The sequence below is a fragment of the Lynx rufus genome, unplaced genomic scaffold (assembly GCF_022079265.1).
Source record: "Lynx rufus isolate CCGP_SWC_20201006 ecotype Redwood Valley unplaced genomic scaffold, mLynRuf1.p SCAF_8, whole genome shotgun sequence".
NCBI lineage: Eukaryota > Metazoa > Chordata > Mammalia > Carnivora > Felidae > Lynx > Lynx rufus.
The window spans coordinates 90,123,397-90,372,582 of NW_025814896.1; the positions used below are offsets into that span (position 1 = coordinate 90,123,397).

Below are 249,186 nucleotides of genomic sequence, written 5' to 3' on the forward strand. Positions count from 1 at the left end.
TCTGATGCTTTTTTCAGAAATCTCTGGATTTCAGATCCTGCAGAAACTGCTTAGGTAGGTGCTTTGGAAATGCAGCTTCCACCTATTGTTGGTAAAGCAGGAGTTATAGTGTGGGTCCCCTGCAGCAATTAGTCATATCAGCTTGTTTTAAGGTAGAATCTATATTGGAAATAATTCCCAAGTACATGAGGCAGCCTGTTATGAACTCAGAAGGAGATAACTTGTGGATCCTACAGTAGAATGATGTCCTTGCTATGAAGGCAAATGGAAGTACTTTGGGCCTTGGAGGTTGGAGAGTTTCCGAGAACTTTGATACTTAGTTTTAGAATTCCATTAGTTCCCTTCATTTTTCCTGAAATTTGTGGATGATAAGCATAGTGGAGTTTCTAAGTACATGGTAAAGGTTTACAGAATTATTTAATAACAGTATCAATGAAATGTGTGTCCCTGTTACTGGGTTTCTCCAGTCAAGAATACAAAATCAAGCAACTTTCTTTTTCTATCATTATATTCATAGCTCTCCAGCAAGGAAAAGCCTCAACTTGTCATAAGAAGAGTGGTGTTTGAATATACTCATATTCCATTTAGAGATGTTCACAGGAGCCCTGAGGCTTTGGGCTCCAGTCCATGTTCTATCTTTATAGTTTTGCTAGAATTGGGTCATAGACAGATAGGACATACATCCTTGACAATACTCCTAAAAATTACCTTGCCAATGTTGGTTTGATATCACTACCAATTTATCTCTGCTATTGTGGACAGGTACCATGAAGAACTTTTGCTGGATTCTAATTATGGCTGTCTCCTTAGGTAATAGCAAAGCATCTCAAGATTCTTTAATTTGCTATTTCTTTTATAGGGGTTCCTGAATTAATCAGGAAAGCTTTGTTTCCAAAGCATTTCAAAGTCATTGACTAGACTAAAAATATATGTACTATCAGCACAAATACTTACTCTTTATTCTTTATTAGCTTATAGGTCTGGGCCAGGGCAATTTACTGGATTTACAGAAGACTTGGGATTGCACAGCCAGCCAATTACTAGGTAAGAGGCTTTGGGCACGTTATTTTTCTGAGCCTTAGATTCTTCAAATATGAAATGGTATTAATACTAATCTCACACAACTGCGGGCATTTAATGAGTTACCGCACAATAATCAATGAATAATACCTACCACTAAGTCCTTTACGTTGGTTATCTGCTTTAATTATCACAACCATCCTATGTGAAGGCCTCTTATCATTTTATAGAGTCTCAGTCACACCAATGTAAGTGGCGATGTCAGGATTCAAACTTCCATTTTTCTGGTACCAGCTTAACCCCTCTACCGCCCCACTTTTTCGCCGCTAGGTTCAAGTGCCCATCATACAGCCTGTCGCATGGCAGGCACTCAACCTTTAAAAATTTGTAACTTGCAAGTTTGATTATCATAGGTTTATCCTAGAGTCTGATCTCCTCCCGGTGCAAGGGCAAAATTCAGTTTTGACTTGGTCCAACCGAGGACGAAATTCTCCCCTCCCTCGAGAAGACCCCGGTCCGAGTTTATTGTGAGCTTTCAGTACTGTGAGCAATGTCCCAGCGTGTGACGAGGGCTACGCCACTCCCTCGCCAGCTCCAGCCACACCTCGGGCCTCCCCGCGGGGCGTCCTTAGCAACCCGCGCTCTCACTCCCTGCCCCGCCCCGTCCGCGCGTCGCGGCGCCGGGTGCGAGGCCGCGGCGGTCTTTGCGCCTGCGCGCGGCCGCAACCGCCAGTCAGCTCTCTTCCCCTCCCCTTTCCCCTCTCCCCCTCCTCCTCTGCCTCCTAGAGCGAGACGCCAACATGGAGCCTGAGGACCTGCCGTGGCCCGGCGAGCTCGAGGAGGAGGAGGAGGAGGAACAGGCGGAGGAGTCTGCGAACCAGGAAGAGGACGGGGTGGTCGAGGTGGTGGAGGTGGTGGAGGAGGTGGAGGAAGGGGAGGGGCGGGAGCTGGACTCGGACTTTAATTACGAGAGCCAGCCACGGGAGAGCACGGACGACGAGGACGACGAGGAGGCCAAGGCCTGGCTGCAGGCGCACCCCAGCGGGAGTTTGCTTTCGTCGTCGCGCCCGAGCCACCGCTTCTTGGAGGACGAGCGGATCGGCCCGGAGAAGGTGAGCCAGGCGGGGGAGAGATGTGGGCTGCCGTCGGGCAGGGTGACGGGTAGTCCCTGGGCGCTCCGCCTGCTTTCTACCCTGCTGCCTCCTGCTCGCTGCGGGTCACGGTGCCCGACAAATAATAAGCGCGCTTTTAGAGCCTTGTAGGGGCCATCTCGCGTCCTGGGCCCACACTCTTGTTCAGGTTCTGGTTGGCTACGCCAAGTTTCCCATTCTTGCTGGCAAAGACCTCTCTTGTTTACTCCTCTCGTTGGGTCCCGGGCTTTTTGAATTACACCAGATGTTCTGAGAGCCAGTATTCCCAGTGGGTGTGGTGAAGCAACGCTTTGGGAGGGAGGTGGGGCTCCTTGTGCCCTGCGGGAGGGGAAAACGGCGGTGTTGGAGTGGAGAGTAAGGTTGCCCAGGGACTGTTTTGTTGGGGAGACAATTAGATTAGTATGCCTGAAGGGCAGGACTCTTCTTGAGGGAGTAGTGTGGATTATGGACACTACATGATTAGTCTCCAGAGGCTCCTCGCCTATTATACTTCACCGGACCCTCGTTTGTAGCAATAAAGGGGTCCCCAGTCAGTAGCAGGAGGTTTATGCGGCAGTTCCAAACAGTCTGGAAAGCTAGAAAGCACAAGGTATTACACAATGGAGAAAGAGCTGATTTTATGGTTGGCTTCTGAAGACCGGTTTGAAAATAACTACATTTAATTCATTAGCTTCTCAGGGAGAAAAAGAAAGTTTGCTCTACAATTCAGATATCAAATCATCAGACATTTATTAAGTTTCTGTTGTGTGCAGGGTATGTGTGGGGACCAAAAGAAGCCCAGGGGTTTATTGTCTAGGACTGCTCCATAGACAAGATCTATGTAAACTGTGCAGAGTGACAAAATGCAGCAAAGTACAACAGTTGAAAAGAGAAAAGACTTACATAGACTTGTGCTGTTCAGTACAGTCATTACTAGCCATATGCGGCTCTTTACATCTTATTTAGTTAATTAAACTAAAAATTCAATGCCTCTGTTATACTAAGTGCTCAATAGACACACTTGACTAGCGGCCACTATTGGAAAGTGCAGATATGGAATAGTTCCTTAATCACAGAAAGTTATTTTGGACATTGCTGCCTATAGACTGTTGATCATTAAAGAATTATTGTTTTGCCTGGTAAATATTCCAGTGGGCACTTACTCATTGAGCACTCATTAGGGCATTCACCTGTTGTGCTGGTTGGAACCTTGGTGAACCCAAACATTTTTTTTTTTTTTTATCTCTGCCTCACTAGTGTTCACATAAGAGGGAGGCAGACAGAATTCATTTGGCCACATGAATAAAAGTAAAACTGATATGTACTAACATGCTTTGAAAGCATACGGAAATGGAATCTGATCTTGTTAGTGAAGCTGGGGAAAGCTTCCCTGAGGAAGTTCTGATAGAGCTAAGATCTGAAGACAAATTAAAGTTAACTAGCAAAGAGAAAGCCTCTCAGTTGAGGGAAAGGCACATGGAAAGGTAATGTGGGAGAAAGCATGGCATTTCCAGGAAACTAAAGGCCAATATAGATAAAAGATTTATCTCTGGAGCTTTGGAAAGTCATTGAAAATGGGGTATATAGTAAAATTTGTGTTTCAGAAACATCACTTTGTAGCAGAGTGGAGAACAGCTTTGACAGCAGGATGGGGAAGGGGAAGTGGCAATATGTCAGGGATGCTAATTAGTAAGCCATTGCAGTATTGCCAGGCAAAAGATGACCATATTTTGCAACAAGGAGGTGTTGGTGGATATAGAAAAAAAACAGACTGATTGGAGAAATATTTAAGAGGTAAAATCATTGTACTTATCCATTAATTTTACATTATTATTACACTAATAATGGATTAGGTGTGGAACATGGAGGCAAGAAGGTGTTTGGTGTTAGATTATTGGATGAATGATTGTGTCAAATATTGAGATATGGCCAGGTTAGAGGTGGGAGTGATGGGAGGGAGGGGTTGATGGGATTGGCTGAGATGAGTGTTAAGATTGTTTTTGGAGATCAAAGGAGAAGTCTGGGTTGGAGATTTCAAGCTGTAAGTTTATCTGCATATAGACCATAATTAAAGCTACACTTGTGGATGAAGTCTCCTAACTTTTATTTTGTTCTATGATTTCTTGTTTGAATCAAACTATTAGTATTTAAATTTATATCTCCAGGCCTAGAGGAGGAGTGTATTAAACCACTTTAACTCTTATTATAGACAATATGAAAAATTATTATCCCGTCTAATAGTGATCTATATATAATAGACAACCCTACTTCTTAGAGCCTAGTGTTTCTCCTCCACCCCCTCCAAAGAAGTGGGGTTTTTTTTGTTTTTGTTTTAAGAGAAATCAGGTATTTTACTGCTTACCTTGGAGAATATATGAAGGTATAGAAGGTGTTCAGTATTAAATGTAGTTTTAAGGGGCGCCTGGGTGGCTCAGTTGGTTAAGCGTCTGACTTTGGCTCAGGTCATGATCTCATGGTTTGTGAGTTTGAGCCCTGCATCGGACTTTGTGCTGACAGCTCAGAGCCTGGAGCCTGCTTTGGATTCTGTTTCCCCTCTCTCTCTGCCCCTCCCCCGCTCATGTTCTGACTCTCTGTCTCTCAAAAATGAATAAACATTAAAAAATTAAAGTAAAGGTGGTTTTAAGATGATATAAAGAGTATTATGATTTTTTCCCTTAGTTTGCTGACATTAAATTTTACTGCCATAAGTTGGAAGATATTTAAAGGGGAAAGAGACTTTAGTGTTTCTTGCTAGAAATTTATGAACTATAAAGTTTTTTGAAGATAAGTTGTGTAGTATTTAATGCAGTGTATTAAAAGGATGAGACCAAATGATAGGAAACATTTAGTTCTGTCTAGTGTCAAGTTAAATGACAAAATTGTAAGAGTTTGATTCACTTATTTCTCTCTTATTAGATCATAAGGATGTACTAATGGTAATGTATAAGGTAGCAATTAAGTTTGTAGTTGTGAGACTGAGCTAAGGCATGAGACTTTGTAAGTTCGGAGTGAAATGTGCCCAGCCTTACAACCAAGTCTTTTTAAGGAGTTTAGGAAGTGAGTGGTTCAGAGCTTTTACCGTGTTGGTCTTAACGCTGGTTCTGCAGGCCGTTGAACATGGATCATTTCAAACACCTCTCCTTGTAATTCCTAAACTTAAATTTCTGAGCTGTGCTAGGGAAGATAATTCGGTTATATGGATTGGTATCACCAGAAATTCTTGGTCTCCATCTTTTAACTGGGTCATGAACAGTGTTTGGAAATCTTTGTGTTTCCACCCTCCGCTTCTTGCACATCTTCACTCTTAGCCTCTAGCCCTCGCCTGATGTTCAACATCAGGCCTGAACCCCTTTTTCACTTTCCTGACCCCTATCTCCAAATTTGTCTACAGTGTATAATTTATCTTTTTTGACCTATTGACACATGTTTTATTCTTTTAAATTTTTTATAATATTTGTTTATTTTTATTTTTTATTTTTTTTCAATGTTTATTTATTTTTGGGACAGAGAGACACAGAGCATGAACGGGGGAGGGGCAGAGAGAGAGGGAGACACAGCATCGGAAACAGGCTCCAGGCTCCGAGCCATCAGCCCAGAGCCTGACGCGGGGCTCGAACTCACGGACCGCGAGATCGTGACCTGGCTGAAGTCGGACGCTTAACCGACTGCGCCACCCAGGTGCCCCAAATATTTGTTTATTTTTGAGAGAGAGAGCGCATGTGCGTGCACGAGTGGGGGAGGTGGGGAGAGAGGGAGAGACACAGACAGACAGACAGATAGACAGAATCCGAAGTAGGCTCCAGGCTCTGAGCTGTCAGCACTGAGCCCAACACAGAACTTGAACTCACAAACCTGGAGCTTGAACCCACAAACTGGGAGATCATGACCTGGAGGCTTAACCAGACTGAGCCACTCAGGTACCCCAATACATATTTTATTCTTAATATTAATCCTTGTTTTCTTAGCATAAAAACCGTGTCATAGTGTGTTTTCTCTTAAGGAACTGCTGGATTTTATTGGGATATTTTATAAATGATAATGGTTTTACTTTTTTTTTTTAAGTTTGTTTATTTTTTTTATTATTTTTTTTTAAGTTTGTTTATTTTTGAGAGAGCGTGAGTAGGGGATGGGCAGAGAGCGAGAGAGAGAGCGAGCGAGCGAGCGAGAGAGAGTGTGTGTATCTCAAGCAGGCTCCGCACTGCCAGCGCAGAGCCCAGTGTGGGGCTCAAACTCATGAAAACGGTGAGATCATGACCTGAGCTGAAACCAGGAGTCCAATGCTTAACCGACTGAGCCAGATTAAAATTTCATTGTATGGGTATACTATATTTGTTTTTCATTCATTGGTTGATAAACATTTGGTTTTTTTCCTACCTTTTGGCTGTTAAGAAGAATGTTGCTATAAACATTTATGTACAAGTTTTTATGTGGACATGTTTTCATTTCTATTGGGTATATATTTAGGAGTGGAATTGCTGGACATGTGGTAACTCCGTATTTGTCCTTTGAGGAACTGTCCGATTGTTTCCCCAAATGGCTGCTGCACTCTTTTACATTCCTACAAGCAGTGTATGAAAATTCCAATCTCTTTACGTCTTTGTCAACATTTGTTATTATTTGACTTTGATTATAACCATCGTGGTGGATGTGATGTGGTATCTCATTGTGGTTTTGACTTGGATTTCCCTGATGGCTTATGATATTGAGCATCTTTTCTTGTGCTTATTAGCCATTTGTATATCTTCTTTGGTGACATGTCCATTCAGATTCTTTGCTTATTTTTACTTTGGTCATTTGTCTATGTACTTTTGAGATGTAAGAATTATTTATTTATTCTTCACATTTTCTTTTTTTTTTTTTTTTTTAAATTTTTTTTTTCAACGTTTATTTATTTTTGGGACAGAGAGAGACAGAGCATGAACAGGGGAGGGGCAGAGAGAGAGGGAGACACAGAATCGGAAACAGGCTCCAGGCTCTGAGCCATCAGCCCAGAGCCCGACGCGGGGCTCGAACTCACGGACTGCGAGATCGTGACCTGGCTGAAGTCGGACGCTTAACCGACTGCGCCACCCAGGCGCCCCTATTCTTCATATTTTCCACAATGTGAATTTAATATTCTTTTGTAAGGTGTCTGCTTTGCAATATTTTTTCCCAGTCTGTGGGTTTTTTCACATTCTTTATAGTGTTCTTTGAAGCACAATAGATTTTATTTTATTTTATTTTATTTTATTTTATTTTATTTTATTTTATTTTATTTTATTTTTTTATTGTTATGTTGTGTTATGTTATGTTATGTTATGTTATGTTATGTTATGTTATGTTATTTTTTTAAAGTAGGCTCCATGCCCAGCATGGAGCCCAATGCAGGGGTTGAACTTACAACCCTGAGATGAAGACCTGAGCTGACACCAAGAGTCAGATGTTTAACCACCTGAGCCACCCACATGCCCCAAAAAGTTTTTATTTTTGATGAAGTCTTATTTGTCTTTTTTTCTTTTGTTGCTCATGCTTTTGGTGTCCTATCTTAGAACCTGTTGCCGAATGTGAATTCATAAAGATTTACCTGTATGTTTCCTCTAAGAGTTTTATAATTTTTGCTCTTACATTAAGGTCTTTGATCAAGGTCTCAGCAGTGGGCTTAAAATGTTTATTAAACCATGTTATAAACAGACATAACTGTCTTCTAGGCTTTGTGTTTCCATTTATAGAGTACAGGCAGAGTATATAATTCTTAAGGGCCCCAGGATTTTCAGAATGATAAATGATCATTGGCTTCAATTTAAAGTCACCAGCTGCATTAGCCCCTAACAAGAGAGTAGCCTGTCCTTTGAAGCTTTGAAGCCAGGTGTTGACTTCTTTCTAGCTATGGAAACCCTAGACGGCATCTTCTTCCAACATAAGGCTGTTTTGTCTACATTGAAAATCTGTTTAGTATAGCTGCCTTCATTAATTTTCTTAGCTGGGTCTTCTGGATAACTTGCTGCACCTTCTGTATCAGCGCTTGCTGCTTCATGTTACACTTTTGTTATGGAGACCGCTTTTTTCCTTAAATCTCATGAACCAACCTCTGCTATCTGCTAGTCTCATAGTTTTCTGCAGTATCCTCACTTCTTTCAGCCTTCATACAATTGAGCAGGGTTGAGCCTTGCTCTGGATTAGGCTTTGGCTTAAGGGAATGCTAGATTGTATGCTAAGAGTGTGTTTAGTTTTGTAAGAAATTGCCAGAGTGTCTTCCAGAGTGATTGTACCATTTTGCGTTCCCATCATCATTGAGTAATGAATAAGAGTTCCTGTTGCTCTGTATTCTGAGCAGCATTTGGTATTGTCAGTATTTTGGGTTTTGGCCCTTCTAGTAGGTGTGTAGTGGTGATCTCACTGTTTTAATTTACATTTCCCTAATAATATATGATGTTGAGCACCTTGTCGTGTTCTTGTTTTCCAGATATACATCTTTTTTTGATGAAGCGTCTGTTCAGATCTATTACCCATTTTCTTTTTTTTTTTAATGTATTTATTTAGTTTTGAGAGAGAGAGAGAGAGAGAGAGAGAGAGATAGCACACGTGGGGGAGGGGCAGAGAGAGAGGGAGACAGGATCCAAAGCAGGATCTGCACTGACAGCAGAGATCCCAATGTGGGGCTTGAACTCATGAACACAAGATCATGACCTGAGCCGAAGTCAGATGCTTAACCAGCTGAGCCACTCAGGCGCCCCTGTTACCCATTTTCTAATTGGGTTGTTTGTTTTTGTATCTTTGAATTTTAATAAGAGTTGTGTATTTTGGTTAATAGTCCGTATCGTCTTTTACAAATATTTTCTCCTGGTCTGTCGCTTGTCTTTTCATTCTTTTGACATTGTCTTTCACAGAACAGAAGTTTTTAATTTTAATTAGCCCAGTTTATTAATTATTTCTTTCAAGGATTGTGCTTTTGGTGCTATACCTAAAAATTCATCATCATACTCAAGGTCATCTAGGTTTTCTCTTATATTATCTTTTAGGTGTTTTATAGTTTTTATAGTTTCGCATTTTGTATTTATATCTGTGATCTGTTTTGAGTTAAATTTTGTGAAATGTAAAATTAGTGTTTAGATTCATTTTTTTCATTAGATTCATTTTTTTTTTGGATGTAGATGTCTAGTAGTTCCACTACCATTTGTTGAAAAGAACATCTTTGCTCCCTTATATTACCTTTGTTCCTCTGTCCAAGATGAGTTGACTGATTTATGTGGGTCATTTTCTGGGCTTTGTTCTGTTACAGTGATCTGTTTGTATGTTCTTTTGCCAATACTACACTTTTTTGATTGCTGTAGCTTTATAGTGAGTCGTGAAGTCAGATAGTATCAGCCCTCCCACTTTGTCTTCTTTAATTTTGTATTGGCTGTTCTGGTCTTTTGCCTTTTCTTATAAACTTTAAGAAAAATCTGTCAATACCCACAACATAATTTGCCTGGAATTTTGATTGTGATTGGAATCATGTTGAATCTATACATCATATTACGAGGAGCTGACATGTTGACAGTATTGAGTCTGATAAACCATGAACATGGAATATCTGTCCATTTAATTAGCTCCTCTTTGATTTCTTTTACCAGAGGCTTATAGTTTCTTTCATATAGATTCTGTACATATTTGGTTAGATTTATACCTAAGTATTTTAATTTTGGAGTGTGCTACTGTAAATGGTATTGTTTTTTAAATTTCTAATTCCATTTGTTCTGCTCTCTTTTTAATGTTGAATGATTCACAGAATCTCTATCCATCTACTTTTTTGAAAATGGGGTATTGAAGTCTAATTATTGTTGAATTGTCTATTTCTTCCTTCATTTCTTTCAGTTTTTCTTTCATTTTTTACTGGGGGCTCTGGTGTTAGGTGCATATAGATTTTTAATTATTATGCATTCTTGGTGGATTGACTTATTTTTTTTTTTTAATTTTTAATTTTAACATTTATTTATTATTGAGAGACAGAGAGACACAGAGCGTGAGCAGGGGAGGGGTAGAGAGAGGGGAAGACACAGAATCTGAAGTAGGCTCCAGGCTCTGGGCTGTCAGCACAGAGCCCATTATGGGGCTCATACTCACAAACCGTGAGATCATGACCTGAGCTGAAGTCAGTTGCCTAACCAACTGAGCCACCCAGGCACCCCTGACTGTTTTATTATTGTGAAACATTCCTGTTTGTATTGAGTAATTTTTTTTTGTTTTCATATTGTTTTTAAAAAATATTTTTAAATTTTAATTCCAGTATAGTTAATATACAGTATTACATTGATTTCAGGTGTACAATAAAGTGATTGAACAATTCTATACATTACTCAGTGCTCATCATGATTAGTAAGTATATTCTTAATCCCCTTTACCTATTTCACCCATCCCCCCCCACCTACCTCCCGTCTGGTAACCATCAGTTTGTTCTCCATAGACAAGAGTCTTTTTTGGTTTGTCTCTTTTTTCTTTGTTTTGTTTCTTAAATTCCCCATATGAATGAAATCATATGGTATTTGTCTTTCCCTGATTGACTTCTTTCACTTAGCATTATACCCTCCAGATCCATCCATGTTATTGCAAACGGCAAGATTTCATCTTCTTTTATGGCTGAGTAATATTCTGTTGTGTGTGTGTGTGTGTGTGTGTGTGTGTGTGTGTGTGTGTGTGTGTATGTATATCTATACACCCCACATCTTCTTTATCCATTTGTCTATCAATGAACACTTGGGCTGCTTCCATAATTTGTCTATTATAAATAATGCTGCAGTAAACATAGGGGCACATTTATCTTCTCAAATTAATGTTTTCATATTTTGAGGGTAAATGCTCAGTAGTGAAATTACTGGATCATGTAGTAGTTTTATTTTTAATTTTTTTAAGAACGTTCATACTGTTTTCCATGGAGGCTGCATCAGTTTGCATTTCCACCAACAGTGCCTGAAGGCTCCTTTTTCTCCACATTTTCACCAACATTTGTTTCTTGCGTTTTTGATTTTAGTCATTCTTAGAGATGTGAGGTGATACCTCATTGTGATTTTGATGTGCATTTCCTTCATGTTGAGCATCTTTTCTTGTGTCTCTTCACCATCTGATATCTTCTTTGGAGAAATGTCTGTTCATGTCTTTTGCCCATTTTTTAATTGGATTATTTGCTTTTTTGGTGTTGTGTAAGTTTTTTATATTTTTTGGGTACTAACCCTGTATTGGATGTGTCATTTGCAAATACCTTCTCCCATTCAGTAGGTTGTCTTTAGTTTTGTTGATTATTTACTTTGCTGTGCAGAAGCATTTTATTTTGATGTAATCCTAAAGAGTTTAGTTTTGCTTTTGTTTCTCTTGACTCAGGAGACATATCTAGAAGAATGTTGTGTGGCCAGTGTCAGAGAAATTACTGCCTGTGAGCCCTTCTAGGATTTTTATGGTTTCGGATCTCACATTTAGGTCCTTAATCCATCTTTTTTTTTTTTTTTTTATTTTAAGTTTATTTTGGTATGTGGTATAAGAAAGTGGTCCAGTTTCATTCTTTTGCATGTAGCTGTTCACTTTTTCCAACACCATTTGTTGAAGGAAGGTACTATCTTCTACTATGTATTCTTGCCTCCTTTGTCAAAGATTAATGGTCATATAATCAATTTATGTTATGTTATTAATATTATATTATTTCTGGGCTGTATTTTGTTCCATTTATATATATTTGTGTTGTGTGCCAGTACTATACTGTTTAAAAATAATTTTTTTTAATGTTTATTTATTTTTGAAGGAGACAGAGACAGAGCGTGAGTGGGGCAGGGGAGACACAGAATCTGAAGCAGGCTCCAGGCTCTGAACTGTCAGCACCCAGCCCGATGCGGGGCTGTAATTCACCAACTGTGAAATCATGACCTGAGCTGAAATTGGACACCTAACCGACTGAGTCACTCAGGCACCCCTGTATTGTTTTGATTATTGTAGCTTTGTAGTATATCTTGAGATCTGGGATTGTGATACCTCCAGTTTTATTTTTGTTTTTGTTTTTTTCTTCCTTTTTTTTTTTTTTTTTTTTATTTGAGAGAGTACAAATACTATTTGAGAGAGTATTTGAGGGAGGGGCAAAAGGGGAGAGAGAGAGAGAGAGAGAATTTTTTTTTTTAATATTTATTGTCAAATTGGTTTACATACAACACCTGGTGCTCATCTCAACAAGTGCCCTCCTCAATGCCCATCACCCACTTTCCCCTCGTCCCCATCCCCCATCAACCCTCAGTTCTCTGCATTTAAGAGTCTCTTATGGTTTGCCTCCCTCCCTCTCTCTGTAACTTTTTTTTTTTTTTTTCCCTTCCCTTCCCCTATGGTCTTCTGTTAAGTTGAGAGAGAGAATCTTAAGCAGGCTTCATGTTCAGCCTGGACCCCAATGTGGGGCTCAATCTCATAACTATGAGATCATGACCTGAGCTGAAATCAAGAGTCAGACGCTTAACTGACTGAGCCACCCAAGGACTCCTTTACTTTTCAAGATTGCTTTGGCTATTTGGGGTCTTTTGTGGTTCCATACAAGGATTAAGTGTTCCTGGCATTTTGATAGGGATTGTATTGGGGCGCCTGGGTGGCGCAGTCGGTTAAGCGTCCGACTTCAGCCAGGTCACGATCTCGCGGTCCGGGAGTTCGAGCCCCGCGTCAGGCTCTGGGCTGATGGCTCAGAGCCTGGAGCCTGTTTCCGATTCTGTGTCTCCCTCTCTCTCTGCCCCTCCCCCGTTCATGCTCTGTCTCTCTCTATCCCAAAAATAAATAAATGTTGAAAAAAAAATTTTTTTGATAGGGATTGTATTGAATCTGCAGATTGCTTTGGGTAGTATGGAAATTTTAACAATATTGGTTCTTCCGTTCCATGAGCATGGAATACCTTTCCATTTGTGTTGTCCTCAATTCTTTCATCAGTGTTTTATAGTTTTCAGAGTACAAGTCTTTCACCTCCTTGGTTAAATTTGTTCTTAGGTATTTCATTATGTTTTAATACGTTTTGTCTTGATATTACTATAGCCACTCTATCTCTTTTATGATTGTTTGCATAGTAAATCTTTTTTATCTATTCTTTAACTTATAACCTGTTTGTCTTTTTGAGCCTAAAGTGTGTCTCCTATAGATAGCATACAGTTGAATCTTCTTTTTCATGCAATCTAACACAACATATGCCTTTGATTGGATTGTTTGGTTCATTCACGTGTAGTGTTAATAATATGCTTGGATTTATTTCTGCTATTTAGCTTTTTATTTTCTGTATATCTTGTGTCTGTTTTTTTCCTTTAGTCTTTATATTGCCACATAGAAACTTTATGCCCATACAGGTCCATTCCCTACCCCTTCTTTAATGCTGTTACTATTAGGCATATGTCTACATGTGTTATACTCAGCAATATGTTGTTATAGTTAAAACTTTATAAAATCTTAGGTTTTTTGAAGAATCTGGCAGAAGGTAGAATAACAAAGATACATTTGTAGCGATTGTTATATTAATCTACTTATCCCTTTTTTGTACTCTTCATTTCTTCCCTTTTTTTGAGTTACTATCTGGTATCATTTTCTTTTTTCATTAAAAAAAATTTTTTTTTAATGTTTATTTTTGAGAGAGAGAGAGAGAACAAGAGAGACCGTGCCAGGAGGGGCAGAGATAGAGGGAAACGCAGAATCCAAGCAGGCTCCAGGCTCTGAGCTGTCAGCACAGAGCCTGATGCGGGCCGAACCCATGAACTGTGAGATCATGACCTGAGCTGAAGTTGGAAGCTCAACGGACTGAGCCACCCAGGCGCCCCATGGGGTCATTTTCCTATTCCATTGCACTCTGTTCCTGTTGATCTCCTTTGTGCTGTCAGTATCAAATACATTTCTATGTTATAGGCCCAACAATACAGTTAGATATATATTGTTTGAAAGGAGAAGTATGCTGTTATACTGTCTTTTGCAATTACCTGCAATATTGCTTTGATTAGCCCTTTTTGTTGTTTTCTATAAGTTTGAATTACTCACTGGTGTCACTTGCTTTCATCCTGAAGAACATCCCTTAGTATTTTCTGTAAAACAGGTTTGTTATCAAGAAATCTTCTCTTTTGGGGCGCCTGGGTGGCTCAGTCGGTTGAGCGTCCGACTTCGGCTCAGGTCATGATCTCGCGGTTCGTGCGGTCCGTGTGGTCCGTGATTTCGAGCCCCGCGTCGGGCTCTGTGCTGACAGCTCAGAGCCTGGAGCCTGTTTCGGATTCTGTGTCTCCCTCTCTCTCTGACCCTCCCCCATTCATACTCTGTCTCTCTCTGTCTCAAAAATAAATAAACGTTAAGAAAAAAAAAATTAAAAAAAAAAAAGAAATCTTCTCTTTTGTTTATCTGGGGCTTGAATTATTTTTAATTAATTGTGACAAAATAAATATAAAATTTACCATTTTAACCAGTGTGCAGTTTGGTAATGTTAAATATATTAACATTGTTGTACAACCAATTTTCAGAACTCTTTTCATCTTGCAAAACTGAAGCTTTGTGCCCATTAAACACAACTTCCCATTCCTCTCACCCCAGCCTCTGGTAACCACCATGTTTATGTTTCTATGAATTTGACTACTTTAGTTACCTCATTTAAGCGGAATCTTAACAGTATATGTCATTTTGTGACTGGCTTACTTCACCTTAGCGTGATGTCTTCAAGGTTCACTCATACTATAGAATATGTAGAATTCCTTTGTAGGAATATCCTTCCCTTTTAATATTTAATTCCCTTAATAATATTCCATTGTATGCACTTACCATATTTTGCTAATCCATTTATTTATCAGTGGACACTTGGGACTGCTGCCAGTTCTTTGGGGTATATACCCAGAAGTGGAATTGATGGATCATATGGTAATTTTATTTTTAATGTTTTGAGGAACTATCTCATTGTTTTCCACAGTGGCTTTACCTTTTGCAGCTCCATCAACAGTGCATAAGGGCTTCAGTGTTTCTACATTCTTACCAGCGCTTATTTTCTGTTTCTTTTTTTTTTTTTTTTTGATAGTAGCCACCTTAAAGGGTATGAGGTGGTATCTTGTTGTAGTTTTGATTTCCATTTCCCTGATGTTTAGTGATGTTGAGCATTTTTTCATGTGGTTATTGGCCATTTGTATGTTTTCTTTGGTAAAGTGTCTATTCAGATCCTTTGCCTATTTTTTAATTGGGTTATTTGTCTTTTTATTATTGAGTTGTAATAGTTTTCATTATATATTCTAACTATGACTCTTTTATCAGATATATGACTTGCAAATATTTTTTTCTCCCATTCTGTGGTTTGTCTTTTTACTCTGTTGATAGTGTCTTTTGATGCGCAATTTTTTTTTATTGTCATGAAGTCCAGTTAGTCTCTTTTTCCTTTTGTTACCTATACCAGGAAATCATTGCCAAATTCAGTGTCATGAAGCTTTTGTTCCATGTTTTCTCATAAGAGTTCTCTTGTTTTAGGTCTTACGTTTAAGTCTTTGATCCATTTTAGTTAATTTTTGTATGTCATTTTGGGTAAAGTAGTTTACACTGTATAAGATTTTCACCTTTTTGGTTAATTCCTAAATATTTTATTCTTTTTATTTTATTTTTTTAAATCACCGTTGAACCTTTTTTTTTAATGTTTATTATTTTTGAGAGAGACTGTGTGAGCAGGGGAGGGGCAGAGAGAGAGAGAGGGAGACACAGAATCCGAAGCAGGCTCCGGGCTCTGAGCTGTCAACACAGGGCCCGATGTGGGGCTCGAACTCACAAACTGTGAAATCATGACCTGAGCTGAAGTCGGATGCTCAACTGACTCAACCACCCAGGCGCCCCCTAAGTTGTTTATTCTTTTTAATGCATTGTAAGTGGAATTGTTTTTGTAATTTCTTTTCAGATTGTTTACTGTGTATAGAAATGCAATGGATTTTTGTGTGTTGACTTTGTATTCTGATACTTTGATGAATTAGCTTATTCTAACTGCGTGTGTGTAATCTTTAAAGTTTTCTCTATATAAGACTATATCATCTACAAATGAGATATTTTACTTTGTCCTTTCCAGTTTGGTTGCCTTTTATTTCCTTTTCTTGCTTAATGCTCTGGTTTGAACTTCCAGAACTATTTTGAATAGAAGTGGTGAAAGTCTTTATTCCTGATCTTACAGGAAATACTTTCAGTCTTTCACTATTGAATATGATGTTTGCTGTGGGTTTTTCATATCTTGTTCTTACTATGTTGAGGTAGTTTTCTTCTTTTTCTAGTTTGTTGAGTGTTTTTATTATGAAAGGGTGGTGAATATTGTCAAATGCTTTTTCTGCAGCAATTGAAATAATCATTTTGTTTTATCCTTAATTCTGTTAATGTGAGCTATTATGTTGATTGGTTTTTATATGTTGAACCACCCTTGTGTTCTTGGGTTAAATCCCACTGGAATATGGTATACAATCCATTTAATGTGCTATGAATTCTATGCTAGTAAGTTGTTGTGGATTTTTGCTTCTGTGTTTATCAAGGATATTGATGTTAGTTTTCTTGTAGTGTCTTTGGCTGGCTGCTTCGTATCAAGGTAATACTAGCCTCATAGAATGAGTTAGGAAGTGTTCCTTCCTCTTCAATTTTTTGGGAATGTTCTAGGAAGATTGATGTTCATTCTTTTTTTTTATTAAAAAAATTTTTTTTAATGTTTTATTCATTTTTAAGACAGACAGAGCGTGAGCAGGGGAGGGGCAGAGGGAAAGGGAGACCCAGAATCCGAAGCAGGCTCCAGGCTCCGAGCTGTCAGCACAGAGCCCGATGCGGGGCTCGAACCCACGAACCGCGAGATCATGACCAGAGCCGAAGTCGGACGCTCAACCGACTGAGCCACCCAGGTGCCCTTGTTCATTCTTTTCTAATTGTTTGGTAGAATTCTGTAGTGAAGCCATCTGGTCCTTGGCTTTTCCCTGTTGGGAGGTTTTTTGTTTTTTTTTTAAATTATCCTTTTATTTGAGAGAGAGTGAGAGTGGGGGAGAGGGACAGAGAGAGAGAGAGAGAGAGAGAGAGAGAGAGAGAGAGAGAGAATCTCAAGCAGTCTCCACACTCAGCATGGAGCCCGATGCGGGGCTCGATCCCATGACCCTGGGATCATGACCTGAGCAGAAATCAAGAGTCAGTAGCTCAACCACCTGAGCCACCCAGGCGCCCCCCTGTTGGGAGGTTTTTGATTACCAATTCAGTCTTCTTGCTAGTTACAAGTTTGTTCAGATTTTTCTAATCTTTCATGATTCAGTGTTGGTAGAATGTGTGTTTCCAGGAATTCATACATTTCTTCTTTGCTGTCCAATTTGTTGGTATAGAATTGTTCATACTGTTCTCTTATAAGCCTTATTTCTGTGCCATTGCTTGTAATTTTTCCTCTTTAATTTTCTGATTTTATTATCTTGAGTCTTTTTTCTTTTTTCTTAGTCAGTCTAGTTAAGGGTTTGCCAATTTTGTTGGTCTTTAAAAAAACTCAGCTATTAGTTTCACTGATTTTTTTTTTATGTTCAGTATTTTGTTTATCTGTGCTCCATTGTTTATTATTTCTTTCCTTATGCTTGCTTTAGGTTTAGTTCATTGTTCCTTGAGGTGTAAGTTAGGCTATCAATTTGATATCATGATTTTTTTTTTTTAATATACACATACTACCCTTTTAGCATTGCTTTTGCTGTATCACATAAGTTTTGGTATTTTCTGTCTTCATATTCAGTTGTGTCAAAGTATTTTTTATTTTCCCTTGTGACTTCTTGTTTGGCCCATTAATTTTTTGAATATGTGTTTAAATTATACATATTTTGGAAATTTACAGGTTTTTTTCTGTGCTATTGATTGCTAGTTTCATTCTATTGTGATTGGGAAAAATACTGTATATTTCAGTCTCCTTGAATTTGTTAAGACTTGTTTTGTGGCCTAACATGTTCTGCCCTAAAGAATGTTCCATGTGTACTTGAGAAAAATGTATATTCTGCTGTTTTTAGGTGGAGTGTTCGGTATATGTGAGTTAGGTCCCATTGGTCTACAGTGTTACTCAGTTCCTCTGTTTCCTTATTGTTCTTCTGTATGGTTGTTTTATCTGTCCATTATTGAAAGTGAGGTATGGAAATCTCTTAATATTACTGTGTTGCTGTGTATTTCTCCCTTCAAGTCTTTACAAATTTGCCCAATTGATTTAGTATTTGAGTGCATAAATACTTGTAATTCTTATATCTTCTTGGTGATTTGATTTGACCTTTTTATGATTATATAGTGTCCTTTGTCTTGTAATAGGTTTTTTAAAAAATATTTATTTATTTTGAAAGAGAAGGAGAGAACATGAGCAGGGGAGAGGCAGAGAAAGAGGGAGAGAAAAATCCCAGGTAGGCTCCATGCTGTCTGCAGAGCCAGACACAGGGCTTGAACCTACGAACCATGAAATCATAACCCAAGCCAAAATCAAGAGTCGGATGCTTAACCAACTAAACCACCCAGGTGCCCCTTGTCTTGTAACAATTTTTGATTTAAAATCTATTTTGTCTGAACTTGGTATACCACTCCTGTGCTTTTTTGGTTACCATTTGCATGGACTATCTTTTTCCATCCTTTCATTTTTCAACCTATATGTGTCCTTAGATCTAAATTGTTATTTCATAGACAGCATAAAGACGACTACCTTTTAATATTAAAAACTTAGGGAGGGACTCTTTCAAACTTTAATTTATACCAAAATCATTTAATCTCAGATGAAGAGTTGCTGATGACACTTGCTTAGTTTTGAAGCATTCATCTTTTAAATCCTTCAAGCATTTAGGTTATATTCAGAGGTAATGGGGGGGAAGGTTAATCAAACATATGGGAATATATTAAGAATGAGTTTTCTTGATGAAGTCTAAACAAGTAGGTGATAAGAATAGGAAAATCTGGGGAAGGGATTTTTAATAAGAACTTTTCTTTTAGCATTTAATTTTGACTTTTAGGTTTTCTTTAAACTGATAAAAGTGAGGGGGGAGTTTTTTTTTTCTCACACATTGGATTAGTTCTCAAAGTGCTGGTTTCTTAATATTGTGTCATTAGTTTTCTACAAATATCCTAACGAATTGAACTCTCTTTATCAGCTGTTGTGAATCAGCTCTTTTCAAAGGTGATAGATACACCATGGTCCACAACCAGCATTATTGAGCTACAGTGAATAGCCATTTTGAACATTCATTTTGGCATTCTTCTTTCCTGGAAGGCTCAAAGAAGACTAACTGTGCCAAAACATTGGCTATATTGTTACATACTTAGGGATTTCAGATTGCCAGATTGCATTTGCAAAACAATTTTCTTTGCTTTTTATTCTTTGTCCCTTAAACATTGCCATTGAAGCAAGACGGGTATGTACCATGGTTCTTTACCTTTAGAGAAAAACCTCTTGGAATAGTTGATATCTTAGAAATCTCTGTAGTTCTTGAATAGATTTTAAATATGCTGGCCTTTTTGTGACCAAAAGCACATTCTTGTAAGTCCTCTGTAAAAATGTTTTGTTAATATAGTAACAGTGTTTTAATTCTGGAAAAAAATATAACTTGAGGTTTCCTTCAGAGGCTCTTTCACATTTGTGGTTAATATTTTGTTAGAATTCATCTTTTCTTGACTCATAACTGCCTGTTTTACTTTTATAACTTCTTCCCCTTTTATGGACATTGTATCTTTATTTTTTTGAGGATCTGAGTTATTCATTTTAAAGTTTTTGAAAATATAGTTTATAATCGCATTTTTAGCAGGAGTGTTTTTTTGTTTTGTCTTTGGGTACACCCTTCTCTATCTGGTGTTCTTGTGGTTGTCTCTACCTTGCCCCTTGTGGCTGCTTGTTTAAAAGAGAGGTCTTTTTTTTTTTTTTCAATGTTCATTTCTTGTTTTTAAAAAAAATTTTTTTTTTAACGTTTATTTATTTTTGAGACAGAGAGAGACAGAGCATGAACAGGGGAGGGGCAGAGAGAGAGGGAGACACAGAGTCTGAAACAGGCTGCAGGCTCTGAGCGGTCAGCACAGAGCCTGATGCGGGGCTCGAACTCACGGACCATGAGATCATGACCTGAGCCGAAGTCGGACGCTTAACCGACCAAGCCACCCAGGCGCCCCATAATGTTCATTTCTTTTTGAGAGAGAGAGTATGCGATAGTGGAGGAGGGACAGAAAGAGAGAGGTGGGGGATCCAAAGCCAGCTATGCGCTGACACGGGGTTCTAACTCAGGAACTGCGAGATCATGACCTGAGCCGAAGTCAGACACTTAACTGACTGAGCCACCCAGGCGCCCCAGAAGAAGTCTTATATTGAAGCTTTGGGTTTTTATTGTCCAGGGATACTGGAGAAATCTCAGGAACCAGTCCCTGAGCCAGTTGGTGACTTTGACCTAAGTCATTTTTGTTTGATTGCCTTGAATCTGTTCCATTTGCATTGCTTCAGCCTTGGTCTACAGTCACAGCTTTTATTGTCTTTCACAGGTGAGAGAGCCCTGCTCTAACCCCTGTCTCACAAAATGAGCCTTAAGTTTGTTCCCACCGTCCATACTATGAGTTGATTTTAGTCCCCATTTGTAGGGTTAATTTCTTAGGTGTCTTAATAAATAGTAAGATTTTAAAACCAATAACTTGCTTGTTTCTGCTTGCTTCTTTTACTTCTAGGACTATAGGAGGTTAAGGAACTGCTGTGGTTTATTGGAAAGTATGTTGAGTTCTAACTGGATAACCTTAAGACTTTTTGTAATTTTTTTTTTTTACTTAAAATTTTTTTTCATTTATTTATTTTTGAGAGACAGAGACAGAGAGTGGGTGGGGGCAGAAAGAGAGAGGGAGGCACAGAATCCAAAGCAGGCTCCAGGCTCTGAGCTGTCAGCATAGAGCCAGATGCGGGGTCTGAACCCACCAACCGCGAGATCATGACCTTAGCCGAAGTCAGACGCTTAACCAACTGAACTTCCCAGGTGCCCTGTTTTTTTATTTTTAAGTGAAAGTAGTAATTTGGACAGTGGTTGTGAAGTTGAAATGTTATGTATATGAAAGTACTTTATAAACTTAGAAATATAGCTAAAGTTTAGATTTTATTATTGTTTAACAATAGTGATTGTTTATCACCATCGTTCATCACTATTTAAATCTGCTTTTGATTTTCAGGTTGTTCCATTGACCTGTCATGTATGGCAACAGTCACTATATCAAGACAATAGTGGTATACAGATTTCTGATGCTAATGTAGTCTCTGTGAAAAAAACAGCTCAGTGGGATTCTGGAGATGATCAGGTATGTCTTATGTAACTGGGAAATTATTTTTCTTTTCATAAGCTGCATGAGAAATTCTGATTCAGCTTTGAAGAATGGTAAGGGGTGAATTACTTTAATATTCCATTTTTCTAATAGATCTTTGATAATCTTAGTTATATAGAATAGCATTTCACTTTTTTTTTTGTCTCAGGACTCCTTTATATTCTTCAAAAGTATTTTAAGTATCTTTTATTTATATGGACTATCTATATTGATATTTAGTTTACTAGAAATTAAAACATTTAAAAATATTTTTAAAATAACAAACCCATTATATATTAATATAAATAATGTATTTTAAAATGAAAAATAACTATTTTCCAGGACAACTAGTTGGGAGAGTGGCATTGTTTTATATTTTTGCATATCTATTTATTGTATATATTGTATGTATGTATATGTAAAATAACGAATTGGCTTTTATGACGGCTGAGAATTCTCAAGATTCACAACCTGGAGACCCAGGAATGCTGATAGTATAGTTGTAGTCTGAATCCAGAAGCCTGAGAACCAGGAGAATTAATGGTGTAAGTTCCAGTTTGAGTCTTGAAGGGCTGAGGACCAGGCCAGCTGATGGTGTAAGTTCTCTGAATCTGAGTTTAAAGGTAGAAGAATACCAATGTACTAGCTCAAAGACCCATCAGGCTGAGAGAGTGAATTCTCTCTTGTTTAGCCTTTTGTTCTGTTCGGGGCTTTAAATGGATTGGATGAGGCTTGGCCACATTGGGAAGGGCAATCTGCTTTACTTAGTCTGTGGATCAAATGTTAATCTCATCTAGACACACAGACATACAGAATAATGTTTAACCAAATATCTGGGCACCTGGTGGCTCAGCCAAGTTGACACATAAAATTAACTATCACAATTGGATTCTGTTATCTGCTTCTACATTTAGTCTGTTGGGATACGTTGAAGTATATGAAGAAAATCTGGCCTTACATAGATACATAGAAAAGGGAGGCCCACATAGATGCCTGAAAGAGCATCTATGACTTCCAGATATCCTTGGACCACACTTTGAGAACCACTGATCTAGAGCATAGTTATAAATTTAGAAGAAATAGAAAAATTGTGAGCAGATAGGGAAAAAGTTCATACATGTTTGTTGGAGGAAAAATGCACCCTTACTCAAAATGGTTAAATATTTAAGGTTGATTATCTAATAAGTTGGGTGTCAGATTTCTTCTGGTACCTTCAATTTCCCCTAAATTGCAGTGATTATTTATTTGATGCAAAATATGGAAGAAGGAGATTTGCTATCATCAATGGCAAGGGGTTAAAAGAAACCTTAACAGAAAATGCATAGCACTCGGGGCCATTAAATGGAAGGGGGATTGCAGTGGATTAAATTGTGTGCCCCCAAATGTGTTGAAGTCCTAATCCCCAGTACCTTAGAATGTGTACTTATTTGGAAATAGGGTGATTGCAGATATAACTTAGATGAGATCATACTGGAGTAGCGTGGACCCTTAATCCAATATGACTGTTACAAGAGACAAGAACAGTATGCGAAGAGAGAGACACCCAGGTAGAAGTTGGCCCTGTGAAGACAGAGGCAGAAGTTGGAGATAGACTTGCACAAGCCAAGGAATGCCTGGGGTTACCAGAGGGTAGAAGAGGTAAGGAAAGATGCTCCTCTAGAGGCTTTGGATGGAGCATGACCCTGCCAACCCTTGGTTTCAGACTGCCAGCCTCTAGAACTGTGAGAGAATAATGTTGTTTTGAGCCGTCCAGTTTGTGTAACTTTGTTATGGCAGCCCTAGGAAGTGAATATAGGGATATACCCCCAAATAGTTTAATATTCTCTGAGGACATGTTTATGGTAGAGCATGGTTTAAAAATAGATATCCTACTTTTTGTTCCTGTCTTATGAAATCTATGCCATGAAAAAAATACATACACAACGGATAGGTCCTGTAGCTCTTCATTTCTGCCTTTATGCCTGGATTCCTTAGCATAGCTGGAGCATTATGCCACTTTCTAATTTCCTCCCCTCTTTTCTCCTTTTTATTCTGCTCATTCATCTTTATTGCTCTTGTCTAAGTTAGTTTTCATTATTCATTAAAAACTATAGCTCTTGCTACACTGTTCTCAGTTTCTTTCACTTCAGCTTACATTACTCATGTAGTGCCTAAAACTCTTGGATCTTTGATCTAACCTGCAGAGATCTTTTCCTACATTCCTCCTCCTAAACCTCTCTTACCCCCATTAGGTTATTCATCTCATGTCACAGTCTAGACCATGTCACCTCCAGCAACTTGAATACAAATGTCTCATCCTCTCTTCTCCTCCAACTGCTGTTTGATTTAATATTCTGCTCCCTGTTAAATGAAATTTTTAAGAGTTTTCTCTCCATTTCCTGCTATGTTAACCTCATTGATGTATAATTTAATATAGTAAACTTCACTCTTAGGTATACAGTTTGATGAGGTTTCACAAATATATACAGTCATATAACCACTATCTCATTTGAGATATACAAGACAGCCATCACCTCAAAAAAGTTCCCTTGTGCCACATTGTAATCAGTTATCTCCCCCATCCTTAGTCCTTGGCAACCACTGATCTGATTTCTGTCCCTATAGTTTTGCCTTTTCAGAATTACAGTGTATAGACTTTTGAATCTGGCTTCTTTCACTTAGCACATGCTTTTAAGATTTATCCATATTGTTGTATGAATCAGTAGTTCTTTTTAATTTTATATTGCTGAGGAGTATTCCATACAGGTATAGTTTTTTGGGTAGACAAATGGTTTCATTTCTCTTGGGTAGATACTTAGGATTGGGATTGCTGGCTGGTAAAGTAATTGTATGTTTAATGTTATAAAGAAAGTGCTAAACTATTTTCCAAAGTGGTTGTGCCATTTTGCTTTCCCCCATAGTGTGTGAGAGTTCTAGTTGATTTGTGTCCTTGCCAGCTCTTGGTATTATCAGTATGTGTGTACGTATATATGTATGTATGTATATATTTTAATTTAAATTCAAGTTAGTTAACATATGGTGTAGTATTGGTTTCAGGAGTAGAAATTAGTGATTCATCACTTATGTACGACACCCAGTGCTCATCCCAACAAGTACCCTCCTTGATATCCATCATCACCCATGTAGCACATCACCACCCCCCAGACCCTGCCACCTTCCCTCCAGCAACCCTCAGTTTGTTGTCTGTATTTAGTAGTCTCTTATGGCTTGCCTTCCTCTCTGTTTTTTTTTTTTAATGTTTATCTTTTAAAAAAAATTTTTTTTAACGTTTATTTATTTTTGAGACAGAGAGAGACAGAGCATGAACGGGGGAGGGTCAGAGAGAGAGGGAGACACAGAATCTGAAACAGGCTCCAGGCTCTGAGCAGTCAGCACAGAGCCTGATGCGGGGCTCGAACTCACAAACTGTGAGATCATGACCTGAGCCGAAGTCTGATGCTTAACCATCTGAGCCACCCAGGCGCCCCAGCCTTCCTCTCTGTTTTTATCTTATTTTATTTTTCCTTCCCTTCCCCCATGTTCATCTGTTTTGTTAAATTCTACATATGACTGAAGTTATATGATACTAGTCTTTCTCTGACGTATTTCACTCAACATAATACACTGTAGTTCCATCCACATTGTTGCAAATGGCAAGATTTCATTCTTTTTCATCACCAAGTAGTATTCCATTGTGTGTGTGTGTGTGTCTGTGTGTGTATATGTATGTGTATACCAGACACTCCATATCTTCTTTATCCATGCATCAGATGATGGACGTTTGGGCTTTTCCCATAATTTGGCTATTGTTGATAGCACTGCCATAAACATTGGGGTGCATATGCCCCTTTGAATTAGTGTTTTTATATCCTTTGGATAAATACCTAGTAGTGCAGTTTCTGGGTTATAGAGCAGTTCTATTTTTAATTTTTTGAGGAACTTCCATACTGTTTTCCAGAGTGGCTGCACCAGTTTTTTTGTTTCAAATTTTTTTGCCATTCTAGATGCATTATGGTATCTCATTGTGGTTTTAATATGCATTTTCCTAATGACTAATGATATTGTGCATCTTTCTGTGTGTTATTTGCCACCCACGTTTCTTCTTTAATATAGGGTCTTTTAAGATCACTTCCCTTTTTTTAATGGCTGATTTGTTCCACTTGTTGAATTTGGGAATTCTTTATAAATTCTAGACGCAAGACCTTTATCAAACATGTTTTGCAAGTATTTTCTCCCACTTTATGGTTTTTTCTCCAAATTCTATATATCTTTTAAGCGCAGAAGCTTCAATTTTGATGAAGTTGGTGTATTGATTTTGTTTTTTTTTATGGTTTATACTTCTTGTGTTCTGAGAAATACTGGCCTAATCCTATGTCACAAAGATTTTTTCCTGTCTATTTTTCCAGCACAAGATTTCTCAGCCTTGGCCCTTTTGACATTTTGGGCCAGATGGTTCCTTATTGTGCGGGGCTGTCCTGAATGTTGTAAGGTGTTTAGCAGCATCCTTGACCTTTCCCCATTAGACATCAATAATATTTCTCCATGTTATAAACTTGAAAAATGTCTCCAAAAATTGCCAAGTGTCCCGTGGTAGAGGGGAGAGGGTGGTATCAAAATTTTACTGAGTTGAGAACCACGGTTTCTGAAGTTTTATAGTTCTAGCCTTTATATTTACATCTATGATCCATTTTGAGTTGGTTTTTGTATGTGATGTGAAGGATCCAGCTTCATTTTTTTACATATGAAGATCTAATTGTCATTCCACCACTGTTTGCTGTAAATATGGTCTTTTTCTCTAGTGCTTACTTGGCATCTTAATCAAAAACGGATTTGGGGCGCCTGGGTGGCTTAGTCGGTTGGGTGTCCGACTTTGGCTCAGGTCATGATCTCACAGTCCCTGAGTTCTAGCCCTGTGTCGGGCTCTGTGCTGACAGCTCAGAACCTGGAGCCTGCTTCAGATTCTGTGTCTCCCTCTCTCTCTGCCCCTCCCCTGCTCAAGCTCTGTCTCTGTCTCTCTTAAAAATAAAAATAAACCAAAAAAAAAAAATTAAAAACAGATTGACTGTGTATGTTGGTCTATTTCTGGACTCTCTATTCCATTGATTTATGTGTCTGTTATGCCAATCCCACATTCTTAATTATTGTGCTGTCTTGAAATCAGGTGGTGTGAGTTCTCCCCCTTTGTTCCTCTTTTGAAAAGTGGTTTTGTTTATGCTAGGTTTTTTAAATTTCTATATAAATTTTAGAATCAGGTTGGTCATTAAAAAAACCTCAAATTTTGATTAAGATTGCTTTGAGTCTGTACATCAATTTGTAGAGAATTGACATCTTAATAATATTTGAGTTCTCTAATCTACAAACACAGCAGTTCTTTTAGTTTTAGTTAGGTGTTTAATTTTTTTCATTAGTGTTTTGTTGTTTTCGGTATACCCAGCTTAACACATGTTTGTGTTACACTTCCTTTTTTTTAAAACATTGTTTTTATTGAAGGGTAATTTTACTGATGTTTTTAAAAATTTCAATTTCCTTTTCATTGCAAGTATATAGAAATATAAATGACTTTTTATATTGACCTTTTATCCTGTGACCTTGTTAATCACATTTACTGGTTTTAGTAGTAGCTCTTTTGTGGATTTTTAAAAGTAATATCAACTATATTTTTTTCCTTTTAAGTATATATGCCTTATGTCACTGGTTAATTACTTATTATTTTACTTAATCTCCTTTGTGTTCTCACCTCAACTCAGTGAAAGCAAGTTTTGCCAACATTTGTATAATTGAATGCAGTGAGCACTTTTCTGTCCTCATCTTAGGTACAATAAATAGCATTTGACACTGTTAACCATTGCATAACTTAATTAAAATTATTTCCTTTCTTAGCTTCTACCGGTTTTCTTTCTACTTTTCTGCTATTCTATTTCCTTTGTTGCTTTATCTTCAGGCAGAGAGACAGAGCACAAGCGGGGGAGGGTAAGAAAGAAGGGGAAACATGGAATTCAAAGTAGGCTCCAGGCCCTGAGCTGTCAGCACAGAGCCCAATATGGAACTTGAACTGTGAGATCATGACCTGAGCTGTAATCAAGAGTTGGATGCTCAACTGAGTCACCCAGGTGCCCTGAAAAAATATTTCTTTAATTTTTTTTTTTTTTGAGCTAGAGAGAGAAGTTGGGGGGGGGGCGCAGAGAGAGAGGGAGACATAGGATCTGAAGCAGGCTCCAAGCTCTAAGTGTCAGCACAGAGCCCAGTGTAGGCTTGAACCCACGAATCGCGAGATCATGATCTGAGCCGAAGCTGGATGCTTAACTGAGTTACCCAGGCGCCCTAGAAAAAATTTTTTTTGACACAGTGTTTTTAAAATTTCAAAATAGAACACTTTAAAGTGCATACGGAGTGCATATTTGGCCACAGGTCCCATCACTCCCTAATTCCAGGTGGATTTACTCATTTCTGTTACCTCCCTAGCCCTGTATACATTTGAGTTTTTGACTTTTGCTTGAAGTGTTGGGATGTTTTGATTCTCATCTAGATCTGGGGGTTTAAATATACCTGTATACTTAAAAATCCCAAATTTGTATCTCTAATCTTCATTTCTCCCTCAAAATTTGTTTATATTCACTGCTTATTTGTTATCCCTACTCATATCTGTCAAAAACATTAGGGATTTGAGGGTCTTTTTTGATCAAAAAGGTGTAACACAAGCAATCATTTTGTGATAGAAACATAACAACAGAGTATACAGAAGCTTGTGATGACCACTGGATGTTGTAGGTAAGTGTTGAATCACTAAATTGTACACCTCAAACTAATATTACACTGTATGTTAACTAACTGGAATTTGAAAACCAAAAAAAAAAAAAAAAAAAAAAAAGAACCCAAAATATGCAGAAAGAAAAGGAATGTAAAAGAGGGATGTTTTAAAATTTTATTTTATGATGGGAAATTATAAGTACGTTTGGGGAGAGGTATGATTTAGTATAGAGGGAAAATGGATGAAGAAAAGCAGGAGAATCATTACAGGAAGGCAATTGTCGAAAAGAATGAAGGGGTCCCTGGGAGGCTTAGTCGGTTCTGTGTCCAACTCTTGATTTTGGGTCATTATCAGGATCTCACAGTTTGTGAGCCTGAGCCCTGCATTGGGTTCTGCGCTGACAGCATAGAGCCTGCTTGGGATTCTCTCTCTCCCCCTCTCTCTCTGCCCCTCTGGCACTTGCACTTTCTCTCTCTCAAAATAAATAAACTTTAAAAAAGAAAAAAAGAATGGAATAAGATGGGAAGGTTGGTGACAGACTTCTTTTAAGCCACAAAATGAAAATGGGGTTGTAGGTCTGGTGATAGGAAGATAAGGAAGTTCCATCTCATGCCTTTCACTTAATTGAAGTCGATGAGGTCATCATTTGAAAATGAGGAAGAAGGAGAGTTCAGTTCTGAGGAGAGACTCAGCTGATGTTACCTTTAGAATCTGTCTTTAGCAAGTCAGTTCACCAGGAAAATACAGTAGGATTTCCAGGCAATGCTGAGTGCCCTTGAGGTTTAATGTAATCAATTTAAAGGACAAACCATCTGGGTTTGTGCTTTACTCAGCAGTGTGCTGCTGCTTGGATTCAAATAAGGAGAAGGTTCGACTAGAATCGAGCTTTTGCCAGGCAAATAGGATGGTGGGAGAAAAGGGCAGGAAAGTTAAAGATGTTTGCAAGGCAGCGGTTATGAGGATGATATGAAGATGACTGTGAACTCTCAGAGTGGTAAAGAGGAAAATACAGCTAAGAAAGGAATTATAAAAAGTGTAAATGTGGTAGGATAGTTGTTTTAATGAGGTTAAAGAATTACTGAAGTGGAGCTAGAGTAGAGTAAGAGATCTGAGGAGGCCAGAGTGTGGGCGGGAGAACAAACAGATACCTCTCTTATAGGAGTGAGGAATAAACTATGGGACCAGGCTCAAACCAGGCTCAAGGAGGCTGAGAGATAAGTTAGGGACTAGAGATTTTGCTGTAGTGAGAGTCACACAATGACTAGAATTCCCCTGCTTTAAAACCCTTCTTTGGCCCACTATGTTCTATAGAATGGAGTATTTTCAAAAGAAAAAATTTAAAGTTAAACGCCTTTTATTTTTAAGTATTAAAAACATGTTTCCAGCAGTGATTTGGTGCTCTAGGTTGGTCGAATTTTTTCAGCATGGAAGGGATTGAGATAGTTTGGAATGCTAAAGGTCTGTTACATAATCCCGTAAACCACAGATGAGTAGTGTTAATATTTTAGAATCTTATGCCTTAATTTTTTTTTGCTGCACATATTTATATAATTGATAATAGGTAGTGGATAGTTGTGTATCTTTTTTTTTAACATACTAAAAGAGCTTTTGATTAATGAATTTTAGATAATGGAATTAACTTCAAAGATGAAAGTGTTGTTTGAGAAAATCATTCTAAATTATAATACATCTTCTTTTTGTAGATTCTAGGCCATTTGGGAGTGAAAACATTTATATTCTCTTTAAAAAACATTTGAATTGGTCGAGAAAGAAGAGTCCAGTAACAGACTATTTACAAAATCATGAAAATCAATAGATTATGTATCCAAGTATGTAGATTGCCATGATATAATGTCATTTTCTCATTTTCAAACAAACAAACAAACAAACAAATAAATAAATAAATAAATAAATATCAAATGAGTTTGTTATTTGACCAAAGATTTTAGATAAAGGGTGAACAACTATAGGAAGAGGAAACATAATAAAAAGGAAAACAAATAAATTTAGAAAATATAATAAAATTGCTAAATTCAAGATAAAAACAATGGCTACATTTCTGAAAAATCCAGTCAAGAGAAAAAGCCCTAATGAAATAAGCTTAATACAAATGTATTAAAGCTTATAGAGTTGGACTAGTACTACTAAAGAGGTAACTGAGAAAGTTAAAATGATACCAGCTATCAAAAAGGTTTCTGGACCTAATAGGTTTACTGGTGAAATATTTTCTATTTTTAAAGAAAGTTTAATTTCCTTGTATAAAATAAATATAGAACGAAATTATAGAACAAGGTTAGAAAACAAAAGCAAGGCATTCTAAAATCCTGATTAAGACTATATATGAGTGAAAATGTTAAAGACCAGACTAGCAAATATGATTAAAAGTCTGATCTACCACTGCCAAGTAACCAATGTTGCAATAGAAAAAAATTCATTGCAATATGTTATCAGACTTAATTGGAAAAAGAAGATAACTATAATATACTTTGATCAAAGTTGAGCTCATTCCTAATCAGATTAATTACATATGAAAATAAAAGTGTACTTTCATAGCCTGATAGGAAGAATATCTTTATTAACCAATACCAAATTTAAAAGGAAAATGCCGATAAAATTGTTTGCTATTAGTCTGTAATTCAGCATTGCTACTTAGTATAGTATGGTCTGTGGATCGGTGCCAATCCATGAATTGGTTGTTATTGGTCTGTCAAGAGATAAGTACAAGAATATAAAAGAAGTAGGGAAAACTGTTCCCTCCCATATATATTTTGAGAAGCGTTGCTCTCAATCATGCCTCTATTGTAAGAGTAAACATTTGAAAGAGACATATGTATCATTATTTATGGATGATGTGATAATGTTATATAATGAGAAGAGCCAAGAGTCCTCCAGAAACCAGCATAGCTAATTAAGAATTCAGTAAAGTGGTCACATATAGAGCATCTTGTAGCTTTTTTTTAGTTTTGTGATCAGATGGTAAGATTTCATCATGTAGAACCATATGTATTTATTGTTTTAGTGATGAGAACTGTTAAAGAATAGCAGAAATGCCAGTGATATAACGTGTTAAAAGATGGGTAGTAATGGGAAAAAGGTCTAATGTAGTTAATATTGTGAAAAACATACAGAAAGAACAGTTTTAATTTTTCCAAACATTGTGATGAGAATGTCATCATATAGGAAGCTATATGCTACATGAGTGGATATTTAAAGCTAAATATTGTATCTGTTTTTTAATATTTATCTTTGAGAGAGAGAGAGAGAGAGCATGCACGCGAGCATGAGCCGGGGAGGGGCAGATTGAGGGAGACAGAGGATCCGAAGCAGCTCTGCACTGACAGCAGCAAGCCCGATGTAGGGCTTGAACTCACAAACTGCAAGATCATGACCTGAGCCGAGGTTGGATGCTCAACTGACTGAGCTACCCAGGGGCCCTTCTTTTATTTTTTTTAATGCATGTTTATTTTTGAGAGAGAGAGAGAGACAGTGCAAGCAGGGGAGGGGCAGAGAGAGAGGGAGACACAGAATCCGAAGCAGGTTCTAGGCTCCGAGCTGTCATCCCAGAGCCTGACGTGGGTCTCGAACTCACGAACTGCGAGATCATGACCTGAGCTGAAGTCGGACACTTAACCAACTGAGCCACCCAGGTGCCCCAAATCTAAATATTAACGTATATGGTAACTCAGTTAATTACTTAGCATATTTTCCTTTAAAATTATTGTTTTAGAGAACAGAATCTTGGCATTGTCTTCCTCAAGAGATGGATTCTTCCCACACTTTGGATACAACCCACACCAGTTTTAATATGAGAGAGGAAAGGACCAAAGTGACAGGCTTCCCCTCTCTGGAGGAAGGTATATTGACCCAACCGGAAAATCAAGTAAAGGAACCCAAGAGAGATCTCTTATGTTCACCGCTGCTAGGTAATGCCTCTTTATTTTTAACTAGTAGTAATACCTCAAATTTGTAAAAATACTTTTGGCGGGGCGCGGCTACAGGTCCTGTATCTAAATCCTTTCTTGAGTTGAGGAGCTTTATAGAGCCATCTTCAAGGGTATTAGCTTATTTCTGGTTTTCTACACTGGCCAGCTGGACTAGTTATGTTAAATGCGCACTCTCCCCTCATTTTGTTATGTTCTATTCCTCACAGAAGGCAGAAAGGTGATCATTTCCTCTCTAGTGGGTATACCTCCTCAGCCCAGAATTTGTGGATTTTTCCTTGGGGTAAACTGTATATTATCCTTTGACAACTTCTGTCAACAATGGAGACTCCATGATCCTTAAAAAAGCAAATGTTTATGTTTACCTCATTAGATACCTAGGAGTACTTAAGGCATATGTTATTCTCAGTTTTCAGACCCCCAAATTAAGATTAAAAGGTTAAATGACTCGTTTGAGGTAGATCTTATTGGTTTCTTCCATTTAATGTGGAACTGACTTATTAGCTCTTTACAGAGGTAAATTTTTTTTAAGTCTATTTATTTATTTTGAGAGAGTATGTGGGGAAGGAGCAGATAAAGAGGGAGAGAGAAAATCCCATGCAGGCTCTGTGCTGTCAGTGTGAAACCTGACGTGAAGCTTGATCCCACAACCCTGGGATCATGACGTGAGCCAAAACCAAGAGTTGGATGCTTAACTGATTGAGCCACCTAGGTGCCCTTTACAAAAGGTAAACTTTAAATGCTTTTCAAATCATAAAGGTAGGAGGTAGAATTGTATTATTACTACTTTGGGTCAGAAGAATGTTTAACGAGTATGGTAATTTAAATTTTTTCATGCCTAAATGATATTCAGACAAACATTATTTTCTTCTTTCTGCTTTATTCAGGTTTTTTTTCAAAATTTGAGAAAAATGCATCAATCACATATTTTAAAATTAGCCTTTGACAGGGGAATGAGATTTAACCACGATGTTGTCTTGTCAGAGTTTTGTAGAGGAGCACAAATAGGAGTTAATTCAGCAAGTTCTTTTCAAACATAAGCCAAGGCTATCCAAATCAAAATATTGGCGCCAGTGTATTTTATGATGTGGATCATCAAAGTCAGTTTTAGTTTCACATTTTAAGAAAGATGTTGACAGCATTAGAATTCCTTTGTGAGAAGAGATGAGTATGACTGTAAATGAAAGAAGACTTTGCTATGATCAGGTGTTTGAAGCACTGTCAAGCTAAAGAGGAAGGAACTTACCGTTCATTCATTCATTCGTTGAACAAATATCTAAGTGCCTATGGTGTGTTTGATGCTAGGGGTATATAGATGAAAGCTACTTCTACTTATGGGAAGACAGTTTAGTAAACAGAAAAATAAGAGTACCATGGGATGAGTATTAGAATGGTCTAGAGCAGGGGTCTGATTTTGTACCTTCCGTGAGCTAAGAATAGTTTTTGTATTTTTATTTTATTTGTTTTTTTAATTTTATTTTTTATTTTTAAAAATTTATGTCCAAATTAGTTCGCATATAGTGAAACAATGATTTCAGGAGTAGATTCCTTAATGCCCCTTACCCATTTAATAGTTTTTGTGTTTTTAAAAGTTTGTAAAAACAAACAAAAAGAAGTATGTGTGATGGAGACCACATGTGACCAAGAAAGTCTAAAATATTTATTAGTTGGCCTTTTATTAAAAACGTTTGCTAATTCCTAGTCAAGAGGTTAAAATGAGAATACATAACTTATAGGGAAGCTGTTTTCAATTTGATATAAGAAAGAACTTTTTAATAGTGCCATTTAATAATGGAAAGACTATATAACAATAAAGTGAGCTTTATGTCACTGTAAAATGTCAAGCAGAATTCTCCAATAGAATTTCAGCATTGGGTAGGAGACTTTATGATGTGGCTTCTAAAATGTTTTGTAGGTAGAGTTTTGTAACTCCAGCTTGTGATTTATTGTAGAAAGTAGAACATCTTTAATTGTAGCAGATCTGTGGATCTGATAACTAGAGGAAATTTCATCATTGCTGTTTTGTTACAACGGTCATGAATACAGTCATTGAGGGGTGTATTGGTCTCACCAGTGGCAAATGTCATGATGACTGGTGCCAGAACAGTTAGATGTCTTAAAGAAGTGATCCGGGATGCCTGGGTGGCTCAGTCAGTTAAGCAACTGACTTCGGCTCAGGTCATGATCTCACGGTTTGTGGGTTTGAGCCTCACTTCGGGCTCTGTGCTGACAGCTCAGAGCCTGGAGCCTGCTTTGGATTCTGTGTCTCCCTCTCTCTCTGCCCCTCCCCCACTTGTGCTCTGTCTCTCTCTGTCTCTCTCTCAAAAATAGATAAAATGTAAAAGAAAAAAAAAAAAAAGAGTGATCCAAGCCATCAGTAGTTGTCTAAATGTGAGGAAATGTGGGGTCTTTGTTAAAAACCTTCAGGATTCTTAGAGGGGTGAAGGACTTCTGTTACAAAGGTTTAAGAACGAGCCTCTAAACCAGGGTCAAAGAGGAATTATACCAAGTAGTTCTTGGTAGTAAAGGTTATTGTTATCATTCTGCTTCTCAGTTAAAAAAACTATTTATTTTGAGAGAGAGGCCGGGAAAGAATCTATGCTGTTAGCGCAGAGCCTGATGAACCCATGAACTGTGAGATCATGACCTGAGCTGAAATCAAGAGTCGGGTGCTTAACTGGCAAAGCCACCCAGGTGCCTCTGCTTCTTATTTTTAATAAATTCATTCGGTAAATAAATAATTCTATTTTGAGTGTCTACTAAGTATAGCAAATACTTTGCTAGGCACTGCGGATATAGCTGTGAATAAAGTGGATGTGGAGTTGACAACGTAGGTGGGAAGCAGGCAGGCCAAAGATGAAAACAAGAGTATGATAGTTATGATAGGGAAGGTGTACAATGTGGTATTATAGGCATTCTGAAGTCAAGAAAGTATACTGTAGCAACAGTATTATATTCATGGTGAAAGAACAGTTGAATTTTAGCAAAATATCATGTATCCAGTTAAATTAATATTAGATACAGAGCATTAGATAAATGTTGGTTTTATAGTTTTATTTCTACTAAAAGTTTATTCTTGTTTTATAGTTATATAAATGCTATAAAAAATAAGGAGTTTATACCTATTTTGTACATATTTAAGCACATTTAATAACAATTGTTTAAATTGACCTTCAGAAATCCACAAGAATTATTTTTCCTTTTTTTTTTTTAAAAAAATTGTTTTTGGGGCGCCTGGGTGGCGCAGTCGGTTAAGCGTCCGACTTCAGCCAGGTCACGATCTCGCGGTCCGCGAGTTCGAGCCCCGCATCGGGCTCTGGGCTGATGGCTCAGAGCCTGGAGCCTGTTTCCGATTCTGTGTCTCCCTCTCTCTCTGCCCCTCCCCCGTTCATGCTCTGTCTCTCTCTGTCCCAAAAATAAAAATAAACGTTGAAAAAAAAATTAAATAAAAAAAAAATTGTTTTTAAGTTGGAGAGAGAGAGGGAGAGAGAGATAGCAAGCAGGGGAGGTGCAGAGAGAGAGAGGGAGAGAGAGAAAGAATCCAAAGCAGGCTCCGCTCTGTCAGCACAGAGCCTGAGGCGGGCTTGAACTCATGAACTGGGAGATCATGACCTGAGCGGAAACCAAGAGCCGGACGCTTAACTGACTGAGCCACCCAGGTACCCCAAGAATTATTTTTCTTTTGAATCAGCAGTTCTCAAACTTTTTGGTCATAAGACTCCTTTACATACTTTAAAATTATTGAGGGCTTCAAAGAGCTTTTGTTTATGTAGGTTATTGGTATTTTCCCATATTAGAAATTAAAACTGAGAAATTTCTGAAATATTTATTAACTCATTATAAAATAACAGCTCCATTGCCGCATATGTGTTAAATTACATATTTTTTGGGGCGCCTGGGTGGCGCAGTCGGTTAAGCGTCCGACTTCAGCCAGGTCACGATCTCGCGGTCCGTGAGTTCGAGCCCCGCGTCGGGCTCTGGGCTGATGGCTCAGAGCCTGGAGCATGTTTCCGATTCTGTGTCTCCCTCTCTCTCTGCCCCTCCCCCATTCATGCTCTGTCTCTCTCTGTCCCAAAAATAAATAAACATTGAAAAAAAAAATTAAAAAAAAAAATTACATATTTTTTTAGAAAAATAACTTTTCTGGGGTGCCTGCGTGGCTCAGTCGGTTAAGCGTCCGACTTCGGCTCAGGTCATGATCTCACAGTTTGTGAGTTCGAGCCCTGCGTCGGGCTCTGTGCTGACAGCTCAGAGCCTGGAGCCTGCTTCCGATTCTGTGTCTCCCTCTCTCTCTGACCCTCCCCCGTTCATGCTCTGTCTCTCTCTGTCTCAAAAACAAATAAACATTAAAAAAAAAAAAATTAAAAAAAAAAAGAAAAATAACTTTTCTAAAACAAAAATATTTAGAAGAGTAACATTGTTTTACTTAAAACCCCTGTAATATTTGACCTCATGGAAGACAGGTAGATTCTGATACCTGCTTCTGCATTCAATATATTGCTATATCATAGATAATGTAGCTTCTGGGAAATTCTACAGTACCCTTGTGAGAGAATGAGAGTGAATAAGGCGAATGACATCTAAATATTATATTGAATATAATTTTGACTCTAGGCACCTCCTAAGAATATTTTTGGGATGCCCAGGAACCTGTGGACTACACTTTGTTGTAAGATGGAAAGAAACACTTGTAATGGATAAGGGTACTTGCTAAGAAATTAGAGTGTTTAGGGCTAGTTTGGGCTAGAGCATCCAGTGAGGGAGGAGGGAGCCACAAGTTCTTTGCTAAGTGGGAAGACCAAAGAGTAGGTTGTAGGAAAAACAAATAGAGGTCATGTTTTGGAGACCTGTATTACAGGTATTTCATCAGTTTGTAAGATGTGAGTCTGAAATAGCTAGCAGCTTGGTTCTTGAAAGATCTCTGAAGCGTGTGCAACTCCTTGGGCAAGTGGGTCAGGACCCCATCATGAGACAGGTGGAAGGGAAAAACTCAGTCACGATATTTTCTCTAGCAATGAATGAGATGTGGCGGTTAGGGGAGAGTGAAGTATACCAAATGGGTGATGTCAGTCAAAAGATGACATGGCACAGAATATCAGTATTCTGACCAGGCCTCAGAGATGTGGCGTATCGGTATGTGAAAAAGGGGTCCTGCATCTATGTGGAAGGGAAAGTTGACTATGGTGAATACACAGATAAAAACAATGTGAGGCGACAAGCGACAACAATCATAGCTGATAATATATTTCTGAGCGACCAGACCAAAGAAAAGGCATAGAGTGGACGATTCTTCTTTGGCCATTGTTTGGTACAGTCTCATTTCCAAATCAAGTGTAGTCTTACAGTTCCTAAGGACAAGAATTAAAATATTCTTTATAGATATAAAAAAAAGAAATTAGAGTGTTTAGGTTCAGTTCTCACTCTGACACTTAAGTTATTTGTGGACAAATTAATATTTCTTAAATTTTGTAATCATGTTTCCTCATCTGCGAGATGGGTATAATAATACCTATCCTTCAAGGTTTTCTTTTAAATGTACTTTAAGTGCTGGGACCTTTTCAGGCTATGAATAAATGGTAGTTGCTGCTGCTGCTATGTTACCATTCTGATGCTTATAGAAACTTCCAGATGGTGGCATATTTAGGTTCTTTATTACATGGGTAAGCTAAGAAATTAACTTTCAGCATTCACAACATTTTTATACTTCAAACTTTGCAGTCATACAAGACAACTTTGCTTCTCCTGATTTGCCTTTGCTGACATGTTTGACACAAGATCAAGAGCTTGGGTCTGATTCCTTATTTCAACAAAGTGAACTAGATTTTGCACCTCTGAGGTAGGATGGTTTATTTTTTTATTTGCATGTAACCTTTTTACTCTTTCTTTTCTTATTTTAAGTTGTTGCTAATATAAATGACTTCAGGCTAAGGTGAGACTTTGGAGTGGGGTTAGATATTCTGAGCACACACTCTGAAGCTAACAAGGCCCTAGGTTAAGACATGATGCATGTTAATTTGGTGTAGTAACATATGTGTAAAAATGAGCCAGGCAACTGCAGCTTATTTAAAAATAATTTTTAATGTATTCTAGTATTTCAGGCATAGTTTATTTTTAAATTTTTATTATTGAAGTATAGTTGACATATAATGTTATATTAGCTTCAGGTGCACAACATAGTGATTTGACAGTTCTATTCATTATGCAGTGCTCACCATGATAAGTGTTGTACATCTGAAACTAATGTAATACTGTGTCAACTATAGTCAAACAAAAAAGTTAAAAAAAAACTATAGATGTTTACAGAGTAAAAACCTTTGCCCTTCAGCTATGTAGTATCTTAAAATTACTTCTATGAAAAGCATTCTGTTTATAATAGTCATCCAGTAATTAGGTTACTGTTGTGTTTTAGGAGTAGATCACATCTTAAGGGATTTTTAATAACACAGTATATGAGTAGTAAAAGGATCAGTGAAAGTTAAATGAATATTAAATTAAGGTAGGTGATAATAAACATTTAAAAAGTTATTTTTAATCTTTATTTTTGAGAGAGAGAGACAGAGTGCGAGCGGGAGAGGGGCAGAGAGAGAGGGAGACACAGAAACTGAAGCAGCCTCCAGGCTCTGAGCTGTCAGCACAGAGCCCGCTGCAGGGCTCGAACTCACGAACCGTGAGATCAGGACCTGAGCTGCAGTTGGTCGCTCAACCGACTGAGCCACCTAGGTGCCCCAATAAATTAAACGTTTTAAATAGTAAAGTTTGAATTTTTTATTTAATCTTTTTTTGGCAGCATGAAAATATTCCTAGTTTTTGGTAATAACTGTTTTAGGAGAAAGCTGAGAAAATATCAGGGTCATAAGGATGGGAGTTCTTCTGTTTATAAGAAGTTTGCCTTGTTCAGTCATTAGCCACTTTAAGGGAATTTAAAATTAGAACTTTGTTTTTCAACACACTTTTCAAATAATCTTGATTTCAGTGTCATACCAGTTTTGTATTTTTCATGTTAGTATTTAAAAAAATGTTTTTAATGTGTTATTTATTTATTTTTAACTGTATATTTTCAGGGGAATTCCTGGTAAGTCTGAAGATACTGAATGGTTTTCTCGACCGTCGGAAGTTAGTGAAGCTGTATTCCAGGCAGCCTCAGAAGTAGCTTCAGACTTAGTTAACAGTTGCATTAGTGTATCTCAGCACTCACTTCTAGGTAGTGCAGCTGTTGGGTCTCAGCGCTCCTTTTTACGTCCTGAACAAGGGACTAAAGAAGAGACTGTTTCGTCTGATACAGATGATGAACTGCAAACCTCCGAAGACTTCGATAGTTGTGATGCTCTGTGTTCATGTGTGGCATGGAAGACACAAGAAGTTCAGGAGCCAGAAGCCAGTTTAGCTGATGAAGGTCAAGTTTCAGTTTCAGCTTCATCTGATACAAGCGATGAATACATGACTTCTAAAGAAAGTGACAGTTTTGATGATTCTTATTCATATGTGCAGTATCGGAAACAGAAAGCTTTACAGCAGTCAGGAAGATATTTAACCAGTAAGGATCATGATTCTTACTCAGATTCATCTGACACAATTGATAAAAATAAAATTCCTGAGGGAAGTGACAATTTTAGTGCCCCCTTTTCATGTATGCCATGGAACAAACAGGAAACTTCACACCATCCAGAAACATATGTGATCAGTAAGGACCGTGTTTCTTTTCCACATGAAGTTGCTCCTCGTTTTAATAACAAAATGTCACATTCTGTCTTGTGTTGTCTGTTGGAAAGAAGAGGAGAGGGCATTCCCTTGACAGCTAGTAGTCATTTTTTTGACAGTGTTTATTTAAAGGCTCCAGCTGAGAATGAGGTGAAAGACATGATAGATTCTTTGGAGGGGTGTGAAAGAAATGAAGAAGGTCAGGGGAAAGAATTATCTCAAGTTTTTGAACTAAAGGAGAGTAGAAGAACCTTAGTATTTTCAGAGGTGCATCCCAGATCTTCAGAAATACAGTCTATTGAGAGTGTTGTAGTTCCTGATAATTCTATACAAGTTTCAGAAATACATATACACTGTAGGGGACCAGGTACCTCTAAGATGGAGGTGTCTGGTGGTCCTCTTCAGACTCTTAAATCCAACTTGGATGAGACATCAGAACAACTTTATTTTCAAGGGGAGAGAGACCAAAAGGCAACTTCTGCTTTTAGTGGAAAAAGTGTTGATGCTTCTGAAAATGTAGCCTTTGAGGCAGTTATTGCCTCTATTGAGCCTTCCAAGAAAGAGAGTACAGTAAATGAAATCCAAACTGACATCAATAAGTCTTTAATAAATAATAGCCAAGAAAGTGAATCAAAAAATCCATATATTTCCCTATTAAATTATAATGATGAAAGCTCTTTCTTTGATAAGCTTAGTTATCCATGTTATGAGTCCACTCCTAGGGTGTTTGAATTAGCAGCTTCAAAACCATTGTTGCTTAAAAAAGATAATGGTGATAGTTCCTTCTATTGGCATCCTAATTTAAAGTCACTCCCCAGTGCTCCTCAGGAAATGTTTATTAAGCCACTTTCTCTTATTCCAGAGTGGAAGTCATCTGCTTCTTTGTGTGAAAAATCTCACAGCCAGGCTGTTGGTCTTGGCAAAGCACAGTCAGCTTTATTTCAGTGTGATATAGGCAATGAACCATTTCTTCCCATTGGGAAGATAGAGTCTGTTCCTGTTCTTGACCTTACAGAGAAGGTAGGATCTTCAAACATTTTTTATCCGTTGAAAGTATGGACTTCAGATTCGTTGGTTTTACAAGATTTAAAGCAGCAAACCTTGGAAGAAGTTGCAGATTCCTCAAACTATATTTTGGGTAAGAATATAAACTCTAGTAACATCATTGAAAGTCCATCTACAGGATGGACTGTAGGAAGCAGCTTTTCAGCAAACTTGGTGACATGTGATGCAAAGTCACAAGGTACTTTACCAGTGACCAGTAACGCATCATTAGTTGCAGTTGGCCAAGAGACGTTGCTGAAAGCTGATGTAGGCCAAGATAAAATTCCTCGGCCTATGGGGGCCAAGTCCAGTTTCACTATACATACAATTATGCAAAATGACTCCTGTTTTCTAGAGGGGCTGCAGGTGAAGGCTGAATCTGACATCCGTACTCTGGATGATGATACTGAATCCTGTAGCCTAGCTGAAAATGCTGTTGTACGCAGTACAAGAGTTGCTGATCTACAAAGAGAGGTAAGACGCAATAAAATGATGGTTGGGGGAAATGTAGTCTTTTCTAGTATCATTTCAGGAAATGGTATTGTTACTTGTTTTTATTTTACTTCCTCTGTTGCCCAGGTATGTGACCAAGGTGACCTGACTGGAGAGTACATTGAGCTAGCAGGTTTAAAGAATGTGCTTGATGATCTAGAGGTTTGTGACAGCTTTCTGCACTGGCAATCTGCCTTACAACTGTCATCTAAGCAAGAGAGTGATTTTCAGGAGCTTGTAAGTTTTTCTGTTTGACTTTTCTTGTGGGGTAGGGAAGGAATATTTTAGTTGAAAAATGGGGATAAAAGTAAAGGGCCCATTTATATCTTCTGATACCAACACGTGGCTTACAATCTGGTCTTCATCTGACATACAAGAATATGCTCCGTTAATTTGTTACAGGTTGGCATAAAAGAACTACTTGTGTTTTGTAGACCATATTAGTGAGTTCTGTGGTGTCTTAGGAAAGGCCATCCTTTGGAGCTCCCAGGCCTTTCATCTTGAGACATGGTGGTTCATACCAGCGAGAACCTTTGGGACAGTGTTAAGATTAGACTCACTCATAGAGATAGTCGATTGTACATTTTTTTCATTCTTGCCTTCAATGTACAAGCCTTGGAATAGACCCTGGAAGATTTAAACATTTCTGTTTAGAACCTCCTGAAAGATTTGACTTAGGAGGTGTTTTGAAAATTTTAAGAACCAGTGTTTCCTCAGGAAGGATACTGAGGTGCTTAATGTCCACACTAGCTAGTGTCCCCAAAGGGAACTAATGAGTTCCTTTCCAAATGAGTGACATACCTGTGCATACACACATTCCTTCCCTCTCTCTATATGTATCATTATTATCGTTACGTGTGTTTATTAGAAAATAACTTTGAGGTGTTAAGAAAGTTCTGTGTCAAGCTTTCTTTTATACAGGGCTTCATTTCCTGGATCCTTGGATCCCTTGACTTTAATGTTCCATTGGTCCCATTGCCCATCCTCTTTTGTCTGATACTGTCAGCTTCCTTATAATCTATCCTTATATCTTGTTAGTCATTAAATATAGTTATACAAGAGATGTTGTATACTTAATGTTACTCTCCTTTTCCTATTTTTCCACGTATAAAATTAGTATGTCATTAGAAAGTTGCTAGTTTGGGGTGCAATCATTTTTAGACATTTAGGTTCAGGCATTTGATTAGAGAAAATGAAGAAAGTTATTGAGATAAACTTTTCCTTTTATTTATAATTATTGAATTTATTTAAAATTGAAATATAGAGAACCATGAGGCTAATTTTATTTTCTTTAACGTTCTAAAGTAGGCATTGTTTAATTTTCAGTCTAACAGTAGTGGGATTGAAAATGATAGCTAACACTGTGTGCTCAAATACTATGCTAAGAGATTTACCTATACCTCAATTTACTTAGTCCTTTGGTCAGTCCTGTCAGGTAGGATTGTTAATATCATCCCTACAATTGATACTTAGAGGAGCTTGCTCATGATTATTTAGCAAGTAGAGGAGCTAGTATTTGAAACTAATTGTATCTATGTATTTAACTACTATACCATAAACTGCCTTCCTGTTTATTCTTTAGTGAAACCAAAGCCAAGATTTTTCATTGTTTTGGCAAGAGTAAAGGTTTTGCTAGGGGATTGGTCTAAGTCAATTTCAGTAAGAGTAAGAAATAAGTATGATCAATTTTAAACTTACAGTTTCTAATTTTTTTGATAGACTACCTATGTAACTTAAATCAACTTTTATCTATCTATCTATCTATCTATTTATTTATATAGAGAGAGCACACATGAGTGGGGGAGGGGCAGAGAGAGAGAGAGGGTGAGAGAGAATCCCAAGCAGGCTCTGTGCTGTCAGCATAGAGCCTGATGTGGGGCTGAATCCCATGAACCATGAGATCATGACCTGAGCCGAAATCAAGAGTTGGATGCTTAACTGACCCAGCCACCCAGGTGCCCCAACTTTTTATCCACATAATATATATTTACTCAGTGCTCATTGTGATAAGTGTACTGTTAATCCCCTTCACCTATTTTACCCATCCCCCTAACCCCCTCCCCTCTGGTATACATCAGTTTGTTCCCTTTAGTTAAGAGTTTGTTTCTTGGTTTGTCTCTTTTTTTCTTTGTTCATTTGTTTTGTTTCGTAAATTCCATGTGAGTGAAATCATATGATATTGGTCTTTCTCTGACTTATTTCACTTAGCATTATACCTTTTAGAGCTATCCATATGTTGTTGCAAATGGCCAGATTTCATTTTTTTTTATGACTGAGCAATATTAATGAAATTTTAGTGTAGTCAAGAGTGGAATAGAAATTTTTTCTTCCTATATTTGGAATAGAAAAACTGCTGTTCAGTACATATATGTGCCTGGGGACACACACATGCACACACACAGTCTCTATCATATATGTGATATGTATGTTAATAAGGTGTACTTCAAAAAGTCTCCTTTAAGAGTGGGGTAATTGAAAACTAAGAACTTTGTGCTATGTTTAGAGCAGAGTTTCTCTTACTATGTCTTTTTTTTTTTTAACTATATTCTTTGTTGTGGGGGGCTTTTCTGTATATTTTAGTATGCTGAGCAATATCCCTGGCTTCTGCTCACTAGATGCCAGTAGCACCCCCCCCCCCCCCCCCCCGCCCCATGCCCAAAGTTATGACAGTGAAAAATGTCTCCAGGCCTTGCCAGATGTTCCTTGGTTGGGGAGAGGCGGGTGGGGGCAAAATCTCCCACAACTGAGAACCACTGGTCTAGAGAAATGTAGACCAGGGCAGAAGAAGTAGAATATTTTTACACCCTGCCAACTTCCTAAGACTGTGTTCATCATTATACAATGAAAAAACGTTGATAAAAGAAGATAGAACAAAATTTATGCTTATGTATATCTTTAGACTCTCCTGAGAGGGCGTCAAAAAGAGGGAATAATATTTTTAGGAAAATAAATCTAAAAGTGGTAGATTATTTTTATATGAGAGTGAATTTGATGGAAAATTGTGTATGTTTATATACTGACATCACCAATGATGGTTTCTAATTTCTAGTAAGGACTTGCTGGGATCTGATGAAACTTTGAGAACTTTTTCAGCATTTAACCTTTACTTCATTGTCAGTTTTGTTCACTGCTGCTTCTTCTACTTTATTTTTGCTTCATTATTACTTTTGTTTAAAGAAATTTGAGGACATATGTTTTTTGGTATTTGATTGTAGACATAGTTCTTTGATGTTTTAATTTTTTCTAAACATTTGTGGATTTCTGGAAAATATTCCTGTTTTCCTTCCTTTTCTCTTTCACAATATATGTTTCCTTTAAAAAAAAAATCTTTGAGCTTGTCAAGAGGAATATACCAAAGTTCAAATTCTTCAGTGATCATATTATGATATGGAACAAACTTCGAGGCTTCCTATCTGTAATAATATTCTATGCAGACAGACTTCCAGACCCTCAGAATAATTTGTAGAGCCTTCATAGAATTGACCAAACAGGATATGACTTGTATATGAATTTGGGAGGGTGGAGAATATGAACTTAAGGAACTGGCATAACTGTTTAGTATTCATTTTCATGAAAATTAGGTTTGTTTTTTTATCAGATGAAGTCTAAAATTAATGTTATTGTCTTAAAATTTTATCTCTTTTTATAGGTAGATCATTCCAATACGGACATTAATCAGTCTTTTTCATCTGTATTGCCTCCATTTGTTCCTCATGAGCTAACCAGAGAGTTGGAGTATCACTATTCAGATCTCAGAATGTTGAGGGTATCTCCCGACACTGTGCAAAAGACTCTCAAACATTTAGCAGGTATGTAGAAGAGGAGATATTGGGTGTTCTTAAGGCTAGCTTGTTAAAAATATCATGCTATGGCTGATTTTTTAATTTTGAGCTCCTGCAATAATGTTAACTTTGAAATAGGTGTATTTAAATCCCCAGATCTTTTATTAGATGAACCATTTGATTTTTCATTGCATTCTTTATGACAGTGTTTAGAACTGAATTACATGGAGGAGTCTGATATTAGAGTCAGTTTATTTCTGTATTCCTTTTTGTGACTTGAAGGGAAAAAAGAAACTAATTGAGCACAAGAGAAGAGTGGATCCAAATAAGTTTGTAGAGAGGAAACTGAGAAATCACTTTTGAGGTAGAAAGCAAGATTATTTGCTGAGGGAAGCAGGAAGTGGTAAAGAAGGGTTGGAGGTTTGAGGTGAGTGGCTTGGTGCAGGTTCAGAATTTACATTAAAGTGAATAGGGGTTGGAGCTGACCAAAGGGCAAGCAAAAGAATTGGCAGATAGTTCTGAGAAGTCAGCTGAGGTGGGAGATGATTTTGTAAAGTTGTCAGCCTTAATAGAATCTCTGATCTTTGTCTGCTAAAGGACTGCAGAAGGTGAGTTATAGGATTGATCCCTGGTTGAGGGATTTATTGATTGGGTAGATGTGATAGATGGAAAGCAGTGGAAGGGAATCAGTAAGAGTTGATCACCTTGGTTTCAGCCTGCTTGGAGAGAGAGAGAAGAAAAACCACAAGAGTTATTGGAGAAAATAGAAGGTACAGTGATTCATTTATGAAGTTGATAGATGAGGTGGATATATTTATGGAAAGAGCTAGAATAATAAGTAATTTTGGTCAGATTGAGGTGGTACATTTATTTATTTATTTATTTATTTATTTATTTATTTATTTATTTATTTATTACATCCAAGTTAGCATATAGTCCAACAATGATTTCAGGAGTAGATTCCTTAATGCCCTTTACCCATTTAGGCCACCCCCCCTCCCACAACCCATCCAGTAATCCTCTGTTTGTTCTCCATGTTTAAGAGTCTCTTATGTTTTGTCCCCCCCCACCTGTTATTATGTTATTTTTGCTTCCCTTCCCTTATGTTCATCTGTTTTGTCTCTTAAAGTCCTCATATGAGTGAAGTCATATGGTATTTGTCTTTCTCTAATTTCGCTCAGCATAATACCCTCTAGTTCCATCCATGTAGTTGCAGATGGCAAGATTTCATTCTTTTTGATTGCCGAGTAATACTCCAGTGTGTGTGTGTGTGTGTGTGTGTGTGTGTGTGTGTGTGTGTGTATACACACCACATTTTCTTTATCCATTCATCCATCGATGGACATTTGGGCTCTTTCCATACTTTGGCTATTGTTGATAGTGCTGCTATAAACATGGGGGTCCATGTGTCCCTTCAAAACAGCACACCTATATTTTGTGGATAAATGCCTAGTAGTGCAATTGCTGGGTCGTAGGGTAGTTCTATTTTTAGCGTTTTGAGGAACCTCCATACTATTTTCCAGAGTGGCTGCACCGGCTTGCATTCCCACCAGCAGTGCAAAAGAGATCCTCTTTCTCCACATCCTCACCAACATCTGTTGTTGCCTGAGTTGTTAATGTTAGCCATTCTGACAAGTGTGAGGTGGTATCTCATTGTGGTTTTGATTTGTATTTCCCTGATGATGAGTGATGTTGAGCATTTTTTCATGTGTCAGTTGAAGACGTCTGGATGTCTTCTTTGGAGAAGTGTCTATTCATGTCTTTTGCTCATTTCTTCAGTGGATTATTTGTTTTTTGGGTGTTGAGTTTGATAAGTTCTTTATAGATTTTGGATACTAACCCTTTATCGGATATGTCATTTGCAAATATCTTCTCCCGTTCTGTCGGTTGCCTTTTAGTTTTGCTGATTGTTTCCTTCGCTGTGCAGAAGCTTTTTATTTTGATGAGGTCCCAGTAGTTCATTTTTGCTTTTGTTCCCCTTGCCTCCGGAGACGTATTGAGTAAGAAGTTGGATGCAGCCAAGATCAAAGAGGTTTTTGCCTGCTTTCTCCTCGAGGGTTTTGATGGCTTCCTGTCTGACATTGAGGTCTTTCATCCATTTTGAGTTTATTTTTGTGTATGGTGTAAGAAAGTGGTGCAGGTTCATTCTTCTGCATGTCGCTGTCCAGTTTTCCCAGCACCACTTGCTGAAGAGACTGTCTTTATTCCATTGGATATTCTTTCCTGCTTTGTCAAAGATTAGTTGGCCATACGTTTGTGAGTCCATTTCTGGGTTCTCTATTCTGTTCCATTGATCTGAGTGTCTGTTTTTGTGCCATGAGGTGGTACATTTAAATGAGGATCAGTTTGAAGGGTGACTGGATCTGTTGCATGGCCCTGGGATTGGATAGTTGAAACTGAATAAAAATCACTAGGATAGAAGGTGATTTTGAGGCTAGCTTATTGAATTAGTTAGTTATGTTTAATTATTTTCTGGTTAATATGGGATTTGGTTATTAGGGAAAATCTGTGGACCTTGAAGTCTTCAAAAAATGAATGGGAGGGACTGGGAGTTGCAAGAAGAAAGTGATAGATGAAGGATGGTAGAGAAGTTGTGTGTAGCCTAAGCCTCAAAAAGAAGGTTTTCTTTTCTTTCTTTTTTTTTTTTATTTGAGAAATATGGAAAATAATAGTAAAGAAATCATTGTGACAAGTAGTTAAATGCCACTTCCATCTCTCTTTGTTTCCAGAGTCATGGTGTATGGAAGAGGGCTGAAATGGCAGTAGTATTAACAAGGGGAAAATAAAGTTTCTTTTTTTTTTTTTTTCAAGACAGAAAGTTGGAGAGTGTTCTATGAAAAATTTGAGAAAGATTGTTTCAAAGAGCACAGAAGAAAAATTGGGAGGGGAGGAATAAATAGTGAGAGGAACCAAGATAAGAAAATAGAGCAGTAATAGAATGTGGGAACAGGAGACTGGCAATGTTGGCCTTTGTTTGGACCAGGGATTTTAGTGATGAGCATAGTTGAAATGACTGGCCTCAAATATCCTCTAATTTTATCAGCAATAATTGTGATGTCAGAACTATCTGAGTCCCAGATCATTTCTGTCCTGGTCTCAAACATGAGGACCACTATAGGATTTGAGAAGGGAATCATTTCTAAAAATGTCTTTTTGGGTTCTCTTTTACAGATTATAGCATGGTTTGGTAAAGCATTCTCAGGGTACCACCTCATTTTTGCCTTTATATCCTTTGAAATTGGCCTTAAGTTCTGTTAAGGACATTCTGTTCTGGGGTTGTTGTGTTTTTTTCTCCCCACTTTACATTTCAGTTTGGGAAGTTTCTATTGACCTACTGTTAAAAATCACTGATTCGTTCCTTGGCATGTCCAGCCTACTGATGAGCCCATCAAAAGCATCCTTCATTTCTGTTATGCTGTTTTTGATTTCTGTCATTTCTTTTTTTAAACAATTTTTAATAATTTTTTATGTTTACTTTTGAGAGAGAGAGGGAGACAGAGAATCTGAAGCAAGGTCTATCCTGTGAGAGCAAAGCTTGATGCGGGGCTTGAACCCACAAACTGTGAGATCGTCACCTGAGCTGAAGTCAGATGCTCAACCTGCCGAGGCACTCAGACATCCCTGTCATGTCTTTTTGATTCTTTATTAGGGTTTCCCTCTCTCTGCTTATATCACTCATCTCTTCTTGAATTTTGTCCACTTTTTCTATTAGAGCTTTCAGCATATTAGTTATAGTTATTTAAAATTCCTGGTCTTGGGGCGCCTGGGTGGCGCAGTCGGTTAAGCGTCCGACTTCAGCCAGGTCACGATCTCGCGGTCCGTGAGTTCGAGCCCCGCGTCAGGCTCTGGGCTGACAGCTCGGAGCCTGGAGCCTGCTTCCGATTCTGTGTCTCCCTCTCTCTGTGCGTCCCCCGTTCATGCTCTGTCTCTCTCTGTCCCAAAAATAAATAAACGTTGAAAAAAAAAATTTAAAAAATAAAAATAAAAAAAAAAAAATAAAATTCCTGGTCTCATAATTCCCAAATCTCTGCCATATCTGAGTCAGATTCTGTTGCTTGCTTAGTCTCTTCAGACTGTTTTTTGTCTTATAACATGCCTTATAATTTTTTGTTAAACACTGTGCTTGAGGTATTAGGGAAAAGAACTAAGGTAAATAGGCCTTAGATGTGAGGCTTTAGTTTACTGACTAAAAGTTAGGCAGTATTACTGTTTGCGGTTAACTGTTGTCAGACAGTAAAATTTCCTCTGGTGTCTTTGTTTTTTGTCTCCTGTGTTGTCTTTTGGTTTCCTTTGACACTCCTTAAATAGAGTCTGAGCCTTGCTTCCATTCTATCTTTGTAATGTCTTGTTATTATAGAGGAGCCTTACTTATTTAGTGGTAAGGCGTGGAGGGGAGAGGTTTCATTATAATAATCCTATGATTAGATGTCAGTCTTTTAGTGAGCCCATATCCTTAGGCTATTACTTTTACAAGTGCTATTCTTAGCGTTTTTCCTCTCCTTAGGTGAAACAGGAAGGCTTGGGGGTTGGGTGGGGCTAGAGTTGGGTGTTTCCCTTCTTCTAGGTTGGTTTAATTCAGGTAAAACCTAGGCAGTCAGGCTCTGATAATATAGTTTCCCTTGAGATCCCTCTATTATGGAAAACAGAGGGCTCCAGGCTTTTTCTAAAATGGTTACTTTACCATTCCCTGTGCCAAGAGTATGAGGGTATTTTTGTCCCATCTTCATCTTGGGAACCTTGTGAGGCCCCTGGAAGTAAAGCTCATGAAAATATAGAGTCCTCCCTGGGCTTTGGAGTTTTGTTTTTTCGGTTTTGTTTGTTTGTTTGTTTTTTGTGTTTAATTGTTTGCTCTTCTTTTTGAGAGAGAGAGTGGGGGGAAAGGGGCATAGAGAGGGGGAGACTGAGGCTGAAGTGGGCTCTGCACTGACTGCAGAGAGCCTGATGTGGTGCTTAAACTCATGAACCATGAGATCATGATCTGAGCTGAAGTTGGACCTTAACCTAACCACCCAGACACCCTCCCCAAGGAGTTTTTCTCTCTAAAGTGAGTTCATGCTTAGCCTCTAGCAGTTGGTTAATTGCAGTTTAATTTTTCCTGCCCCTTTTTGGTTCCAGTGCCTTCTGCTCCCTTAATATTAATCCCTCTCTGATTCTTTTTATTTGTCTCTCTGGTTTTCAGAACAGTTGTTTATCCTGTGAACTCAGTTCTCTGATGGATTTAAGAGTTTTGATTTTCAGTTTGTTCAGCTCTTTTCTGGTGCAGATGTGAGTGACTTCTAAGCTCTTTATGTGTTGGACAAGAAAATTCTCTTTTTTAAAAACTATTAAAATATATAATAAGAGCAACTAAGCTGGAGCTTTGGAAGGAGAAATGATATGTTTAGAATGGAAATTGAAACCATCTGTCATTAGCTTTTTTTAAAAACAGCTTTTTTGAGATGTAATTCATATGCAATACATTTCACCCATTTAAGGTATCCAGCTCACTATGTTGTGCAAACATCACTACAGTCTAAATTTTATTTTTATTTATTTTTTAAAGTTTTTATTTAAATTCCAGTTTGTTAACATACAGTGTATTGTTAGTTTCAGGTGCACAATATAGTGACTCAACACTGCATATATCATCCTGTGCTCATCACAAGTGCCCTGCTTGATCCCTTTCATCTCTGGCAACCATCCTCACTACGTTCTAATTTTAAAATATTTTTATACTCTAGGTACCCTGTACCTGTTTGTACTTATTCCCCATTCCACACCTCCCTCAGCCTTAGGCAATCTAGGCAACCACTAATTTACTGTGTCCATAAATTTGTCTATTCTGGACATTTGCATATAAATTAAATCATACAGCATGTGATCTTTTGTGAGAAACTTCTTTTGAGTATGTTTTCAAGATGTATCCATTTAATAGTATGTATCGATACTCCTTTTTTATTAAGTAATTAATTACACAATTATATTGATAGTGTCACATTTTGTTCACCCATTTATCAGTCGATGGGCATTTGGGTCTTTTTCCATTTTTGGCTGTTGTGAACAATACAGCTGTGAACATTCATGTACATGTTTTTGTGTATATGTATATTTTCCTTTCTCTTTGATATATATCTAGGAGTGGAATTACAGGTTTTATAGTAACAGTGTTTTAACATTTCAAAGAACTGCTGAACTGTTTTCCAAAATGTGCAACATATTACTTTGCCATTAGCATTATGAGGGTTCCAATTTCTCCACATCTTCAACAACACTTGTTATTTTCTGTCTTTTTGATTATAGCCATTCTGGTGGATATGAAGTGGTATCTTATTGTGATTTTGATTTACCTTTGCCTAGTTGTTAATGATATTGAGCATTTTTTTCTTGTGTTTATTACCCATTTGTATATCTTTGGAGAAGTGTCTATTCAGATACTTACTTTTTAACTGGGTTATTTATTTTTTTTTAATATGAAGTTGTAAGAGTTCTTTATGTATTCTGGGTACAAGTCCTTTATCAGATATGTTATTTGCAAAAATTTCCTCCGACTCTGTGGGATGTCTGTTCACTTACTTGATGGTATTAATCACAGCATATAGTTTTGAATTTTGATGAAGTCCACTTTATTGTTTTTTTTTTCCTTTTAAAAAATACTTTTAGTAGTGGTAAAATACACACAATATAAAATTTGCCATCTTAACCACTTTTAAGAATATAGTGCAATGGTGTTAAATATTCACATTGTATAAATATTACTGTCATCCATCCACAAAACTTGTAAAACTGAAACTGTTAGTATTAAACAGCAGTTCCCCATTTCCCCCACTGTTAGTCAACTATCATTCTACTTTTTGTTTCTCAATTTGACTACTCTAGATACCTCATATAAGTGGACTCATACAGTATTTGTCTTTTTGTGACTGGCTTATTTTACTTAGAATAATGTTTTGAAAGTTCATCCATATTGTAGTAGAGTCAGATTGTGTTGAATGTGTAGATCTGGTTTGGGAGTATTGCCATCATAATAATATTAAATTTTTTGGTCTGTGAACATAGGTGGTCTTTCCTTTATTTGGGACTATGCCATCTTATATTAAATACTTTGACCTATAAATATGGGACATCTTTCTGGGATTTAGGTTTTCTTCATTTCTTTCAACAATATTTGTAGTTTCCAGGGTACAAGTCTTGTACTTCTTTGTTAAATTAACTCTGTATTTTAATCTTTTTGTTGTTATTGGAAAATTGTTTTCTTAATTTCACTTTGGGAATATTCCTTGCTAGTGTTGAATTTTCTATGTTAATTTTATAGCTGCAATCTTGCTGAACTATTTGTTTATTATCTTTAATTTTTGTGTGTGTGGATTTCTTTATATACAAGACCATGTCATCTGCAGATGTAGTCTTCTTTCTTTCCGTGTGTGCCTTTTATATATTTCATTTCCCAATTGCTCTGAACCTTCAGTACAATGTTGCATTGAAGTGGCAAGAACAGACATCCTTGTCTGTCCTGGTCTTTGTGAAGAGGTATGGAGTCTTTTATCATTAAGTATGATGTTAGCTGTGGGATTTCTGTAGATGCTCTTTATCAGGTTGAGGAAGTTCCCTTTTATTTGAAGTTTTTAGAGCATATTTACCATGTTAAAGGTGTTAGATTTTGTCAAATGTTTTTTCTGCTTCTTTTATGATGATCATATGGTTTTTGCCCTATATTCTAATAATAAGGTGCATCGGTAATTAATTTTCATATGTTGAACCAACCTTGCATTCTTGGTTATATGTGCCATTTGGTTATGGCATACAATTCTTTTTACATATTTTTGGATTTGTTTTGTTAGTAATTTTTTTGAGGACTTTTGTGTTTATATTCATAGAGGTATTGGCGTATAGATTTTTTTGTGATTTTTGTTGTTAATTGGGTTTTGATACAAGGGTAATACTACTGTCACAAGTTGAGATGAGAAGCATTGTCTCCTCTAGTTTTTGGAAGAGTTTGTAAAGGGTTGGTATTAGTTTTTATTAGATGAAACTCAACTGTAAAGCTGCCTGGCCTAGTCACTCCTTTTTATTTTGTTAAATTGGTAGTAATATCCCTTCTTTCATTCCTGAGTTTGATAATTTGAGTTTTCTTTTTCTTTCTCTTTTTTTGGTGAGTCTAGCTAAATTTTGTCAATTATGTTCATCTTTTCAAGGAAATAAACTTTTGTTCCTCTACTTTTTCTGATCTGTTTTTCTCTATTTTTAAATCTCTGCTTCAGGGGTGCCTGGGTGGCTCAGTTGGTTAAGTGACCGACTTCAGCTCAGGTCATGATCACACAGCTCGTGGGTTTGAGCCTGCGTTGGTCCCTGTGCTGACAGCTCAGAGTCTGGAGCCTGCTTCGGATGCCATGCCTCCCTCTCTCTGCCTTCCCCCCCCCCCCCCAAAAATAAATAAAAAAAAAAATTAAATCTCTGTTTCATTTATTTCCTTTTTGCCTTTATTTTTTCCTTCCTTTCACACTTCAGTTTTAGTTTGGGCTCTTTACTGTTTCTTAAGATAAAAGAATAGGTTATTGATTTGAGATCTTTCTTTTTTTTAATTTTATTTTTTATTTTTTAAAATTTACATCCAAATTAGTTAGCATATAGTGCAACAATGATTTCAGGAGTAGATTCCTTGATGCCCCTTACCCATTTATCCCATCCCCCCTCCCACAACCCCTCCAGTAACCCTCAGTTTGTTCTCCATATTTATGAGTCTCTTCTCTTTTGTCCTCCTCCCCGTTTTTATATTATTTTTGTTTCCCTTCCCTTATGTTCATCTGTTTTGTCTCTTAAAGTCCTCAGTGAGTAAAGTCATATGATATTTGTCTTTCTCTAATTTCGCTCAGCATAATACCCTCTAGTTCCATCCATGTAGCTGCAAATGGCAAGATTTCATTCTTTTTGATTGCCGAGTAATACTCCATTGTATATATATATATATATATATATATATGTGTGTGTGTGTGTGTGTGTGTGTGTGTGTGTGTGTGTGTGTATACACACCACATTTTCTTTATCCATTCATCCATCGATGGACATTTGGGCTCTTTCCATACTTTGGCTATTGTTGATATTGCTGCTATAAACATGAGGGTGCATGTGTCCCTTTGAAACAGCACACCTGTATTTCGTGGAAAAATGCCTAGTAGTGCAATTGCTGGGTCATAGGGTAGTTCTATTTTTAGTGTTTTGAGGAACCTCCATACTATTTTCCAGAGTGGCTGCACCGGCTTGCATTCCCACCAGCAGTGCAAAAGAGATCCTCTTTCTCCACATCCTCACCAACATCTGTTGTTGCCTGAGTTGTTAATGTTAGCCATTCTGACAAGTGTGAGGTGGTATCTCATTGTGGTTTTGATTTGTATTTCCCTGGTGATGAGTGATGTTAAGCATTTTTTCATGTGTCAGTTGAAGACGTCTGGATGTCTTCTTTGGAGAAGTGTCTATTCATGTCTTTTGCTCATTTCTTCAGTGGATTATTTGTTTTTTGGGTGTTGAGTTTGATAAGTTCTTTATAGATTTTGGATACTAACCCTTTATCGGATATGTCATTTGCAAATATCTTCTCCCGTTCTGTCGGTTGCCTTTTAGTTTTGCTGATTGTTTCCTTCGCTGTGCAGAAGCTTTTTATTTTGATGAGGTCCCAGTAGTTCATTTTTGCTTTTGTTCCCCTTGCCTCCGGAGACGTATTGAGTAAGAAGTTGGATGCAGCCAAGATCAAAGAGGTTTTTGCCTGCTTTCTCCTCGAGGGTTTTGATGGCTTCCTGTCTGACATTGAGGTCTTTCATCCATTTTGAGTTTATTTTTGTGTATGATGTAAGAAAGTGGTGCAGGTTCATTTTTCTGCATCTCACTGTCCAGTTTTCCCAGCACCACTTGCTGAAGAGACTGTCTTTATTCCATTGGATATTCTTTCCTGCTTTGTCAAAGATTAGTTGGCCATACGTTTGTGAGTCCATTTCTGGGTTCTCTATTCTGTTCCATTGATCTGAGTGTCTGTTCTTGTGCCAGTACCATACTGTCTTGATGATTACAGCTTTGTAGGATGGCTTGAAGTCCAGGATTGTGATGCTACCTGCTTTGGTTTTCTTTCTCAAGGTTGCTTTGGCTATTTGGGGTCTTTTCTGGTTCCATACAAATTTTAGGATTATTTCTTCTAGCGCTGTGAAGAATGCTGGTGTTACTTTAATAGGGATTGCATTGAATATGTAGATTGCTTTGGGTGGTATCGACATTTTAACAATATTCTTCCTATCCAGGAGCATGGATTGAGATCTTTCTTTTTTTTTTTTTTTTTTTTTTTCAACGTTTATTTATTTTTGGGACAGAGAGAGACAGAGCATGAACGGGGGAGGGGCAGAGAGAGAGGGAGACACAGAATCGGAAACAGGCTCCAGGCTCTGAGCCATCAGCCCAGAGCCCGACGCGGGGCTCGAACTCGTGGACCGCGAGATCGTGACCTGGCTGAAGTCGGACGCTTACCCGACTGCGCCACCCAGGCGCCCCGAGATCTTTCTTTTTGACATAGGTGTTCACACTGATAAATTTCTTTTTTTTAAATTTTTTTTTTTCAACGTTTATTTATTTTTGGGACAGAGAGAGACAGAGCATGAACGGGGGAGGGGCAGAGAGAGAGGGAGACACAGAGTCGGAAACAGGCTCCAGGCTCTGAGCCATCAGCCCAGAGCCCGACGCGGGGCTCGAACTCACGGACCGCGAGATCATGACCTGGCTGAAGTCGGACGCTTAACCGACTGCGCCACCCAGGCGCCCCTTTTTCTTTTTTTTTTTTTTTTTTAAATTTTTTTTTTCAACACTGATAAATTTCTAAGCACAACTTTAGCAATCTACTGATAGTTTTGGTTTGTTGTATTTTTGTTTTAATTCATCTAAAATATGTTTAATTTCTGTTGCAATTTGTTTTCATTGACCCCTTGGTTATTTGGGAATATCTCATTTCATTTCCATATATTTGTAAATTTCCTTTTGTTATTAATGTCTCATTTGATTCTATTTATGTTGGAGAACACATGTTTTACATGATTTCAGTTCATTTAAATTTTATTGAGGCTTGTTTTTATGTTTTGGTGTATAGGTTATTCTGTAGAATGTATGGTTACTCTTGAGAAGGATGTGCATTCTTCTATTGTTAGGTGGTATGTTCTATACATGTCTCTTAGTTCCAGGAGTTTATAGTGTTTAAGTCTTCTGTATCCTTGTTGATCTTCTGCCTAGTTGTTTTCTCCATTTTCAAAAGTAGGATATTGAAGTCTCTATTATTGTCTGTTTTATCATTTTTTTCTGTCATATTTGCTTTATATATTTGAGACTATGATATTAAGTGCACTTATGTTTATAATTGTTATACATTCCTTATGAATTGACCTTTTGTTGTTATAAATGGTCTTTCTTTAATTTTTGTAACATTTTTTGTTTTAAGGTCTATTTTGTCTTAGGTCAGTATAGGCATTTCAGTTCTTACACTTGCTGCTTGTACGGTAGATGTTTTTCATCTCTTCAGTACATTTGGATTTTTGGGTCTAAAGTCTATCTCTTGTAAACAGCTTGTAGTTGGATCGTGTGTGTGTGTGTGTGTGTGTGTGTGTGTGTGTGTGTGTGTATGTGTTTAAATCTAGATCTGACAATCTTTGCCTTTTGATGTGATTGTTTAATCAATTTACATTCAGTGTCATGGATTAAGATTAGATGTGCATTTGTTGGGTTTACTTTTTGTTTTCCATGTTTCATGTCTTTTTGTTCTTTTCCACCTTTACTGCTTTTTATTACATTTAGTGAATATTTTCTAGTGTGACATGTAAATTTCTTTAATGATTTTCTAGCTAACTTTTAAATTTATATTCTAGTGGTTGCTCTAGGGCTTATAAAATTTATCTTAGAATATATACCTGATTTCTACTAACTTAATTGTAGTGTGATACAGAGACATTACTCTCGTATAGCTCAGTTCCCTCTTTTCCCTCTGCTATAATTGCTATACATATTACACCTATATGTGTTACAAACACAAGAATACATTGTTATATTGTTATACCTGTTTACATAATTTTATGTATTTTTAACAAGCTTAGAGAAGGGGAGCAAGTATTTATAGAGCTTATTAATTAATTTTCTAATTTACCATTTTTTATTCTCTTTATTTGTTCCTGTGGATTTGTTATCATCCAAACAAAGGAAAGTGTCCTTTCCTTACTCCACTCCAGCTTTGCTCCCACCTGCCTCCTTTTGATGTTGTCAGATATGTTACATTTCAATATATTACAGCCCCAATGCTAGAGTTATATGCATAGTGCTTTGTGTAAAATTGCTTTTAAAATCAGCTAAGAAAAGAAGGGAAAAGAAATACGCAAATATGTTTTCTTTTTGAAATGACCTATATAATTATCTTTACTAGCATTGTTTTTGTTTTGTAAATTTAATTTACTGTCTGGTGTCAATTGGTTTCAGCCTGAAGAATTCCTTTAGTATTTCTTGTATGATGGTTTCTATCGACAGATTCTCTCAGTTTTTGTGTAACTGAAATTTTTTAATAAATTTAAATCCAAGTTAGTTAACATATAGTGTAGCATTTGTTTTAGGAGTAGAATTTAGTGGTTCATCATTTAAATACAACAACCCAATGCTCATCCCAGCAAGTACCCTCCTTAATGCCCATCACCCATTTAGCCCATCTCCCCACCCAACACCCCACCAGCAACCCTTTGTTTTCTGTATTTAAGAGTCTCTTCTGGTTTGTCTCCCTCTCTGTTTTTACCTTACTTTATTTTTCCTTCCCTTCCCCTATGTTCATCTGTTTTGTTTCTTAAATTCCACATATGAGTGGAATATATTTGTCTTTCTCTGACTGACTTATTTAGCTTCGCATAATACACTCCAGTTCCGTCCATGTTGTTGCAGATGGTTGGATTTCATTCTTTTTGATCGCTGCGTAATATTCCATTGTGTATATATACCACATCTTTTTTATCCATTCATCAGCTGATGGACATTTGGGCTCTTACTGTACTTTGGCTATTGCCAATAGTGCTGCTATAAACATTGGGGTGCATGTGCCCCAATGTTTGAATCAGCATTTCAATGAATTCAGTGTTTGAATTCAGCCCCTTTGAATCAGCATTTTTGTATCCTTTGGATAAATCTAGTAGTGTAATTTCTGGGTTGTATGGTAGTTCTATTTTAATTTTTTGAGAAACCTCCATACTGTTTTCCAGAGTGGTTGCACCAGTTTGCATTACCACCAGCAGTGCAAAAGGGTTCCTCTTTCTCCGCATCCTCGTGAACATCTGTTGTTGCCTGAGTTGTTACTTTTAGCCATTTTGAGGTGTGAGGTGGTTTCTCATTGTGTTTTGATTTGTATTTGCCTGATGATGGGTGATGTTGAGCATTTTTTCATGTGTCTATTAGCCATCTGGATGTTTTCTTTGGAAAAGTGTGTGTTCATGCCTTTTGCCCAGTTCTTTACTGGATTATTTGCTTTTTTGGGTGTTGAGTTTAAGTTCTTTATAAATTTTGTGCAATGTTTTACTTCATCCTTTTGAAAGGTAGTTTCCTGGGTTTAGAATCCTTGGTTGACAGTCTTTTTGTTTTTAGTACTCTGAATATGCCTTCAGTGTTCCGGCCTTTGTTGTTTCTGATGAGAAGTCAACTCTTAATTTTATTAGCATTCCCCTGTATGTGATTTGTTTTCTCTTGCTACTTTCAAGATATTCAGTCTTTCAACATTTTGATTATGTATTGGTGTGGATCTCTTTGTTTATTGTACATTGAGTTGATTGAGCTTCTCAGATGTGTAGATCTTTTCGCTTCTTTCATCAGTGTCTTGTAGTTTGTAATGCATAGATCTTTCACCTCCCTGGTTAAATTTATTTCTAAGTAAATTTTTTTAAATGTAATTATAAATGGAATTGCGTTCTTAATTTCTCTAATAGTTCTTTGTTAATGTATAAAAACATAACCAATTTTGTATGTTAATTTTGTAACCTGCAACTTTACTGAATATATTAGTTTTAACAGTTTATTGATGAAGTCTTTAGGAGTTTCCATATGTAATAGCATGCCATCTACAAATAGAGACAGTTTTACTTCTTCCTTTCCTATTTGGATGCCTGTTTTTCTCTTCCGTTTTATTGCCTAATTGCTCTGGCTAGGGTTTCCAATACTATGTTGAATAAAAGTGGTGAGAGTGGGAACCCTTATCTTGTCTTGATCTTAGAGGAAAAGCTTTCAGCTTTTCACTGTTGAGTATGCTGTTAGCTGTGGGCTTATTGTATGTGGCCTTTATAATGTTGAGGTATATTCTGTCTACACCTTCCTTATTGAGAATTTTTATCATGAATGGGTGTTGAATTTTGTCAGTTGCTTTTTATATCTATTGAGCTGGTTACATGATTTTTATCCTTCATTTTGTTAATATTGGTGTAGCATGTTGATTGATTTACAGATGTTGAGCCATCCTTGCATTCCTGGAATAAATTCTACTTGATCGTGCCTATGATTCTTTTAATGTATTATTGAATATCGTCAGCTAATATTTTGTTGAGGATTTTTGCATCTATGTTCATTAGGGATATTGGCTTGTAATTTTACTTTTTTGTAATTTCCTTATCTGGTTTTGGCATCAGAGTAATGCTGGCTTTCTAGAAGATGTTTGGAAAGGTTCCCTTTTATGTTTTGGAAGAGTTAGAGAAAGATTGGTATTGATTGTTTGAATGTTCAGTAGAATTCACCAGTGAAGCCATCTGGTTCTGGCCTTTTTTTTGGTGTGACACTTTTGCAGTCAAATGCTCTACACCTGAGCTATACCCCCAGTTTGGACACTTTTGATTACTGATTCAATCTCTTACTAGTAATTAGTCTGTTCAGATTTCCTCCTTTGTCATGATTCAGTCTTGGTAGGTTATATGTTTCTTCTTGGTTGTCAGATTTGTTGGTGTAAAAGTGTAGAAAGTCATTTATGATTTTTTGCATTTCTGTGGTATAAGTTGTAATATTTCATTTTTCATTTTTTATTTTATTTATTTGTGTCCTCTCTGGTTTGTGGAGTGATGGTGGTGTCAGTTTGTTTGTCAATTTGTTAATCTTTTAAAATAACCAGATCTTAGTTTCATTGATTTTTGGGCTTTGTTCTTTTTCTGGTTCCTTAAGATGTAAAGTTAAGTTGTTTATTTGATGAGGTTTTCTTGTTTCTTGCTGTAGGCATTTATCACTATAACTATTTACTATTAACTTAAATTTTTTTTTAAGTGTTTTATTTATTCTTTTTTTTTTTTTTTTCTTTTTCAAAGTTTATTTATTTTGGGGACAGAGAGAGACAGAGCATGAACGGGGGAGGGGCAGAGAGAGAGGGAGACACAGAATTGGAAACAGGCTCCAGGCTCTGAGCCATCAGCCCAGAGCCTGACGCGGGGCTCGAACTCACAGACCGCGAGATCGTGACCTGGCTGAAGTCGGACGCTTAACCGACTGCGCCACCCAGGCGCCCCGTGTTTTATTTATTCTTGAGAGATAGAGAGCATGAGCGGGGGAGAAGCAGAGCAAGAGAGGGACTGAGAATCTGAAGCAGGCTCTAAGCTGTCAGCACAGAGCCCCAGGTGGGGCTCAAACTCACAAGCCATGAGATCATGACCTGAGCTGAAGTTGGATGCTCAACCAACTGAGCCACCCAGGCGCCCCTTAACTTCCCTCTTAGAATGCTGCAACTGCATCCCATAAGTTTTGGTGTATTGTATTTCCATTTTCATTTGTTTCAATGTTTTTGGTTTCCGTTTTGATTTCTTCTGTGAGCCATTGGTTGTTCACTTCATTAATCTGTTTGCTTTGTTAATTTCTGAGTCTTTTTTCACAAAACTTTCCCGTAATTCATATTCCTTTTCAAGTTACTATACATATTACATCTTCCCTTCTCTTTTAGTTTTCTTGAAGAGTTAATACTTGATACTGTACTTCCGTACCTTATAATTTACTTCTCAACCCATTTAATTTTCTATTTAGCTTCTTTTTTGAAGCTTACCATTGGGTTTAGAGCAGCAGTCAGCTTAGTGAAAAGAATTCAGAATTTGGAGTTAGAATTAAAAGGTTAAAGTGCCTGTTTTTGTTACTTACTCACTGTAGAACTCTGAAGAAGTTATTTATCTACCACTCAAAATGTCTGAGGACTGAAAATATTGGACATCAATGGGGAGCTTGTTACAAATGTAAAACTTCAGATCCCACCCTATACCTATTGATCAGATTCTGCAAGTTTACAAGATCTCCATATTGAGAAGCAGTCTTATATCTTCATCTTTGAAACTTAATTTCTTTATATGTAAAGTGCAGATGGTCCCCCACTTAGGATGCTTTGACGTAGGATTTTTCATCTTTATGATATGCATTCAGTAGAAAACATACTCCAAATAATGAATTTTGGTCTTTTCTTAGGCTAGCCATATGTGATATGATATTCTTTTGTAATGTTGGGCAGTAGCAGTGAGCCACAGCTCCCAGTCAGCTATGTGATATAAGGGTAAAAAACTGATAATGCTTACAACCATTTTGGACCCATAAAACCATTCAGTTTTTCACTTTTAGTACAGTATTCAGTAAATTACACACCTATTATAAAATAGGTTTTGTGCTAGGTAATTTTGCCCAATTTTATGCCAGTGTAAATGTTCTGAGCATGTTTAACTTAGGCTAGGCTAAGCTGTGATGTTTGGTAGATTAGATTATTGTATGTATTTTTGACTTGTTTTCAATTTCTGATGGGCTTATTGGGATGTAATCCCATTGTAAGGTGAAGAAGATCTGTGTAGATAATACTTGTTGTATATATCAACCATCTTGCCATCATCCAACATACCCTATGTTTTACCATTTATTGTTTGTTTCCTACTGTTAGAATGTAAGTTTTGTGAAGCAGAATTAGAGTGTAAGCTTTGTCTATTTGTTTATTGCCCTATTTCCTATATCTAGAACAGTGATAGGCACAAAGTAAACATTAATTTTTTTGAATGAACAAATAAATAAATACATTTGTTGTCAAATCTTGTTATTTGTATTGCAGTCATTTACTTTCTACTGCAGTTTAGAATTAGAATTACTGTACAAATGTAGAAATTATTGTTGTTGCAGAGAGTTCTGTTAGATAGTGCCACTTACACTTTTACATTCCCTTTCCAACCATCTTGCATCTGTATTTCTGCAGTACAGTTCTGATCCAATCTATCAACAGTTCCCCATGTTATCTAGAATTAAGTTCAAAATCCTTAGTGTAATTTTTAGATACTTTATAGTTTCATATAGTTAAAAAATATTTATCTTTTTCAGGGTACATTTATTGGAAGAATCATTTAAACCCACTGCATGTATAGCATCCATCTGGGCCCTCCTAGGACTTGAGGGAAAGGGGAACCCATGAAAATAGGTTGATGATCCTTTGCTATGCCATGGAATAAAGTATTTTGTCTCTGACTGAGGAGTATCATGTCTTTTGCTGGCATATATGACTAAATAACAGGCTAACTTACTAGCTTATAACTTAGGGTGAGATTAAGGCCTAGACTGGATAGCATTTTCCTATCACATTAAAAATTCTTGAAAAATCCAAATTTTAAGATCCACATAATATCGTATAAAATGGATATGCTGCTATTTTTCTTAATGTTTGTTTATTTTTGAGAGAGAGAGAGAGAGAGACAGAGTGTGAGTGGGGGAGGGGTGTAGAGAGGGGATGGGTGGGAGACACAGAATCTGAAGCAGTCTCCAGGCTCTGAGTTGTCAGCACAGAGCCCGACATGGGGCTTGAACTCCCGAATGATGAGATCATTACCTGAGCCAAAGTCGGACACTTAACCAACTGAACCACCCAGGCAGCCCGATACGCTGCTGTTTTTAAATGGTACTCTATTGTTGAATATTTAAATCATTTCCACATTAGTCTGCTGTTGTAAATGGCTTTGTAATTAGTACCTTTATAAATATATGTCTCTTTGATGAGTGTTTCTTTAGGATTTGGATTCCTTACTAGAAGTGCAAAGGTCATAGGAAGGAAAGCTTACTTTATTTCTTTTATGCATAAAAGAAGTGTTTCTTAATTAAAAAAAATAATAGTATTAACAAATCTTTTTTAGGAGATACTTCTAAAGGAGGCACAGCTGAAATTACTCAGTCCACCTTGAAACCAGGCATCAGAGATTCAGATATTGGATCTCATTTTTCCTTGTTCCCTGAGGACTTTCCTCAGTTGGCTTTAAGGTTTCCTCAAGAGACTACTATTGGTCCACATACTGATATACTCAGCCAACAAGCATTGGATAGTCATACAACTGAAAAGACTCTAAAAGTTTCAACTGTTCATGAACTAGCTGACCAGAAGACTGGAATATCAACAGTGCCCTCTAGTTCCTACTCACAAAGAGGGAAGCCTGGTATTTTCTGCTTACAGTACTTGCCAGATCGTCATCTAACTGAAGAGGCTCCAAAAGTTTTGGCTGTTCCGGGACCTGCTGACCAGAAGACTGGCATACCGACAGTCTTTCCAAGTTCCTACCCACTTGGAGAGAAGCACAGTATTTTCTACTCGCAGGCCTTGCCAGACAGTTATGTAACTGAAGAGGCTCTGAAAGTTTCAGCTGTTCCTGTATCTGCTGACCAGAGGACTGAGAAAATAACAGTACCTTCTACTTCCTATTTACAAAGAGAAAAGCATGTTAATTTTTCCCAGCAACAGTCGTCAGATAGTCATCTAACTGAACAGGCCTTGAAAGTTTCAGTTGTGTCTGGACCAGCTGGTAAAAACACTGGGATACCTATATTACCTTCAATTTCCTCCTCACTTGGAGAGAAGCCCAGTGTCTTTTACCAGCAGGCCTTGCCAGATAGTCATTTAATTGAACAGGCTCAGAAAGTTTCAGCTGTTCCTGGACCAGTTGATCAGAAGACTAGGATACCTGCAGCATCCTCTACTTACTACTCATATGGAGAAAGGCCCCAAATTTTCTATCAACAGACATTGCCAGAAAGTCATCTACCTGAACAGGCTCTGAAATTTTCAGCTGCTCCTGGATCTAATGAGCAGAAGACTGGGATACCAACGGTAACCTCTACTCCTTATTCACATAGAGAGAAGCTCAATCTTTTCTGCCAACAGGAGTTGCCAGATAGTTCTCTAACTGAACAGGCTCAGAAAGTGTTACCTGTTACTGGATCTGCTGAGCAGAAGACTGGGATACCAACCCTAACCTCTGCTTCCTATTCACATAGAGAGAAGCCCAATCTTTTCTGCCAACAGGAGTTGCCAGATAGTTCTCTAACTGAACAGGCTCAGAAAGTGTCACCTGTTCCTGGACCTGCTGAGCAGAAGACTGGGATACCAACCCTAACCTCTACTTCCTATTCACTTGGAGAGAAGCCCAGTCTTTTCTATCAACAAGAGTTGCCAGATAATCCTCTAACTGAACAGGCCCAGAAAGTTCTAGCTATTCCTGGACCAGATGACCAGAACACTGGGATATCAATAGGGTCCTCTAGGCCCTACTCACTTGGAGAGCAACCCAATATTTTCTCCCAGCAGGTATTACCAGATAGTCATCTAACTGAAGAGACTCTGAAAGCTTCATCTGCTCCTAGACCAGGTGACGCAAAGACCGGGGTACCAACAGTACCCTCTAGTTCTTACTCACCTAGGGAGAAGTCTGGTATTTTCTACCAACAGGTCTTACCAGGCTGTCATCTATCTGAAGAGGCTCTGAAAGTTTCAGTTGCTACTGTACCAGCTGAAATAAAGAGTGGGTTACCATCAGAAGCCTCTAGTTTCTACACAGAGAGAGAGAAGACCAGTATTTTCTACCAACAGGAGTTGCCAGAGAGTCATCTAACTGAACAGGCTCAGAAAGTGTCACCTGTTCCTGGACCTGCTGAGCAGAAGACTGGGATACCAACCCTAACCTCTACTTCCTATTCACTTGGAGAGAAGCCCAGTCTTTTCTATCAACAAGAGTTGCCAGATAATCCTCTAACTGAACAGGCCCAGAAAGTTCTAGCTATTCCTGGACCAGATGACCAGAACACTGGGATATCAATAGGGTCCTCTAGGCACTACTCACTTGGAGAGCAACCCAATATTTTCTCCCAGCAGGTATTACCAGATAGTCATCTAACTGAAGAGACTCTGAAAGCTTCATCTGCTCCTAGACCAGGTGACGCAAAGACCGGGGTACCAACAGTACCCTCTAGTTCTTACTCACCTAGGGAGAAGTCTGGTATTTTCTACCAGCAGGTCTTACCAGGCTGTCATCTATCTGAAGAGGCTCTGAAAGTTTCAGTTGCTACTGTACCAGCTGAAATAAAGAGTGGGTTACCATCAGAAGCCTCTAGTTTCTACACAGAGAGAGAGAAGACCAGTATTTTCTACCAACAGGAGTTGCCAGAGAGTCATCTAACTGAACAGGCTCAGAAAGTGTTACCTGTTCCTGGACCTGCTGACCAGAAGACTGAGATATCAACAGTAACCTCTGCTTCTTACTCACATATAGAAAAGCCCTTTATTTTCTACCCACAGGACTTGCCAGACAGTCATCTATCTCAAGAATCTCTAAAAGTTACAGCTGTTTCTGAACCAGTTGACAAGAAGACTGGAATACCAGTAGTCCCCTCCACTTCCTACTCACAGAGAGAGAAGCCCATTATTTTTTATCCACAGGCCATACCAGATATTCATCTCACTGAAGAGGCTCTGAAAGTTTCAGCCATATCTGGATCAGCTGACTGGAAGACTGGAATACCAACAGTATCCTCTACTTCCTCCTCACATACAGAAGAGCCTGTTAGTTTTTCCCTACAGGCCTTGGCAGGCAGCCTTCTACTTGAAGAAGCTCTGAAAGTTTCAGTTCTTCCTGGACCAGCTGACCAGAAGGCTGGGTTATCATCAGAACCTCCTAGTTCCTACTCACATGGAGAGAAGCCCATTATCTTCTACCCACAGGGATTGACAGATAGCCAGGTACCTCAGGAGACTTTGGAAGTTTCAGCTGTTCCTGGACCAGCTGCCCAGAAGACTGGCTTGCCATCAGAACCTTCTAGCTGCTACTCACATAAAGAGAAGCCCATTATCTTATGCCTACAGGGCTTGACAGACAGCCACGTGCCTCAGGAGGCTCTGAAAGTTTCAACTGTTCCTGGACAAGCTGACCAGAAGACTGGGTTGCCATCAGAACTTTCTACCTCCTACTCACATAGAGAGAAGCCCATTATTTTCTCCTCACAGGGTTTGACAGATAGCCAGATACCTCAGGAGGCTCTGAAAGTTTCAGCTGTTCCTGGACCAGCTGACCAGAAGACTGGGTTGCCATCAGAATCTTCTAGTCCCTACTCACATAGAGAGAAGCCCATTATCTTCTACTCACAAGGCCTGACAGGTAGCCAGGTACCTCTGGAGGCTCTGAAAGCTTCAGCTGTTCCTGGACCAGCTGACCAGAAGACTGGGTTGCCATCAGAACCTTCTAGCTCCTACTCACATAGAGAGAAGCCCATTATCTTCTACCCACAGGACTTGACAGACAGCCAGGTGCCTCAGGAGGCTCTGAAAGTTTCAGCTGTTCCTGGATCAGCTGACCAGAAGACTGGGTTGCCATCAGAACCTTCTAGTTCCTACTCACTTGGAGGGAAGCCTATTATTTTCTACCAGCAGGCCTTATCAGATAGACATCTCACTGAAGAGGCTGTTAATATTTCAGCTTCTCCTGGACCAGCAGACCAAGAGACTGGGGTATCAACAGTACCTTCTATCTCTTACTCTCATATAGAGAAGCCAAGTGTTTTGTACCAACAGCCTTTGTCAGACAGTCAGCTCGCTGTAGAAGCTCTGAAAGTGTCAGCTGTTTCTGGGCCAGGTGACCAGAAGACCAGAAAACCAACAGTTACCTCCACTTCGTACTCACATAGAGAGAAAGAGAAGCCCATCATTTCTTATCAGCAAGAATTGCCAGATCTTACTCAAGAGGCTTTAAAAGTTTTAAAGGTTCCTGGACTAGGTGGCCAGAAGACTGGAATACCAGCAGTAACTTCTACTTTCTACTCACATAGAGAGAAGCCTATCATTTCTTACCATCAGGAGTTGTCAGATCCTAATGAAGGTGCTTTAAGAGTTTTAGGCACTCCTGGACCAGCTGACCAGAAGACTGGGATACAAATTGGGCCCTCCACTTCCTATTCACATAGAGAGAGCCCCATCTTTTCTTACCAGGAGTCGTCAGATATTACTGAAGAAACTTGGAAAGTTTCGCCTGTTTCTGGACCAGCTAACCAGAAGACTGAGATACATATAATCCCCTCTAGTTCCTACTCATACAGAGAGAAGGACAGTATTCTTTACCAGCAGGAGCTTCCAGATGTTACTGAAAAAGTTTTAAAAGTTTTTGCTCTTCCTGGATCTGCTGACCAGAAGACTGAAATACCAACAGGACCTTCTAGCTCTTACTCACATAAAGAGAAACTCAAGATTTCACCTGTGATTTTACCAGATGTCCAGAAGACTGAGTTTCTAACAGCTCCCCCTAGTTCCTACTCAAAAAGAGAAAAACCCAAAATTTCAACCGTGAGTGGACCAGATGACCAGAAGACTCCGTTACCGACAGTTTTTCATAATTCCTGTTCTCAGAATTTTGAAATTGAGGATATTCTGAAGATTTCACCTGTCCCTGAGCCAATTGTTGTGAATTCTGGGATACCAATACCTCTTTCTAGTTCCTCTTCCCACAGAGAGAAATCTAATATTTTCTACCCACAGGAATTGCCAGACAAACATTTAGCTGAAGATGCACTGAACGTTTCATCAATTCCTGTACCAGCTGACCAGAAAAGTCTGTTACCAACAGCTCCTCCTCGTTCCTTTTCACACAGAGAGAAACCAGATTTATTCTACCAACAAGATTTTCCAGATAGACATCTACCTGAAGATTCTGTGATGTTCTCACGTGGTCTTGGGCAAGCTGATCAGATTACTGGTTTATCAACAGTTACTCCTGGTACTTATTCACATAGTGAGAAGCAGAAACTTGTTTCAGACCATGTTCAAATGCTAATAGATAATTTGGATTCTCCTAACTCCAGTATTATCTCAAGCAGTATGCCTTTAAGTTCTCAGGCTGATGGTAGAGTTATAATAAGTAAGCCAGAATCTTCAGGTTTTGAAGATGTTGGCTCTGTGGAAATTCAAGATACAAGCAGTAGTTCCAAAACTCTTAAAGAGATTCGGACCCTTTTAATGGAGGCAGAAAATATAGCACTGAAACGATGCAATTTTCCTGCTCCTCTTGTCCCTTTCCGAGATGTTAGTGATATTTCAATTATACAATCTAAGAAGATGGTTTGCTTCAAAGAGCCCCTCACAGCTGCTGAATCTAATAGTGATTTGCCTCGGAGACAGCCATTTACAGAGGAAAGCCCAAGCAACAAGTGCATACAGAAAGATATTAGCACACAGACAAATCTGAAATGCCAGAGAGGCATTGAGAACTGGGAGTTTATTAGTTCAACCACACTTAGAAGTCCTCTACAAGAAGCAGAAAACAAAGCCGGAGTGACGTTAGATGAAACCCTTCGACAGTATAGAGCAGCCCAATCCGTAATGAGATCTGAACCTGAAGGGTATAGTGGAACCATTGGCAATAAAATTGTTATCCCTATGATGACTATCATTAAAAGTGATTCAAGTAGTGATGCCAGTTCCGGCTCATGGGACAGTAATTCCTTGGAGTCAGTTTCTGATGTTCTTCTAAATTTCTTTCCATGTGCTTCACCCAAGACAAGTTTGACAGATAGCAGAGAAGAAGAAAGTGTGTCAGAGAGTGATGATTGTGGTGGTAGCAATGTAGATTCACTGGCTGCACATGTCAAAAACCTTCTCAAGTGTGAATCCTCATTGAATCATGCTAAACAAATACTCAGAAATGCAGAGGAAGAGGAATGTCGAGTACGAGCACGAGGTAGGAACTGATTGTTTGTCATCAAGTCAGGTCAGACTTATAAACATTATAGTTTAAGAATTTGTTTAAAGTGTTTGGAATCTGAATTTATTTTCTTATAGAACTGTTAAATGATTACATTTTCCACCACTATTCAGAATAAGTCCATTTAACCAATAATGTAACTCGGTCACAGTATTAATAGTACTAGTCTGATTTTAGGGTCTTAGGTAGGTTCTGAAGCCTGAAGGAGAGTAAGGAGATAGCTTGGGTTTCCAGATTCCTAAAGTACTTATGTTTCCTTAATCCTCCTATTATAGGATTCTCTTTTGAAGGCAGAAAAAACAAAGAAAAGTTTGCTCTAAGTCACACTATATCATAAAACTAAATATACTTCTCCATTTTTCTAATACAGTTCTTAGAGCATATTTTAGATATTAGAGAAAACCGAAGTACTTCACACTAAAACTTAGGTTAGAGGTTTAAAAGAGGATGTTCTAATCCCATTAATCTCTAATAATAGAATGCTATTAAAAAAGAAATCTTTAAGACAAAATGGGGAATTAAAAAAATTTTTTTAAATATTCATTAAACATTTTTTTAATGTTCTTATTTATTTTTGAGACAGAGACACAGAGCATGAGAGGAGGAAGGGCAGAGAGAGAGGGAGACACAGAATCCTTAGCCGGCTCTAGGCTCTGAGCTGTCAGCACAGAGCCTGACGCGGGCTCAAACCTATGAACTGTGAGATCATTACCTGAGCCAAAGTTGGATGCTTAACCGACTGAGCCACCCAGGTGCCCCTGGGGAATATATTTTAGCAAGCATCTTATAAACACTTCAGGCCTCCTTGGGAATTTTGCCTTGAGATTAACTACTTGTGCCATTCCTTTTATCACTTATGCATATTTTGACTCTCCAGAAAACTCCCAAGTTTTATTTATTATTGTTAAATATCAGCTCTCATGGTAGTAGCAGTAACTGTAACAGGAACGTATAGGGGAGGCAAAGGGATTGTCCTTATTGGAAGGAAGATTAAGAAAAATAATTGAAAATCATAGAAAGGTGGCATCTTTGGAGAAATACCTATAGAATGTGGTTTTTAAAAGTCACACTTTCAGGCTCTGGGCTGATGGCTCAGAGCCTGGAGCCTGTTTCCGATTCTGTGTCTCCCTCTCTCTCTGCCCCTCCCCCGTTCATGCTCTGTCTCTCTCTGTCCCAAAAATAAATAAACGTTGAAAAAAAAAAAAAAAAAGGGGCGCCTGGGTGGCGCAGTCGGTTAAGTGTCCGACTTCAGCCAGGTCACAATCTCGCGGTCCGTGAGTTCGAGCCCCGCTTCAGGCTCTGGGCTGATGGCTCAGAGCCTGGAGCCTGTTTCCAATTCTGTGTCTCCCTCTCTCTCTGCCCCTCCCCCGTTCATGCTCTGTCTCTCTCTGTCCCAAAAATAAATAAACGTTGAAAAAAAATAAATAAAAGTCACACTTTTCAGTGAGATGATTGTTCTTGAAAACTTCTAATAGTTTGTCATATAATGGAGAACACCTACTTTTTGCCAAGTATTGTGGCAGGCATTTAGTTGGATATATTGATGGTTTTCTGTGTTCTTATAATCACTGACAAATTATGATTTTTGCATTGCATTGTCTCCAGTGTGTTTATGTTTTCTTTTCAGCCTGGAATCTGAAATTTAATCTGGCTCATGAGTGTGGCTACTCCATTTCAGAATTAAATGAAGCTGACAGGAAAAAAGTAGAAGAGATCAAAGCAGAGTTGTTCAGTCATGGGAGAACAGCTGACTTGTCCAAGGTATAAAAGAAATCTAGCAATGAAGAAAGAAAATGTTATAAAAGGGTGGTGGAGTTTGTATCTCTTACTTGGGCATTGATGACACCAGCTGAGTCATTAATAGTCTTTGGCTAAAGTGTTAGGAGTCTTATTTCTTCAAAGTTCCTATTTAAGGATTAGACTCAGTAGATTTTGATTAATTGCAAATTCATCTATTGAAAAAACTTACATCCTTAGGAAAATAAGAATAGATTTGCTTTATCATTCGTATTTTCTCTTGAGGGTAATAGCTTGAAGTACAGATAAAGTCCGGCCATTTTCAGATGTGTATTATCTACTTAAGAACATAAAGCTATACTAGCTTATATAAAAATGATTTTCATTTTAATAGTATGTATTTTCATCCAATTATGAATTATTTCATACACAGTAAAGAATATATATGAAATGTATATAAAGAATAAAAGAAAAATATGAATAATTCTTGTCTATGGGCTAACTAGCTTGATAAACGGAATGTTACCAAATACCATAGAGGTCCTGTGTGTCCCCTCCCCAGTAACGTCTGTTACTTCCTATCCTGACATGTATTGATTTTTCTCTTGCTGTTCAGTATGGTTTTGAATTCTTTAAATTTTTTTTTTCAACGTTTTTATTTATTTTTGGGACAGAGACAGAGCATGAACGGGGGAGGGGCAGAGAGAGAGGGAGACACAGAATCGGAAACAGGCTCCAGGCTCCGAGCCATTCGCCCAGAGCCTGACGCGGGGCTCGAACTCATGGACCGCGAGATCGTGACCTGGCTGAAGTCGGACACTTAACCGACTGCGCCACCCAGGCGCCCCTGGTTTTGAATTCTTTAATAGATGGAGTCAACATGGTGCATATTTTGAGAATTGCATTTTTCATATAGACTTGGGTTTTTGAGATTCTTCTTTGTAGATGTAGGTAGTTTTAGTTTATTCATTTTTAGTGCTGTAAGTATTCTAGTGTATGAATATATCATAGTGTGTCCATTCTCTTGTGGATAGGGCATTTGGTCTGCTTTTATTTGGCTTATTTCTTTTTTGGAAAAGTATTTTAAAAGGATAAATTACATTGGATTTTAGACTTATGTATATGTTTGAGCTCATCACCACCATCCATCTCCAGAAACTCTTTTCATCCTGCAGGACTGAAACTTTGTACTTATAAAGGTTTCTCTCTATTGTAAGAATATGTTCAGTTTTGTAAGAAACCACCAAGTTGTATATAACTTTGAAAAAAAATTTTTTTTAATGTTTATTTATTTTTGAGAGAGAGAGACGCAGTGCGAGAAGGGAAGGGGCAGAGAGGGAGGGAGACACAGAATCCCAAGCAGGCTCCAGGCTCTGAGCTGTCAGCACAGAGCCCGATGCAGGCCTTGAACTCGCGAACCGCAAGATTATGACCTGAGCCACGCAGGAGCCCCTAAACTGTATATAACTTTGTATGTCAACTATACTTCAGTTAACACACACACACACACACACACACACACACACACACTTAAATGGGAAAGAGAAAAAAAGAAACCACCAAACTGTCCCACAAAGTGGCTGTACCATTTTGTATTCCTGCCAACAATCAACAGTGAATCAGAGTTCCTGTTGCTCCACATCCTTGTTAGCATTTGGTATTGTTAGTGTTCTGGATTTTGCCCATTCTCATGGGTGTATCCTACAACTTGCTATAATCACTGTATCTTATAACTTGCTATAATTGCTTATTAGTTCCAGGTGGTTTTTTTGTTGATTCTTTCAGATTTTCTACACAGATGATGAGGTCATTTACAAACAGTTTTATTTCTTCCTTCCCAATCTGTATACCTTTTATTTCCTTTACTTGTTTTATTGCATTAGCTAGAAATTCCATTTTGATGTTGAAAAAGAGTGGAGAGACAGAATATTTTTAACTTGTTTTTGGTCTTTGTGGGAAAGCTTCTAGTTTCTTACCATGAAATACGAGGTTAGCTGTAGGTTTTCTGCCAATATGCTTTATCAAGTTGAGGAAATTTCCTTCTGTTCTAGTTTACTAATAGTTTTTATCATGAATGGGTGTTGGATTTTGTCAAATTCTTTTTGTACATCTATTGATATAGTAGTCATTTTTCTTTTTTAGCCTGTTGATGTAATCATATTAATTGATTTTTGAATGATAAACCAGTCTTGCATACCTGGGATAAATTCCACTTGGTCATGGTGTATAATTCTTTTCATACTTTGTTGTATTCTATCTGTTAATATTTTATTGAGGATATTTGCATTGATATTCATGAGAGATGAGTCTGTGTTTTGTTTTGTTTTTTTTCCCCTGTAGTGTCTTTGTCTGGTTGTGGTATTAGGGTAATGTTGGCCTCATAGAATGAATTGGGAAGTGTTTCTTCTGCTCCTGTCCTCTGAAAGAAATTATAAGGAATTGGTATAATTTTTTCCTTAAATGTTTGGTAGAGTTCACCACTGAACCCAGCTGGGCCTAGCCCTTTTCTCTTTTGGAAGATTATTATTGATTCAATGTCTTTAATAAATAGATGCCCACTCAGAATGTCTTTTTGTGTGAGTTTTGGCACTTTGTGTCTCTCAAGAAATTGGTCCATTCCATCTAGGTTGTCAAATCTATGGGTATGTGGTTGTTCATAGTATTCCTTTATTATCCTGTTAATGTCAGTGGGATTTGCAGTGATATCACCTCTTTCCTTTATGATTTTAGTAATTTGTGTCTTCTGTTTTTCTTTCTGGCTAGAAGCTTGTTGATTTTATTGGTCTTTCAAAGAAACAGCTTTTTGTTTTGTTCATTTTTCTGATTTTTCTGTTTGCAGTTTCATTGATTTCTGCTTTCTTATTCTTTTTCTGTTTAATTTGGACTTAATTTGCTATTCTTTATCTAGTTTCCTAATTTAGAAATGTGGGTTATTGATTTTAGATCTGTCTTCTTTTTTAGTATATACATTTAATGCTAAAAATTTCCTTCTATTCTGTGTTTTCCCTGCATCCCACAGGTTTTCCTAAGTTGTGTTTTCATTTTGAGTTAGTATGTTTTTAAGTTTTAGGTTAATATGTTTTAAAATTTTTCTTGATTCATGCTTTATTTAGAAGTAGGCTGTTTAATTTCCATGTATTTAGGGATTTTCCTGTTACCTTTCTTGCTTTGATTTCTAATTTAATTCCATTGTGGTCTAAGAGCAGACTTTATATGATTTTTATTCTTTTAAATTTGTTAAGGTATGTTTTATGGCCCAGAATGTGGCCTGTCTTTGTGAATGTTCCATGTGAGCTTGAGAAATTGTGTACTCTGTTGTTTTTGGCTGAAGTAATCTACAAATATCTATTATACCCAGTTGATTTATGGTGTTGAGCTTAACTGTGTCCTCACTGATTTGCTGATAGATGTGTTCTTTTTTTTTTTTTTTTTTTTTTAAGTTTATTTTGAGAGAGAAAGAGAACATGCACACACATGTAAGCAGAGAGGGGCAGAGAGAGAGTAGAGAATCCCAAGCAGGCTCTGTGTTGTCAGGGCAGAGCCCAGTATGGGGTTCAGTCTCATGAATCATGAGATCATCATCTGAACTGAGATCAAGAATCAGATGCTCAACCAACTGAGCCACCCAGGCATCCCAACATCTGTTCATTTCTCATAGAGGATGTTGAAGTCTCCAACTATAATAATGGATTATATATTTCTGTTTCTCCTTGCAGTTATGTCAGTTTTTGCCTTGTGTAGTCTAACACTCTGTTGTTTGGCACATATACATGAAAGATTGTTATGTCTTAGAGAATTTTCCCCTTTGTCATTATGTAATGCCCTTCTTTATCTGCGATAACTTTCTTTGCTTTGACGTCTGTTCTGTTTGAAATGAATACAGTATTCCTACTTTCTTTTGCTTTATTTTAGAATGGTATGTTTTTCTCCATCCATTTACTTTTAATCTAATTTGTCTTTATATTTAAAGTGGCTTTCCTATAGACAACATGTAACTGGATCTTGGTTTTTGATTCACTCTGACAATCTATGTCTTTTCATTAGTATATTTTCACTTGAAATAATTGATTTTCAAAGTGATTATTGGTATAGTTGGATTAATATCTACCATATTCACTACTGTTTTTTTATTTGTTGCCCTTGTTCTTCATTCCAATTTTTGTCTCCCAGTCTTTCTGCCTTTTGTGGTTTTAATTGAGTGTTTTTATATCATTATATTTTCTCTCATTTCTTAGCATATTAGTTACACTTTATTTTTTTTGTGGTTGCCTTAGAATTTGTAAAATATTTACAACTAATCCAAATTTATTTTCACATAACACTATACCACTTCAGGTAGTGTGAGTACCTTCTAATAACAAAATACAGTTGATCCTTGAGTAGTGCAGCGTTAGGGGAACCAACTCCCCACACAGTTGAAATTCTGCATATAACTTTGACTCCCCCAAAACTACTAATAGCCTACTGTTTACCAGAAACCTTATAGATAACATGGTTAACATATTTTGTATGGTATGTGTTTTATGTACTGTGTTTTTACAAGAAATGTAATCTAGAGAAAAGATCATTGTTACTATCATAAGGAAAATACATTTACAGTATTGTACTGTATTTATCAAATAAAATCAGTGTGTAAGTGGACCCATGCAATTCAAGGTTAAACGTATTCCTGATTTCTCCCTCTCGTCTCTTGTATCATGCTGTCATTCATTCATACATATATATACACACACATACACAGGCAACATTTTGAACAAACTATTATCTGTGAGATCAGTTAAGAATAAGAGAAAAGTGCATATGTGTGTTCTTAACTGTGTCTTACTCCTTCTTTGATGTTCTTCCCTTTATGTAGATCCAAGTTTCTGATTTGTATTTTTCTTTTTTCTAAAGTACTTCTGTTAACATCTGTTGCATGGCAGGTCTAATTTTTGTGTGTCTGGGACAGCCTTTATTCCTCCTTCAGTTTCTTTTTCTTTTTGTTTTTCCTCAATTTTTAAATAGTCATTTATTTCCTAAATAACCCTTTGCTTTCTTTCTTTCTTTCTTTCTTTCTTTTTTTTTTTTTTGTCTTTCCTATGTTAATATATTTTTTTTTAATATGAAATTTATTGTCAAATTGGTTTCCATGCAACACCCAGTGCTCGTCCCAACAGGTGCCTCCTTCAGTTTCAGGGATGACTTCATAGGGTATAGAATTCCAACTCTGTACTTTTTTTTCTTTAACACTTTAAATGTTTTATTCTTTTCTTGTTTGCATAATTTCCGAGGAGAAGTCAGATATAATTCTTTGTTCCTCTGTGGATAAGGTGGTTTTACCCTCTATCTTCTTTCAGTTTTTTTTATCTTTGATTTTCTGTACTTTGAAAATGTTTTACCTAGGTAATTTGGGGCGGCATTTTTCCTGCTTTGTGTTCTGTGAACTTCCTAGATCTGTACTTTGTTGCCTGACATTAATTGGGAGGAAATTTTTAGTCATTGTTATTTCAAATACTTCTTCTGTCCCTTTCCTTTTTTTCCTTCTGTTATTTCCATTGCTCATATGTTATACCTGTGATAGTTGTCCCAGAGTCCTTTGATGTCCTATTGTGTTGTTTGTTTTTTAGTAAATTTTTTTAATGTTTTATTTTTGAGAGAGAGAGAGAGAGAGAATATGAATGAGTGGGGGAGGGTCAGAGAGAGAAGGAGACATAGAATCTGACGCAGGTTCCAGGGTCCAAGCTGTCAGCACAAAGCCTGATTTGGGGCTCAAACTCAAGAGCCACATGATCATGACCTGAGCCAAAGTCGAATGCTTAACTGACTGAGCCACCCAGGCACCTATATTGTTTACTTTTTTGAGTCTTTGTTTTCTTTGCTTTTTAATTTTGGCAGTTTTTGTTGAGATATCCTTGTGCTCAGGATTCTTTCTTTAGCCATGTCTGGTCTAGTAATAAGCCCATCAAAGGCATTCTTCATTTCTGTTAAAGTGTTCAATCTCTAACATTTCTTTTTCATTCTTTCTTAGGATTTTCTCCTTGCTTCTTACATTGTCCTTGTGTTCTTGTGTATCCATCAGAGCTCTTAGCATATTATCATCATTGTTTTAAATTTCTGGTCTGATAATGCCAGCGTCCCGACATGTCTGGTTTTGATGCTTGCTTTTTCTTTTCAACTAGTTTTTTTGCTTTGTAGTGTGCTGTGTTGTGGGGCCTGTAGCTGGTGTATTACATTAAGAATATGCAGATTATGACCTATGAATAAAGAGACATTAGCCATGCTCACAGGGCTGGCAGATAGCTTCCTCGGCATCCAAATTTCCACTTTGGGGAAGTGAAAAATCCCAGGGTCATTTTGATTGAAGATGCAGTTTTGGTACACTCACACAAAGGAAGTAAGGTCACAATATTTATTACTTACTGATCCCAGAAGCAGGGGTAGTGGTGGGTGGGTGTGGGTCAGGGCCAGGGCCACTCAGTGATCTCTGAGGAAAAGGCAGTCCTCTGTCTCGGGTCATGAGCAAGCAGGAGATAGAGAACAGGGTGGCAAGCACCTATTTCCTATGAGGTGGTTGGGGCAGAGGTCACTAACTTTTCATGGGCTCAACTCTTAAGTAATTGTTTCATATAGATGCTTGAGGGAAACAAAGTGGGGACTTCTGGCGGGGAATCTCAAGTTCAGGTCCTTATCTAACTGTCCAGACTCTGGATGTGAGCCGGGTTGTCATACTGTAAAATGCCTAGGCAGCAACTCAAAATAGCTTTTTTTCTCATCACAATTGACCCTGTGATGCCTAAGCATTAGTCTTTAGGGAAAACCATGGGCACTGTCCAGATGGTGGAGATGTTAAAAGCCACTGGCAGAGTTTTGGTCATCTTGCTCATGAAACATTTGAGCAAAGTAAAAATGCCGGTTAACAGTATCAGTAGACAAATGGTAATTTGAAATCCTGTCTGTAACCGTTCTCCCATTTGTCGGGGTCTGGTCAAGAAAATAAATCAAAGCCCATGGATAAGTTTAGGGTAAGTATTTGATTAAAAACTTGGGTAGGATTATGGAATACTTGTACCTGTTGGGCACCTTTTGTAAATTTGTCTAAATTTATCTGGAATTATTAATACATGTGCAGCAGGTGGTGCACTGTACAGTGTATACACCTTCCTTGACCAATAAGAAATTTAAAGCTAAATGCACATCCCAAACTCTGCACTAAAGAAGCATGTTGTTGTTGCATGAAGTGTAGGCTTTGGTGTAGCAGCCCAATGCATTCAGCCAGGGTGGCTGACAGATTGGTGTTTGCCTTAATGATTTGTTGTTGTGTGCCTAGTGGTGGTGTTTCCGCGAGGGATAGTAGCAGACCTATTTTCAGCATAATGAGGATGAATACTGAATGTTTTTGACATGAGAGGACAACGAGAGATGGTTTGGGGGTCCTATTTATTAGTTTGTAAGAATTGTCCCAAGGTGACTGAGGTACATTGGTATGAACACATAGGACTCCCTGGGGACCAGCAAAGAGGCAAATAAATGTGTTGGAGGTTGAGGGAAGAAATGCACGTATGGAGAACCATGTATGTGTGACAGCACCAGGGCACTGGACTTACAGTGGACACTCACTCTTTTATTGTGGAAGTTGGATCTCCCCCTGCATGACTGGGCTGCAAGGCCCAAGACTGTGGGGATTGTGCTCTTTGTGGCAAGGTATGTGTTGTATTCATTCTTGTGTTGGTGCCTGTGCAGATATGGGGAATTACAAAGGGCACCTGTGGAGGCTCCTGCCAGGTGCTACATACTGTACTGCGAAGTGTCGTGCATGGGAGCAGTTGAGTGTGATAGAGAGTGGCCAGGCAAACTGCATACGTGTGTGGGATGTCTTTTGTTGGGCACATGAGGGCAGGGGTCAGTAAATTAGTCGGCTAGGCTACTGGGGAAAAAGTCTTTGTTGAGTTCAGTAACATGCCAAGCAATTACACTGGCTCAAAAAACGAGCCCTGGTTTCTGCCCATGGAATAAAAACAGTAAGACTGTTGGAGAGCTCGAAGGGAGGGTTGTGGAAACCTGAGTGGTGATAGTGGGAAAGGGTCTCCTTGAGGTGGTGTAGGGAAGTGACCGTATGGCTCTGGTCCTGTGAGAGTGTGTGTGGGGGGGTGCTCTGGTGGTAGCATTTGCAGTCAGAGAGGGGTTCTTCCAACAGAAATTAAATTTCCTAACCCCCAGTAGGAAGCATAATGGGAACCAATCTAATGGGTGTGGTAAGGGCAAGAAACTAAGTGAAGTATTTAAAGGAGCCTCTCTGTAAGTTTATGAGACTTGATAGATACCTTGACCTTTCAAGGTTCAACTGAGGGCAGCCTGGCAGTTATAGTACTGCCTCACACCCAAGCAGCAAGCATTGTAGTAAGCAGGGGAGCCTTGAGGTAAACACATAAAATTTAAGTCTACAAAATACCACTCAAGGAGGACTTATCTTCCCAGTTGTCATCTCTGCTGTTGTGGAAGATTGTGGAGGTAGCATTTGGGATGAAGTTGTGTCCCGTGTCATCACGTACTAAGGTGTTGTTGTCTCTAGTGTTGTTTCAGTGGAGAGAGCCATCCCAGAGGAGGTTGATTGTTCCAGGTATCCACCCAGGAGGGGAATCGGGGCACACGGGAGTCTAACAGGGTCACATAGATTTGAGATGCCCTGATTAAGGTTTGCTTGCATCATCATGAGCAGTTACTGGTATCACAATTCTTAGTAGGCTTTGGGGGGTTCTTGGGGAAGTGTACCTCACAAATGATTAGGCAGTGCTCTCCTCTGAGGCATAAGAGCTCTCCATCCATAAATAATAAAGGTGGGAGGCACATGTGTAGCCTTGGTTTAAAGAAAATTTAGTTGTGTGCTTCTGACAGTTTAATGTTTAGCCCTGTATTACTAGAGATGAATCCGAACTGCATAAGCTTATCAGCCAGTTAGGGTTGAAATTAGGACAGTGTTAGGACTGGTGACCTTTAAGCATTTGTGCCTTTGGTGCTGTTTAAGATAGCAGGCTTCAACCTCCTAGCTCTTTCCCACGCTTGGTGGTGTTTCAGGTGCAGCCACTCTTGGGCCAATTCCAACACCTGTTGTCTTCCATCCTGGGGTGCAGTTGTGGATGAGTGCCATTCACTTCCAGCAGCTTTCTAGTGTTGCCTGTCTGGAATCAAGGAGAAGCCTCATGACCCACGTGGTACAAAAGGCATAGAGTAAGGCCAATAGTAGCAAGCATCTGCATTTTGCATTTTATAGTTTTGTCCTTCTGACTGCTTCCTGAGAATATTATGGGGCCCTTGTGGATCAGCAGCTCATCGCTAGCCTCCTCCAGAGGAGGGTAGGGCCAGGTGTTAGGATCGTATCACCTGGATGTCGTCTAATATTGCTACTGTCAACCAACTGGAGTGCCTCTTCCCCCACTTTGAGTGCCACGCCATTCCTTCAGTGGGCCCAGGTGCAATTACTTCTATTTCCTGTGGGGAGGTATGGTTAGGAGAAATGAACCATCTACTGAAGCCACTGTTTTTGGAATTTCAGTTGGAATTTGAATATCAAGTGGGTAAGTATGGTCTAGTGGCAACATACAACACACAGTCTGTGTTCTTCTGGGCCAGAACTGTCTGTGACCAGGGGAGGTAGCCATCTGTTCTCAGGTCACCAGTGAATACTGGATGGTGAGATGATTGGCATTTTAAATCTGTAGTGTTGGAGAAAATGAAAACAATATTGTTCTGTAAGATAAAGGTATCAGGTTACCCTGTGATGATAACCATAGGCATCATGGCCTGGTAAGCCTAGCTGGTATAAGGAGAGTGGTGTTCATATGTTCTAGAGTTTAAAATGTTTTAAAGTGCCTATAATAGCAAGGAAGTCCATTTAGGAGTCCATCTGCTGCCTTATAACTTAAGGAGCAAGGATTTTAAAAGACCTTTGTGGTGTTGAATAATGACAGAGGTCTGTAGCTGCTATGGGAGATAAAAGTTTCATTAGATTCCCTGTTGGAAAGCCCAGTGCTATGTTGTATGGGCAGTAAAATGAGATCCTTGATCTGAGTCAGTGTTGTCTGGAGGGCTGAATGGGGGCAGGATAACTTAGAAAAGAAAGAGATTACATGCTCCATAGAGCTGTTCCTGGTGCCTGTAGCAAGCAGCAGGCTGGGAAAAGTATCTACACATGTAATAGCGAAGCGTGTAGTGCCTGCTGACAGAGAGCGTGGCCTGTGATACCTGTGAAATCACCCTGCTAACAGCTTAAAGAGGCTATCTCCTTGCAGAACTTAAGCATGGCAGGGCAGTTTTCAGTGTTTGGTTTGGGAGCATAATTCACAATTAAAAATAGTGTGTTTTGCATGGTGTTTTGCAGGGGCGGAGGGCCCAGGCCACGGTGGCAGCAGTTCCCTCATGACCCAAAGAGATACGGTACCATTCAGACAGAGAATAAGGAGTATGGAAGTGGTGACTAAGAAAGACTGGAATGGTTGACAGTGGGGAAACTTGTTTTGTGGTAGTGGGTGGAACTGACAGAATTGTTGGTAAAAAGTCAGTGGTTGAGAGCCTCAAACCAGTGGTTGACCTGGGTTTGATCAACGGCATGTGCTTTGGAGTTAGATGACTCTGGTGTGGTAGTATTTGTATGTGCTGAAACATGGGTAACCTTCATTGTGACTGATGCCAGGGCATTGACCCTCCAAATCTGGGGCATCCCAAATGAGACAGCCTTGAATGTGAAAATCACCTGTTGCCATTGGTCCAACCAAACTGCTAGCCTACTAGCAACTGCCCATTATTCAGTGAAAATATGGACAAGAGACTTGTCTGGGTAACTGTATGGCCATTTGTACCACCACAAGCCCCGTAAGCTAGCCAACCTTCACTTGCCATATTTGATAAGCACGGTACCACTGGCAGGGTGATACACTGCTACTCTTCCAACAGGCTCCATGACATACGGTGGTGGCGCTGTCACCCATGAAGAACACAGACTCCCATTCTCATTCCATCAGCTCTTCCCAGAGGCTGCCTCACATCACCAGAAGCTTAGTCAGTGGGAGCACTGTTACCAGTTCCTCAAGGTCCATGGGCAGTAGGCTGAGGATCCAGGAAGCCACATCCTCCTGTAATGTGGAAAGATTTGCCACGTCAGATTTTGCCCATTGTAGAAGCTACCGTTTCTATTTTAGCAAAGAGGCATCTGTGACCATGTGGGCCATTATGGGCATCCCTTATGCATGATGTAATAGAAATGTGGGGTACACAGGAGAACAGGGTCTTCCTGTCGAGTTGCCTCTGTAACAAAGCCCAATAAGCAGTCAGAATTGATGTTCTAAGGGGTGTAGCAGGCAGCTATGGAGGGCGGCCATCTGGTTTGGAAGCCAAAAGCAACCAGGAAAAGTCGTGTTTAGTCCATAGACTCCAGGATGCATAGTACATGCTGACTGTTGCCTCAACCTGGAAGGAAGAGCCAGGGGGAACCAGGAGTAGGACTTGACTAATTGACCTTTGTGTCAATTGTGAAGTTTGTTGTAGGGTTTCTCCCTGATAAAATGTAGAGGATTTGTGTGTGGCTGCATAAATGGTGCTAAGTGTGGTGGATAAGTGTGATATGTGAGCTTCCAAAATGTGAAGAAAGCTAAGTCATGTTGGGCTTGCCATAGCAGGGTAGGAGGCTGAATCGTTAACACTTGATGTTTAACCACAAGTGGAATTCTTGGCCTTTAAGAGGCCAATTAATGCCAAGAAATTTAACAGTTGTGGCTAGCCCTTGAATTTTATGTGGTGCGGCAGCCCGACCTCCATGTTGGAGGTGGGTTACCAGCTGTTTTAGGACCTTGTGCACCACGTCCTCCAAGGAATCCCAGATTAGAATGTCATCAATATAGTGCCAGACAGTTCAAGGGGACACTGTAAGGGCATCCAGGCCTTGCTGGCAAAGATTGTATGTAATGGTTGGGCTGTTAAGATAGCTCATAGGCAGCGGTGTAAAGGTATATTGGGTGCCTGTGGCTGGGATTTCTCACTGATCGATACTAAATAAAACATATTTAGATGCCTCTGTTTTGGGGTAGGGCTAACTCTCTAAGCTTAACACTCTAACTACTGACACAGTAGACCAGCAGCTGGCCTTCCCTATGGGCACGAACGTAGAGGAGTTCTCCTTGGCTCCCAGGTCCTGATAGCCTGTACTTTCATTCCTGTTTGGGGGAAAAGAGGCAGAATCCTACCTTCCTGGTTAGCTCACCTTGGCTCAGTGCTGGGACTTTGCATGTGATTATAACAAATCACCCCCAGACCTGACACCCAGTGGAGTCTTCTTTAGAGATTAATGGGAAACTTATCGCCTCAGACTAGTGCCTGCTAGTTGGTCTCTGCAGGAGAGTCTGACCTTTTATAGCACTGACCATTTGGGGGAGGATTCACAGCAGTACCCAGCAGTGGCATAAAGCAGTGCCACAGACCACCAGCAAGCAGTTAGTTGTTCCTTGCCAGAGAGACTGAGTAGTTTGGGAGAGGAAGTTAGTGACCAAGTCTCAGCTAAAAGGCTCTATATGGGAGTATAGATTGTACCCACAATTCCATCCTGGTTGCCAGTTGTAGCTGGTGTATTAAATTAAGAATATGCAGATTATGACCTGCCAGAGGAGGAGGGACAAGCCACCAATATAGGGCGGCAGGCATCCTGAACTCCCACTTTGGGGAAATGAAAATCCCAGGGTCATTTTGATTGCATATGGCAGTTTTACACTCACACAAAAGAAGGAAGATTACAAGATTTATTACTTAGAGATCCCAGAAGTGGGGGTGAGGATGGGGAAGGCACTCAGTGGGCTGGGGGGAAGGGCATTCCTCCATCCTGAATCATGAGTGAGCAGGAGATAGACAGGAGGGTAGTAGACACCTATTATGTATAAGGTAGTTGGAGCAGAGATCACTAACTTTTCATGAGCTCAACTATAAGTGGTTATTATAAAAGATGTCTGAGGGAAACACAGTGGTGACTTTTGGTGGAGAATCCTAAAGCTCAAGTCCTTGTTTGACTGTCCAGACTCTGGGCATGAGCCAGGTTGTCCTACTGTAAGATGCCTAGGCAGCAAGTCAAAATAGCTGTTTTCTCATCATATATGTCTTGTACTTTTTTCTTCATAGGTAGACATAATGTATCAGGTAAAAGGAACTGTTGTAAGTAGACCTTTAGTAATGCGTGGTAAGGCATGTGGAAAGGGTAAGCATTCTGTAGTTCTATGATGAGATTCAGTCTTTTAGTGAGCCTCTACTTCTGAACTGTGATTTAAACATTTCTCAGCTTTTTTTTTTTTTTTTTTAATTCCTCTTATGTAGTACAGAATGGCCAGAGTGGTGTGGAGGGTGTATTCCTCTTCTCCCATGTGGAATACTTGAGCTTACTAGACCTGGGGATTTTCTTTTCACCCATGTCAGTTAGGCTCTGATGATACCAGCAGATTAAGCTCTGGTTCATTCTTCTGAGTGCAGGCCTTGTGAAGAACAGAATGGTCTGGCATATTTCAGAATGGTTCCTTTTCTCTTCTCGAAAAAAGGCAGGGATTTTTCTCCAATATTTGTTGTGAGAACCTGGTCAGTCTCCTGGCGGTAACACTCACAAAAGTGTTAAGGTATCTCTGTGCCTGGTTTCCCCTGGAGTTTTTAACTCTCAGACTTGTCCACACTGAGCCTCCAGCAATTCATCCATCAGCTGTTCAGGTTTTCCTACCCCACCACTGGTTCCCACAGTGGTTTCTGCTCAGTGGTCTCTACTTCTGTAAGCCTGGACTCCCTGTATTTGCCTGTTTTCCTGGGGGCAGTGGTTTTTCTTATGTCAGTACTTTCCTTATGGATCCAAGAAGAGTTGTTTGTTTTTCAGTCTGTTGTTGGGACACAGTGGTGACTTTTAAGATTCTTACACTTGGAACCAAAAACCAGAAGACCCTGAGATAACCTTCTATCAACCTTTTGGTATATTTATAACAAAAAGTTGGGGAAAACCATACCAGATTCATGTGTTTAAATGGGTGAGTCTTTGAAACTATCAAATAATGGGCAGTTCCCATTCTCTAATGCATAAAAGAAAATAAAAATTTTGCAGTTTACTTGAGAATACTGATACTTGGGAATGTTGACACAAAAATTTCAGACTCCTCAAAAAAGAAAATTATGAAAGAGTCTAGGACAGCAGTTGTAATGTCTCTTCTTTTGTTTCCAATCTTATTTACTTGAGTTTTCTCTTTTTTTCTGTAGTGTAGCTAAAGGTTTGTTAATTTTTTTTTATCTTTTCAAATAGCCAACTGTTAGTTTCATTGATTTTTTTTTTCTTTTGTTTTTGTGCTATTTGATTTATTTCTGCTCTAATTTTTATTAGTTTCATCCTTCTGCTAACTTTGGGATTTGTTTTTTTTTTTCCTAGTTTCTTGCACAAATTTAGGTTCTTTATTTGATAAAGAATAAATTCTTTATTTTTTTAAATATAGTCTTTTATAACTATAAACTTTCCTTTTAGTAATCCCATTCGTTTTAGTGTGTTGTGTTTTTGTTACTTGTCTCAAGATATTTTCTAATTTCTCTTTTGATTTCTTCTTTGACCCATTGAGTGTGCAGGAGTACATTGTTTAATTTCTACATATTTGTAAACTTTCTGGTTTTCCTTCTCTCATTGAGTTCTGGTTTCATTCCATTGTGGTCAGAAAAGATACTTGGTATGATATTAGTCTTCTTGAATTAGTTAAACCTTGTTAATTTGACCACATGTGTCATCTATCCTGAGGAATGTTCCATGTGCACTTGAGAAGTCGGTATATTTTGCTGCTATTGGGTTTAGTTATCTATACATGTCTATTAGGATCATTTAGTCTATGATATTGTTCAAGTCCTTTGTTTCTTTATTGAGTTTTCTGTCTGGATGTTCTGTCCATTATTAAAAGTGGGGTACTGAAGCTTGCTACTATTTTTACTACTATGTAATTCTTAACCTCAATTCTTAAAATCTTTGTTTTATATATTTAGGTGCCCTGTTGCTGGGTATATGTACATAATTTTTATTTTTTCTGCATGAATTGACCCTTTTGTCATTATATAATGACCTTCTTTGTCTCTTATGACCATTTTTGACTTAAACTCTGTTTTGTCTGATGTTAGCATAGTTTCAATTATGTAAGATGAACAAGTTCTACAGATCTAGTTTACAACATAGTGCCTATAGTTAACAATACTCTGTTGCACACTTAAAAAAGGGATGTACTTTTGTCAAGAGGGTACATCTCATATACCACAATAAAAAATGTATATATAAAAAAGAATTTTGTGTGAAAAATATAGATGTAAAAATGTTTAAAATAAGTATTAATATCTGGTTCAGTATCGTGTTTTTTAAAATAGCATATCATGAGCAAGTAGGACTTAATCTAGCAAAGCAGTATTAGGTAATTTATAAACATATGTTTACATTAGTAGGAAAATCACAATTATTTCATAGGCTCCAAATAGGTATTTGGGAATAAAAGTAAAAAGTGAAAATCTGTTCCCAATTAAAAATATTTCTGTAAATTAGAGTAGAAGAACAATGCCTCAATATGATGAAGAATATGTATTTGAAATTAGCAGTTGGCATAATCAAAGGTCAAATACTTTTTTATGCACATGAAACATTTGTGAGTGATGTTACCAAAAATGGTGAACTAGGGAACTTTAGGGCTCCATTCCTGCACAGAAAAGTGTAATAGGCTAGGAACATTTGTCAGAGTCAACTTTTGCAGAACTCTTGACTCTAGTCAAAATTTTAGATGTAAACCAGGAACAATTACTGAAGTAAAGAGCTGTTGCACTTCAGTACGAGAGTGCTGTGATATCTTAAATTGCCCACCTGCCATCCCTCAATTTAGGGTAGCTTTTAGTGTGGGTTAGTATTTACAAAGGACACAATACAAACCTTTCTCTTTCTTTCTTTTTTTTTAATTTTTATTTTTGAGAGAGAGAGAGAGCAAGTGAGTGGGGGAGAGGGGGAGAGGGAGGGGGCAGAGGGAGAGAGGGAGAGAATCCCAAGCAGGCTCCATGCTCAGCATGGAGCCCGACACAGGGCTTGGTCCCACGACCCTGGGATCATGACCTGAACCACAATCAAGAGTCGGATGCTCAAATGACTGAACCACCCAGGTGCCCCATACAAACCTTTTTCTTTTTTTTTTAATTTTTTTTTTATGTTTTTATTTATTTTTGAGACAGAGAGCATGAGCAGGGGAGGGGCAGAGAGAGAGGGAGGCACAGAATCGAAGCAGGCTCCAGGCTCCGAGCTGTCAGCACAGAGCCCGACGTGGGGCTTGAACCACGAACCGTGAGATCATGACCTGAGCCGAAGTCAGACGCTTAACCGACTGAGCCACCCAGGCGCCCCCAAACCTTTTTCTTAGAAAATTATTGTGAAGTGTTTTAACCTGCCTGTCTCCCTGAAGGACCTCATTAAGAGCTTTCACAGGGCAGAGGCAGCTTCTCTGTCGATGTTTGTCAAAAACATCTGATGTCTGAGTATTGGCTGTAGCATCCTGGGCCTAGGGATATCTGGGTAAATAATAAGGCACACTGAAAAGCTTGGGAAGGAAGTACTTGACAAAGGGGAATACTTGTCGGGGGGGGGGGGAAGGACTTTTAAAGGCTTCCACTTATTTTGGGGAATTGGAAAGGCCATGTGTATGCCCAGGGCTGGACTCATTCTCAGAAAGGGCCTAAGAAGACCCTAAACTTTAATTTTTAGCTAACCTTTCGGGCTTTGTGTTGTGCAAGAGAGAATTGGAGTGTGAAGCAGCATTGTAAATAACATGGCTAAGTATTGAAAACGTGCCCTAACATGGAGAAAATCAGAAAAGACTAGTAGAGGTTTTTCTCTCTTTCAGTTTTTTATTTTGAAGTCCAATTTATACTTTTCCTTTATTGCTTGTGCTTTTGGTGTCTTATTAAGAAATCATGGCATAACTCAGAACTACAAAGATTTGTTGTTTTCTTCAAAGATACTTAGTTTTAGTTCTTATATTTAGATCTCTGATATCTTTTGAGGCAATATAAAATTTATCTTTGAAACTTCTGGTAATATATATAATACAAAATTTGCCATCTTAACTATTTTTAAGTGTGCAATTGTGTTAGTAATAGTCACACTGTGGTACAACTAATCTCCAGAACTCTTCTTGTAAAACTGAAATTATATCCATTAAACCATAGCTCCTCATTCCCTTTTCTCCTCACCCGCTGGCAACCACCATTCTAATTTCTGTCTCCATGAATTTGACTCCTTTAGGTATCTCATAGAAGTGTGATCATACAGTATTTGTTTGTGACTGGCTTATATCACTTAGCATTATATTCTCAAGCAAGGTTCATCCATGTTGTAGCATGTGTGAGTTTCTTTTTGAAGGCTGAATAATATTCCATTATATGGCTATACCACATTTTGTTTATCCATTTATCATCCATCAATGGACACTTGAGTTGCTTCCACCTTTTGGTTTTTATGAATAGTGCTGCTGTGAATATGAGTGTACAAATATCTCCTTGAGACCCTGCATTTTAATTTTTTTGGGTATAGACCCAGAAGTAGAATTGCTGGGTCATATGGTCATTCTATTTTTAAGTTTTTGTGGAACTGTCATATTGTTTATCCACAGCAGCTACACCATTTTACATTCCCACCACCAGTGCATAAAGATCCTTGTTTTTCCACATCTTCTCCAACCTTGTTAGTTTTGTTTTGTTTTGTTTTGTTTCCTACAGGTGTAAAGTGATATCTCATTGCTTTTGATTTGCATTTCTCTGATGATTAATTATGTTCAGCGTATTTTCATGTACTTGTTGGCCAGTTGTATATCTTCTTTGGAACATTGTCTGTTCAAGATGTTTGCCCATTTTTGAAATGGCTTTTTTTCTTTTTGAGTTGGAAGAGTTCTTTATATATTCTAGATGTTAACCCCTTATCAGATACATGATTTGAAAATATTTTATTCCATTTTGTAGGTTGCTATCTTATTATGTTGATTGTATACTTTGATGCACAAAAGTTTTAAATTTAATATACATTTTATGTTTTATATAATTTATATAGTTTATATAATTATATATTTATATTTTCATATATACAATTTATATACTTTTACTTGTGCTGCCTGTAGCTGTAGAGACTATTTTTTGGAGACCATTTTTATGTATGGAAGTGAAAAGACTATTATTTTCCCATGAATTTTCTTGGCCCCTTTGTTGAAGATCAGATCACCATAAATATTAGTGTCTTTTTATGGACTACCAGTTCTTTTCCCTTGATCTCTATCCTGTGCCAGTACTACCCTGTTTTGCTTACTCTACCTGTATAGTAAGTTTGAAATCAGAAAATGAGTCCTCCTACTTTGCTCATCATTTTCAAGATTGGTTTGGCTACTAATGGAGTGTTCCGTAAAATTGTAATGTATGGATTGTTGGGAGGAAGGAATGAATATCTTTTGGTAAGTATAAATCTAATCATGCTCAGTTTTAAGAGGCTGGACCAAATTTGTGTTTCTCAGAAGCTTAGAAAAATTTATTTCCTAATGATATGTCAGGTGGTGTCAGAGTTATAAGAAGCCATGGAATAGAAATAGCATTTTTAAAGTGTTAGTTTTGTCCAGTGGTGTTTAATTAATTTATGGGCACTTAAAAAAATTGAACATTCTATTTTGAAATAATTGTTGATTCACATGTAATAGTAAGAAATAATACAAAAATAATGCTTTTACCCTTTACCCAGTTTCCACCAGTGGTAACATCTTGCATATCTGTAATAATACATCACAACTAGATACTTAGTCAAGATACTTAACATTTACATCACCACAAGGGTCCCTTACATTGCCCTGTAATAGCTACATCCACTTCTCTCTTGCCCTCACCCCTTCCTTAACCCCTAGCAATCATTAATCTGGTTGCCATTTCTATAATTTTGTCACTTCAACAGTGTCATATAAATGAAATCACACAGTATGCAACCATTTAGTATTGGCTTTTTTCACTCAGCATAATTCTCTGGAGAATATCCAGGTTGTTGTGTTTATCAATAATCTGTTCCTTTTTATTAATGTGTAGTATTCCATGATATGGATGTACCACAGTTTGTTTAAATATTTACCTATTGAATGGTATCTTGGTTGTTTTCCACTTGTTGGCTCTTACAAATAAAGCTACGTAAACGTTCATGTGCAGGTTTTTAGTGAAAATAAATCTTTGTGGAATAAATGCCCAGAAGAGCTATTGCTGGGTCATATGGTAGTTATATAATATATATTCAGTTTTTTGAGAAACTGCCAGACCATGTCCCAGGGTGTTTGTACTCCCAACAGTATGTGTGAATAGTATGTGATACCTTATTTGAGTATAGTTGACACAATGCTATATTAGTTAAAGGTGTACAACATAGTGATTTAACAAGTTTAAATGTTATGCTATGCTCATCACAAGTATAGCTACCATCTGTCCCCATATGTTATTACAGTGTCATTGACTATATTCCATATGCTGTACCTTTTATTCTTGTGACTTAATTCATTCCATAACTGGAAGCTAGTATCTCCTACCCCTCTTCATTCTGGCAACTATGAGTTTGTTCTCTGTGTTTATATGTCTGCTTTTTGTTTATTCATTAATTTGTTTATTTTTAGATTCCACATGTGAGTGAAACCATATGGTATTTATCTTTTTCAGCCTGACTTATTTCAGTTAGCATAATACCCTGTTGGTCTGTCCATGTTGTAAAGAATGGCATGATCTTGTCCATTTTTGTGGCTGCCTAGTACTCGACTGTGGGTGTGTGTACACACACTACTTCTTCCTTATCCACTCGTCTGTCAATGGATTTTTAGGTTGCTTGCATATCTGGGCTGTTGTAAATACTGCAGTAAACATAGGGGTGCCTACATCTTTCCAAATTAGTGTTTCTATATTCTTTGGGTAAAGATTCAGTAGTGGAGTTATGGATCATATGGTAATTCTATTCTTAATTTTTTTTTTTCAACGTTTATTTATTTTTGGGACAGAGAGAGACAGAGCATGAACGGGGGAGGGGCAGAGAGAGAGGGAGACACAGAATCGGAAACAGGCTCCAGGCTCTGAGCCATCAGCCCAGAGCCTGACGCGGGGCTCGAACTCCCGGACCGTGAGATCGTGACCTGGCTGAAGTCGGACGCCCAACCGACTGCGCCACCCAGGCGCCCCTATTCTTAATTTTTTAAGGAACCTCTATACTCTTTTCTACAGTGGCTGCACCAATTTGCGTTCCCACCAGTAGTTCCCTTTTCTCCACATCCTTGCCAACATTTGTTGTTTCTTGTGTTTTTGATTTTAGCCATTCTGACAGGTATCTAGTGATAGCTCCGTATGGTTTAAATTCGCATTTTCCTGATGATTAATGATGGTGAGTATCTTTTCATGTGTTTGCTGGCCATTTGTATGTCTTCTGTGGAAAAAAATGGCTATTTAAGTCCTCTGCCTATTTTTTAATTGTATTATTTGTTTTTTGTGTTGAATTGTATGTGTTCTTTATATTTTTTGGATATTAACCCCTTATCAGCTATGTCATTTGCAACTATCTTCTCCTATTCAGTCGGTGGTTTTATTTGTTTTGTTGATGGTTTCCTTAGCTGTGTAAAATCTATATTTTGGTGTCATCTCAATAGTTTAATTTTGCTTTTATTTCCCTTGCCAGAGGAGACATATCTAGAAAAATGTTTCTATGGCCAGTGTCAAAGAAATTACTGCCTATGTTTTCTTATAGGAATTTTATGGTTGTAGGTCTAACAATTAGGTCTTTAATCCATTTTGAGTTTATCTTTGTGAATGGTATGAGAGTGTTTCAGTTTGATTTTTTTGCCTGTGGCTGTCCAGTTTTTCCAACATCAGTTGTTGAAGAAATTGTCTTTTCTCCATTGGATAGTCTGGCCTTCTTTGTTATAGATTAATTGACCTTGAAAGCACAGATTTATTTCTGGACTCTATTCTGTTCTATTTATCTGTGTGTGTCTTTTTTGTGCCAGTACCACACTGTTTTGATTAGCATAGCTTTGCACTATATCTTGAGATCTGGGATTGTGATACCTCCAGCTTTGTTCTTTTTCAAGATTGATTTGGCTATTTGGGGTCTTTTGTGGTTACATACAAATTTTAGGATTGTTCTAGTTCTATGAAAAATGTTATTGGTATTTTGATAGGGATTGCATTAAATCTGTAAATTGCTTTGGGTAATATGGACATTTTAACAGTATTGGTACGTCTGATCTATGAATATGGAATACCTTTCCATTTGTGTCATCTTCACTTTCTTTCAGTGTTTTTATAGCTTTTAGAATTTGGGTCTTGGGTAAGCAGAGAAGTAGGGGGACTGGGATGTTCCTTCTCCCTCAAACACAACTGTATTGAGGTCAGAACACTTGGAACACCCAGGAAATCAATCTTGGGAGTGACAAAAATCTCCACAGGTGGAGGGAGACAGCTTGGTGGGACAGACGTGCATGTAGAATTGGGGGTGACAAAACAGCATAGGCATGGAGAGGAATGAACACCTTCTATGGAGAGACAAAAGGAAGAGAAAGACAGAGAGGCTGAGGATTGTGGTGTTGTGTTCGTACAAGAGAAAAACCTCTCTGGACCATGGACTGGGGAAAGAGAAATATGGAGAGTCCCAGTTTCTACTTTGCAAACAGCCTTAGGAATTGAAGATTGGAGCTTTCAAAAGTGCACGAATTTCTCTGGACTGAAGCCGCTGCCTAGTGGGGAGGGAGGCAGCCCTAGGGCGTGGTAGTGATCTCAGGGGCACACTGGGAGAGAACAGTCCCCTTCCTTGAGTACTGTGTGAAGAGGGTTTATTGCCCCCACAACGGGCACCAGCCAAAAGCCCTTTATCAGCAAGGTGGAGTGCCATTACAGCAGAACAGAATGCATGTGGTTCAGGGCCCCTTAAAACATTGGGTTTTGAATCCCAGCTGGGTGCCTAGGAGGCACGGGAGAACAGTGGAGGTGGGACCCACTTATACCAAACTGTGCCTCTCTGTGCCTGCTAACTGCTTATCTACCTGACACTGAATAAACCAGATGGCCTCTCCTCCTGACCAGCACAGCCACTGGTCCCAGGCACCAACAGACAACTCTCCTGTGGTTTTGTATGTTAGTCATTCTCTTTTTTTTCCCCTCTTCTTCTTTTTATTTCTACCATCTTCTTTTTTTTCCTTTGGAAACAGGCTCATAGTTTCTGATTTGATTTTATATATTTTCTTTCTTTCTTTCTTTCTTTCTTTCTTTCTTTCTTTCTTTCTTTCTTTCTTTCTTTCTTTCTCTCTGTTTAATCAAGCATTTTTTACTCTATTCTTTTTACACCTTTTCTGTATCTCCTCCTTTATTTTCCTCTCTCTCTCTGGATTAAGCCTTATAGTTTCTTTGATTCTCTGCTTGTCTTTTTTTTTTTTTTTTTTTACCCTTTCATTTTTTTCTTTGTGTGGGATCAGGTTCTTTGCCCTTTTCTTTTTTTCAAGGTTACTTCAACAAACAAATCAAAACACACCTGATTGAAGGTCCAAATGATCCACTACTATGAGCAAGGAGGGGCTTTGTAGAGGACTGACCAGTGGGATAGAGCAGCCAGAAATGCAGCAATAGAGGGCATTCAACATGCTCCAAAAACACGTGCTGAAATGTCAGGGCCTTTTTAATATAGTAGTACTCACAGGTGCAGGACATGTAACAAAGTATTAAAGCACGTAAAAGACAGAAGCCTAGCCAAAATGATGAAATGGAAAAATTCTCCTCAAAAGAAATTTTGGGAAGAAATGACAGAATTGCTCCCAAAAGATGTAAACACTATATCTGAATGAGAATTTAGAATAACAGTCATAAGACTAATAGCTGGGCTTGACAAAAGCATAGAAGAGAATCTATTGCTACAGAGATCAAAGACCTAAGACATAGTCATGAGGAATTAAATGTTATAAATGAGATGCACAATAAACTAGATACAGCGACAGCAAGGATGGAAGAAGCAGAGGAGAGAATTGGTGAAATAGAAGATAAAATTATAGAAAACAATGAAGCTGAAAAAAAGAGGGAAAGGAAATTACTAGATCACAAGGAGAATTAGAGACTTAAGTGATTCAATGAAATGAAATAATATTTGTATCATAGGAGTTCCAGAAAAAGAAGAGAGAAAGGGGCAGAAGCTTTTATTTGAACAAATAATAGCTGAGAACTTAACTTCCCTGATCTGGCAAAGGAAATAGGCATCCAAGTCTAAGAGGCACAGACAGTTCCCTTCAAAATCAACAGGAACAGGTCAACACCATGACATATCATAGTGAAACTGGCAAAATACAAAGATAAAGAGAGAATTCTGAAAGCAGCTTCAGGACAAATATGGTCCTTAACCTACAAGGGTAGTCACGTAAGGGTAGTAGCAGACCTGTCCACTGAAACTTGGCAGGCCAGAAGAGAGTGGTAGGAAATATTCAATGTGATGAATAGGAAAAATATGCAGTGAAGACTCTTTTATCCAGCAAGGCTGTCATTCAGAAAAGAAGGAGAGATAAAGGCTTTCCCAGACAGACAAAACCTAAAAGAGTTCATGACCACTAAACCAGCCCTGCAGGAGATCCTGAGAGGGACTCTTTGAGTGGAAAGCAGCAAAGACTGCAAAGGACCAGACTCATCACCACAAGTACAAAACCTACAGATAACACAATGACACTAAATTCATATCTTTCGATAATTACTCTGAATGTAAATGGACTAAATACCCCAACCAAAAGATGTATGGCATCAGAATGGATAAAAAAAAAAAAAAAAAAAAAAAAAACAAGATCCATCTCTATGCTGCCTACAAGAGACTCATTTTAGACTTGAGGACACCTGGGAATTGAAAGTGAGGGGGTGGAGAACCATCTATCATGCTAATAGATGTCAAAACCAGAGTAGCCATACTTATATCAGACAAACTAGATTTTGAGCCAAAGACTGTAACAAGAGATGATGAAGGGCATTACATCATAATTAAGGGGTCTATCAAGAAGAGCTAACAATTATAAATGCTTATGTCCCCAGTGTGGGAGCATCCAAATATATAAATCAGTTAATCACAAACATAAATATATAGATAGTACTGTGACTGCAGGGACTTTAATATTCCACTTACAGCAATGGACAGATCATCTAGGCAAAAAATCAATAAGGAAACAGTGGCTCTGAATGACACATTGGGCCTGATGGATTTATCAGATATATTCAGAACTTTTCATCCAAAAGCAGCAGAATACACATTCTTCTCTATTGCACATGGAACATTCTCCAAAACAGATCACATGCTGAGTCACAAAACAGCCCTCAACAAATATAAAAGGATTGAGATCATACCATGCATATTTTCAGATCACAATGCTATGAAACTTGAAATCAACCACAAGAAAAAATTTGGAAAGCCCCAAAATACATGGAGATTAAAGAACATCTTACTGAAGAATGAACTGGGTAACCAGGAAATTAAAGAAGAAATTTAAAAATATATGGAAATAAATGAAAATGAAAACACGACAGTCCAAATCCTTTTGGGGTGTAGCAAAGGCAGTCCTAATAGGAAAATACATTGCAGTTCAGGCCTATCTCAAGAAGCAAGAAAGGTCCCAAATACACAACCTAACTTCACACCTAAAGGAACTAGAAAGGCAGCAACAAAGCCCGAAGCCGGCAGAAGAAATAATAAGGAATAGAGCAGAAATAAATAATACAGAATCCAAAACAGTAGTAGAACAGATCAATGAGTCTAAGAGCTGGTTTTTTGAAAGAATAGACAAAATTGATAAACCCCTAGCCAGACTTCTCAAAAAGAAAATAGAGAGGACCCAAATAGATAAAATCATAAACGAAAGAGGAGAGATCACAGCAACACCAGAGAAATACAAACAATTATTAGAGACACTATGAAAAATTTTATGCCAACAAACTGGGCAATTTGGAGGAAATGGACAAATTCCTAGACAGTCACACATTACCAAAGTGGGAAGAAATAGAAAATTTGACTAGACCCATACTCAGTGAAGAAATTGAATTGGTTATCAAAAATCTCCCAACAAATAAGAGTCTTGGACCAGATGGCTTCCCAGGGGAATTCCAACAGACATTTAAAGCAGAGTTAATACCTATTCTTCTCAAGCTGTTCCAAAAATTAGAAATGGAAGGGAAGCTTCTGGACTCATTCTATGAAGCCAGCATTACCTTGATTCCCAAACCAAAGACCCCACTAAAAAGGTGAATTACAGGCCAATATCCCTGGTGAACGTGGATGTAAAAATTCTCAAAAGATACTAGCAAATCAAATTCAACGGTATATTAAAATTATTCACCATCAAGTGGGATTCATTCCTGGGCTGCAAGGCTGGGTTCAGTATTCACAAATCAATCAATGTGATACATTACATTAATAGAAGAAAGGATAAGAACCATATGATATTGTCAATAGATGCAGAAAAGGCATTTGACAAAATACAGCATCCTTTCTTAATAAAAACCCTCAAGAAAGTTGCATAGAAGGAACATATATGAAAGGCCCACAGCTAATATCCTCAATGGGAAAAAACTGATAGTTTTCCCCGTGAGATCAACAACACAACAGGGATGTCCACTTTCGCCGCTGTTGTTCAACGCAGTGTTGGAAGTCCTCGCCAATTAGGCAACAAACAAAAGGCATCCAAATTGGCGAAGAAGAAGTGAAACTTTCAGTCTTTGCCGGTTACATGATATTCTACATGAAAACCTGAAAGACTCCACCAAAAAACTGCTAAAGCTGATACATAAATTCAGCAAAGTCACAGGTTATAAAATCAATGTACAGAAATTGGTTGCATTTCTGTACGCCAATAATGAAGCAACAGAAAGAGATATCAAAGAATCGATCCCATTTGCAATTGCACCAAGAGCCATAAGATACCTAGGAATAAACCTAACTAAAGAGGTAAGAGATCTGTACACTGAAAAGTATACAAAGATTATGAAAGAAATTGAAGAAGCCACAAAGAAATGGAAAAACATTCCATGCTTATGGATTAGAAGAACAAATATTGTTGAATTGTCTATACTATCCAAAGCAATCTACGTGTTCAGTGCAATCCCAATCAAAATAGTACCAGCATTCTTCACAGAGCTAGAACAAACAATTCTAAAATTTGTATGGAACCAGAAAAGACCCTGCATAGCCAAAGTAATGTTGAAAAAGCAAAGCAAAGCTGGAGGCATCACAGCCCCAGACTTTAGCCTATATTACAAAGTTGTAATCAAGACAGTATGCTTTGGGCACAAAAACAGACACATAGACCAATGCAATAGAATAGAAAACCCAGAAATGGACCTATAAGTGTATGGCCAACTAATCTTCAACAAAGCAGGAAAGAGTATCCGGTGGAAAAAAAGACAGTCTCTTTAGCAAATGATGTTGGGAGAACTGGACAGTAACATGCAGAAGAATGAAACTGGACCATTTTATTACAGCATATATAAAAATTAACTCAAAATGGACAAAAGACTTAAATGTGAGACAGGAAACCATCAAAATCCTACAGAAGAAAACAGGCAGCAACCTCTTTGACCTAGGTTGCAGCAACTTCTTACTTGACATGTCTCCGAAGGCAAGGGAAAGAAAAGCAAAAATGAACTATTGGGACTCTGTCAAGATAAAAAGCTTCTGCACGGGGAAGGAAACAGCAACACTAAAAGGCAACCTGTGGAATGGGAGAGGATACTTGCAAATGACATATTGGATAAAGGTTTAGTATCAGAAATCTATAAAGAACTTACAAACACGACACCTGAAAAACTATCCAGTAATGAAAAGGGCAGAACACATGAATAGACACGTTTCCAAAGATATCCAGATAGCAAACAGACGCATGAAAAGATGCTCAACATCACTCATCATCAGGAAAATAGAAATCAAAACCACCCTGAGATACCACCTCACACCAGTCAGAGTGGCTAAAATTAACAACTCAGGAAACCACAGATGTTGGCAAGGATGTAGGGAAAGGGAAGCACTTTTGCACTGTTAGTGGGAATGGAAACTGGTGCTGCCACTCTGGAAGACACTTTGGAGGTTCTTCAAAAAATTACGACTAGAATTATCCTATGACCCAGCAGAGTATGCAGGAGTGCTGATTCAAAAGGGCATGCACACCAATGTTTACAGCAGCGCTATCAGCAATATTCAAATTATGGAAAGAGCCCAAATGTCCATCAACTAATGAATAGATTAAGATGATCTGGCGTACACACACACACACACACACACACACACACACACACACACACACAATGGAATACTACTCAGTGATGAAAAAGAATGAAATCTTACCATTTGCAACAACATGGATGGAAGTGGAGGGTATCATGTTAAAATAAGTCAGAAAGATACACGATTTCACTCCTGTAGAATTTGAGAAACTTAACAGATGATCATAGAGGAAGGGAAGGAAAAATAAGATACAAGCAGAGAGGGAGGCAAACCATAAAAGACTCTTAAATACAGAGAACAAACTGAGGGTTGATGGGGGTGGAGAAAATGGGTGATGGCCATTGAGGAGGGTATTTGTTGGGATGAGCACTGGGTGTTCTATGTAAGTGATAAATCACGGGAATCTACTCTTGAAGCCCTGACAATAAAAAAATAAAAAGAATTCAGATCTTAATTACACCTCCTTGGTTAAGGTTAATCCTAGGAATTTTATTAATTTTTGTACAATTATAAATAGGATTGTTTTCTTAATATCTCTTTCTGCTACTTCATTATTAGCATGTAGAAATGGAACAGATTTCTGTATGTTAATTCTGTGTCCTGTGACTTTACTGAATTCATTTTTCAGTTCTAGTAGTTGTTTTGTGGAGTCTTTAGGATATTAATGTCATCTGCAAATAGTGGAGGTTTTACTTTTTCCTTATCAGTTAGAAGCCTTTTATTTCCTTTTCTTGTATGATTTACTGTGGCTAGAACTTATGTACTAGGTTGCACTGGTGAGAGTGGATATCCTTATCTTGTTCCTGAACTTAGGGGAGAAGCTCTGTTTTTCACCATTGAGTATGATGGTATAGCTGTGGCTTTTTTTTTTTTTTTGAGGTATGTTCTCTCTAAACCTGCCTTTTTAAGAGTTTTTATCATGAATGGATGTTGTACTTTATCAATTTTTTGTGTGTGAATTTACTGAGATGCTCATACTGGTTTTACTCTTTCTCTTGTTAGTATGATGGTACTAAACAATGAACGGGTCAACCAAGAAGTCAAAGAAGAAATAAAAAAAATACAATGGAGACAAATGAAAGTGAAAACACAGTGGACGAAAACCTTTGGGATATAGCAAAAACAGTTCTCAGAGGGAAGATTATAGCAATATAGGCATACTTCCAGAAGCAAGAAAAATCTCAAATAACCTAACCTTACATCTAAAGATCTAGAAAAAGAACAAAGTCCAGAGCCAGAGGAAGGAAGGAAGTAACAATTAGAGTAGGAGTAAATGTGGGGTGCCTGGGTGGCTCAGTTGGTTAAGCATCCGACTTTGGCTCAGGTCATGATCTCACGGTTCATGAGTTCGAGCCTCGCATCAGGTTGTGTGCTGACAGCTCAGCTCAGCACAGAGCCTGGAGCACAGAGCCTGGAGCCTGCTTCTTATTCTGCATCTGCTCTTCTTTCTGCCTCTCCCCCACCGGTGCTCTGTCTCTCCCGCTCTCTCTCAAAGATAAATGAACATTAAAAAAAATAAAAAAATAAAAAAAAGGGGGGTAAAAAAACAGAAGTGATCAGTGAAACCAGGAGCTGTCAAAAAATTAACAAAATTGATAAATTTTTAGTGAGACTTATCAAGAAAAGAAGAGAGAGAGGACTCAAATAAAATTAGAAATGAAGGAGGGAAAATAACAACCAACACCGCAGAAATACAAAGGATTACAAGAATATTATTAAAAACTATATGCCAACAAATTGGACAACGTGGAAGAAATGGATAGATTCCTTAGAAACATATCCCCTTTCAAAACTGAATCAGGAAAAAGAAGAAAATTTGAACAGACCAATTAGTAGTAATGAAATTGAATCAGTAATAAACTCTCAACAAACAAAAGCCCAGGACCACATGGCTTCACAGGTAGAATTCTACCAAACATTTAAACATTTAAAGAAGAGTTAATAACCTATTCTCAAATTGTTCCAAAAAAATAGAAGTGGAAGGCAACTTCCAGATTCATTCTACGATGCCAGCATTACTTTGGTACCAAACCATTTAAAGACATTATGAAAAAAGAATACTGTAGGCCAGTATCTCTGATTAACATAGATGCAAAAATCTTCAACAAAATATTAGCAACCTGAATCTAACAATACATTAAAAAGTCACCATGATCAAGTGGGATTTATACCTGGGATATGAGGCTGGCTCCATATTTGCAAATCAATCAATGTGATTCATCACATTAACATGCAAAAGGATAAAAACCATATGATCATCTCAGTAGATGTAAAAGAATCATAATTTTAATTTTCATTTTCTTAATGTTAATGGTGTTGGACCTGTTATTGTGCCCCTGTTTTCCCATCTCTTTTCTATTCATTGAAAAGTTTGGTTTTTGCCTATTTTTCTAATTGAGTTGTCTGTTTTGTTTTTGTTTTTTTGGTAAGCTGTTGAGAGTTGAGATGTCTTTATACATTTTAGATACAAGTCTTTCATTGGTTATGAGATCTGCAAAATTTTCTTCCAGCCTAAAGATGGGAGAGAGAGGGGCATGTCATTGCTGGAATGGGAAAGTACAGTCTCCCTGTGTGGTCTCCACAGGGACTGATACCACAGGAAGTGGTAACTCATTACCAGATGTTAGGGTAAAAATAATTCCTGGGCTCCTGCTTGGTCATCTCTGTACCTTGGCTTGGATGTTGGGGTGATTTGTAATTGCTTAGCAAGAGTAGATGTTTAGGCTCCTCACTTGGCTTTTGCTGGTGTCACAGAGGCAGTCTTTTTTCTGTGGTGATTGGCTGGAATAGAGCAGTTATGGCCTAAAAGTTTTCTGTCTTGCTAGACTTCACCTTTACTGTTTTGTTTTTTTTCCCCCTAATGTTTATTCACTTTTTGAGAGACAGAGACAGAGTGTGAGCAGAGCAGGGGTAGAGAGAGAGGGAGACACAGAATCCGAAGCAGTCTCCAGGTTCTGAGCTGTCAGCACAGAGTCCGACGCGGGACCTGAACTCAAACCAGGAGATCATGACCTGAGCCGAAGTCAGATGCTTAACCGACTGAGCCACCCAGGCGCCCCCCTTTACTGTTTTTTTTTTAGCTAATGAGAGTGGGTTTTTATTAGAGCCTTTTTCTATGCCCTTTGTTCCTATGTTGCTGGCTTCTTCAGCTCCCACATCTGGAATATATGATGTGAAAAGTAAATCCAGGGATTGCATTACCATGTCATTCCTTAGGTCCCAAGATCCCTGTCTTCTCTACATCTTTCAGATTATTCTTTTTTTTTTTTTAATGTTTGTTTATTTTTGAGAGAGAGAGTGTGTGGAACAGAGCACAAGCAGGAGACAGGCAGAGAGAGAGGGAGACACAGAATCCGAAGTAGGCTTCAAGCTCTGAGCTGTCAGCACAGAGCCTGATGCTGGGCTCAAACCCATGAACTGCGAGATCATGGGCCAAAGTCAGACGCTTAATCAACTAAGCCACCCAGGCACCCCTGTATCTTTCATGTTATTCTTAAGTTTGTTTTATATATAATGTCTAGGACTTTTAGTTATGCTTATCAAATGGAATAGGGAAAAGTACAACTACTCCATTACATCAGAAGTGGCAGCAGAGGTGCCTGGGCGCTCAGTCAGTTGTGTCCTACTCTTCCATTTCAGCTCATGTCATGATCTCACGGTTCATGAGATTGAGTCCCACGTCGGGCTGTCGGCTGACAGCATGGAGCTTGCTTGTGATTTTTCTCTCTGCCCCTCCCTGGTCTCTTTCCCTTTCTCTCAGAATAAATAAACATAAAAAAAAAGTGGCAGCATAATTTAAGGTATTTTTATTTGAAATCAAATGTGGCTGTTATCATCAAATAGGATTCTAAGTAATGATTTTATAGGTAAAGCACAGAAATCTCAAATTTTATATTTATGGTAGCTTTAGATTCTGATCGTGTAGCCTAGGAAGAAGTACTAGTTCTTTTCCATTTCTTAGGAATATTCCTTTCCTTATTCTTTTTGGTAAGAAGCATCTGTAGTGAAGAGACCCAAAAATACAATGGTCAAATAAGATAGAATTGTATTTTTCCTTTATATGATAGTCTAGGGCAGGAAAGGGAGCTCTGCTCTTTGAAGTTATTCAAAGACCCAGACTGGCTTGGGCAGTGGAGCCATTTTTACACATGGCTTCTGATTGTTTTAGATACTATCATTTTTAGGTGGCAAGAGTAAATGGTGATGGTAGTGATGGTGGTAGTAAGGGAACATGGAGGTCAAGAATTTGCTTTTCTTTTTTATTTTCTTTTTTAATTTTATTTTTAAGAGAGAGAGAGAGAGAGAGAGAGAGAGAGCAAGCAGGGGAGGGGCAGAAAGAGAGGGAGACACAGAATCCAAAGCAGTCTCCAAAGCTGTCAGCACAGAGCCCAATGCTGGGTTCAAATTCACGGACCACAAGCTCATGCCCTGAGCCGAGGTCAGATGCTTAACTGACTGAGCTACCCAGGAGCCCCAAGAATTTGGTTTTCTAAAGACAGGAAGCAGAAGTTATACTTACTACTTTTGCTCATCTCCTATTGGCCTAAACCTAGTCATATGGTCTCACGTAGCTACAAAGGAAAGTGGAAAGGTCTCCAGTTTTGTGGCCATGTGACCAGCACATGGTTAGGGTAAGGGGCTTCTGTTACTAAAAGAAAAATGGTGAGAATACTGGGGGACAATTGAGGGTTTTATATTTGTTACTTTAGTGAAACATTTTTTAGAAGAAATTAACTGTGTCGTCCTAATTATCATGAGCTATTTTATTCTATAGTTAACTGTCTTTTTTTGTTGTATTCTTGTTTAATTGTAAAGATCAACAGGACCTTTGTGGTCCGTCTTAGCCTGGATATATAACTTATTTTTATATAACACAAACTATTTGGACTATTTCAAGTAAGAATTTGTTTATATCTTCCAGGGTTTGCCGAGTCCACAGGGAATAAGATGCAACCCAGAAGCTGTATGTGGTCACATCATTATTGAGAGCCATGGAAAAGGATGTTTCAGGACTCTAACTGCCAAACAACCACAATTGGATAGCCACCCTTATGTTTTCAGACCTGCTGACCCCTCAGACGTTATCAGAGGACAACGGAGTCCATCATCATGGAAAACCAGACACATCAACCTTTCCAAATCATTAGACCAGAGTAACCCCCATTTCAAAGTTTGGAATTCCTTGCAGTTACGAAGTCCTTCCCCCTTTCAGAATTTTACAGCTGATGACTTCAGAATTAGCCAGGGTCTTCGAATGCCTTTCCATGAAAAGATAGACCCTTGGCTATCAGAATTAGTAGAACCTGTGCCACCCGAAGAAATGGATTGTCATTCTTCATCACATATGCTTCCCCCAGAACCCATGAAAAAGTTTACTACTTCCATCACTTTTGCATCTCACCGACACTCTAAATGCTTTTCAGATTCCTCTGTTCTTAAGGTTGGTGTTACTGAAGGTAGCCAGTGTACTGGAGCATCTGTGGGGGTATTTAATTCTCATTTCACTGAAGAGCAAAATCCTCCCAGAGATCTAGAACAGAAAACCTCTTCCCCTTCATCATTTAAAATTGTTAGTCATTCACCAGATACCGCTGTGACTATTTTAGCAGAAAGTAGTAGGCAAAGTCAAAAATTATCTATTGAACATTCTCAGCAAGAAGAAAAACTCTTAGAAAGATCAGATTTTAAAGGCAGTGATTCTGAGCCCAGTACCAGTGCAAAGTATAGCAGTGTCAAGGAAGTTCATTTTTCTGATAACCATACCCTCATTAGCGTGAGCAGACCAAGTTCCACACTAGGAGTAAAAGAGAAGACTGTAGCTATAAGTCCAGATCTTTCTTCACACGTTTTACTTGAACGACAAGAGCTCTTTGAACAAAGCAAAGCCCCACACACAGATCACCATGTGAGAAAATACCATTCTCCCCCTCCTCAACATCAGGATTACGTAGCTCCGAACCTTCCTTGTCGCATTTTTCTTGAAAAACGAGAACTCTTTGAAAAAAGCAAAGCCCCACATTTAGATCATCAGATGAGAGAAAACCAATCTCCCTTTCCTCAAGGTCAGGATTATATAGCTTCAGACCTTCCTTCTTCCATTTTTCTTGAACAACGTCAGCTCTTTGAACAAAGCAAATCCCCAGATGTAGATCACATGGGAAAATACCATTCCCCCTTTCCTCAAGGTCAGGATTATGTAGTAGAAAAGAATAATCAACATAAGTTTAAGTCATACATTTCCAATATGATAAATGTTGAAGCCAAGTTCGATTCTGTGGTCTCCCAACCAGTCCCAAATCAGTGTACATTAGTAACATCTGCATCTACTCCACCCTCAAATAGAAAAGCACTTTCTTGTGTTCGTATAACTCTTTATCCCAAGACTCCTTCCAAGGTGGATAGTGGAACCTTAGATAAAAGATTGCATTCATTGGATCCTGCTTCTAAAACAAGGATGAATAGTGAGTTTAACTCTGACCTACAGACTATATCTTCAAGATCATTGGAACCAACCTCCAAATTATTGGCCAGTAAACCTGTAGCACAGAATCAAGAATCTTTAGGTTTTCTAGGACTTAAATCTTCACCGGACTTCCAAGTTGTACAGTCTCCTCTTCCAGATAGTAACACTATTTCTCAGGACTTGAAAACCATACCTTTTCAGAATAGCCAGATAGTAACCTCAAGGCAAACACAAGTGAACACTTCAGATTTGGAAGGATATTCCAGTCCAGAAGGGACTCCAGTATCTGCAGATCGGTGAGTCTCATTGTGATGACAAGCAAGCTGATGGAATTTGTGATAAAGGGTTTTAAATACTTAAGCAAATGCAAGTTCTTGGGGGAAAGGCAGTATGATTTCTCTTAGGGGAGGTTGTATCTGACTAATCTAGGTATTCCAAGGCAAAAATGCCTAAGTAAGAGAAAACACTTGGAAGTAATGTATTTTTAATTTCAGAGGGCTTTTGACGGGACTTGACATCAAGTATTTCAAAACATTGAATTACTCTCAGAAAAGTCTTTGATCATCCATGGTACAATTTACTAATTATTGTATTGGAAGTGTGCTGAAGACCAGACTTTGGGATATGTGCATGAGCTTACTCACTTGCTTGTGTGTGCTCTCTCTCTCCCTTCTTTTAGTTTCCATTTCATGGTTCTCCTCAAATATTTAGTATTTACAATGAGAAAGTAACTTTCCAGTAGGGAATCCTGGCAGACATCATCTTAGCCAGTTATCAAGGCTAACATCACTGGTGATGCGTATCAATATAATGTGCTCTCTATTGTGATGTTCCACCTTATAGTCTATTATAGGAAAGGAAACTTAGTTCAGGGCTAAATGCCTTAGATTTATATTATTTAGGCTAATTTAAGACTATCATTCATTCACTTTTACATTTTGAATAGAATTACCCTTTGTGTTTCATGTTCTACCACATAGTTGAGAAGGCAGCACATCATAGTGAAGAACCCTGGGCTTGGAAAGAAGGAAGGGAAATAATATTTATTCAGCATCCACATGTGGTAGTAATGGCCATGAGGGACTTATATGTTATCTCATTTAATGATTGTAATAACCCTATGAGGTGAGTGGTGGTATCCTTATTTACCCTCTGGGAAACTGAGACACTGATATTGCTGCTTTGTACTTTTATTTATGTGAGATAATGCTGTTTATAAGCAAGAGAGTGGTCATTCTAGTGTGGTCTTTTTAATTAAAGCAAGTGCTTGTTCACTGCATGGTAGTGTCTCTCTGATCTTGAGTCCTGCTTTCAGCTCTTCTTTCAAGGTATTCTCTTGGACAAGTCATTTAATATCTTTGGCACTCCTATGGGATTGATGGTGGAAGGAAAGAATTGGAAAGCTAAAAGGTCCCTTGTAGCTCTAAAAGTTGGTGATTTAGAATTGGATTGGGCCTAAAAAACAGGGTCAGTCTCTGCTTTCAGTATTATAATCCTGAATTAGAGTTGAATTCCTGGAATGAGAAGAAAATAGTAGATGATTATAAATATGCACTAAATAATAATGCCATTTGTTCAAAATGTACTAAATGCCATCTGGTATAGTAGATGTAGGTATCATTTTAACCTTAATATAATCATCAGAGGTAGATATTATTACCTCAATTTATATATTTTAAAAACCTAATACTTGGGGGGGGGTGGTCCTGGGTGGTTCAGTCGGTTAAGCGTCCGACATTGGCTCAGGTCATGATCTTGCGGTTTGTGAGTTCAAGCGCCGCGTTGGGCTCTGTGCTGACAGCTCAGAGCCTGGAGCCTGCTTCCGATTCTGTGTCTCCCTCTCTGTCTGCCCCTCCCCTGTTCACACTGTGTCTCTTAATAATAAGTAAACATTAAAAAAATAAAAAAATAAAAAAACCTAATACTTAGAGAAATTAGACGTTTTGCCCAGGATCACATGTCTATTATTAAGTGTTAGAAATGGCATTCTAATCTAGGTTTGTCTGACTCCAAAGTTCATAATAATTCAAGCTACATATATACACATACATACTTAATCTGTATACGTGTGTGTATATAAAATGTGTAAGCATATATGTATTAAGTATTTTTAAAGCTTTTTATTTTGAGATTTTAAATTTAAAGAGTTACAAAAGTGGTAGAGTTCTTGTATTAATTATTTTCTGATGTGTAACCTATTATCCTGAAATGTAGCAGCTTAAAATAATAAATATTATCCCAATGTTAGTATGGTTTTCTGTGGGTCAGAAATTTAGGTGAGGTTTAGCTGGGTGCTTTCAGCTCAGGGTCTCTTATGGGGTTGCAAACAAGGTATTGTCTGCAGCTCTGGTCCCATTTCAAGACTTGACTGAGAGGATGTGCTTCCAGGCTTGTTCACATGACTATTGGCCAGAGACATCACTCCCTTCCTTCCATAAGGCAGCTCAAATATGACAGCTAAACTTCCCTCTGAGTGAGCATGTGAGAGAACAAGAGAGGATGCCCAGGGCAAAAGTCATAGTCTTTGTAACCTAACCTTGTAAGGGAATCTCACCATTTGTGCTATATTCTGTTCAATAGAAGTGAATCAATTATTTCCAGCTCACCCTCAACGGGTAGAGATACACAAGGGTATGAATTACCAAGAGGCAGAGATCATTGGGAAATATCTTGGAGGTTACCAGTATGTCCTTTACCAAATGTTCCCCTGTGTTAACATCTTACTGTAACATCATAACAATAAAACATATACCAAAACTAAGAAATTATCCTTCATATAAAATTATAACTAAAATGTAGACTGATTTGGATTTCATCTCATTTTTATGCACATGAACATTTTTTGCTTCAGATCCAACCCAAGATGCCACCTTACATTTTAGTGGTCCTGTCTCCTTTATTTTCAATAATCTGTGTCAGTCCTTGTTTTTTTATGATCTTGACACTTTAAAGAGAATTGGTTATTTTGGAGAAAGTTTTTTTGTTTTTTTTATTTAACTTTATGTTTTGTTTTTTAAAATTTACATCCAAATTAGTATATAGTGAAGCAATGATTTCAGTAGATTCCTTAATGCCCCTTACCCATTTAGCCCATCCCCCCTCCCACAACCCCTCCAGCAACCCTGTTTGTTCTCCATATTTATGAGTCTCTTCTGTTTTGCCCCCTCCCTGTTTTTATATTATTTTTGTTTCCCTTCCCTTATGTTCATCTTTTTTGTCTCTTAAAGTCCTCATATGAGTGAAGTTATATGATTTTTGTCTTTCTCTGACTAATTTCACTTAGTGGAGAAAGTTTTGATTTAGTTTTCTCTGATGTCTCAAGACTAGGTTGAGGTTATGCATTTTCAGTGCATTTCATTGGGGAGCACATTAAGTTGATATGCATTACTGGTGATGTTAACCTTGATCACTTGGCTAAAGTGATGTCTACCAAGGTTCTTCACTGTACAGTTACTGTTTTTCCTTTTTAAATACTAGATATTTGGGTAGAAACTGGTAGACTATGCAAATATCTTGTTTCTGCTTAAAACTTTGATCACTAATTTTAGGCTTCATCACTGGATCTTGCTTGTAGCAATTATCACTCTGGTATTCTGATGGAGTTTTTATACTTCTTTCATTCCTTCTACATGTATTAATTGGAATTTTTCTGCAAGCAAGAGCTGTCGTTCCTCCCTCATTTATTTATTCCTTTAGTTATTCATGTATATCAGTATGGATTCAATATAGGAGCTATACTCCTATTAGACAAAATAGGCTTTAAGCCAAAACCAGTAACAGGAGACAGGGAAGGCCATTATATACCAATAAAGGGGTCAGGTGATGTAACAAGATGATAAACAGTTGTAAATATGTACACAACCAACATTGGAGCATCTAAGTGTATTAAGCAAATACTAAACATACCTGAAGGGAGAAATAGATAACAATATATTAGTAAGGCACTTCAGTACCCTTCTTTCAACAATGGAGAATAGTACTTAGAAACAAAGGTATAGCACCAGGTTAGCTCATTGTTACTAGGATGTCAGTGCTTCTAACAGTTAATAAAGCTCAGGATTATATGTATGTATATTAACTCATGCATATACCTACTTCTCTGCTTGTTCTCATCTCTGTTAATGTGTATGTGTTTGTGTATATTTGTATATGTAAATATTTTTTTTTAATTTTTTTTAACGTTTATTTATTTTTGAGACAGAGAGAGACAGAGCATGAACAGGGGAGGGGCAGAGAGAGAGGGAGACACAGAATCTGAAACAGGCTGCAGGCTCTGAGCGGTCAGCACAGAGCCCGACATGGGGCTCAAACTCACGGACCATGAGATCATGACCTGAGCCGAAGTCGGACGCTTAACCGACCGAGCCACCCAGGCGCCCCTGTAAATATTTTTTAAACCACAAGTCAGTGTTGATACCTTCAACTAATCTTGAACCACAGGGTTGATTATAAACTTTTACCCTTGTTTTTAACTTCTTTCTTCAGTAGTAATAAACCTGGCTCTCATTATCTACAATATATTTACCCTAGTATATAAATTAGATAGTTTCAGAATTCCCAGGTGAAAAACAAATTCTCCTGCTTGAGTACAGTGTTTATATATACCTTTCTTTTGAATTTAGCGTTATGGTATCCAGTCAAAACACTGCTGACATTTCTTAGGTCGTGTTCTTTTTTTTTTTTTTTTTTCTTTTCTATACACTATGTGTCAGTACATGATTCATTTATAATACAGTTAGTTTCATTTGTCACATCCTGCATTCCGTCTTTGCCCTTGGTTGATTTTGGTTAATTTTTAATAATTTACATAGTGCAAAACTTTTTGTGGTGTATAATTCTATCATTTGTGATAAATCTACCATCACAGTTTCATACAAAGCATTTCTATCCAAAAATTTCTGCATGTCATCTCCTTAGAGACAATTCCTCCTCTGACCCCTGGTAATTCCTGCTTTGTCCTTTTCTTAGTCTTTCTAGAGTGTCCTATAAATGAAATAATAAGATATGTAACAGCCTCTGGGTTTAGTTTCTTTTACTTTGAGAAGCACATTTAAGATTCATCCATCTTTTTTTATGAAGCAGATGTTTTACTTTTTATTGCTTTATTAAAAACAGTAATATTTTATTATTCCTTTATATGACAATTCTTTTGTACAGATTACCACAGTTTGTTAATCCATGCATTCATTCTTTGAAGGATATTTGTGTTGTTTCAGTTTTGGGGTGTGATTACAATTAGAGCTGCTATAAACATTTGTGTGTCAGTGTTTGTTTCTGTAGGGTAAATATTCAGGAGTGGGATTGCTGAGTCATGTGGTGTATGTGTGTGGTTAACCTGGCAAGAACTGTTTATCTTTGCATTTTCACTAGCAATAATACATGTTCCAGTTACTCTGTGTCTTTGTCAGCATTTTCTATTGTCCATATACTTTAGCCATTTTTATAGCTGTATAGTGATATTTCAATATAGTTTTCATTTGTATTTCCCTAATGGCTTTTCTTCATGTGATTTTTTTTTACCATCCTTATTGGTGAAAATGATTTTATAATAGGGTTTTATTTTCTTACAGTTGAATTTTGCGAGTTCTGAGTATGTTTTGGATATACAACCTTTGCTGGATATGTTGCTGGCAAATACCTTCTTATAGTATGTGACTTATCTTTTCATCTACTTAATGTATTGAGTCTGTCACAGAACAAAGGTTTTTAATTTCAATGAAGTCCAGTTTACTGATTTTTTTTTTTATGGCTTATGCAATTGGGGTGACAGTCCTTTTCTTTCAGTACTTTAAAAATATTTTGCTTCTTTCTAAATTCCATGGTTTCTGATGAGAACTCTACAGTTTTGGAATCATTATTCTCCTGTACATTTGAAGCAATGTGTTATTTTTCCCTGGTTGCTTTCCTTTTTTTGTTTTGCTTTGAATCAGTTGGTCATGATGTTTGTAAGCATGGATTTCTTTGGACTATCCTGTTTGGAGTTTGCTGTGGTAATGGTTTTTATCTTTCATCATATTTAGGCAGTTTTAGCCCTTATTTATTCAAGTATTTTTTCTGTACCACATTCTTTCTCTTCTCTTTCTACATCTCTGATGACACAAGTGTTTTTGGTATTATCTTACAAGTCCCTGAAGCTCTGTTGATTTTTTTTTTCCAATCTTTTTTTTCCCCCTCTCTTGTTCAGATTGAATAATTTCTATTGTTCTGTCTTGGAGTTCACTAAGTCTTTCCTCTGACATTTCCATTCTGCCATTGAGCTCATCCAGTGAGTATTTTATTTCACTTGTATCATTTTTTAGTTTTAAAATATCTGCCATTTCGGGGTGCCTGGGTGGCTCAGTCAGTTAAGCATCCAGTTCTTGATTTTGGCTCAGGTCATGATCTCACAGTTTGTGAGGTCGAGCCCCACGTTGGGCAGAGCCTGCTTGGGATTCTCTATCTCCTTCTCTCTGCCCATTCTCAACTCATTCTCTCTTAAAAATAAACATTAAAAATTTTTTCTGCTATTTCTTCTCTTTATTTGCTGAGACCTTGTCTTATCATTACTTTTGAGGGTATCCACTCTTACATGTTCCGGGATTTTATAATAGCTTCCTTAAAGTTTTTGTCAGATAATTCTAACACTTCTTTCATCCCAGCATTGGTGTCTGTTGATTTTCTTTTCCCACATGAGTTTAGATTTTTCTGGATCTTCATATGCTGAGTAATTTTGGATTGTATTTCATAATATTGTGAGATAACTAGTCTCATTTAAATCCTATAGAAATTTTCGATATTTTTGTTTTAGCAGGCAATCAACCCATTTGCATTCAGGTTACAAATTAAAACCAGCCTTCTGTGGGTTATAGTTCCGTGTGAGTTCAATTTTCAGAGCTTTTGCCTTGCTATCCACATTTGACCTGCATGTGTGTGTACCCAGTGGCCAGTCCAAGACTTAGGTAGTAGGCTATCCCATACTTCTGTTCTCAAAGTTTAGGTATGCTCTTTAGGTTCAGATCCACACACGCATGGCTCAGGGATAGGCCCAGGAGATTATAAACGTATGTTAAGGAGTTGATTTTCTTTCTACAGTTACCCCTTGAGCTCTCCTTTCTTGAGTCCCAGGACAGAAAGCAGGAACTTAATTTACCCCCTCTCTTCTGTATACTTCCTGTGACTACTTTGTGTCCGTTTCAGGTGGCTCAGTACAGAGGGGAAAGATCAACAGAGGTTTGTCCCACACTCTTGAAACCAAACTTCCTATATTGGAAGAGAAAAGTTTTCCTCTCTCAGAATTTTAAGCTCTTCCTGGCCCCTGTTACTGCTGTACTACTGCCACCATGAGATTACTTGAGTGCTTGAGCTTACTAGAAGACACAGAAAAAAGATTTTCACACTATTTCAATTCCCACTCCTCAGTCCTGACTAGAGGGCTTCTGGAGGTTTTTGTCTGTGCTAGGGCCCACCTCCAGGTTTCAAGCTATTTTGAGTTCAGACCCCAGTGGATGACAAAGGAAAGAATGGTAAACTTATCACCATTAAAATTTTTTTTAATGTTTATTTATTTTTGAGAAAGCAAGCAAGAGTGAATGAGGGAGGGGCAGAGAAAGAAAGAGGGAAATAGAGGATCCGAAGCCGGCTCTGTGCTGACAGCAGACAGGCCGATGTGGAGCTCAAACTCAAGAACTGTCAGGTCATGACCTGAGCTGAAGTCAGAAACTTAACTGACTGAACCACCCAGGTGCCCCAAACTTACACCATTTTGATAGTGCTTCGAATGTTGATCATCTTCACCAATTTGCCTACTTCTGTTATTTTTCAGTCTTCTGATAGGTGCTCTGTGTAGACTCTCTAGGTTTTATGTATACAGTTGAGAGAGACTGGGTCTGTTATGGTTACCCAGCACCGGAACCAAATGTACCATTTCTTCATTCCCATCGAAGTATATGCAAGTTCGGATTACTCCACATCTTTACCAACACTTGATATTTCCAGTTGTTTTTATTACGAGTCATTCTAAATGTGGATGTGAAAGAGTATGTTATTGTGGCTTTAATTTGTGTTTCACTGATGACTTATGATGCTAACCATCTTTTCTATGTTTCCTTGATATTTGGATGCCTTTATGAAGTGTCCATGTTCCCATTCGTTTATTTGATTGTCTCATTATTATGAAAGTTTTTTTCATATATTTCAGATACAAATTATCTGTGTATTGCACGTACTTTTTTCACAGACTGTGGTTTGATTTTTGTTTTTTTGTTTTTTTTTCCAATATATGAAGCTTATTGTCAAATTGGTTCCCATACTGATTTTTGTTTTCTTATTGGTACTTTTGAAGAAGAGAAAGTGTTAATTTTTACAAAAATTGTTAGTTTTTCATTTAAGGTTAGTACTTTTCATGTCTTCTCTAAGAAAATATTGCCTAACCCATTGTGTTGAAAATTTTGTCCTATGTTTTCATCTAGAAATATAGTTTTAACTTTATGTTTTAAGTCTGTAATATATGCAATTTGAGGATCATTTTCTTAGATATTACAGCACCATTTCTGAAATCTTGATTATTTCCTTAGTGAATTTAGTTGGCATCTTTGTCAGAAATCAGTTGGCCTCCTATGTGTGGGTTTATTTTTGAGTTCTTACTCTATTCCTTTATTTGTTTTTATACCAGTACCATGATGTCTTGATTTATAGTAAGTCTTAAAATCAAGTTGTCCTGCAACTTTTTAAAACAAATTTTCAACATTATTGTTATCTTAAGTCCTTTGCATTTCAATATAAATTTTAGAATAAGCTTCCTGATTTCTCTAAAAATGCTTCTTGGGATTTTGTTTGGTATTGCATTAAATCTGTAGATCATTTTGTGAATGATTGATACCTTAATAATAACGAGTCTTCCCATGCATGAACATTTTTTTCTGCTTATTAGTGTCTCTCAGTAACATGTAATTTTCAGTGTGTAGGCCTTGCACATCTTTTGTTAAATTTATTCCTAAATATTTTATTTTTTTTGATGCTATTATATATGGTATTTGAAAATTTTTATTTTCTAATTATTTTTTGCTTGTATAATAGAAATACTGTTGTTAAGCCGGCTTACAAATGTCAACAAATTAATTTTAATTTTAATTTTAATTTTAATTTTAATTTCTTACTTATGGGCCAGAGCTTCCTATGGGATAATTTAGGGCAATAGGTACTATGACCATAGAGTATTTAGATAAACTAATAGTTCCATTGTTTAAATTGAGGCATATCTGTTGTCCTCTGTTTTATGTTCAGTAACTCCCCTAAGATTTAGGGACTGTCTTGTTTAAATTTAATGAGTAACCCCAGGTATGATGTTTATTCTTCATAGAAAATCACATTGTCAGGGAGCAGACAGAGCAGTTTTACTCCTTTCTTTCCAGTCTTCATGGCTTTGTTTCTTTTTCTTACCTAATACACTGGCTAGGACATTCAGTATAATATCAAGTAGAAGTAGTAAGAGCAGACATCTTGTGGATTTAGTTTTTCATCAAGTGTGATATTACCTGTAAATTTTTAATAGATGATCTTTATCAGATTAAGGATATCCTCTTTTGTTGTTAGTTTGCTATGAGTTTTTATTATGAGTGGGAATTGAATTTTGTCAAATGCTTTTAATGCTTTATTGAGGTGATCATATGTGTATTCTCCTGTTTTCATCGATGTGAATTACATTGATTAGATTTTGAATGTTAAATTTTATCTTACATTATTGGGATAAATATAAACTTTTTTATATTTATTACTGAATTCAATTTGCTAACATTGGTCTTTAATTTTTTTTTTTTTTTTTTTTTTTTAGTTTATTTGAGAGAGAGAGAGAGAGAGAGAGAGGACATGAGTGGGGGAGGGAAAGAGAGGGAGAGAGAGAATCCCAAGCAGGCTCCACACTGACAGCATGGAGCCAGATGCAGGGTTTGACCTCACGAACCATGACGTCATGGCTGGAGCAGAAATCAAGAGTCAAGAGGCTTAATCAACTGAGCCACCCAGCCACCCCTAGGGGTCTATAATCTTTTTGATTACAGAGCTATGGTGGCTTCCAAAAAAGAAAAATTGGGAAATATTCACTCTTTCATCATTTTCTGAAAGAGTACGTGTCAGATTGGTGTTGTTTGAATTAAATCTACCATATTACATTTTGTTTTCTATTTGTGTCATCTGGTTTTTGTCCCTTCTTTCCTGCCATCCTTTGTATTAATCATGCATCTTTTATTACTCTGTCTTATTTTCCTTTTTGGCTTTTTTATATACATATTTATTTTTTTGATAAATGGGATGGATCCCACCCCAAATTTGGTTTAGATATGTAGGGTTATCACATTTTTCACACCAAGAGGATTTGAGAGGAAGTTTATTATTCACATAGGGACTCCTGGGGAGAGCTGGGTGGGCACAAACAGGTCCAGGCCATCTTGGGCAGAGTGAGTGGATGGGCTTATAGTGGCTAGGAAGTAGAACTGGGAAAGGGTTCTGTGTATGGGAGGTTTACATTTTCTGTTGGTACCAAAGAAGGAGGTACTCACATTCAGGCTTTCTTACCAGCCTGTTCGGATGTAGGGCCATAGGTGATGCTTAAAAAGAAGTCAGTAGTGAAACATCAAAAATGGAATCAGACTTCATTACAGTACATGTTATAGAGATTACCATATTCACCCTTAATTTATATATTATCCTTAATCGCTACCTAACATTTTATTTTTACATCTATGTAAAATATCTATGGAGATATTTACCCATAATTTTCTTTTCTTGTAATATCTTTTGGTATGAGCATTGGGCTGACCTCATAAATATATTGGGATACTTTGAAAGAGTTTGTCTAAGATTGGTATTCTTTCTTTCTTAGGTATTGGGCAGAATTCACCAGTGAATCCATCATGGCCTGGAGTTGTTATTTAGATTCAATTTATTTAATAGATATGACTGTAAATTTGCTTTATTTTTAAAATTTTTTAAGTAATTTTTTCTATTTTAACTTGTCAAAATTTGTTGACATGAGTTATTTTCATAGTATCTTACCCTTTCAATTTCTCAATCTGTAGTGATACTAACTTTTTTATGTCTGATATTGGTAATTTTCGTTTCCTCTTTTTTTTACTTAATTTCTCTTTCTGGGGGTTTAACGATTTGGGTTTTGTTGATCCTCTAGTGTGTTTTCTTTTTAAGGTTTTTGCTACTATGTTTATTTTTTTCCTTCTGTTTTGGATTTTAACCTAATGGTCTTTTTCTACCTTCTGAGAATATACAGGTTTTTTTCAAATTCATTAATGTTTAGCCTTTTCCTTATACAGATTTTTATGTAGTTTCTCATCATCATCTTTGTTCTAAGTATTTTCTCATTTTTTTCTTTCTAAAGTTTTATTTACATTCTAGTTAGTTAACATACAGTGCAATATTAGTTTCAGTAATAGAATTCAGGATGTGAGGGCGATCTGGCTGCAACATCTGTCACCGCATTGATTGCTGGGGTTGATTCGGCTGATCTGGCTGGCTAGGCGGGTGGCCCCTTCCTCCCTCACCGCTCCATATGTGTCCCTCCCAAAGCTGCCACTTGGTGGAAGAGGACGACCTTCCCCGATAGAGGCGGACCGTTCTTCGGTCAAGGGTATACGAGTAGCTGCGCTCCCCTGCTAGAACCTCCAAACAAGCTCTCAGGAATAGAATTCAGTGATTCATCACTTATGTACAAAACCCATTGCTTATAACAAGTGCCCTCCTTAATACCATCACCCATCTAACCCATCCCCCACTCGCCTCCCTCTAAATATTTTCTCATTTCTGTTATAGTTTTTTGTTGTTGTTCTATGGGTTATGTAGAGATGTGGTTTTTTTTTAATAAATGTTCATTTATTTTGAGAGACATATACATATATATATAGAGAGAGAGAGAGCAAGAGCGAGCACGTGTGTGCTAGCAAGCAGGGGAGGGGGAGAGAGAGAATCCCAAGCAGGCCCCATGCTGTCAGCACAGAGCCTGACGTAAGCCTTGATCCCGTGAACCATAAGATCACAACCTGAGCTGAAGGCAAGAGTTGGACGCTTAACCGACTGAGCCACCCAGGCACCCTGAGATGTGTTTCTTAATTTCCAGTTATATGGGAACTTTCTAATTATTGCTTGTTTCTAGTTAGTTCCATTGTGGTCACTGAGATAGTATTCTGAATGATTTCAGTATATTTAAACATTATAATTGCTTCATGTTATGGTATATTTTTATTTTTATCAATGTGCAGTTGAAAGGAGTATGTATTCTGTAGTTCCTATATGTGCTATTTTGTATATGTTACGTCAGTTTGGCCCAGTTGATCAACTGTCATGTTGAAATCTTTATTTTTACTGAATTGTTATCTGCTTTAGCATCTGAGAATATTATGTTAATATCTCCTTTTTTTTTTTATCCTTAACCATTTGGGAGTAAGTTTTTGACATGCTGCCCATCACTATATCATTTCCTATATGAAAGAACATTTTCCTACATAACCCCAATAAAGCCATAAAAATCAGGAAATTAACATCAGTGCTGTATTTTATTATTATTATTTTTTTTAATGTTTATTTATTTTTGAGACAGAGAGAGACAGAGCGTGAGCAGGGGAAGGGCAGAGAGAGAGGGAGACAGAATCCAAAGTAGGCTCCGGGATCTGAGCTGTCAGTACTGAGCCCTGTGCGGGGCTTGAACTCATGAACTGCGAGATCATGACCTGAGCTGAAGTCAGACACTTAACTGGCTGAGCCACCCAGGCACCCCAACATCAGTGCTGTATTACAGATACTATTCAGGTTTTCTGGTTGTTCCCATAAGGATTTTTATAACAAGAGGAGGCAGTTCAAAATCACATGTTTCATTTAGTTGTCATGGCTCTAATTCTTTTCTAGAACATTGCTTTAGTCTTTCCTTCACTTTCTTGACCTTTGGGAGATTACAGATCATTTATTTTGTAGAATGTTTTTCGATTTGGATTTCTTTGATATTTCCTCATGATTAGGTTTGGGTTATGTATTTTTGGCAAGAATATGACAGTTGTGACATTCAGTTCTCATGATATTTTATCAGATGTTGCATAATTTTCATTTGTCGCACTGACAACTATGCATTAATTACTTAATAAGGTTTTGGCTGCTAGTTTCCTTCACTGGAAAGTTACTCTTTTCCCCTTTGTAATTAAGTCTCTTGTGGAAAGTACTATGAAATTATGTAACTATCTCATTCCTTTGTAAACTTTGAGTTTGTTTATTATATCCATGTAGAAGCATGCTTTCTTATTTCATTCAGTGAGTCTTTTTTACTTTTTACTTTAAAAATATATAGACTCACAAGGGATTACAAAAATAGTTTAGAGAGTCCCAGGTACCCATCACTCAATGTAATATCTTACATAACTTTAGTACATTATCAAACCAGGAAATTGACATTAATACAGTACAAATAGCTAGACTATAGACCTTCATCTGATTTCATCAGTTTTTGCATGCACTTGTTTTTAAATGTATATATGTATAATTCTGTGAAAATTAATCATATGGATTCATATAACCACTACCCTAATCAAGATACAGAGTTCTGTCATCACAAAGGAATTCCCTTTACAGTAACACTATTGTGCCCTGCCCCTTGCCTTCTTTAACCCCTGCAAATCAGTGATCTGTTTTTCTACTGTGTGCTTTTGTCATTTGGAGAAGGTTCTATAAATGGAGTCATATAGCATATAACCTTTTGAGATTAGCTCTCTTTACTCAGCCCACTGACCTAGAGATCCATCTGGGTTATTGTATGTATCAGTATTTCTTTTTATTGCTAAGTAGTATTCAAATGTATGAATATATCACAGCTTATTCTGTAGAAGGACATTTGATTGTTGCTAGGTTTTTACTACTGCTGACATAGTTGCTGTGAAAATCCATGTACTTATTTTTACATGAACGTAAGTTTTATTTCTCTAGGACAGTGACTGTCAACCAGGGGTGATTTTGTCCCACGGAGACATTTGGCAATATCTGAAGACATTTTTGATTGTCACAACTAGGAAAGAATTTTCTGTTGGCATCAGGACTGCTGATGATAAGATCCTAGAATACACTGGACAGTCCCCACAAGGAATTACTTGGTTCAAAATGTCTGTTAGCTCCAAGGTTGAGAATCTCTGCTGTAGGATAAATGCCCAGGAGTGTGATTGTTGGGTTGTATAATGAGTATATGTATATTTTGTAAGAAACAGCCTAATTATTTTTCACAGTGATTGTACCATTTTACATCTCTACTAGCAAAGTATGAGGGATCCAGTTTCTCTGTATCCTTATCAGCTTTTGGTACTCCCAATATTTTTTATTTTAGCCATCCTAATAAGTATATAGGGGTATTCCCTGTCATTCTGATTTGCATGTCCCTAAAAGGCTAATAATGATGAGGAACATTTTTTCATGTGCTTGTTTTCCATCTGTATATTTTCTTTGATGAAGTGTGTTCAAGTTGTTTTGCCATTTTCTAATTGCACTGTTGTGTTTTTTTTGTTTTTGTTTTTGTTTTTGTTTATTTATTTTTGGGACAGAGAGAGACAGAGCATGAACAGGGGAGGGGCAGAGAGAGAGGGAGACACAGAATCGGAAACAGGCTCCAGGCTCTGAGCCATCAGCCCAGAGCCTGACGCGGGGCTCGAACTCCCAGACCGCGAGATCGTGACCTGGCTGAAGTCGGACGCTCAACCGACTGCGCCACCCAGGCGCCCCAGCACTGTTGTGTTTTTTAACTGATTAATTTAGATTTTATATCTGTTCTGGATACATGTTTTTTGTTGGATATGAGATTTGCAAATATTTTGCATCGTAAAAAATCATATTTTCTTACTACGTTTAACGTTACTATTGTAATTTGTTTTCATTCTGAAAATGTCACTGATCTGATGGCCTGTGGCAGCCCCTTCAGGCAGGCTTCTGTATCCATTTTACATGTCTCTGTTATCTTTTGGACATGTCTTTGTTTCTGGCACAAGAAGATATTTCAGGCTCATCTTGTACTTTGCCATCCTCTGGAATTGGCCATTTCTCCAAGGATCCTGGTTTCTTCTAGTGGAAGGTGATATTTAGAAGACAAGAGTTGAGCACTAGGTGTACATATGGCTATTGGACTGCTCCCAGCCCTCGCAGTGGATATGTGCATGCACACATACACACACAGACACACACACACACACACACACTCATTTGCATTTATTTTTTCTTTATTAAAAACCATAAACTCACACCAGTATATGGAGTTCTAAATGAATTTCATTTTACTTTTTTTCTCTTTCTGTATTTGTAACTCCCTTATCCAATAGTGAGAAACCTCACTTCCTGTGTGTTTTATGTCTTTATTTGGTCAGTCTCCCATTCTATAATTAATGTCCCATCTCTCCTTGCCGTCCTCTTCCCAACCAGGATTCTGACTCACTACTTGGATTCTGACCCTCCATTCAGGCTACCTTTTTGTGTGGTTCTGCTTCTCCCCCTGCTTGTGCTTTGACACTCCATGCTAGACTACCCCTCAACATGGATAACCTCCCCACAATTTGGTCTCGGACTCTCTCCACCCCCCCCATCACAATGCTCACCCCATTCATATAGATAACCTTTCTCACCCACTTTAGCCTCTGACTCCCCATGCTGGACTACCTCTTCACATGGGTGTCTTCCTCATCCTACTTAGGCTTTTGATTTCTTACCGTGGGCCTCTCTGCTTGGGTGTTTTATTCTGTTCAGGATCTGGCTCAAGATGTAGACACCCTCCTTACCCCGGCTCTAATAACCCAGGCCAGACTACCTTTCCTTACTCTGCTTGATCTCTGACTACCAAACTGGGCCACCTTCCATCCCTGGATGACACCCTTCTTCTGTAGGGGATCCGACTTCCCAATCCAGACTGCCTCTCCATGAAGATATTTTCTATACTCTGCTCCGGATCTTCCACTCTATGTCAGGCTGCCCCACCCTAGAGACACCTTCCGCATTCTGCTTGGGATCATCCCACATGCCACGCTGGATCTGTGTCTCCATGGAAACTGTCCTCATCCTGATCAGGCTCTGATACTGTATACCAGGCCACACCTCCACAGAGATTCTCTTCTTGCCCTGATTGGCTTACGATACCCTGTGTTAGGCTACTCTTTAATCCCGGCACTCTCCTTAGAACTAGTAATGTTCTGATACCTTACTCTGGGGCACTGTTGCCTTACCCCATGTAGGTGCCTACCTTATTTTGTCCATCTAATAGCTTTAAAATGTAATTGTTCTGGAAAGTGTAATTGTTCAGGAAGGAAAAGATAAAAGGAAGGGGAGAATTAAAAAAATTATGTTTAAATTCTAGTTAGTTAACATACAGTGCAGTATTGGTTTCAGTGATTCATCACTTACTTATAATACCCAGTGCTCATCACAGCAAGTACCCTCCTTAGTGCCCATCACCCATCCATCCCATCCCCCACACACCTCCCTCCATCAACCCTCAGTTCTCGTTCATTAAGAGTCTCTTGTGGTTTGTTCCCCCGGTCTCTTTTTTCCCCCTCTTCTTATATAGTCATCTGTTTTATCTTCTTAAATTCCACATATGAGTGAAATTATATTGGTGGTTGCCTTTCTCTGCCTGACTTAATTCACATAGCATAATAAACTCTAGCTCCATCCACAATGTTGTGTATGGCAAGATTTCATTCTTTTTGATGGTTGAGTAGTATTCCATTGTATATATATATACCACATCTTCTTTATCCATCATCATTCAATGGACAATGGGGCTTTTTCCATTGTTTGACTATTGTTGATAATGCTGCTGTGAACATTGAGATACATGTACCCCTTTGAATCTGAATCTGTATCTTTGTGTCCTGTGGGTAAATACCTAGTAGTGCTTACAGGATTGGAGGGTAGGTCTACTTTTAACTTTTTAAGGCACCTCCATACTGTTGTCCAGAGTGTCTGCATCAGTTTGCATTCCCACCAGCAGTGCAAGAGGGTTCCCCTTTCTCTGCATCCTTGCCAACACCTGTTGTTTCTTGTGTTTTTAATTTTAGCCATTCTGACAGGTGTGAGGTAGTATCTCCATGGTTTTGATTTGTATTTCCCTTATGATGAGTGATGTTGAGCATCTTATGTGTCTGTTAGCCATCTGGATGTCTTCTTTGAAAAAGTGTCTATTCATGTCTTCTGCCCATTTATTCACTGGATTATTCTTTATAGATTTTGGATACCAACCCTTTATCAGATAGGTCATTTGCAAATATCTTCTGCCATTGTATCAGTTACCTTTTAGTTTTGTTGATTATTTCCTTTGCTGTGCAGAAGCTTTTTATCTTGATGAAGTCCCAGTAGTTCATGTTTGCTTTTGTTTGTCTTGCCTTTGGTGACTTGTCTAGTAATAACTTACTATGGCCAAGATCAGAAGTTGCTGCCTGCGTTATCCTCTAGGATTTTGATGGTTTCCTGGCTCACGTTTAGGTCTTTCATCCATTTTGAATTTATTTTTGTGTATGGTGTAAGAAAGTGGTCCAGTTTCATTCTTCTGCATGTTGCTATCCACTTTCCCCAACCATTTGTTGAAGAGACTTGTCTTTTTTTCCCCTTGGATATTCTTTCCTGCTTCTGTGCAGGAAGCAGAAAGCAGGAAGCATTTCTCGGTTTTTTGTTCTATTCCCTTGATCTGTGTCTCGTTTTGTGCATCCTACTGTCTTAATGACTACAGCTTGGTAATACAGCTTGAAGTCTGGAAATATGATGTCTCCAGTTTTGCTTTGCTTTTTCAGGATTGTTTTAGCTATTTGAGGTCTTTTCTGGTTCCATATAAATTTTAGGATTGTTTGTTCTAGCTCTGTGAAAAATACTGTCGGTATTTTGATAGGGAGTGCATTAAATGTGTAGATTGCTTTGGGTAGTAAGACTTTAAAAATATCTGTTCTTCCAGTCTATGAGCATGAAATGTTTTTCCATTTTTTTGTGTCCTCTTGAATTTCTTTCTTAAGTAGTTTTCAGAATACAGATCTTTTACCTCTTTGGTTTATTCATAGGTATCCTACAGTTTTTAGTATAATTATAAATGGGATTGATTCCTTGATTTCTTTTCCTGCTGCTTTATTATTGTTGTAGAGAAATGCAACCAATTTCTATATGTTGATTTTATAGCTTTGCTGAATTCATGTATTCATTCTAGCTTACATTTCTTTTCTACATTTTTTAAAATTACCACAGGACATTTTTGTTGCTTGCTTATTCCATTTCATGCATATGAAATATAGAACATAGAGGTATATGTGAAAAGCTGCATATGTGTGTGTGTGTGTGTGTATGTACTTGTATAAATTATACACAGACACACACAGAGACTTTAAGTGCCTTCCTTCTTTCCTGTACGCCTGTACTATGTTGGGTTTTATTCGAGCGTAAAAAAAAATTCTTTTAGTATTTCCTGAGGTCTGCTGGGAATCTGTTCTGGGTGTTTTTGTTTTGTTTTGTTTTTGTCTACATTTGATTCTGAAAATTAGATTCTAATTTTCTGTTAAGATTCCCTATATTTTTATCTATTTAATCTTCCATATTTTGATCTCTTAATGTACTCACAGGCATTTTAAAGTCCTTTCTGCACTAATTCCAGTATTTGAATCCTTTGTAAATCAGCTTTTCTTGTTTTTTCTCTCAATTTTTAGTCACTTTTTCCTGCTTGACAGATTCTGTAACTTTTTATTATGTACTGGATGTTGTGAATTAAAACATTATAAGGACTGAAGGTGGTGTTACTTTCCACCAAAAGGATTTGCCCTTTCCTCTGTTAATCATACAAAATGAGAAGAAAGAGAGGAATTGCCAGAAAAGATGGCAGTGTAGGAGGACGCTGGGCTCACCTCGTCCTGCTGATCACTTAGATTCCACCCACACCTGCCTCAATAACCCAGAAAACCATCAGAAGATTAGCAGTACGGACTTCCCGGAGCCAAGTGTAGACAAGAGGCCCACTGAAGAGGGTAGGAAGGGCGGAGAGGCGGTGCAGTACACGGACTGGTGAGAGGGAGCTGGGGCAGTGGAGGGGCAGCTGGCCCGGCAAGGCGAAATCCCCGAGTCTGGCTTGCAAAAGCGGCGGGGGGGGGGGGGGGGGGGACTGCATGAGTTCTGACAGCCAGTGGGATTTAACATCTGGAACGTTATAAGTCAACAGCTCTGCTCGGAGAGCGGAAGGGTTAGAGGACAACGGGAGGGAGAGTTGTTGAGCCCTGGAAGACAGAGCTCAGCTCGGTGGGGAACAAAGGCGCTGGCCAGCGCCATGTCCCTCTCCCATCCCCCAGCTAAAACCCCAAAGGGAACCAGTTCATCAAACTTGCTTGCACCGCGCAAACACCCAATGCTGTTCTTCTGTGGATCCATCCCTCCGATGGGGTGGCCTCTCTCCCCGTGCTGCAGGGCCCCTCCTGCAGGGGATCACCAACTGCAAAGTGAGCTAGAGCCTGCCCCTCCCACCCCTGTGCACTTTGCAGATCCACCCCGGCTAATATGCCAGATCCCATCAAACCAGCACCACAAGCCTGGCAGTGTGCAAGTAGCCCAGACAGGGGCCACACCACTGCACAGTGAGTCCTGCCCCTGGGAGAGGGGATGATAAGGTACACACCAGTCTGACTGTGGCCCCTCCCACCAACACAAGTTACTCCAGACCGTACAGGGAAAGTGCCCTGCAGTTCCGGGCCACCCCAGGGACTATCCAAAATGAGGAAATGGAAGAATTCTCCTCAAAAGAAACTTCAGGAAGTAGAGACAGCTGACGAATTGATCAAAAACGATTTAAGCATATAACAGAACATGAATTTAGAATAATAGTCATAAAATTAATCACCGGGTTTGAAAAAAGTATAGAGGACAGCAGAGAATCTGTTGCTACAGAAATCAAGGGACTAAGAAATAGTCATGAGGAGCTAAAAAAATGATATAAATGAGGTGCAAAATAAAATGGAGGTGACCACAGCTCGGATTGAAGAGGCAGAGGAGAGAATAGGTGAATTAGAAGATAAAATTATGGAAAAAGAGGAAGCTGAGAAAAAGAGAGATAAAAAAAATCCTGGAGTATGAGGGGAGAATTAGAGAACTAAGTGATGCAATCAAACGCAACAATATCTGTATAATAGGAATTCCAGAAGAGGAAGAGAGAGAGAAAGGGGCTGAAGGTATACTTGAACAAATCATAGCTGAAAACTTCCCTAATCTGGGTAAGGAAAAAGGCATTGAAATCCAAGAGGCACAGAGAACTCCCTTCAGACGTAACTTGAATCGATCAACTGCACGACATATCATAGTGAAATTGGCAAAATACAAGGATAAAGAGAAAATTCTGAAAGCAGCTAGGGATAAACATGCTCTAATGTATAAAGGGAGACCGATAAGACTAGTGACAGACCTATCTAATGAAACTTGGCAGGCCAGAAAGGAATGGCAGGGAATGTTCAATGTGATGAACAGAAAAAATAAGCAGCCAAGAATCCTTTATCCAGCAAGTCTGTTACTCAGAATAGAAGGAGAGAGAAAGGTCTTCCCAAACAAACAAAAACTGAAGGAATTCATCACCACTAAACCAGCCCTACAAGAGATCCTAAGGGGGATTCTGTGAGTGAAATGGATCAGATGGACTTGACAGATATATTTAGAACTCTGCATTGCAAAGCAACAGAATATACTTTCTTCTCGAGTGCACATAGAACCTTCTCCAAGATAGATCGCATACTGGGTCACAAAACAGCCCTTCATAAGTATACAAGAATTGAGATCATACCATGCACACTTTCAGACCACAATGCTATGAAGCTTGAAATCAACCACAGGAAAAAGTCTGGAAAACCTCCAAAAGCATGGAGGTTAAAGAACACCCTACTAAAAAATGAATGGATCAACCAGGCAGTTAGAGATGAAATTAAAACATATATGGAAACAAATGAAAATGAAAATACAACAATCCAAAGGCTTTGGGATGCAGAGAAGGCAGTCCTGAGAGGAAAATACATTGCAATCCAGGCCTATCTCAAGAAACAAGAAAAATCCCAAATACAGAATCTAACAGCACACCTAAAGGAAATAGAAGCAGAACAGCAAAGACAACCTAAACTCAGAAGAAGAAGAGAAATAATAAAGATCAGAGCAGAAATAAACAATACAGAATCTAAAAAAACTGTAGAGCAGATCAACGAAACCAAGAGTTGGTTTTTTTTGAAAAAATAAACAAAATTGATAAACCTCTAGCCATGTTTCTCAAAAAGAAAAGGGAGATGACCCAAACAGATAAAATCATGAATGAAAATGGAATTATTACAACCAATCCCCCAGAAATACAAGCAATTATCAGGGAATACTATGAAAAATTATATGCCAACAAACTGGACAACCTGGAAGAAATGGAGAAATTCCTAAGCACCCACACACTTCCAAAACTCAAACAGCAAGAAACAGAAAGCTTGAACAGACCCATAACCAGTGAAAAAATTGAATCAGTTATCAAAACTCTCCCAACAAACAAGAGTCCAGGACCAGATGGCTTCCCTGGGGAATTCCACCAGACATTTAAAGCAGAGATAATACCTATCCTCAAGCTGTTCCAAAAAATAGAAAGGGAAGGAAAACTTCCAGACTCATTCTATGAAGCCAGTGTTACTTTGATTCCTAAACCAGACAGAGACCCAGCAAACAAAGAGAACTACAGGCCAATATCCCTGATGAATAAGAATGCAAAAATTCTCAAGATACTAACAAATCGAATTCAACAGCATATAAAAAGAATTATTCACCATGATCAAGTGGGATTCATTCCTGGGATGCAGGGCTAGTTCAACATTCACAAATCAATCATGTGATACATCACATGAATAAAAGAAAAGAGAAGAACCGTATGATCTTGTCAATTGATGCAGAAAAAGCATTTGATAAAATTCAGCATCCTTTCTTAATAAAAACCCTGAAGAAAGTCGGGATAGAAGGAACATAATTAAATATGATAAAAGCCATTTATGAAAAGCCCACAGCTAATATCATCCTCAATGGGGAAAAACTGAGAGCTTTCCCCCTGAGATCAGGAACATGACAGGGATGTCCACTCTCACCGCTGTTGTTTAACATAGTGTTGGAAGTGCTAGCATCAGCAATCCAGACAACAAAAGGAAATCAAAGGCATCAAAATTGGCAAAGATGAAGTTAAGCTTTCACTTTTTGCAGATGACATGATATACTATACATGGCAAACCTGATAGACTCCACCAGAAGTCTGCTAGAACTGATACATGAATTCAGCAAAGTTGCAGGATACAAAATTAATGTACAGAAATCAGTTCATTCTTACTAATAATGAAGCAGTGGAAAGACAAATAAAAAAACTGATCCTATTCACAATTGCACCAAGAAGCATAAAATACCTAGGAATAAACCTAACCAAAGATGTAAAAGATCTGTATGCTGAAAACTATAGAAAGCTTATGAAGGAAATTGAAGAAGATATAAAGAAATGGAAAAACATTCCGTGCTCATGGATTAGAAGAATAAATATTGTCAAAATGTCAATACTGCCCAAAGCTATCTACACATTCAATCGAATCCCAATCAAAATTGCACCAGCATTCTTCTCGAAACTAGAACAAGCAATCCTGAAATTCATATGGAACCACAAAAGGCCCCGAATAGCCAAAGTAATTTTGAAGAAGACCAAAGCAGGAGGCATCACAATCCCTGACTTTAGCTTCTGCTACAAAGCTGTAATCATCAAGACAGCATGGTATTAGCACAAACACAGACACATAGACCAATGGAATAGAATAGAAACCCCAGAATTAGACCCACAAAAGTATGGCCAACTAATCTTTGACAAAGCAGGAAAGAATATCCAATGGAAAAAAAGACAGTCTCTTTAACAAATGGTGCTGGGAGAACTGGACAGCAACATGCAGAAGGATGAAACTAGACCACTTTCTTACACCATACACAAAAATAAATTCAAAATGGATGAAGGCCCTGAATGTGAGACAGGAAACCATCAAAACCGTAGAGGACAAAGCAGGAGAAAACCTCTCTGACCTCAGCCACAGCAATTTCTTACTTGACACATCACCAAAGGCAAGGGAATTAAAAGCAAAAGTGAACTGTTGGGACCTCATGAAGATAAAAAGCTTCTGCACTGCAAAGGAAATAATCAACAAAACTAAAAGGCAACCAACAGAATGGGAAAAGATATTTGCAAATGACATATCGGACAAAGGACTAGTATCCAAAATCTATAAAGAGCTCACCAAACTCCACACCCGAAAAACAAATAACCCAGTGAAGAAATGGGCAGAAAACATGAATAGACACTTCTCTAAAGAAGACATCCGGATGGCCAACAGGCACATGAAAAGATGCTCAACGTCGCTCCTCATCAGGGAAATACAAATCAAAACCACACTCAGATACCACCTCACGCCAGTCAGAGTGGCCAAAATGAACAAATCAGGAGACTATAGATGCTGGCGAAGATGTGGAGAAATGGGAACCCTCTTGCACTGTTGGTGGGAATGCAAACTGGTGCACCCGCTCTGGAATACAGTGTGGCGGTTCCTCAAAAAATTAAAAATCTATCCTATGGCCCAGCAATAGCACTGCTAGGAATTTACCCAAGGGATACAGGAGTGCTGATTCATAGGGGCACTTGTACCCCAATGTTTATAGCAGCACTCTCAACAATAGCCAAATTATGGAGAGAGCCTCAATGTCCATCAATGATGAATGGATAAAGAAATTGTAGTTTATATACACAATGGAATACTACTTGGCAATGAGAAAGAATGAAATATGGCCTTTTGTAGGAACGTGGGTGGAACTGGAGAGTGTTATGCTATGTGAAATAAGTCATACAGAGAAAGACAGATATCGTATGTTTTCACTCTTATGTGGATCCTGAGAAACTTAACAGAAGACCATGGGGGAAGGGAAGGAAAAAAAAAAGGTTAGGGAGGGAGGGAGCCAAACCATAAGAGACTCTTAAAAACTAAGAACAGGGGCGCCTGGGTGGCGCAGTCGGTTAAGCGTCCGACTTCAGCCAGGTCACGATCTCGCGGTCCGTGAGTTCGAGCCCCGCGTCGGGCTCTGTGCTGACGGCTCAGAGCCTGGAGCCTGTTTCCGATTCTGTGTCTCCCTCTCTCTCTGCCCCTCCCCCGTTCATGCTCTGTCTCTCTCTGTCCCAAAAATAAATAAACGTTGAAAAAAAAATTAAAAAAAAAAAAAACAACAAAAAAAAAACTAAGAACAAACTGAGGGTTGATGGGGGGCGGAAGGGAGGGGAGGGTGGGTGATGGGTATTGAGGAGGGCACCTTTGGGGCTGAGCCCTGGGTGTTGTATGGAAACCAATTTGACAATAAATTTCATATTTAAAAAAAAATTAAAAAAAAACAAATCCTAAAAAATGACTGATCACTTCAGTCATGTCAGGTATTTTACTGAGTAAGCAGTGGGATGAAGCTGTAGTTGACTAATTATGCTTTTGATTTTTCCTGATTTGTGGCCTTCCTGGATTTTTGCTTTAATCCTGACAGATCTTTGATTCTGCAGTAAGTAAATACCGTGATCTAGTGTCTCAGATGTTTGAGTTCTACTCTTTAGACTCTCAGCCCTTGCAGGTTTGAATGTGGCAAATGTAAGGGCAGCCCAGCTATGTCGTAGTTACACTTTCTTTTTTATATATTTTTTTAATGTTTATTTATTTTTGAGAGACAGACAGAACATGACTGGGGAGAGGGGCAAAGAGAGAGGGAGACACAGAATCCGAAGCAGGCTCCAGGCTCTGAGCTATCAGCATCAGCTATCAGCCTGACAGAGGGCTTGAACTCATGAACTGCAAGATCATGGCCTGAGTCGAAGTCGGACGCCCAACTGACTGAGCCACCCAGGCATCTCTGTAGTTACACTTTCTTAATGGAAATTTGTCTCATAAGAACCCAAACATTGCAAGTGATTTTACTTTTTTTGGCTCAGCCCCTTTCTTGGGGATGGCATTTCTGGTTTTTTTCTCTCCAGTCTGGAATGTGTCCTCAGATTTGAAAGTTCTCTCACTCAGGCAGTAGTTATTTAGCTTCCTTCCTTATTCAGGTTCAAAATTTGGCAAATGTCTTGAGGAGGAGACCTGATGTTTGTTAAAGGCCCCTCTGTTTAATGAGACTTGGTTTGTTATTAATGCCTTGACTATGAAGCAGAATTCACTCTGCTTCTCTGACTCAATTTCACATTCTCCCATACCATCCTGATACTAAGAAAATGTCCTGGGGGGAAATTGGCTTGGCATTTTGCTAGATTTCACTCCATGGTAGCCCATGAGTTCCTCAAAAGCTCTGGTGATTTCTCTTTCCCAGGGGAGTATGTCTGCCTACACTCAGTCCCTGCCCATAATCTCCAAAATCCCTTCTCTAGCATATTAGATGATATTATTTCCTGATTGCTTCCATAGCTCTCTGATATCTTTTACCTATGATTTTTATAATTTATTCAATTTTATTTCCTTGTTGTAACAGGAATGATGGCCTGTGGCTATGTACTGTATTCTACCTGGAAATGGAAGTCCTATTTAGGTTACCTTTAATTTCTCTAATGAGTAGCTTCCTACTTAGAGTTCTTACATTTTTAATTATACTATTAGGTATTTGATATTTGTGATCATATTACAGATGGCATATTTTTTAGCCTTTAATTTTATAATTTTTCTGATACCAAAAGTGGATTTTTAAAAATTTCTATCTCCTATCTGGCAACTTTTCTAAAAATTTATATTTTAATTAGTTATGTTTAGATTGTTTTAGGTTTTCTGTGTACCTAATTATATAAAATATGTATTATTATTTCTTCTTTCTGCTTTCTCCTGACTTACTGCTAATGCCATTTAAGACCTTTACTAAAGTTGAACAGAAATGGTGAGAATTGACATCCTTATTTTGTTCCTAGTCTAACAGTGAGCATTTTCTACATTTCAGTATGAATAGAATGGTTGCTCTAAAGTTTTTTGTGATTTCCCTTTGCTACGAGTTTTTATCATACATAATTCTTGAGCTTTATCAAATATTTATTTAGCTATATTTGTGTGGTCATAAACATTTTCTCTATTTTTTTGATGTGGTGAATCATATTGATTGATTTTTGAGTGTTAACTCACCTTACATTCCTGGAGTAAACCATCTTGGTATGAATTCGCATACATACAGCGTTTGGTTTTCTAATATTTTACTTAGTATTCTTGCTTGCATATTCATAAGGAAGATTGACCTATTTTCTTTTCTCATAATTTTCCTCTTCAGTTTCCTATTCAATTGAATAGTAGACAGAGGGTAGAAATTCAAGAGTTCTTCTGTTTTGTAATACATTATTACTATATCTAATACAATATTAATACAGTATTACTCTGTTTTTAAAAAATATTTTTGAGTAAGCTTATTTTTTTTAAGTTTATTTAAAGAGAGAAAGCATGAGTCGGGGAGGGGCAGAGGGAGAGGAAGAGAAAATCCCAAGCAGGCTCTGCGCTATCAGTCAAAGCCTGAGGCATGTGAGATCATGGCCTGTGCCGAAATCAAGAGCTGGATGCCTAATAGACTGAGCCACCAGGTGCCCCTTGAGTACTTTTAGGTCTACAGAAAAGACAGACATAATAGAGTTCCCTGTACCCATCTGCCAGCTTTTCCTATTAACATTCTACATTACGGTTGTGAACATTTGTCAAAATTAAGAAGGCAACATTTGTACATTACCATTAACTACACTCCCAACTTTATTTATATTTCATATTTTTTCCATTAATGGCTTTTTTTTTTGTTCCAGGACCCAGTTCAGTATTTACAATTCCCTTTAGGTAGTTGTCATGTCTCTTTAGTTCTCTCTTTTCAATGACAGTGCCTCATTCCTTCCTTTTTTTCATGATTTTGACAGTTTTGACAAATATTGGTTAGATATTTTGTAGAATGTCCCTGAGTCTGGGTTTGGCTGATGTTTTTCACATGATTAGACTTGAATTAGGAGTTTTGGCAAAGAATACCGTAAGAAGGAAATACCCATTGCATCACATCATAGCATAAAGAATGTGACATCTACATGATAACATTGGTGATATGAACCTTCATCACCATGGTGTTCGCTAGGTTTCTACACTATAAAGTTATTATTTATCCCTTTTTATTACTCTGTTCTTTGGAGTCCAGTTGCTTAATCCAGCCCATACTCAAAGGAGAAGGGAGAGATTAATCTTCACCTCCTTGGATGGGGAAGTATCTACATATATTATTTGGAATTCTGTAAATAAGATTTATCTTCTTTCATTTTGCATTTATTCAGTAATTTCTTTATTCTGTTTTAATATTAATTCTCTAAAATCATAATACATAATTACAATTTTGAAAATCTCTGGTTCCCCCACTAACATATAAACTTCTTCATGCAAGTCATTATTTCTTGTTTGTTTTTGTACACTATGCATTTAATTTATAGTGGACTTCTAGTAATTTTTTGAAATGAATATATTTTTACTTCAACTGAAAAGTACTATTACTCAGCTAAATTGTATGATAGTATTCTAAATTGAAGTTTAAAGTAGATTTTGAAATGAATAAAAGTAAACTCATGCACAATTGGATTATAAGTATCTCAGATGGCAAAGGGTACTGTAGAAATAACCATTTGAAGTTGACTGAAGTTATCTCCACAAAATATTCCTTGAAGCTACCTTTGGAAAGAGATTACAGTATTTGATAAGCCACGGATATGACCTGCTGTGTCCTTTCTCTTTTTTGTTCAGACCGTCAGAGGAGATTAAGACCCCATTTTCTGCCTTTTCTGGAAAATTATCATCTGATGCAGTCACTCAGATAACAACAGAAAGTCCAGGAAAAACCACGTTTTCATCTGAAATTTTTATTAATGCTGAAGATCATGGATTTGAAAGTCCAGAGCCCAGTACCCAGAACGTGGACAAAGTTCCTGTCAAGTTTGTGTCATCATCTTCAGTTCAACAGATTACTCATCCTCATGGCACAGATGGTAAGAGAATGTGATTACATTTTAGGTCATAATACCAACTTTTATATGCAGTGATCTCAGAAATGTGTGAGGAGGTCTTTCTAGTGAGAAAACGAAATTTTTGTTTTATACATTAGGATCCAAGCGATTCTATCCATCTTTTATTTACACAGCTATGAAGAGAGTGTGATTATGTTTTTGCCTTAATTTCTAGTGGAGTTACAACTTATGTGGAAGTTGGTGTGACTGGGTGGCTCAGTTGGTTAAGTGTCTGACTCTTGGTTTCGGTTCAGGTCATGATCTCATGGTTCGTGAGTTCGAGCCCCGCATTGGGCTCTGTGCTGGCGATGAAGAGCCTTCTTAGGATTCTCTTTCTCCCTCTCCCTCTGCCACTATCCCCACCTCAAAATAAATAAATAAACTTAAAAAAAAAACTTATGTGGAACTCATGCTGCTTGCAATTGACATATTTTTATCTCATGATACTTATAATAATGCAAGTAGTTCATAAAAATTTAAAAACTGTGGAGGTCTAGTTTTAGGCTGGCAGGTGAATTATTGGCATTTTGTATTATATTAAATGTTACATATAATACAATGTTAAATAGTAGCAAAAATATATAATAGTACAAATACAATACCAATCTGTTTCATGGGGCGCCTGGGTGGCGCAGTCGGTTAAGCGTCCGACTTCAGCCAGGTCACGATCTCGCGGTCCGTGAGTTCGAGCCCCGCGTCGGGCTCTGGGCTGATGGCTCAGAGCCTGGAGCCTGTTTCCGATTCTGTGTCTCCCTCTTTCTCTGCCCCTCCCCCGTTCATGCTCTGTCTCTCTCTGTCCCAAAAATAAATAAACGTTGAAAAAAAAAATTTTTTTTAACAATACCAATCTGTTTCTTATAAAATAATGACCAAGGACCTAGGTTGACTTGCTGTCTTCAAAACATGGATCCCACAGTTACCTTGGATTCACCACCACAATCAGCTAGAAGGGACAGAAAAAGCATAGAGAAGCACTTGTGGAGGCACCTGGGTGGCTCAGTTGGTTAAGCATCCAACCCAATGGATTGGCTCAGGTCACGCTCTCACGGTGTTCGGGTTCAAGCCCTATGTCAGGCTCTGCTCTGACAGTGTGGAGCCTGCTTGGAGTCTCTCACTCCCTCTTTCTCTGCCCCTCCTCTGCTCTCTTTCTCTCTCAAAATAAATAAATAAACTTTAAAAAGAGAGAGAAGCACACGTACTAGGCCTAGAAGTGGCTCAGATCATTTTCTCGTAGCTAGGAATAGTTTAGCTGTGTTTTTCAGGATGAAGAGTGGATTTTGATGAACAGCTAGCAGTCTCTACCATAAGGTCTACATTTAGAGTGTTCATATTGCCGTTGTCACAGTGATATTTCAATAGTGCTTATACTGTATAACATTCAAATTAGAGTGTTATTTCCTTTTTCAGACCAATAACAGGAAAATTAACAATTAAGTTTCCGTTCTTCCCTCAAATGAGGTGGGAACTTTAAGTTACTAATTTTAAAGTATTTAGTAGTTAGCACAGGTCTACTCAAAATGTTACTTTAAGTTTTTCTCCTTATGCAAAAAGGTTATCTATCTGTAGATAAGAGATGGGATACACCTAAATATATAAAGAGAATTTCTTGGTTCAGCATTTAACTTTCAGTGAATTTAATTTCAACAAGTACATTTATATGTTAAGATGGTTATACTTCTTAAACATTTTCATTGTGAAAAAAATGCCCCCCAAATCTACAGTTTAATAAATATCACAAAGAACACCTTTCTGTCTATATCAGTTACCTAGTACTACAGTGATACTATTAAACAACCTTGAAAATCTCAGTGCTTTATAACAATAAACATTTGCTTTTTTCACTCATGGGCTTTGTGGGTCAATTGGAGTTTGGCTTTAGGCTACAGAAATGGTTTGGGTCTGTTCCATATGCCTTGTTCTGAAACCAAGGCTAATGAGACAATACGTACTTTGGGTTATGTTGTTCTCATGGTGGTGGGAGAAGCACAAGAGGGGAAATCCACCTGTGAGAGTGTGGTTTAAACTTCTGCTCACATCAAATGCATACATTTATATAGAGACCATAATTTATGGTTTTACCTTTGTATACAGGACCTGGAAGGATTCCTTTAAAGGATTAATATTATTGGATTACTAATAAAATATTATGTTTAATACTGTGGATTTATTTTTTTTTTTAATTTTTTTTTTTCAACGTTTATTTATTTTTGGGACAGAGAGAGACAGAGCATGAACGGGGGGGAGGGGCAGAGAGAGAGGGGGAGACACAGAATCGGAAACAGGCTCCAGGCTCTGAGCCATCAGCCCAGAGCCTGACGCGGGGCTCGAACTCACGGACCGCGAGATCGTGACCTGGCTGAAGTCGGACGCTTAACCGACTGCGCCACCCAGGCGCCCCTAATACTGTGGATTTAAAAGCAAAATTTGGTGGGGGTTTTTTTTGTATGAAAACATTTTAAATTTCAAAGAATTGTATGTTCAACACATGACTGTGTGGTCACTATTCTGAATTTTAAAATTCAGAATAATATACTATATGTTTATATTTGGTTTGTTTTCAAATTTTTTGAAGAAATTTATTTTATAGTTGAACTTTCTTCTTTACTCTTCTCCAGTCTTTTTATTCTTTCCCAATAGCAACCATTATTTTCTTTATTTACATTTATTCATTAGATATTTGATATTATATTTTTCTTTCATGACACTGTATGTAGTATTTTTCCTATGTGGTTTTGCTGGTGTATAGAAACACAGTTGTGTTTTTTAATACCAATGTTGTGCACAGTGACTGTGCTAATAAATTCACTATTATTCCTACCAGTTTAAATTTTATGACAATAATCACATGAAAAGATTCTAAACATAATTACTGGGGAAATGCAAATGTTTACCATAATGATATGCCATTACACACCCACCAAATAGCTAAAATTAACTAACAACAACAAAACTATACCAATTTTTATGTATTTTCTTAAAATTGGGAATTTATACTTCTATAATTGAAACTTTATTTTGAAAAGAAGAAATTTATTTTGGAGATCTTTCACATAGAAGTGAATTAGACTTATTTTCTATGGCTCTGGGGGACAGAATAAGACCATAAGATCAGTAGTAAGGGGTTAACAATTTGGGGTTCAATGTAAGATAAAGTGGGTTTTAGTTAGAGCCATCTGTACATGGACTAGATTGCTAAAAAACTGATCTCAATGAAACCTACCCCTACCACTCTATTTTTTTTTAATTTTTTTTAATGTTTATTTATTTTTGAGACCGAGAGAGACAGAGCATGAATGGGGGAGGGTCAGAGAGAGAGGGAGACACAGAATTCGAAACAGTCTCCGGGCTCTAAGCTGTAAGCACAGAGCCGACGCGGGGCTCGAACTCACGGACTGCGAGATCATGACCTGAGCCGAAGTCGGACGCTTAACCAACTGAGCCACCCAGGCGCCCCCCTACCACTCTATTTAAACTGCATCTTGCCCCGGTTTCCCTAGTAGTCCTACTAATAATCCTCAGCATTTTCTAATTTCTTTTTCATGTAACTTATAATTTCTTAAAATAATAAATAATTTACTTATTTAATGTGTTATTACTGTATATCTCCTTCCTCTAGAATGCTAGCTCTTCTTGAAGGCAGAGATTTTTTGTTTTAGTTCATATATGCCAAGAATCCTTTGTTTTTTAAAGTATATTTATTTGTTTGTTTATTTTTAAAGAGAACGAGCACAAGTGGCAGGGGTGGGGGGAATCTTGAGCAGGCTGCATGCTCTGTGTGGAGCCCAACACGAGACTCAATCCTATGACCTTGGGATCATGATCTGAGCCAAAATCAAGAATCAGACACTCAACCAACTGAGCCACCCAGGCAGACCTAAAGTTTATTTTTTTAGGTCATCTCTACACCCAGTTAGGAGCTCAAACTCACAACCCTGAGATCAAGAGTTGCATGCTCTTCCAACTGAGCCAGCCCGGTGCACCGATATATGCCACAAATCTTGTACACTGCATGGCACATTAAAGGCACTCAATATTTGTTCAGTGAATTTTAACAAATCTTCTTATTAATTGTTCTCATCTTTATCTCCTTAGCCCAGCCTTCACTGTTGCCATATAAGCCTCCTGGTAGTACCAGGATGTACTATGTTCCACAATTAAAACAGATTCCTTCTTATCTGGATTCCAGATCAGATACCACCATTGAGAGCTCTCACTCAGGTAATCTGCATAAATTAATCAAATTTTTATTTTTTGAAATTTTATTTGTGGTTTAGCTGGTTAATTCTAGAATGACATGTGAAAATTCAGTGATATTTAAGCCTTTAATGAAATATGGAGCTTTTCATGAAACAGTCTATGGTTCAGAAAAGTAAGTTATTTGGCAAGATGTATTTAATGAAGAAAATTGTATGGATAATTGTTTGTTTGGTTTAGCGGACTCCTTTTCAGACAAAGGTTTCCAAGTTTTCTCTGTTCACAGTGCCCTTAGTGTTTTGGTGATTTTTTTTTCTCATTATTATATGGAATGCATGTAAAAACAAGAAGTATTTTTAGAAACAGCTATAAGTTTATTAGGACATAAATATTTGCTGTTTTGACTTAGCAACTTAATAAAAATATTAGCTATTTCCTTTTGGTTTTGGGTTTTGAAAGAAAATATTTTACTTTGTTCATAAATAACCACAGTTATTTACTAATGAGATATGTGCAGCTATTAGAACACTTGTACAACTTTTCAAACCTTGATGTGAAATTGAACACAACCACAGTTATTTGCTGTTTTTACTATAGAAACCCAAAAATCTAGCTTTGCAAAGATACAACATCATTGAAAGGAATATGGCATTATCTAATATTGAAATTTAATGTTTATTTGTTTTGTGATAGGGCATGAGCCGGGGGGGGGGGGGAGGGGGCAGAGAGAGAGGGAAAGAAAGAAAGAATCCCAAGCAGGTTCCGCACTACCAGCGTAGAGCCTGACATGGGGCTCAAACCCACAAACCGTGAGATTATGACCAGAGCCAAAATCAAGCGTCAGATGCTTAACCAGCTGAGCCTCCCAGGCGCCCCTAATATTGAAAATCGAAAGTACTTTGAGCTAGTAGTTTGTGTAGTGTACACTAGATACCAGGTATGAGTGTTGTTTCTGTAGAGTTTTAAAATAGCCCACAGCACCCCTGTGAGATTGCCACCGGCAAATTGCAGATTTAGAAGATGAGTAGCACCCCATGCAGGAACTCAGTAAATATTTCTTGTGGGGATTTTAAGATAAGGATCCTGAAGTGGTGTGGTGTGGGGTTTGGATTGATGGGATAACATTTTGAGATGACTTGGTTCAGTTCAGATATAAATTTTTTTTTCACACTTTGCCAATAGACATCTTTATATGTATAAGAATTGTCCATGACGCATTTTCCCTAGTCTTAGGCATATTTTTTGGTTAACTTTAAGAGGACCAAACAAGTATCTAATGGTAACGAAAAGCACCTGGTATAACTGCTTCTAATTCCCCACTATGATGCTACTAAAAAAAAAACACCAACAAAAATGCTCTTATTACCAAATGTTAAGATTAATTATTAAGCCTATAACCAGAAACTGGAAGAAATTTTCACTATATGCAAGGCTATGACACTTGGGGCACCTAGGTGGCTCAGTCAATTGAGCATCTGACTCTTGAGTTTAGCTTGGATCATGATCCCAGGGTAGTGGGATCGAGTCCTGCATCTCGCTTTGTGCTGAGCATGGAGCCTGCTTTAGATTCTCTCTACCCCCTCTGCCCCTCTCCCCTGCTCATGCACTCTCTTATAAAATAAAAAAAATAATAATAATAATAAATAAAAAGTAAAATAATAAAAATAAAAGCACACAGTGGGGATTTATTCCTGGGTTGCAAGGATGGTTCAGTATTTTCAAATGAATCAACACAGTACATCTGATCTTTTTCAATGGATACACAGAAAGCATTTGATAAAGTACAGCATCCATTCATGATTTAAAAAAAAAAACCCTCAATAAAGTAAGTTTAGATTAAGCATACCTCAACATAATAAAAGCCGTATATGAAAAATGCATAGTTAGCATCATCCTAAGTGGGGAAAAACAGAGGGCTTTTCCTCTAGGGTTAGGAATAAGACAGGGCTGTCCACTCTCACCACTTACATTCAACATACTATTGGAAGTCCTAGTCATAGCAATCAGACAACTAAAAGAAATAAAAGGCATCCAAATCACCAAGGAAGAAGTAAAACGTTCACTGTTTGCAGATGATGTGATACTATATATAGAAAACCCAGGGGCGCCTGGGTGGCGCAGTCGGTTAAGCGTCCGACTTCAGCCAGGTCACAATCTCGCGGTCCGTGAGTCCGAGCCCCGCGTCAGGCTCTGGGCTGATGGCTCAGAGCCTGGAGCCTGTTTCCGATTCTGTGTCTCCCTCTCTCTCTGCCCCTCCCCCACTCATGCTCTGTCTCTCTCTGTCCCAAAAATAAATAAACGTTGGGAAAAAAAAAAAATTAAAAAAAAAAAAGAAAACCCAAAAGGCCCCACCAAAAAACTGCTAGAACTGATAAATGAATTAGTAAAGTTGCAGGATACAAAATCAACACTCAGAAATTGTTGAATTTCTATACACCAATAATGAAGCAGCAGAAAGAAATTAAGGAAGCAGTCTCATTTACAATTGCACCAAAAACAATAAAATACCTAGGAATAAACCTAACCAAAGAGATGAAAGACCTGTACTCTGAAAAATATAGAATACTGATGAACGAAATTAAAGATGACACAAAGAAATGGAAAGACATTCCATGCTCATGGATTGAAAGAACAAATATTGTTAAAATGTCTATACTACCCAAAGCAGTCTACACATTTAATGCAATGCTTCTGAAAATACCCACAGCATTTTTCACAGAGCTTAAACAAACAATCCTAAAATTTATATGGAACCACAAAAGACCCCCGAATAGCCAAAGCAACCTTGAAAAAGAAAAAACTGGAGACATCACAATTCCAGACTTCAAATTATATTACAAAGCGATAGTAATCAAAGCAGTATGGTCCTAGCACAAAAATAAACCCATAGATCAGTGGAACAGAATAGAAAACCCAGAAATGAACCCACAGTTATATGGTCAGTTAATCTTCAACAAAGCAGGAAAGAATATCCAATGGAAAAAAGACAGTCTGTTCAACAATGGTGTTGGGAAAACTGGACAGCATGCAAAAGAATGAAACTGGACCACTTTCTTACACCATACACAAAGATAAAGTCAAAATAGATTAAAGACCTAAATGTGAGGCGTGAAACCATAATTCCTAGACAAGAACACAGGCAGTAAATTCTTTGACTTCAGTTATAGCACTTTCTTTCTAGATATGTCTCCTGAGACAAGGGAAACAAATTCAAAAATAAACTATTGGGACTTTGTCAAAATTGAAAACTTCTGCACAGGGAAGGAAACAATCAATAAAGCTAAAAGGCAACCTATGGAATAGGAGAAGATATTTGCAAATGACATATGATAAAGGGTTAGTATCCAAAGTACATAAAGAACTTATAAAACCCATTACCTTAATAATGACTAATCCAGTTTAAAAATGGGCACTATACCTCCCCCCACTCATGTTCTCTCTCTCTCAAAAACTAAAAAATAAAAATGGGCAGAATATATGAGTTAGACATTTTTCCAAAGAAGACATCCAGATAGCAAACAGATACATGAAAAGATGCTCAATGTCATTGATTATGAGGGAAATGCAAATCAGAACTACAATGAGAGATCACATCACACCTGTTAGAATAGCTAAAATCAACAACACAAGAAACGACAGGTGTTGTCAAGGATGTGGAGAAAGGTGAACCCTCATGCACATTTGCTGAGAATGCAAACTGGTGTAGTCACTCTGGAAAACCATATGGAGGTGCTTCAGAAAGTGAAAAATAGAACTACTCTATGATCTAGTAATTGCACTACTGGGTGTTTACCCAAAGTATACAAAAATACTAACTCAAAGTTACACATGCATATGCGTCCTGGTGTATCTACACCAGTACTATCTACCATAGCCAAATTGTGGAAACAGTCCCAGTGTCCATCATTTGATGAATGGATAAAGAAGAGGATGTATATATACACATATATACAATGGAACATTACTCAGCCATAAAAGAGAATGAAATCTTGTCATTTGAAATGACATGGATGGAGCTAGAGAGTATTATGCTAAGCAAAATAAGTCAGAGAAAGACAAATACCATATGATTTCATTTATGTGGAAATTAAGAAACAAAACAAATGAGCAAAGGGAAGAAGAAGAGAGAGAGGCAAATCAAGAAACAGACTCTTAACTAGAGAAGAAACTGATGGTTACCAGAGGGGAAAAGGGTGGGGGGATGGGTTAAATAGGTGATGGGGAGTGCATTTGTTGTGATGAGCACTGGGTAACATATGGAAGTGTTGAATTACTATATTGTATCCTGAAACTCCTATTACACTGGATATTAACTGGAATTTAAATACAAACTTTAAAAAAATAGCACACTTAATGGAAAACACACACACACAAATGGCTACCAGCAAGAAAACAATTGGACAGGAAAACTTTGATCAGTCTTTTACTTTCAGGCCCCAGGTCAGAAGACGGAATGTCTACCAATAAAAATCTGATCTGATGTCTTAATACTTTTTGAGGCCCATAGTGTCCTGCTATTTGTTTATGTCCCTCTTTCATATAGTTGGAGACATTAATTTTAAGAAATATTGGACAGTGGTGGGAGGAGAAAATAATTCAGTGATGGTACATTGTGTCCTGAGAAATATTGTCCCTGTGAGTAAAGTATTGAATACATCAATAAGACAATAGGAGATCTAATAACTATATTATACTTGAGATTATAATTTTCATGTTCTCCATCTGTTCTCAGAGTGAGAAAGTTGATAGTAGGAAAATCCTTTCTTAAACCAGGAGAGCTACTCTAGGATGAAAGTCTAGGAATTATTCTAATAGCCCTTGTCAATTAATATATCATGCATCAGTAGATACGAGAAAGATCCACTTAGCATTTTGGGCCAAGAGCAAGTCATATACCATTAGTGGTAAACATATGGGCCAAATAGATTTTTCCTCAACTGAGAATGAATAAACATTTGAATTAATTAAATCCATAAAATATAAATAAGATAAAGGTAACAACTCCCCAAAGATGAGATAGTTGTTAGACATGTACTTATTATGCCCAGTAACATTCTTAAGATTCCTAAGTAGAACAGGATTCTATTTATAATAGATAGTAAGTTCTGAGACCTGACTTTTTTTGGTAAGCAATTTTATTCCTTATACCCGTGCTCATTATAGACATTCAAATATTTATATATTAATAATCATGGTCAATAGGAGCAAAAAGCTATGGGGAGAGAACTGGTTGGAACATTTTAAAGGAAGTGGGGCATTATAGCAGGGAAAATGGTAAAGACCTAAGAATTTGTCTCTTGATAAAAGCAACAAAAAATTGGCAAAACTTTTCAGAAAACTTTTTCAAAACTTGCCCTAATCTCATCCCCAGACTGAGTTCTGTAATAACCTTGAAAAGTATCAGCCTGCTTTCCCAGGACTAGAGGGAACAGAACAGAGCTAGACCTGTTTCAATACTTCATTCCCAAAGAATTGTCAATATTTGATCTGTCATTCAAAAGACTTGTCCTTATTTAATCTCATTCAGAGATATTCATTCGTTGTAAAAAGCCTGTGTGTGGGGCGCCTGGGTGGCGCAGTCGGTTAAGCGTCCGACTTCAGCCAGGTCACGATCTCGCAGTCCGTGAGTTCGAGCCCCGCGTCGGGCTCTGGGCTGATGGCTCAGAGCCTGGAGCCTGCTTCCAATTCTGTGTCTCCCTCTGTCTCTGCCCCTCCCCCGTTCATGCTCTGTCTCTCTCTGTCCCAAAATAAATAAATAAACGTTGAAAAAAAAAAAATTAAAAAAAAAAAAAAAAAAGCCTGTGTGTGTGTGTATGTGTGTGCGTGCGCATGCATGTGCACATGCTTGGGATGCAAGAATGTTTATAGGCAAGTGTTTTAATGTTATAATGCCTGATGCAAACAATAGAGTAACCAAAAGCTTAAATGTAAAACCAGGGATTTATGCCCATAGATGTTTAAAAGCTTTGACATATTCCTGGGACTCTAGAAGAGTGTCCATGTGCATATAGCTGTGTGTATTCTCAGGAAAGACCTGAAAAGACCCTACCCTTTACCTACAGCTCCCCTTGAATCTCTGTGCAAGAAGAAAAGGAAGGCTAAGGCAGAGTTGACAACTGCATAGCTCAAAGTTGAAGGTATACCCTGACATGCACACAAAGTCCCTTTGTAAATCTCCCATGTTTACTGGTTCTAGGTGTTTGAGGATGTCTCAGTCTAGGCATTAACTGACCACCAAGCTATTTGAATAGAAACTTCAATAGATTTTACATAATTTGTTTAGAAAAGTTACTTAAAAAAAAAAAAACAAAACATAAAGCAACAACAGCAAACTTTGGGAAGTGGATAGAATCTGATTTCCAGGATTACCAATTTTATTATTTAAGATGTTTCATTTTCAACAAAAAAATACAAGCTATGGAAATTAAAACCAAAAAAATACGGTTTATACACAAGAAAAATAACAGTTTAGAAACTGTCTGTGGGAAATTCCAGACATTAACTAAAGACTTAACTACTTAAAATATGTTTGAAGAGGGGCGCCTGGGTGGCGCAGTCGGCTAAGCGTCCGACTTCAGCCAGGTCACGATCTCGCGGTCCGTGAGTCCGAGCCCCGCATCAGGCTCTGGGCTGATGGCTCAGAGCCTGGAGCCTGTTTCCGATTCTGTGTCTCCCTCTCTCTCTGCCCCTCCCCTGTTCATGCTCTGTCTCTCTCTGTCCCAAAAATAAAATAAAAAACGTTGAAAAAAAAATTTAAAAAAAAAAATAAAATATGTTTGAAGAGCTAAATGAAACCATATCAAAGAACTAAAGGAAAGTATGAGAACAGTGTTTTAATCAAGTAGAGAATTTCAATGAAAAGTTAGAAATTACAAAAAAAGAGAGCCAAATAGAAACTCTGGAGCTAAAAAGCACAAAAGATAGAATTAAAAATTCACTAGAGGAGCTCAGCAGGCAGAAGAAAGAATCAGTGAACGTGAAGATAGGCCAATTGAGATTATCCAGTGTGAGAAACAGAAAGAATAAAGAATGAAGAAAGAGGAACAGAATCTTAGAATCCTCTGGAACACCACCAGGAGTACTATTTTATACATAATAGGAGTTACAGAAGGAGAGAAAAAAAAAATGGGATTGAAAGAATATTTGGAGAAAAACTTCCCAAATTTTATGGTTACTATGAATCTGTACATCTGATGAACTGAAGGAAATCCAAGCAGGATAAACTTAAAAATATCCACATTTAGACACACCATAATCAAACTGTTAAAAATATAAAGAGATGTTAAAACCAGCAAGAGAGAAGTTACTTATTGTGTACAAAGGATCCTCAATAAGATTAATAGCTGATTTCTCATCAGAAACCTTGGAGGCCAAAAGGCATTGCAATCACATATTCAAAGAACTGAAAGAAAAAAAACGTGTCAACCAAGAATTCTGTATTTGGCAGAACTACCCTTCAAAAATGGAGAAATTAAGACATTTCCAGATAAACTGAGTTGATTGCTAGCATGCTGACCTATGGGAAACACTAAGGGATTCATCAGGATGAAATGAGTAGACATGAGACAGTAACCTGAATCCATATGAAAAAATAAAGAGTGCTGGTAAAGATAACTACAGAGGTTAACTATAAAAGTATAAACATATTTTTGTTTCTAATTCCATTTTCTTTCATATGATTTCAAAGACATGCATAGAGCAATAATAATAATTCTTATTTTACAAAAACGTATAGAGATATAACTTGTGGAAATAACAGCATAAAGAAAGGAGGAGAGAGAGCTATACAGTAGAAAAGTTTTTATATACTGTTGAAATTCAGTTTTAACCCAAATAGATTGTTAATTTATATTAAAACATGGAAGGCAATTCCAAGAACAACCACTAAGAAAAATAACTAAAAATATATATAGTAAAAGTGTCACCATAGGAATTAAAATGCTACACTAGTAAATATCTATTTAACACCAAAAAAAATGTACTAGTAGAGAAACTGAGGAACAAAAAAGACATAATACTAGAGAAAAAAGTAGAAAAATAGCAGACCTAAATCCTCCATTATGTGCAACTGCATTAAATGTAAATGAAGGTTATACTCCCATTAAAAAGGCAGAGATTGGCAAGGTAGATAAAAAGACATCCAACTCTGTATGCTGTCTACAGAAAATTTTATTTAGTTTCAAAGACAAACTGGCTGAAAGTTAAAAGATATAAAAGGATATGTCATGTAAACAGTAACCAAAGAGGGCTAGAGTGTCTATTATTAGACATTATAGACTTTAAAATTTATTAGTAAAGACAAAGTTCATTTTGTAATGATAAAAGCATTAATAAATCAAGAAGATAAATTATAAATGTATATGCACCTAACAACAGAGTCCCAAATACATAAAGAAAACTGGCAGAATTAAGAAAGAAGGAAAGAAAGAAAGAAAGAAAGAAAAGAAAGAAAGAAAGAAAGAAAGAAAGAAAAGAAAAAGAAAAGAAAGAAAGAAAAACACCTGATACCTGATGCTATTAAAGGGAGAAATACACAATTCAAGCCAGTTGAAAAGTCACATATTGTATAATTCCATTTATATGAAATGTCCAGAACAAGGAAATCCATGTAGACAGAATGTAGATTAGTGGTTGCCAGCAGCTGTGGGAGAGGGGGAAATGGAGGGTAATTGCTAATGTGTCTATTTCTTTTGGGGGTGACAAAAATGTTCTGGAATTAGATAGCAGTGGTGGTTGTAAATACACTAAAAGTTACTCATTTGTACACTTGTTAAATTTGTGGATTTTATGTTATTTGAATTGTATCATCAATTTTTTTTATTATTTATTTTTAATGTTTATTTTGAGAGCGCGAGCGAGCAAGCCAGTGGGGACGGGCAGAGAGAGAGGGAGATACAGAATCTGAAGCAGGATCCAGGCTCTGAGCTGTCAGGCTTCATGACCTGAGCCAAAGTTGGACACTCAACCAACTGAGCCACCCAGGCACCCCTATTTTTAATTTATTCTTTAAAAGTTTATTTTGAGAAAAAGAGAGCACATGAGCTGGAGGGGCAGAGAGGCAGAGCAGGAATCCCAAGCAGGTTCTGCACTGTCAGGCTCTGTATTGTGGCTTGATCTCACAAACCATGCACAAGGCTTGATCTCACTAACCATGAGATCATGACCTGATCCAGAATCAAGAGTTGGATGCTTAATCAACTGAGCCACCCAGACACCCCTATATCTCAATTTTTTAAAAGGGAGGGGTAGGGAGTTGCCAGGGAAGATGGCAGAGTAGGAGGATCCTACTCACCTCATCTCACAGATACACCTTGATAACATTTACATCAGTGTAAATAACCCAGAAAACGACCCAAAGACTGGCAGAGCAGATGCTCCACAGCTAATTGTAGTGAAGAGGTCACAAGAAAAATGGCAGGAAGAGCAGAGAGAATCAGGGACCAAACTGATCTACAAGACTGACCATGAGAGGAAGGGACACCACAAGCACAGAGAAGGGAAAAGAACAGATTCCACACCAGGCACCCCTGCCACAGGGGACCTGCACTGGGAAGATAAATCCCCATAATATTTGGCTTTGAAAACCAGAGGGGCTAGGGACGCCTGGGTGGCTCAGTCAGTTAAGCATCCTACCTCGGCTCAGGTCATGATTTCACAGTTCGTGACTTTGAGCCCCGTGTCAGGCTCTGTGCTGACAGCTTAAAGCCTGGAGCCTGCTTCAGATTGTGTGTCCCCTCCCCCCCCCCCCCCCCCCGCCTCTCTCTGCCCCTTCTCTCCTCACGTGCTCTCTCTCTCTCTCAAAAATAAACATTAAAAATTTTTTTAAAAAAGATAAAACCAGAGGGGCTTAACTTTTAACTTCTTAAGTTTTTTCAGTCTGTAGGACTTAACACCAGGAACTTGTGCATGGTCTACACTTATGAACATATTATCATGATGGAATTTGAAATGGGAGATGGGAACAATGTGGCCGGATACTTACTTCATCAGGTGCTCAGATGCAGGCACAGTGATTTGTTGCAAGCCAGGAGGGAAAAGTGCACTCTGGTGGATTCGTTGAACAGACAGAATGTCAGTTTCAACATAGTGCCTTAAGGAACCCTCCAGAGTGATTTCCACCCTGTATGGTTTTTCATCGTATATGCTAACTTTAAACTCTAAATTCCATTTAAAATTTATCTCAAATTGAGTGAAAAAAATAGATAAGAAACTATGTACATTGCAGTCCCAGTATGTGTTCATTCCAAAGCATGTATAACCAAAGTTGGTTTTTTGTTTTTTTTTCTTAAGGTGACAAAAAAGCTTTCAGTTCACATTCATTTTTTTTTATTCAACTAAAAATTATTAAAGCTCTTACCGTGTTCCTGCCAGATACTATACTAGGTGCTACATTTACAGTAGTGTGCAGAATGAACATGCTCCGTAAGATTGTGGAGTGTGTGGAATGTTGTTATAGTTAGTAAGTAAATAGACCACAAATAAGTACATAATTACAAATAATAAGTGTTAAGAAAATAAAGTAGAATTGGAAGAGAATAATTGGAACAGAGTTTTAGGAGCTCCTGAAAGCCTTTCCAAGGAAAAAAGTTGAGAGACAAGATTTAGAGGGTAAAGACAGGTTAAGTGGGCAGAGAGTGGGGAATGACAGTGTTCTGCCCAGAGGGAGCAGTCTGGGAAAAACTCCTGAAAGAGGAGAGAGTTGGATGCATTTGACAGATGAGAATTTAGTGTGGTTAGAGCAGAATAGTGACTAGATATGGTTAGATAGGTAAGTCCATGATCATGCAGGGTCTTGTAAACCATATTAAAACATTTGAATTTTATTCTGGTAGACAACTGTGGTTTCATTTACATTTGTAAGATTTATTTGGCTGCTAGATAAAATTTATCACTTCATGGGTCAGAAGACAGGGAGCCAACTCTAGAAGTGGAAGCAAGGACAGCAGTAGTTAGAAGGCTATTGACTGTTGAGTTGGTTTACACATTTAAGGTTGTTTGTAAGGGTGCCGTGTAGAAGGTGGCACTGTTCACATCATATAGACAGACATACAGTATTTTTTATGAAAATACACAGGTGGACCTGAACGTTTGAGTTCTGGAGCAGTGTTAACTCTCTTCCTGCCCCAGACAAAAATCTATACTTACACACCCTGCAGCTGTGCGTGGATGCCAGAAAATACAAGTGCACATACGCTTGTTGGCATACACACATGCATCAGGCTACACTGTCTTTCAACTGCTCTCAGCTCCACTGAGTTGATTGTCTTGCTCATCTACCCACTGCTTTCCGGGACTACCTGACTGTGAGTGAACCTGATGCAGTCACCTTTCTTGGAGAACCAAGGGTGGTGCTGAAGAGTATGCATGTGCTTGCTGCTGGTGTTGTATGTTGTCTGGTATCTGGAAGTATTTGTGAGGAGAATGATCCCATGTGCAATTGTTACATTATGCCATAAAATATAATATCTTAATTTTTTAATTAAGGAAGGGACACCTTTTTCTAATTTCTTCAAAAGATGCTGTAAGGGCTAGCTATGTCCTGAATGCTAGAATCTGAAGCTCAGAAGAAAGGTCCCAGCCAGAGATATATATTTGTTGGTCATCAGCATGTAGATAGATAGTATTCCATCCATTGGTAGCTGATGAGTTCACTCCGGAAGAGAAGAGTTCTGACCCCTTGAGGAACTCCAGCATTGAGAGATTTGGTAGTAGTAGGGATACTAAGGATTTGCAAGAGACGTGGGGAGCAAATAAGAGAAAGTGATGCCACAGAAGCTGAGAAAAGCGTAATTTAATCTGTACATATGACCCAGAAGACTTAGTAGGGTCCTTGCAATCTATCCTTAAAAAATCCTCATGACTTACTTATATTTGCACCGTACTAATGAGACTGCTTTCTCATCTCTTACTGGCATATATATTTTAGGTACTCAGAAAATGCATGAAGTGCAGAATCCCAGATTAGAAAGAAAAAACATTTTTATAGAAGATCCTGTTCTACTTGCTAAAAACTCTCGTATGTCCAGAGATATTCTTCACCTCTTTTTTGTGGCATCAATGAACTTCTCTTACCAGTGGACATGGGAATATTGAAATGTATTTAAAAAAAATAAAAATTACCTTCAAATCTTGTATTTATCACACAAGATTTTCCTTTGAATGTTTTCTATCTTGTATTAATCATCAGATTAATCTTCCTAAAACATAGCTGATTACATTTTCCCTTTATTAGAAATGTACAATGATGTTGCATTTCATATACAAAGAGTACAATTTGTACTCTTTAGCTTGGGATTCCATACCCTGCTGAATTTTGTCCCAAACAATTATGTTTTAATATTTCCCACCATTTTCTTTAATATATTGTATGATCTGGCCTGACCCCAAAGTGACTGTGGTTCTTATATACTCTTTGCTTTCCTGCCTTCTTGTCTTTGCTCATGTTTCACCTCTGCCTAAAATGTCTTTCTTCCTTCCTTTGCATATTTCAAAAAGCCTACTTATTTTTCAGGTTACAGTCTATAATATTCTCCTCTCTTTGAAAATCTTCCTGACTGGAAATTGTCTCTCTTCTGAACTGATACTCTATATATCTTCTGTCATTTGCTTCTCCACCTTATATTGTTGCAATTTATTGTACCTGTCTGACATCCCCTTCTGATCACACTGCAACACTCCTATTGTATCTTTTTAATAGAAGCGGTTTAAGAGGTAAGTTTTTTGTCTCTGTTCAACTTCATGTCTATATATTTGTTAATTGTACTACTTTCCCACTTTGCTGTAGGATCCAATGATGCCATCGCTCCAGACTTCCCAGCTGAGGTGCTAGGCACCAGGGATGATGACCTGTCCATCCCTGCTGACACTAAACATAAAGAGGGGATCTACAGTAAGAGGGCCGTGGCTAAGCCATCCTTCTCAGTGGGGAAAAACCCCCCTCAGAGAGATAATGCAGGTAACTGTATTCACTTTTTATATTTTGTGGCCTTTTTTTTCCTGGTCATCCAAAATGAGAATATTTTCCAGTCTTCATCTTATTTCTGGTGTTATGCAAACTTTTCTGTTAGCTGTTTTATTGGGTGTGTATAAGAAGGTAAAATATTTATGAAATCTTTCAAAATGCTTCACAGGCTTCTTAAAACTATAAGCTGTATTTTCACTGTGGGAAATAAAATAGATTGCAACTTTTGGAATAAAAAAATATCCAATCAGGTATATTTTACAAACTGAAATCCAGAAAATCTTGATTAAATTTGCCTCATGAATTTATCTGTCAGATGGTACAAACTAATATTTTCATAGGTTGGAAGTATATGGCTCACATGGTATTTTAAATTTTCTTTTCATTTTGCTGCTGACATTTAAAAATAAGATTTAGGTCTTCCCTGGAAAAATCAGAATATCTGGTTGCCCTCAGCTTGCATTCCTTCATGGCAATGATCACCTGCCCCTGAGTCATGGCTGTTACTTGCGGAGAAGATGTACATTCTCCTGTTTGCTTTAATTCTCCACACTTCTCAGAGCCAGTCTGCTTCATTCATCTACCTTATCTGTCTGGTCACTGTGGCTATTTGAATTTTCAATTTTATCCCCAGATAAAGGCCTTACTATTTTATAAGAGCTTTTAATATTTAGGGACCTGCTTGATTTTTTTTTTCCTCTGCATCCTTGGTACTATACTTCTTTAGTTGATACATGGTAGTATTTATTAAATGGAGACTCCAGGGGCCACTAAAAATTCTACATGTGTAACTGTGTTGCTTTGTTCCATTTACAGTTTTTTATTCCTGTGCATAGCTATTAGCCAAATAGGTGCTACTGATCCCAGGGCAGATTTTAAGCATAGGGTAGTTCTATGTTCCAGTTTGGGCATGTTTTGTTTTTTTGTTTGCTTATTTGTTTTAATGTTTATTTTTGAGAGAGAGAGGGCGCATGCACGTTGTGTGCTCACGAGCAAGCAGGAGAGAGGAAGAGAGAGGGTGACAGACGATCCAAAGCAGGCTCCACGCTGACAGCAGAGAGCCCAATGTGGGGCTCGAACTCTTGAACCACTAGATCATGACCTTAGCTGAAGTCAGACACTTAACCAACTGAGCCACCAAGGGGGCCCCGTGTATTGTGGATAATACATGCAATATAGTAAAAACATCAGAAACATCAGAGATTGATAAACTCTAAATTCAGCATAAAGGTTTCTGCTGAAAAGGCAGAGAATGGTATCACTAAGGCTTTACAACAGGAAATCATATCTGTAATATTTCATTTCTTAAGCTCTTTGGGAGACACATTATGTTATGTCTTTAGTAATGTCCACTGCTTTTCTGATTTTTTTGTTGTTGTTGAAAAATATCCATACTTAGCAATAAGAGATGTATCTCTTTTCAGCCCATTGTAAAAACATATAACCTTGGAGTACCTGGTTGGTTCATTTGGTTGAGCATCCAACTCTTGATTTTGGCTCAGGTCATGATCCCAGGGTCATGGGATCGAGCCCCACATTTGACTCTGCGGTGAACATGGAGCTTGCCTAAGATTCTCTCTCTCTCTCTCTCTCTCTCTCTCTCTCTCTCTCTCTCTCTCTCCCCCCCCCCCCCGCCCCTTTCAGAGCCCACTCTTGCGTACTGTGTCTCTCTAAAATAAAATGGGGCACCTGGGTAGCTTAGTTGGTTAAGTATCTGACTCTTAGTTTTGGCTCAGGTCATGATCTCATGGTTTGTGGGTTCAAGCCCCATGTGGGGCTCTACACTGACAGTATAGTGACATTATAGAACACCCAGGTGGGATTCTCTCTCTCTCTCTCTGCTCTCTCCTCCCTCCCTCTCTCTTTCTCTAAAAAATAAACATTTAAAAATAAAATAGTTTAAAAAATATATAAACGTTATTAACTGTATGATGACTGTTATCCTAGTTGTTGCATTGGTGATTTTAATATATTTAGTAACACTGTTTTATACTTGGGTTTTCTCATATAATAAAAAAGAAAAGAGCTGATTAAAAAAGACCAATAAGATAGATAAATCTCTAGCAAGTATGACCAAGAAAGAAAGTAGAAAGTATTAGACAATTTTAAAAGGATATAATTTCAGGAGATCTTAAAAAATCATATGAGTATTATACATAAAATCTAAATGGTGCTTTTCTAGATGCTTTTCTAGGATTGTATGAAATATCAAAATTGCCTCAACAAAGTGACAAAAACTTGGAATAGACCAAAGAACTCAAAAGAGGAGTTCAAATTTACTTTTCTACTTTGAAAAAATACCTGATCTTTTTTTTTTTTTTTAACTGTTGTGTCAAATCAGCAAAGAACAGATTTAATTTAAAATGGTATTTTACTTAAACCATCGTCGTATACAGAAAAATATGGAAAACTTTCCAATTCATATTGTAAACCCACCATAATTGTCATAGCTTTTATATGGTGGGGCCTAGGAGATGCTTTTTTTCTTGATGTATGAAGAGGTTTGGGTTTTTGTTTGAGGCTTATTTTTTTGAGTGGGGGGTTACTTGCCTATTGTGTTTATTGTCTTTTCCTTTGTCCTGTTGTCTTTTCACATGATGTCATTATTCCAGATGCCGAAGTTCAAGTTTCTGTCAGTGGGGATGAGAGCCTTTCAGACAAAAACCAGAAAAAGGAGATCTACAGTAAAAAGGCGGTGGCTAAGGCTGCCCAACCTGAAGAGAAAGAATTCTTGGAGACAGCCACTGCAGGTAACTAACTGGATTATCTGCATATTATTTTCTTCTAGCCTTCTAAAATGAGTATAAACAGCCAAGTATTCTCTATTCCCTTGCTGTCTTCAGCTTTTCTCTGTGTTGCTCATATGTGAAATAGGATATTAGCTGCAAGTTTTTGGTATAGATTAACTGGTGAAATTAACATTTTTAAAGCTCTTTAAGACATTTCTGGAGAACTTTGGAAAGATAGTACACAAGTTAATCTCATTGCCAGAAATTCACTTAATGGACTTTTAAAAACTTTACTGATAAAAAAAAAATTAGTTCTAGGAGATGCTCACTCTCTAATACCATTGTTGTACATAAGCCTTTTATTCTTTAGGAATTCAGCTTGTTTACTTCTAACTACCTATCCTGTTAATTTAGTTCAATGGGATTATGCTAATTAAAAATGCCAATAATAGTGTGTTTAAGTTAGGATTCATTTTGGCTCTGAGAGATGAAAACAAAAACAAAATAGCATTGGCTTAAAAGAACACAGGGAATTTTTTCTCTTTCTTGTAAACATCCAGATATAGACATCCATGGATGACCTGGTACTCCACTGTATCAAGGAACAAAGCTCTGTCTCTCCTGTTGTTCCAACACTTTTAGCCTCCATTCTCATATGGTAGCCATCAGGCCCATATTCCAGCCAACAGAAAACAGAAAGGAAGAAACGAAAAGAAAAAAATACATTCCTTCTTTTAAATATTTCTCAAAAGTTACATGTACCATTCCCCTTCCATTCTATTGGTCAGACTTAGTCACACGCTCACATCAAGCTGTGTTGCCAGGGTGGCTGGGAAATATAATCTTTATTCTGGTAACCATATGCCCAATTAAACCAAGTTTCTATTTTTAAAAACAAAAACAAAAACAAAAATCTTCATTTTAGCATTTTAAAAAAAGAATCACATGTTCATTCTGAAGCTTTTCCAGACTTGGCCACCCAGTAAGATACACACAGCCTCTCAGGTACTTGGAAGGTTATTGCACAGCTCTTTAAGTGATCACATAAGAACAAAGCGGTCACTTTCCCATAGCCAGACCCTGACTTCATCTTCCACAAGGATGCCTTACTCAAAACAGGCTGTGGGGTAGCTGCAATTCAACCTTGCCCCCATATTATGAAACCAGTGAAGTTAGCACAGGTCTTGTGGCTTCTTTCATTTCAGAGTGTCATCTTTACTGAAGTAAAACTTTCTGAATAGGAGACCAAAGTACTACCTGCTCAGCAAAAAAAAAAAAAAAAAAAATCTGTAATGCTCTAGATTGGAGGCAGGCAGTCAGCAATAAGATGAATGTCAGTAGCTGGTTCTTGACAGATTCTACAGCAGCCCTGGCATCATAGGGATTTCTCTCCCTGAGAGGTTCCTTTTTTTTTTTTTTTTTTTTTTTAAAGTAATCTCTACACCCAGTGTGGGGCTTGAATTTACAAACCTGAAATCAAGAGTCACATGTTCTACCGGCTGAGCCACTCAGGCACTCTTCCCTGTAAGGTTCTTAAGATGGAAAGATTCAAAGTTGAATCTTTGCTTTTTTTGGCTACTAGATGGTTTTGATGAATTTGCTGTGATCCAGGAGTGTTCAGGTACTTTTTTGAGAATCAGGCTATGGCTAGGGTTATGCTTTAGCTGCCTAGAAAAGAAGTCCCTGACTCCCCCTGGTACAAAGTCAGGGAATGTGAATTCAGCTCACGGGTTGTTGTTTTTTTATAGATCTCTTGGTATGTGTTTGTCTCAGCAGGAGGCTTCCCAACTAGAAATTTATAGCAAGGAACCCCAGGGCTCCAGAGATTCACCTTCTCAGCATGCATTCAGCCTTTAATCATCTCAGGGGGCAAGTAGTCCATGGTGCCGCAGTGGGTGGTTCTGGAGGATGAGGCCATATACCGTAATATACCGTAATCTTAAATTCTCAGTTCATTTAAGGAGCAGGTTCTCTGGTTTAATGTCTCCATGAAAACTCTCTTTAAACTATGGTAAGACAGGGCATTTGCGAATCCTGTGGTCTAAGAGTTGCAGTCCTCTGCTCATCAGACTGACAGTTCGTGAGGTTCTCCATAGACAAGTCCAAGGGGTACATATTCTAGAATTAGGTAAATTCTGGTGGCATCATGGGAGTAATCATATAGTCTGAAAATACTTGGATATCTAAGGTGGGATTGGATTTGTACTTCTCAACTGATGCTTACCTCTTACTTCTTCAGTTGAGCTTTAAATAATACTTCAAGAGCCAGGATAAACTTGCTTTTTCTTTCCCCAAATAAACATTTAGGGAAAGTTTCTTTTACCCAGCAGGCGGCCAAATCAAAATCTTCCAAAGCCCATTGTTTTTCTGTTTTGATGCCAGTTCCTTTTCAGAATTGTTTCCAAGGGCTGATGGCTAGGGCTGCTCTTTAGTAACCTAGGGACAGGACTAGGGACACTGGTTGCCTGCAATTGCTTCTGCCTCCGATTCTAAACCAGTATATGGCTGCAGATGGATTTTGTGCTCATGAAGGCACTCACTGGGAGGAATATGAAGGACACAAGATCCACCGAGCCTTGCCACTCTGTTGTCAGCGATTTATTTTGGAGGAAAGGAAAATGGATTTCAGAGGACAGCTGGTAGTCTCTGCCACGACTGTAAATAGAAACATTTTGGAGCATAATTAGCCACTTCTCTTTTTGTGTATTGCTTTTCTTCACAAGTTATGTTGTGTTCTGGGCAACGCTTCAAAATTTTACCCCCCTTTTTGCTGTTGCTAAATGAATGTTCCAGAAATAGATCACGTTAATCTCATAATCAAAAAGTTTTCATTGTCCTTAAGAGTAAAATCTAAACCCTTTTACCACAGTCTTTCAGAACAGTATAATCAACTACCAAACAACTTTTCAGACACCTCTTTTCTTTATAAATTGTATACTCAAATAAACCATATACTTGCTCTATTTCTTAGATGTTCAATTGCTTTCCTGACTTTATTGTTTTTATATGTAGTTACCTTTGCCTAAAATGCCTTTCTTTTTCTATCTCAATGTGTATTCTAACACATTCCCAAATCAGTATTTTATTTTAGAGTTCTTTCGTGATCCTCCTAGCTAGAGGTAGTTTCTCTTCCTTTGAGTACATATATTTCTTTATCTGTCTTTCTCTTATGCTATAATTCTCTTATTTTGTATGACAGTTGTTTTTGTACATTTTTAAACTCCAATTTGGATTAAGAGTTTCTTTTTTTTTTTTAATTTTTTTTTTTTAATGTTTATTTATTTTTGAGACAGAGAGAGACAGAGCATGAACAGGGGAGGGGCAGAGAGAGAGGGAGACACAGAATCTGAAATGGGCTCCAGGCTCTGAGCTGTCAGCACAGAGCCCGACGCGGGGCTCGAACTCACGAACCGTAAGATCATGACCTGAGCCGAAGTCGGATGCTCAACCGACTGAGCCACCCAGGCGCCCCTGGATTAAGAGTTTCTAAACACATTTCTAAATGGTCTCTTTATTTTTTTCTAAAATATCAGTAACAGTGCCTTTCACATATTAGATGCTTGAGAGGCATTTAAAAATATTTTTTGTCAACTTCCGGGTCTGGATACTGTGTTAATTTACCTCTCTTAGGTTCTAGTGGTGCTGCTGCTGCAGAGCCCTCAGCTCGACTACAAAACATAAAGATTGAAAGTCCACCAGACACTGAAGCCATTAAACAGAATGAGGAGATCCATAGTAAGAGGACAGTTCCTAAGGAAGCCTGGACAGAAGATCAAGAATCCTTGCAGATAGATATTGCAGGTAATGGGATTGGGGCAGGGGAGTTGCGGATTAGGGATTGGGAGTTGGCGGGGAGGACGAGGAGGAGTGACAGAGAATGAGAGAGAGACAGAGCCTGTGTCTGTGTGTTTCCATTTTATTCTGATAATATTGCCTCATGATTTAAATAGAGATCCATTTTTCTTTTTTCTTTTTTCTTTTTTTTTTTGGCTTTCTCATGAAAATCACATCAGTGCTATGTGTGTTAGATGTATATATTGATTTGTAAGATAATTGTTACCATTGGGAAAAGATGTTGTGAACTTAGAAACAGGATCACAAACAAATACTTTAAGGCTGATAGTACTAGAAATCAAGGATCATGTCTCATTACTGAAGTAGGGAAAACCTAAAATCTGAAGGCATTCCAGAAGACTGTGATAAAGATGGAAAGAGCCTCAATACAAACTTTTAAAAAATTACAGTAAAAAAGAGCCAGGATCAGATTTATGTTTACCCATGCCCCCCTACTTCTTTTTCTTTGTTGTTGTTGGTTTTGTTTTTTTTAATTCAAGTTAGTTAACATACAGTGTTGGTTTTAGGAGTAGAACCCAGTGACTCCTCACTGAAATATAACTCCTAGTGCTCATCCCAACAAGTGCCCTCCTCAATGTCCGTCACCCATTTAGCTCAGCCTGCCATCCATATCCCCTCCAGCAACCCCCAGTTTGTTCTCTGTATTAAAGAGTCTCTTAGGGTGTGCCTTCCTCTCTTTTTTATCTTATTTTTTTTACCCATGGCCCCCTATTTCTAACATAAAAGAATATACAGGACATAAGTTCTTTATAGATTTTGGATGCTAACTTTTATCCGAAATCTTATTTGCAAATATCATTTCCTATTTCGTTGGTTGCCTTTTAGTTTTGCTGATTATTTCCTTCACTGTGCAGCAGCTTTTTATCTTTTTTTTTTTAATATTTTTTTTTCAACGTTAATTTCTATTTTTGGGACAGAGAGAGACAGAGCATGAACGGGGGAGGGGCAGAGAGAGAGGGAGACACAGAATCGGAAACAGGCTCCAGGCTCTGAGCCATCAGCCCAGAGCCTGACGCGGGGCTCGAACTCCCGGACCGCGAGATCGTGACCTGGCTGAAGTCGGACGCTTAACCGACTGCGCCACCCAGGCGCCCCGAAGCTTTTTATCTTGATGAGGTCCCAGTAGTTCATGTTTGCTTTTGTTTGCCTTGCCTCGGGAGACATGTCAAGTAAGAAGTTGCTGCGTCCTAGGTCAGTGAGGCTGTTCCCTGTTTTCTCCTGTAGGGTTTTGATGGTTTCCTATCTTACATTTAGGTCTTTTATCCATTTTGAGTTATTTTTGTCTATGGTGTAAGAAAGTGGTCCAGGTTCATTCTTCTGCACATTGCTGTCTAGTTTTCCCAAACCATTTGCTAAAGAGACTGTATTTTTTCCATTGGATATTCTTTCCTGCTTTGTCAAAAATTAGTTGGCCATGCATTTGTAGGTCCATTTCTGGGTTCTCTATTTTGTTCCATTGATCTCTGTGTCATTTTTTGATGATTACAGCTTCGTAATATAGGCTAATGTCCAGAATTGTGATGCTTCCAGCTTTGGTTTTCTTTTTCAACATTACTTGGCTATTTGGGGTCTGTTTTGGTTCTATACAAATTTTAGAATTGTTTGTTCAAGCTATGAAGAATGCTGGTGTTATTGTGATAGGGATTGAATGTGTAGATTGCTTTGGGTGGTATCGACATTTTAACAATATGTATTCTTCCAATCCATGAGCATAAAATGTTTTTCCATTTCTTTGTGCTTCAGTTTCTTTCATAAGCTTTATAAGTTACAGTATTTAAAATTACAAAAGTTACTTCTAAACGAGTTAAAATCAAACTACAAAACATCCAAACTATTTAGAAAAATGCTAAGAGTAACAGGAAAATAAAGGGAGGAAAAAAGAAAAAAGTAAGTTTGTAACAAAAGAAAATACCATAAAATCGATAATGGAAGACATATATAAGACAATATAAACATTTATGGGATAAATTGATCTATTAAAAAAAAAAACTTCTCAAATTAGGTTAAAAAACAAGCTGAGGTCCATGCTATATAGCATACACATTGAAAATAAAATGACACAGAATGGTTGAAAATAAAGGAAAACTAGATACATATTAAAAAGAAATATGGAGACATGATATTAATATAGACAACACCCAGACTGTTGCAGGAATTAAGGAGGAATATTTTTTTTGATATAATTTATTGTCAAGTTGGCTAACATAGAGTGTATATGGTGTGTTCTTGGTTTTGGGGGTGGATTCCCGTGATTCATCGCTTACATACAACACCCAGTGCTCATTCTACCAAGTGCCCTCCTCAATACCCATCACCTATTTTCCCTCTCCCCTGCACCCCCAATCAACCCTCAGTTTGTTCTCTGTATTTAAGAGTCTCTTATGGTTTGCCTCCCTCCCTCTCTTAAGGAGGAGTATTTTTGTACTGATTTGCAATCCACAAAGAGGCTATTACACATAACTCTTTAACCATGAATTAGCATGAAAATATATGTGACATGAGAAAAAGATGCTTAACTGGGGAAAAGGAATTTTGCTTGGTGATGGGAGGAATGCAGAACAGACCATACACTAGCAGAAAACTCTAGAGAACCTTCAAGGAGAAATGGACAATACAGAATAGCAGTAGAGAAGTTGAATATACATGCTTGGCTCATGCGAGATCATAGAAATGAAATTATTTATAAAAAGCATAGTTGAAAATACATCCTGGAATAATGCAAATAATGAGGTTGATCATAGATATGTAGAAATGTTTCTATGCCTTAAAAAAACTTTAAAACTTTTCAAGTGCCCATAGAACATTTATAAAGAGCTTTATTGACATATAATGCACATATGGTACGGTTCACCCATTTAAAGTATGCAGTTCAGTGGTTTTTCCCTATTCTTAGGAATGTGCAGCCATCAACACAGTTGATTTTAGAATGTTTTCATCACCTCAGGAACAAATCCTATACTCTTAGCTATCATCCCTCTACCTCCTCATCACCTACCACTGATCTACTTTGTCTCTGTAGATTTTTCTATTCTGGACCTTAATACAATAATTAGTTATTATGGAATCATGTAAAGCTTAGCTGGTGTTTTTAGTTTCATATAAGTAATAAAATGTATCAAAAATTTATCCATTTTAGTGGCTGAATAATATTCCATTGTATGTATATGCCACTTTTTGTTTTTGTTTTTGTTTTTTTTCAGTATATGAAATTTATTGTCAAATTGGTTTCCATACAACACCCAGTGCTCATCCCAAAAGGTGCCCTCCTCAATACCCATCACCCACTCTCCCCTCCCTCCCACCCCCCATCAACCCTCAGTTTGTTCTCAGTTTTTAAGAGTCTCTTATGCTTTGGCTCTCTCCCACTCTAACCTTTTTTTTTTTTTTCCTTCCCCTCCCCCATGGGTTTCTGTTAAGTTTCTCAGGATCCACATAAGAGTGAAAACATGTGGTATCTGTCTTTCTCTGTATGACTTATTTCACTTAGCATAACACTCTCCAGTTCCATCCACGTTGCTACAAAGGGCCATATTTCATTCTTTCTCATTGCCACGTAGTACTCCATTGGGTATATAAGCCACAATTTCTTTATCCATTCATCAGTTGATGGACATTTAGGCTCTTTTCATAATTTGGCTATTGTTGAGAGTGCTACTATAAACACTGGGGTACAAGTGCCCCTATGCATCAGTACTCCTGTATCCCTTGGGTAAATTCCTAGCAGTGCTATTGCTGGGCCATAGGATAGATCTATTTTTAATTTTTTGAGGAACCTCCACACTGTTTTACAGAGTGGCTGCACTAATTTGCGTTCCCACCAACAGTGCAAGAGGGTTCCCATTTCTCCACATCCTCTCTAGCATCTATAGTCTCCTGATTTGTTTATTTTGGCCACTCTGACTGTCGTGAGGTGATATATCTGAGTGTGGTTTTGATTTGTATTTCCCTGATGAGGAGCGACATTGAGCATCTTTTCATGTGCCTTTTGGCCATCCGGATGTCTTCTTTAGAGAAGTGTCTATTCATGTTTTCTGCCCATTTCTTCACTGGGTTGTTTGTTTTTCGGGTGTGGAGTTTGGTGAGCTCTTTATAGATTTTGGATACTAGCCCTTTGTTCGATATGTCATTTGCAAATATCTTTTCCCATTCTGTTGGTTGCCTTTTAGTTGTGTTGGTTGTTTCCTTTGCTGTGCAGAAGCTTTTTATCTTCATAAGGTCCCAGTAGTTCATTTTTGCTTTTAATTCCCTTGCCTTTGGGGATGTGTTAAGTAAGAAATTGCTACAGCTGAGGTCAGAGAGGTTTTCTCCTGCTTTGTCCTCTACGGTTTTGATGGTTTCCTGTCTCACATTCAGGTCCTTTATCCATTTTGAATTTATTTTTGTGAATGGTGTGAGAAAGTGATCTAGTTTCAATCTTCTGCACGTTGCTGTCCAGTTCTCCCAGCACCATTTGTTAAAGAGACTGTCTTTTTTTCCATTGGATATTCTTTCCTGCTTTGTCAAAGATTAGTTGGCCATCCTTTTGTGGGTCTAGTTCAGGGGTTTCTATTCTATTCCATTGGTCTATGTGTCTGTGTTTGTGCCAATACCATGCTGTCTTGATGATTACAGCTTTGTAGCAGAGGCTAAAGTCTGGGATTGTGATGCCTCCTGCTTTGGTCTTCTTCAAAATTACTTTGGCTATTTGGGGCCTTTTGTGGTTCCATATGAATTTTAGGATTGCTTGTTCTAGTTTCGAGAAGAATGCTGGTGCAATTTTGATTGGGATTCGATTGAATGTGTAGATAGCTTTGGGCAGTACTGACATTTTGACAATATTTATTCTTCCAATCCATGAGCAGGGAATGTCTTTCCATTTCTTTAAATCTTCTTCAATTTCCTTCATAAGCTTTCTATAGTTTTCAGCATACAGATCTTTTACATCTTTGGTTAGGTTTATTCCTAGGTATTTTATGCTTCTTGGTGCAGTTGTGAATGGGATCAGTTTCTTTGTCTTTCTATTGCTTCATTATTAGTGTATAAGAGTACAACTGATTTCTGTACATTAATTTTGTATCCTGCAACTTTGCTAAATTCATGTATCAGTTTTAGCAGACTTTTGATGGAGTCTATCGGGTTTTGCATGTATAAGATCACGTCATCTGCAAAAAGTGAAAGCTTGACTTCATCTTTGCCAATTTTGATGCCTTTGATTTCCTTTTGTTGTCTGATTGCTAATGCTAGCACTTCCAACACTATGTTAAACAACAGTGGTGAGAGTGGACATCCCTGTCGTGTTCCTGATCTCAGGGGGAAAGCTCTCAGTTTTTCCCCATTGAGGATGATGTTAGCTGTGGGCTTTTGATAAATGGCTTTTATGATGTTTAAGTATGTTCCTTCTATCCTGACTTTCTCAAGGGTTTTTATTAAGAAAGTTGCTGAATTTTGTCAAGTGCCTTTTCTGCATCAATTGACAGGATCATATGGTTCTTATCTTTTCTTTTATTCATGTGATGTATCACGTTGATTGATTTGCGAATGTTGAACCAGCCCTGCATCCCAGGAATGAATCCCACTTGATCATGGTGAATAATTCTTTTTATATGCTGTTGAATTCGATTTGCTAGTATCTTATTGAGAATTTTTGCATCCATATTCATCAGGGATACTGGCCTGTAGTTCTCTTTTTTTGCTGGGTCTCTGTCTGGTTTAGGAATCAAAGTAACACTGGCTTCATAGAATGAGTCTGGAAGTTTTCCTTCCCTTTCTATTTTTTGGAATAGCTTGAGAAGGATAGGTATTATCTCTGCTTTAAACGTCTGGTAGAACTCCCCTGGGAAGCCATCTGGTCCTGGACTCTTGTTTGTTGGGAGAGTTTTGATATCTGATTCAATTTCTTCGCTGGTTATGGGTCTGTTCAAGTTTTCTATTTCCTCCTGTTTGAGTTTTGGAAGTGTGTGGGTATTTAGGAATTTGTCCATTTCTTCCAGGTTGTCCAGTTTGTTGGCATATAGTTTTTCATAGTATTCCCTGATAATTGTTTGTATCTCTGAGGGATTGGTTGTAATAATTCCATTTTCATTCATGATTTTATCCGTTTGGGTCATCTCCCTTTTCTTTTTGAGAAACCTGGCTAGAGGTTTATCAATTTTATTTTTTCAACAAACCAACTCTTGGTTTCGTTGGTCTGCTCTACAGTTTTTTTAGATTCTATATTGTTTATTTCTGCTCTGATCTTTATTATTTCTCTTCTTCTTCTGGGTTTAGGTTGTCTTTGCTGTTCTGCTTCTATTTCCTTTAGGTATGCTGTTAGATTTTGTATTTGGGATTTTTCTTGTTTGTTGAGATAGGCCTGGATTGCAATGTATTTTCCTCTCAGGACTGCCTTCTCTGCATCCCAAAGCCTTTGGATTGTTTTATTTTCATTTTCATTTGTTTCCATATATTTTTTAATTTCTTCTCTAATTGCCTGGTTGACCCACTCATTCTTTAGTAGGGTGTTCTTTAACCTCCATGCTTTTGGAGGTTTTCCAGACTTTTTCCTGTGGTTGATTTCAAGCTTCATAGCATTGTGGTCTGAAAGTATGCATGGTATGATCTCAATTCTTGTATACTTATGAAGGGCTGTTTTGTGACCCAGTATGCGATCTATCTTGGAGAAGGTTCCATGTGCACTCGAAAAGAAAGTATATTCTGTTGCTTTGGGATGCAGAGTTCTAAATATATCTGTCAAGTCCATCTAATCCAATGTATCATTCAGGGCCCTTGTTTCTTTACTGACCATGTGTCTAGATGATCTATCCATTTCTGTAAGTGGAGTGTTAAAGTCCCCTGCAGTTACCACATTCTTATCAATAAGGTTGCTTATGTTTGTGAGTAATTGTTTTATATATTTGGGGTCTCCCGTATTCGGTGCATAGACATTTATAATTGTTAGCTCTTCCTGATGGATAGACCCTGTAATTATTATATAATGCCCTTCTTCATCTCTTGTTACAACCTTTAATTTGAAGTCTAGTTTGTCTGATATAAGTATGGCTACTCCAGCTTTCTTTTGACTTCCAGTAGCATGATAAATAGTTCTCCATCCCCTCACTTTCAATCTGAAGGTGTCCTCAGGTCTAAAATGAGTCTCTTGTAATCAGCAAATAGATGGGTCTTGTTTTTTTATCCATTCTGATACCCTATGTCTTTGGGTTGGTGCATTTAGTCCATTTATGTTCAGTGTTATTATAGAAAGATACAGGTTTAGAGTTGTTGTGATGTCTGTAGGTTTTATGCTTGGAGCGATGTCTCTGGTACTTTATCTCACAGGATCCCCTTAGGATCTCTTGTAGGGCTGGTTTAGTGGTGACGAATTCCTTCAGTTTTTTTTGTTTGGGAAGACCTTTATCTCTCCTTCTATTCTAAATGACAGACTTGCTGGATAAAGGATTCTCGGCTGCATATTTTTTCTGTTCATCACATTGAAGATTTCCTGCCATTCCTTTTTGGCCTGCCAAGTTTCAGAAGAGAGATCGGTCACGAGTCTTATAGGTCTCCCTTTATATGTTAGAGCACGTTTATCCCTAGCTGCTTTCAGAATTTTCTCTTTATCCTTGTATTTTGCCAGTTTCACTATGATATGTTGTGCAGATCGATTCAAGTTACGTCTGAAGGGAGTTCTCTGTGCCTCTTGGATTTCAATGCCTTTTTCCTTCCCCAGATCAGGGAAGTTCTCAGCTATTATTTCTTCAAGTACACCTTCAGCACCTTTCCCTCTCTCTTCCTCCTCTGGAATACCAATTATGCATAGATTATTTCTCTTTAGTGCATCACTTAGTTCTCTAATAGTCGCCTCATACTCCTGGATTTTTTTATCTCTCTTTTTCTCAGCTTCCTCTTTTTCCATAACTTTATCTTCTAGTTCACCTATTCTCTTCTCTGCCTCTTCAGTCCAAGCCGTGGTTGTTTCCATTTTATTTTGCAGCTCGTTTATAGCATTTTTTTAGCTCCTCCTGACTGTTCCTTAGTCCCTTGATCTCTGTAGCAGTAGATTCTCTGCTGTCCTACTATACTGTTTTAAGCCCTGCGATTAATTTTATGACTATTATTCTAAATTCACTTTCTGTTATATTGTTCAAATCCTTTTTGATCAGTTCATTAGCTCTTGTTATTTCCTGGAGATTCTTTTGAGGGGAATTCTTACGTTTCATCATTTTTGATAGTCCCTGGAGTGGTGCAGAACTGCAGGGCACTTCCCCTGTGCTGTCTTGAATAACTCGCATTGGTGGGCGGGGCTGCAGTCAGACCTGATGTCTGCCCCCAGCCCACCGCTGGGGCCACAGTCAGACTGGTGTGTGCCTTCTCTTCCCCTCTCCTAGGGGCGGGATTCGCTGTGGGGTGGCATGGCCCGTCTGGGCTACTTGCACACTGCCAGGCTTGTGGTGCTGGGGATCTGGCATATTAGCTGGAGTGGATCGGCAAGATGCACAGGGGCGGGAGGGGTAGGCTCAACTCGCTTATGCTTCGGTGATCTGCTTCAGGAGGGGCCCTCTGGCACTGGAGGGAGTCAGACCCGCCACCGGAGGGATGGATCCGCAGAAGCACAGCGTTGGGTGTTTGCGCGGTGCAAGCAAGTTCCCTGGCAGGAACTGGTTCCCTTTGGGATTTTGGCTGGGGGATGGGCAAGGGAGATGGCGCTGGCAAGCGCCTTTGTTTCCCGCCAAGCTGAGCTCTGTCGTCCAGGGCTCAACAACTCTCCCTCCTGTTGTCCTCCAGCCTTCCCGCTCTCTAAGCAGAGCTATTAACTTATAACCTTCCAGATGTTAAGTCCCGCTTGCTGTCAGAACACACTCCGTCCGGCCCCTCCGCTTTTGCAAGCCAGACTCGGGGTCTCTGCTTGGCCAACGAGCTGCCCCTCCACCCTGGGCTCCCTCCCGCCCGCCAGTCCATGTTACGCGCACCGTCTCTCCGCCCTTCCTACCCTCTTCCGTGGGCCTCTCGTCTGCGCTTGCCTCCAGAGAATCCGTTCTGCTAGTCTTTTGGCGGTTTTCTGGGTTATTTAGGCAGGTGTAGGTGGAATCTAAGTGATCAGCAAGACGCGGTGAGCCCAGCATCCTTCTATGCTGCCATCTTCCCTCAATCTTCCACATTTTGTTTATCCACTTGCCCATTGATGGACATTTGGGTTGTTTCTACTCTTTGGCTGTTATGAATAATGCTTCTATACAAATATTTATGTACAAGTTTTTGTATGGATATATGTTTTCATTTCTCTTGAGTATATACCTAGGAGTAGAATTACTGGGTCATGTGATAACTTTATATTTAATCATTTAAGGAATTCTCAGACTATATGCCAAAGTTGCTGCATTACTTTACATTCCCACCAGCAGTGTATGAGGATTCCAGTTTCTCAACAACACTTCTTATTATCTCACTTTTTGATTATACCCATTCTAGTGGGTATAAACTGGTTTCTCATTTTGCTTTTGATTTGCATTTCCCTCTTGACTAAGGATGTTGAACATCTTTTTGTGTGGTCATTGACAAGTTGTACATCTTATTTGGAGAAATATTTATTCAGAACTTGGTGTGGTTTTTATTTGGGTTATTTCTCTTTTTATTGAGTTCTAAGATTTATTTATGTGTTTTAGGCACATTTTTTTCTATCAAAATTTTGACTTGCAAATATGTTCTCCCATTTTGTGGGTTGTCTTTTCACTTGATGATATCCCTTAAAGTGGAAAAGTTCTTAATTTTGATGAAGTCTATCTCTTTTGTCTTTTGTTGCTCACATTCTTGGTGGCATACCTAACCATCCTTTGCCAAATCCAAGGTCATGAAGATTTATCCTTACGTTTTCTTCTAAAGGTTTTGTAGTTTTAGTTTTACTTTTATGTCTTTGATCCATTTTGAGTTAATTTTTGTATATGGTGTGAGATAAGGGTCCAACTTCATTCTTTTCCATGTGACTCTACAGTTGTCCCACCACCATTTGTTAAAACGACTTCTTCTTTCTTCATTAAGTGGGCTTGGCACCCTTATCAAAAATCAGTTGACCATAGATGCCTGGATATTTTTCTGGGCTCTCAATTCTATTCCATTGATCTTTATGTCTCTCCCTGTGTCAGTGCCACACAGTGGTGATAACTATAGCTTTGTAATTAAGTTTTGAAATTGGGAAGTTTGAGTCCTCCAACTTTGTCTTTTCAGAATTGTGTTGGCTGTTTTAGTTCCATATGAATTTTGGAATCAGCTTGGCAATTTCTATAAAGAAATCAGCTAGGATTCTGGTATGGATTGTATTGAATCTGTGGTCATTTTGGGAACTATTGCTTTCTGTTTTTTTTAATTATTTTTTTTATTTATTTTTTATTTTTTAATCTACATCCAAGTTACTTAGCGTATAGTGCAACAACGACTTCAGAAGTAGATTCCTTAATGTCCCTCACCCATTTAGCCTATTCCCCCTCCCACAACCCCTCCAGTAACCCTCTGTTGTTCTCCATATTTAAGAATGTTTTATGTTTTGTTCCCCTCCCTGTTTTTATATTATTTTTGCTTCCCCTCCCTTATGTTCAGCTGTTTTGTATCTTAAAGTTCTCATATGAGTGAAGTCATATGATATTTGTCTTTCTCTGACTGACTAATTTCGCTTAGCATAATACTCTCTAGTTCCACTCACATAGTTGCAAATGGCAACATTTCATTCTTTTTGATTGCCGAGTAATACTCCTTTGTGTATATATATATATATATATATATATATATATATATATATATATATACACCATATCATCTTTATCCATTCATTCATTGATGGAACATTTGGTCTCTTTCCATACTTCGGCTATTGTTGATATTGCTGCTATAAACATTGGGGTGCATGTGCCCCTTCGAAACAGCACACCTGTATCCCTTGGATAAATACCTAGTAGTGCAATTGCTGGGTTGTAGGGTAGTTCTATTTTTAATTTTGTGAGGAACCTCCATACTGTTTTCCAGAGTGGCTGCATCAGTTTGCATTCCCACCAGCAGTGCAAAAGAGATCCTCTTTCTCTGCATCCTCACCAACACCTTTTGTTGCCTGAGTTGTTAATGTTAGCCATTCTGACAGGGGTGAGGTGGTGCCTCATTGTGGTTTTGATTTGTATTTCCCTGATAATGAGTGATGTTGAGCATTTTTTCATGTGTTGGTTGGCCATGTGGATGTCTTCTTTGGAGATGTGTCTATTCATGTCTTGCCCATTTCTCCACTTGGATTATTTGTTTTTTGGGGGGTGTTGAGTTTGAAAAGTTCTTTATAGATTTTGGATTCTAACCTTTATTGGATATGTCATTTGCAACTATCTTCTCCCATTCCATCAGTTGTCTTTTAGTTGTGCTAATTGTTTCCTTTGCTGTGCAGAAGATTTTTTTTGATGAGGTCCCAATATTTCATTTTTGCTTTTGTTTCCCTTGCCTCCGGAGACGTGTTGAGTAAGAAGTTGCTGTGGCCAAGGTCAAAGAGGTTTTTGCCTGCTTTCTCCTCGAGGATTTTGGTGGCTTCCTGTCTCACATTTAGGTCTTTCATCCATTTTGAGTTTATTTTTGTGTATGGTGTAAGAAGGTGGTCCAGGTTCATTCTTTTGCATGTCGCTCTCCAGTTTTCCCAGCACCACCTGCTGAAGAGACTGTCTTTATTCCATTGGATATTCTTTCCTGCTTTGTCAAAGATTAGTTGGCTATACGTTTGTGGGTCCATTTCTGGGTTCTCTATTCTGTTCCATTGATCTGAGTGTGTGTTCTTGTGCCAATACCATACTGTCTTGATGATTACAGCTTTATAATACAGCTTAAAGTCCACGATTGTGATACCTCCAGCTTTGGTTTTCTTTTCTAAGATTGCTTTGGCTATTTGGGGTCTTTTCTGGTTCCATACAAATTTTAGGATTATTTGTTCTAGCTCTGTGAAGAATGCTGGTATTATTTTGTTAGGGATTGCATTGAATATGTAGATTGCTTTCGGTAGTATTGACGTTTTAAAAATATTTGTTCTTCCTATCCAGGAGCATGGGATCATTTTCCGTTTTTTTGTGTCTTCTTCAATTTTTTTCATAAGCTTTCTATAGTTTTCAGTGTATAGATTTTTCACCTCTTTGGTTTGATTTATTCCTAGGTATTTTATGGTTTTGGGTGCAATGTAAATGGGATTCAATTCCTTGATTTCTCTTTCTGTTGCTTCATTGTTGGTGAATAGGAATGCAACTATTTCTGTGCATTGATTTTATATCCTGAAACTTTGCTGAATTCATGAATCAGTTCTAGCAGTTTTTTGATGGAATCTTTTGGGTTTTCCACCTAGAGTATCATGTCATCTGCTAAGAGTGAAAGTTTGACCTCCTCCTGGCTGATTTGGTTGCCTTTTATTTCTTTGTGTTGTCTGATTGCAGAGGCTAAGACTTCCAATACTATGTTGAATAACAGTGGCGAGAGTGGACATCCATGTCTAGTTCCTGACCTTAGGGGGAAAGCTCTCAGTTTTTCCCCATTGAGGATGATATTAGCGTTGGGTCGTTCATATCTGGCTTTTGTGATCTCGAGGTATGATCTTCCTATCCCTAATTTCTTGAGGGTTTTTATCAAGAAAGGATGCTGTATTTTGTCAGATGCTTTCTTTGTATCTATTGAGAGCATCATAAGGTTCTTATCCTTTCTTTTATTGATGTGATGAATCACCTTAATTGTTTTGCAGATATTGAGTCAGGCTTGCATCCCAGTATAAATCCCACTTGGTCGTGGTGAATGATTTTTTTAATGTAGTGTTGGAACCAGTTGGCTAATATCTTGTTGAGGATTTTTTGCATCCATGTTCATCAGGGAAATTGGTCTATAGTTCTCCTTTTTAGTGGGGTCTTTGTCTGGTTTTGGAATCAAGGTAATGCTGGCTTCATAGAGTTTGGAAGTGTTCCTTCGATTTCTGTTTTTTGGAACAGCTTCAAGAGAATAGGTGTTAACTCTTCTTTAAATGTTTGGTAGAATTCCCCTGGAAAGCCGTCTGGCCCTGGGCTCTTGTTTTTTGGGAGATTTTTGATTACTAATTTGATTTCTTTACTGATTATGGGTCTGTTCAAATTATCTGTTTCTTCCTGTTTCAGTTTTGGTAGTTTATATGCTTCTAGGAATTTGTCCATTTCTTCCAGATTGATTGCCCATTTTTTTTTTTTTTGCGTATAATTGCTCATAATGTTCTCTTATTATTGTTTTTATTTCTGCTGTGTTGGTTGTGATCTCTCCTCTTTCATTCTTGATTTTATTTATTTGGGTCCTTTCCTTTTTCGTTTTGATCAAACTGGCTAGTGGTTTATCAATTTTGTTAATTATTTCAAAGAACCAGCTTCTGGTTTCATTGATCTATTCTACCAGTTTTTTGGTTTCGATAGCATTAATTTCTGCTCTAATCCTTATTTTTTCCCGTTTTCTACTGGTTTTGGGTTTTATTTGCTGTTCTTTTTTCTAGCTCTTTAAGATGTAGGGTTAGGTTGTATATCTGAGACCTTTCTACCTTCCGTACGAAGGCCTGGATTGCTGGGAACAATTGCCTTTTAAACAATGTTAAGCCTTCCAATCCATAAAAATGGGATATTTCCCACTTATTTAGATTTTATTTAATTTCTGTCCACAATATTTTATAGTTTTAAGAATACGTGTTTGCTCTTTTTCATTAAGTTTATTCCTGAATATTTTAATTTTGTTTGATGCTATTGCAATAGAATTGTTTTCTTAATTTGTTTTTTGTTTATTAATTGTAAATGTGCAACAATAGAATCGATTTTTTATATTTACTTTTTATCCCACAGCCATGCTGAACTCATTTAGTAGTTCTAATATAAAACTTTTTTATTGCTTATTTATTTTTGAGAGAGAGATAGCATTCACTAGTGGGAGAGGAGCAGAGAGAGAACAGAAGATCCGAAGTAGGCTCTGCACTGACAACAGCAAGCCCAATGAGAAGCTCAGACTCATAAACCATGAGATCATGACCTGAGCTAAAGTCAGGTGCCCCTAGTAGTTCTAATGTAAAATTTTTTATGTATTCCGTAGGACTTTCTAGATGCAAGATCTTGTCATCTGCAAATGTAGTTTTACTACTTCCTTTGCAATCTGCATGTCCTCCCCACACCTCTCCTAATTACTCTGACTAGTACCTCCAGCACTATGTTAAATAGAAGTGGCATAGTAGACATCCTTATGTTCCTGTCTAGGGTGCCGTCATCCTGTCTTTAAATATTGAGTATGATTTTAGCTGTGCGTTTTCCATAGATGCTCTTTATCAGATTGAGGAAGTTCCCCTCTATTCCTAGTTTGTTGGGCATTTTTATCAAGAAAAGGGTTGGGTGTTGTCACATGCTTTTTCTGTGTCTTTTGTGATGAAGAAGTGAGTTTTGCTTTTTATTCTTTTGATTTTTGGATGTTGAACCAACCTTGTATTTGTGGAATAAATCTCACTTGGTGAAGGTGTATAATATTTTTTATATATTGCTAGATTTTAGTTTGCTGGTATTTTGTGGAGGCTTTTTGTGTCTATATTCATAAGAGATACTGATCTGTAGTTTTCTTGTGATGTCTTTGTTGGGTTTTATTATTACGGTGACACTAGCCTCATACAATGAATTGGCAAGTGTCCCCTTCTCTTTATTTTTTGGAAGAACTTGTGAAAAATTAGTGTTAAAACTTTAAATATTTGGTAGAATTCAAGGATGAAGCCGTCTGTGTCTGGACTTTACTTTGTAGGTAATTTTTTTATTATTATTAACTCAAACTCCTCACTTGCTTTTGGTCTGTTCAAATTGTCTATTACTTTTTGAGTCGTTTTTAGTGGTTTATGACTTTCTAGGAATTTGTCCATTTCATTTAAGTTATTTAATTTGTTGGTATACATAGTTCATAGTATTCCTTTATAATCCTTTTTATTTCTTCAAATAAAATAAATTTATTAGTAATAGATTGGTAGTAAAGTTTTTTTCTTTAATTTTTGATGTGAGTCTTCTCAGTTTTTTTCTTGCTTAAACTAGCTAAAGTTTATCTATTTTGTTGATATTTTTTGTTGCTACTGATCTTTTGTGAGAACCAACCTTTGGTTTCAATTATTTTTTCCTTTTTTATTTTCTTTTTGATTAGTTTCCACTCTGATCTTTATAATTTCCTCTTTCTGTTTGCGTTAGTTTTAATTTGCTCTTTTTCCAATGCTTATGGTGAAAGTTTAGGGTTTTTTACTTGAGATCTTTCTACTTTCTTTATACAGGTACTTATAAGTATAAATTTTCCTCTTAACATTTGGCTGTATACCATAAGTTTTTGTCACTTATAAAAATATTTTCCTTTTTTTGGATCCCATTTTATTTTTTGTATGTGTGTATGTATGTATGTTTGTATTTTTAAATATCAGTTAACATACAGTGTAGTATTGGTTTCACAAGTAGAACCCAGTGATTCTTCGCTTCCATATAACACCCAGTGCTTATCCCATCATGCGCCCTCCTTAACGCCTATCACCCGTTTAGCTCATCCCCCCATGAACCTCCCCTCCAGCAACGTTCAGTTCTCTGTATTTAGGGGTCTCTTATGGTTGGCTCCCTGTTTTTATCTTATCTTTCCTTCCCTTCCCCTCTGTTCATCTGTTGAGTTTCTCAAATTTCACGTATGAATGAAATCATATGATGTTTTTCTCTGACTTATTTTTCTTAGCGTGATACATTATAGTTCCATCCACATTGTTGTAAATGGCAAGATTTCAGTCTTTTTGATCACCAAGTAATGTTCCATTGTATAATATGTCATATCTTCTTTATCCATTCATCAGCTGATGGACATTGAGCTCTTTCCATAATTTGGCTATTGTTGATAGCACTGCTGTAAACATTGGAGTGCATGTGCCCCTTTGAATCAGCATTTTTGTATCCTTTGGATAAATACCTAATAGTGCAATTGCTGGGTCATAGGGTAGCTCTATTTTTAATTTGGTAGGAACCTTTCTACTGTTATTCAGAATGGCTGCACCAGTTTGCGTTCCCACCAACAGTGCAAAAATGTCCCCCTTCCTCCACATCCTGGCCAACATTTATTGTTTCCTGAGTTGTTTGTTTTAGCCATTCTGACAGGTGTGAGGTAGTTTCTCAGTGTGATTGAAGCTTCTGCACAGTGAAGGAAACAATCAACAAAACTAAAAGGCAACCACTGGAATGGGAGAAGATAGTTGCAAATGACATATCGTATAAGGGATTATTATCCAGAATCTATAAAGAACTTACCAAACTCAATACCCAAAAAAAACAAATAATCCAGTGAAGAAGTAGGCAGAAGACATGAATAGACACTTTTCCAAAGAAGACATCCAGATGACTAACAGACACATGAAAAGATACTCATACTCATCATCAGAGAAATATTAAAAGTATTTTCTGATTTCTCGGGTTTTTTTCCGCATAGGTTATTTAGGAATGTTTTGTTTAATTTCAGCATATTTGAGCTTCCCAAGTCTCATTCTCCTGTTGATTTCAGATTTCATTCTACTGTGGTTGGAGAACGTACTTTGTATTATTTCTATCCTTTTAAGTTTACTGAGGTTTGTTATGTGGCCTAGCATGTGGTCTGTCCTGGCGAACATTCCATATGCACTTTAGAGGAATGTACATTTTGCTCTTGTTAGGTAGAATGTTCTATAGATAAGTATTAGGTCTAGTTGGTTTATAGTGTTGTTCAAGTCTTCTGTTTCCTTGTTACTTTTCTGTCTAGTTGTTTTATCCATTTTTTAAAATGCCATATTGAGGTCTCCAACTTTTTTTCTTTCATTGTCTCTTCCTCCTTTTTGTTAGTTTTTGCTTCCTGTATTTTACTGCTCTCTAATCATAGTAGATACGTGTTTATAATTCTTTTTTTTTTTTGATACGTGTTTATAATTCTTACATTTTCCTCACACATGACCTTATTTCATTATGAAATATCCCTCTTTATCTGTAGGAACATTTTTTATTTTAGAATCTGTTTTTTATGATATTAATATAGCCACTTCAGCTTTCTCATCATTGCTGTTTACATGATACATGTTTTTCCATCCTTATGTTTTCAATCTATTTGTATCTTTATATGTAAAATATGTGTCTTGGGGTGCCTTGGTTGCTCAGTCAGTTAAGCGTCCGACTTCAGCTTAGGTCATGATCTCTTGGTTTGTGGGTTCAAGCCCCGTGTCAGGCTCTGTGCTAACAGTTGGGAGCCTGGAGCCTGCTTCGGGTTCTGTGTCTCCCTCTCTCTGCCTCTCCCCCACTCACACTGTGTCTCTCAAAACTGAATAAACATTTAAAAAAAAATTTTTTTAATAAAATATGTGTCTTGTAGACAGCTTATAATTGGATCATGTTTAAAAAAATAACAGTCTCTACCTTTTTATTGAATTGCTTAATCCATATTTGTTATTGATATAGTTGATTTATATCTTCCATTTTGCTTTTTGTTTTCTATATATCTATACCTGGAAAGGTGGTGGATTAGCTATCCTGAAAAACTCCCTTGAAGAAAATAACTAAAATGCTAGATAAAAATATCAAAACTATCTTCTGAAACTTAAGAGTTGACATAACATTTAAGTATCTTCAGGTCCCAAAAAATAAAGTGAAGGCAGGAACCCACCCTAGGCATAATTAAACACTAACACAGATTGTCACCCTAAGGGTTTCACTGAAGTCTATAGATCTGAGATTTATTTTTAAGGTCTACGTGAAGTTGTGACCAAAATATAGAACTTAGGGCACACCCATAGTGAAAAAGTCCTGCTTAAAGCTGGGTTTCCAGTAGGCTGCAATCTAGTAAAAGAATAATAAGAAATAAACACATCCATCCAGAAGAGTAAAGCAAGGAAACTTGCCTGTCTTAACCTCAGTAGCAGGTCTGGGGAAAGAAGGCAGTAACAAATTCATCCTCAGAATTTGTAACTACAGAGCAGCTCTCACATAGGTTTATAGTTGTGAAGTTTGCACTGGTACAGTTTATCAGTGCAGTAAACTACATGTGTATCTGAAAATTCTGCAACCCAGAATTTTATTTAAAATGGCCCTAGTAAAAGGGGCACCTGGGTGGCTCAGTTGGTTAAGTGTCTGACTTCAGCTCAGGTCATGATCCACAGTTCATGGGTTTGAGCCCCGTGTTGGGCTCTGTGCTAACAGCTCAGAGCCTAGAGCCTGTTTCAGATTCTGTGTCTCCCTCTCTTTCTGCCCCTCCCCAGCTCACACTCTGTCTCTTTCTCTCAAAAATAAACACTTAAAAAAATTTTTTTTAATGGCCCAAGTAGTGCCAACTCATGCCAGCTCATGCCAGGCTGACGCAAATGCACATCTCTTTAAAGGAATTTCAACCCAGACCTCAGAATATGCCCCCAAATGCCAAACTCATAGACACCATGAGTGAAAAAGTATAAAAAATAGAAGTAACAAGCAAAAATGAGACCCACAAAGACAATTTTTCAGGGCTTTTTGGAAAAATGGCTGATTCTACGATTGGAACAGGAAATACAGAAGATGAGCCTGGAGCATCTTATAGTGCTAGAAAGTAAGGAGAAAACCTTAAAGTGATGGAGAGTATGTCAAAGGGACACAAGAACTAAGTAAAAGAGCTCCTAGTGACCAAAGTTCCAGCAATTTGAGTAATATAGTAGTATTGAATTATAACCAAAGAATAAACATTCATGGATCCATAATGATATAAATAAATGACTGAATAAATAAATGGGAGCAAATAGACAGTTCTGTGCAGAATCCCAAATGTCTGAGTATGTATGGAGTATGTAGACACTTTACCCTTAAGGAGGTAGAACATAATTCCCTAGTCTTTAAGAATGGATTGCACATAATAACTTCCTTCCAAAGAGTTTAATATGGGAAGAAAAAAGAGAGTAAGTTTACAGTGAAGAACCCTGACGAAAACACTACCTCAACCAGGTGGTCAAAGTCCACACCAACAGTGATAAGTCATGCTGACGGTATGTACCCTTAATATGTAATGAGAATGGCACTTTAAAGTCTTCCTCCCCCAAACCTGTAACACAGTCTATTCATGAGAAAAACAAATGAACAACATTCTGCAAAATATTTGATTGGTACTTCTCGAAACTGTCAAGGCCAGGGGTCCTGGGTGGCTCGGTCGGTTAAGTGTCTGACTTTGGCTCAGGTCATGATCTTGCAGTTCGTGAGTTCAAGCCCCACGTCGGGCTCTGTGCTGACAACTGGGAGCCTGGGGCCTGCTTCAGATTCTGTGTCTCCCTCTCTCTCTGCGCCTCCCCTACTTGCACTCACTCTCCCTCTCTCTCTCAGAAATAAACATTAATTTTTTTTTTTTAACGTAGGTGTCATAAAAGACAAAAGCTGAGGAACTATTCTAGATCAAAGGAGACTAATGAGGCATGGCAGCTAAATGCAGTCATGATTCTAGATTGGACTGTAACCCCGGGGGAAAAATTACTATAAAGGACAATTTTGGGAAAGTTGCTGAAATTTGAACATAATCTTCACATTAGTATCATATCAATGTTAAATTAAATGTATTTGATAATTATACCATGGTACGTAAGAGAATGCCTTTCCTTTTAGGGTATATACACTATAGTATCCCAGGATGAAAGGACATGATATTTATAACTTATTCTCTGATGGTTCAGATAAAATGTAAGTAATATGCATATGCTTGCAGGTTGTGATAGAGAGATAAGCCAGTGTAGCAAAATGTTAACAATTGGTGAACCTACCAGAAATGTATGGAAGTTTATTCTATTTTGCTGCCTTTTGGTAGGATTGGAATTTTCTTTTCTACAAAATAATATAAATAATAATATATTATTTATAATATTAATAATATATAAATATTATGATATAAATACATTACAAAATATATTTGTAAATATAAATTTTACAAAATAATAATAAAATTTTCTCTTTACCAGAAAGGGTCTGAAAAAGATGATGGAGATGGTGTAGGATTTAGCTATACAAGGTATTAAAATAAACTATATAGCAGTAACCATTAAAAGGATGCTATTGTGGGGGGCGCGTGGGGGGCTAAGTCAGTTAAGCATCTGACTTCTGCTCAGGTCATGATCTTGCAGCTCGTGAGTTCAAGCCCCACGTTGGGCTCTGTGCTGACAGCTCAGAGCCTGGATCCTGCTTCAGATTCTGTGTCCCCCTCTCTCTCTGCCCCACCCCTGCTTGTGCTCTCTCTGTCCTTCAGAAATGAATAAACATTAAAAAAAAAATTTAAAAAAAAAGGATGCTATTGGGTCAAGAGACTGAGAGTGGGTACCTCAATGGAAATAAATACAGTGAGAATCTACTGTTTTAAAAGTGCCATTTCACATCAGTTTGGAATAGATGGATTATTCAACACATTATACCAAGATGCTTAGCTAGCGTTTGGGGACGTGTGGGGGAAGATTTCTCCTTACCCCTGTTACCGAGACTCGTATATTTCAGAGATGTAAGTAATAAAAGAGAGCATGAGATCATAAAAGTTCTGGATGAAGGTGTGGATTATTATTTCTTATAAAGTAAGGTGACAAAATCTAAAAGTCCTAAAAGCAAATATTTGATAAATTTGTCTACATATTTTAAATTTCTGCATGGTAGAAAAATACTATATGCAAAGTCAATTTATAAATGCAAAGTAGGAAAACAATTTTAAACAGATAAACTTGAGAAAAGGGGGCTAATTTTCTTAATATGCAAAGAGCTTTTTTATAAATCAGACAGTCTAATAGAAAAACAAAGAACATGAGCAGGAATTTTATGGTAAAAGAAATACACATGGCCATGAAAGATATGAAACAATACTTAGCCTTTTTCATAATTAAAGAAATATAGTAAACCACAGATTTTTTTTTAATATTCATTTTGAGAGAGAGAAATTGGGGGGGAGGGGCAGAGAGAGAGGAAGAGACAGAATCCCTAGTAGGCTCCACCCTGTCAGCGCAGAGCCCTATGTGGGGCTCAATCCCACTAAACATGAGATCATGACCTGAACCGAAATCAAGAGTCAGACTCTTAGCCAATTGAGCCACCCAGGCACCCCTAAAACACAAATTTTTTAAGCCCTTTAGAATAGCACAGATGAAAAGATTTGATGCTGATTATAAAAATATTGTTGGAACTTAGGATCCCAAGCCTGCTTGGGATTCTCTCTCCCTCTCTCTGCCCCTCCCCTACTTACATGCGCTCTCTCTGTCTCTCAAAATAAATAAATAAACTTAAAAAAAAAAAGTATTGTTGAGATATGGGGAAATGTACATACATCTTCATAATACTATTGTTAGAAGTGCAAATTTATTGCAACATTTTTAAAGAATAGAGCAATTTGACAATGTCTAACCGTTGTGACTTTATTAACATTTGTTAAGTAGAGCTCTGGGATGTCCAATGGCTCAACAAAAGAGTACAAGGGAAATTGATATAGAGAACTGTATTACTCACAGGTCCTGGAGGAGGTACACAGCATGCTTTGAGGGGACACACGGGGCAAGAGAATGGCAAAACCTGGGGTACATGCCTTTATTAGGGTCTATAGGTGGATTGGTTCCCAAGATAAGGGTGAACTGGTGAATTCAAAACCAGAAAGGGCAGTATTTTGGTAAGCTTGGCGAGGGTCTTGTGTAAGCGGTGCACAAAGGGTAAGGCCCTAAGAGGTGGGGAGACTGTGTATCACAAGGACTTTTGGGGAGGTCATATAAGGAACTTAAATACTTAAGATTCTGCGTGCTGTTCTCTAGGGCATGCATTCGAAGGAGGGGCTAGTGTTAGTTCAAGGCCCCTGCAATCCGCTTGCCTACACAAAATGGATGCTGAAGCAGCAATATTTTGGACCCCTTTATCTAAACTCTCAACATGGACTAAAATTGAAATAAATGTTTCTTTCATCCAGCATTTCCACTTGCAGGAGTTATACACATAAAGTTGTATCAGACATAAAATCTCACATGCACACACACACACACACACACACGCGCGCACAGATATCCACTGCAGCATTCGTCAGGAGAGTAAACATTTGGAAACAACCTAAACATGTAGTTAAATTATATATCAAATCAGTAAATATAAAACGTTTACATATGCATAAAATATTTTTTTCATTGAACAAATATTTTTGCAGCACTTGGCAGCATTTTATCTAAATGGGTATATAAAACCTGGTTAATAGTTGTTATTATTAGAAAGTGGTTTAGGGGTTGAGGGATGGCAGGGAGACTTTTTCGCCTTAAATTCTCTACATTATTTGAATATTTTACAATGAGCATATTTAACTTTAATTTTTAAAAGTAGTAAATCATAGTTTAATATACTTTGATATATTTGGGGAGAATTTTACAAATGCTGTGTGTAAAACTAATGTATTAGAATAGACATCCATCTCAACTGATTTGACATTTACTCAATGAAGTACCATGAGATAGGGTTGTGTAGTCTCATTGCTCATAGAGCTCTTTATACTCAACGGATTCAGCTTGCTCATTTTCTACTCTTTACCATGTATTTTACTTCAGCCCCAAGTCAGTGGGACTGCGTTGTTTGAAAATACTGATATTGGAAAACAAATACATTTTCCAGTAATGTTATCTATTTCCTCATTCTTTTGCTTTTGCTTTATTTTTTAATGTACTCTCATTAGCCCTTTGACATTTTGCTGCTTTTATCCTGTTGCTATGGTATCCTTCCTGAAGTATAGCCATAATCTTGTTTTTCCTCTGCTCAAATGGTATACTGGTGCTTAATTTCCATTAAGAATAAATTTTAAAGTCCTTAGCCTAGTGTTCTAGCCTTCACATAATTTGTCCTCAAATTCCTACCTCCTCTCCTTTCCTTTCCTTTCCTTTCCTTTCCTTTCCTTTCCTTTCCTTTCCCTTTCCTTCCTTCTCTTTCCTTCCCCTTCCTTCCTTCCTTCCTTCCTTCCTTCCTTCCTTCCTTCCTTCCTTCCTTCTTTCCCATAATTTTATCATGGAAAGAACACTGAACATGAGATCTACCCTCTTAACAAAATTTTAACTGTACAGTATATTGTTGACTATAGGTGCAATGTTACACAGCAGGTCTCTAGAACTTACTCATCTTGCTTTGACTGAAACTCTATGCCCATTGATTAGTAACTCCCCATTTCCTACCCTTCCCCCCAATCCCCTGGCAGCCACTATTCCATTCTTTGATTCTGTGAATTTGACTATTTTATATCTCTCATAAAAGTGAAATCCATGTTATTTCACTTAACATAATGTCCTCAAGGTTCATCCATTATGTCACATATAGCAGAATTTCCTTCTTTTTATGGATATACCGTATTTTCTTTATTCTTCGATATGTTGGTGGATATTTAGTTTGCTTCTACATTTTGATTGTTGTGAATAGTGCTGCAGTGAACTTAGGAGTGCTAATATTCCTTTGAGATCTTCATTTCAATTCTTTTGGATAAATACCCATAACTGGGATTGCTGAACCGTATGGTAGTTCTAATTTGAATTTTTTTAGGAACCTTCGTACTGTTTTCCACAGCAGCTACAACATTTTGCATTCTCACCAACATTTGTTTTTTGGGTTTTTTTGATAATAGCCATCTTGACAGATGTAGATGATAATTCATTGTGGTTTTAATTTGCATTTCCTTGATAAGATTAGTGAGTGATGTTGAGCCTTTTTTCATCTACCTCTTGTCCATTTATATATCTTGAGGAAATGGCTGTTCAAGTTATTTGCCTAGGTTTTCAATTGGGTTATTATTTTACTATTGAGTTGTATGAATTCTTTATATATTTTGGAGATTAGCCTCTTATCAGACATATAGTATACACTTCTTTTCTCTTATTTCATACATTGCCCTTTCTCTTTGTCAGTTGTTTCCTTTGCTGTGTAAAAACTTTAAAAAAAAAGTTTTTTTAATGATGGGTATTTTTCTTTTTTTCTTTTTTTAAGTTTATTTATTTTGAGAAAGATAGAGAGTAGGGGAGGGGCAAAGAGAGGGTGAGAGAGAGAATCCCAAGCAGACTCCACACTGTCAGCACCATAGCCCGATGCGGGGCTCAAACTCATGAACCGCGAGATCATGACCTGAGTCAAAATTGGACGCTTAACCAGCTGAGCCACCCAGGCGTCCCTAAGTGTGAATACTATTTCTAAAGGGAATACAAATATTTTGAAAATCCTTCAAAATCTTTTTCTTTCTCCTTTTCAGAGTCCAGATGTCATTCAGAATTTGAAAATACTACCCATTCTGTCTTCAGGTCAGCCAAGTTTTACTTTCATCATCCAGTCCACCTACCAACTGATCAAGATGTTTGCCATGAATCCTTGGGGAGGAGTGTTTTCATGAGGCATTCTTGGAAAGATTTCTTTCAGCGTCATCCAGACAAACAAAAAGAACATACTTGTCTTCCTTCCCCTGATGAAAATGTGGAAAAGACCAAGGCAGATTATACCAGAATAGAGAGCCTCAGTATCAATGTAAACTTGGAAAACAAAGAAGTGATGCATTCCACTAAAAGTCAGGCTAGAGATTATCCAAAAAGTGACAAACAAATTAGTGATCCAAAAAGGGATCGTAAGGTCACCCCAGAGCTAACAACTCAGCACACTGTGAGTTTGAATGAACTCTGGAACAAGTATCAGGAGCGACAGAAACAAAAGAAACCTCCCGAGTTTAGTGACAGAAAAGAACTATCCTTGGTGGAGCGACTTGATCGTTTGGCTAAACTTCTTCAGAATCCCATCACATATTCTATCTGGGCCTCTGAAAGCACACAGGATGATAGCAGAGGGGAACGGGATATTAAGCAACAGCAGAAAATCAAATTTCAGAAAAAGAAGCGGTATAAGAGCCTGGAGAAATGCCATAAAAACACAGGAGAGCTTAAAAAAAGCAAGGCGCTTTCTACTCATCAAGCTGGGAAGTCCAACCAGATTAAAATTGAACAGATTAAATTTGATAAGTATATCCTGAGAAAACAGCCAGGTTTTCATTATATAAACAACACTTCCTCAGATTCTAGACCATCTGACGAAAGTGAGCTGCTCACAGACACTGCCACCAACGTCCTTTCCACAACCAATTCTCCTGTGGAATCTGATATCTTGACCCAAACAGATAAAGAGGTGACTTTGCAGGAGAGAAGCAGCTCTATTTCCACCATTGACACTGCCCGACTGATCCAAGCTTTTGGCCATGAAAGAGTTTGTCTGTCACCCAGGCGAATTAAATTATACAGCAGCATTACCGACCACCAGAGGAGATACCTTGAGAGGCGGAGCAAGAAGAATAAGAAAGCTTTGAATACAGGTCATCCCCAAATGACTTCTGAGCACACCAGAAGGAAACACATCCAGGTACATGGCTACAAATTCCATCTGGCAATGTGACTGCCCTTTTCATGGACTTTTTAGTTAAGCTTTGCACACAGGTGAAAAAAAGCCAATTGCCCTTTCCTCACTATAACATTTCTTACCAACTTTCGGAAAAGAGTGAGAAAGTGTAGTACAGTGCTATTGTGAGTTGTCATTCTTTTCTTCAACACTCAGTTACGACGAAGGGCTTTGCTGCTAAATGCTTCAGAATCTGCAAAGTGTACCCCTGGCACGGGGGAGCTTCCAGTTTAGGATGACCTCCATTCTGAACATTAGTGCCTGGCCGTTTGTTTGTTTGGGGTTTTTTTGCTTATTCATTCCTCCCTGTCTTTCAAGAAGTTTTGAGATGTTCTTAAACACATACACAGATATACACAGACACAAATATCCAGACACGTACTTATGTAAGTAATACAATAATGATTTTCTGGAGTAAATGAAGAATTAGAATGATAGAAAATTAAATTAAAGCCAGGAAGGGATGAGCTACAACATGATTTTTAAGGATAAATAAATGAAGAATTGTGAGTGTTGGGAAGACAAGTTGAAGCCAGAGGGGAGATAAATAAATACACCTTGTGGATATGGTTGCTAGAAGTGAGCCACAAATTTTGCTCTATGTTTTCTAGCACGTGGTGTTGCTACAACTTTGTGATCAATTACATAAGTCTATAATATAAAAACTAGGTTTTCAAAAGCATTATAAATATTTCTGATACTGAGACCTAAGAGAAATTTCTCTCGTCTATTCTCATAAAGAAGGCACCACAGTGTATGTAAGAGTCCTCAACAGCATCCTTACAAGGAATTCAGTAACAACACCCATAAGATTAATATGACCTTATGTTAGGAAGTTTCAGTAAAGGCAGACTTCAAGGGGGCAGCAAATGCAGACTAATACTTTAACCCAAGAATAAAATTTAGGGTATCTAGAGGAATGTTCTCCAAAGAGGGATGCTTACAGAATGGGGCACTGGAGTACAGACAAAAAAAAAAAAAGATAGATATTTATTTTTCTCAGCCTTTTAAAATTTACATTTCTGTATATGTTTTATAATATATGAATAGAGCCATAATTTATAACATAAATAAATATCTACTTTGGTAATTTGTGCTCAAAAATATTTTATCAGTAGGACTGCATGATCAAAAAAACTTAAGAGACCACTAGTCTAGAGGCAAGGAGACACAAGACATTGAGACAATTCATAAATATTATTTCTCATAATTGAGTTTTTGGTAGGTATTAAATGATAGTGATTACATGTATAAATAGAACAATATGACTTTTTAAAGTAGGAGAAGAATTGGGAATGATAACAGATTAAGGCTTTTTGTTCCATGGAGGAGATAGGGAAAAAAGATCTCAGTAGAGGGTGTGTGTGTGTGCGTGTGTGTGTGTGTGTGGCAAAATCCATACACTTTACACGCATAAAGTTTATAGTTTTAACCATCTTAAAGTGTACAGTCTAATGGCACTGAGTATATTCACAGTGTTTTACGTATCACCACTATCCAGTTTGTGTACTTTTTCATCACTCCAGTAGAAACTTCCTAACCATTAAGCAGTCGCTCTCTATTCCCCCTCCCACCAGCCCCTGACAACCATGAAGCTACTTTCTGCCTCTGTTGCCTGTTCTGTGTATTTCATATAAATGGAATCATACGGATGTGACCAAGTCAGACATCTGTCACTTTAACATATTTCTGAGGTTCATCCATGCCCTAGCATGTATCAGTACTTTATTGCTTTCTATGGGTCAATAATATTCCATTGCATGTATATACTATATTTTATTTATTCATCTGTTTGCGGACATTTAGGTTGTTTCCATCTTTTGGCTACTGTAAAAGGAGCAGATATGAACATCTGTACACAAGTGTTCAAATAAACACTTGGTTATATACTTAGGAGTGGAAGTTCTAGGTCATATGATAATTCTGTGTTTAGCTTATTGAGTAACCACCAAACTGTTTTCCACAATGGATATACCATTTATATTCCCACCAGCAATGTCTGAGCGCCCCATTCTCTCCACATTGACCAGCACTTTTTATTTACCTTGTTTTATGGTTTGTTTGTCTGTTTGGGTTTTTCTTGCCATGCTAGTAGGTGTGAAGGGTATCTCATACTCATTGTCATTTTGATTGTGGTTTTGATTTGCTTTCCCCTTTCCTAATGACAGTAAGCATCTTTTCCTGTGCTTGTTGGCCATGTGTATGTGTGTGTGTGTGTGTGTGTGTGTACATATATATATCTTCTTTGGAGAAATGTCTATTCAGGTTTTTGCCCACTTGTAATTAAGTTGTTTGTTATTTTGAATTGCAAGAGTTCTTTATTTATTCTGGATTGTAGATTCTTATTGGGTGTGTAATTTGTAAATATTTGCTCCCCACCCCCCCCCCCCCGGGTTGTCTTTTCACTCGCTTATTACCATCCTTTGATGCACAATAGTTTACTTTTTTTTTTTTTTCAACGTTTATTTATTTTTGGGACAGAGAGATACAGAGCATGAACGGGGGAGGGGCAGAGAGAGAGGGAGACACAGAACCGGAAACAGGCTCCAGGCTCCGAGCCATCAGCCCAGAGCCTGACGCGGGGCTCGAACTCACGGACCGCGAGATCGTGACCTGGCTGAAGTCGGACGCTTAACCGACTGCGCCACCCAGGCGCCCCACAATAGTTTACTTTTGATGAAGTCTATTTTTTTCTTTTGTTGCTTGTGTTTTTGGTATCCTATCTAAGAAACCACTGCCAAATCCAGTCTTGTCCCTATATTCTTTTAAGAATTTTATACTATTAATTCTTTCATTTACCTATTTGATATATATTGGGTTAATATTTGTATGTAATATAAGGTAAGGGTGAAACGTCATTCTTTTCCACGTGGATACCCAGTTGTCCTAGTACCAGTCTTTGAAGAGACTATTCTTTCCCCATTGAATGGTCTTGACACTTTTGTCAAAAATCAACTGACAGTAGATGTGAAGGTTTATTTCTGGGCCTTCAATTGCATTCCTTAGATCTACATGCCTAGTCATACTCCATTACTGCAGTATTTTTGATTACTCTAGCTTTGTAGTGAGTTTTAAAATTGAGAAGCACGAGTTTTCCAATTTTGTTCTTTTTCAAGACTACTTCGCTATTCAGGCCCCTTGTATTTGAATATGAATTTTAGGATCAGCTTTTCCATTTCTGCCAAAAAGGCCATTGGGATTTTGATATTAATTGCATTAAATCTACAGATTGGTTTGGAGTTTATTGCAATCTTAATATTAAGTCTTCAGGCTGTGAACACGGAATGTCTTTCAATTTATTTAGGTTTTTAATTTCTTCCAGGAATGTTTTGTAGCTTTCATTTTTACAAGTCTTAGACCTTCTTAGTTAAATTTATTCTTGGTTTTCTTTTTTTTTTTTAAATATGAAGTCCCAACAGGTGCCCTCCTCAATGCCCATCACCCACTTTCCCCTCCCTCCCACCCCCCTTCAACCCACAGTTTACTCTCAGTTTTTATAGTCTCTTATGGTTTGCCTCCCTCCCTCTCTAACTTTTTTTTTCCTCCTTCTCCTCCCCCATGGTCTTCTGTTAAGTTTCTCAGGATCCACATGAGAGTGAAAACATATGGTATCTGTCTTTCTCTGTGTGACTTATTTCACTTAGCATAACACTCTCCAGTTCCATGTTGCTACACAAGGCCATATTACATTCTTTCTCATTGCCAAGTAGTATTCCATTGTATATATGAACCACAACTTCTTTATCCATTCATCAGTTGATGGACATTTAGGCTCTTTCCATAATTTGGTTATTGTTGAAAGTGCTGCTATAAACATTGGGGTAAAAGTGCCCCTATGCATCAACACTGCTGTATTTATTTGATTTTCTTGTTCTCTCTTTTTTTTTTTATTCTTAAGTGTGGTAAAATCCATATAACAAAATTTTTCATCTTACCCATTGTTAAATGTGTAGCTTGGTGCATTCATATCATTGTGTAGACATCACTATCATCCATCTTAGGAACTCTTGTCATCCTGCAAACCTGAAATTCTATACCCACTCAACAAACTCCTCATTCCACTTGATGCTCAGCCTCTGGCAACTACCAGTCTACTTTCTATCTCTATAAATTTGACTACTCTAGGTACCTCATATAAGTAGAATCATGTATCATTTGTCTTTTAGTAATAGGCTGATTTCATTTAGCAAAATATCCTTAAGGTTCATCCATGTTGTAGCATGTAACATGATTTTCTTATTTTTTAAGGGTGAATGATATTCCATTGTATGTATATAGCACATTTTACTTATCCATTCATCTGTTAATAGACGCTTGGGTTACTCTCTCTTTTGACTATTGTGAATAATTTTGCTGTGGATATAGGTGTACAAATATCTCTTCAAGAACCTGCTTTCAATTGGCGGGGGAGGTAATAAAACCAGAAGTAGAAGGCAGAATCATGTGGTAATTCTATTTTTAATTATTTGAGGAGCTGCCATGCTGTTTTCTATACCATTTTTAGTCCCACCACCAGTGCACAGGGGTTCCAGTTTCTCCACATCCTTGCCAACCCCTGTTTTGTTTTGTTTTTTTAATAAAAATAGTCATCCTAATGAGTGTGAAGTGGTATGTCATTGTGCTTTGATTTGTAGTTCCCTAATGATTAGTGATATTGAACATCTTTATTTGCTTATTAATTGTATGTGATCTCTGGAGAAATATCTATTCAAGTCCTTTGCCTGTTTCTTAATCAATTTTTTTGTTGTTCATTTGTAGGATTTCTTTATATTTTCTGGATATTAACCTCTTCTACTTAATTTTCAATATTCTTTCTGATTCCATGGGTTGCCTTTTCATTCTGTTGATTTTGTCCTCAGAGGCACAGATTTTTAATTTAGATGTAATCCAGTTTATCTGTTTTTGCTTTTGGTGTCATATCCAGGAAATCATTGCCAAATGCAATGTCTTTAAGGTTTTCTCCTATTTTCTTCTAAGAGTTTTATGGTTTTAGGTCTCATGTTTAAGACTTTTGATCTAAGTTTTTGTATATGGTGCAAAGTAAGGCTCCAACTTCATTCTTTTCCATGTGGATATCTAGTCCCAGCACCATTTGTTGAAAAAAGACTGTCTTTTCTCCATTGAATGGTCTTGGCACCCTTGACAAAAATCAGTTGACAATATATATATGAGGGTTTATTTCAGGCTCTCTATTCTATTCTATTCTATTCTATTCTATTCTATTCTATTCTATTCTATTCTATTCTGCTGGTCTTTATGTCCTTCTTTATGCCAGTCCCACACTAGTTTTGGTTTGTTGTATCTTTGTAATAAATTTTGAAATCAAGTATAGAACCTCCAATTTATTCTTTTTTTTCAAGACTGTTCTGGCTATTCAAGGTCCCTTGAAATTCCATATTAATTTGTGTAAGTTTTTCTTTTTGATGTTATGTAATTGTTTTCTTAATTTCATGTTTGCATTGTTTATTGCTAGTGTAGAGATACACAACTAATTTTTGTATATTGGTTTTGTACTCTATAACTTTACTGAATTTATTTGTTAACTCTTAACAGTTTTCTTGTGGATTCCTTAGGATTTTCTACATATAAGATCATGTCATCTGTGAATAGAAATAGTCTTACTTCCTCCTTTCCAATTTGGGTGCCCTTTATATACTTTCTGGCTAGAACTTCCAGATCAACAGTGTCAAACAGAAGTGGCAAAAGTGTCTTGTTCATGTTCTTAGAAGGAAAACATTTAGTCTTTCACCATTGAGAATGATGTGAGCTTGAGTTTTCATACATGACTTTTATCGTGTTAAGGAAGTTCCCTTTCTTTCTTGATGAGTATCTTTACCATGAAAGTGTTGTGTTTTTTGCCAGATGCATTAGCATTTATTGGGATGATCATCTGGGTCTTTTTTTTTTCTTTTATTCTGTTAATATGGTATAGATTGATAATCATGTATTGAACCAACCTTGCATTCCTGGGATAAATCCTTAAATATTCCTTAGTCTTGATACATAATTCTTTTCATATGCTGCTAGATTCACTTTGCTAGAATTTTGAAAAGGTCTTTTGCATCTCTGTAAAGGATATTGATCTATGTTGTTTTTTTTTTTTTTAATTTTTTTTTTCAACGTTTATTTATTTTTGGGACAGAGAGAGACAGAGCATGAACGGGGGAGGGGCAGAGAGAGAGGGAGACACAGAATCGGAAACAGGCTCCAGGCTCTGAGCCATCAGCCCAGAGCCTGACGCGGGGCTCGAACTCACGGACCGCGAGATCGTGACCTGGCCGAAGTCGGACGCTCAACCGACTGCGCCACCCAGGCGCCCCGTTTTTTTTTTTTTTTAATACCTTTGTCTGCCTGTGGTATCAGGATAATAATGGCTTCATAGAATGAGTTAGGACATTGTCCATCCTCTTTGATTTTTTTGGATGAGTTTGAGAAGAATTGGTGTTAATGATTGATACTTTCTTTAAATGTTTGGTAGAATTCATCAGTGAAGCCACTAGTCATGGGTTTTTCTTTGGGGGAAAAGTTTATTACTGATTCAGTCTTTTTACTGTAACTCTACTCAGATTTTCTATTTTTTCCTGAGTCATTTTTTTGTAGTTTGTGTGTTTATAAGAATTAATTCATCTCTTTGTTTTTCTAGTCACTACTCTGTTTATCTTCACTCTAATCTTTATTATTTACTTCTGCTTGCTTTGGTTTTAGTTTGCTCTTTTTTTACCCCTAATTCCTTACAGTTTGAAGGTATTGATTTTAAGTTATTATTCTTTGTAAGTGATGAATCACTAAATCCTACACCTGAAACTAATCTTACACTGTCTGTTAACTAACCGGAATTTAAATAAAAACTGGGAAGGAGGGGCACGTGGGTGACTCAGTCAGTTAAGTGTCCGGCTCTGGCTTAGGTTCTGATCTCACAGTTCGTGAGTTCGAGCCCTGCATCAGGCTCTGTGCTGACAGCTCAGAGCCTGGAGCCTGCTTGGGATTCTGTGTCTCCCTTGCTCTCTGCCCCTTCCCCAACTCACTCGCACTGTCTCTCTCTGAAAAATAAACAAAATTTTTTTTTAATTTAAAAATTTTTTAAAAACTGGGAAGAAAAAATGAAAAAAAAATTTTTTTATGCTTATTCATTTTTGAGAGACAGAGACAGAGAGAGACAGAGCACGAGGTGGGAGGGGCAGAGAAAGAGAAGGAGACACAGAATCTGAAGCAGGCTCCAGACTCCAAGGTGTCAGCACAGAGCCCGACTTGGGGCTGGATCTCATGAACTGCGAGGTCATGACCTGAGCTGAAATTGGACACTTAACCAACTGAGCTACCCAGGTGCCCCTATTCTTTTTTTTTTAATGTTTATTTATTTTTCAGAGGGGGGGGCACAGGGGAGGGGCAGAGAGAAAGGGAGACACAGAATTGGAAGCAGGCTCCAGGCTCTGAGCTGTCAGCACAGAGCCCGATGTGGGGCTCTAACTCACAAACCATGAGATCATGACCTGGGCTGAGGTCGGACATTTAACCGAGTGAGCCACCCAGGTGCACTCTTATTATTCTTTTTTAATATAGGTATTTACCACTATAAATTTCCTCTGAGCCCTGCTTTTGCAGATATAAATTTTTTTCTAAACTCTGCCTTCGCTGCATTCCAAAGTTTTTGTATGTGTTTTCATTTTCATTCATCTTAAAGTATTTTCTAATTTTCCTTGTAATTTCTTTTTTAACTATTAATAGTTTGTTTAATTGCCACATTTTTGTTTATTTTCCAAATTTCTTTTATTATTTCTAGTTTCATTCCATTGTGGTCAAAGAATATATTTGGATATATAATTCAAAGTGTTTGAGTCCTTTTAAATTTATAATGACTTGGTTTTTTACCGTGTTATATAATCTCTTGTGAAGAATTTTCATGTGCACTTGAGAATTATGCTGTTGTTTAGAGTGTTCTGTTTATGTCTATTAAGTCTATTTGGTTTATAGTGTTATTCAAGCCCTCTGTTTTCTTACTGGTCTTTTATCTAGTATTTCTATCATATTGGAAGTCATGTATTGAAGTCTGCAACTATTAACGTGGAACTGTTTCTCCATTCAGTTCTGTCCATTTTTGCTTCATATATTTTGAAGCTCTGTTATCGGGTATGCATATGTTCCTAATTGTTATACTTCTTCATGAGTTGACCGTCTTATCAATAAATAATCCCCTTCTTTATGTCTTATAATAATTTTTAATTCAAATTCTCTTTTGTTTGATATTAGTAGAGCTACCCAGCTTTCTTTTCATTGCTACTGTTTGTGTGGAATATCTTTCCCATCCTTTTTCTTCCTTCCTTCCTTCCTTCCTTCCTTCCTTCCTTCCTTCCTCTCTCTCTCTCTCTCTTTCTCTCTCTTTCTTTCTTTCTTTCTTTCTTTCTTTCTTTCTTTTTTCATCCTTTTACTGTGTTTTTGGATCTAAAGTCAGTGTCTTTCAAAATGGAGTGCGGAATGGGGGACAGTGAGGGGATGGCAGTTTGGGCTCTATATCTTTCTGTGGGGTTGGTTGAAGACCCTGTCCTTCTCTGGTGAATGCTGTGGAGGAGACCAGAGCAGAATGATTTCATTCCATTGATAACATCTGGTAAAAACAGTATGGCACCAATAACATTTCCAATACCAGCTGCCACACACTGAAAATAATAAGTGGACATTTGCCAGGATGGACTTTGTAATAAGGATAGGATTGGGGTCAGCCTTTCCTGAGCATGGATTTCTTTCTCAGATAAAAGCCCTGTCTACATGAGTTCTGGAAGCAATGGTCTGGAATTGTAGGGTGTATTACCAGAACAATGTGCATATCTGACCCCTTCTGATGAAAGGAACTAGAGTGGCAGCAACAACAAATCCTGTTCTTGAATATATGACACTGAATCTAATTGAAATGGGCCAAAGCATCAATTCCACTCTGTGTCTTTATGTTATTTTAAATTACACTTGAGCCTTGAACAATAAGAATGTGAGCAACATAGGTGTGAAATATCTACTTATATGCAGATTTGATGAATACAGTACTATATTTTCTCTTAATGATTTTTTAAGAAATATTTTTATTTTTTAACATTTGTTTGTTTGTTTTAGAGAGAGCAAGCATGTGTATGCACACGCACTGAGAAGGGACAGAATGGGGGGTGGGAGAGTGAATCTCAAGCAGGCTCAGAGCCAGAACAGAGCCTGATGTGGCGCTCAATCTCACAACTGTGAGATCCTGACCTGAGCTGAAATCAAGAGTCAGATGCTTAACCATCTGAGCCACTGAGGGGCTCTTATGATTTTCTTAATAATATTTTCTTCTCTGGGCACCTGGGTGGCTCAGTCAGTTAAGTGTCTGGCTTCAGCTCAAGTCATGATCTCGCAGTTCGTGAGTTTGAGCCCCACATTGGGCTGTCTGCTGTCAGCAGCCTGCTTTGGATCCTCTGGTCCCCCTTTCTCTCTGCCCTTCCCCTGCTCATGCTCTCCCTCTCTCAAAAATAAATAAACATTAAGAAAAATTTATGAAAAGGGAAAGCTTCTTTAACAAAATATTTTCTTTTCTCTAGCTTACTTTATTATAAGAAGGTAGTGTGTAATATGTATAACATACAAAATATGTGTTAATCAACTATTTATGTTATAAGGCTTCTGGGTCAGCAGTTAATTTTGGGGGGAGTCAAAGTTACACATGGATTTTCTACCACCTTTAGGGGTCAGCACCCCTTTTTCCTGTGTTCAGGGGTCAACGGTATAAGAAAACAGCCTCAGTGCAGGTGTTTGTATGATCTTATTAAATTTGCCTTAGATTGGGGTGCCTTGTATGGCTCAGTCGGTTAAGCATCCAACTTCGGTTCAGGTCATGATCTCGCAGTTTATGAGTTCGAGCCTCGTGTCGGGCTCTGTGCTGACAGCTCAGAGCCTGGAGCCTGCTTCGGATTCTGTGTCTCCCTCTCTCTCTGCCTGTATCTGACCCCCCCCTCAAAAATAAATAAACATTTTTAAAAAATTAAATTAGCCTTAGATTTAAAAAGGAATGAATGAAGTCTTTCTTAGACAACATATAAGTGGATTATGATTTTTTAAAATTCATTCTGCCATCTCTACCTTTGAATGAGTGTTTAATCTATTTACATTTAAAGCAATTACTGAAAGGAAAGGACTTAACTTAGACAATTTTGCCATTTCTTTATGTCTAACAGTTTTTCTTTTTCAATTCCTCTATCACTGCCTTCTTTTGTATTTAATTGATTTCCTATAATGAACCTATAACGAACCGTTTTGATTCCCATCTCATTTCCTCTCTTTTATATTTTTTAGTTATTTTTGGGGGATTACAGTTAACTCTTACACATATAACAACACATATGAAATGATGCCAATCTAGCCCCAGTAATATACAAAGCTCTGCTTCTATACCTCTCTGCCTCTCATTCTTTTGTTTATAGTCACATATTACATCTTTATACTTTCTGTGACCATTAACATAGATTTTTAATTATCTTTATGCATGTCTTTTAAATCTTACAGGAAGAGAAAGAGAAGTTAAAACCAGAAATATATTACTGACTTTTATATTTACCTATATATTTACATTTACCAGTGTTATTTCTTCATATGGCTTCATATGGTTTTATTTATTTCTTCACATGGCTTCACTTGTTGCCTTGTGTTCTTTCATGCTGAAGGAGTCCCTGTAGCATTTCTTGTAGAGAAAGACATCCAGTTATGAATTCTTTCAACTTTTGTTTATCTGGGAATGTCTTAATTTCGCCTTCATTCTTGAAAGATAATTTTTTCAGATACAGATTTCTTTTTTTTTTTTTTCAGTTTTTCACATCACTTTAAATACCATCCTACTGCCTGTTGGCCTCCATCATTTCTTATGAGAAATTGGCAGTTAATCTTACTGATGATCCTTTGTACGTTCTGAGTCTCTTCATTCTTACTGCTTCAAGATTCTGCCTTTATCTTTGTCAGTTAACAGTTTGGTTATTGTGTGTCTTGGTGTGGAACTTGTTTTACTAGGAGTTCATTGAACTTCTTCAATTTTAGATTCGTGTCTTTAATCAAGTTTGAGAAGTTTCCAACCATTATTTCTTCAAATATTTTTTCTGACTCTTTCTCTCTTCTTTTGACACTCCCACCATGCATATGTTGTAAGCTTGATGGTGTCCTCTAAGTCTCTGAGACTCTGTCCATTTTCTTTGTTCTGTTTCCTTTTTGTCCCTCAGACTGGATAATTTCATTTATGCTGTCTTCAGGTTCACAGATTTCATCAAATCTGCTATGAATTTTTTAGTTACTTTACTTTTCAGCTTCATAATTTTCTATTTGTTTCCTTTTTATTTTTCTTTATTTATTGATAGTCTGTATTTGGTGAGACATCATTCTCATTGTTTATTTGTCCATATGCCCTTCAAGCATATTTAGGACAGTTGATTTAAAGTCTCCATTTTCTTTTTCCTTTAAGTGCCCCATACTTTCTTGTTTGTTTGGATGCCTTGTAATTTCTTCTTGGAAGTTAGACATTTTGAATATCATAATATGTTGACTTTGGAAATCAGATTATTCTCCCCCCTCCCTAGGATTTTGTTGTTACTGCTTATTGTGGTTTAAAATTGTTGGTATGTTTAGTGATTTTTCTAAACTATTTTTGTACAGACTGTGTTTCTGGTCTCTGATGTCTCTCTTTCTTTAGCTCATTAGTCAGCTAGTTGTTTGACTGATTGCCTTAAGTTCCTGGAACCAAAAAAGAGAAAGCAAAAAGAAAGAAAGAAGGAAAGGAAAGGGGAAAAAATTACCCAGTTCCTTGTAGATTTTTTTGTGTATTAGGGAAGCCAGTGCTTAGGTAGGCTATTTACAACTCTACCTTGGCAAATTTCTAGCTTGCACTGAACCTACAGATCAGCCAGTTATGGAACATTATGGTCTTCTTGGGTCTTTTCTGAACATGCGTCCTGCCCTGTGCATGAGCTTTCTAGTTCCCCTGCGGTACATTGGAGATTTTCAAAGCCCCATTTCCCCAAAATTCTCACTGTTTTTTTCCCTGGCTTTCCATTTGCCTAGTGTTTCAACCAGCTGTTTTCTTTGTTTTTGTTTTTGCATCTAGCTTTCAATGTTTTCAAGGAAATTCCATCCTCTGAAATGCCCTAAGAGAGTTCCATGTTTAGTGAAACAAGATAGGCCCCTTGTGTCAGTTCTTCAGAGAATACTTAGGGAGGTTCAATGAAACAATTCCTTGGGGGGCGCCTGGGTGGCGCAGTCGGTTAAGCGTCCGACTTCAGCCAGGTCATGATCTCGCGGTCCGAGAGTTCGAGCCCCGCGTCGGTCTCTGGGCTGATGGCTCAGAGCCTGGAGCCTGTTTCCGATTCTGTGTCTCCCTCTCTCTCTGCCCCTCCCCCGTTCATGCTCTGTCTCTCTCTGTCCCAAAAATAAATAAACGTTGAAAAAAAAAATAAAAAAAAAAAAAGAAACAATTCCTTGGGAACAAGATACTACTCTGTGCTTCCTGTGGAAGCAAATGCCTACAATGTGAATGCAGGCAACTGCCAGAGAAGGGTAAATTAAAAACCTCAAAGCTCTCCTACCTTGTTTAGGTGGCTTTGCTCCTACTTAAGTTTTCACTTAGTTGCCGTAAACCTTTGACTCTCTTCCACACTTGATGAGGTTGATTTTTTGACAGTTCTTGCCAGGTTTTTGTTTGTGTTTGTTTGTTTTGGTGGTTCTAGGGAAGGGACAGGTCCCTGGAGGTCCTTTTTCTACCAATTTGCTGACATCCCTCCAAGGTAGAGTTTTGTACCCTTCCCACAACAGCTACTATTCCTTTTTCCTGGGTCTGCACTGTAATAGACACTTCCATAAAACTCTTCAATCTTTTTTCTGGTGGAGTTTGTGGAGAAATAGCAGCAAGAAGGTGTGGAGTTCTCCAATTTCAGTAGCCCTCAAGGGCTTCACACTCTTACCAGTTTATACTTGGCCTCTACCACTTAATCCAGTCTCCATCCTTCTTGAGGCTTTCCAGTGGTATCTCCTCCAGATGATCTGGTGTTCATGTTTCATATCTCCCTGCAGACAACATTTGCTCTTTAGATTTTGGGCTAACATTGACCTGACCTCAACTTTCTAATGGCTTCAAGAAAAGTCATGAACTTAAACTTGATATACTTTTGGTGGTGGTGTTATAAGGATGGGAGGGCTGCTTTATTCAACTCTTTAGATCCCCAAGTGGAAATGAGGTATACACATCCAGTAGATTTGTGGTATTTTTATTAGATTTATATTTGTGGTATTTTTATTAGTAGTACTTTCTAGATGTTCTGTAATTATACCTTTGGATTTGCTGTTTCAACCAAGAGAAAAGTTTAGGGGATAATTTTTTTTTTTTGTATTTTTGTAAGATTGACTTTATTATCACTACATATGAACTTATAATTTTAATGTATTATGATCAGAGATTGTACTCAGTTCTATTTCTGTTTTAAGGATATATACAGATTTTCTTTGTGGCTTAATGTATGAACAAGTACTCCAAGGGTGTTATAAAGGAGGTGGAGTCTCCATATAGATTATGACATTTTAATTATATCTAGTAATTCACCTTTATTGATTATATTCTTTGCAAATGTTGGTTTCCTTGGTCTGTTAAGCACTTCAAAGAGTATATAGAGGTGCCTAGCTGACTCATTTGGCACAACATGATCTTGATCTTGGGATTTTGAGTTCAAGGCCCACATTGGGTGTAGAGCTTACTTTTAAAAAAAAAACTATGGTATTGTCATGCACAAGAGTTGCATAGACACATAAGGTTAAAATATTGATGGCAAATAAATGGGAAATGGAAAATAAGTTAAAAGAACATATTCGAAGGTTGATTTATCTTTGTGGTAATTAAAGGTTTACATGTAGATGTTTATCTTATGTCTGGCACATAAACATTCATGATACGTTTTTATTCACTGTGAATTGTACCATACAGCATTCAAAGTAAGTTTTATTTTCCATTTTTAATATGTTTGTCTTTGATTCTACTTCATCCAATGCAATTTTTAGAACTTTATATTTGCACAGTTTCTCTTTGCCCATCCTTCTACTTTTAGCTTTACTGGGTCACTTTGCTCAAGTGTAAGTAGCATCTAGTTGCATTTAACTTTTTTCTCCCCACTGAATTTGAGTGTTTTTCTTTTGGAGTGAATTTATTCTACCTAACTCTGAAGTTAACAACAAATATGTTTGGTTTAAATTTTATTACTATTTTTTCTTGTTCTGATAAATTTATTAAGTAAAAGTTTATTATACAAAATTCCATTTCAGACTGAGGCAAGTGAACTTTTTATGTGGTGAAAAAAAGAAACATGACCAAAATTTTATCATCTTAACCATTTTTAAATGTAAGGGTCTGTACTGTTAAGTATATTCGCATTCTTGTGAAATAGTTTCCAGAACTTTTCATCTTATGATACAGAAACTCTGTACCCATTAAACCCAACAATTCCCTGTTTCCCTGAGCCCCTTGTTCTACTTGATTTTAGATAGTTTCATATAAGTGGAATCATACATTATTCATCTTTTAGTAACAGGCTTATTTTACTCAGCATAGGGTCATCTGTGTTGTACTGTATGACATGATTTTCTTTTTAAGGCTGAATAATATTCCATTCCAATAATATTCCACTTTTGGTTTATCCATTCATCCCTCAATGGACCTTTACGTTGCTTCCACTTCTTGATTATTGTGAATAATGCTACTGTGAACATGGTTGTGCAAATAGGCCTTCAAGACCTTGCTTCCAATTCTTTTGGATATATGTCTGCAAGTGGAATGGCTGGATTATATGGTAATTCTATTTTTAATTTTTTGAGGAACCCCCATACTTTTTTGTAGCAGCTGTACCATTTTATAGTCCCACCAACAATGTGCAGTAGTTTCAGTTTCTCCATATCCTTGCCAACACTTATGTTTTTGTTGTTGTTTAGTAGCCATCCAAGTAAGTATGTAGTGGTATTTCATTGTGTTTTGATTTGCATTTCTGTGACGATTAGTGATATTGGGCATCTTTTCATATGCTTATTGACCATTATTATATCATTGTTGGAGAAATGTCTATTCAAGTCCTTTGCCCATTCTTGAAACAGGTTAAAAAAATGTTGTCATTGAGTTGTAGTTCTTTATCAAATATATTAACCCCTTATCAAATATATAATTTATAAGTTTTTCTACCAGTCAGTGGGTTGCCTTTTCACTCTATTGATTGTGTCCTTTGACGCACTGATGTATCTAATACTGATGCAGTCCCTGTTGTCTTTTTTTTTTTTTTTGTCTTTTTTTTTTGGCTGACATATCCAAGAAATCATTACCAAGTCCAGTGCCATGAAACTTTTCCCCTATGTGTTCTTGTAAGAGTTTTATGGTTTTAGGTCTTATGTTTAGGCCTTCACTCCATTTTGAGTTAATTTGGATGGTGTAAAGTAAGGCTCAACTTCATTCTTTGCAAGTAAATATCTAGTTGTGCCAGCACCATTCGTTGAAGAGAAATTTCCCCTTTGAGTAGTCTTGGCATTTTATCAAGAGTCAAAGATACTTTGAGGATAGATCAAGGGTTTATTTCTAGGCCCTCTATTCTAGTCCACTGATCTAGTTGTCTGCTTTTTTGCCAGTACTAACTGTAGTACTGTAGTATGTTTTGAAATCAAGAAGTGTGAGTCCTTCAACTTTGTTCTTCTTTTTCAAAATTATTTTGGTTTTTCAGGGTATTTTATCATTTTTAAGGATTTCCTGCTGTTTCCAGTCTTTTTTGTTCATTGCTGTATGATTTTCTTTGAGTTGAATTGTTTTTCTGACAACTTAGCAGCCATGTAATCTCATTAAATACTCTGCTGAAACCACTCTCTCATCACTCTCGGGTATGAAATAGTATCTGTTGACTCCATCATATGAAAAATTAAACAATTGGTTGTACTTGTCCAGTTTCTCCCCACCTGCACTCACACACACACATACTTCCCCCAACTTGCCAATATTGTATTTTGTGAATTTTGTCTCAGTTCATTATGGTAATATTAACTACTCTGTTGACCAGCTTTATTTTTAAGAATTGTAACATACAACTTCCATATTGTAAGCAAAATCACCATGTTATATTAGTTATGTTTTTAAACACAGGATCAGCATTTACCATGAATCTTTTCATAGAACTGTTTATGAGTTTGTTAGTTTAAATTGTTCTGTTGTTAGGCTAGATTTTTAACAGTTGTTCAGGACTGATCTCTTCAGTTCTTACAAATTTGAGACTATCTCTATGTAAGAACAGACAACTTGGTTGGATATAAAACTTTTGGATAATAATCCTTAATTCAAAATCTGTCAATTTTACTTCCCTTTTTCGGGGCACAAGCATTTAATGTTTCTGTGTCAGAGGCAACCCTGATATATTTTTCCTGTGGGGTCCTGGATTCCTATCATTTTTTTTGAATTTAGTTTACTTTCCCAGGGTATGTCTCAGTATTGGTTAGTGTCTCCTGATTTTTTTATTTTATTTTTTTATTTGTATTCAAGTTATAATATATAGGAGTAAAACCCAGTGATTCATCTCTCACATAGGACACCCTGTGCTCATCCCAAAAAGTTCCCTCCTTACTGCCTATTACTCATTTAAACCACTCCCTCACCCACCTCCAGCAACCCTCAGTTCATTCTCTGTATTTAAGAGCCTCTTATAGTTTGCCTCCCTGTCTGTTTTTATCTTATTTTTCCTTCCCTTCCCCTATGTTCATCTGTTGAATTTCTCAAATTCCACCTATGAGTAAAATCATATGATACCTGTCTTTCTCTGACTTACTTTGCTTGGCATAATACCCTCCAGTTCCATCCACGTTGTTGCATATGGCAAGATTTCATTCTTTTTTGTCACCAAGTAGTATTCCATTGTATGTATATGTATACATTGTGTGTATATTACATATTCTTAATCCATTCATCAGTTGATGGACATTTGGGCTCTTTCCATAATTTGGCTATTGTTGATAGCACTGCTGTAAACATTGGGGTGTATGTGCCCCTTCAAATCAGCACTCCTTTGAATAAATAGCTAGTAGTACAGTTGCTGGGTTGTAAGGTAGTTCTACTTTTAATTTTTTTAGGAACCTCCACACTGTTTTCCAGAGTGGCTGTACCAGTTTGCATTCCCACCAACAGTGCATGAGGGTTCCCCTTTTCCCACATCCTGGCCAACATCTGTTGTTTCCTGAATTGTTAATTTTAGCCATTCTCACAGGTGTGAGGTGGTATTTCATTGCAGTTTTGATTTGTATTTCCCTGATGATGAGTGATGTTGAGCATCTTTTCATGTGTCTGTTTGCCATCTGGATATCTTCTTTGGAAAAGTGTCTGTACATGTCTTCTGCCCATTTCTTCACTGGATTATTTGTTTTTCGGGTGTTGAGTTTGGTAAGTTCTTTATAGATTTTGGATACTAACCCTTTATCTGATATGTCATTTGCAAATATCTTCTCCCATTCTGTTGGTTGCCTTTTAGTTTGGTTGATTGTTTCCTTTGCTGTACAGAAGCTTTTTATCTTGATGAGGTCCCAATAGTTCATATTTGCTTTTGTTTCCTTTTCCTTGGGAGACATGTCAAGTAAGAAGTTGCCGCAGCTGAAGTCAAAGAGGTAGGTTACTGCTTGTCTTCTGTAGGATTTTGATGGTTTCCTGTCTCACATTTAGGTCTTTCATGCATTTTGAATTTATTTTTGTGTTCGGTGTTAAGAAGGTGGCCCAGTTTCATTCTTCTGCGTGTTGCTGTCCAGTTCTCCCAGCTCCATTTGCTAAAGAGACTGTATTTTTTCCATTGAATACTCTTTCCTGCTTTGTTGAAAGTTTTTTTAAATCAAATTCACATCCCATGCAGTTGACTCTTTCAAATATATAATTCATCGGTGTTTGGTATATTCAGAGAAAGTTGTACAACCATCGCCACTAAATCCAGAACATATTTGTCACACCAAAAAGAAACCCTATGTCCATTAACAGTCATTTTTCAGCCTCTCTTACCTCTTTCCACTCTCCAGCCATTAATCTACTTTTTGTCTCTGTGGATTTGCCTTTTCAGGACATTTCATACAAATGAATCATGTAATATGTGGCCTTTTGTGTCTGGCTTTCACTTAACATAGTATTTTCATGGTTCATCATTTTGTAGAATGAATCAATACCCCTTGCTTCTTACAGGTGAATAATATTCCACAAACATATAAAACATTTTGTTTATTCATGAATTGATGGACATTTAGGTTGTTTCTGCTTTTTGACCATTATGAAAAATGCTGCTATAAGCATTAATATACAAGTGTTTGTGTGGAACTGTGTTTTCGGTTTTCTTAGGTATATACCTAATAGAATTGCTGGACCATGTTTAACCTTTTGAGTGGCTGCACCATTTTACATTCCCACCAGGATCATATTCCAATTTCTCTATATTCTTGTCAACCACTTGGTATTGTCTGTCTTTTGATTATAATCATCCTAATGGATATGAAATGGTATCCCATTGTAGTTTTAATTTGCATTTCCCTAATAACTATTGATTAACATCTTTTCATATACCTTTTGGCCATTTGTATATCTTCTTCAGAGATATGTCTATTCAGATCTTTAAAAGGACTATTAGATTTTTAAATTGGGTTGTCATTTTAGTACTGAATTATATTTCTTTATATATTATTTTTTTAAGTTTTTATTTAAATTCTAGTTAACATACAGTATAATATTAGTTGCAGGTGTACAGTATAATGATTCAACACTTCTTTTTAAGTTTATTTATTTATTGGAGGGGGGCGGTGTGAGCAGGGGAGGGACAGAGAGAAAGGGAGAGAGAGAATCCCAAGCAGGCTCCACACCAGCAGTGTGGAGCCTGATGCGGACCTCAAACTCATGAACCATGAGATCATGACCTGAGCCAAAACCCAGAGTTGGGACACTTACCTGACTGAGCCACCCAGGCACCCTGTGATTCGACACTTCTGTACATCACCTGGTACTCATCACAGTACACTCCTTAATCCCCATCACCTATTTAACCCATCCCCCCACTCACCTCCCCTCTGGTAACCATCAGTTTGTTCTCTATAGTTAAGGGTCCGTTTTCTTGGTTTGCCTCTCTTTTTCCCTTTGCTCATTTGTTTTGTTAATTAACTTCCACATATGAGTGATACCATATGGCATTTGTCTTTCTCTGACTTATTTTATTTAGCATAATACTTACTAGCTCCACATACATCATTGCAAATAGCAAGATTGCATTCTTTTTATGGTTGAGTAATATTCCCTTTAAAAGTTTATTATTTGAGAGAGAGAGAGAGAGAGAGAGAGAGTGCAAGTGGGGGAGGGGCAGAGAGAGAGGTAGAAAGAATCCCAAGCAGACTCCGCACAGAGCCCAGTGCAGGGCTCGATCTCACGAACCGTGAGATCATAACCTGAAATCAAGAGTCGAACGCTTAACCAACTGAGGCACCCTGGCACCCGAGTAATATTCCATTGTGTGTTTATATATACACCACATCTTTATCCTTTCATCATTTGATGGACACTGGGCTGTTTCCGTAATTTGGCTATTGTAGATAATGTTGCTGTAAACATTGGGGTGCATGTATCCCTTTGAATTAGTGTTTTTATAATTTGGGGGGTAAAAACCCAGTAGCACAATTACTAGGGTATTTCTGTTTTTAACTTTCTGAGAAACTTCTTTACTGTTTTCCACAGTGGCTGTGCCAGTTTGCATTCTCACCAGCAGTGCAAGAGGTTTCTTTTTCTCCACATCCTGGACAATACCTGTTGTTTCTTGTGTTGTTGACTTCAGCCATTCTGACAGATGTGAGGTGATCGCTCATGTCTATTCATGTCTTCTGTTTTTCATTTCAAAAGACTTCTTCAATCTGTAATCTACTGGCTGAGTTCTCTTAATTTTTTATAAAATTTGTTTTCTGTTGTAGTAGTTTAATGCTATTATTTTTGTCCTCAGTTTTCTTCCTTAGTGACTGTCTTTTGTTTTCCAACACAAAGGAGATACTCATTAATTGACAAATTGTGTTAATTTTGTCAGCTGCCTCTTAATCTCCTTCTATTATTTTAGTTTATCTTGGATCTATTTCATTAGGTCCATATTCTTTTTAATTTTGTCTAGAGCGAGAGCACAAACTATTTATTGGCTGAAATGTGGGAACCATTAATGTACCCACAAAGAATGTGGTTGAAATCTCTGTACTGTTTTATTACCGGTTTGCAAGATACTGCCTCAAATCCTCTTCCCAGGACACGAACCTAAAGACTAATTGTGTATGGCTTTTGTTTCTTTTGCCTCTCAGAGTTTGGGAAAGCAAGGGGATAGTAGATAATTCTAGGACTCAGGAAAACTATAGTAGGTGACACTTTTCTTTGCCATTGTTAAAAAAGTTGGAAACTGGTGGCCACTTTACCAAGTATGGAAGTAAGGAAAGTATCTAGCTCTATAGGACATGCCCTTGGGGTTTTATTGTACTGTTTTAGAGTCAGCTGATGACTGCTTTCATGGCATTGTCATGTGGTCAGTGAAATGGCTGGGCCTTATTTTTTTCTAGTAAATGTTAGTAATGCAACTAAGATATTTAGACTGAGGAGATTATTTCCCATACCTTTTTCTGACTTCTTGGCCAGAAGAAGGTATTTGGTAAATCATTCTGGCTATGGCAGAAGGTGCTATTTTTTTTTTTCCACTAGAAGCGTGTCTCCAATTGGGATATTTCTCTTTTTTCTCTTTCTTCTGAGCAACTTACTGCCTCAGTTCCTTCCCTGAGAGATCAGTGCAGTATTTTGAATTTAATGGACTTTCCTTTTACCCTTTTGCATGATCCTTTGTGTAGGAAGAGCTTTGTGATGGCTTCTTAATTTTAGTCCCAGTTTTTTCTATAGACATTACTTCTGCAATTTTGTGGTATGAGTTGAGTCCTTTCCCTAGGTCTGAATATTCTTTTCATTTTTTGCTTTTGTGTTTCATTTACGGAAGAAGAGGTTCATTAAGCCTGTCAGTGTGCTATCATATTTTCTAAAATCCATTTATCTGTCTTCTCAGTGTTTCTCTGTGTCTCCTATATTCAATTTCTTCCTTTTCTGTAGGCTCCTTCCTCTCAACTAGAACCATGCTTATGTTTTTCCTCATTATAGACTGTGGAGGACTTGCCAGTCAGGATAGTTTCTGTGGATGCTTCTACCACTTTATATCTTGCTCTTATTACCAAATATATTGTCAAAAGGATATCTCTTTATTTCATTTGAATATAAAGGTAAAAAGGTAACTAAATATGAAGAATTCAGATAATATAAAGACCTTGGAAATCATAAGTCTCATCATTCTGAAAGAGTCATGTTTAACATTTTCACAAATGAGCTTCCAAGTTTATATTTTATGATTCACACACCCACTGCTGATCCTGGATATATTTCATTAGGCCCATGCTCTACTGTAGCTAAATACCAAAAGAAGAGGCCTCCATGAGAGAATGAAACAAGAGCTTTATTAGTGTTTGATTACATATTAACCAATATTTCTTATATTTTATAGCTTTTACAATCATGCTTATATATAGAAACAAGAGTCAAAAAACTGAAATCACAGTATGTATGTTGTTTTGAAGCTGTACACTTAATATATCATAGACATCATTTTATTTTTTAATTATTTTAATAAAAAGACATGTAGTCATTTTAATGACTTTATGAGTTCCATTGTATAAGTATAGTATTTGTCTAATTAGTTCCCTAATGGCAGGTATTTAAATTGCTTTGAATTTTTCTTTATCATAGCCTGCACTTTGATGAGCAGTCCTCTTATATCTTTATGAATTTTTCTATTTCCTCAAGATACATTTCTAAATTTGGAGTTTCTGGGCATTAAAAGTGTTTAATCCACACTACTAAATTGTCCTCCTTAAATATTGAATCAATTATTTGTTCACCAGTAGTGAATAACTATAGCTTGGTCAATACCTACAAGTAACATTCTTATTAATGTCTGCCAATCAGGCCTGTTCTTGTTTACATTTCTTTAACTACATCCACTAAGTTTTTATTTTTGTGTGTGTGTTTATTGACCATTTATACTTCTTATTTTATGAGCTACCTACCATGTCTTTAACCCAGGTTTCCTTAGGGTAATTTTTTCTCTTAAACATGTGTACCCAGGATATTTTTTAATTCTTTGTACAGATAAGGGTTTAGGAGTCAATATAAGGGGATAACAGCAGGTGCCTGCCCATCCTTCCCCTCTTCCTTTGATGACCCGTCATCTCCTTTCTGTGACTCACTTCCTCTGTGCCTCTCTCCACTGTGTGCAATCTGTCTCAGTCTCTGAAGTTCATGTTTCCCTCTCACTACTGTATCTTTGTGCTCTGTCTGCTTCTCTCTTCTTTCTTTCTGCCTCTGTGTACCCATGCTCCATACACTTTTTCTCCCCACCCCCATACTGTCTGTTGTCCTGTTGTCTCTGCTGTGTGTCTCTTGTTTCTGTGGTTACTCCCCTCCTCCTCCCTCTCTGACAGGTTCCTGCTGTGTCTCTGTGCACATACATGCTCTTCCTCTCCCTCTCTCCTCTCTTTTTCCTTTCTCCCTTCTTTCCCCATCTATTTTTCTCAATATCTGGTTGTGCACTTGAGTCCAAGAAGAGGGGTAGTTTACTACTGCCCATACAAAAAAAGAAAAGTCAATTATCAAGTGAATATGAATTATTTCTCTATTTTTGACCTCTCATTACCTCCAGTTGCCCATGTTTCCAGCAGTTGGGCAAATGAACAACACAAACTACCAAAGAGGCCTCCATGAGAGAATCAAATGAGAGCTTTTATAATATTTAGTAAATGTTTACCAGTGATTAATAGATTTTTATATAACAGGCTGATTTTACACCAGTCTTTACAATCACACTCATATATGGAAAGAAACAAAAGTCAAAAGCAGATTCTTGGAACCCAAAAATAAGTGTCATTATACATTAAGAGATCAAAAGCAAGATATAAAGCCATATATTTAATATATACATGTATGTGTGTGACTGGAACAAAATATTAACAAACTATTTAAAATTGTGGCATTATAAATGTCTTCCTTTATAATGTTCTGTGTCTTTTGATACAACTTTTACAAGAAACATATTTTCTAATAAGGCACCATAAAAATTGTTTTTATTTGACATTAATAAAAAAGTGAGGTAAGCCAATCTAATCAAACAAACACAGAATGTTAGTTACGAGCTGGAAAGGAGGATTCTCAAGCTTTTCATTCTGTTCTAGTGTCTGCCTAAAATACCTATTGGTACCTCCAATCTAGTCATAATAAATCTTTCTAGAAGCAGAGTAGAAGAATAGGATCAGAAAAGTATTACATACCATAATATGGCAAGATAAAGTAAAACAAATTTTTAACCTTAGGTTCTGAGGGTTGAGTTGAATATGATCCTAGGGTCATGGCTTCACTTTTAAAATTTTATCCCCACATTGCATCCTCATTCCTATTTTTCCATAGGCAACTGGTCTTGTTATATAAATATATTTTGACTTACAAGAACTCTTACAAAATGTGTATTCTTTATGTGCGTATGTGTCTTCATTTTATATAAAAGCCATATCATTTTTTTCTTATTTTCAATAAGCATTATATTTTTTATGTTTTTAACATTTATCTACATTGCTATATGTACATCTAATCAGGTTTCTGATCATTGCATCATACTCCATTGAGTGCATCTACCAGTTTACTGATGCATTTTCCCTGTGATGGGCACCCAGGTTGCTGCTGACTCCCAGCGCCACAAAAAAATGGGAGTGCACACCTTGTCCATACCCACCGCCATTGGATCTGTATGAGACTGTCTTTGGAATATATACCCAGAAGTGGAATTCTTGGATCATAAGCTATATAAGTTTCCTACATTAGTACCAAACTGCTTTCCAGTTCATATCCTAACTGCAATGCATGGAAATCCGTATATTTCTACTTCTCTGCCAGTAATTTCTAGTTTGGCCAGAAGATTTAGAAATACAAATTTCTAGGGGCACCTGGGTGGCTCAGTCGGTTAAGCGGCCGACTTCATCTCAGGTCATGATCTCGCGGTTTACGAGTTTGAGCCCTGCATCTGGTTCTGTGCTGACAGCTCAGAGCCTGGAGCCTGCTTTGGATTCTGTGTCTCCCTCTCTTTCTTTGCCCCTCCCCCACTCAAGCTCTGTCTCAAAACGTTAAAAAAATTTAATAAAAAGTATATATATAAATGTCTATACCAAGGATCTTTCCCCCCCATTTTTATTTTTTTTTCAACGTTTATTTATTTTTGGGACAGAGAGAGAGAGAGAGACAGAGCATGAACGGGGGAGGGGCAGAGAGAGAGGGAGACACAGAATCGGAAACAGGCTCCAGGCTCTGAGCCATCAGCCCAGAGCCTGACGCGGGGCTCGAACTCACGGACCGCGAGATCGTGACCTGGCTGAAGTCGAACGCTTAACCGACTGCGCCACCCAGGCGCCCCTCCCCCCCATTTTTAATTAAATGTTACTTGTCTTGAGAATCTACCCTATCCCCACTATAAATGTCAAAGGAGGAAAGAGTCTTTTAGAGACTTCCAGAATTACTGCCGCACTTTCAACCAGAATACATTTGTTCATTCAGCCAGATGCAGTTATAAGATAGAATGTGACAAGTACAAAAGTGGGATACTTTGATTTTTTCAGCTATTGACATGTAACAGATAAAAAAAGATATGAAAGATTTTACTAGCAATATTAACAAGTGTGATTTAGAATATCTATATAAAACTTCATTCCCAAAACGCAGCATCCACACTTGTTCCAAATGCCCATGGAATATTTCCAAAAATTAATTTTACTTAGGCAAAATGTTGATAAAGCCCCAAAGTAGAAGACTAATAACTGTGCTTATATTTTCTAACCACAATGCAATAAAGTTGGAATTTAACAACTATATATTTTTTTTCATTAAATAATTTTAAAACATTCTAAACAAGTTCAACTAGGAAATAATTGAAATAAGTCTTCTAGTATGGAAGAAGACAAACAAGGAATTCAAAAAGTAATAGGGGCGCCTGGGTGGCGCAGTCGGTTAAGCGTCCGACTTCAGCCAGGTCACGATCTCGCGGTCCGGGAGTTCGAGCCCCGCATCGGGCTCTGGGCTGATGGCTCAGAGCCTGGAGCCTGTTTCCGATTCTGTGTCTCCCTCTCTCTCTGCCCCTCCCCCGTTCATGCTCTGTCTCTCTCTGTCTTAAAAATAAATAAACGTTGGAAAAAAAAAAAATTAAAAAAAAAAGTAATTAATAAAGTGGGAAATATATTTTAAGGAGGGCACTTGTGATGAGCACTGGATGTTATATGTCAATGATGAATCCCTAAATTCTACTCCTGAAATTAATATTATGCTGTATGTTAACTAACTGGAATTTAAATAAAAACTTGAAACAAACAAAAAATCTAAATAAAAATATATAAGTAAATGAAAATTTTGAAAAATTTTTAATAATTATAATAAATATGGGGTGCCTGGATGGCTCAGTCAGTTAAGCATCTGACTCTTGGTTTTGGCTCAGGTCATTATCTTGCAGTTTGTGGATTTGGGCTCCATGTCTGGCTCTGTGCTGGCAGCGCAGAGCCTGCTTAGGACTCTCTCTCTCCCTCTCTCTCTGTCCCTCCCCACTTGCACTCTCTCTGTCTCTCAAAATAAATAAACTTTAAAAAATAATAAAATAGGGGCGCCTGGGTGGCTCAGTTGGTTAAATGTCTGACTTCGGCTCAGGTCACGATCTCACAGTGCATGGGTTCAGGCCCCACGCCTGGCTCTGTGTTGACAGCTTGGAGCCTGGGGCCTGCTTTGGATTCTGTGTCTCCCTCTCTCTCTCTCTCTCTCTGCCCATGCTCTGTCTCTCTCTGTCTTAAAAATAAATAAAACATTTAAAATAATAATAATGATAAAATATAAAAATGAGAACAGGGGCGCCTGGGTGGCGCAGTCGGTTAAGCGTCCGACTTCAGCCAGGTCAGGATCTCGCGGTCCGTGAGTTCGAGCCCCACGTCGGGCTCTGGGCTGATGGCTCAGAGCCTGGAGCCTGTTTCCGATTCTGTGTCTCCCTCTCTCTCTACCCCTCCCCCGTTCATGCTCTGTCTCTCTCTGTCCCAAAAATAAATAAACGTTGAAAAAAAAAAAAAAAAAATGAGAACAAAAAAAAAGAGAAAATATATAAATTAATGTCAATCCCCAAAACTGATCAATATAACCAAGATCTGATTCTTTGGAAAAAACCAGTAGACCAAATCTCTGGTTATCCTAACCATGGCAAACATAAGCGAGATGGAAGGGTGTAACCACAGACTGAGGTGGTTTCCTTCAAAAAGACTACTGTATGTAACTTTAGGCTGATATATATCTAAATTTAGATGGATGATTTTCTAGGAGACTATAAATTGAGAAAATTGATCAAGAAGTTTTAAATCAGGAAGCCTGGGTGGCTCAGTCAATTAAGATTTGGCTCAGGTCATAATCTCATGGTTCGTGAGGTAGAGGCCCGTGAAGACTCTCTGTAATCTAAAGCCCTCTGCATGCGCTCTAGAAATTTGTCACAATATATGTTCCCACCAAAAAGTATAAGCATATGTGTCTCTTCACTCTCTTGCCAACTACGGGTAGTATCAGTCTTTTTAATATTTGCTAATCTGATGTGTGGAAAAACTCATTGCTTTAAAATGCATTTTTTTTACATTAGGTTTCAGGGATTGCCATTTACATTTCTTATTTTGAGGGCTACTTTTTTATATCCCTTGTCCATTTTTCTTCGAAGATTTTTTTCCTATTCTCAAGATTAGTTTTATTTTATTAATATTGTAATAGTATTATGTATTCAACTTATTTCTTTGTTCCATTCTATGAAAGATCTTCCCAACCTCAAGATTATTTAAAAAAATAATTCTTCTGGTTTTTTAAAATATTTTTTAATGCATTTAAATCTTTACGTGGAATATATTCTGTGAATATAATTTTATTTACAGATGTTTAGCTAATTGTCAGTAGATATTTTTAAATAAGTAAGTGATATTCACAATTTATTATAAAAATCTAATATTCTTTTGTTAAGCTGGACTCTAATCAGTTGGACTTGGTAATTAATAGCCATGTTTCTTCTGAAATTTTTACCCAGAACAACAGAAATAATATGTGAACACTCTATCAAAATAGAGAGCTCTGAAAAAGGAAACTAATTCTGATCGAAATATGAAGGAATTTCATTTATTAAACTTGAAGTTAGATCAGAACATCCAAGTGAAAATAACAAATATAGATATATCTGACCTCATGAGTATGTCATGAGTGAAATAAAGATTTTAGAATCATTTATGTAAAGGTGATCATAATCCTCATGAGTATTAAATCCAAGAGGAAAGATACTTGAGAGAATGCAGAGAAGAAAAAGAGGGCCACTTCCAGACTGTAAGTTTTCAAACCTAATAGAAAATTCTTCGGGACCCCTGTCCTCTTGCTCTACAGCCCTGCACAAGACTTTCATAATCATTTGTTAACCTTCTAGGTTTTCCCCTACATTAATTGAGGACTTTAGCTCTGTTCGTTTTCTTTCTTTCTAGCCCAAGTCTTGCCATTATCTGGGGAACTTTACTATGCTGTTAGAGTTTCTTGACCTCAGTTCTAATGACTGGTACTTCCATTATATTTTAACCATCAAGTCTCATGGCCATTTTTTGAATTTGGGCATAATGCAGAATCATTCTGGCTCTGCAACCTTTACTCACTCATGTACCAAAAAAAAAAAACTTTCTGGGGATCTATTAGCCAGGCACAGTGCCTTTTTAATTTTCTAAGGAGGATTTTTCATAGTTACCATCTGCCAGACTTGCAGAAATAAATGACCTGTTCTGATTCTCTAAAGATGACTAACAGACAGTTATCACCTGAATTCCTGTTTTTGTACACTTTAATCTTGTCTCTAGAAATTAAAACTATATCAAAATGTTGTGTTTTACACAGACACTTTGTGATTGTGTCACCCTTTCCTGGTTGGTAAATTTTATCATTGAAACTACAGTTGACAGTTTGATCTGCACATATCTAAAAAACACTTCACAAGAAAAGACTGTTCTTTGGTACCATAGACTATAGTTCTGATAAAACTTTGACTCTGTCTTATCAGTATGTACCTCTGGTTCTAAATTTCAGTGGTTATAAATTAACTAGCATAAACCCATTCCTCTGAAAGAAAAGCATCTCCTAGCAGTCATCTGACTGGCAGAATGTCAACAGGAACAAGTTGCCTATATGAAGAATAGCCATATAGGGTCATGAAAGAAGACATGGCCTTCCTCCTATATTGGATATGTTTTGCCAAGCTCAATTTCCACCTAAAAAAAGTAATTTTGGTGGGTGCCTGGGTGGTTCAGTTGGGTTAAGCGTCTGACTCGATTTCAGCCTAGGTGGTGATCTCACAGTCATGGGATCAAGCCATGATTCTCTTGCTCTCCCTCTGCCTCTCCCCCCTCTAAAAAAATGGTAAATTTTTAACTGAAAAGCTTTTTTGAAGAGGGTCTATCTGAAGATGTCTCTGATCAATAAATGTGGGAACGAATCCCACCTAGATTTTAATTAAACTGAAAAGTATTACAAAAAGCCTGACACATCTCTGAGATGGTAGCAGTTCCTGTTGTGGAATAAGACATCAGCAGGTGAGTTTGCTATCATAATAATAGAAATTAAAACAGAAGCAGGCAGCCAGACAGCATGTATCTCCTTCTGAGACTCTCTGCAACAGAAAGCATAAACCATGGTGGTTGATAATGTCAGTTGATTTGTAGTCACTTAAATCTTTTCATTGTAAGCCTCACTGTAGAGGACTGAGTGGGCTGATTCACACGCAGGCGCTGAGGGATGACGGAATCATCTGAGGAGATGCCTGAGACTCTCCCGTGGACTAAGGAGAATAACTGTTGTGGTTTACCAACAGCATCTGTAAATGAATTCAGCAAAAATGATGTTCAGTCCCTTGGTAGGTCATCAGCACAGATTGTGAGACACAGCGAGACCTGTGCATGTGATGATTGTTGTGACTCAGTGTGGAAGTCAACATGGCGTGATTGCATGATTCTGACGGTTTGCACTGGCCCTCGCCATAGCGTGTGTAGTGCTACATCATGCCTACAACATCCAGTGCCCACATTTTTGTTGGGTTTGTTCATGCTTTGTTGTATGATAATGACACTGTTGCTCCCCTTTCATTGGTCTTGTATCACTGCTTTAGTAACAAGATGGGGACCATAAAACATGAGAAGCTCTTTCCTCCAAGTAAGGCTTCATAATCTACATTATTTCAGTTTGCGTAGTGAATAAACATTTTACAGCTTTTTTTGAGATCTTTCACATACCATAAAATTCACTTATGTAAAGTGTACAGTTTAGTGGGTTTTAGTATTATTCATGGGGTTGTGCAACCATCACCCCAATCTAATATTAAAACATTTTCAACACCCTCTAAAAACACCCTGTACTCCTTAGCAAAGTCGCCCTGCATTTCTCCCAACCTCTTACCCCTGCCCCAGCCCCTGGCTGTGGTTACTAATCTACTTTCTCTAGATTATTCTGGACATTGCATATAATAGAATCATACAATACGTGTATGTATTGTATGTATGACTGGCTTGTATGTATTGTATGTGTATGTATTTTGTGACCGGCTTCTTTTGCTTAATGTTTTTAAGGTTCATCTACATTGTAGCAGTGTATTCATTACTTTTTATTGCCAAATAATATTCCATTGTATGAACATTCCATTACATGTTTTATTCATCCACTTAGTAAAAAAATATTTGGCTTTCTTCTATTTTTGGGGGTATTATTAACAAGGCTGCTGTGAACATTCACGTACAAGTTTTTGTGTGGACGTATGTTCTCATTTCTTTTGGGCATGTGCCTGGGAGCGGATATATGCTGGAGCATATGGTAACTCCACATTTAACCATTTGAGGAACTGCCAGGGTGTTACCTAAAGTATTGTCACCATTTTGCGTTCCCACCAGCAGTGTATGAGGGTTCCAGTTTCTCCACATCCTTGAAAACACTTGTCTTTTTCTGTCCTTTTGATTTTCACCATCCTAGAGGTCTAACTAAATCTATTTTGTTGAGAGGGAATATTTTTTAGACTATTTTCTATTTTTAAATATTTTACTTTTTATAGGCAGGAATTAACATGAAAGAGATTTGAACTAGAAACACACACCAAGGCTCGCCATTGGACCCGATGTAGATGTGTTTTTTACACCCATTGGTGCATACCATGACTGGTTGTATACTATGGATGTTGAAGAGACTGGGGCTTGAAGGGACCGTCATTTCTGCTGCATTTGCACCATAGAGCACTCCAGCATCTACTTGCGGACAGCTCCACCGCTCCCTGACTGCGCATGAGCAGCTTGTCCATGTGTATGAGACTCTATTATTGAAGGTCTTAACTTCTAGAGACCCAAAACCTGCAATCATTGCACTCCCTGGCTCTGTCCCTGGCTCTGTTTTCAGAAGGCACAGAAAATAGGTCTAATTTTCTTCCTCTCGGGTTCCTGCTTCCTTCCCAAAAGTGTTTTCTCTCAGGTCTTCACTCTGAACCATTTTTCACAGGTCATGCTTCCTTACCCCACCTCACTTCCTATAAATTGTCAGCTTTCCTGGGTCTACTAAGTTTGCTGATATCTTATTTTTAAACATTTCTCTTTGAACTAAGCGTGTTGTGCTTCAGATGGTGAGAGCATATTGACAGAGCAGATTTATCACCTTCCTTTCTGTGGCTAGAACATTTCTATGTCCTAACATATGTTTTACTTCTGTTGAGCTCACCAGAGCCATGAAACTTCTATTGCCACACTCTTCTCAGTTTTATTTTCACTATTTTTGTTTTATTTTCGTTTCTTAAACTCATAATACAATCACATGATACAAAATTTTAAATGTATAAAAGAGTATTTGATAGTGTCCTTCCCACTCCTGTACCTTGGACACCTAGCTCTCCTTTCCAGAGCTACTCAGTGTTACTAGTTCTTGCGTATCTTCACAGAGATTTTTTTTTTTTTTTTTTTTAAGCAGCTTAGTTGAACCTGCATGGCTCAGAAGGTTAAGCATCCGACTTCGGCTCAAGTCATGATCTTACGGATTGTGAGTTCAAGTCCCACATAGGACTCTGTGCTGAGAGCTTAGAGCCTAGAGCCTGCTTCAGATTCTGTGCCCATCCCTGCTTGTGCTCGCTCGCTCGCTCTCAAATGAAGAAACATTAAAAAAAATTTTTTCAAATAAAATAAAAATAAAACAGCTTGGTTGAAGTATAATTTACATACCATAGAATTCATCCATTTTAAGTGTACAGTTGTTTTTAGTGAAGTTACAGAATTGTGTAGTCATCGCCATAACCCAGTTTCAGAACATTTCTGTCACTCCAAAAAGGTCATTTGTACCTGCTTGTTATCAATCCACATTCCCAGCCCCAGACAACCTCTAATATGCCTTCTGCCTTTTCTGGACATTTCATGTAAATAGAATCATATAATATGTAGTCTTTTGCATCTGGCTTCTTTGGCTTAGCACGATGTTTTCAAGGTTCATTCATGTTGTAGCATGTATCAGTAGTTCCTTTTTATTGCTGATTAGTATTCCATTGTATGGATATACCACATTTTGTTTACCCAGTTCCCAGTTGGACATTTGGATTGTTTCATATTTTGGATAAGAATAATGCTGCTATGAATGTTTGTGTAAAAGTTATTGTATGGACATATGTTTTCTTTTGGAATTAGAAAATTAGAATTACCAGGTCCTGTGTGAAGTTTATGTTTAAGAAAATGCCAAAGTGTTTTCCAAAGTGGCTGTATGTTTTTACATTCCCACCTGCAGTATATAAAGTTTCTTATCTCTCCACTTCCTTGTCTACACTTAGTATCAGCCATCTTTTTTATTATAGCCATAGTAGTGGGTGTGAAGTGTATCTTATTATGATTTTAATTTGTATTTTCCTTATGACTGATGATGTTGAACATCTTTTCGTATACTGATGAAAAGTATACTTTTCTGTCTTCTTTGGTGAAATATCCAAGTCTTTAGCCCATTTTTAAGTTACATATATGGAATGTCTCACTATTTATTTAGATCTTTAATTTCTTCCGCCAGTGTTTTCAGCATGTAAGCCTTGCACTTCTGTTGTTAAATTTATTCCTAAATATTTCGTTCTTTTTGATGTTGTTGTGAATGGGATTGTTTCCTTAATTTTTATTTTCAGATTGCTTATTGCTAGAATATAGAAATACAGTTGATTTTTTATCTTGTCTTATATCTATAATCTGGCAAAACTCACTAGTTCTAATACTTCTTTATGGATTCCTTAGTATTTTATATGGACAGAATCATGTCATTTGCAAATAAAAACAGTTGTACTTCTTCCTTTCCAATCTAGGTTCTTTTCTTTCACGGGTATTTTATCAATAAGAAAGCAAATACCTGCATATGTTTTTGACCTTTTTTTTTTTTTTCCCCACAGACCTGGCAGCATACTTTGCTTTTTATACTTAATCTTTCCTGAAAGTCAGTCCATTTCAGTACCTCCTACAGCTGCAGAGAAGATGTAGTATATTGCCAGCCAGTCATATCTTCCTCACCACATATTCATACGTTTTGGGTTTTTTTGACATCACAATAGTCTCAGTTTTATATGACTTTTATATTTTTTTTACAACTTATATTCTAAATCATTTGTTCTTTCTAACACTTCTGTAATTTCAGAAATGCAAGTGCTCCCTTTTTGAGCTGGGTAAACTGGCACAGAGAGTGCAGTGATTATGCAAGTAGAGACAGCTAATAAAGGGAAGATCTGAGACTGGCTTAGGCCTTTGGACTTCAGATGCACAGCTTTTCCTACTGTATCAAAGTTGCTGCCATTCCTCCTGCCTGATGTATAGGGCTTTACAGTGATCCCTTGTTGGATTTGGCCCATCATTCCTGTTTATTATTTTGGATCTTGACAATCATTTAGGCCCTCCCAGATATGCATTGTACAAGAAATCTCCTGCTTCCCATATCTCCAAGGCATTGATATATAAAATGTTAAGAAGGAATAGCCGGAGCAAACCAAGCAACTGGACACAATAGGTGCTTAGTAAATATTTGCTGTTGAATGCAAGACATACCACTCATTAATAAAGGCCTCTCTCTGTTTTCATAATATTTGGGTAAGAAGGCTTCAACCACCTGTGGTTCTACCAACTTATTTTATCATTTAACCCACATAACTCCATCTTGCCCTCAAAGATGTCAGGAGAAGTCTCGTCATTTTAATCAACTCTAGCTGTCCTTGACCACACATTCTTTTGGTCTACCCGTCAGTGACCATATCTACTAGAAAAACCAGGCTAATCTGGCAAGGCTCGTTCTTCCTGCTCTTGAGCACTGCCTGAAATGTGCTTATCTCTTCTTTGACCTCTAAATGCTTGTAAATGATTAGATTGGTGATCCATTCTAGCACTTTATATGTCATCATTCTTAAACCCACCAGTTTGTAATGCTTATCTTTTTGAAAATCAAAACATTTCCTGTCCCGGGCCATTTAACTTAACGTGCTCTGTATCAAGTTTCTGAAAGAAACTGTTTCGAGTCTCCTGAAGGTCCTGGGATATAGTTTATTTAGTTCAGAGGAAAAGACACCCTGTTTCCTTTCCTGAGTTGGCTGTCAATTCACCTTTACCAAAATTGCTTAAGTAGACAAGCATCTGGCATTTATTCAAAATATAGATGCCCAGACCCCTCCCCTCGAGACTCCAATTCATTGTTCTGAGTTTGGACCCATCCTCCAGGAGATTGTTGTGACGAGCAAGCTTAAGAAATACTGTTTTATACTACATTTTGATAATCTTTCTGTCATTCACTAGCATTCCACCATCCACTTTAATCCATGAAGTTACCCTTCTTTGCTCTATTTGCTCTGAACCTAACTTAAAAGCCTTTTGGGCTCTTTTTAAAAAAAAATTTTTTTTTTTAATGTTTATTTCTGAGACAGAGAGAGACAGAGCATGAACGGGGGAGGGTCAGAGAGAGGGAGACACAGAATCTGAAACAGGCTCCAGGCTCTGAGCTGTCAGCCCAGAGCCCGACGCGGGGCTCGAACTCACAGACTGCGAGATCATGACCTGAGCTGAAGCCGGATGCCTAACCGACTGAGCCACCCAGGCGCCCCCCTTTTGGGCTCTTTAATAATTTTTGCAATACTCCAGTTATTCAGGACTTCTCATGGGGCTTTTCAGCTCTTTGTATATTTACCCATGTATAAGTATCTGAGTCTGATCTTACTGGACAGCACCTCTTTAGTCATTCCTGGCCCTCTTTATCTCTCATCAAAATTGTTTTGCACGTTTCAAGTTAGAATTTCATTCTGAAAACCCACCAGGCTAATCTTTGGCTAGCATCCTCTTTGGAGTTTCTTCAAGTCTTGTGAACATATACACTCTTTTTTTTTTTTTTTTTTTTCAATTCACATCCAAATTAGTTACCATATAGTGCAACAATGATTTCAGGAGTAGATTTCTTAATGCCCCTTGCCCATTTAGCCCATCCCTCCTCCCACAACCCCACCAGTAACCCTGTTTGTTCTCCACATTTAAGAGTCTCTTATGTTTTGTCCGCTTCCCTGTTTTTATATTATTTTTGCTTCCCTTCCCTTATGTTCATATATTCTGTGTCTTAAAGCCCTCATATGAGTGAAGTCAAATGATATTTGTCTTTCCCTGACTGGCTGATTTCACTTAACATAATACCCTCTAGTTCCAGCCACGTAGTTGCAAATGGCAAGATTTCATTCTTTTTGATTGCTGACTAATACTCCATTGTCTGTGTGTGTGTGTGTGTGTGTGTGTGTGTACCACTTCTTTATCCATTCATCCATCGATGGACATTTGGGCTCTTTCCATACTTTGGCTATTGTCGATAGCGCTGCTATAAACACTGGGGTGTGTGTGCCCCTTCAAAACAGCACACCTGTATCCCTTGGATAAATACCTAGTGGTGCAATTTCTGGGTTGTAGGGTAGTTGCATTTTTAATTTTTTGAGGAACCTCCATACTGTTTTCCAAAGTGACTGTTCCAGTTTGCATTCCCACCAGCAGGGCAAAAGAGATCCTCTTTCTCCGCATCTTCACCAGCATCTGTTGTTGCCTGAGTTGTTAATGTTAGCCATTCTGACAGGTGTAAGTGGTATCTCGTTGTGGTTTTGATTCGTATTTCCTGAACATACCCACTCTTTATGGCTTACCTTCTTAAGACAGCTCAGGCCCTTATCCAACCATAGCAGCATTCACCTCCCTATCATAAAGTATATGGTAACATGTTCACATTGTCACAAGCTTTCTGGAGAGCAACTTTATCCCAACAAGTAGAACTGAATTAGAAAGGGCTCTTGGTAGCTTGTATGTGTTCTTTATCCTGTAGGTGACTATGCCATTGACTGCAGGTAATGCTAACAGGGTCTCTTTTGTTTTTCCAGGTGGCAAACCATGTGATTTCTTCTGATTCTATTTCATCTTCTACCAGTAGTTTCTGGAGCTCAAGCCCCACCCTTTGCAACAAGCAAAATGTACATATGTTAAACAAGGGTGTACAAGCAGGTAAATTACTTGAATTTAAACATTTCCATTGAAATACAAGTAGACCTTAAACATATATTAAGATATTCAACCTCACAATAAAATAAGTGAAGATTAAAACTATACTCAAATGCCATTTGCCACCTGTCAGACTGGCAAAAATCTAAGTTCGGTAGTAAGTTTCTGGGCACAAGTGTAAAGGAATAGGTTCTCATACATGTAAGTTGGGAGTACAACCCCCATGAGGCAATTTGGCAGTTTCTATTCAAATTACTTTGATCTAGCACTTTTACTTTTGGAATTTAGCCTATAGATATATTGTGCATATGTGCAAAATAACAAGTGGACACAATTAATCATTGAAGTATATTGTTTATTATAACAGAAAATTTAAATTGACTTAGATGTCCATCAATAGCCAAATGTTTAAATAAATTATCATACATCCATATAACAAGACATAGGATGAGGAAACTCTCTCTCTGCTAATATGGCAAGATCTCCCACAGAGATAATTAAAAAGAAAACACAAAGTGCTTTAAAAATAAAGGAAGAAAATTGCTTGAATGTGTGCAAAAAATTCTCTGGAACCAGGGGGTTGCAAATTGAATGAATGGAGAACAGGAGTGGGAAGGAGGCTTTTCACTTATGTTTTTCTATATCTTTTGATTTTATATAAGAGAAGTAAACTCCCTTGATTTTTTTCCCCCTCCAGTCTTGTCTTTGTGTCTGTCAACCTCTTTCTTACCTGGGTGACTGCCAGGAGGACTATAAGCATTTAATGTCTTTCTCACTTTGGATCAGAACTAAAATCCTTTACCCATTGAATCCATGTGAGTGATTTTTTTCCCTCTAATAGCTAAACTAAGAAATAAAAACCTTCCTTTCTTCTTCCACTTTCCCTCCCTCCTTCTCCCTCCCTCCCCTCCTGTCTGTCTCTGTCCCTCACACCCCTCTACACCACCCAGAGGAGGCAGTAGCTTGCATTTTTGAAGACTTAAAAAGTATTTGTTTACTGAATTGAATACACATGCCAACTAAGTCTCAAGGCTGCTCCCAGGATATCTGTGGATCTTTCCCCTCAGGTAACTTGGAGATCGTGAATGGTGTCAAAAAACACACTCGAGATGTTGGGATGACTTTCCCAACTCCAAGCTCTAGCGAGGCTAGAGTAGAAGAGTACAGCGATGTGACTTCTTGGTCAGAAGAAAAAATAGAAGAGAAAAGTCTTCTCACCAGTTATCTTGGGGATAAAAAGTTAAGGAAGAACAAGCAGAGTTGCAGTGAAGGTCAGTTTTTAATTCCAGTGTTGTAGCAGAAGAACTAGTGAATTTCAAGTCTCTTGCGATGCTAAGATTCTTTATTTCTAATGACTCTGTGTTGACCCCATCTCCCCACACCCCCAGCACCAACTTGGCAAATTTTCAAAGTATCTAGCACTATAATTACAATCATACCTGCAGTTACGCAAACTCCAGGGCATCGCGGTGGTCTCTGACGGCTGAATCCCCTGAGAGCCTATGCTATGCACATGTCTTTGGTGAGAAGAACGAAAAATCTTTTTTCTTTCTTAAAAATATTTCCCATAGGAATTTCATGGTTTGTTCCTGTGGAAAATGTGAAGTGTGGTCCTAAGAAGGAAAACCTGCCCAAACTTTATGGCCCTGGTATCTGCTGGTTTGCACCAATAACCAACACCAAACCGTGGAGAGAGCCACTGCGGGAACAGAACTGGCAGGGACAGCATATGGACAGCCACGGGTCACTAGCAGGCCCAGGCAGAGATCCCCCGAGGCCATTTGTGAAAGCAACCCTACAGGTGCAGCGACACTGAGTTCATTTTAGCCATGTTTAAGGTGGGGGCTCAGAGGGTGGGGGGTGCGGGAGGGGAGATACAAAGAAGTTAAATGTGTGATTTGGCCTTCTGAAGAATAGTCTCCTAACCCTCATTTCTGGCACTTCTAGAATTTCATCTGTTCCCACTGTCATCATTAAACAAAGGCTGACTTACTGTTAACCATTCTAAACTGTGCATTGCCCTCTGAACCTGGGACGAGGCAATAGAAGGGAGGGTGCCGTGATGCTGCCCACTGGGCTCATAGACATGTGCATGTGGAGTGCTCTGGAGGCCTGCTGTTTGTTCCTCCATTTACATAACTCCCATTCCTGCTTAGCACAGGATTTAAAAGGCAGGAAGTCCCTTCTTTATATGTACCTTGGGAGCTGAACAAAATGTTACTTAATAATATATTTGTTTGAAGGGAAAATTTAAAATAGCACAATGGGCTGGGCTCTAGCCCATCAACATTTGGAAGAGTTATAATTGCCACAGTCTTAGTTCTTGGTTTATTCCAAAGGCATCCTTTGATCCCTCTGATTTACCTACTGGAGCTCTCCCCTGCAGAAAGTTGTTAGATTATTCTTCAACTCTAGATATTTTCTGCACTTTAGAAACAGGCTCTTCAAACCACTGTTGGGCAGGTACTGTTTTCTAGGCCCTTAGAGAACAAACTGCATCATTAATGTGAGGTTCGGGGGCCTTTTCTCCTCCTCAGGAATCTCTTCAGCTTCACAGACCTGACTTCATCTCCCGCTCTGGGGAGAGAATAAAGCGTCTGAAGTTAATAGTGCAGGAGAGGAAACTACAGAACATGTTACAGAGTGAGCGGGAGGCACTGTTCAACACTGTCAGAGAATGGCAAGGCTGCCAGGACCCAACACGCCGGCTCCTGAAGAGAGGTACACTCTGCCTGTTCACTTTCCTGTTACTGGCTGGAGAGGGTAAAGTCCACTTCACTCCGGGGAACACGGCTCAAGGCCAGCCCAGTTACCGGGACAGAAATGGACTTTTTGTTTGCTAAGACTCAACTCTCCTTAGGTAGCAGAACCTGCCCGGTTTAGCTGTCAGCACTCTCGTGATCCAGAGAAACCCAGGTACTCTTGCCCTGCCACTGCAGCTTGGAAACCAAAGAGTCCATGAGAATGGGGTTTTTGTAAGTCAGCTGTGTGTCTGGGAGCAAGTTAGTTCCAAAAGTATAATGTTGGTTTCTTCGGCGATGGCGCTGATTCCAAGATTGCCTACCTCGTAGCGGGGTAGTGGTGGTGGTGGTGATGATGATGCCATGTAAACTTTATGTGTTTTGCCCAAGCACTGTTCTTCTTTAAGCTTATAACACCTCTCTGACGTACATGCTATTAATATCCCTATTTTACAGATGAGAAAACAGGCAAAGAAAGCCTAAGTCCCTTGCCCAAGATGATACACCTGATACTGGGATTTGAACCCAAATGGGCTGGCTTCCAACTGTGTGCTCTGACAATTCTGCTAGGTGTAAGACCTCAGGAATATAATACATGAAAGCTGTGAAAACTATAAAGTGCTACCTAATGCTTTCATCACAGCCTTACTTATAAACCAGCCAGTGTCTAGTCTGTGCCACAGAGTGTTGTGTCTTCAGGAGCCTCTGGCTGCTGTCACAGTCCCCATAGTCTAACCCTGGCCTTGGCCTTGGCCCTTGCTCCCCACCCATTGCTGTCAAGCTCAAGGTAGAGGCACGGAGTCCTAGCAGCAACTTCTCCTAGTTCTTGAGCAACACACTCTTCCTTATTAAGACACTACCCACTGAAAACCCCTTCTTCTCTTGCTTAGGCTTCCTGGATGCCCAAAAGAACAGGCCTATTGGAAAGAAGGAAATGATTCAGAGGTCTAAACGGTAAGGCCAAAAGAAAAGAGTAATTATATAAAAGTACAAATCCGGCCAAATGATCAGGAGCTGTGGCTGCCCCCAGAATAAGGGCATTATGCTCAAACATTACGAGGGGCACCTGGGAGGCTCAGGCAGTTAAGTGTCCAGCTTTTGATTCTGGCTCAGGTCATGATCTCATGGTCGTAAGATCGAGCCCCAAGTCAGTCTCTACACTGAGTGTGGAGCTTGCTTAAGATTCTCTTTCTCTCTGCTTCTCCCTCTGCCCCTTCGCCACTCGCATGTGCATGTACACTCTTCCTCTCCTCAAAAAAAAAAAAAAGAAAGAAAATTAGTTGTGAAAGTAGTTTCTCACCAATGGCACTAAAAAAGGAAAGAAAAATAGATAGCAGATTGGTATGGATGAGTCAGATACAAAAGATACAAAGAATCCCCACTAATTTGCATGCCTTAATCAGGCTTGTCCTTGATAGAAACCTAAATATAAATAAAGATATCTAAAATCTAAGATATGAATATTTGAAATAAAATATTTATTTGGGGCATTACCCTTTATCCATGAAATCCCATCTCTAGGAATTTATGCAATACAGTGAGAAATGATGGAATACTCTCCAAGATATATTAAGTTAAGCTTAAAAAAAAGTCAAGTTTCAGGGGCGCCTGGGTGGCTCAGTTGGTTAAGCGTCTGACTTCAGCTCAGGTCATGATCTCACAGTTGGTGAGTTTGAGCCCCGCATCAGTCTCTGTGTTGACAGCTCAGAGCCTGGAGCCTGCTTCAGATTCTTTCTCTCTGCCCCTCCCCTGCTCATGCTTTGTCTGTCTGTCTGTCTCTCTCTCGTTTTCTCTCAAAAATAAATAAACATTAAAAAAAAATTTTTTTAAGTCAAGTTTCAGAAGCATGTGTACACTGCTCCCATTTGCAGTGTTTAAAAAGTATTAGTGTCTCTATAGATGCATATACTTTTATATGCATAGAATATCTCTGGAAGGATACTCAAAAAAACTGGTAATAGCAGTTGCCTTTAGGAAAAAGAGCTGAGTCACTGGAGTACAGAGGTAAGACAAAGACTAACTTTTTTGCCTTTTTATACTTGTTGAATTTTGGACCACTGCATGCATGAGCAATTAGTTAATCAGAGATGTGCTTATACTGATCATGAGAATGCCATGGATTTAATTGATAATATAGCATTGTATAAGTTTAAGGTATATAATGTGATGATTTGACACATGTATATATGGCAGTATGTTCACTACGCTAAGGTTGGTTAACACATCCTCCACCTCATATTCTTTCTATTTTGGTGGTGGTGGTGGTGGCAGTGTTCTTATTGTTCTGGTGAGAACATTAAAGGTCTTCTCTCAGAGCAGCGTTGAAATATCCAATACAGTGTTGCTGACTAGAGCCCCTCTGCTGTACCTTAGATCCCCAGAACTTATTCCTCTTATAACTGGAAGTTTTTACCCTTTAACTAACATCTCCTCATTCCCTGGCCCCCAGCCCCTGGCAGCCATCATCCTAGTCTCTATTTCAATGAGTTTGATGTTTTTAGATTCCACATGTTAAATGAGATCATACAGTTTTGTCTTTCTCTGACTTATTTCACTTAACATAATGTCCTCAAGGTCCATCTATGTTGTTGCAGATGGAAAAATTTCCTTCTTTTTTATGACTGAATAATAATATAATAATATATTACATTTTCTTTATCCATTCATCTGTTGATGGACACTTAGGTTGCTTATGGTCGTTGTATTTTTAATTGTTTAAGGAACCACCATACTGTTTCCCATACTGGCTGTACCAATTTACATTCCCACCAGCAGTGTGCAAGGGTTCCCTTTTCTCTGCATCCTCACCAACATGTGTTATCTCTTGTTGTTGTTGTTGTTGTTTTATATATAATAACTATTCTAACAGGTGTGAGGTGATATCACATTGTGGTTTTCATCAACAGTGACTTTTAAAAATGTATGTTTGTTCCTCTTTGGTCTCGTTCCTGCCCTCCACTACTGTGTTTGCAGTTAGTGATCATCTCCACCACATCCAAAACAGACCTCCCCATTCTCCACTCCCACACTTGCTTGGGCCAGCCACTCATCCAACTAGAAAGCTGGCTAGCAGTCACCGCTAGCTGTGTTACCCACTGCTCCACATGTAGCCTGTTTGCACATCCTAGAGACCTGGCTCTTGTTGCTCTGGGACCTGCTCTAGCCTCCACTCTCAGGGGACTGCTGTTCTTCCTAGTTCTGCTCTTGATTTTTTTCTCACTTGCTTTCCACAAAGCCTCTACGTCATTTTCAATGATATTTTTTCAAATTATAGGAAACTTTGGAAAGTATCGAGAAAATTAGAAAGAAGGAAATAAATATCGCTGATAATCCTTCCATCTAAACTGAACTGACACTAGTCCTCTTTCTTGGCAGGAGTAGGGGTTTTGCAGAAACGCGTATTAACACACTTGTTTTTTTCTCAAATTGTCGATCAGACAATATATACAGGTTTGTAATCTACTTTGTTTTGTAAAGCATCAAATTATGAACATTTTCCCATATTATTAAAAGTTTTTTGAAACATCTTTTTATGCTTTGTAATAATTTCATTATATTCCATAATCTGTTTAACTGTTCTTTTGTTACAAATTCACATTATTTCCAGTTAGAGCATATTTATCAAATGCATGTTCGATCATGTTCCTCCCTACTTAAAATCAGTGGAACCCAGGAGCACCTGGGTGGCAGAGCCGGTTAAGTGTCTGACTCTTGATTTTAGCTCAGGTCACGATCTTATGGTTCGTGGGATCGAGCCCCACACCAGGCTCTGCACTGACAGCATAGACCCTGCTTGGGAGTCTCTCTCTCCCTCTCTCTCTCTGCCCCTCCCCTGTTCTCACACTCTCTCAAAATAAATAAATAAAACTTAAAATCAGTGGCACCCAGTCCCTGATAGGACAGAGCCCAAGGTTTTCACATGGCTACGTGGCCTCCACAGCCCACCTCCCCTTCACTTCGCCTGATTCCCATCTGCTCCCCTGCACACCTCTCTGTGAGGCCTTGACTCCTTACCAGTATTCCCTTCTCTTGTCCTCCCTCTGCTATCTTTAAGACCCGCCTTTCATTTCTTGGAACTCTGTGTAACATTTTGTACATGGGACCATTATTGTACTTTTCTTTCCCATTATTTCCCATGTGTTTAAAAATATACTAGTTAGTACATGTTTGTTATCTCATATCGAAAATGTACACTTTTGCATATAGAGTAAAAAGCTGTCATCTCCACCCTTTTATCCCACTCCTTTCTCAAGAACAAGTAGCCCCTATAAGCAGGATTTCTTAATGTTTTTATTCATCTTTTCCCCTACCAGATCATGAGCACCCCTAGCCAGGGTTCTTCGTGTCCAGGTGTCTAACAGGAAGCAGGCCCACAAGGCCAAATGCCCTGGAAGCAGCAGAACTTAGGGAGATGGGGGAGAAGAGATCATGTCCCTCCATGGTCGGGTAACCTCACTGCTTTTTGTCTTCCCACTGGCACCATTCCTAAGGATTTATGAGCAGCTTCCAGAAGTGCAGAGAAAGAGAGAAGAAGAGAAGAGAAGATTGGAATATAAGTCATACCGGCTACGAGCTCAGCTATTCAAGAAGGTCAGTCAGTCCTTGAGCAGCATCCATCAGGTTTATCAGGAGAAAGAGAAATTGAGGGAAACACATCTGACCTGTTTGAATTAACTACATCTGGGGAGTAGCCTTAAGCTTGTAATGTATTGTACCACTGCTGAGGTTTGGAAGGTAAAGGCATCTGTGAGTAGATTTCAAATCTAAAAATCTAAAAAGGCAAATCTAAAAGAGGCACCTTCCAGGCATACATTGGGAATGAAACTAAATTCCATACTTAGGACTAATGGTGGAAATGTCCAAATCTATCAGTATTGTTGAATTTTCATTTTAGAGTCCCCAGTGGTAGTTTTGTGCCCCTTATTGGTAAATCAGATACCTCTAAAGCTTGTAAAATAAACTGAAAATGTCCAAGTGTGGCATAAGAGTTGACAACTTGGGGAGTCGGAGCCTGGAAGCCACCACCATTTCCTGCCCATGGCCCCAGTGGAATCAGTGGTAATGCAAATCCCAGACCCTCAGAGGCGGGGGGACTTGCTACCAATATATTCCTTGAGAAGCTAGGGAGCTACCGTGCCCGAAGGTCTGTATCCTTCACTATTCTCATTTCCTTCCCAACCCCTTCACTTCACGCCAGAGGACTCTGAAAGTCAGAATCCAAAAGACGAGTTTATGCCTGACCGATGTGGGATTGGAGAACTGCTTCTGGAGCATACCTGGAGCTGGGCCGGGCCGGGCCCCTCGAGGAGGGGGGCCCCAGGCACCGCATGGCCCGGCCAGTGTGTCAGCGTCACAGGCCAGGCCTCTCATTGTACTTGTATGTTTGAACTGATGGATGGATGAGTCTATCCAGATCATAAGTGATCTGTATCTATATAGACATAATAGATACTGATTATATACATCATGTTTCCTTAACACTTCAGGAAAAATTTTTTTTGCATAATTACCATAGTTTCTGTAGCTGGGGAAGATAAATGAGATTTGGGTAGAACCTCCCTGGTCTCTCAGCAACATGTCTGGGGTGGCTGTCTGCCTCTGATGGCAAGAGTGTCTAACTTCTCTTTCTTTTCTTCCACAGAAAGTGACCAATCAGCTCTTGGGGAGAAAAGTTCCCTGGAACTGACACAAGAATATTTTCCTGGAATTATATTTTGTCAACCTGGAGAAGCACAATCCTTACTTTTATGAGTCTGGTTTAATAAAACTTAACTCTTTTTCCATGTGTAATTTAGAAGTAGTAACAATGGTGAGTAGGATTATGAATGGTTTGGGAGCAATACTTTGTCCGCTGTGAGCTTGCCACAGGGATGTTTGTCACAATGGTATCATTTCTGAATTCTAGCCAGGAATGAGTCCCCTTTTGTATGTGTTTTTGTACTTTTAGAAAATAAATAACTTCTGATTGAGTCATAGTAAAGCAAGCAGCGAACAGTCATTTCTTTACCATCTAGAGATGTGCAGGGAGCTATGCAGTGTCTCTCCTGGGGTAGATGGGGGTCTCGATCTAAAAGCATCAGTCAAGGGAGATAGACTGCGGGAATGAAATGTGGCCTTTCCTTACACACACAGCAGGATGTGACAAGACTCTGCCATGGGCTTTGTGGAGAGGGTGTCTGGTTAGGGTACCTGTTGGACATGCCCAGACACTCCCAGCAGACCAGGCACCTCAGGTCCAAAGCCACCTCGTAGCCTCACTCCGGCTTCCCAGGGGCCTCTAGCCTTTGGTGGATTTTCCCTCCAGCTCCAGCCACCCTCTTTTCAGGATTGAAGCCTCAGATCATTTATCATCACACGTGGAACCAACTTTTATAACCTGGATCACCACTTCTGAAAAGCATGAGTTAATAAGTGTGGTAATGTACATAAAGCATTTAATTAATCCTATGGCCTGGAATTACAGCTAAGGCCCAGAGTTGAGGGAGAGAAGGTACTAATCGGCCTCATTCTAAGTTCAGGGAAGTCCCAGCAGGGCAGTAAGGAGCCAGCTGCCGCCAAAGTCGAGGTAAAGAGCAGACCCTGCCACCGAGCACAACTCAACTGGTGCCTCCAAGGCTCCCTTCCTAACCCAGAAGGAGGCGATGAAGAAGGCTCAAGGTAATTAAGCTCTCTGGGCCAGTTTACCTGTAAAATTAGAGGGTTAATAACCTCCCAGCCCCCTTTCAGCCCTCAAATATTATGACTGTTTTATGTCTTGTTGGAAGTTATTATTCAGAATACAAACAGAAAGTGATCGTTGCCTAGAAACCTGGGTCTGCAGGGAAACCGGGAAGGATGGAGCCTGCTTAGAAATAATGAGTGCGATTCTCTTACGGCCTCAAGCTGTGTCATCCAGGTACCTTCCCAAAGTATTTAGGTTCAGGGCCTGGGAAGCCACTGGTGGCAGCTGGCCACCAGCTCCTCACCCCCTGCCGCCAGCCCCAGCCCCAGAACACACCTGCTTGGAAATGCTACCACAAGTGCCCTGGGGAGAGCCTGTTAGCATCTCCACTAGATTCCACAGACTTGCTTTCCACATTAAAACGGTAGTTCCCAAGCCACCAGGCCCTGCATGGTCAGGGTGCAAAATCAAAGCCCTGCATGGGGCAGGGGTGCTGAGAGTTCTCCCAGTGCAGTTTTCCTTGGCTGAGTGCTGCCTGTAGAACCCAAGCATTGGCCTCATAGGTAATCCTGGTGCCTCTCCCAGCATCTGTTCTGCCCCCAGAGCTCAGGGTGGTTTCCCCCCACCCCCGCCATTCTGCCTTCATCAGTACAGGCTGAGCACCTGTTAGAGGCCACAGTCACTGGTAGAGGCCAGAGTCACTACTTTGTGCTGCCACACTATGGCTATGCTCTGCTCCTACCCTCCACCAGCTACCCATACCCCAGTCCCCATACCAGGAACTTGTTCTGAAAGTGCTTTTTTTCCCATGCCTGGGAGGACATTGAGCCTCTTGTTTTGTTTTTTCTTCTTGCATAGGTACAAGAAGGCAAGGCCCAGGTTGAACCTATGCCCCAGCTCTGACCTGGCATGGGGATTCATTCTTGAATTGCTTCTTCCTAGATCTGGTTCACACCTAACCTGAGAACCCACTTGCCCTCCTTCCTCCTAGAGGGTAAGCCTCCTCAGCCACTTCTCTTCTCTGAGGACACCTTCTGTTGCTGCCCTCCCCAAGCAGAGGCCTCCCATGACCATCAGCACATGCAGTGTGGGGTGACAGAGTGTATGAAGAAGGCAGAATGTTTTACCTATAAATCACAATGCATTTTTGTGTCCCAAATGATTGTTCTGGCCAGTCATTAAAGAGTTAGGCCACCCTGAACTGTTAACGTGATCTTCATCTTTACCTGTTGGGGTGTTTGGGTGATTTTAATCTACAGTGTTAGTTTTATTTTTACTGGCTGTGAAGCCTCACTTATAACAGTTTCCAAATTTCTCGCTAAATACTCATGAATATTGGTGGTATTCTGGAGTTGCAGAGTGGTTCTGAATACTATCAAAAATTAAAGCTAACATTATTGGCCTCTAGGGGGCACTCTTATCTCCATAAGTCTTGCCCCTTGGCAACTGCCCCGATGAAGTTCCTGGTCTAAGAAAACTTACCACCACCCCCAAGGCAGGGTCATTTTCCAAATATGACTGGGCTACATGTTAAGGGTATTACAGTCACAAGGTACATAGTGTGGGCGCTTCATTTTCTTGGCCTTGGCCCTAGCCCTATCGCCTCTCTTCTGCATCTTTCGGAGAGCCATAGTTGGCAAGAAAATACCAGATAACCCAAGCCAACTCCTCCTTAAACACTGGAGTAAATTCCCCCCTGTCTCCTTCCCTGTGTGTGTGGTGTATTTCTCACTCTCTGTCCCTGGACTTGTTTGCTCTGAGGCTTTGATGTTGGTGCCTTTACTCCGGGTAGTCTTATTATTGCTATGCATGGGGTTTGGGGTCCAGCATATCTCCAGGGAGGCATGGCTAGATTCACATATTCCTAGGATCCCTGACCCATTCTCATCTCTGTGAACCACAGTTCATCCAGCCTCATCCACTGCTCCCCACACAAGACAGTTTAACAATAGGATCTAAGTCCAGAACCTCAACTAGCCATTGGGCAGATGGAGTTAGACTAAAAAATGCCCACTCTATGGAACACCTGGGTGGCTCAGTCAGTTAAGTGTCTGACTCTTTTTTTTAAAAAATTTTTATGTTTATTTATTTTTGAGACAGAAACAGAGCATGAATGGGGGAGGGAAGAGAGAGAGGGAGACACAGAATCTGAAGCAGGCTCCAGGCTCTGAGCTGTCAGCACAGAGCCCGACACAGGGCTTGAACCCACAAACCGTGAGATGATGACCTGAGCCAAAGTCGGATGCTTAACCAACTGAGCCACCCAGGTGCCCCGAGTGTCTGACTCTTGATTTCGGCTCAGGTCATGATCTCACTGTTCATGAGAATTAGCACCACGTTGGTCTCTGTGCTGACAACATGGAGCCTGCTTGGGATTCTCTCTCTTTTCTCTCTCTGCCTCTCCCCTGCTCACACTCTGTCTCTCTCTCAAAATAAATAAACATTTTTTTTTTTAAATGCCCACTCTGGCTTCATTTAATGAGACAGGGACCAGTTGAGAAAAGGCGGGAATGTGTTCATATAGTTCCCACTGTTGATCCCTAACTTAGAAGCTGAGAGCTTTGGGAGGGAGGAAACTGGTGAGCAAGAGACATACTCAGGAGACACACACCTGGTGCTATGTTTTGACAGGCAGGCTTTAGCTCCAGACCCCAGAAAATAACCAGGAATAGAAAACAATGGGCACAGAGTTTGTTTCCTGAATCATCTACTAAATAGTAAGCTCTGGGAAGGCAGGAATCAGCACTGCCTGATCAATTTATTTTGCCAGGCCTAAAGCAATGCGTAGCATGTGTTTGACTCAATAAAGGTTTGTTGAATGGCACATCAGGTCATCAGTCCAGATTTGAGGCCAGAGCCTCTCGGAAAGGCTTCAGGAAGATCTAACTGATAGGTTACCTGAGGCACCTTGATGTCATAGGGATCTATTTGAACATCTGATAGAGTTTGGGGCTGGCTGAATAGGTGATGCTATATAGAAAACTAAACAACAAAAAAATATTAATTCCAAGGAAAAGAAAAGAAAACAAAAATCTATATAAAAGGACAAGCAATCATAGTTTTACTATGTAGCTTAGCTTAAACAGAATATTGATGTTCCCCGACTGATGGTCTAACCACTTTGGGGGGCTGGGAAGGGGAAAATTGCATATGCATGGTGTCAACATGACCTCAATTCCCTATAACTAGTCCACAGACAAGCCTAAAACTGAGCAATGGAGAAGAAGCCACGCAAGTCTGTTAAAACCATGGAAGTGAGTGAGACCTGAAACCACAAAAATCCTGGAAGAGAGCACAGGCAGTGATTTTTCTGACATCAGCCATAACATTTTTCTGGATATGTCTCCTGAGGCAAAGGAAACAAAAGCAAAAGTAAACTATTGGGACTACATCAAAATTAAAAGCTTCTGCACAGCAAAGGAAACAATTGACAAAACAAAAAAACCTACAGAATGGGAGAAGATATTTGCAAATGACATATCCCATAAGGGGTTAGTATACAAATATATAAAGAACTTATGCGACTCAACATCAAAAAACCTCACGAATAATCCAGGGCACCTGAGTGACTCAGTTGGTTAAACGTCCAATTCTTGATTTTAACTTAGGTCATGATCTCAGAGTTGTGAAATGGAGCCCCGAGTCAGGCTCTGCACTGGGGTGGAGGCTGCTTAAGATTCTCTCTCTCCCTCTCCCTCTACCCAAACCACCCACCCTCACACATGCGCACATGCACATACTCCCTAAAAAACAAAACAAAAAGCACCAAAAACTCCAATTAAAAATGGGCAGAAGACATGAACAGACATTTCTCCAAAGAAGACATTCAGATGGTAAACAGATACATGAAAAGATGCTCAACATCACTCATCATTAGGTAAATCAAAACAACAATGAGGTATCACCTCACACCTGTCAGAATGGCTAAAATCAAAAACACAAGAAACAAGTGTCAAAGATGTGGAGAAAAAGGAACCTTTTTCCCCACTGTTGGTGGGAATGCAAACTGGTAGCCACCGTGGAAAACAGTATGGAGATTCCTCAACAAAGTTAAAAATAGAATTACCATATGATCCAGTAATTCCACTACTGAGTATTTACCCAAAGAGTATGAAAACTCTAATTCGAAAAGGTCTATGCACCCCTGTTTATTACAGCATTATTTGCAGTAGCCAAGATACGGAAGCAACCCAAGTGTCCATCGATAGATGAATGGATAAAGAAGAGGTGGTATGTATATGTATATACATATACATATATATACATGCAAGTGACAAGATTTCATTCTTTTTTATGGCTAATAATTCCATTGTGTGTACATACATATAGTGCAACAATGATTTCAGGAGTAGATTCAATTCCCCTTGCCCATTTAGCCCATCCCCCCTCCCAAAACCCCTCCAGTAACCCTCTGTTTGTTCTCCATATTATGTTTTGTCCCCCTCCCTGTTTTTATATTATTTTTGCTTCCCTTCCCTTCCCTTATGTTCATCTGTTTTGTATCTTAAAGTCCTCATATGAGTGAAGTCATATGATATTGGTCTTTCTCTAATTTCACTTAACATAATACTCTCTAGTTTCATCCACGTAGTTGTGAATGGCAAGATTTCATTCTTTTTGATTGCCGAATAATACGCCATTGTGTGTGTGTGTGTGTGTGTGTGTGTGTGTGTGTGTGTGTGTATACACCACTTCCTCTTTATCCATTCATCCATCGATGGACATTTGGGCTCTTTCCATACTTTGGCTATTGTTGATAGTGCTGCTGTAAACATGGGGGTGCATGTGTCCCTTCGAAACAGCACACCTGTATCCCTTGGATAAATACCTAGTAGTGCAATTGCTGGGTCATAGGGTAGTTCTATTTTTAATTTCTTGAGGAACCTCCATAGTGTTTTCCAGAGTGGCTGCACCAGCTTGCATTCCCACCAGCAGTGCAAAAGAGATCCTCTTTCTCCGCGTCCTCGCCAACATCTGTTGTTGCCTGAGTTGTTAATGTTAGCCATTCTGACAGGGGTGAGGTGGTGTCTCATTGTGGTTTTGATTTGTATTTCCCTGATGATGAGTGATGTTGAGCATTTTTTCATGTGTCAGTTGGCCATATGGATGTCTTCTTTGGAGAAGTGTCTATTCATGTCTTTTGCCCATTTCTCCACTTGGATTATTTGTTTTTTGGGTCTTGAGTTTGATAAGTTCTTTATAGATTTTGGATACTAACCCTTTATCAGATATGTCATTTGCAAATATCTTCTCCCATTGCGTCAGTTGCCTTTTAGTTTTTTTTTTTTTATTTTTTTAATGTTTATTTTTGAGACAGAGAGAGACAGAGCATGAACAGGGGAGGGTCAGAGAGAGGGAGACACAGAATCCGAAACAGGCTCCAGGCTCTGGGCTGTCAGCACAGAGCCCGACGCGGGGTCGAATTCTCGGACGGCGAGATCATGACCTGAGCCGAAGTCGGCCGCTTAACCGACTGAGCCACCCAGGCGCCCCAGTTGCCTTTTAGTTTTGCTGATTGTTTCCTTCACTGTGCAAAAGCTTTTTATTTTGATGAGGTCCAGTAGTTCATTTTTGCTTTTGTTCCCCTTGCCTCCGGAAACGTGTTGAGTAAGAAGTTGCTGTGGCCAAGGTCAAAGAGGTTTTTGCCTGCTTTCTTCTCAAGGATTTTGATGGCCTCCTGTCTCACATTTAGGTCTTTCATCCACTTTGAGTTTATTTTTGTGTATGGTGTAAGAAGGTGGTCCAGGTTCATTTTTCTGCATGTCGCTGTCCAGTTTTCCCAGCACCACTTGCTGAAGAGGCTGTCGTTATTCCATTGGATATTCTTTCCTGCTTTGTCAAAGATTAGTTGGCCATATGTTTGTGGGTCCATTTCTGGGTTCTCTATTCTGTTCCATTGATCTGAGTGTCTGTTCTTATGCTAGTACCATACTGTCTTGATGATTACAGATTTGTAGTATAGCTTAAAGTCCAGGATTGTGATGCCTCCTGCTTTGGTTTTCTTTTTCAAGATTGCTTTGGCTATCAGGGTCTTTTCTGGTTCCATACAAATTTTAGGATTATTTGTTCTAGCTCTGTGAAGAACGCTGGTGTTGTTAGGGATTGCATTGAATATGTAGATTGCTCTGGGTGGTATCAACATTTTAACAGTATTTGTTCTTCCTATCCAGGAGCATGGAATCTTTTTCCATTTTTTTGTGTCTTCTTCAATTTTTTTCATAAGCTTTCTCTAGTTTTCAGTGTATAGATTTTTCACCTCTTTGGTTTGATTTATTCCTAGGTATTTTATGGTTTTGGGTGCAATGTAAATGGGATCGATTCCTTGATTTCTCTTTTTGTTGCTTCATTGTTGGTGAATAGGAATGCAACTGATTTCTGTGCATTGATTTTATATCCTGAAACTTTGCTGAATTCATGAATCAGTTCTAGCAGTTTTTTGATGGAATCTTTTGGGTTTTCCACCTAGAGTATCATGTCATCTGCTAAGAGTGAAAGTTTGACCTCCTCCTGGCCGATTTGGATGCCTTTTATTTCTTTGTGTTGTCTGATTGCAGAGGCTAAGACTTCCAATACTATGTTGAATAACAGTGGCGAGAGTGGACATCCATGTCTAGTTCCTGACCTTAGGGGGAAAGCTCTCAGTTTTTCCCCATTGAGGATGATATTAGCGTTGGGTCGTTCATATCTGGCTTTTGTGATCTCGAGGTATGATCCTCCTATCCCTAATTTCTTGAGGGTTTTTATCAAGAAAGGATGCTGTATTTTGTCAAATGCTTTCTCTGTATCTATTGAGAGCATCATAAGGTTCTTATCCTTTCTTTTATTGATGTGATGCATCACATTAATTGTTTTGCAGATATTGAGTCAGGCTTGCATCCCAGGTATAAATCCCACTTGGTCGTGGTGAATGATTTTTTTTAATGTAGTGTTGGATCCAGTTGGCTAATATCTTGTTGAGGACTTTTGCGTCCATGTTTATCAGGGAAATTGGTCTATAGTTCTCCTTTTTAGTGGGGTCTCTGTTTTTGGAATCAAGGTAATGCTGTCCTCATAAAAAGAGTTTGGAAGTGTTCCTTCGATTTCTATTTTTTGGAACAGCTTCAAGAGAATAGGTGTTAACTCTTCTTTAAATGTTTAGTAGAATTCCCCTGGAAAGCCATCTGGCCCTGGGCTCTTGTTTTTTGGGAGATTTTTGATTACTAATTTGATTTCTTTACTGGTTATGGTCTGTTCAAATTTTCTGTTACTTCCTGTTTCAGTTTTGGTAGTTTATATGCTTCTAGGAATTTGTCCATTTCTTCCAGATTGCCCATTTTTTTTTGCGTATAATTGCTCATAATGTTCTCTTATTATTGTTTTTATTTCTGCTGTGTTGATTGTGATCTCTCCTCTTTCATTCTTGATTTTATTTATTTGGGTCCTTTCCTTTTTCGTTTTGATCAAACTGGCTAGTGGTTTATCAATTTTGTTAATTCTTTCAAAGGACCAGCTTCTGGTTTCATTGATCTGTTGTACTGTTTTTTTGGTTTCGATAGCATTAATTTCTGCTCTAATCTTTATTATTTCCTGTTTTCTGCTGGTTTGAGGTTTTATTTGCTGTTCTTTTTCCAGCTCTTTAAGGTGTAAGGTTAGGTTGTGTATCTGAGATCTTTCTTCCTTCTTTAGGAAAGCCTGGATTGCTATATATTTTCCTCTTATGACCTCCTTTGCTGCGTCCCAGAGGTTTTGGGTTGTGGTGTTATCATTTTCATTGGCTTCCATATACTTTTTAATTTCCTCTTTAACTTCTTGGTTGGCCCATTCATTCTTTAGTAGGATGTTCTTTAGTCTCCAAGTATTTGTTATCTTTCCAAATTTTTTCTTGTGATTGATTTTGAGTTTCATAGCATTGTGGTCTGAAAATATGCACGGTATGATCTTTTTGTACTTGCTGAGGGCTGATTTGTGTCCCAGTATGTGGTCTATTCTGGAGAATGTTCCATGTGAACTGGAGAAGAATGTATATTCTGCTGCTTTAGGATGAAATGTTCTGAATATATCTGTTAAGTCCATCTGGTCCAGTGTGTCATTCAAAGCCATTGTTTCCTTAATTTTATTTTTTTAAACATTTTATTTTAAAATAAAATAGGAGGTCTGGGGCAGCCTAACCTGAAACCAGGGAAAGGGGGAGATGAGACCAAAAGAGCCTCCACTTATATCAGGAAGTCACATCAGGGAAACCCAAGGGTGCTAAATGCACTGGAAGAATTTTGAATCTGTCTCAAGTCATCCAGAGAGACTTTGGAAAGCCAGCCTTGAAAAGAATAGAAGATCTACTAAAGGGCACCAAGGAGACAACTTGAAAGAGAAGTGGAGGGGAGGACAAGGCCAGCCTTCTGTATGAAGTGACCCTCTCAGCACAACAAAGTAAAAGTCGTTGTTACAAAAACAAATTTTGATTAAATTAAGGATGCAAAGAAAATAGATAAAAATCCAAAAAGATAGAAGTTTACAAGCAGTAGTTGAGAGTTAAGGGAAAAAAGAAATAAAAATCAACTATTGTATGATCCATTTATAAGCAGTACGTAAAACAGGTGAATCATAGAGACAGTAGCATAGTGGTTACTAGGGACTGGGGGAGGGGGAACAGAGCGTTGGTGCTTGGTGGGCCAAGAGGCTCACTAGGTTAAGCATCTGACTCTTGATCTCAGCTCAGGTATTGATCTCAGGGTCACGGGTTCAGGCCCCACATTGGGCTCTGCACTGGGTGTGAAACAAACAAACAAACAAAAGATAATAAATAAATGTCAACAGAAGAGAAATTTTTAAAGGCACGATTTTTTTTAAAGAAATAAAATAATTTTCAAAATATGTGATGAAGCCAGGAGTTTATAAATTAAGATAGTGTACATAGAACAGACTTTTTAGAAGAGGGAAAATAAGAATGGTCACAAAGCCTAAAAGAAGGAAAATTAAGCTAAAATAATTCAATAGACAAACCACAGACTGTCAGCAGTGAGGACAAAATACACTTGAAATCATTTGAAAGGAAAACAAGGTAGCAGTTTGAAAATATATGACAGAAAGAAAATGAAGGGCATGCTCTATAGGGAAGCAGTCAGAGAGAAGGGGCAGCCTATGTGACCTCCCAGATAGGAATGTGTGTGGTGGGCAGCACCAAGCCCCCAGTGACCTGGTCCTGTTCACCCTTCTCTGGTCAGCCTCTCATCAGGCAGGTATGTGCTGCCGTTCAGCTTCCCACGCCCACGGAGTCCCTCATATCCAACTGAAGTTCAGATTCAAAGATAGCAAGGTTATGCAGCATCATTAAGGATCCAGACTGCCTCTTGATGCTTCCAAGGAGAAGCTACTCGTGCCTTCAGTGGTTTGGGGAAAGGGACCCACCCCCTTATTGCACCCAACAGACAACAGACCCCTTCCTCTTCCCCTCCCGCCTCTCAAAATGCCCCATGGAGAGAGCTCTGCTGGGGACCCACTGTCCTGCCAAACATCACTCCCCTGAACCCCCAGGCTTCTCGTAGGATCAGAGCTCCAGCCCCCCATGTGGGTGCTTGCTCTTCCCTCCTGTTTCCTAGACCCACAAAGCCATGAGGGTGCTCACTTTTTCCCGTGGGCACTTTTCTACCTCACTGAGCATCTACTTCAAGCAGCTGGTGCGTCTCTGCTCTGCTTTCCACCCCAGTGAGTTAAGATGGCCCCAGGGGCGCCTGGGTGGCGCAGTCGGTTAAGCGTCCGACTTCAGCCAGGTCACGATCTCGCGGTCCGTGAGTTCGAGCCCCGCGTCAGGCTCTGGGCTGATGGCTCGGAGCCTGGAGCCTGTTTCCGATTCTGTGTCTCCCTCTCTCTCTGCCCCTCCCCCGTTCATGCTCTGTCTCTCTCTGTCCCCAAAATAAATAAACGTTGAAAAAAAAATTTTTTTAAAAAAAAGATGGCCCCATAGGGGAGGTATTGGCTGGAGAGAGGAAGCTTCAGGTTCTGCTCTCCCCTGTGGGCCTTCTCTAACCATAGCTCTAGGTGACTCGGCCTGCAGTGGTAGTGCCCCTGTTTAATTTAATGCTCAAAGTCGATGCCATTTTGTCCAGTCAGCTGCTGGCTTTAAAACCCCAGTCTGCCACCTGATCACAAGTATGTATTTCCTGCATATTTGTTCTAAAATAAACTTTGTAGGGGTGTCTGGGTGGCTCAGTCATTTGAGCAGACGTCTGACTTCCGTTCAGGTCATGATCTCACGGTTCATGAGTTGGAGCCCCGCATTGGGCTAGCTGCTGTCAGCCCAGAACCCACTTCAGATCCTCTGTCTCCCTCTCTCTGTCTGCCTTACTTGTGTTCTCTTGCTCAAAAATAAACATTTAAAAAACTAAAATAAAATAAAACTTCATATAACAAAACTCACATCAAAAATCTAAATTAGGTTATCCTCAGTATACAGAGCGGAGCATTTTCATACTGATTTTGTTCAGATGGTAACCACCTGGCTTGTAATACATGTAAAATTTATTTGTGAACCTCCCTGATGCTCACGATGCCGCCGCCTCCCCACCCCCTGTAGATTAAATGTTGTTTTTTCCTGCGTGGTTTTAAAAACAAATTAACTCTGGTCAAAAGGTGGAAACAACCCTAATGCCCATCAACAGATGAATGGATGAATAAAATTTGTGTGTGTGGGTGTGTGTACACACACACACACACACATATTACTCAGCCTTCAAAAGGTAGTGAAAATCTCATACATGCTACAATATGGATGAATCTTAAAAACATGATAAGTGAAATAAGCCACACACAAGAGGACAAATAGTGTACGATTTCACTTAAATGAGGCACCTAGAATAGACAAATTCCTAGGGACAGAAAGTGGAATAGTGGTTGCTAGGGATTGGGAGGGGGGTGGGGAATTATTGCTCAATGGGTACAGGGTTTCTCTCCTGGGTATTGAAAAAAGTCTGCAAATAGTGATGATAATTGCACGACATTTTGAATATAGTTAATGCTACTGAACTACACATTTAAAAATGGTTAAAATGGTAAATTTTATGTAATGTATATTGTCACAATATTAAAAATATGAGAAGAAGAGGCGGAAGAAGAGAGGGGGAAGGAACACAGGCCGGCAGACCTTCCCGCATGTTTTCAACTCACATGTGCACATGTGCATGTGCCAGGCAGAGGCATGTGTATGGCAGGCAAAACCAAAAAACAAATTTACCTACTTTGACCAAACTCATGTCAATAGCTCCACTGTTACATAAAAGGAAACCTTGATGTCCTTAAAATTTTACTGAGTTCAGAATAAAACCTCATCCTTCAGATTGAACAAGTAACTTAGTAGCTGAAAAAAGGTGAAGGGAAGTTTAGAGTCAGCATTCTAGGGGGTTTTTTTGCTGCTGGGTCCAAGTCACTGACCTGTAAAACTATCTTGGACCACACGCTCCCTCCTTCCTACTTTCTACAAACCCACACTTGCCCAAAGGGGTCCCTGCACAAGTCACAAATCTGTACTTTGCAATTCCCTGTAAGCCATGGCCTCAACTCTGCCTGCATTCCCATTGGCCCAGTTCAGGAAAAGCACTTTCCCTTCCTCCTTCTCTTCCTGCCCCTTCTTCTCCCCTCTCCCTCCTCTTCCTCTTTCCCCTCCTCCTTCTCCCGCTCCCCTTGCCCTCCTCATCCCTCCTCCTCTGTCTCACCGACAGAGTCAGCAATATCATATCTCCACCAGAGTTCCAGGCCCATAGGCACTGACTGTGACTTTTAGATTCCTCAGGAAAGTGTCAACCATCAGCTCTTTCTCCAGCAGAAGGGCACATAGGTGTCAAGCCTTCTCCATCAGTGGGCTTGGGGTCGCAGGTGGCTCCTTGCCCACCCTTGGCTTGGTTGGGGCAGACTCACTGCTGGCTAGCCATAACTTCCATAATGACCTCTCAGCGTCTCTGCTCTCTCCAATCTTTTGTATCTTCCCTTTGGGTTTTAGAGCCAGCTAAACTCTTCCTTTTTTTTTTTTCTATCTCTCAAACTTCTTTACAAGTGAATTTCACATAACATAAAATTAATCATTTTAAAGTGTACAAGTCAGTGGCATTTAGTACATTTACAATGTTGCCCAACAACCACCTATATTGAGACTCAAAACATTTTCATTGCCCCAAAAGAAAATTGGCAGCCATTAAGCCATCACTCTCCATTTCGCCTTCCCCCCCAACTCCTGCTAACCCCCTAAACTGTCTTGGTAACCCCTTTGGAATTTCCACATTTGGGTCTCAGATCTTATTTCTTATCTGTCATATCTGGTGCTTGGTCTGAAGCTCCAGTTTAACTTCCCATTATCCTTAGCCCACTATCTTGACCTAAATACCCTCCCTGCAATTCACAAATGCAGACACATTCACTTCTACGGCTTTGAGGCCCTTTCCTGAACTCTGCAGAAAAGCACTGCTTAAAACTCCACTGACTGTGAGTGTGGATCCTGTCTGGGGAAGATGAGCAAAGGTGTTATCATCCAGGGAGGGCCTGGCTTCTGTTCCTGGCTGTTAGAGCACCCTCTGTGAAACAGGCAATAGGGAGCAGAGGGGTCTCCTGACTTCCTCCGCCTGAGGTGGAGCCAGAGGCTCATGGGAGGGTGACCACCATGTTGCATTAATACTGATGTGCTAATACCAATCTAGTGTGCGTAATAAACTTTGTATTCACAGTTTCTTTTAACAAGCTTCCAGGCAATGTCCTGCTGATCTGGGGACCACCCTTTGAGTAACAGGGACTAAACAGCAATAACTGCCAGAATAAAAGTAGGATGAACTGCTTCTTACCTGCTCAGAAGTTATCTTTCCAACCCAATTACCCCTGCCACTCGGCTGAAAAGTGGAGAAGCACTTTTCAAACAAAGAGGATAGGTGGGAGAGGTGGAAGGCAGAGGAAGCATGTGTGGAGGCCTTAAGCAGAAAGACAGCTTTGGTTTATTGAAAGAACTGAAAGAACCTCAGGGTGATTGGGATAGTGAGTGCAGGGAATTGGAGCAAGTGATGGGCAAGCTCCATTCCTGGTTCCAAATTTTCAGGGGCACAAGCCCTGTTCCCTCTGGGAGACCCTCCCCCAGTCTGTGGGGTAGGTGTCCTTTTGATATTCTTTGTCCGGTATCTCCACCATCCCCACACTTATGACAACATCACTGCACTTGCTCCTTCCTTGGTCTCTCAGCATCCATCCCCTGGCCTGTAAGCCCCTGGAGGGCATGGACTATATCTACCTGGGATGAGCAAAACCATTTAATTGTCACTTAAGAAAACTTTCAAGGCATTGGGACCACTGTGGACCTCCCCCATCTCCAGCACCAGCTGGTGCCCACTTGGGAATTCCTCCTGAAGGGCTACATGGCTGAGCCTAGGACAGCTGGTGAGGGCTGGTGCCCTCCTCTTCCTACCCCTCAGAGAGGCTGGGCCCAAGGCCCTGCCATTAACTACAAGCTGGAACACAACTGAGAGGAAACAGAAGCTTGATTTAAAACAGGGGGTGGGGGGCACAGTATAACAGGAGATTCTGACGGTCCAGTCTTCTGAGAAACACACAGGGAAGGTACAAAGGCAGCAGGCCTGGAGGAGGTAGAATGCCTGGCAGAAGGGACTGAGCGTGACCCAAGGCCAAAGAGGAAAGAGACTGAATGGAGGGCAACACAGTTGAGGCCCACGGTCTTGGGCAATAAAACATGAGTATTTGCAGTCACCCCATTCATTTGATGGAAGGTCCCCAGTTAGCTAAAATGTGCCTGTAACAATGCCAGTTGGCAGGTTCAGGCCTGATTTGTGGCCTGACTGACCCTTCACAGAAGATAAGCTATGAGCAGGCACCTTGCCAGAACGGGAGATGCCCCCAAATACCGCTGTGTCACAAGACCCAGACTGAAAGGGTGCCTGGACTTCCTGGGTCATCAGGGGACTCACTGGCTCCCTGGACTCAGCCTCTGGGTCGGGGGAGACTGGTGCCAATGATAGGCTAGCTGGGCAAAGTGCACAGGGCTGCATACACCAGCATGGGGCCTAAGCCCCACTTTGCCACTGTATCACAGGCTTGGGGACAAAAGGGTCATACCTGGGGCTTCTGTGAAAATCTTGAGTCTCTGAGCACTGGGGGACAGGAGGCAGGGTCCCAGGTGTGGTAGGTCTGGGAAACTCAGCAGTCCCATATCCTCTTGGCCACACACATTCTCAGTTTCCCTTCAGGCCTGTTCAGGACATGTGACTGGGGCCTGGCCAGTGGGCTGGCCCGTTTTAAAATCCCACTCTCTGTCCCAGGCTGTCTTCTTCCCTTTCAGTGTAGACAGTGGATGGGGGCCAAAGCAGGCTGATGGCACCGTCGGCCCCAGTCCCTCTCACAGAATTATCCTCTCCGTCTTCCTCGGCTCTTTGCTGTGTGCCTGCAGCTCCTCTCACTAAAGAGGCAGGGCCCATTTCTCTCCCTGGGTCTGGGATGTCATAGATGTGACACCCAGGAAGCTTGAAGACGCATTTGCCTTACTTTTTGCCCCTCTGCAATTACCTTAAAACCATGGCTGAGCTCGCCTGTTGGAAAATGAGAGGACCCAGTGGCCCTGTCACTCCAGCCCACCCCATGACATGTGCATTAGGCTATCTGAGACCAAAAGAGCTGCCAGTCAAGTCCAGCCTAAACTGCTGACCACAGACGCATGAACTAAAGAAATATTCGTTGGCGTTCGTTTATTTCATTAGTTTGTTTTAATGCAACATCTCATGGCACTAGGTAAATGAAATAGCAGCCACCCCAAAAGACTGAATGAGGGGGCCACCCACCGCTAACTCCACTGGGTTCCCACGTGACCGAGCAGTAAGCTTTCACTGTGCTGTCACATTGAGACTCTGGGGTTTGCTTGCTACCTCAGCAGAGCTGGCCCTCTCCGGGCTGAGCCACAAGGAACCAGATCACGGGCCCCCTCCCAGACCCTGTGCCTCAGAGGCCCCAGCAGAGGGGAGGTGGTAGACAAAGCCAACTGTAGGAATAGCGATTAGCCTCCAGCTCATGGAGGAGAAGAATTGGTGCGTTTTCTGGAAGCCCATGTGCTGGTAGAGGGCCTGGGCCGAATGCTGCAGCATGGAGGTGATGAGGATGACTTGGCTGTACCCCTGGTCCCGTGCGAACTGGAGGGCAGTCCTGACCAGGGCCTTCGCTATCCCCTGGCCTCGGTGCTCTGGGGCCACACACAGGTGAAGCAGCTGCAACTTCTGCTTATGCAGGGTGGCAGGCAGAGCGCCCATAATGCCCACCACCTGCCCCTCAGCTTCAACCACCCAGAAGCAGGAGCCAGGCTTACCCAAGTAGGTCTTGGTGATGTCAGACATATCTGTGCGCAAAGACATGACTATAAACTTGGTCCAGGGGTATCTGGAGAGGAATCTCAGGGCAGCGAGGAGGATGAGGCTGGCTACAAGGGCCAGGACCCAGGAGCCAGAGAGCAGGAAGAGGGTGAGGGGCACTCCAAGCAAGAGCACCAGGGTTCGGGGCAGCTTCAGGATGTGGCAGAAGGTGGTGGGGATGTGCTCATTCATTCCCTGGGAGAACACGTCCAGGACCCGTGTGCGGTCGTTCTCCCGGTATTTGCGGATGTGATAAGGAGCCATGGAAGACTGCTGAGCCTGAATCTCAAAGTCCATGAGAGAAAGAGAGAGAGCTAAGTGTCCCTGCACACCTTCTGGGCCACCCTGGGGAAGAGAGAAGAAGTCAGATGAGTGTCCCATCTCTGCCACCTCCCAGGAGTGGGGGAGACCCCTGCTCATGGGCATTTCTTTCTGCTTTTGCCCAAAAGGATGTAGGCCACAGCCACTGGGAGAAAGTGTAGGGTCAGGACGATTTGCATATGATCCTGGCTCCGTCCCTTTCTAGCTGTGTGACCTTAACATATCACCTAACTTCTCTGAACCTGTTTTTTTCATCCGTAGAACTGGATCAAATAAAAACCTGGCTTCTGGGATTGTTTTGAAGATTTAATAAAGTAACATACAAAGCTCTGATATACAAAATACCCTCCTCTCCACCCTCTTTCCCCTTTTACTGGCTCACTTAGCTTGTTGGCACTTTGGGGCCGCACCATGCAGCAGCCAGACCATGTGTCCCCAGACCTTCGGTCCGTCTCCAGGAACCATACATTGTAGGAATCCTGTGTTCCCAAGTAAAAGTTTCAACAAAGACTCTTTCCCCCTTGATTGCAGATTTTTAGGCTGCTGGGGTTGTGTAAGAGTCAATTACCAAAAAAGGGGCAGCCTGGACATCCAGAGGAGAGTCTGGGGCTCCAGGCCTCTCTCCAAATACTGTCCTTTCTACCCGCGTCCTCTCACCTGCTACCACAACGGCCTTGAATGTCCACAGCAGCCTCAAAGTGGCCTCTGCTCTCAGCCTCTGCCTGGCATCCAGGAGAGACTGCCCAGGGCCTGCTCCACCACCAGGGACCAGGCCCTCCCTGGATGGCCACCTCATTGGCTGGTTCTTGCACCTGACAGGCTGGACTCTGACCGAGCAGGAAGCGCATTCTCCACTCTTGTGATCACCAGAGACTCAGCCTGGAGTGGGGAAGCGGGGTCTGGAACAGCTCAGGGGGCCTTGCCCTTGCAGATGGCCTTCACTCTTCCTCCCGTGGTGGTTAAGGCCTGGAGTATCTCCCAGCAGGCACCTTGATGTGCTCTGGTGTCCACCCTCAGCCCCTCCACACAGCTCCTAGAAGCCTGGGGTTGCAGGCCTCACCGTGTGCTGTCTTCATGAGCTAGAGTCCAGGCTGAGCACGCAAGGGGCGCTCTCCCTGCCTAGGCGTTACCTGGTCTGAGGAAGACTGACCATGGGCAGTTCCCTGCACTCATCTCACTAGGCTCCATCTGCGTTCGTTCGTTCGTTCATTCATTTATTCATTCACAGTACTATTATGTATGATGCAACTACTAGGTGCCTAGCGTCCTCTTCAGCTATGAGCAACAGTGACACACAGCGATGGGCACCAGTACCACGTGCAGCTGATGTGTGTCCGATCGTTAGAGCCTGTGCCATCACAGCTGTTAAATAGTTTGCGCTGAGGTGAACTAAAGCAGGGAAAAACAGAAAAGCCCTTCTCCGTGGAACGGATATGCTGTCGAGGGGGCTGCTTCCCTCCCCAAACTGAGTTTGCTCCTCTCCCCGCGTGCCCTCACCCTGCGGCCCAGCTAAGCCCCTCCCTCTATATTCTCACTGCTTCCTGAAGCCGAGACCACAGATCTATCTATCTACTCAAGCATTTGTCGGTAGTGTCATCAAACGCTGATCCGGCCACGCGCCGTGGGGGCGATTGGGCTACGGCACAGCGCCCGGCAGACCCTGGTTTCCAGTCCTCGAAGCTCGTCGCGAGATTCCGGGGATTGCGCGGCGCGCGCCACCTCTCACACCTGTGACGCGCGCGGGGCGGAGAGGTGCGGGCCGCAAGAGAGGATTAATAGGGGTTCCCGAGGAAGGACCCTTAAGTCGAGACCGGAGGGAGAGGTAGGCCTGAGCAGGGCTGAGTGAAGGAGAGCGTTTTGGGCTGAGGGAACAGAGGCGTGAAGACCCTGAGGCAGAACAAAGGCAAGGTTTCCAGGGAAAGGTGGCCAACATGGCCACGGAGAGAGGGAGGGAGCGGTGAGGGTGGCAACGGCCCGTGCGTGTGAGGTCTGTGCCCCAGTTGTGGAGTTTGGACTCTACTCCGAAAGCGACGGGAGGCCACTGGTCAGCTAAAAGCTGGGGAGTAACCTAGGCAGGCGCGTGCACGTGTTGCTGTGGCTACAGGTGGAGAGTGAATGGGAAGAGGCAGTGGAAGCGCGCAATCCCCGCCCCCCACTGGCTAGTGCGGCACCGGCACCGCAGCTGATAAAGGAGCCTCGGGGTAGAGATACGCAGGATGCAAGCAAGAGCTTCTGACCAAGGAGGGCTAGTGGGAACAAAAATAGAGCCCTGCTCCACTCACCAAGCCGTCAGCACCCCCCCCCCCCCCAGAGCTGAGTCTGGCCAAAGGAGAAGGTACCTATTTCTTACTTGCTCAAAGACATGACTCCCACTGAACTGTGCATCCAACGGGCAGCATCTGTATGAAAGGGGTGCCTTGTTCTGTGTTCACCAGGAAGCCACGTGGGCTAGCAGAGGCCCTACAAGAGTAAGTGGTGACTTGGACCAGAGTGAGGCGATGGTGAGAACCAGCCCACCTGTAGGTGCATCTGGGGACAGAAACGGCAGGAGTTTGTAATGATCGAGATGGGAATGAAGATGAGGAAGGGGTCAGAGATGATAGTCACATTTCTGGCAAGAGCCTCTAGAGGATGCTGGAGAGAGAGACTTGGAGAGAAAGATCATAACTGGGGCTGGTGGTACCATCCTGAGGCCTTCTGATCAGAAACCAAAGACGGGCAGGCTGGGATCCAGGCCCAGTGGATGGAGACTGCTGACGGTTCTGGGTCTTTGGCAGAAGGGTAGAGTTTAACGTGAAATCTGAGTGGTGAGCCATGCGTATTTGCTACATTTGTTTCATACATTTAATCTTTAAACATTTCAATGTTAAGTAACATTTGAACTAAGAATCAAAACGGGGGACAGAGAGCTCCAAAGTACAGTTGAGTTTTCCTATCAAGTCTGCTATTAACCAGTCAAAAACCTCATAGTCAAGCTGAAGGGTCAAAGGTCTGTGGTCTGTCCCCACATTCTCTTTCTCTGTATTCTCTCTGGTCCTCTGTAGCATCCTCAAAACCCAGTGACCTTGGTTTACATCCAGGCTTTTCATCCTCACAGCCATGAACAATGATCATGAGGATTTACTGACATGAAAAAAAAAAAAAGTCAAAATGTAACTCCAAGAAATAAAGGATTATAAAGCCATAGGTTTTAACTCATTTTGGTGAAAATGTAACCTGAAAATAATGTACAGACACAAGCATGCAGAGAGAAAAGTCTGAGTGATCATACCAGATGCTGGCAGCATCTGTCTCTGGATGGAGGGCCTGTGGCTCATTCTCTGTGTAAAAGATGAAGCCTGGAGTGGGCTGAGGCTCCAGGCTCTTGCTTTCAGATGATGAAACAGAGGCTTGGGAATCTACCTGGCTCTGCCTCAGCCGGATCTGAGAGCCTAGAGGGACCTATCTAAGATCATGAACTCCTAAAGGTAAGGCAGAGGTGCTTATTCTATTCATGTTTTAATTAACTTTTAGTGTATACAATTCAGTGGCATTTTGTACACACACTGTGTCGTACGGCCACCACTTCTGACTCCAAAGCCTTTTCACATCCCAAAAGGAATTCCCTTGCCCCTGTGCAGTCACTCTCTCCACCTGTTCTCTCCAGACCCTGGCAACAACTAACCTGCTTTCTGGATGTTTCATTGAAATGAAATCGTGTGATATGTGAACTTCTGTGTTCAGCTTCTTTTACTGTATGTCTTCAAGGTTCACCCATGGTGTAGCATGTATCAGTACATCATTGCTTTTCTATGGCTGAATAATATTCCATGGGAGGGATAGACCACATTTGTTTATCCATTCATCCAGTGATGGACATTTGGGTTGTTTCCACCTTTTGGCTGTGGTGAATAGTGCTGTTAGGAACGTTTGGGTACAAGTTTTTGTTTGAGCACCTGTTTTCAGTTCTATTGGTTGTATTCCCAGTAGTGGAATTTCTGGGTCATATGGTAATTTTATGTTTAACATTTTGAGGAACTGCCAACATGTTGTCCAAAGTGGCTGCACTGTTTTACTTTTCAACCAGTAGTGAGCCCTATTTTATTTTACTACTTGCCTCAGCAATACTGCCTGGTACATAAAGGGAAGAGATTGTTGTTATTCACTGAGAAATCAGATGCCTGACAGTGACGAAGCTATTTTCCTATGCTCTGCTATTTGATATTCATGACAACCAAGGACAAAGGTTGGTATTAATGTTCCCATTTTACAAATGGGAAACCAAGACCAGAAAAGCTGAGATGTCCTACCCAAGACCTCAGAGTCACTGTTATTCCAAGAGTTGTGGATTGGAGAAGAACATGTCACTAAAACCCCACACTTACATCTATGACACACATTCCCTACTACACCAGCGCAGCCCAGAAATGGGCCAGTGAGATGGATGATGGTAAATGAGTGGCATTACATTTTGGAAGTCTCAGGGAGAAGAGAAAATCAATTCAATTACATTTTAATTGAGTTGGCAGAATCTCTTCTAACCTCTAGTCGGGGCTCCCAGTAACCCAACATCAGGCCAATGCCCTGAACTTTTACTGAGAACTCATCACTTAAAGGAGACGAGTGAAAGAAAATAGTAGCAAATCATTTCAAGGGGAAAGAAGTAGGTAAGAGCATCCTTGGTAAGATGCTCAGAAATCCTAGGTCAGTGATTGCAGCTCTACAGAAATGTTCTGTAACCTTTCAATTCTCTGAGAAAGTGAGAAGGTCTCAGGCCCCAACACTCAAATTAGGGTAACTCCAGCAAATTTCATGCAGATGATGAAAGGGACTAACTCTGAAGGTGTGGGTGGGTAGAGGGGGATGAGAGATGGTGTGGGAGCCAGGTATGTTATTGCCCAGAGGCCTGAAGCAAGGTGGGAGGGTGAGGTGACAGGAGCCTGACCCAGGAGTTGAAAGGTTCAGGGACAAAGCCAGTGCACCTGACCTTACAGGGAGGGGTCAGGTTAATAAATACCCTGGCCTCACTCTCTTCCCCTCTCCAATCTCAGCCTGGCCTCCCAGTGGCCAAACCCAAGCAGAAGCCAAGAGACCTCTTGCTGACATACAGGTCAGCCACCTGGAACACAGAGAAGAGGGGGTAAAGGTGAAGAGAGATCTGGAGAGGAACATGGGAGATCAGCGGCACAAAGGACTGTGAAAGCATCAATGACAGGCAAATTCGATGACTACAAACTGCTTATTCTAAGACTGGCCAAACTAGGTTATGCTTTCCTCATTATTGTGATGTGACTGCAGAGTGGCTGCCTTCAGCAAAGCCAAGAGCAGGGAAGTGGCTGCGACGGGGGGTGCAGAATGGCATCTTTCTGCTCTGAAGCCTTTAATGAGTTCAACTCCTCATCCCCAATAATTCCACTGTAGAGAAGCTATGTTAAAGAGAACCATGTACAAATGTTTATTTGCAAGTGAAGTGAAACATTGAAAGCAACGTAAGTGCATAAAAATAGAGGAAGTATGTATGTGATGTATTTCACATCAATAAAAAGAATGTGAGCACGATGGCAAGGGAGGGACAGTGGACTGAGGTGTTAGGATCTGGGGTCACATAGATTGGAGTTTTAATCCCAGGCAGGGGAAGAGAGGTCTTTGCAATGGAGATGTCTGGGGGAGCACCACCTTAACCGAGGGACCAATCTTTGTATCACCAATAATAAGGCCAACTGACATTGCCTCCTGATGATATGCAATGGCAAGGACACAAAATCTAAAATATTTAAGTTGACTTAAATCATGAACAAATCCAAACTGTGTGGAAAAAGATCATCTAGGGTCAAATGTCAAAAAATGTCAACATCATTCTTAACAAGATTGTTGTAGATTGGAGACTGAGAGGACAGATAAACACTATAGGCTGAAGAAACATGTCTGCAACTCACTTTCAAATCTTGCAGCAAAAGTGTGTGTGTGTCGGGGCGCCTGGGTGGCACAGTCGGTTAAGCGTCCGACTTCAGCCAGGTCACGATCTCGCGGTCCGTGAGTTCGAGCCCCGCGTCAGGCTCTGGGCTGATGGCTCGGAGCCTGGAGCCTGTTTCCGATTCTGTGTCTCCCTCTCTCTCTGCCCCTCCCCCGTTCATGCTCTGTCTCTCTCTGTCCCAAAAATAAATAAACGTTGAAAAAAAATAAATAAAAAAAAATGTTTATAAAAAAAAAGTGTGTGTGTGTACACAAACCTGAGCTCAGGAGAGCACTAGCAAGCAAATGTAGCAAAATGTTAACAAATAGTGAATTCACATGAAAGGTACATGGACTTTCACTGTATTATTGTCAGTTGTTCTGTAGGTTAGAAATGGAGTTCAGAGACTAAATCTGTTTTCTTGCTGGTAAAAAATCTCTTGGGATTGTAGTAAGGACTAAATGAGGTAGTGCATATACAATGCTAAGCACAGTGCACACGAGAAATGTTAGCTATGTACATGTGTACTTTATTATTTATGATCATGATAGAAATCACTAAGTACTTCTACCTCCCTGCTTTCCAGCATGGGGCAAGATCACACTTCTCTGTTCCTTGTGAGGTTGGCAGGGCCATGTAACTGGCTTTGGAGAATGAAACATGAGATAAGCAAACTGGGTTCCTGAGTCACTATCCTGACTGTTTACAGATTCACACAATCTGGCTATGTAGACTGAACAAGACACAAATTTTTGTCGTG

General features: G+C 38.7%; 2 protein-coding genes and 1 pseudogene across 2 annotated transcripts; 2 read left to right on the forward strand and 1 right to left on the reverse strand.

Annotated features, from left to right (window-relative positions):
* Positions 1 to 1,819: 1,819 nt before the first annotated feature.
* ALMS1 (ALMS1 centrosome and basal body associated protein) lies at positions 1,820 to 226,136 on the forward strand. The gene is made up of 23 exons (XM_047067804.1): positions 1,820 to 2,132; positions 21,264 to 21,389; positions 31,847 to 32,042; positions 37,779 to 37,896; positions 39,122 to 41,276; positions 41,382 to 41,531; positions 44,944 to 45,103; positions 63,208 to 69,060; positions 70,712 to 70,845; positions 103,005 to 104,842; positions 132,344 to 132,585; positions 136,696 to 136,821; positions 149,582 to 149,752; positions 152,371 to 152,508; positions 156,118 to 156,288; positions 180,538 to 181,685; positions 217,298 to 217,418; positions 218,483 to 218,686; positions 218,987 to 219,216; positions 219,953 to 220,136; positions 221,047 to 221,110; positions 224,647 to 224,746; positions 225,798 to 226,136. Exons 1-23 carry the CDS (start codon positions 1,821 to 1,823, stop codon positions 225,840 to 225,842), a joined length of 13,986 nt encoding a protein of 4,661 aa, XP_046923760.1. The 5' UTR covers position 1,820; the 3' UTR covers positions 225,843 to 226,136.
* On the forward strand, positions 36,400 to 37,803 carry LOC124503058 (single-stranded DNA-binding protein, mitochondrial-like; annotated as a pseudogene).
* A 15,605-nt stretch (positions 226,137 to 241,741) lies between the features above and the next one.
* NAT8 (N-acetyltransferase 8 (putative)) lies at positions 241,742 to 242,437 on the reverse strand. The gene has a single exon (XM_047069193.1). The coding sequence runs from the start codon at positions 242,435 to 242,437 to the stop codon at positions 241,742 to 241,744; it is 696 nt and encodes a 231-aa protein (XP_046925149.1).
* Positions 242,438 to 249,186: the final 6,749 nt, after the last annotated feature.

Bases quoted from the DNA above. Each gene is read 5' to 3' on its own strand.
- NAT8 (XM_047069193.1), bottom strand. From the start codon at position 242,437: ATGGCTCCTTATCACATCCGCAAATACCGGGAGAACGACCGCACACGG.
- ALMS1 (XM_047067804.1), top strand. From the start codon at position 1,821: ATGGAGCCTGAGGACCTGCCGTGGCCCGGCGAGCTCGAGGAGGAGGAG. The intron at 32,043-37,778 runs GTAATGCCTCTT...CAAACTTTGCAG, and splicing joins CTTATGTTCACCGCTGCTAG to TCATACAAGACAACTTTGCT. The intron at 136,822-149,581 runs GTAATCTGCATA...ACTTTGCTGTAG, and splicing joins CATTGAGAGCTCTCACTCAG to GATCCAATGATGCCATCGCT.